Source organism: Pan troglodytes, chromosome 2 (assembly GCF_028858775.2).
Source record: "Pan troglodytes isolate AG18354 chromosome 2, NHGRI_mPanTro3-v2.0_pri, whole genome shotgun sequence".
Classification (NCBI taxonomy): domain Eukaryota; kingdom Metazoa; phylum Chordata; class Mammalia; order Primates; family Hominidae; genus Pan; species Pan troglodytes.
In genome coordinates this window covers 148,751,396-149,039,753 of record NC_086015.1, presented here as the reverse complement: position 1 = coordinate 149,039,753, position 288,358 = coordinate 148,751,396, and the positions used below count along the sequence as shown (strand labels likewise).

Genomic DNA, 288,358 nt, shown 5'->3' with positions numbered 1-288,358 from the left:
TTGGTTTTTTGTCCTTGCGATAGTTTGCTGAGAATGATGGTTTCCAGCTTCATCCATGTCCCTACAAAGAACATGAACTCATCATTTTTATGGCTGCATAGTATTCCATGGTGTATATGTGCCACGTTTTCTTAATCCAGTCTATCACTGTTGGACATTTGGTTTGCTTCCAAGTCTTTGCTGTTGTGAATAGTGCCGCAATAAACATACGTGTGCATGTGTCTTTATAGCAGCATGATTTATAATCCTTTGGGTATATACCCAGTAATGGGATGGCTGGGTCAAGTGGTATTTCTAGTTCTAGACCCCTGAGGAATTGCCTCACTGACTTCCACAATGGTTGAACTAGTTTACAGTCCCACCAACAGCGTAAACACTTCTAAAAAGAAGACATTAATGCAGCCAAAAGACACATGAAAAAATGCTCATCATCACTGGCCACCAGAGAAATGCAAATCAAAACCACAATGAGATACCATCTCACACCAGTTAGAATGGTGAACATTAAAAAGTCAGGAAACAACAGGTGCTGGAGAGGATATGGAGAAATAGGAACACTTTTACACTGTTGGTGAAACTCAGGCATAATTTCTATGTTGCAGTCTGGAGACAGAACTCCAGCTTTGGGAAACTACAGCCTTTGTTCTTAAGGCTTTCAACTGACCCTTTGAGGCTGACCCTCATGATGAAGGTGATACAGTTTGGCTCTGTGTCCCTGCCCAAATCTCATCTCAAATTTTAGTCCCCACCTGTCGAGGGAGGGACCTGTAATCCCCACGTGTTGAGGGAGGGAGGTGATTGAATCATGGAGGCAATTTCCCCCATGATGTTCTCATGATAGTGAGAGAGTTCTCATGAGATCTGATGGCTTTGTAAGTGTTTGGAAGTTCTTCCTTCATTCTTGTTCTCTGTCCTGCCACCCTATCAACAAGGTTCCTGCTTTACCCTCTGACATGATTGTAAGTTTCCTGAGGCCTCCCCAGCCATGCAGAACTGTGAGTCAGTTAAACTTTTTTCCTTTATAAATTACCCAGTCTTGGATATTTCTTTATAACTGTGAAAATGGACTGGTACAGAAGAGTAATCTTCTTTACTTAAAGCCCACGGATTGTAAATGTTAATCACATCTAAAACGCATCTTTATAGAAACATTGAGACTCGTGTTTGACCAAACAACTAACCATATTCACCATATACTAAGCAAATTAACACAGAAAAATTAAAGATCACATGTACTAAGAAATCTTTGTCTAACTCAAGGTTTACAGAGATTTTTCTCCTATATATTTTATTTAAAATTGCATAGTTTTGGTTTTTATGTTTAGGCTTATGATTTATTTTGAGTTAATTTTTACATGTGGCGTGAGGAAAAGGTGGGGCTTCATTTTGTAGGGGATTGTGGGAAAACAATATGCATGTCCAAATGTTCCTGACACATTTGTTGAAAAGACTGTAATTTTTCCATTAAATTACCTTGCACCATTATCACATATCAATTGACAATTTATGTGTGGTTTTATTTCTGACTGTCAATTCTGTTCCACTGATATTTATTACACCCATTCTTATGCTAATTCCACATCTTGATTACTGTAACTTGGAAATAAAGTATAACTCTAATTATTTTTTCTTATTTTTAAAATTGTTTTGGCTCTTCTAGGTCTATCAGTTTTGAGAAAACATAGAGGAATACTCTCTGCTCTACCTTTTTGCTCTTCCCACTCCTCATCTATTATCACCTATTTTTTCTTCTGGTCTCATATGTATTTGAGTACTGAAGGTGTTTCTCACAGTATTATAAGATAGAAATTGATACTCAAGCTGCAACTTCGGAAGGAGGGGTGCTTGATGTTTGATCCAGTAAATTAGATATAATCTTGATAAATAAAATAGAAACCAGAAGTCTAGTTTAGTTTTTAAGATGTAAATTCATAATAATATAAATAATGTCCATAATGAGATTCAGATGCAACAATCCACATACCTACACAAATTCTTAACTGAAAAGGTGTCATTGTTAAATTTTGTGTTATCAAACTATGGCCTCAGGAAAGTTTAATTTCTTTCCATAAGTCACTTTTATCCTACCAAGAACAGTTTACTGTTTACTTGCAGAAATGTATTTGTATTTATAGAAAGAATTTAATACCCCTGTTATGTATAAACCAACTTAACTGTTACTTCTAAATTCTATTTTACTAATAAAAATTGAGAAGAGCTTTCTTTTTACAAACAAAGTTGAACATATATGTTGCTATGGTTTGGATATTTGGTTTCCACAAACCTCATTTTGAAAACTGATCCCCATTGTTGGAGGTGGGGCCTAATGGAAGGTATTTGTATCATGGGGGTGGAACCCTCTTGAAAAACATAACACCCTTCCTGAATGGGGTGGGGAGTGAGTGAGTTCTTGCCCTATCAGTTCCTGAAGGAGCTGGTTTTTAAACAGCCTGGCACCTTTCTACCCCTCTCTCTTGCTTTCTCTCCTTCCATGTCATCTCTGCACACACAGGCTCCCCTTCACCTCTTCTATGAATGAAAGCAGCTCTACGATTTCACTAGATGCCCAGTCTTCCAGCCAGATTGTGAGCCAAATAAATATTTTTTCTTTTTATTTTATTTATTTCTTTATTTATTTTGAGACAGAGTTTCGCTCTTGTTGCCCAGGCTGGAGTGCACTGGCACGATCTCTGCTCACTGCAACCTTTTCCTCCTGGGTTCAAGTGATTCTCCTGCCTCAGCCTCCTGAGTACCTGGGATTACAGGTGCCCACCACCATGCCCGGCTGATTTTTTATATTTTTAGTTGAGGCAGGGTTTCATCATGTTGGTCAGGCTGGTCTTGAACTCCTGACCTCAAGTGATCCGCCTGCCTTGGCCTCCCAAAGTGCTGGGATTACAGGCATAAGCCACCGTGCCTGGCCATATGTTTTTGTTTATAAATTACCCAGTCTCAGGTATTCCTTTACAGCAACAAACAGATTAAGACATATGTATATACATACATATATATTTATAAATATTCCCCAATATAACTACTTTTACTCTGATTTATGCTTTCCTTCAGAGTAATTCAATTCGTCATCAAGTGGGAGGGACCATGAGAAACAGAGAAGATCTTTTTGTTTATAGTCTAAGTGATAGCAATTATTTTTGCTAAAAAAAGATCTTTTGTTCTTGAGTTTCCTTAATAATCTGTCTACTTTTATCATATATTTTATTCCTTTTTATTGCTGGCAAATAAAGCTTTCAAAAGGAACCTTGGGAGGCAAAAAGGACTAATAAATGAAAATAACAAATATTCCATTATCAAGGGGAACTAATGTGAGTGCCATGATTCATGCCATCCAGAGTTATTAAGGCAGGAATCATATTGGTCTCAACTTTATTTCAAATTTGTTATCAGTAAGACATGTAAACATTTCATTTAATTGCTGTAAGTAACAGTGTTTTTTATTTAGGTAACTACAGCTTATTTTCAAAACTCTTTGCATAAAAGGTCCACAAGGTTTTTTTTATTTTTTTTGAGATGGAGTCTCGCTCTCTTGCCCAGGCTGGAGTGCAGTGGCCCAATTTCAGCTCACTGCAAGCTCTGCCTCCCGGGTTCACAGCATTCTCCTGCCTCAGCCTCCTGAGTTGCTGGGACTACAGGCATCTGCCACCACGCCCAGCTAATTTTTTGTACTTTTAGTAGAGATGGTGTTTCACCGTGTTAGCCAGGATGGTCTCCATCTCCTGACCTCGTGATCTGCTTGCCTTGGCCTCCCAAAGTGCTGGGATTACAGGCGTGAGCCACTGCGCCCAGCTGGTCCACACAATTTTTAGTCCCTCTTTAAGCAGTTTCACTTCTATTCCCAAAGTAAGTCTTTCACAACATGATAAGACCTTACCATATTTCCTCCTCATATTTCCTTTTATTCCAAAGATGCTACCAGTGGGGTAAGCTAGGCTTTTTGATGCCTACATTAGTATAGGTACTCCAGAAAGAACCAATGAGATGGAGGGATAGATGGATAGATGATAGATAGATAGATAGATAGATAGATAGATAGATAGATAGATGAGAAAGGATTTATTAGGGAAATTGACTCGTGATTATTTGACTGAGAAGTCCCATAACAGGCTTTCTGCAAGTTGGAGACCGTGGGATGCTAAGCATGGCTCAGTCCAAGTGTGAAAACCTCAGAACCAGGAAAGCTGATGGTGTAATTATTAGTAAAAGGAGAAAGGACTGAAAAACAGGGAGGCTACTGCTCTAGGTTCTGGAGTCCAAAGCCCAGAAAGCCTGGAGTTCTGATGTCCAAGGGCAAGAGAACAGAGTACTAGCTCCCCAGCTTTATGAGAGAGAGAGAGAGAGAGATTAAGAGAGAGGAGATTCACCATTTCTCTGCCTTTTTGTTCCACCCTGGCCCCCAGCTGATTGGATGGTACCTGCCCACATTGAAGACAGATTTTCCCCATCACAGACACACATAGAAGTAATACTTTACCACTTCTCCAGGTATGCCTTAATCCAGTCGAGCTGACACCTAAAATTAACTATCACAGCACTTATTATTCAGATTTCACCTTTTTATTTTACCATAATTCTCTCACATTGAGGATAACTGTCTTACACTAGAATAAGATAATTTTCAGTAATCAAGAGTTCTGATCTAGAGGAGAAACAAGTTATTATGAAAAATGGCCAATGATTATCATTTTATTCCTACAATTCAAAATGTATGATGTTCAAAGTAGCCAGTGGCTGATGGGGCCATACACTGGCCTTGTGACCTTGTGTTATAGATCACATAATACTCATAGAAGCAGAGAAACAGACTAAAATTGAGAGGGCAGTGTGTACTTTATATACATTTATAAAATACTTATATATTTTTTGAAGTTAAACATAGGCCATAACTCATTAAATAAAAAAAATTATTTGATTACAGTCTTTTGAGTTGATTATATTAACACATAGTTCTGTTATGAAAGTACAATTATTATTTCATTAAATTTATTGAATCACTTTATTTTATCTATACTTAAATTATTAATTTACTCCTCATTAGCCACAGAATTCCTTTTAGCAATAAGAGTATTCTGCCACAACATGAAATATGCAAAAGAGCTTGCTTTCTGCCAATTCACACACTAGAAATAATAGGGCTTATGGAAAAGTCATTTTGGGCAGTCTACTAAAACCTATATAACATTCTCTACAGACCCGTAAAGGAACAGTAATTTGGGCCTTTGGTAATAATTTGGATGGCATAGGCAGTAGATGCCTTAAGGGATATAAAAATGGCGAACCTTGTCTCTACTAAAAATACAAAATTAGCTGGGCATGGTGGTGTGCTCCGGTAATCCCAGCTATTCAGGAGGCTGAGGCAGGAGAATTGCTTGAACCCGGGAGACAGAGGTTACAGTGAGCTGAGATCATGCCACTGCACTCCAGCCTGGGTGACAAGAGGCAAACTTTGTCTCAAACAACAACAACAAATTTGCAAACAGAATGAAAATGCTGGCTTATGGGCACTAGGAAAATTCAGATGCAAGTGGAGCTGTGAGCAAAGGAAGCCCTGAAAGATTGGGGAAAGGACCTTTGGGTGGGACCTCTTAAATTAGAGATGAAAGTCCTCCTTGCCTGTGCAGTCATCAAGCTGAGGGATATCTCATTTCCTGATAAAGGTTGTAATTCTATTCCTTCTCTTCTGGCTCCTCTTGCTTAAAAAAAAAAAAAAAATCTCACATGAACCACCACAACAATCAATGTATACTGATACTGTTCTACTATTCACCAATTGCTATGAGCCAATTGGTGTCAACAGAAACACATGCCATAGCCCAAAAAACAAACAAACAAAAAAATTGGCTAAATTTATTTGGAATTATAATCATGTCTCTCCCCGCTGTGCAGAAGGATTCTTAGCCTGGCTCTTCTATGACTACATTTAAATAGTCTTTAATTAGAGACAAGGTATTCTCCCATAAAGGGATGGTCAAACTGTTGGCAAGTGGATATTTTCCTTTTTTGTGGCTTGATTGACTTTTACTGATGGTATGATGCTTATGAAACCTAAGAATTGTTAAATATTATTTGCTGTGAGGAATAAAATGTAGAAGAGAGTATTCTCAATTGAGAGAATAATTATTTCAGTTCTTAAGAAAGGAGTGTGCTGGCAACAGGTCAATACTCTCCTGGGATGAAGCTTTCAGAGGAAGGGGCAGACTGCCATCTTTACTGTTTCACAGCCTTCAATGGTGATACCTCCAGAGATGGGAAAATCTGAGGCAACTAGAGTCTGGAATGGAACCCCAGAAAACTGCAGCAGCCCTGTGGATAGTGGGCAGACTGTTAAAAGCAAAATAAACAAACAGAAAACAGCAACAAAAATCCCACAAAAACTCCATCTAAAGGTCAGCAACCTCAAAGATTGAAGGTAGATAAGTCCACAAAGATGAAAAAAGAATCAATGCAAAAAAGCTGAAAACTCAAAAAGCCAGAGTGCCCCTTTTTCTCCAAATGACTGGAACACCTCTCCAGCAAGGGCTCAGAACTGGACTGAGGCTGAGGTGGCTGAAATGACAGAAGTAGGCTTCAGAATGTGTATCAAAACAAATCTTGCTGAGCTAAAGAAGCATGTGGTAGACCAATGCAAAAAAGCTAAAGATCATGATAAAACAATGCAAGAGCTGACAGCCAAAATAGTCAGTGTAGAAAAAAACATAACCGACCTGATAGAGCTGAAAAAACACAATATAAGAACTTCAAAGTGGAATTACAAGTATTAATAGCAGGCTAGACCAAACAGAGGAAGGAATCTCAGAACTTGAAGACTATCTTTCTGAAATAAGACAAGTGGACAAGAATAGAGAGAAAATAATAAAAACGAATGAATAAAACCTCCAAGAAATATAAGACTATTTAAAGAGACCAACTCTATGACTGATTGGGGTACCTGAAGGAGATGAGGAGAATGGAATGAATTTGGAAAACATACTTCAGGATATCATCCAGGAGAACTTCTCCAACCTAGCAAGACAGGCCAACATTAAAATTCAGGAAATACAGAGAACTGCAGTAAGATACTTCACAAGAGATCAACCCAAGACAAGCAATCATCAGATTCTCCAAGGTCAAAATCAAGGAAAAAATGTAAAAAGCAGCCAGAGAGAAAGTCCAGGTCACCTGCAAATGGAAACTCATCAGACTAACAGTGGACCACTCAGCAGAAACCCTATAAGCCAGAAGAGATTGGAGTACAATATTCAACATTTTTAAAGGAATAATTTCCAACCCAGAATTTCATATCTGGCCAAACTAAGCTTCATTAGCAAAGGAGAAATAAAGTTCTTTCCAGACAAGCAAATGCTGAGGGAATTCATCACCATCTGGCCTGCCTTGCGAGAACTCCTGAAGGAAGCACTAAATATGAAATGAAAAACTGTTACCAGCCACTACAAAACATACTGAAGTACACAGACCAGTGAAGCTATGAAGCAACAACACAAACAAGTCTGCAAAATAACCATTTAGCATCATGATGACAGGATCAAATTCATACATTACAGTACTAACCTTAAGTATAAATGGGCTAAATGTTCTGATTAAAGGACACAGAATGGAAAGCTGGATAAACAGCCAAAACCCATTGCTATGCTGTCTTCCAGAGAGCCATCTCATGTGCAAAGACACACATTGGCTCAAAATAAGGATATTGAGACAATTTACCAAGCAAGGGGAAAATAGAAAAGAGCAAGGGTTGCAATTTCAGTTTCTGACAAAACAAACTTTAAACCAACAAAGATAAAAACAAAAAACAAAGAGGGGCATTACATAATAGTAAAGGCTTCAATTCAACAAGAAGACCTAACTATTCTAAGTATATATGAACCCAACACAGGAGCACCCAAATTCATAAAGCAAATTCTTAGGGACCTTCAAAGAGACTTAGACTCCCTCCCACACAATAGTACTGGGAGACTTTAACACCTCTCTGACAGTATTAGACAGATCATTGAGACAGAAAATTAACAGATATGCAGGACCTGAAGTCAGCTCTAGATCAAGAGAACCTTATGGATTTCTACAGATCTCTTCACCCAGAAAAACAACAGAATATACATTCTTCTCATTGCCATACAACACTTACTCTAAAATTGATCACATAAATGAAAATAAAACAGTCCTCCACAAATGCAAAAGAACTGAAATCATAGCAAACAGTCTCTCAGACCACAGCACAATCAAATTAGAACTCAAGATTAAGAAATCAACTGAAAAACACACAACTACATAGAAATTGAACAACCTGCTCCTGAATGAATCTTGGATAAATAATGAAATTAAGGCAGAAATCAAGAAGTTATTTGAAATTTATGAGAACAAAGAGACAATGTACCAGAATCTCTGGGATGCAGCTAAAGCGGTATTAACAGAGCAAAATTTATAGCACTAAATGCCCACATTAAAATGTTAGAAAGATTTCAGATTAACAACCTAACATCTCAACTAAAAAAAAAATAGAGAACCAAGAGCAAGCAAACCTTAAAGTTAGCAGAAGACAAGAAATAACCAAGATCAGACCCAAACTGAAGGAGACAGAGACACAAAAAAACCCTTCAAAAAATCAATGAATCCAGGAGATGGCTTTTCAAAAAATTAATAAAATAGACCACTAGCTAGATTAATAAAGGAAAAAAGAGAGAAGAATCAAATAAACACAATCAGAAATTATAAGGTGCATATCAGCACTGACCACACAGAAATGCAAACAACCACCAGAGAATACTATGAACACCTCTATGCACATAAACTAGAAAATATAGAAGAAATAGAAAATTTCCTGGACACATACACCCTCTCAAGACTGAAACAGGAAGAAATTGAATCCATGAATATGTCAATAACATGTTCTGAAATTAAGGCAGTAATACATAACCTACCAACCGAAAAAAAGCACAGGACCAGATAGATTCACAGCTGAATTCTACCAGAGGTACAAAGAAGAGCTGATACCAATTCATGCTGAAACTACCCCAAACAATTAAAAAGGAGGGACTCCTTTCTAACTCATTTTATGAGGTTAGCATCATTCTGATAGCAAAACCTGGAAGAGATACAACAAAGAAAAAAAAATGTTAGGCCAATAACCCTGATGAACATCGATGCAAAAATCCTGAATAAAATACTGGAAAACCGAATCTAGCAGCACATCAAAAAGGTGATCCACCACAATCAAGTTGTTTTCTTCCCCAGGATGCAAGGTTGGTTCAACATAATCTAGGAATACTGCAAACCAGGGAGGCTAAAGATCTCTACAATGAGAATTACAAAACACTGCTCAAATAAATTATAGGTGATATAAATAAAATGGAAAAACATTCTATGCTCATGGATAGGAAGAATAAATGTCATTAAAAATGGCCATACTGAAAGAATGATGATTAAAATATCATTAAAATGGCAATACTGTCCAAAGCAATTTACAGATTCAATGCTATTTCTATCAAAATACCCATGACATTCTTCACAGAACTAGATAAACCTATTGTAAATGTTATATGGTGTATTAGTCTGTTTTCATGCTGCTGATAAAGACATACCCAAGACTGGGCAATTTACAAGAGAAAGAGGTTTAATGGAGTTACAGTTCCAAGCATCTGGGGAAGCCTCACAATCATGGCAGAAGGCAAGAAGGAGTAAATCACATCTTACATGGATGGCAGCAAGCAAATAGAGCTTGTGCAGGACAACTCCCATTTTTGAAGCCATGAGATCTCATGAGACCCATTAACTATCACAAGAACAGCATGGAAAAGACCCACTCCCATAATTCAGTTGTCTCCCACCGGGTCCCTCCCACAACACATGAGAATTATGGGAGCTACAATATGAGATTTGGGTGGTGACACAGAGCCAAATTATATCATACAGAACCAAAAAGGAGCTTTTGGCCGGAACCGCCATCTTCCAGTAATTCGCCAAAATGACAAACACAAAGGGAAAGAGGAGAGCCACCCGATATATGTTCTCTAGGCCTTTTAGAAAACATGGAGCTGTTCCTTTGGCAACATATATGCGAATCTATAAGAAAGGTGATATTGTAGACATCAAGGGAATGGGTACTGTTCAAAAAGGAATGCCCCACAAGTGTTACCATGGCAAAACTGGAAGAGTCTACAATATTACCCAGCATGCTGTTGGCATTGTTGTAAACAAGTTAAGGGCAAGATTCTTGCCAAGAGAATTACTGTGCGTATTGAGCACATTAAGCACTCTAAGAGCTGAGATCGCTTCCTAAAATGCGTGAAGGAAAATGATCAGAAAAAGAAGCCAAAGAGAAAGGTACCTGGGTTCAACTAAAGTTCCAGCCTGCTCCACCCAGAGAAGCACACTTTGTGAGAACCAATGGGAAGGAGCCTGAACTGCTGGAACTTATTCTCTATGAATTCATGGCATAATAGGTGTTAAAAAACCTAGTTTATTGAGAGTTTTTAGCATGAAGGTTGTTGAATTTTGTCAAAGGCCTTTTCTGAATCTATTGAGATAATCATGTGGTTTTTGTCTTTGGTTCTGTTTATATGCTGGATTACATTTATTTATTTGCATATATTGAACCAGCCTTGCATCCCAGGGATGAAGCCCACTTGATCATGGTGGATAAGCTTTTTGATGTGCTGCTGGATTTGGTTTGCCAGTATTTTATTGAGGATTTTTGCATCAATGTTCATCAAGGATATTGGTCTAAAATTCTCTTTTTTGGTTGTGTCTCTGCCCAGCTTTGGTATCAGGATGATGCTGGCCTCATAAAATGAGTTAGGGAGGATTCCCTCTTTTTCTATTGATTGGAATAGTTTCAGAAGGAATGGTACCAGTTCCTCCTTGTACCTCTGGTAGAATTCGGCTGTGAATCCATCTGGTCCTGGACTCTTTTTGGTTGGTAAGCTATTGATTATTGCCACAACTTCAGCTCCTGTTATTGGTCTATTCAGAGATTCATCTTCTTCCTGGTTTAGTCTTGGGAGAGTGTATGTGTTGAGGAATTTATCCATTTCTTCTAGATTTTCTAGTTTATTTGTGTAGAGGTGTTTGTAGTATTCTCTGATGGCAGTTTGTATTTCTGTGGGATCGGTGGTGATATCTCCTTTATCATTTTTTATTGCATCTATTTGATTCTTCTCTTTTTTTCTTTATTAGTCTTGCTAGTGGTCTATCAATTTTGTTGATCCTTTCAAAAAACCACCTCCTGGATTCATTAATTTTTTGAAGGGTTTTTTGTGTCTCTATTTCCTTCAGTTCTGCTCTGATTTTAGTTATTTGATATCATACTGAATGGGCAAAAACTGGAAGCATTCCCTTTGAAAACTGGCACAAGACAGGGATGCCCTCTCTCACCACTCCTATTCAACATAGTGTTGGAAGTTCTGGCCAGGGAAATTAGGCAGGAGAAGGAAATAAAGGGTATTCAATTAGGAAAGGAGGAAGTCAAATTGTCCCTGTTTTCAGACGACATGATTATATATCTAGAAAACCCCATTGTCTCAGCCCAAAATCTCCTTAAGCTGATAAGCAACTTCAGCAAAGTCTCAGGATACAAAATCAATGTACAAAAATCACAAGCATTCTTATACACCAATAACAGACAAACAGAGATCCAAATCATGAGTGAACTCCCATTCACAATTACTTCAAAGAGAATAAAATACCTAGGAATCCAACTTACAAGGGATGTGAAGGACCTCTTCAAGGAGAACTACAAACCACTGCTCAATGAAATAAAAGAGGATACAAACAAATGGAAGAACATTCCATGCTCATGGGTAGGAAGAATCAATATCGTGAAAATGGCCATACTGCCCAAGGTAATTTACAGACTCAATGCCATCCCCATCAAGCTACCAATGACTTTCTTCACAGAATTGGAAAAAAACTACTTTAAAGTTCATATGGAACCAAAAAAGAGCCCACATCGCCAAGTCAATCCTAAGCCAAAAGAACAAAGCTGGAGGTATCACACTACCTGACTTCAAACTATACTACAAGGCTGCAGTAACCAAAACAGCATGGTACTGGTACCAAAACAGAGATATAGATCAATGGAACAGAACAGAGCCCTCAGAAATAACGCCGAATATCTACAACTATCTGATCTTTGACAAACCTGAGAAAAACAAGCAATGGGGAAAGGATTCCCTATTTAATAAATGGTGCTGGGAAAACTGGCTAGCCATATGTAGAAAGCTGAAACTGGATCCCTTCCTTACACCTTATACAAAAATCAATTCAAGATGGATTAAAGACTTAAATGTTAGACCTAAAACCATAAAAACCTTAGAAGAAAACCTAGGCATTACCATTCAGGACATAGGCATGGGCAAGGACTTCATGTCTAAAACACCAAAAGCAATGGCAACCAAAGCCAAAATTGACAAATGGGATCTCATTAAACTAAAGAGCTTCTGCACAGCAAAAGAAACTACCATCAGAGTGAGCAGGCAACCTACAACATGGGAGAAAATTTTCTCAACCTACTCATCTGACAAAGGGCTAATATCCAGAATCTACAATGAACTCAAACAAATTTACAAGAAAAAAACAACTCCATCAAAAAGTGGGTGAAGGACATGAACAGACACTTCTCAAAAGAAGACATTTATGCAGCCAAAAAACACATGAAAAAATCCTCACCATCACTGGCCATCAGAGAAATGCAAATCAAAACCACAATGACATACCATCCCACACCAGTTAGAATGGCAATCATTAAAAAGTCAGGAAACAACAGGTGCTGGAGAGGATGTGGAGAAATAGGAACACTTTTACACTGTTGGTGGGACTGTAAACTAGTTCAACCATTGTGGAAATCAGTGTGGCGATTCCTCAGGGATCTAGAACTAGAAATACCATTTGACTCAGCCATCCCATTACTGGGTATATACCCAAAGGACCATAAATCATGCTGCTATAAAGACACATGCACATGTATGTTTATTGCGGTACTATTCACAATAGCAAAGACTTGGAACCAACACAAATGTCCAACAATGATAGACTGGATTAAGAAAATGTGGCACATATACACCATGGAATACTATGCAGCCATAAAAAATGATGAGTTCATGTCCTTTGTAGGGAAATGGATGAAATTGGAAATCATCATTCTCAGTAAACTATTGCAAGAACAAAAAACCAAACACCGCATATTCTCACTCATAGGTGGGAATTGAACAATGAGAACACATGGACACAGGAAGGGGAACATCACACTCTGGGGTCTGTTGTGGGGTGGGGAGAGGGGGGAGGGATAGCATTGGGAGATATACCTAATGCTAGATGACGAGTTGGTGGGTGCAGCGCACCAGCATGTCACATGTATACGTATGTAACTAACCTGCACATTGTACACATGTACCCTAAAACTTAAAGTATAATAATAATAAATAAAAAAAACTAGAAAAAAATAGGTGTTAAAAAAATAAATAAAGGACCTCTGGGCTATAAAAAAAAAAAAAAGAAAAAAAAAGAACCAAAAAAGAGCCCAAGTAGCCAAGGCAATGTTAATTAAAAAGAACAAAGTTGGAGGCATCATGCTATCTGTCTTCAAACTATACTATAGGGCTACAGTAACCAAAACATCATGGTACTGGTACAAAAACAGACACATAGACCAATGGAACAGAATAGGGTACCCAGAAATAAGGCCACACACTTTTGACCACCTGATCTTTGACAAAGCTGAGAAAAACAAGCAATGGGGAAATGAATCCCTATTAAATAAATAAAGCTGGTGTAACTGGCTAGCCATATGCAGAAGATTGAAACTGGACTCCTTCCTCACATCGTATACAAAAATCAACTCAAGATGGATTAAAGGCTCCAAGGTAAAACCGAAAACTATCAAAACTTTGATTGACAACGTAGGGAATACTATTCAGGACATGGACACATGCAAAGATTTCATTAAGAAAACACCAAAAGCAATTGCAACAAAACAAAAACTTACAAATAGAATCAAATTAAACTTAAGAGTTCTGCACATTAAAATAAACTATTAACAGACAACCTACAGAATGAGAGAAAATATTTGAAAACTATGCCTCTGACAAATATATCATATCCAGTGTTTATGAGGAAGTTGAACAAATTTGCAAGAAAAAAACACCATTAACAAGTGGGCAAAGGATATGAACAGACATTTTCTAAAGAAGACATGCATGTGGCCAATAAAGCATATGAAGAAAACCTCAACATTACTGATCATTAGAAAAATGCAAATCAAAACTACAATGGGATACCATCTCACACCAGTCAGAATGGCTATTATTAGAAAGTAAAAAAATAACACATGTGGGCAAGGTGACAGAGAAAAGGAAATGCTTATACACTGTTGGTGGGAGTGTATTTTCCATTGTGGAAATCAATGTGGTGATTCATCAAAGACCTAAAAACAGAACTACCATTCAACCCAGCAATCCGATTACTGGGTATATACCCAAAGTAATATAAATCATTCTACCAAAAAGACATATGTACATGTAGGTTCATTATTCACAATAGCAAAGACACAGAATCAACCTAAATGCCCATTAATGGTAGACTTAAATGTACTACAAATACAGAATGGAATACTATGCAGTCAAAAAAAAAAAGAAAAACCAAGATCATATTCTTTGCAGGAACATGGATGGAGCTGGAGGCATAAAAATTTCATAATCTGCTTGCTTATTTCTATACTCAAACATATGTGCACACACACACACACACACGTGATACAAAACTTTCTATGATTTTCATTGCATTCAATTTATGGACCCATTTGAGAATGATTAACATCTTCAAGATATTGAGTCTTCTAATCCATAAAAATAGTGTGTTTCTCTACTTAAGGTATTCTTTAATTCCTGTGAATAACATTTTATATTTTTCAGTTTATCATTTTGTAAAATTTAATGTTTAATTTAATGCATTTAATGTTTTTTATAATATTCATAAATAATACTTTTCTCAAATTTTATTTTTAAGTTTATGTTGATGTTATATAGAAATATAACTGATTTTGCTCAGTTACTTTACACCTATTAACATTGCTAAATTTACTTTTTGCTTCAAATAGTTTGTTGTTTTTTGATAACTTTGATAGCTTTATGGAGGTAATCATAATTATATAGCCTGCAAATAGTCATAGTTTTGTCTTTTTTTTCTTGTTACTTTTACCTCTTTGGTTTGGCTAATAACTTCCAGTACAGTATGAAACAGAAATAGCTATCTTCCTTTTCTAAATCTAATTCCAGAGAGAAAATTTCTTTTTAAGGAAAGTTTTTAAAAATATATATTTATCAAATTATTTTCTTTATCTGTTGAAACAAGCACATAATATTTCTTCTTTATTCTGGCTTTAAGTAAAGGGTATGTGAACTGAGACCAAAAATCACTAGTGTGTATATGGGAAAAGACAGACATCATAAGATAAACTGTAGAACTCACGGGAGAGAGCTTGAGTTTAAGGAGGTTGATGTAATTTGACCTAGGCAGTGATATCTAGAAACATAGTCCAGGTCAAAGGAGGAACCAAAAAGGAAAAAGGTGAAATTGAATAGTACCGTTAGTTAAGCGTTATAAAAATGTATAATAGAAATCCCAGTTAGATGTCCTGTAAATGCCTAAGAGAAAACATTTAATGCAAATATATGAATCCTGACATGAAGATCTTTGATTAAGTCTATTGACTCATAGTCAGACTCAATTAAAAAAAACACAACTTTTACTTGGGTACTTAAACTTACTAGTCAGCTTCGATTGGGATTCATGTAAGTTGGAATGAAGAAATTAACTGCTAAGGCAGAAGCTGTACTCTTTAACGTAAGTTGATTATCCATAACTTGATTACCTCTGTATATTTTGCACACACTGACTCCTTAAAATATGCTAGAAGAGATGATATATTCTAAATGTCTGGGTAAATGGCTATTTTAATTACCTTCTAGAGAAGAGAAATTATTAAAAACAAAAAAAGCAAGGCTATATTCCACATGCTTATAAATAATGAATATATTAAAATCAATTCTGCTTTCTTTCCAATTATTACAACAAATAGATTAATGTGCTTGTAAGTAATTAGTAAATATACAATATTATACCAATGTAAGGAGTAATTATTATTACTGCTAAAATAACTATCCGTGTTTGTCCTCAAGATGATAACAGTAAACAAAACCATTGAAGTATTAGTTGTTTGAGCAGAGAAGATAAGTGATATGGAGTGAAGGGTTTATTATAGGAATTTGACATAATACAGTGTGGGATTGATTAGGCACTTTACTATAATTGCTTCCAAGTTTGTTGTCGGGCCTGTATGTTGCTGGGCTTGTGTAGGCAGCTGTGCAGGTAGCAGGACAGTCAATACTAAAGAAAATATGGCCTTGAAATTGTGGAGAACATAGGTAAATAATTGTATTGATTTACTTGGAACTGAGGAGTTTCCTGAGATGAGGGACTTTCAGTACCAAAACGGTACAGTCTCAACTGAACCAGAAAGGTTGGTCACCCTTTCAGAAAATCTCAGATAATGTACTTGACCTACAACAGAGCCTTACACTACACTGACCTTTGAAGTATAAACATGGAGGCTGCTTCACTTTCCCTTTCTAAATGTCATGTAGTTTCTTTCATGGTCAGTTCTACCACAAAGGGAATGGAATTCTCAGAAATGTAGTTTCTGTTTAGCTTAGTTAAAACAGCAATACAATCTTTATAGGTAGCCATTGGGAATCCTTTTGATTTAATTTTATGTTTCAGAATAAAGTGTAACCTCCTTTACATAGCAGTTTTGTTAAATTCACAAAAATCCAGCTCTTCAGAACTATGAAAATGTCTAATTGATTTAAAGAGAGACACACTGTTTTAGCAAAATACTGATAGTAGTTACCCTTCTAGAGCCACAGTTACATTCTTTCCTCCTGTGCGCTCTAATCCCTGGCAAACACTAATCTCTCTATAATCTTTGTATTTTTTCATTTCAAGAATGTAATATAAATGGATTAATTTTGTATGTAAAATTTTGAGATTGTTTTTATTTTCATTTAGTTCCCTGAGATCCATCCAGGTAGTTCTGTGTATCAATAATTCTTTCCTCATTAGGGCTGAGTATTTTTCTATGATATGTTTGTACAACAGATTGTTTAACTATTCATTACAAAACAAATGTTTTTTTTTTTAGTTTTGGCCTATTATGAATAAAGATGCTATCAACATTTGTTTTAACATGAGTTTTTATATCTCTGAAATAAATGACCAAAAGTTCAATTGCTAAGAACATATTTAGTTTGTAAGAAGCTATAACATTATTTTCTAGAATGGTGCCATTTTACATTCCCACCAGCAATATGTGAGTGATCCCATTAGTTCACATCTTAATCCAAATACAGTGCTATCACTATTGCTTTTAACTTTGTATTTTGATATGTGTGTAGTAATTGCACACTGTGGTTTTAATATTCATATTTCTAATGGCTAAAGATGTTGAACATTTTTTCAAAGGTGCTCATTTTTTGTCTGTACATTCTCTTTGGCAAAGAGTCTATTCAAGTCTTCTATTCTTTAGGGTAGTTTATTTTCTTACTTTTAAATTTGGAAGGCTCTTTATATGTCCTGTTTGTAAGGCTTTTGTTAAATAGTGATCCACAAGTATTTTCTACTAGTCTGTAGCTTGTTTTTCATTCAACTAATAGTGATTTTATAGAGCAAAACTATTTTAATTTTGATTAAGTTAGACTTATCAGTTGTTTCTTTTGTGGATCTTTCTTTATTGTTATGTCTAAACACTTTTGTCTAAGCTTAGTTCGTGAAGATTTTCTCCTACCTTTTCTTTAAAAGTTTCATGATTTTATAGTTTTCCATTTAGATCTCTGTTTCATTTGAATACATTTTTGCATCTGATGTGAGATTCAAGTCAGGGATGATTTCCTTTGCATATAGATATCAATATTCCCTGTTGAAAAGGCTGCCCTTTTCAATTAAATTTACTTTATATCTTAGTTTTAAAGGAAGCATTTTTGTCCAAACCAGATGGAGTAAATGCATTTGACCCTAATTCTCCCAATATCTACAACACAAAAAAAACCCTGCATAAAATTTATAAGGCAACAAACAAAGAATCTGAAAGAAGGAAGAAGCCAAGTGGATTAGGGACACAAAATTGAAGAATATCACTCTGGTGAGTACCCCTGAAGTTGTCTTCCTTTCTATATTTCCAAGTCTAGGTGCTAGAGAAGCCTAAAAATCCAGAAAAGCTAATGTGTGTGGATAAATAAAACCCCATGAAAAGCATTCTCTCTAGACAACGTACCAGAGGAAGGTGCCCCAGAAGGACAGAAGCATGTTCACCATCCCTTTTCTATTTCATACAATCACCATGAAAAAATGCTCTTCCCTCCCCTTCTACTGTAGGAATGAAGGCAGTGGGCAGAGCCTTGTCTACCATCCCTGCTCTGTAACAATAAGGTGGTGTCTTTGCTCCTATTTTCAGGCTACTTACTTATCAAATGACCTTGGTATTTTACATATATTCTTGAAATTTTAGGAGTTTCTTTCTTGTGTAAATTGGAAATATTTAAATAAAATAAAATTTGTAAACTTTAGTGAATATTTCTGATAAGCCTTCAAGTAATTGACAATTATATGATCTATTTCTCTCTTCTACTGCTCTTCTCCTCACTCACACGGCTCCAGCCACACTGGGTCACTTGATGCGCTTTAAAAAATTCCTGGCATGCCTCAGGGCTTTTGCGCTTGCTGCTCCCTACACTACTGTTCCTTTAGATAACCACATGGCTTGTTCCATTATTTCCTTAAGGTCTTGCTTCACATGTTAATGACTGAACTTGAAATTCATGAGAGAAGGCTTTTTTCTGTTTTGTTCACAGTTATACCCCCAACACCCAGAAGAAGACTTGGGACATAATAGGTTCTCAAATAAATATTCGCTCAGCAAATAAGTGTTTGTGTTTGTGAGTAAATAAATAGCAAATGTTAATATCAGCAGTAACCGTAAAGATTTTTTAAATCAGGATTTTAAGGTGGCAATATGAAAAAAGGATTAAGAACTGAAAACAGAATTGATACTAAACTTCTCTGTTTTATTCACCCTCTATGGTGACTATACACATACACACATATATAAGTTTTTAAAGTTTTTTTCTTAATTCAATTAATCGTTTAACTTTTAGATGTAAAGTTTTGGCTTTAGTAAATATCTGAGTTGATGTTTTGTTAATATGGTTTTTAAAAATATTTTTGTCTTTTTAAATGTTAAAGTAATATGTGTTAACAATAAGAAATTTTGGAGAAGTCCAGTAATAAGGGAATTGTTAATAAATTTGAAATAGGTGGATATTGGAATATTGTACAATTCTTAAAATAATACTTAATAAACCAATAAAATATAATACGGTAACTGAAAAAAGATATAAAGCTGCATATATATGATTTATGTTCAGTGATGTGCATCTATTATATAGACATTTGTGCATTTATATATATATATGCATAAAGTATATGAATAATACATGAATGTTAAATTTTCAGCCAAAATCTGGTATTAGGAAATCTTTTCAGCCAAAATCTTTGAGTTTTGGAAAGTCCAAGGCTCATTTAAATTTCATTTCTGAAATTCTTGAACTTTGCATAATCAGTAATCACATGACTACATTGGTTATTATTATATATAAGCATCATGACAATGTCAGCAGTTTATACAAAGTATGTCACTGAGATTTATTATTAATATTTGCATTTATGAATATCTACTTTCAAATATAGTTCAGCATTCTTGTACCTTGTATTAAACCTTTATGTGCATTATATGGTAAAATTCTATTACTCAGGGTAAGTATGTATGCATAGTTTTTATTGTAATCATCAAATATAGCACTAATTAATAATTCTGAAAATGCTCTGTATGTTGGCATAAACTGAGAACACTCAAATGTTTAAATTTACAGGAAATAGATTGACAATAGGAGAGCATCAGCTGGATAACATTAAAAAGAAGATAGCTCTTATTTGAACAACTAATGATTATAAAACTAAATAATAATTTAATACAGAATGAAATATTTACATTAATACATTAAAATAATATTTAATACATTAAAATATCAAAGCCAATCTTTGTAGTTTTTTTCTACAATTAAATTTATACATTAAAGCAAATAAGAACTCTATGTGATGCTTATATATTTAATTCCATTTATCCCAAATTTTTCTAGTAAAGAACTTCTTTTGTAATATCTTGCTTATTGTGAAGATAAAATAATAGTGGAATGACATCTCTGCAAACTCAAAATTTCATAAGAAAAAATATAAAAATAATATCAATGGCAAATCATTTTGATACAGATTTTTAAAACGATTATACAGGGAACAAAGAAACTAATGTAGTGTTAGTGAATAAATGAGTTACTTCCAAATATCTTGCTTCTTCATTGATTTCATTGAAAGTGAACATCTATTTTCTGTTGTCAATGTGCAATACACTAACTGCAGTAGCAATCCAGATGCTGACATCTGGATGTGAAGCTCCAGGAGTGAAGCTCCTCCACCATAATCGTGAACATTTAAAAATTTACCACTAAATCTTTTGATAACCCAGTGGTAATTATGATTTTGCTACATTGGTAATGTTTTAGATTTATTCTTTATCTCAGAAGGTCATTTAAGGATGTCGATATTCTTTATTAAACAGAATATTATGATAACTTCTGGCTTTTGGCACTTGGAGAAAATGCATGTTCAAAGCATCTCTAAATATAAGTATCCATAGCACAATAGGGGGAAATTCAGGAAGGCACTAAAGCAACCATTAGCTCTCTTATCTCTAGATTTTGATATGTATTTTAGTTCTCTTTCTGGCTTTCTGAGTTTGTTCGGGACATTCGACTATGTCAGAGAGCCAATATCAATAAAAATGATTAGCGTTTTGGGACACGAAAATATTAGGATGCAATTTGTGGTATTGAGATTTGGTAGTGCAGTGAACCATATCACCAATATCAATCATAATTCTGTTGAGTAAAAATTTGGTATATCACAAAGAATTTAAAACATGTCCATTACTATTGACCTCATCATTATAGTTAGTAAAGCGGTTATTCAAACAACAGGTATGTATGGATCACAAATCATGTGGCAAGTACTGTGGTAGATATGGAAGAGGAAGGGAACTGTATTAACTTTAATAAGTATTGCAATTTCCATTTCTTGAGAGCTCACTACATGCTAGACCCTGTATAAATGCATTGTGTACTTTTTAGTACTCACAATAACAATTTGACATTTTAAAGATAAGGAAAATGAAACTAAGTGAATAACCTGTCCAAGGCCATGTAATAGTAAGTACCAATTCTGACTAATGTCTGTGTAACTCCACCACCTGTACCCAACGCTGTGTGCAATATAAATCATTGCTCCTCAATAAACATAGAAGGGGGAGACAAATCTAACCCACATCAAATAATTTGAGGGCAACAGAAGGGATTTAAATGGTGTAGTAAGACAATTTATGCACCTAGAATCGAAAGAGATAGATAGATGACTGAGGGCTGGGGGGCTTCAAAGATGAGCAGGGCTTTATTTGGAGCAAGAGAAGAGGAAATACATGCTGGGTAAATCAATATTGTGAAGAAAGATACACAAAAAGGCTGATTTTTCTAGAAAAGTGGGGAAATGTTATTTGGCAGAAGGAGCAGTGAGTACACCATTTATATTATTTCTTTAAATATATTTTTAAATTTTAAACCTTGATAACTGGGATGTCCTGTTATTCAATGACTTATATTAAATATATGGATTCTGATATGGGCAGATTAAGGTGTTTCATAATAAATAGAGCATATGGTTAAGATTAATGATTAATATGTAATTTTAAAGTTAATAAAGTGGGAAATGGAAGGAGAAAAATACCTTCTAAATATTTTGGCATACATGTTTCCTTTTTTTTTTTTTCTCCATTGCAATGAGGTAGGTCACTGAGGAGCTATTCTTACTTACAGATAAGGATGCTATAATGGAAACAGTAATTCGCCCAAGGCTACACAGCTACTTATCAGAAGATAAGGGATTTAAAGCCAGTGATTTTTGGAAGCCAACACAAGCCAGATTTTTGTAGAGCTTTATAGCTGCTTCTCACGTATTTTTTAGCCTTCAGCCCTTCCATAAGAAAACTTACTATATTCAACTGTTATTTATTGTTTACTACTTTGGTATTGTGTCAAAGTTTGATTTTTTTTTTTTTTTTTTTTTTTTTTTTGAGATGGAGTCTTGCTCTGTCACCCAGGCTGGAGCGCAGTGGCACGATCTCGACACACTGCAAGCTCCACCTCCCGGGTTCACGCCATTCTCCTGCCTCAGCCTCCCGAGTATCTGGAACTACAGGCGCCTACCACCACGCCTGGCTAATTTCTTTTTGTATTTTTAGTAGAGACGGGTTTCACCATGTTAGCCAGGATGGCTACGATCTCCTGACCTCGTGATTCGCCCGCCTTGGCCTCCTGAAGTGCTGGGATTACAGGCGTGAGCCACCGCGCCCGGCCCAAAGTTTGATTTTGAAACTAAAATAACTTATGTAAGCACATTGTTTGTGATTTGATCAGTTACTACATGAGAAATAGTTAGTCTGGCATTAAAATCTGTTCTTACCTGGAGTGGTGGCTCATGCCTGTAATCCCAGCACTTTGGGAGGCCGAGGCAGGCAAATTGCCTGAGCTCAGGAGTTCAAGACCAGCCTGGGCAACATAGTGAAACCCCGTCTCTACAAAGATACAAAAAATTAGCCAGGCGTGGTGGCATGCACCTGTAGTCCCAGCTACTCTGGAGGTTGAGGCAGGAGAATCGTTTGAACCTGGGAGGCTGAGGCTGCAGTGAGTCAAGATCACACCACTGCACTCCAGCCTGGGCAAGACTCTGTCAAAAAAAAAAAAAAAAAGAAAGAAAAAAAACAAGAAAAATAAAATATATTCTTTGATTGTTAGAATGAAAATTTTTCAGAGAAAGTCGCTGATGTGCTATATCACTGTATTACTGTATACTAGGTATTTTATTCCCTGCTGTCTTTTAATCAAAAGAAGTACAATTAAAAAAATTTTTAGAGTCAGTCAGCTCAATATTGGATTTCAACTGCACATCTGATGGGATTCAATCTTACAGTTTTTGTCTCAGTCAACTTGGGATATTATTACATTATTTTTCTGAAATGAACTTCTAGATGCCAGATACTGGAAAGATTGCAGAGAGGTGGATTTTTAAATCCACTTTTAAGTAGCTGCGAGAAGCCATATATATCAGAGACTCCAGGACTCTCTTTCCAAATCACATAATAAAGATTGGAACTAAAGTCCGTAGTGCTTAAGTAGATACACAAAAAAGTATGTTTGCATGTGCTGGGAGGGGAAAAAAAAGTACTAAATAAAAATCATGGACCAGAAACATACAGGTGGAGGGGAACATCCTGTGTTCACACCATGAACTCTTGGAGTGTAGAATTTGTGGAGAAGAGAAAGCGAGAAGATACTAACTTCTAGCTTGGTGCTGCTAATTCCCCAATCTATTCCTGGGGTTAAATCATGTGAAGATAGGAGACTAGTTTTTCCACTTACAAAGTATATCATTGACAGTTAGTACATTATTGGGATTTTGTATTAATGAACTGGAAAGGTTTCTACAGGACCACTGTAAGTTCTAGAGAGCTGCAAAAATGTGTTTTATTATTGCCATTATTGCTAAATGAAATAGTTCATGGAATTCACCAGCATATGAGTTTTGGTGTCTCTCACTGTAAAGTTTTCCTTAATTGTCTAGCTTCCACAATATCAGAGATATTCTATCTCCTCCAAGACACCACAGGAGAACCAAAGAAAGTATTTCTCTGTCACTATCTTTAACTTAGGATTTCTCATCAGAAGGCTGAATATGCAATGAAGTCAAAATTCTATAAGGCCATGCAGAGGTTAAAATGTTGTACAAATATGAGTAATGCATGAGAAACAAATACATTAAAATGAAAACAGTGTTTGTATTAAGGTGAATAATATTTTTTACTTTTTAATTAAATTATATATATATGACTTGCATACTAAAATTTTTAGAATAATATAAATTATATAAATCAGATAAGAAAAAACACTTAGGTCTTTAAAATTTATCAATGTTGCTTTGTGAGAAAGTTTTGGAGTAGAAACTATTATAGCTAGTTAATCAATTATGGTAATTACAGTTTTCCCTTTTTAAAATATTTTTAAACCACAACAACACTGCAGCATTTGGAAACAGTAAACAAGCCAGAGTAGCCTTAAAGGAAGGCTGCGTCAATAAATGACTTCGTTAGCTTCTCACGGATACATTTTAGTGCATTGCAGTAGGAAATAATATTGCTGCAAATTAGTAACTGTAATTAGATATTTTTCCAGCTTTAATTTTCATTATGAAAATATGGTTACCTCTGTATCTAAATTTTCTTTAATTTCCCTAATTTAAGGGCAGAGCCCCAGAGAGGTCAGTTGTGTTCATTGAAAATATCTATAACTTCATGAAAGAATAGTTCACATTTATAGTCTGCAAAGCAACTGAACTGAAAAATCTAATGTTATGTTTCTGTTGATTTACTGTCACTTTAATGGTATGTTACCACAATCCTCATACTTTTACAGTCTAGGGTAGTTTTAGGTTAATGCACATTTAATGAAAAGTAGAGTGGATAGTACTGGGTGTATGCAGATTTAAATGCTATCACCTGAGTAAATTGTCTCTTAATATTACATACAGAGATTCCTAAAGTACAACCCTGTACTGTTACAATTAAGAAAGCAAAATGTTAAATTTATACTAGGTTTGAGATGAGATAGGAAATCAGGTTTGTTTGATGTTCCAGGTCTTGTTTAAAGAGTCTTGCCCTTGTTCATAGGTAGGTAGGGCTGAGGATGCAGGGTTGGACAAATATTGTTTCTTCTTTTGGAGGAAAAACATTTTCCTCTGCTATTGGGAGAGAAAAGAACATTTTATAGAGGAGAATTAGATGAGTGTCACAATGTCATACAACAATGTTCAACTATACAAAGAGAAATGTGGGTGCATTTTTAAGGAAGTATTTATTAACTGTTGATATTCTCCTTTCAAAAGCTTTTTTTAATTGCTTAAATCTATGAGACTCAGTGTTTGGGGAAGGTCATTAAAAATAAAGACTTACTTTGTAGGCTATCATTTATGTAATAAAAATTCATTAATAGAGCATCTTAACTGCCTTGGTAGGTAGGTAGAAGAATATGAAATGCTGGCATCTCTGGTGGCCCATAACAGAGACCAGGGTTCCAAAATAGTTTCTGTCACTTTTCTTTAGAGAAGACCTTACTTTCCTTATTTACACAACATAGGGTTGTCTGAGATTGTGTAAAAGGTCACTTAGAAGTCTTTCCTTTGATTATTTAGAATAAGGCCTTGAGTTCAAGGATGACCTTAAAAATTCCTATATTTGCAAGGCTCACGTTATTTTGCTTAACCCTGTTTAGTTTCTTTGATGAAATAAAGGTTTTTAATTTTTTTCCAATTTCTCTAAGCATTTTTATTTCTCTAAACATTTTTATCTGAGACACAGATCCAGTGACAGAAGAAAAGGTAGATCTAGGAAGAGATCAGTTTACATGAATGTTTTTAATTTATAAGAATAAAAAAGTCATTTTAGTTCAAAGGCTACAGGGGCAAGAAAATGGGAAAATAGAAGCAGAATGACACTATGATTACATCTTCCCTCACATAGAAATAATCAGACTAGTACAGAAATTTCATTGACAAATTATACCTTATCAGCACAAGATGCAGGAAAACTCACTCTCAGATTCTAATTCTTGCCTTCTTTCTATAAGCCTTGCTTAAAGGTTGATTGTAATTAGGGAAAGCTGGAACCTTGGCTCTGGATCTGGGAAAGTTAGTAATATTATCTGATGCCACAGTGTCTCTGTGCCCAAATAAGGCTACCTATGTTTTTTTGGAAAAATATCTGTTTGCAGCAACATCCGGATAGGGTAGAGGTGGAGGTTTGAGGGTAAATCCTGTCGCAAAAATAGATCTGTAATTTTTCATGCCTGAAACAAGAAGAAGGAGGGAAAGAAGGAGAGGAAAAATAAGAAAAGGAGGAAGAAGGACGTGAAAAATAAAAGCTTCTGTTAGTGTTTCTGCTGGTAGAATTGGCAGATTAAATTTGCTTTTGGATTTCGGAGCTTTCTTATTTTCGAAAACACCAGGAGTTTACTTGGTTGGTTGTAGCAAAGTGTAATAGTATGTATTCAAGAAAAGCAACATTTTTGACAGTTACAAGTTAAAGACTGCACAATTATGTGAAATTCCTTGAATGAAGGGCTGATAATGAATTTGCTTTTGGCTTCTACTTGGGGTCAGAAACTGCAGTCTGCAATCTGAAATTTGAGAGACAGAGGGCAGCAGATAAGGGATGCTGATTGGGAGAGATGTGGAAATGTTAACCAGGCACCAGGCCAAAGATAACATCGCCATGCAGATAATGCGGTAGAGAAGGGAATGCTAGTTGGGGTAATATTCTAAAAAAAAAAAAAAAAAAAAAAATTCAAGTTTAAGTTTCCCTCACTGCACTTTAATCTTCTTGTACTATATGAAAGCCTTAATCACATCTGTTAAACACTGTAGCCTGTGTTAGGTGTGCATTGAGGGATGAAAGGGAAGGGCATGATTTAGCTCTCCGGGACACAGTCAACTTGGGAGAAGTGCAGCACCCTGAAGTGATACATGAAGAGAAGGGGTGACATACAGAGAAGAGTGAAGTGAGAGGGACAGTAATGATATTTAACATTTGTCAAACATTTATTATATGCATTAATAATTGTTGTAGGCATTATCGTACTTTCCACTTAGACTCCTGAGGGGTCTTTAGTAATATCTGGGGAGGGGCCTACACTTACTGTAGAAATACAGTGTGTGGCTTGGAGTGTTACTAAAGCTGGATTAAAGGGGGTGTGAGACAAAAGCCTGGAGGAGCCTTAGCGGGGCTTTTCCCCATTCACACTAAAGGAGAGCACTCACATACACAGTCTTTACAACTTCATTTCCAGAATAGGGCTTCAGGGAATGAAGAGGCAGTCAATGACATGAAATACAATCCTATTACCTGTTTTAAGAGCTAAAGTTATCCTGTCACAAAATTCAGAATCTAAAGGTCAGAATTCCACTCGCAACTTCATCATTTATGAGCTATAAGTTCTTGGGCAAATCTCATGACTTTCCTGAGTTCCATTTTTTAAAAAATATCTACTGCTAGGTTTGTTAACCAGATCAAATGAGATCATATATGAAAATGTTAAGAGTACTATAAAATGTTAGTCATTTTTATATTCTTACTTTTCTAATTATACCATAAAAGATTAGTGGAATAACAAGTTTGGGGGAATGGATGAGTAAGACATAAATTAATGAAAATGCTAAATTGAGAGCAGTTTTTATCCAGACTAATCTGCAGGCTCCCCACCCGAATCGTTTAAGCACTGGGACAAGATGTTTAGGGATTCTTACAAAACCACATACCTTAGTTTGTTCCTTAAAAAAACAAGTCCGATGTTGATTGTTCACAGGCAGCAGTTTTCAATATCACAAAGCTACAAAATGAAGAAACAGCCAGATAAAACTCTGATTAACTATAGAAAATCTACCTAGAAGCATTGCTTAAAACCTAAAAACAAAAAGCAAAACTTGAGACCACCCTATAAATTATCTATTGCTAATTTCTTAACACAAAAGATTATAGAGTAGAATATAAGAAATAATAAAAATGAAGATGAAAATGGGATCTAGAAGTAAAAATATTTAAATGACACCCTTTCCCTCCTGATTATAAAAAACCTACAAAATCTAGGGAATTCTATACCAGGGTATAATATACTCCAGATAAGTATATTTTATATATATATAGGTATGGGTATATAAGGTATGCTATACCTACAATATCTAAGGTATACCAAAATAGTCTTAAAAGATTATGAGTGAGTTAATGATTTAAAAAATCAAAAATAATACTGGAATTTATTTTTTAAATGGGGATTCTTGGCCCCAAATCAGAAAGACTCAAATCAGAAAGACTCTTCTCCTTGCCAGATGTAAATTAATTGGTTATTTAATACTCAGAACTCCAAGAGATAGCCAACAATTGAATGACAATTCCATGGTCATTCTATTTTTATGTGAAATATAGATATTTACTTCTAAATCAAGTTTTAGATAAAAATTAGGAGATCCAAAAATGTTAGTGGCTTGCCTGAAGTCAATCAAATAAACAAGGAAAATTTAAGGCTCTAATCTATATCTTCTGACTTGTCTCTCCTCCAAAGCTTTGCCCATTATATTTCCTAGATTCTCCCATATTCATATGTTTCATGTATGGTGGGCACTCCGTATCTGCAGGCTGTGCATATGCAGGTTCAACCAACCATGGATCAAAAATATTTGAGGAAAAAAACGATAAAACAAGTAAAATACAAATACAAATAATGCAGTATCACAACTATTTATATAATATTTATATTGTATTGGATATTATAAGTAATCTAGAGGTGATTCAAAGTATGCAGGGAGAGTATATACCTCCCTGCATAGGTTAAATACAAATAAATAGGGTCCTTCATATCTGTGGGTTCCACATCCACGGATTTAACCAACCAAGGATAAAAAAAAATATTTTTCAAAAAGGATGGTTGCATCTGTACAGAATATGTACAGAACTTATTGTCTTGTCATTATTCCCTAAAAAAACTGCAATAACTATTTACATAACATTTACATTGCATTAGGTATTTTAAATAAGCTAGAGATGATTTAAAGTACACAAGAGGGTGTGCGTAGGTTACATGCAAATACTACAGCATTTTACGTAAAGGACTTGAGCATCTATGGATTTTGGTATTGGCAGGGGTCCTGGAACCAATCTGTCACACATACCGGGAGATAACTGTATGGTTCTATAATAGGGTTTATAGTCCACCTTATATTATTATATTTCTATGTTTTTCCTTCTCCATTGATACATTTTTGTCATGTGGAGAATATGTTCTTTCTAGATTAATGTTTCTTAGAGAAAAATGATACTTTTTTGGTATTTGCGAGGAAATGATTTATTGAATACAATTCCCTTACAGGTTGGCACCCCAGAAAAGAAGTTAGTCTTCTAGAAAACTCCATGGAAATTAGTTACTGTTAGAATGTCCCTGTTTATGCCAGAGCTCACCCACCCACAAATGCTGAGCTGGCAGGGCAGGAGTCAAGTTTCCACCACATCACACCACTGTTATTTATTACAGCCCCTGATCATATGATGGGGGTGCCCAAATTTCCCTAATTATAAAATTCAAAAGTTTCATAACTCAGAATCAGCGTCCCTCTTTTGGAGTCTAGCACTGTCTGTCAGATTGTTGTGAGCTGCCCCAGAGTGTGCAGGGCCATGAAGGACTCACAAACCTACCTCCAGTTTTGTCTGTCTAAGGTGGTTCCAGTGGAACTTCCCCACAGGCCTGGCAGGTGGACCGCCTCACACTTGCCTTTGTATTATGGTGGGGTCTTCAGGAGCTGTCTCCATGTATATGTAACATGAGAATCAAGCCAACTGATGTGTCTATGTATCTCAATAAACTTCCCTTGTAATGGTTTTATAAATATAGTAGTATATGTATATCATAAATTATCACTTTAAGTCAATATAATAGAACATATATTGGCTTAATTATATTAAAACAATATAAATATAGTAGGTTGAACCATATAAAATTCTAATATCAAACCAATTTTATATACAAAAATTATAATTTTTATATTACATTTACTAGGTATGATTTCATCCAAGGCAATGTAAGATTCCATTACTCACAGCCTCTTCTTTCTTTTGTTTTACAGAAACATTTCAACATATACTATTACATCTAAGAAAAATAAATATATATGCTTAATTCAGATTTAGCAAATGTTAACATTTTGCTATATCATTAAAAAAAATGTGTCAAAGAAACAGTATTACAGATAACATAGAAGACCCCTTTATGTCCTTCCTTAACTCCATTTGTTTTCCTCTACTATTACCAACCTGGAGAAATAAATTTTGAGGGAGTTTCTGAAACCAACAACATTTTCTTCTTTTGTTATTATACTTCCATGAACAATATATACTATAATTTCATTTGTCAATAATTCTTACTTTCTTGTGTGTTATAGTGACATTGTGCTTATGCAGAAAAATGTCCTTGTAATCCAGAAGTATATTGTATTTAGATATGAAATGATATAAAATTTACAAATTACTTTCAAATGGTTCAGAAACATGTGCACATGTGTGCACACATGTAAAGAAACAGGAATAGCAAATGTGAAAAAATGTTAACAATTAATTATTTTAGGTGAAGAGTGTATGGGTATTCTTCATCTTACTATTCTCTCATTTTTTTTCCGTAAATTTGGAAAAAAATAGAAATTTTGGAATTTTAAAGCACCATATAACTAGCATTATCTTACACGTATCAGTGAACAAGTTGCTATATTTTTTCATAATTCAATACTGCATTTGAGATTTACCCAACTGGTGATCTCTATGTCTAATTCATTTTAATTCACACATATAACACTATTACATAATACTATTCCTCCTCTTAAAGTGTGTTTAGGTTATTTTTCCTCTTTGAATAAAGATATAGTAAGCACCCTCATGTATTGCTTCTTGGTGCAATGAATTCTCTATATGCAAGAGAACTTCTACATATAAGACTGTGTATCTTTAGCTTCTTTTTTTTGAAGACCATTGAGAAATTACATGTTTTTTATATTGATGAAAGATCTTAAGAGCTGCATAGCGTGGAGGCCACACTTGACATCACAGGCTTTTGGTCCCACTTGGGGCATATCTAAGAGATGGATGCACTCCCACTGGGGATGGAAAGTGATTGGGCTGCAAGCAATTAGGCTGCATATGTACAGTGCTTATTTAGCCAACCTGCAAGCTTCACGGGTGTCTTCTCCTTCCTTTCTCTGTCTGAAGTCCTGATTCTATGCTCTCTGTTCAAGAGAGGGGACAAATTCTTTGCTCATGAGTATACAATTAGCTTGTTCTCCTGTGGAACATTTAAAAAGATATTTTCAAGGTAAAATTTGTGAAATATTTACTAAATCTAATGTAACAGAGTACCCTTAATCTTGTTCAACTTATGTGGCTTTTATTGTTGACAAATGCACCTAACAGAATTTAAGGTTTAACTTACTCCTTTGCCAAACAATAAAATTTCACAAAATGCAGCCTTAAGAATGTTAAAAATAGCTTTTTTAAAATGTAAAATTATGTATCCACTTTGGAGAACAAGTTTGATAGTTCCTCAAAGTAAATTTACTCAAAGTAAAATTACTGACCCAGTAATTTTACTCCTAGGTATGCACCCAAGGTAAATAACACATGTGCACACAAAAACTTGTACAAAAATGTTCATAGCAGCATTATTCATAACAGCCAAAAAGTGAAACAACCCAAATGTGCATCAGCTGATCAATGGATAACAATAGTGTGATATATTCATGCAATAAAATATTGCATGCCATAAAAGGAAATGTTGTACTACACCCCATGGATAAACCTTGAAAGCATTATGATAAATAATAGAAACTAGTCACAAAGAGTATGTGTGGTATAATTCCATGTATACAAAAATTCTAGAAGAGGCAAATCTATGGAGATAGTACATTAGTGATTGCCTAGGACTGGTGTGAGGGGATGAGGAGTGACTGCTAATGGAATGCAGTTTATTTTGGGAATGATAAACATTTTCTAAAATTAGATTATTGCAGTGATTAAACAACTCTGTGACGATAATAAAAACCACTGAATTATGTACTTTAAGTGGATGAGTTTTATGAAATATGAATTGTATCTCAATAAAGCTGTTAAAATCCTCTTTTTATGAAGTTAGGCTTAACAAAGTATTCTAAGACTGAATGTAAATATGAAACTATAAACGCATTTGCTTATTTTTGTTCTTATAAAAAACAACCTTAATGTATTAAAATATGAGAAGCAATATTAATGGCAGGGATGAGTAATTAAAACAAATGTAGATCTATCAGAAATGTAGCATTTTACTGTTTGTTAACATTGTCCTTTTCTGGTTATTTGTCAAGCACTATAGTTTAAAGGAGAATGAAAATTTTTAAAAAGTGATTTTCTTACTGTTAACGCACGCTTATTTCAATTTTAAATGAAAAGAAAAGGAAGATAAAAATTAAAATATATAGATAGATTTTGAAAGAAAAACCAGTTGTATTTTTCTATTTCAGAAAAGGTATCTTATTTGCCAGTTTTATATTGACATTTTGAATTAATTAAAAGTCTCATAATACAGGAACATTCATATAAAAACCACTCACTTAGGTGCTTGGGATGCTTTAACTTTTATGCAGCAAACTGGAAACGTTAAACAAAAATCACCATGAGGCTTCCTTACCAGTAGAGGAAACATAATATGAATAGCGAACGTATAAATAATTGAATTACATAGTATGTTAGAAAATAACAAGACCATTGGATAAAGAAAAACTGAGAGCAAAGTAAGGGGATAAAGATTCAAGAGGCAAAAAGTTGGAATTGTCTCTACCAAAACAGGGGAGGCTATAGGAAGAACAGGTGTTGTTATGTAAATGAGGGAATAAATTACAGGAGAGTGATTTTGACATGTTAGTTTTGACATGTATATTAGACATACAAGAGGAGATGCTGAATTGGCAGTTGCGCAGACAAATGTGGGATTCAGGGAAGTAATTTAGGCTGGATATATTGACAGTGATTTGTAAACACACAGGAGCTGGCATTTGTAGACATGCTATTAGACAAAATGATCAAGGGAGTGTAGATAGAGGAGAAACTTTGCAGTAGTAAGAAGTCATATAGAAGAAAAGGAGACCGAGAAAACAAGTGACTGTTTAGCAAAAACAAACAAACAAACAAAAAAACAAGACTCTATAGCATCCTGTGAAGACAGAGTATAACCCAAACTTGGCCCTTTGTTATAACTTTGATATTACCTTACATCAGCAGCTAAACTTGCAGATACAACAACAGGAAGCAAAATATTTCTTCTCTTGTTCAGTTTTAAATTACTCACACTTTAGCTCTTTCTGTGTCACCTGTCTTGCCTAAGGTGTGGTTTTCATTATAATTAACTTCAGTGGAGAGGTGGGGATATCTGGGGTTATTAAATAGGCAGTTAGTAACAGTTGGGAAATTGCTGTATTGGGGAGAAAACATTGGGGGGAAGAAGATGAAAACACATTAAAAGTTACAAGTAGGGGACTAGGAGTCATATTAACATAATTATTAAAATGCATTTTGTAACCCAAGATGATAACATGGATTTATTTATGACTACTAAATTTTCACATTCTAGGGAAATACTTGATGTAAAATAATATTTTGTTAGAGCATTCAAAATACCCCTAGTGCATTCTTGTCACCTGCTGTGCTCAAATATTTGCTAAGGATAGACTAAGAATGTAAGAATAAGAAAAAACTTCAGGGACTTAAAATTAGTAAAAATATATTGCATAATCTCACCATATGAGGCAGAGTATGTAAGCAATAAAGGCAATAATTTTCAGAACTTTGTATGAAGAAATAGTAATTGAACACATAAAAATTAGCCAACCTTAAACAGGTAGGCAGAGGGTTCTACTCATTTTAATCACTTGAAAATCCAGGCTGAAGAAAGTGCCAACAGTTTATGACACCATCATCTTAATTCGAGGCTTCAGAGTTCTCCAAGGCTGGAGTCCAGCATAGAGAACAGTGATTAAATATTAACTCTTCTAGCTCAGGATGACATATGTCTCTTCCGCTTATATTTTGTTGTTCTAAACAATTCACATATCTATGCCTATTTCTCTGAATATAAACAAGTATATTTCCTCTGGGCCTGAAGACATGTTAGGAGACAACACGTTAGGAGGTGCCTGTGATGTCTGTTAGACCCAATCATTCCTTATTATCTTAGGCTAGTCAGAATAAGTCTGTATCTGCCTCTTTTACCTCTTTACTATATTATAAGCTCTGTATATAATACTTTTTCATTGACTTGAATTAAATTGGAGGTAGTAAGGAGAGAGAAATTGTTCACAGTCCTTCACATGGTAGAGTGTCAATAATACTTAAGAGAGGCTTGGATTGAATTGGTAAGGGAGTATTTTGAATTATTAAGTTATGTGCTATTAATCCTGCTTTTTTTCCTGTTATATTTTTTCCCTCTCATTAGATGGGCCTTTCTGCCATTTAGAGCATGCTGTATTCCTCATTAATTGGAGGTGAGTGATCAATACAAAATACAATTTAAGTTGTTAAATGTAGCTTTGAACTCCCATAGGCAAGTCAGAAAGATTTGGATTAGTATGACCAGAGCAGATTTTTTTCCTACCATCAGACTACATTAAGACTCCTTTGACTGGATGAAGAATAGCAGAGAGAGCCCACAGAGATAGATGTGGCTAGAAAGAGAGAACATAGAAGACAGTCTCTCTTCAAAGATTTTCTACATGTCATAGATGATAAATGTCTCAGGGAAGGAGACACACGTGCAGTAATTTGGAGTGTAGTGGGGGTGTGGGAGGGCCTTATACAGAATTGGGAAATATCAACAGCTTGAAATTGAACAAAGAAACTGGGGACGCATAAATAGTGTGCTTATAGGGTCCAAGATGAATTTGGAAAGGGTAAACTTGGAAGGAGGGAAGTAGGCTCTGATAAGAAAATTCCTACATTGTTGCTTGAAGCAAAAGTGAGCAGGAGAAATGGAGTAGAAATGGGGGAAGGTGAGGAACATGGGATTAAAAGTTATGTGGGAGAAGATTAACAAAAAAACTCACGTGCTACTGCCTTGAAGTCACAACAATAACATGTTAAACAATGGAACTAGTATAAGCTAACACTAAAATACTGTAGTATTCCTTTAACACTTTTAAGAAGCAAAACTTTCTGAGACAAAGAAATATAATTTCCCTTAGAATGCCATTTTAGAAACTCTTAAATTGTTTATTCATTTTATCAACTCTGGAAATGTTAAAAGCCTTTTGGGAATATGTTGATGTTGAAAGAAGTTAATACATTCCACATGCTTCTGTGATTTTCTATTAACTTTAAGTTGTTCTACTCATAAAATGTAACACAATGAATCCTTTTGATTTTGTTCACTTTAACTCTTGAGTCTGTCATTTGCCTGGATGAGATGCAGCGTGGTGTAACAGTAAATATGAACACCAAACACCAGATGGCCAGATACAATTTACTAGCTGTGTGTGCATCAGTTTTTGCAGCTGTAAAATGTGCTCACAATACATACTTTTCAGGCTTGTTGTGAAGATTAAATGACTTATGTGTGCTAAATGCTCAGCGATGTGCTTAGAACAGAAAAGGCTTTTGACAGGAGATTCTTTTTTTAATGTAGATGTTGTGTTTTGATAAAACCCCTCTTTCTTTACAAAAATAATAGAAGTTGGAGTTAGGGAGATCTCCATAGCATGGGCTTCAATTTCCCACCAGTGCCGGGTGTGTCTTTAGAATTAAAGATAAACATTTGTCAACCCACACTTAAAGAATTTCATTGTTAGCATGCTCATTGACACAGAATTTTTTTCTTGGCCTCTTTGCCAGACTTGCAGCAGGGGTGCCCTGTCTACTTGGCCTGCTGTGTTCAGCCCTTAGCAAGAGGGAGCATGTGAGTGAGTGAGAATGGGATCCAGCCAGCACCTCTGAGCATGACACAGGAGCAAGCTCCATGGGGGTCTGAGGCCAGAATGTGGCAGTGCCCAGCCAACAGTGCCTAAAACTCTAAAGACTCAGAGTGGGAATTTATGTCCTAATCAGCTATTTTAGTTCCACTGTCCACTGCCCAGTGGATGGCAGTGTGTTAGCAGCTCAGTCAGCCCCTGGTCCTGTTATATGGGGTGGCTGCTCTCCGCCAGCAAAGGCAAAAGGCCAGTGTGACAGCCTTTCTGGGCACCCACACTCAGTGGGTCCAGAGCTCTTGCCTAGCATCCAAAAAGAATGAGGATATGCTGACAATCCAACAGCGGGCAAGGCAGGAAGTTTTTAGAGTTACGAAACAGCTTTCCATGGAGAGACGATGTGGGGTTGGTCCCCCTAATTGAAGGTGAGAAAGTCCTCCAGTGTGGCTGAGTCCAGGACTTTTATGGGCTTAGAATATGGGAGTGGCAGGCCATAGGTAGTATTGGAAAGGGCAACAATCAATTGGTTAAAAGGCATTATTCAAAAACATCAATCAGGAAAAGGCAGGCAAACCGGAAGAGAAGTTCTCATGCTGGGTGGCAGGTTTCATCTGGGACTAGCAGTCCAGTCTTTCAACCTTGAGGCTGTTGTTTGGCTTGAAGGTAAGGTTTCACTGGGGACCCGCCCCTACCTGCCTAGGCATTTGGCTGACACCTGGCGTTATCATCATGACCTTAAATGGGTGCTAAGCTCAGCACAGGAGAGCTTTAATTATTGAAACATCGTTCCATCTAATCCTGCTTTCTCCCTCTGATAATCTAACTCATTGGTACTGATTTTTCCTTGGCATCCAGAGAAAAGCCTCTATCTCTTCTACATGGAAATTCTTCAGATAAATTAAAATGGTTAATATGTTTCCCGTCTACTTATTTCTCAGGGCCAAAATAATACTTTCATATATTTGGACTATACTGTAAAATCCTTGTCATTCAATAAATATTCAGTTGTTAATAACACAATAAAAATAGGTTTAAAAATGGTGACCCCTCTTTTTTCTCTCTCTCGATAATTTATCTTCTGAAATAACATCACTATCAGTGACTCTGAAATTTGGTAAAAAGAAAAATATTTCCAGATCTATGGATAATGAAATAGGAATTAAAACACATCAATATTAACCAAATAATTTGCACTTTGGGTCAAGAAGAAAATTGATATGTTACTTGTTGCAGAACTACAATGGAAAACAAAATCTTGCATCCCAGAAAACATCTCTTCACAAAGGTAGCAGAAAAAGAAAGCAAGTTTATTACTGAATAAACATTAAACTAGAATGTGATGTGTATCACAGTCAGTCTGCTAAGGGATTACAAAAACAAAAAGGAGGTGTTACTTTTTTTAATATATTTTCTATTGATGTATTCGCATGCATTGTTATAAATCATCTGTATTTTTCAATAGAAAAAAATTTTAAGGTAATAACTTAGTGTTTAGAAAAATAAAAGGATAATTTTATTTTTAAATGTATTTAAAATTTAAATATTGATTTGCCTTTAGGACAGCCAAAGCTATCCTAACAAAAAGAACAAAGCCAGAAACATTACACTACTTGACTTCAAACTATACCAAATGGCCACAGTAACCTAAAAGCATGGTATAAATACAAAATATACATGTAGTTTCATCCACACATACATTTTCAAATTTGTATAAATTCACAAACATGTATATTCTAAGATAAATAATTTAATTAAGATTAAAATTTTTCACTAATTATTTTATGTAAGTCACTCCTTTTGCCATATACATATATATATATATATATCTTTTAAATTTTAGCCTTTATCTTAGATACAAGGGATACTTGTGTAGTATTGTTACACAAGTATGTTGGAACTAGGTAGTTAGCATAATACCCAATAGGTAGTTTTCCAACCAATGCCCTCCTCCTTCCCTCCCTCATCTAATAGTACACAGTGCCTATTGTTCCCATGTTTATGTCCATGTGTGCCCAATGTTTAGCTTCCACTTATATGTGAGAACACGCAAGATTTGGTTTTCTGTTCCTGTATAATTTCACTTAGGATTATGGCCTCCAGCTGCATCCATGTTTCTGCAAAGAACATGATTTCATTTTTTATGGCTGTATCATATTCCATGGTATATATGTACTACATTTTTCAATCCAGTCTACCATTGATGAACACCTAGGTTGATATCATGTCTTTGCCATTACAAATAGTAGAGCAATGAACATACAAGATCATTTGTCTTTGTGGCATAATGATCTATATTCCTTTGTGTATATACACAGTAACGGGATTGCTGGGTCAAATGGTAGCTCTGTTTTAAGATCTTTGAGAGATCTCCCAACTGCTTTCCACAGCAGCTGAACTAATTTGCATTCTCACCAACAGTGTATTAGAATTCCCTTTTCTTTGCATACTCACCAGCATCTTTTTTTTTAATAGTAGCCATTTTGACTGGTGTGAGACTATATTGCATTGTAGTTTTGATTTGTATTTTTCTGAGGATTAGTGATGATGAGCATTTTTTCACTATTTGTTGCAAAAGTCAGTATCTTTATACACCAATAATGTCTAGGATGAGAGTCAAATAAAGAATGCAATTTCCTTTACCATAGCCACAAAGAAAATACAATACCTAGGAATACAGCTAACCAAAGAGGTGAAAGATCTCTATAAGGAGAACTACAAAACACTGCTGAAAGAAATGAGACAACACAAATAAATGGAAAAACATCTCATGTTTGTGGATTGGAAGAATCAATACCATTAAATGGCCATACTGCCTGATATGGTTTGGCTGTGTCCACACCCAGATCTCATCTTGAATTGTAACTCCCATAATTCCCATGTGTCATGGGAGAAACCCAGTGGAAGATAATTTAATAACGGAGGTGGGTCTTTCCCTTGCTGTTCTCATGATAGTGAATAAGTCTCATAAGATCTGATGGTTTTAAAAATAGGATTATCCCTGCACAACCTCTCTCATTGCCTGCCACCATCCAGGTAAGACTTGACTTGTTCCTCCTTGCCTTCTGCCATGATAGTGAGACCTCCCCTGCCATGTAGAACTGTAAGCGCATTAAGCCTATTTCTTTTGTAAATTGCCCAGTCTCAGGTATGTCTTTATCAGTAGTGTGAAAACGGACTAATATAGTAAATTGGTACCAATAGTGTTGGGTGCTGCTAAAAACATACCCAAAAATGTGGAAGTAACTTTGGAACTGGGTAAGAGGCAGAGGTTAGAACAGTTTGGAGAGCTCAGAAGAAGACATAAAAATGTGGGAAAGTTTGGAACTCCCTAGAGACTTGTTGAATGGCTTTGACCAAAATGCTGATAATGATATGGGCAATGAAATCCAGGCTGAGATGGTCTCAGATAGAGTTGGGGAACTAGTTGAAACTGGAGCAAAAGTGACTCTTGTTATGTTTTAGCAAAGAGACTGGTGGCATTTTGCCCCTGCCCTAGAGATTTGTGGAACTTTGAACTTGAGAAAGATGTCTTAGGGTATCTGGTGGAAGAAATTCTAAGCAACAAAGCATACAAGAGGTGACTTAGGTGCTGTTAAAGGCATTCAGTTTTATAAGGAGAGCAGAGCATAAAAGTTTGAAAAATTTACAGGTGACAATGCAATAGAAAAGAAGATCCCATTTTCTGAGGAGAAATTCAAGCCAGCTGCAGAAATTTGCATAAGTAATGGGGAGATAAATGTTAATTCCCAAGACAATAAGGAAAATGTCTCCAGGGCATGTCAGAGGTCTTCACAGCAGCCCCTCCCATCACAGGCACAGAGATTTAGGAATTAAAAATGGTTTTGTTGGTCTGGCCCAGGTTCCCCATGCTTTGTGCAGTCTAGGGACTTTGTGTCCTGCTTTCCAGCTGCTCTAGCTATGACTAGAAGAGGCCAAGGTACATCTTCGGCTGCAGCTTCAGAGGATGCAAGCCCCAAGCCTTGGAAGCTTTCATGTGGTGTTGAGCCTGAGGGTGCACTGAAGTCAAGAATTGAGGTTAGAGAACCTCTGCCTAGATTTCAGAGGATGTATAGAAATGCCAGGATGTCAAGGCAGAAGTTTGCTGCAGGGGTGTGGCTCTCATGGAGAACCTCTGCTAGGGCAGTGTAAAAAGAAAATGTGGGGTCAGAGACCCCATACAGAGTCCCTACTGGAGCATCACCTAGTGGAGCTGAGAGAAGAGGGCCACCGTCCTCCAGACCCAAGAATGGTAGATCTACTGACAGCTTGTACAATGTGCCTGAAAAAGCCACAGACACTCAACATCAGCCCCTGAAAGAAGCCAGGAGGGAGGCTATACAGAGGTGGTGCTGCCAAAGACCATGGTAACCCACCTCTTGCATCAGCATGACCTGGATGTGAGACATGGAGTCAAATGAGATTATTTGAAGCTTTAAGATTTGACTGCCCCACTGGATTTCAGACTTGCATGGGCCCTGTAGCCTCTTTGTTTTGGACAATTTCTCCCAATTGGAATGGCTGTATTTACCCAGTGTGAGTACCTCCATTGTATCTAGGAAGTTACTAACTTTCTTTTGATTTTACAGGCTCATAGGTGGAAGGGAGTTGCCTTGTCTCAGATGAGACTTCGGAGTGTAGACTTTTGAGTTAATGCTGAAATTAGTTAAGAATGTGGGGGACTGTTGCAAAGGAATGACTGATTTTGAAATGTAAAAAGATGTGAGATTTGAGAGGGGCCAGGAGCAGAATGATATGGTTTTGTTGTGTCCTCACCCAAATCTCATCTTGAATTAAAACTCCCCTAACGCCCGTGTGTCATGGGAGGAACCCAGTTGGAGGTAATTTAATCATGGGGGCAGCTCTTTCCCATGCTGTTCTTGTGAAAATGAGTAAGTCTTATGAGATCTGATGGGTTTTTAATTTTTTTTTTATTTTTCGAGATGGAGTCTTGCTCTGTCACCAACCTCTGCCTCACTGCAACCTCCACTTCCTGAGTTTGAGTGATTCTCCTGCCTCAGCCTCTTAAGTAGCTGAGATTACAGGTGCACACCACCATGCCTGGCTAATTTTTTTTTTTTTTTTGTATTTTTTATAGAGACGGGGTTTCACCATGTTGGCCAGGCTGGTTTTGAACTCCTGACCTCATGTTATGCCCGGCTCGGCCTCCCAAAGTGCTGGGGTTACAGGCCTGAGCCACCACACCTGGCCCAATCTGATGGTTTTAAAAATGGGAGTTTCCCTGCACAAGCTCTCTCTTTGCCTGCTGACATCCATGTAAGAGGTAACTTGTTCCTCCTTGCCTTCCACCATGATTGCAAGGCCTCCCCAGCCATGTGATACTCTAAGTCCATTAAACCTCTTTCTTTTCTAAATTGCCTAGATTTGGGTATGTCTTTATCAGCCACATGAAAGTAGACTAATACACTGCCCAAAGAAATGTACTGATCTCACGCTATTCCTATCAAACTACAAACTACCAACATCATTCTTCACAGAATTAGAAAAAAAAAAGATTCTGAAATTTATATGGAACCAAAAAAGAGCCCAAATAGCCAAAGCATTTCTAAGCAAAAAGAACAAAGCTGGAGGCATCACACTACTTGAGTTCAAACTATACTAAAAGGCTACAGTAACCTAACCAGCATGGTACAGGTATAAGAAGAGAGACATAGACCAATGGAACAGAATAGAAAACTCAGAAAAGAAGTTGCACACCTACAACTATCTGACCTCTGACCCGGCTGACAAAAACATGCGATGGAGAAAGGGCTCCCTGTTTAATAAATGGTGCTGGGATAATTGGCTAACCATATGCAGAAGAATAAAACTAGACCCTTACCTTTCACTATGTACAAAAATTAACTTAAGAAGGATTAAAGATTTAAATGTAATACTTCGATCTGTAAAAATCCCACAAGAAAATCTAGGAAATACCCTTCTGGATATCAGCCCTGACAAATAATTTATTTAGGGTCCGGAAGTACCCTTCTGGACATCAAGTCCCCAAAAGCAATTATAACACAAACAAAAGTTATGTGGATCCTAATTAAAGTAAAGAGCTTCTGTGCAGCAAAAGAAACCAAGAGTGTAAACAGACAACCTACTGAATGGGAAAAAGTATTCATAAACTATGCATTTGACAAAGGTCTAACATCAAGAATCTATAAAGAAATTAATCAAATCAACAAGCAAAAAATAGCCCCATTAAAACGTAGGCAGAAGGCAGGAACAGACACTTATCAAAAGAAACAATGTCACATTTTTCTATAGCCAAATGAATGCTTATCACAAACATGTTTTCAGCATAAACAATAATTATATTTCAAGTAAGGGGACTTAACAGCACCGTTTATTTTTGCACATAGTTCATCATAAATTCGCCTGGTAATTGGGGTGACCATCTGTGTTAGTTAATGGGTTTTGTATAAAAGAAAAATAAACTCACATCTTTATTATAGGAGATAGTTTTGCAAGTAAAAGCAAGGTACTAACTAAAGTTATACTCCCATCCTCCCATAGATACTGGGAGAAGGAAGTAGTACTATCTTCTGAAGTTTCATTTCAAAAAGATGGCTTCCAGGTCCTTGAGGAAAACATTCCTTGGTCACAAAGCTAGCAAGAGGCTTGTATAGCTTCTACAAATACTACATGCATTTCAAAGAGACTAAAATAATTTACAAATATTTTCTAAAGTTAATTTTCTAAGAAAAAGATGTCTCTTCTCTTATTTTGAACAAGGAGAATTAAACCTTTTTTTAAAAAAATATTTATTTGTCCTTATACCCTGTAATCTATGTTTGTTATTAAACTGTGGGTTGTATATTTCTCATGGAACACTATGGATTAGAGAAGATTATTCCTGAAAAACGGTGAGCTCAAGTATTCCATGTCCTATGAAGGGACACATGAAGAGAAACTTGGAGAACATAATAAAAGGAAATCAGGGTTGTTGCAAAGAGACTTTGATATCTAATTTTACTCATTAACAAAAGGGAGTGAAAGGATCTTTGCTACAACCTCTAGAGAGTTTGAGGACTCATTCTGAGAAAAGAAAAGTGGAGAAAAATAATATGCGCTCCAGAGCATAGAGAAGCTCTCTTAAATCTAATATTTTACAAAACCTGTGTCTGCAGTTTGCACTAGGAATCCTCAAGTCTCCATCAAACCTGCAGATTCCCAAGACTACCATGCCCAATACTTAGCAGGAGTCTGCCCAAGACAGGAGCCCCAGCTTCGCAGCAGGACAGTGTTGGGCATCCCTTGTTTCTCTCAGCAGGAGCCCCCGCATGAGCAGTTCATGTAGCAGTTCACACAGCTGTCAGGGAGCTATCTTCTCCCCATGAGAAAGCTCATGTTCAAGGAGAGGGAACCCACATGGGGCATGTATGGGAGCTGCCCTGTTTTAAAAGCTTCTGTTTAGAAGCTCCATGACCCCCAGGAGAAAGTATCTCTTGTAACAACCATATAGTGGTAATGTCCAGTATCCCACAAGGGATAAGAGTCACTGAATCCAGCAAAGCTAAAAATATGGTATCTTCATCGGGCATTTATAAATCATATGTGGTGTAATAGCATATTTCCTAGATATTTAACATGTAATGAAGTCACAGAGTTAAATGAAAATGAAATGGCAGCAGAGAAACCCTTGGTCCATAATGATCTTGAGAAAGTCCTTCAACCTGTTTTAATCTCAACTTTTTATTTACAAAATGATGGCCATGTCCTTATCTCAAAGTGTAAATTATGTAGATGTAACGAGACAGTGTGGAAGAGATTATGGGGAGTATGTTAATCAGTAAATAACATTTGAAGCTGTCTATAATGGCCTGATAAGGTGTAATTGTTCAGCTCTTCTCAGTAGAAACTTTTGTTTTACAGGAGCTATTGAGAGAGGAAACCTGGAAGAATGCAAAACACCTCAAATCTGGAAAACACTTTTTCAAGCTAATCTCCTGTAGCAGAGTTGTAGCAAACTCATGGTTTGCTAGGATCTAAGGTGGATTGCAAGTTTCACATGAGTGGTATGCAGGGTGTGAAGTCAGGGGAGGTGAGTTTCAACCTAAGCCCTATTGGCTAGTTGAATAAAAGCATGTAATCTACATTAAACACACCTGAGTCACGATAAAGAGGTATTATATTTTAATGTGATTCATGCTTGTATAGGTTGCATGTGTTTGTATTAGTAAGTGGTTTGTGTTTATCTTGTTTATTCACATTGCACCTGTTCAGGCTTTAAAATGTTATCATGCTTTTTCTCTCTGATCTACGACCAAACTCCCTGCTCAGAATTCTTCTCATTCTTTAACATTTATCTTTTAATTCACCTTCTATGAAAGACCATGTCCAGGTATCCTAGCCAGTGTTTTCTCTCACCTCTAAACCTGATAACAACATATTCCACTTATGCAATCGCTAACATACCTATCAGATTTACATTTCTTAGAGAACAGGAAGGCATTTGAAGTACTCCTAATGTTCTTTCAAAAAATTCAGTACTCTCTACACAGTGGCTGAAATTTGATAATTGGTTGACAAAAGATGGTTAAAAGAGATTTATAAAAGAGGAAAGTAATCTGCAAATCCGCTTAGTGAAGAATTTTCTCTACTCCAAATGAATGTCAGGTTAGATTAATTTGGTTCCTCGATTTGGAGACTTCTTCAATTCCTTAAAATGTTCCCAAATCCTGTTCTCTTTTTTTTTTGTTGAATTGTATTATCTGTCTTAAAGTCTCATTTCATTACTTTGCTCTCCTTTTCCACAGCCTTTCCATGCAGTAATTGTTAATAAACTTCACCTGTAAATTCATCCCTGCAGCATTCTGGAGTCAGGGCAGATGGTGTATCAGAAACCTCAGCCTCCTTAGCTGTAAAATCACAGTGCTCTCTTTGGTATAGTTAGACCCTAAAATTAACATGCCAAGGCTGAACCTTGGTGTCATTTGAACCTTCATTGCTAGTAGTTTGCCTAATTCTTGTCTCAACCTCCCCTGAAGGAAGAGGGCATTTCTGAGTCCTGTGATTCTATCAAGACCTGACATTCACCTCATTCCTGTTAGCACCATCTATGTTGGACCACTCTGGCTCTTTCTAGTTACTTGACTCTACATCTGAATTCGTCATCCAGTACTGCCTTGCAACACTACTAACTTTTTCTAATAGGTTTAATTACTCACATTTAAAATAGTTATACTTTTTCTTGCTTCAAATTTCCAACATATTCTTCATTTCCTCTGCCTTCAATATGAGCTGATGACAGTTTCTTATATTTCAGTGGGAAAAAAAGAGTTTCTTCATTTCCCAGATGAAATCTACAAAACTATAGTGATTTAGATGCATCATCTCCTTCTTCCCATCTGTAACGGTAAAGGAAGGGCCCTCGTCATGGCCTGTTAGGCTTTGCATGGTCTGACCCCTGTCTGCCTCTGCAATTTCCTCTTATAAGTACCTACCTAAATACTCACTATACTCCAGCTTCTATCTGGAATACTCTTTTTTCTAATTTTTTAAAATTTATTTTTATTTTTTATTTTTGAAATGGAGTCTCACTCTGTCACCCATGGTGGAGTGCAGTGGCGCAATCTCGGCTCAGTGCAGCTTCCGCCTCCTGGGTTCAAGTGATTCTCCTCAGCCTCCCAAGTAGCTGGAATTACAGGCACCCACTACCATGCCCGGCTAGTATTTTGGAATTTTTAGTAGAGACGGGGTTTCGCCATGTTGGCGAGGCTGGTCTCGAACTCCTGAACTCAGGTAATCCACCTGCTTCAGCCTCCCAAAGTACTGGGATTACAAGCAAGAGCCACCATTCCTGGCCTATCTGGAATACTCTTGTCTGTCTTTTCATGACTACCTTTCTCCCATTCATTGGGACCCATTTTAAATGTCACTACCTCAGAGATTGTTTTCCTGGTCACCCAATCTAAAGTAGATACTCCACTGTTATTCTTTTATACCTCAGTCTGTTATTTTTTCCTGCAAAGTACCTATACTTCATCAGTTGCCTCCACTAGATTGGAATTCTTCAAGGCAGGGACATGTGTCTCACTCTTCTAGTGCTTACTGTTCTAGCATATAACTCAATATTGGATAAAGGGCTGAATGCTATTTCTCAAACTGTGATATATGGACCTGCCATCACCACCTCACCCTCTGCCTCCTACACACCCTAATTCAAATGGGCTTGGAGATGTTGAATCTCCATTAAATATTTTCTACATCATGTGTTGTTGAATCTCAATTAAATATTTGCCACATCATGTGTTGAATTCTGAGTTGCTGTATATGGAGATGACTTTTAAAAAATGTAGGGCCATGTGAAATTTACATAGGAGTATTCATCAGACTGTCCAATGACACACATGGTCTGCTACCCAGGTACCTCATGAGCTCACAGTTCCTAGGTTTTCTTGATTTCTGGACCAGAGCTCTTGGAAGCCTGCAGAATGGGGATTTTTATCGGCATGTGAACACTTGGTACAGAACCCTGATCATATGTTCAGATGTTGCTTCTTATTTTAGACCACTTAACACCAGAATTGCACTGTTTGTCTGAGAAAACTTTATTGGACTCAGTCCCCAAGGCAAGATGTAGTTCTCTGATGCTGTCTGGGTTTGCCCCAACCTCAGCTCTGTGGCTCAGCTCCACAGTTCTTCCATTTAAATTACTCGAGTTTACAAGAAGACAAAGTAATAATAATAGATAAAAATACCACTTTTAATTATGTTTTCCAAATCATAGATATCAATAATATTAAATTATCACAAAGTGATATAAAACAACCTATTGCATTTATTATAATTTACCAGCTATTAAAAGTAATATTTACTTTATATTTCTTTCTGTTAACTTTACTAGCAAAGAGTGACAAGAGAAAAGCCAGTCTTATATAAAGCTGCAAATATGAATTGTCTTTTATCATGGAAAATCTAAGCTGGCCTTGAAGATTTAATAATTTTACTTCATTTTGTGGGATACTTAAGAACTTTAATTCCATAAAGAAAATGATCCATTTAGAAACAAAAAATCTATAACCTTTCTTCTTTTTTTAAAGTTTCTTACTGATTATTTTATTGTCAATCTGTGTGGCCCTTGATTTTTAATTAGTTACATGGAATATAAATGTCAATTTTTTTATAAATGTAATTTCTGTGGTATATTGTATTTCCAGAGAACCATCACTTACTCTGGTTTATTATGACATGACTTCAAGAGTTTAAACATATTACTCACTTTTAAAATAATCACTATTGGCTACATACACACAGGTACAAGCACACACTTTATACAGCCTCTAGTAGGATGGAAGATATTGAAGCAAATATATGCAAAAATAAACACTTCTCAGATCATTATTTTTTCTTTACTAAATATAACCATTTCCCAGATTAATGTAGACATATGCAAGAAATTTTATGAATTTAATGCGGGTACTAGATGAAATTAGCCTATTATCTCACTCAGATAGATTAGAAATGTCTAGTGATATTATTTTATGTTAACATGTTTTTAAATTATCATCAGTGTGGGGGATAGTTCCAAATAACAACTGCCATTACACTGAGAAAAAAAAGCCTCGTTTGAAGCCATGACACATGCTTGTAAGAAAATGAATGTTCCTATTCACACCAATTTTCATTCTTCTCATAAAAAAAGATGTTTCTCTTACAGATTCTAACTAAAAAGTTTTAAAATTTCCTTTCTTATTAGGTAGGCCTGAGAGCTTTAGCTCTGTACATATTCCCAGCCAAGATCATTGGCCTTTGAAATGGATTTCTTCGTTAAATTAATATTCATTTGGGAAGTGTTTCTGAAAACAATGATGTTTGTGGACTATGCATGCCCACAGTAACCTTTACCTTTGTGAATCCAAGCTTCAGTGTAGTGGTAGCTCATATGAACGTTACTGCAAGTTTATTTTTTATTTTTTGAAATCCGACTGTAAAACTGAACTCATTACAATTTATAATAGCTTAATATGTTACTGTTTTATACATTGTGTCTTAACACAATTTTTCCCTATATACCTCAGTAAAACAATGTCCACAGCAAATAAAAAGAGTTATTTGTGCCTAGCCGTCATTTGTCCCTTACAATCAGAAAAGTAATTTACTGGTAAGAAGGGATTTATGACAGGTATCAAGATGTTATTCACCTTCACTTTGGAATGTCCTTTACACATGAAGCTTTTTTTGTCACCTACACCTGGAACTGATACAAAGAAAGATTTTATCCAAAGAGTAACTTTCCTAGTTCCACAGATTTTGTGGAAATCCCATCATTAATCTTCAGTGTTGATCAGTTAAGACATAGAGCAAATGCCCTTGACATCTGCTTCAAAGTCTCTGTTTTTAATTGATTGACAGTGACAAATCCTGAGAAGAAAGCTGTAAGGCTACATAGGAGAATTTGTTAAATACAAAATATGTTTTCTGGAAAGTTCTGGAAGTGTTTGGAGATATAATTTTATTTGGCATAATTTTCAATAAATTTAGTACTGACTCTGTAAATTCCACATGTAAAACTAAATAAATAACAGTATTTCATGTGAGTGACAATTATGACACATTCACTTTGAATTCTTTACAGTGCAAAAGTTGTTTGGTTCATTAGAATTAAGCTCTGTGGGAAAACAAAGAACAAAAAATAATACTCAAATAACGAATCTGTTGCAAATAGTTACGTAAATAAAATGAAGAAAAAATAACTACTGAAATTCATGATAACTAATAATACTAAGTGAAAAATATATTTGAAATGCAATTTGAAATTAATTTTGAAAAATATAACACATGAGAGAAATTTTAAATACTAGTCTAAAATGAATTGCAAACATAAAATATTAAGGCTTAGTTTTGTTTTAGGTAAAAATTATAGAGCTCTAGCTTTGTAGTTTGTGTCAGATGAATTTCACTTTCTCTGTTACTATACATTCTCACTCCTCTCTACTTTCCTCTAATCTCCAAGGCACATTCCTCTGAGGAACATTTCTTAGTACAGAGGTGAATTTAAAAGTTGCACAATCCACATGTCTTTCCTCTAACCTGTCCATCATCTTGGTAGTAGAGTCTTACCAAGGTCAAGGCACAAAGATAACAGAAAGGATCTTGTATCAGTGAATTTTCTCTTTTACTTCAACTACTGAAATTTAATTTCTCCTGATGTCATTCAAGGGATGATTACATTTACTTCCTTACATTTTGCTGTGAAATGAAAAATCTTTGTTTCAGTTAGAGGATTGTGAATTATCAGTAGCAGGTGGGGATATGAGCCTGTCTCTGAAATGATATAACAAAGTGAGTCAAATATTCTTCCAAAAGAAGATAATCCCTGGTTCAAATTAATCTGAAGAATGACGCTTAAACTGTCTGTGATATTTTAAAAAATAGTACAAAACAGTAGTAATGACAAAACGAGAAATGTGCGTATTTGGTCTCCCTGCCAATTTAGCACACAGCACATTCATCTTTATGCTTGTGAACACATTCTGTGGGTAATTTACCAAATGGGAACCATTTCCTCTCATAATTATCTTTATTTCTACTCATATCATTATATTATTTTCAAGTAATGTCATTTATTGCTGTGATTTGATTAGACTCCTTCAAAACTAATACTTAATATAACTGCCTCTGCTAGTAAAGTACATTTTTATTTTATTTGGATAAATATGGATAAATATTAAAATCCCCTTTTTTTGGGGAGAACTATATATAATATTTTGGACAGTTAGGTAACAGAGATAAATAATCACTTCAAGGATCAACATAATAAACCTTAATACCAAACTTGGACTTAAGATACTATAGTATTGTAAAGGCTATTGATCCATGAATGAAGTAAGTACGGTTACATCCACTTTTATTAGTATGATGACAAGAACGACTACTAATAAAAAGTGCCCCTTTACAGTGTCTGAAAACTGTCAGATATATTGATAAGTGATTCACGTGCTGTTGTTATCTTTACTGTTTTAGAGATAATATTGCTTTCAAGATGACTGTGGTGAATTTTGCTCTGCGGATTGTGCTTCCGATTTGAAGACAATGTTTAATCTTTCTGTTCTTTGGCACCTTAAAATGACGTTTGGTGGTCAGGAGCCTGGGCTCTGTCCTCAGTTCTGTCATAATTAGTAGTATGACCTTGATATAACCAATTATATTCTCTGTGAAGGAATTTTCTCATTTTTCAAATAGGAGAAGCGTGTGTTCAAACTGCCTCCCGAGTTTCTTATGAGGATTGACAGGATTAATTTATATAAATTAATTTATTAAAATGAGGCTATATTATATTTACATATATAATATGTATCTACACACACAAAGGATAAAATATTACTACTCTAAATATTAAATACTTCAGAAGTTAAATGCTATATATGGAGTAGTTTGATCTTATTGGTTACTGGATCTCAGAAGCTTTCTGGTAATATAAATTTCTTTTTTACTAAAAATGTTTCTGAGAGTGTTTACAGCTTATAACTATGAAGATTCCTTGAAGAAGCAGCTGCTTTTCTCCATGGGCATATAGGAATTATGCATTAACTGGAATTCTTGTTTCTTTTTGTTTAAAAAAATCATTTAAGAGCATTAAATTTATTTGACAGTAATAACGGATTGTTGTTCCTGCTCATTGAGTATTGAGTTAATTAGATAGCTCAAGTGTTTCAAATCAGTAGAATTTTTATAATATGACACATTTGAAATAGTCTAACATTTTAATCATATATACTATATAATTGAGAATATTAGTTGTCATAAAACCATGCGATAGAATATTTAGTGTCTGAGCAACTGGTCAAACTATAAAGTTAGTGAAAATCAAATGCAGATTATACATCACCACGTAAAATGGATTCAACATCATCTGCATTATATGTATATGTATATATAATGATTACACGGAATTATTAAGTAGAGATACATATATATCTAGATACTTATATAAATATATATACATGTATAGATACTTACATAAATATTTATACACATATATATTTAGATACTTATATATTTAAGTATATACACATATGTGTCTAAATACTTATACATAATATATAGACATATTTATGTTACAATTTACATAAAAATAACAGTGGAGTTTCTCTTAGTGGCAGTGGCAGGGTTATGGATGATTTTTAAATCTATTTTGTGTTGTGTTTGGGAAGTTTTTTTGTTTTTTGAATCAAAATTATACATGCTCACTGTTTAAGAATCGAAGTGTCTGTAAGGTTTGTTTTTAAAAATAACAGTCTTCCTTGTAATTTCCCTCTCTTCAGTTATCCCCTTTCAACTTCTTTAGCAGGTTTTGTGGCTTTTACCTTCTTTCCTCTAAAACTAATGAATTTTTTGTTGTACTACCTGTTGACTTTTCCGTTTTGATGTTATTTTTGGACTTTCTTTTCTACATCCCTCTCCAGCAGACACAGAAACCAATTTGCCTGATACTGTTATGTAGTACTTTTGGTTACATAAATATTCAGTGTGCAAATTTCATGACAATATAAATGTTTTTATCATCTGAGTTATATAAAACACTATGATTTTTATGTCCTCCACTATTTTTGGTTTTCCTGGAATTATTGATGTTTCTGTTTTCTGTTTTCTTACTTTTCTAAGTATTTCTCATCAATGTAAATTTTTCATCATTTATCTAATTCTACTCTGTAGGCATACAGACATGTAACGCACTATGTAAATTACATCATCTTTGGAGGTATCCTTCAGTGCCTTCTGATGTCCTCCACCTTGGGCTGGTTGCCTTTGTACTACCCTACTGGCCCCTTTCAACATTACCCTGTGGATAGCTTTGTCTTTTCTATGATTTTGGATCTCCTGTTTATTATGTCTCTACGTTTTCTTGGTTTATTCTCCTTCTTAGGTGGAACACAATCTTCAGAGGCATCCTGAGATAAGATGGGTGCTGAAAACGCACTTATTCTCCACTCACACTCAATAGATAGTTGGAGCGGACATAGAATTCTTCATTGGACATTACTATCCTTCATGATGTTGAGACATTCGTCCATTGTTTGTAGCTTTTGTGTTGCCCTTAAGAAATACGATGCATTCGGATTCCTGATCTTTTGTTTATATCCTTTATTTTTTTTCCTCTAACCCTTTAAAAGCTGCTAGGATAATCCTATTCAGAGTGTTTGGAAATTGCAAACATTCAGTTGTCTCATGTCATCCAGTATGGAGTATTTAATGAATATGTTTACCATGAAAACTCATGTCTCAGTTTATTTACCTCCCTCCAATGTTTATGATCTCTTTCTTTCTGTAACTCCTATTATTCAAATATTAGACTGAATGGCTTGTCGTCTAATTTTCTTGTCTTCTGTGTTATATGGCTATTTTACTTTTACATTATTTTCAGGGAAGCCTTCTTAACATTATTTCCGAAAGTTCTATTAATTTAAAAAATCTCTAGAATCAGTTTTTAATTTTCAAGAGTGTTTCTTTTTTCCTGAATGTTCTCTTTCATAGCACAGTAAGGCTATTGATTTGGTTTTTGATTTTGCCCATTGCTGACTTTGTTTGTAGGACATCCTTTTATTTTCTTTTCCTCCTATTCCTCTTTCTCTGTCTCATCCTCCTTTTCTTCCTTCTCTCCTTCTTTTGATTCTCCTTCTCCTCCTGCCCTTCTTCCCTTTCCACTCCTTCTCCTACTTTTTCTCTTTCTTCTCCTCCTCAGGTTTTGACTAGTCATTTACCATTTGTTCATTTGCTCTCTAGCTTATAAAAATTTGTGTGTTATCATCTCCTCTTTTTTTTGTGGATTTATTTCTTCAAAAATTCTTTTACTTTTTTGTATTGAGTATTGGGGAGAAAGTCAAATATTTGCTTATTTGTTATGTTTGTCTAGAACAAATACTGCTATATATTTTATGATGAAAACATGTCGACTTTGGAATAATAACTACAAAAATCTATACTATGTTATTTAAAAAATATCCCTGACAGATTTCTTTGTTTTACCCATTTTAGTTTTATTTACAAGTATACTAAATATTTTCTGAGTCTCATAATAAAACAAGAGATGTTTCCAAAAAACCAACACATTTAATCTCTTAGAAGTGAAAGTTTATTTTTAAATAATATCAACAATATCCAAATTTTGTCCCCAAATTTATGAAGACTATAAATCCTTGACTTCTTCATTTAAAGACACTTACTAGACATGTTCTCTGTTCCAGGTCCTGTACTAGGTTCTGAGAAATAGAAAGATGAGTCAGGACAGTCTCCTGTTAAGAAACTGCAGGACTGAACAGAGAATTCTGGAGATAATTGTTATGTTGAAAAAGTTACAATCCAAAGGAAGTTGATTAATATATCCAGGGTCACATATTTACTGAGCTGGGGTTGTGATTTGGGGCCCATTTGATTTATCTATTACAAATATGTTGTGGCTTCGTCTATTGTATATATGTGTGTGGTCTTGTGGTGGTGCCGGTAGGTTTGGTAATACAGCGGTGTTCATGTTGGCTGTTCTAAGGCTGTGCTTTGATTCATGATCCCACATAGCCTAGGAACTAATGGTGCACATGAAGAAGTCAGTCTGCCTAGATTTGATTCCTGTGTAATTATAAGCTCTGTGGTGCCTCGATTTGTTTCTGTGTAAATGGGGATGATGATAGCAGTTAGTTGATAGGGGTATAGTGAATATTATAAGCATTAATATATTTAAGGGGTTTGGGAAAAATACTTGGCAATGGAAAACACTGCTCAAGTTTTAGCTATTATTATGGCCTGAGTTGTGCCAGCTTGCCTCCCTCAAATTCATATGTTGAAACCCTAACACTCAATGTGACTACATTTAGAAATGGGGCCTTTAGGGAGGTAATTAAGGTGAAATGGGGTCCTGAGGATGGGGCCCTAATCCAATAGGGCTTTTGTCATTAAAAGAGGAGGAAGAAGCCGGATGCAGTGCCTTACACGTGTAATCCCAGCACTTTGGGAGGCCGAGGCAGGCAGATCACCTGAGATCAGGAGTTTGAGACCAGCCTGGCAAATATGGTGAAACCCCATCTCTACTAAAAATACAAAAATTAGCTGGGCATGGTGATGGATGCCTGTAATCCCAACTACTCGGGAGGCTGAGGCAGCAGAAACACATGAACCCTGGAGGCAGAGGTTGCAGTGAGCCGAGATCAAGCCACTGTACTCCAGCCTGGGTGACACAGTGAGACTCTGTCTCAAAAAATAAGAAAAATAAAGAGGAGGAAGAGACACCAGAGAGCTTGTTTGCTCTCTTCGTTCTCAGAAAGAAGAAGTTGTATGAGGACACAGTGAGCAGGTGGCTATGTACAAGCCAGGAAGGGAGGCCTCTTTAGAAACCAACCCTGACCACTCCTTGACCTTGAGATTCTAGTCTCCAGAACAATAAGAAAATAAATTCCTGTTGTTTAAGCTATGCAGTCAGTGGTATTTTGTTATGGCAGCCCAAGCAGACTAATACAGCTGTCATTATTTGCCTACTGACTTGCATTGGATGTTCTTACTTGATGCTCGTCATCTATTCCATCTGTGATAGTGGTCCTTTTGTGACTCCGGTGTCATCCTATCCTCATCAATGATAAAGATTTACTTAAAGCATTTAGCTAGATTTTTAGAATCCAAAGAGTTATTAGACATTGTCTGAGTTCTTAAATTTAATATTTATTAAATTGGTCAACTGACAATTTTAGGGATTGTTTTCCTAGGTCCAAAAAATATTCAGGGAGGAAATAGGTCTTGAAGTATAACTCTAAGGAATTATTGAAATAAAGGAGTAAAAATATTCAATATGGTCAGGTGCGGTAGTTCACGCCTATATTCCTAGCACTTTGGGAGGCCAAAGCAGGCGGATTGCTATAGCCTAAGAGTTTGAGACTAGCATGGGCCACATAGCTAGACCTCATCTCTACAAAAAAGTACAAAACTTAGCCGGATGTGGTGTCACACAACTGTAGTCTCAGATACTTGGGAGGTTGAGGTGGGAGGATCACCTGAGCCCAGGAAGTCGAGACTGTAGTGAGCTGTGATTCTGTCACTACACTCCAGCCTGGAAAATGGAGTAACACTCTGTCTTGGAAAAATAATAAATAATAAAGAAGAAATTGAGTGAGAAAGTCTTAAAAGTTGGCAAAGTAGTGTCACTTTCTACCTGTGTCCTTGGACAAGCCACTTAACCTTGCTCAGTTTCAGTTTTTTTATCTGTGAAAGGCAAGGATATTAATAGTGCTTGATGAGTTGTCCATTTAAAAAGTTCAAAATAATTGTCAAATAATATTTATGAATATTATTTGAACATGTTTATCATGTATTTGAGGTAAAACCAATAAAGCAAAAATAGAGGGAGATCAGAAAAATGTTGGGGAGGAAGAGTGGGGTTAAATTTCGGAGAACCCTATGGGTCAGAAGTTTCAGGGTTCATTCTATTGGCACTGAGGAAATCTTGAGTTTGTAAGCATGGACATGGTATGGTTTTAGGAAAATTCATCTGCAGTCTTACAGCAGAATATTTTTAGGCAGTGAGAAAGTAGATACATATAAATTAGCAATGTTTTACAATATTCTAAGAGAAAGAGGAGATAGATTAGTTTTATGGTAATTATACTAGGAATATAAGAAAGAAATACTATAAAGATAGTAGCTTCAGGTTTGACCGCTAAATAGATGTGAGAAAGTGGTCAGAATCAAGTATGATTATGAGATTTTTGAGCCTACCCTAGTATCAAAGAAAATAATGAATAATTTGTATTGCAGAGACAAATATGTTATTTTCAGTTGAAGTAATTGTGTGTGTGTGTGTGTGTGTGTGTGTGTGTGTGTGTAATATACAAGTGGAGATACTTCAGCTATAGCTGACCATGAAGCTCAATGAAAACACCTAAGAGTGAATTGTACAGCTGCTTGACAACAGAAAAAAAGACTTTTAGAACATTACTGGTTAAGATGACAAGAATATAATTTTTTGGTTGCTTAATCACTTAAGCAATGAAAATTTGAGTCTAGTCAGATGTGGTCAGTAAAGCTTAAAATTAATCAGGTATGGTGGTGCTCATCTGTACAGCCCCAGCTACTCTAGAGGCTGAGGTGGGAGGAGCGAGCCTTGAGCACAGGATGTAGAGGCTGCAGTGAGTTGTAATTGCATCACTGCAGTCCAGCCTGGGCAACAGAGTGAGACCCTGTCTTCCAAAGGTGTCTACCTTTTTAAAAGGTAGTCACCTAAGACACTTCCAATTATAAAGACTTTATTGTTATGACAGCTTCAAACACAGGTGGATTAAAACAAATCTGTGTGTTAAATCAAATACTCTTACATAAAACACAGAAAATTTAATCTTTTCTAAAATTTATATTAGTAGACTTCATTGTTCTTCATATTTCTCAATTTAATTTGTCGATGGCTGGATTCAACAGAAATTTTGTCACTTGGGTAGTAAGTGGAAGGGACTATTACTTCAACTTCATCAAAGTGCAGTAGAGTAAATATCTGTCACACCAGCAAAGATAGATTTTCCAAAAGAAAATATTGAATACTTTGAGAACTAATTATAGCTAACATTTATTAAGTGATTACAAACTAAGATGCTGGATTTTTAAAAAATTGAGTAATTTACCCACCATGACAACAACAGATGATATTAACATCTTTATGGATGAGAAAAGCTAGTTTTATTGTTTTAAATCAATAATTCTTAATCCCAGTATTTTGGGAGGCCGAGGAGGGCAGATCACGAGGTCAGGAGTTCAAGACCTCGTTGAACTCCAGTTCAGCCAGTTCAGCCTGGCCAACATAGTGAAACCCCATCCCTACTAAAAATACAAAAAATTAGCAGGGCATGGTGGCGGGTGCCTGTAATCCCAGCTCCTCCAGAGGCTGAGGCAGGAGAATCACTTGAACCTGGGACGGGGAGGTTTGAGTGAGCCTAGATCACACCATTGCACTCCAGCCCAACCGACAGTTCAAGACTTCATCTCAAAATAAATAAATAAATGCAAACAAAATAATAATGATAATTCTTGAACTTTGGTATATAACAAAATCACTTAGAAGAAGGTCTGGCCTTCTTTGCATTTTTACCAAGTCCCACAGGTGCTTCTGAATGCCACCCAAGTTTTAGAAGCACTGGCTAATAGTGCTTCTGGCTAATATGCTAAGAACTTACACTTTTTACTAACATGCTCTACAGTTTCCAACTATATCTGCTCTTTCAAATCACTAGGATATTTATATAGTTTCTAAAACAAATATCTAAATCACTCCTTCCTCCTTTGAACAAAATGTACTAATGGTCTCTCATCATTTAGGTTTTTAGTTAACTCTATTATAAAGAAGTTTGCTATCGATGTTAGATAAAAATGTAACAAATATATGTTGTATTTTGATGAATTGTCACTGTAAGTTTTCTTATAGAAAAAGGATAAAAGTATTGTAGAAGTCATTCCTATATTGGAAGTGGTGTTTAAGTCAGTGAATTGCCAGATGCCTGCAAACTGTCGTGTCTATAGACCTGTGAGACTATGCACGGCCTCTCCAAAGCTTGAAATACAATACAATGAACCTTGAATAATGTCCTGCCCTTAAACACTGGACATTCAAATAATTTGCACTATTAAGAGTATAAAATAAAGATAAACATTAGCATTAGTAGTTGAACATAAAAACAATCTACTATACTGCTTTTCTGAATCGGTTTTTCAAACGAGATTTTAGGTTTCTATAGAAGCAGGAGTTTCAGCCCTCAAACTTGAGCCAACTAATTTTCTGATGAGACACTAACAACAACTACAAATGTAGTTAAAATTTTCTCTTTCTGGCCAGAAGGAATTTTTCCTGTATTTGGAGAAGAAAATGATGTTCAGCTTGTGGACGATTCTGAAAAGGCTCTGAGTAATGCTTAGGGACACATGACTGTAGCACCCCCTGCTGATGACTTCTGGGATTAAAGTTCATGTGATACTGGTTTCAGCTCCATGATTCCTCAAGTCATTTCACTTTGCTGGTGAGACAGAAAAGTAATGTTATCTCAACTTGTCTTATTCAACAATTAAATTCTATTAGTTTTACATTGAAATTCTAAATCCTAAGATTTATTGGGTTATTGATAATTTTTATCACCTGTTGGTAATCTATTCATTTCATTCATCCATTCAGCAAACACTGAGTGCCCACTCTCTGGCTGTTGATGTTTTAGTTGTATGAGATATAGCTGTTAACAACACGAACTTACTTCCTTCGTGGGGTTTACATACTGGGGTAGAGTGGGGGAAGAGAGGGTTAAAGATAGAGAAAGAGGGAGGAAGGGAGAGAAACAGGGAGGAAGGGAGAGGGAGAGAGGGAGAAACAGAGGAAGAGGGAGAAAGAGGGAGAGGGAAGGAGCGAGGAAGAGAGAGAAGTTGATATACAGCATGTCAGATGATGATAAGCATTATGGAGATATTAAAAAGAAACAAGGTAAGAAGAAAAGCAAATGCAGGTGAGGATTGAGAAATTCTTTTTTTTTTTTTTTTACAAGATGGTCTTCATTTTATGAGATTTTTCTTCCCACACATTGAAAGAATTCACTAAAAACAAGCAGTTCTCCCTCAGCAATTAGAGTAATAATAAGTCCCAATCAGAAGTCAAGCACAGAGGGGAGGCAGTGTTAGTCATGGGAGGCAGATCTGTTAACGGAGGGACAAGGCATATTTTTAGAGAAAATTTTATATTCAAAATCTAACAATCTTTGCCTAGCATCAGAACTAAATTTGAAGAAGTACATGAAACCAAGTTCCTCTGTTCTATTTATTGTTTCAAAATCTGAATTGTTTGTCACTTACAGAGCAAGGAGAACAGAGCACTGTAAGAATGATCTCAAGGTCTTTGTGATCATTGTTACAAGGTCACAGCTGTTTGCACGTTGTATTTCAAAATCTGAAAGTATGTTATCACAATCCCATTCTTAACATGAACACATCTACCCAATGGGTGGGGAAGGACTTTAGCTGTTTCTCTGTTCCAGTCCCCTGCCCTAGGACCACCCAGCTGGCAAGGGCCACACCCTGACCATCTCTTGTGGTCAGCGCACAGGGTGACCACATTTATGGAGCTCAAATGAGCCAAGTCTCAAAGCAATGGAATGAACAATTTGTTTCCACTTATGTTAAACCAGGGAAGAAAAAAAATCATTGAATACATTAAATAACATAGGTCAATAGAAAGAAATGTATTTCAAAAAGGATAGTCTGTTGCGAACAGCAAGATGACAGCCATAGCTTAGGACGTTGACTGCCTTCAGTTCCCATGTCTGCTCTCCCTATCAGTGCTACACCCAGGGTCAAACCCAACTCTAGATCAATCAAGGGTCTGCCTTTTCAACATCTACACCCATGCTGCTATGTATGCTCAAGAAAAATCACACACTTTTATGGGGTTAGAAAGTGACAAACGTATGATCCTCAAAATAGCCTGGAAAATTCTCATTGTGTTTCTAGTCAATTCCATCTCCTATTTTTAACTTTGGCTTCTCTTCTCAACTGCTGACCTTATCACAACCCTTCCCTCAGGAGAAGAGCTAACTTTTTATTGCAGGCAGAAAAGAGAAAATACCTGATTGTTATTCCCTAAGCATCCTATCACCTATAAAGGTATCTGCATCTACTTAATCCTTCCTAATTCCTTCCTACTTTAGTGGGAAAGGTCTTCTCCTTGCTGTTCAAGGATGATCCTTTCTCAAGTATTCCCGTATTCTCAGTGACATGGCACCATCCTTCATCTATTCATCTCTTCATTCCTTTTGCCTACTGGCTTCTAAGGCTCTATGAAAATAATAAGTCAGTGGGCTTTGGAGAAAACCTGTAGAGAGTTCCTCTCAAACTCAATTTCCTCATTTGTCAAATGGGGATCAGAGCTCCTCTCTTACAGTGTCTTTGTAAGGATTAAGTGATGCAATATAAAAATCACTTGGAGCACAGCAAATATTCCAGAAACCCGACAGTTTGTGTTACTCCTGTTGCAGTGTACTACCAATTTATTTGTAATAGTCCTTTACAAAGCACGTTTACATGCCTTTCCAATTCTATCCTTACAAAAGCTTATAATATAAGCAGGACAGATCTAGACATTGATTCAAAGTAATAAATTTTCTTTCTCAAGGTCACGGAGCTAGGTGGTGGTGGATTTAGGACTCAAAATAAGATTTTCTGAATCCTGCCTGCTTCATTGCTTGTGCACCTACATTTACTGCCTCTTTTAGTTTCTGAATCCTTATGGGAAGTATGCTATCAGTTGTGGATTTGGACTCATTTGAACTCAGGAGCTAATGAACTGCTTTTGTTATAAAATAAAATTGTATTTCTCTGTGCAGATATCATTTGTGTTTTTCTTTGTATCGTGGATTACTTACAAGTTTGATGTTCTTTATGTATGCAAAGTGGGATAGGCATTAAGTGCATTACCTGAAGCAAAGACTACAGCTGTGTGAGGTTGATGAAACTACAATAGATTTCACAAAGTGCTTTTTGTGAACAAAATTCTAAACACTTATGACAAAGTCTATATAACATATGGTCTAGCATCCATTTAAATTTGCAAATGTAAAACATGCGCAAAGAGGAAATATGTGAGTTTTATTTTCTTTCTCAGTCTTTTTTAATAGACTCCAGGTTTAAAGGAATTTGGGGAATTAAGTTAGTTCAGTTTGCTATTTTCAAGATTATATATGGGTCACCTGAATTTCAAGATACTTCATAGCTTGTGTTAACAACTTACGTCAGTATGAAATAACTTTATGGACATGGTTTTTTTATTTCGTTTGGGGGAGACAGAACTGTATATTTCTTGACCTTCTAAAAAACTGAGATAACAAATGAATACTCAGGAATATGTGTCATGGTACTGGCATAAATTAATGTTAGAGAGCAGAATTCAAAGAAGCTGTCAGTACCTAAGCACTTATTCGTCTAGATGCTGGGAAGGTTAGGATTGCTACGGTTGAAGAAAACTGCCTTACATAAGACCATGCCTGATCGTAAGGGCAGCCCACATCCAGTGGCCAATAAATGGAATTGTATAAAGGCTTGGCCTTCTTGCCTCAATTCACAACTGCTCTGAAGGATGTCAAAGAGAAATACTTAATAGCACTAGACGCTTATTAAAAGTGGCAAGGCTGATTTATTCAGCCTTCTGCAGTAGGAAAGAGACACTCCATTATAAACTATGCTCACTTCCAACTAAGATAAAATTAACTAGGAGAAAACAGAGAGAACAAAAAAGGGCTATAAGGAAGTAAAATAAAGTAACTAAAGGGGACTGGGGGCTATGGGGAAGTGAAAAAATATGTGATGGGGGATAAGTGGAAAATTATTGAAAATAATTTGGCAATGTACATTGGGACAATGTGCACTTTGTTACATTTTCTTGAGCAAAGACTCAGCCTAGGGGCTGGTGCCACCTCTAGAAATACCACCTATGGGAGGTAGGAGTCAGGCTAAAGTTTGGCCAAGTCTCTCAGCACTGAGTTCAGGCAGGTCCTTTGTGCCACCTGGAAGTTCACAGTCCACAAGGTGCACACCTTTGAGACTGCAATGACATCCAACTTCTCCCTCTGCTCAATCAATCCTCCATCCATTCTCCAATCTTCACAGGTACAGATCCCAAGAGCTCTAATGAACATCCTGTATGCTAGACTCCAGCTGAGGCTGTTTCTCAGGTCCTCCAGCTTCTTATGTTTCTCGTAATTATAACCCATGGGCATTTCATACATTTGAAATGGAAGATTCTTTTTTCTCTCTACAGACATCTTGCTATTTAAGTAAAAGATTGCTATAGCCTTGGAACACGTGTCAGCTATAGGATTGTGGCACTTCCTTTCTGCTAAAAAGATGTGGTTCCTTTTGGCTGACACATTTTAAGTCATTTGTGGGTAAATTTCTACACATTCTATGCTTGACTTTTTGTATGTGTGTTTTTTTATTACTAAAATGATATATTATATTCCTAAATAACAGTAATGGATCAATTGTTCAAAGGCCATCCACTAAATCATAAATATAGAGACATAGTAACATAAATGCTACAACTCAAACAACATTATAAATATAATCTACTACCTTTTAAGTACAGAATAAATTACATGGGTATAGCAAGTAAATCTGACATGGTGTTTTTACACAAGCAGTCATAAAAGTTGCCAACAGGAAGGAGAACTGTATATAATAGAATTGGATTTTACTGGACCAATAAAGTGATTCATCTACCTCTATTCTTTGGAATGTTGTTTGTATTGAAAATTTGTTGAATAGCATCAAGAAACCAATGAAGCTATCACATATTTTTAAAACAAAGCACAGTGATCTCGCTAGTCAACCAAATTAGATGTATTTTTTTTAGAATAAGTGAAAAATATTGCTTTCTTTCATGCAATTGATCAATTTAGTTGCTAAAAATAAAGACTCAAAGTTCTAGTTCTTGAAAAAGAAATATTTAAAAACAAATGCAAGGTTATATAGCCTCAGAAAGAAAGCAGTAGAAGCAATTTTCAGAACTTGTTTTATTAAATAGTATTGATGAGCATCAAATAATACCAACTCATACAATGTCCAAAAGTAATAACTCTCTCAGATAGATAATCTTATGGTGGGACAAATCCTTGAAATGCAGAGACTGAATGAGCTCGTGGCACTTATGTGAGACACGTGAGAGAGAGGTGGTCTATGAGATTTTGTTTTATTATGAGAATCCCATGGTACAGAAGAAGTGGTGTTTTAATTTAGGTGATGATTACTTGGTGAGCCATAATGAAACCTGGATAAAGTGTGCTCACATTGGCACTAAAGTACAATTTATGTAGAGGTAGCAGGAAGGCCATTGCTACTTGAAGGCAGCTCTACATACAGCTTTACCACAAAGTGAACATGTTACACAAATGAAATATGAGTAATTCATGATGCTGAAGGGTGAATGAGCAGCTCTGAACTAAGACTGCTTTAAAGTTTATAACACTCTTAGTGTTGCGGGAAGTCAGGGACCCCAAACGGAGGGACCGGCTGGAGCCATGGCAGAGGAACATAAATCGTGAAGATTTCATGGACATTTATCAGTTCCCAAATAATACTTTTATAATTTCTTATGCCTGTCTTTACTTTAATCTCTTAATGCTGTTATCTTAGTAAGCTGAGGATATATGTCACCTCAGGACCACTATGATAATTGTGTTAACTGTACAAGTTGATTGTAAAACACGTGTGTTTGAACAATATGAAATCAGTGCACCTTGAAAAAGAAGAGAATAACAGCAATTTTTAGGGAACAAGGGAAGACAATCGTAAGGTCTGACTGCCTGCTGGGTTGGGCAAAAAGAGCCATATTTTTCTTCTTGCAGAAAGCCTATAAACGGATATGGAAGTAAGAGAGATATCACTACATTCTTTCCTTAGCAATTAATATTAATACCCTGGGAAAGGAATGCATTCTTGGGGGGAGGTCTATAAATGGCCGCTCTGAGATTGTCTGTCTTATGTGGTTGAGATAAGGACTGAGATGTGCCCTGGTCTCCTGCAGTACCCTCAGGCTTACTAGGGTAGGGAAAAAACTCCACCCTGGTAAATGTGTGGTCAGACTGGTTCTCTGCTCTCAAACCCTGTTTTCTGTTGTTTAAGATGTTTATCAAGACAATACATGCACTGCTGAACATAGACCCTTATCAGTAGTTCTGCTTTTGCCTTTGCCTTGTTCACTCAGAATCTTGTGATCTTTGGTCTGCTTTTTGCCCTTTGAAGCATGTGATCTTTGTACCTACTCTCTGTTATTTCACCCCCTCCCCTTTTGAAACCCTTAATAAAAAACTTGCTGGTTTGAGGCTCAGGTGGGCATCACGGTCCTACCAATATGTGATGTCACCCCCGGGGGCCCAGCCATAAAATTCCTCTCTTTGTACTCTTTCTTTTTATTTCTCAGCCAGAAAATAGAAAGAATCTATGTTGAAATATTGGGGGCGGGTACTTAGAAGTGAACATGTGTTTGTTTCCATTTCAAAGATGGTGAAATCAGTAGAGGAAATAATTATCTTGAAATTATATGATAGTTGAATCAGGAATAGATGTATGCATTTTGGGTCTCAGAATGTATCACATCCTATAGGAAGCCTATACTTGGGTTAAGAATACCAAAGAAATTAAAGTGTAGATTGATTTAACATTTTCTCATCCTATTTAGACTTTCTCAAGTGGGCAAAAGCACTTATCTATGGTGAGATGTTATCTACTCAGAAATATTAAAAACTTGCTTTTTTATAATGCAAATAAGGCAGTACAAGGAATAGTCGTTAAATATTGTGTAATTTAGATTTTAAAGAAATAAAATTAAAATGTTTATAAACTAATTTAGATATTTAATCTAAAGGTATTAATATCCCAATACTTGAATTTATTCTGTCAATACTCAATCAGAGGTAGGTTTTCAGCAATAAGAAAGTTGTAAATTTGTGTTTTTATAATTATATGTGGGTATGTCTCTGTATATACATAGATTAAGTATGTACTTTGTAAATATTTAATCTTTCTGTGTGAAGATTTGCTTACGTATTTAATAAAAATATTTCTTTGCATGATAAAAATTCAGAGGAATATTCCCATCATGTGTCTTCATTGCCACAGAAGTATTTCCTCTTGAAGAGAGCCACTCTTAGAAGACAGGAGTTGTAGGGTGGAGCACTGGATGCAAAGAAAGCCCTCTTTAATGGAAGAAAATACCTTTGTAAGTGTATATACCCCAGCTGGAGAAACAATCTTTAGGGAAAAAAGCAGGTTGTTAACTGAGTGCTCTGCTTTTGTGAGGGTGGCTTTATGGTGAAGCTGCAATTCCTCTACCATTGCTTGTCTGAGATCCTAATTAAAAACAAAACAGGTTTGGATTCAAGTAAAGCCCCTTTTAAAATGTTTTAGTACGTTCATTGTGCTGAAGTAAAGAAAAAATCCTTGATTTTTAGCATCTTAATTTTAAGTTTTGGTTCATCTAAAACTCAACATCTATTTTCTCCATTGGGTTTCATTAACATGTTATTTTAATTGGTAAGTTCACCTAGAGGCTACATCTCCCAGATGACAGAAAATAAATCAGGGCAGGCAGTTTTCCTCTTGAAGCTTTTGGCTGACCTAACATTTTACAAGACACAATTGGACCCTCTTTTTGGGTCAAATCAGCCCTTCCTGTTATATGTTCACTTTCTACTTTTCCCAGAGCTATATATGCTAATGTAAAGTCTCTTTGTCTATTTTTATTGAAACTGAGACAAATCCATGCCTTCAGTTTATAGATAAGAGTGTATATAGCAGAGTAAATAGAATACCTGCATATGTCAGTTAATAATTTTTGTTCTTTAGTGTCATACTTTGATTCTCAAAAACAATTGTATGATTTATTTATGGGAAGTTCAACTCTGAACAATTTGAACAAATCAAGAAGTTAATCAGTTACTCAGGTAACAGATTATGGAGTACTTGAGGAGTATTTTGTTGTTTGTAAAATCTTCAATGTCAAGCTATTTTAAGGATTTTTATAGACAAATGCTGTGTAATAAAAAGAACAAAGTAGATCAAGGTAACATAAGCTTCTGTAATTTGTTTTAAAAATTACATTTTTGAGTAAAGCAAATGGAGGGAATGGACGTTTTATTAGACACTTATGAATAGGTTGGTTTATTATGTTGAGAAAATTGATTTATCTGATTCCAAACCTTTGTTCTGGAAACTTGTTAACTGGCTACGAGTGATATAGGTTTTTAGTGCATTAAACAGTTTCATACAAATCTTTAAAAATGGGCCTGATATGTTTTTTTATTTTCCCCCTACATTTGGATAAGGTACAGAAATCTAGACCATTGTAACCCCTAGAGATTCTTCATAAGTTCTGCCAGTCTCTAAGTCCATTCAATTATAAGAACAAAAGTCACCATTAATTTTTATATTTAAAAGGGTTGACTTTTTTGAGCCCTTCCAAGCCCCATATATTTACTAGCTAATCTCACCATTACTCTATGTATACATCTCTTATTTATATTTGGTCTGAATTAATTTAGGCATTCATTTGTTCTGGAATAATTATTCCTTCATTCTTTTGTTATAAAGAAATAAAATAAGGCATAAGTACCGAACCTAAATTGTACTGTGCCTGTGGAAAACAAAAGTCACTAGAATGTCTCAAAAGGTAAAGAGATCTACCACAGGGGAAGGAGATAAGTGGGCATTGCAAATTGATGTATTTTGTGAAGTTCTTTATGTTCGTGTCTTGCATGTATAAATTCAAAGATGTGACACTGATCATAATACACCTCTGTTTATACATGTGGAGATCATCTAATCATTCTTGGGGTTTAGAGTTTACTTTTACTGTGACATATACAATATAAAGGATTCACTGCTTCTATGTTAAAGCATGTGGCTGTTAGGTAAAACTACCAGCAGTCAGGAAGGCCCCCCTATGAATACCAACATCACTGCTTAATAGCAGTGACTACATTACTTCAACTACTTGGGCATCGGTTTTGCTCATCAATAAAATGGAGAGGTTAATAAGCTAAATTTATACTCAAAGTTTCATTGATTTGATTATGATAACCATTGTAATTTATTTTTTGTTTTGCCTCTATGAAGTTAGTTTTTGTTTTTTAAAGTTCTATAACATTTTCTTGAGTAGTCTTATATATTGGCTATCTTTTATGAATCAGTAAGGAAATAATACATCCAAATCTGCTACTTTAGTTGTTTTCTGTTTTAAAATGTGTTATTTTTATACTAGATAGCTGAATGTTGAAAAAATTGTTATCAAGAATGATTATAAGAATGTCCTCTAGAGGGATCCATTTTATTGGTTTATAGCCATGAGCTTAGAATTGCCCTAAATTTTTATTTAATACTTATTAGAATGTAGAAGATTTACTTCCATGACTGTTTAATGAGAGGAAAAAAAATTGAAACAACACATTTAGTTAAAAATTCAGTTTTGCAATGGAAGTGGAAGGTTCATTTTATTAAGATAAACATCTTTTAATATGGACTAAAACTGATGATTTAATAGATTTTCATGGAAAAGAGGAAACTTATTTTTCATATATAAAAACTCTTAGAAACTTTATTTAATTTGAAATTAAAATGCCAGTTAAATTTAGTTTTAGTTCGATAAAATGTTTCCCAGTAAAATTAAGTCAGTAGCTATACTTGATAACCTTAAGAACAGATTTAACACAGTGAAAAATTACAAAATACGGCCTCATTTATATATTCTTTGCACATCCCTGGTTATAATGTATTTTATTACTTTAAAAAGCAATAAAGTTACAACATGTCTAAATAAAACCAAGGATTATGATTTTTAAAGTATTTATGTGTAGGGATATAACTATGTTAAATAATTTATATGATTCATTTGTTTACAACTTTCTTTCAATTTCTGATCACAAGCCATTTATAATATTAATGCTATTAAGAAAAATAATGCTAAAATTTCATATTTGTTTTGCTCTTTTATAATCTGAATGGGTTCTTCCAGTGAATTATATTGAAATAGTAAAATGAAATAACTTTTTTATTTCAATTATGTCATGTTTATCTTCCATCAGGTTTTTGGTGTATGTGCAAGTATGCAAAACACAAGGAATGGTCTGGAGCTTAGAAAACACATGTCCTGGTGTAATAATCCTCTTTGGTCAAATGGCCTTGAGAAAATTTCTCTTCAAAACTTAGTATCCTGAAACTTACAAATAGAAGAAGAAAAAACAAAAGAAAAGAAAGTTGTTCTCCAGAGAAAAGAACCAAGGAGAGAGATTTTATATATATATATATTTTTTTCTTTATAAAGTTATGTATATAAATGTATACATTTACATATTTTTTCTTTATATATCTCATATATAGATATATCTAGATATCTAGATATAGATATCTATAGAATATTTAGATATATATTTTTATTGATATAAGCTATATCTATAATTATTATAGATATAAAATTTATAGATGTATGTAATATAAATATATATCTATATATATTTCTATAGATATACATTATCTGTATATAGAAGGATACAGAATCCTTATTATGAAGCATTGGTTCATATGATTATGGAGAGTAAGAAGCAAAATTTGCAGGCTGCAAGGTGGAGGCCCAGGAGAGTCAGTGTGTAGTTCTAGTCCAAACCCAAAGGCCTGAGATCAGCAGTGCCAATGTCTGAGGGCAGGAGAAGATTGATGTCCCAGCTTAAGCAGAGAGAAAATTTGCCCTTCCTTCACCTTTTTTGTTGGACTCAGGCCCCTAGCAGATTGGATGATGCCTGCCCGCACTGGTGAGGGAGATATTCTTTAGTCAGTTTACGGAATCAAATACTAATCTTTTCTGGAAACACCATCTTAAATACAGCCAGAAATAGTGTTTAACCAGCTATCTGGGCATTCCTTAGCCAAGTCAAGTTGACATAAGCAATTAACCATCACAGTGTCCTTCCTATGTCATTTATATTTTTTGAATGTCAATTAAGACCATGTATTCAGAGAAACTTCGTAAACTAAAAAGAATTTCATAAAGAAGAGGCATCATTAAAAGGCATACACATCTGTTACAAAATGTTCTGGGCTCAAAAGTGAGCATTTCAAGAGGTCCTTGACATCATTAGATGTTGAAAAAACTGCTGTATAGAATGGAGGCTCCTTGTGAGATATTTATAATTATGCTTTATATCTTTCTACTCATGTTTCCATTTGTTAGAAATTTGTTAACTTTCATGAAATTCCTCTTCTTCCTGAGTGAGGTGTCCTGCAGTATCTATTCAATCTACAACAAAGAAGTTAGAGGATCTTGGTTTGCACTGGGGCCACATTTGCAGCCCTTATTACCAACTTTGAAAATAAAATGTATGCAAATTTAACTTAAAAACTAGGAAAACAGCTACAGAATAAATTTGAAAATAGAAGAAAAATTAATAACTATCAAAGGTGAAATAAGAACGAAAAAGAAGGAAATAAAATCAACACATGTTTTTGTAAAGGTTCATGGAATATATATTTTGGCAAATATGTGAAGAAAATATGAGAAAAGAAAATAAAAATCCCAAATATTAGGAATGAAAAAGAAGACACAGCCATGAATATGGAAGTCAGTAAAATTATAAAGGCATATTTTATGAACTACTATAAAATGAAAATCTATAAGAAATCTGTAAGATAAACTACAGATTTATCTGTAATAGGTCAGGTAAATTTATTCTTTAAACTTTCTAGTAAAATATAAAAGACCCAGACTGAACTCCATAAGAGTAAGACATTTGAATATAATACTAGAAAAAAATAAGGAATATATGCTTCCTGATGCTTTCTCAGTGTTTTTTTCTCCTGCAAGTCATATTATATTCATTTTTTTTTTTTGGTACTGATTCCTACTAATAGGATGGCATCTTCCATCCTTTCTTTTAAGTAATCACAATATCTTTTAGCTGTAATTTTTGTTTCCTGTTCCTTCTTGCACCAATTCACTTACTGATGTTATTGAGAAAAATTTTGGAAACTTTTCTATGAGTTATAAACCTAAAATGTCATAAGCGCAAATATAGCTATCATCTCTAATTTATGCATAATTTAAAAAATAAATTCTATGCTATCTAAAAAATACAGAATTCTCAGGCTATCATATTAAGTTTTTATTTCTTATTTTCAGCTTACTTGACACAAAAACTCTATATAATTTTCTAAAACGAAACAGTAAATTCCATTTTAAAAGTATAAACTTTCAATTTGTAATGAGATAGTAGCAGCTTATGAATCTAATGTGCCTATTATATATTTCATCATCAAATAAATAATTGACATTTTAGTCTCTGATAAATAGAATATAAACAATTATGCCTCAATCTACTCTAAAAAATACCCTCCTTCATTTTAGTTTCTTTAATACGTATTTTTTTTGCTATTAAATTTATATAACATTGAAATTTTACATATTGACTCATTCTTTCTAATGATTCTTTCATTGGAAAATAACTCTCGAATTCTACACAAAATGTTTCAGTTCAATGAGCATTCATTATTCTCTTCTTGTTCTAAACACATATCTAACAGTATAAACAAAATGGAATCTCAGCAAGCTTTTAAAAATAGGAAATTAAAAATTTTTAATGTTTTTGAAAATATTATGATAGTGGTTATTTTCAAAAACACAAGTTTTCAAAAACTTTGTGAATGCTTTCATGCTATACTAATTGTCCTGCATTTCTATCTCAGTAATTGGTATTTTATTTTACCTTACTTCAGTTCAACTTACATTCTTCTTGTCCCTGACATGCCTTACCCCTCCTTCCTGGTTAACCGTCCCTAACCATGTTCTCCTCAATACAACTCTGTTCTTTGAATTCTCATTCACAAAGCAGCTTTAGTTTAGGTCCCTGTTTATTTTGTCTCTCTCAGTCTCTATTTTTCTCTCTCCCTTTGTCTGTCTCTCTCCCCCTGTCTCCCTCTTCACGCCCCCACTCTCCCATTCTGTTTTAGTTTTCTTCGTCTGCAACTGCTCATTTGTGTTTACCTGACGTTTTGAGAGGCAAGTTTTGGACACATCTGTGATACATTGGTTGTTGAATTCTTGCCTTAATAACTGTATCCAGACTTTCTTTTATTTACTAACTCTCATTAGATTTGAAAGTAACTGCAGTCAGAATTACAAGCTGCCTCTTTGTCAGGTACCAAGCCTTTTGTCAGCTTTTTGTCTGGCCCATGTTCTTCCCTTATTTCTGATGTGTCTCCAGGTTGTCGATTGTTTGGCTTCACCCTATGACTATCTCCAAGGGACTTTTTAAAAATTTCAGTAGTTAGGGGAGTACACATGGTTTTCATTACATGGATTAGTTCTTTAGTGGTGAATTCTGAGATTTCAGAGCACCTGTTACCCAAGCAGTGTTCACTGTACCCAATATGTAGTCTTTTGTCCCTCACCACTCTCCCAACCTGCTCTGTGCCGGGTCCCCACAGTCTATTATATTGTTGTGTATGTTTTTGTTTCCTTATAGCTTAGCTCCCACTTATAAGTGAGAACATACAGCATTCGATTTTCCATTCCTAAATTATTTCACTTGGAATAATGGCCTCCAGCTACATACAGGTTGCTGCAAAATACATTATTTCATTCCGGTTTTTGGCTGAGTAGTATTTCATGTTGTATATAGACCAACTTTTCTTTATCCACTTGTTGGTCGATGGGCACTTACATTGGTTCCATATCCTTGCAATTGGGAATTGTGTTGTTACAAACATGTGTGTGCATGTGTCTTTTTCATATAATGACTGCTTTTCCTTTGAGTAGATACCCAGTAGTGGGGTTGCTGGATTGAATGGCAGAGCTACTTCCAGTTCTTTAAGGAATCTCCATACTCCAACCTCCTTTCCATAGAGGTTGTACTAATTTACATTCCCACCAACCATGTAAAAGTGTTCCATTTTCACCACAATGACTTTTAAATTTCTCCAAAGATTTTTGAGGAAAAAAATTTGCTTTCATAATTTTAGACTTTAGCTCATCTTTAATATTAGTCTCCTTAATTCCTGCTTTCTTACCTGTTTTCTGACCCTTTATTTGCCTCATTTAGTATTTTTAGTACTAAAGAATACACAAACTGTTGGTCTAACAACTCTGTGTTCCAGTTCAGGCTCTGTCCCACTGATTTTAAGAATTATTCACTTAGCTTTCTGAGCCACATTTGTCATCAGTAAATGGGGATAATTACATCTGTGTCATACACTTTTTGGGGAAACTTACTTGGAAGGCATATGTGAATCACTTTGCATACCTGGTTCACAAAAAGTATTCAACAATTATTATATCTTTTTCTCCCTTATATGCAGTCTTCTCAATTTTCGTCTTTAGCAGTACATTTCTGACTACTGCAGTCAGTCTTTGACTCCGTATTACACAATTGGGAATATGTTGTTTGATGTATATTGGGTATAGGAGAAATGAATTATGGCATCAAACATTCCTTGACCTTTCTATCTGTAGTAACCAGTGAACTCTGACAGATGCTAATGGAATTTGCCTGCCTTGGAAAATTTAATAAAGGCTCAAGGTTATTTCATGTTGATGTGATCAGTCATGCCAAAAGAAATGCTATTTTGGTAAACTCTCCTAATGGCCAAAGGAAGTTTGCATACTATTAGATTAAATATATCTTGCATAGCCATATTTCAAGGACATATTTAAGATGGGGAAATTTTTTCTCTTTTGGAAAACTCTTTCAATTTATTATTGTCTATTGATAATAGTGTAGTGACACAGGAAATGCAAAAATATATAAGGGAAAAATTAAATAGAAATAAAAGAGTTCTTGTATTTGAAATACAGCTTGGAAATTGGACACATTTTGACTTCTATATGAATAAACTAATTTTTGTCATAAAATATTCATGCATTATAGTCATCCTCTTACAGCACATAACAAACATAACTTAATGCATATGAGAGCTCCCTCTCGCCTGGCTATCAAGTATAATCAGAATATTCTCAGAGAACAAAAATCCCTAGGTCCAATAATACCTGTTAATGCTGAAACTTTCCACTGATTAGCATAGGTCCCTATCCTTTATAAGCCTGGTCTTCTGATGCTCTCCTACACCTTGTTATCTAGAGTTAGGATGCTCATTTTAGACAAGCTGCACCTTAACCTCACTAACTGTCACAGAGCCCCTTAGCTCCAAGGCCTTTTATTGCAGTAGCAGGAAAGAGCACCTAGCTTACAGCAAGTCATTACATCACCTGCATCTCCAGATTGAAGATGCCTGGCACCTTGGGAAACACACTGCTGCAAGGAAACCAGGCAACTGCCTTGATGAGGAATCAGGTGGGCGGTCACAGAGCCCTTGGCAAGTTGGCTGTGTACGTGCTTAGAAAAAGGTGCTGCTGATGTTTTTCTTGTCTTGACTACAACTTATTTCTTCTTAGTTCTTTTGGAAAATGGTTTATTAAGTCACCAATGTTTAGAAGGCACATGGCCCATGAAATAATTCAAACTTTATTTTATAAGTTATTTATTTATTCCTAAAAGAAAATAAGGCACAAATTATCATCCTATGGAAATGGTTTTTTTTTTTTTTGGTCAAAAGGAGGGCAAAAACTGCATGAAAAGGGTTGTTGTTGCAAACTATAAACAATCCACCAGGCTGAAGTTTCCTGAAAGTGATGTAGCAGACTCAGTTTTATAATGAATATACTTTACCATTCAGACATGTATTTTGTCTAGTTTTTGTTCCACAAGACGTAATTTTCAAACTTTATAAACTTAGGTTAACTGCATTTATAGAAATGAATACAATATGGAACCTGCATATATTGCCATTATTTTAAAGTTATATTGAGTTACAATGAGTACATATTTAAGTACAAATAGAAAGTGATCAAATGGCATAGTATTTATTGCTATAATCTCAAAAGGTTTAACTTTTTTCTTCAATATATGCAGAGTTAAATACAATGAAACTCCTATAAAATAAAGTTTCCCTATGCCACGGGTTCACTTATATTAGGAATCAATTGTGTGATGCACTGAAAATAGCAAGGGCTTTCAGAGTTAAACACATTGTAGTGTGGAACTCAAGTATAAATATGCAGGTTATGTACTCCTGTGGAAGCTACTTGGCCTCTTTGAACCTTAATTTTCCTATCTCTCAAAAGTAAGAAACAGAATGAAATCTATGATCCAATATTACTTATGCAAATTAAAAACACATGCATACAAAATAGTACTATATATTAACAAAAGCAATACCTATCTAAGGTGATGGATGAAACACATTAAAAGAAATGCTATGTAGAGAGAAAAAGGAATATGGATCAAAGATGAAGTGAGGCAGTAAAATGAAATTGGATGCTTTTCTCATACCAGTTATGAGAGTGCACTTTAAAAGCAAGTATATCATTATCTCACCTCACTGTACCAGTGTTAAAAAGTTAACATTCCCACAGTTGTTGGGATAATTAGAAATCATGTGTGAAATCCACTGAGCATATTTGCCATACAGTGTAAATTAAACAAATATCATATTTCTTACTGCTGAATATTGTTAAAGTTATTGTATTTTACAATAGAACTTTGAGTTTTGTGATGTACTAAAGGCTTTTTTTTTGGAAAAGTCTTCTATACAATTTATTTGAAATTAAAATCACATAAATTACTGATTCATTGAAAAGCATCAGGCCACCTCAAATTATATAAATGTTGGCAAAATATGACTAAAATATTTATTCTTATTTATCTATTGTTAAAGTTGATGTATACCTTCAAATTGGTAATTGGTATCAATTTTAATGAACATTTTTGGAAATATTCAGCTAGTGCAATTTTGTGTATAACTGAAACCAGTCTAAGTGAAAATAAAGTCTTTTTCCCCCAACTTTAAAATTGCTAGAAAAAAATGGGCAAAATAATATGTAAATAGAGAAAAGCTTCAATACTGCAGACTCATGGTCTGTACCATTATGTATAAAAGTGCACTTATTTTTCCAACTTGCAATTGTGTTGTGCAGTGGGAGAATAAAACTTTCTATTGAGTTGAAATCTTTTGTTCTCCACCATCCTCTTCCTTCCTGGCTGATAGATATCTGAACTGATAGTGCAAATTTACAGTAAGTATAAAATATTCAGTTCTTCCTGAACTGAATGAAATAATTGGACAGAAATCCAATTTCTTAATAGAACTTCTGATTATAAGCCAAAATTCAGGAAACAGCTGCTATCCTGTAAGAATGAGAAAATAAGAAGATAAACAACCCCTACTGGTAGATTTTTTAAAAGATACTATAATTTTAAAAGAATAGAAATCAGATTAATTATTTCCCTTGAAAAAAGTAACTGAAGAAACATACAGAAAAATTACTTTCAAATGGACAGAAAAACTATTTTAGAAAATTTGTAAATTATTTTACCAAATTAGAGAATGTGCATTTATGAATCTAGGATGAGCTAAGATTGGTAATATGTGAAAACAAATAAGAACAAAGAGAGAAAAATGGTAGTGGTTAAGTTAATAACTAATAGAGGCAGTACGTGCCAACTGGATATTTCAGAAACTTGGCTAAGTTATATGCAGATAGACCAGAAAAATGTACCAGACTTCAGAGAAAAGTGATGAGGAAAATATGAGACACAGAAAACACAATAATTCCCACCAATGTTGTTAAAGGAATTACAGAGAGATAGAACAGAAGAGATAAATTTGAATTAAAGAACCATAGATGAAACCCCATCTCTACTAAAAATACAAAAAATTAGCCAGGCGTGGTGGCGGGTCCCTGTAGTCCCAGCTGCTCGGGAGGCTGAGGCAGGAGAACGGTGTGAAACCGGCGGGCGGAGCTTGCAGTGAGCCGAGATAGCGCCACTGCACCCCAGGCTGGGCGACAGAGCAGGACTCCGTCTCAAAAAAAAAAAAAAAAAAAAGAACCCTAGAATGTTTCTCTTAAAAAACAACAAATATCTTATTTTGAAAATTCAGAATGTGTATTTTGTCTAAAGGTACCTTTATAAAAAAAACTCTATTAGACAGAAATTTTACATTTTTGTGAAATTGGAAGCAGTTAGAGTGAAAAAAATGGGTAGCCACAGAGCTCAAATATGAGGTTTTCCTAAGACCTGTTTGCAAAACTATACAGATATTAAAAAACACTATCTTCAGAGATCTAACTTTAATATTTTGTGACCCGCAGAATGTGACCAAAAAGTTATCATTAATGTAAAAATAAAAACACACACTCTCTTTTTCTATATGTCATTTCTTGAGAAGTTATACCTATGAACAAAAATGTATATGCTCACTGTAGAAATAGTTTATAAAGTAAGAAATACTAGGCAAATGGCAAAACAAGAGTTAGCGTATTAATTTAATTAGATCTTAGGTAGATCTCAAAAATGTTTAAGAAGAATTTGAAATGACCTGAGAAAGTGTATGTGTGGGTATATGCTGTGTATTGTTTACTTTTGTCTAGTTTTGAAATCATATGACCAAATCATACGGTATATATTCTTCCATAACTGACTTCTTTGGCTTAATATTCTGAAGTTGATGGGATAAAAAGGTGACAATGAATGCTATATATAATAATATCTATGTTATGTAAAATCAGATCAAAATAGATAAGATCAATTTCTTTGGTTGAATTAAACGTGTTTTTTATTTTTGTATTAATATTTTAAATATTTCCCTCATTTGTATGTAATGTGATGATTAATGCTTAAAATTATTTTATTTTCCAAATTTTAAGTGGATTTAAGACATATTCAGTAAATTCAATCTGAGAAATTGGTCAATCAACAATATTGATTTCCCAAGTTTAGAATATCCAGATATAAGGGCAGATGATTCTGTATTCGCTTCATATTTAGAATGGCACTTTTCCCAATATCAACTGCATATGATTTATACATAGCTTTTCCTCTTCCCATATGACAGCAAGTTCCATTGCAAAATAATTTTAAAATTCAATTTCAATAAAATAATCATTGAACAAAAATGAGAAGAGTGGTGTTGAAAAAATTCGTTGTCTTTTTCAGATTATTTTATTCAAAGCTTTTAAAAATACTGTATCTTGAATTTAAGATTTAAACTACAGTTGAAATTATTTTTTAAGCCAGTTTAAAATAAAATTAAATATAAATGTTCATTAGTTTACTCAAAAGAATCTTTTATTTTGAACCAAATTTGCATTTATACTTCTATGTTGTTTAAGAAATCTTTTGCAACCTCAGTGCCATGAAGGTTTTCTCCTATTATTTTTTCAATATGTTTTCTTTGGTCACATTTTAGGGTTTTAATCCATTTTGTTTCTTTCATATGGTTTGATAATTTACATTCATTTTGTTTCACTTATGACACCTTAACTTTTCCAATACTATTTATTGAAAACCTTTTCTTTGTTTCTGTTACTGAAATTCCAGTTTTGTGTATATATATATATATATATATATATATCTTTGGACTACTTATTCTGTCCCATTGATTTTTCTTGTTTTTGTAATAATAGTAATTAGTGATATTAATATAATTGTGTTATATAGTAGAGAAAGTTAAGGACTTTTTCTTCTTCCAAGACCATCCTACCTATCCTTAGACATTTTTGTGTCCAATTAAATTTTAGAATTTGTCAAACTCTACTGTTAAAAATATGGGATATTTTTGAGATACTGTAAAATCTTTAGATTGTTTTAAGGAAAATTTACATGTTTATAAGTGTGTCTTCCGATCCATGAATATTTTCTTATAGCTTTATTTATGTAGTTTCTTAATGTCTTTATATGAAGTTTTATAATTATTTTATGGAAGTCTTATATATATATATATATACATTTTAGCTTTATTGCTGATTACTTAATTTAACTTGAGCCTATTATAAATGTTATCTTTAAAATTATTTTCTAAATCTTCTTGCTCCTGGTGTTTTGGCTCCATGAAATAATATTTCAGAGTTCAAAGTGTCAACTTGCTATCTAACTATTTTAAAATTTTATTGAATCACACATACAAACAAAAAATGCAGTGCAACTCATAAATGTAATGAATGTTTACCAACAGAACAAATCTACAAAATCAATACTCAGACTAAGAATCAGCAGCCAGATATTTCCCTAATTCTACAAAAGGAAATGAGCTGATTTCTAACATCATAAATTAGTTTTTTGACTGTTTTTAAACTTTATTTAAGTAAAATCATGAACGAGGTACTCATGATGTCTGACTTATTTTGATTAACATCATGTCTTCCACATTTGCATTTATACTGTGTTCATTTGCATTGCTCTATAGGATTATATTTGAAATGTATGACAGTTTATCCATTCTACCAAAGATGAACATTTGTACAATTCCCAATTTTTGGCTTTATTTTTTGAATATGTCTTTTGGTGAATATATGTAAGCATTGTTTCTGTTTTATTGCTTTTGTTTTGTGTATGTACACAATGATGAGTTAAATGTTGTGTTCAGCTTTGGTTGTTACTGTCACACAGTTTTTCAAAGAGATTGCACAAATTTACCTTTCTAATAGCAGCAAAGGAGCATTCCTGCCACTTCACATGATCACCAATATTTGGTATTTTTCCTTCATTCTAGTAATTCTTATTGGAATGTAGTAGTTTTAATTTGTACTTCCCTGTAAGCATATTTCCTTATGTTTCTTGGTCATTGAATATTCACCTTTGTATACCTGTTCAGGCTTGGCATTTTGTTTTGCTGCAATATTGCTGAAGTTATTGTCCAAGAGTTTTCTGTTGTTATCCTCATTGCTTTTCTGTTTTTCTTAAACAAATGAAATTCAGGAAAATTAAGCAACTATGCCTTTACTAGCACCAATATGCCTCAAACTCATCTTATCTTCATCCTTGAATAACATTTTCCTTTGGGAGAATTTTCGATACTGACACTTACTAGTGTTACTATTGAGTCATCATCACCTCTCACTCTGTTGGCCTTTTAGAATATAAACCATTTTTCTTTTGCTCTGATGTATCTTCTCACAGTTTTATCCCCCGCTAGTTTGTATGAAATTTGTTGAACACATTGTTTTTCCAGAGTTTTGAACTTGGTTGTGTTAAATGCCTAGTTACCTAGAAATCGGGATCAATTTAGACTAAATTCACAGTCTGATATTGTTTTGTAGCTTCTCCCTAATAGCATAAATTTGGACTTATTATCATTATTGTTATTTTATGTGTATGTGGTAAGAACACTTAATGTAAGAGCTTACCAGTTTTCTGTACACAATATAGAACTGTCAGCTAAAGGCACTATGCTACACAGTAGATCTCCAGGACGAATTTATCTTACACTACTGAAACTTTGTACCATTTGACAGTCACCTCATCATTTTCCCTCCTGCTAGCTCCTGAAAACCGCTATTCTACTCTGCTTCCATGAGTTTGAATATTTTAGATTCTACACATAAGTGGTATCATGCAGTATTTATTTGTTTTTCTCTGTCTTATTTCACTTAGCATAATGACATTTATTTTGAGCTTATCTGTATGAGAATGTAGCCCTTTGGGTTCCAGGCTGTATTTGAGGGCAGGAGGGTAGGTAAGGCCTCTTATATTTCAATCTTGAGCAGACCTGGGCAATTGCTTTATTGTGTCTTGTTTTTCGCGAATCTATAAAAATCACATATCAGTTCCCACGATTTAGCAAATGTCCCTAGGGCAAAAGCCCTCTAGTACTATGCTTAAGTTTTTGGATTTCTACTTTCATGAAGATTTTACTTGATATTTCTCTACCATTTGTTTTCTTCATGAGGCTTTCATGAAGTTTTTATCTTCAAATATATTTTATGCAATACATTTAAGAAATAATTTTTAGTGAGAAGTTTTTTATAGATACTTGGCTCTCAATATTACTGATTATATGTGAATACATATGTGTGTATGTATATGTATATATATAATTTATATATTATATAAATATAACATATTAAACGATCATCTGGGTCCTATCGATATCATAATTATAATACTATTATAAATGGTAACTTTAACAATGCAGCGAAACTCAGGTTGGGCTGCTCACTGCTTGAAAGCCAGACTGGATAGAAAAAGACTGGTGAGACGAAAAGCATGTTAAGCACTGACAACGCAAGAGGATGGCAGACTAACGTCACAAAGACCATCTCAAGTTTCTCAGCCTGGCAGAAGGTATTTTAAAGCACAAGAAGCTTGGGAATCTATGTGTAGGAGTTAGATACACACAGTTCAGCATGTCTTGTTCCAATGATTATCTTGAGTAATGGGCAGTCCAGTGTCTGGCTGGTGTCATCTAAACTGCATAGGATTGAAGATTAACTGCTTAGCATTTTTTCCAAGGGGTCTTTTCACAACTTTGGTTTTATCTTGAGGTAAGTTCCTGGAATTTCTAAGCAAGCACACAGTTAGGCACTGTAAAAGACAGAATGGCTATTTGGTTCCAAAATGAAGTGACTGCTTTGGTTACAAATTCCCCACTATTAATTTTTTATTCCGTTTCTATGGAGAAAGGGATGTCAACTCTAGTCTGGCTGCTTCCTGCTGAATGAGGTATTGATTGAAGACTTTGGAATGAAAAAGCTTGGCATAATGGAGCATCTAACTTTTAGTCCCCCTTTTGAGGAGTGGAGGGATTAAGGGCAATTGTTTTTAAGTGGTTTTTGAAATTTGTTTATGTTTTCTGAATACAGATCATGACTAGTTTGAACCAGTGGTAGATTTCAAGGATAATTAGTATAGTTAACCCTTATTTTATTATTCCTGTTAGTAGAGATTCGATTCCAGAAGGTACCCAGGAAAACAGGCTAGAAAATCACTCCTCTGCTTCCTGAAGCAGAGGGCATAATGATATAAGATTTGCTGAAGCTTTGTGGCTTGTTGTCTAATCTGGTCAATGCTGGTTTCTACTTGTGAGGAAGTGTTGATATAAGAGCAAAACTAGGAATTAATTGCTACACAAATGCCTCCCTGCTCAGCTAAAATAGAATCCAAAGTTATTATATTATCTAGAATTACTCTTGCTAAGGTGATTTTTGCTATTCTGGAAGCAAGCTGGTAGTCTCATTAGCTATTACAATAAGGGCTTTGGAAAGGTTTCTTAATACATGTTGTTGAACCACTACCATGGAAGTAAAGAGAATCTAAAGAAATATTCATCCTTGTCTGTGGTTCCCCCAGATAAATCATGAACAACTCCAGTGAAAAGCTTTAATGAGCTAGTCCAGAGCTTTGTATCATTTGCAGGATGTAAGGTTAATGGAATTATGAGGGAACCTAACAAGCGTTGACCTACTTGGATGTCATTCCATAAACAGTGAAATGCCTAAGACTAGCCCTTTTTGCCTGCAAACAAATACGTACTCCTCAGGGGGACATTCCATTTTATGGGAAAATCTTCTACTAATTAGTAAAGCAATTTTTCTTAGCCGTGTTAGATTAGCATTACCTTCTTTTCATATGCTGTCTGATTACATACAGGCAAAATTGTATTCACAGAAGCTGTCAGGTAGTTATAAGTAGGAAAGTGTGACACCATAATAGGCTGTAGGGGGATGTCTAAACATGGGACCGGCCAGTTCTCATAGGGCCAGCCAATTCTCATAAGCCAAATTTATAATCCTCACTCAATATACAACTTGAAAAGCCTGATTTGAATCCCTCAGTTGACAAGGAGGGACCTAGTTAAAGCCATACACTGTAAGTACAAAAGGGTCTCCGTGATCTTGTGTGGATTGTGGCTTTGGGTGCCAGACCCAACATTCTGTGTTACTGATTGATGCAGCTGTATCTTGGGCAATTCATGATAAAACATTATTTTGCCATGCAGTTATGGGTGGGATATTGAATAATAGTAGAAAAAGTGTAAATGGTGCTACTTATCTGCTCTTATAAATAAATGTTTTAGGTCTTCTAAAGGTTCATAATTCCAGGTGCCGCCTGAAGCTGGGTCCTCTGCAGTGCTTGTTTCTTTTTCTGGCAGGGGCTCTTTTTACAAGGGAAATACATTCCAGGCAAATGTATCCTGCCTGGAAAGAGCAAAGTGATGTGTAATTGTTAATACTTGTCCTAAATGTTGTATATATTGTTTAATTTTTTACTCATTTCTTAAATCTAAGGGTGGGATTCCTGGCGGGGAAGTTTGGAAAGATAGCCCATATACAACTTCAAAAGGACTTAACCTAAGCCCATTTCAGGGTGCTACTCTGATCTGAGGTATCCCACTTCAAATGTGTTTCTTGGCAGAGTTTTGCCAAGGTCTTTTTTTGCATGTGATTCATCTTTTCTGTTTTCCCTGCTGATTGTGGTCTTCATAATGAGTGTTAGCTTCCAATCAATCTGTAATGTTTCACTTACTTTTTATATAATCTCAGAAACAAAAGAAGATTCATTATCACTCTGTATAGAGCAGGGGGGCCCAAAATGAGGGATTATTTTCTTTAACAGAGCTTTGGCCACTTCAGTGGCTTTTTTTTTGGATCTGGTTGGATAAGCTTCAACCCATCTGGAAAAGTTATCTACAAATACTAGCAGGAATTTATAATTTCCAGCTTTTCTAGGCATCTGAGTGAAGTCAACTTTCCAGTCTTCAAATGGTCACATTCTCTTTCTTGGGAGAATGTCAACTGGTCTTTGGGTTATTTTTGTTACAGAGCTAACAGCTTTGAGTAATATTTTGAATGGTTTTCTATAGGTGGGACCCTTTAAGATAGGCCCTTTATCAAATGTTTAAGGACTGGACACACTAAAGCCTCAGGGGGTAATATCCTCCTATGATCATTATTTTCCATAGGACATCAGAATCAGTATTAGTGAAACGCCATTCTCCTGTTTGTTTTTTGTCTTGCTTAGTATAATGGGGTTTAAACTCAGATGAGTAAAAATAAGATATTAGAACCCCTAGAAGGCATAACAGCATCCTCAGTTGGAAGTGCTACTACCTGTAACAGAGTGAGGATTTCTTTCCAGTATTTGCTGTTTTTATTATTGGAGGTAAATAGCTCTCTGTCTCTCTCTCACCAAATAGCTCTGTGTGCACAAACTATCATAAAGGCATATTTGGAGTCTGTATAGATGTTAGTTTTCTTGCCTTCTTAGAGTTCTAATGCCTGTGTGAGGAGGATCAGCACAGCCTTCTGGGCTGAGGTGAGGTAGGAAGGACATGGGCTTCTATTACTTCATTTAAGGTCACTACAGCATACCAAGCTCAATGCTGTCCATTTCCCATAAAGCTGCTGCCATCCTTAAATATTTTCCAGTCCAGTTGTAATAAGAGGTGGTCTATCAGGCCAAGTCTGCTTGAATAAACTGAGTCAAGGATCTCTACATAATTATGTTTGATCCCTGTATCATTCTCAGATATTGAGAGTAGGGTGACCAGTTTAAGTATTACAGTGGTTTGCAACTTGACATTAGGATTATCTAATAATATGCCTTGGTAGTTGTCCATGTGCCCCCCTGTAAGCCAATAGTCTCCTTTTTTTTTTAACAAAGTCAGTACTTGATGTCACATGAAAATAGTTATGGATTGCCCCACAGTGAGTTTTTCAGCTTTTAGAATGTCGCAGGTAGCTGCCACTGCTTGGAGGCATGGGGAGTCATCCTTTTGTAGTGTGTTCTAGTTGCTTGTTGAAATAGGCTGTGGCCTGGGGGATACGTCTGAGCATCTGAACAAGCATTCCCAGCCCTATGCCCTGTTCTCCATGTACATACAATTTTAAAGGTTTCTAAGAGTTCAGGAGGCCCAAAACTAGATCCATCATCAAATTTCTTTGATCGTGTCAAAAGCCTGTTCACATTTAGTTGTCCAAAGGAGGAGTTCAATATTGGACCACTTCAAAGCCTCATAGAGCAATTTTCCATTAGTTGAAATTCGGAATTCAAATTCAACAATAGCCTGTCATCCCTAGGAAACCCTGTAACAGTCTCCTGTTTCCTGGTCTCTTCAAGAACACAATAGTATTTTTCACATCAGCCATTAGGCTTTGAGTTCCTTGTTTTAATTGGAACCCAAGGTAAGTCACTTGTTCTTTGCAAATTTGAGCCTTTTGTAGGGACACTTCATATCCACAGTGTGCTAAATAATTTCATACTTAGATGGTGTTTGTCAGATACTTATAACTTGTACTAGCTATTAACAGTTCATGAAGCATTGTAATAAAATTTTATTAATCAATTGCAAATGTCTTAAATCTTTGGATAGGATTTCATTGAAAATGGTCGAAGAATTTTTAAATCCTTGTGACAAAAACAGTTCAACAATATTGAAGGGTGATTTTTGTCTCTGGATCCTGCCATTCAAAGGCAAATAATAGTTGAGCCTTCTATTCTATTAGAATACAAATGAAAGTGTCTTTTACATCCTGAACTGAAACCAATTATAATCACCCAGTTTAGCCATCAAAAGAATGTATGGATTTGGCACTGTCGGGTGAATACCCTGAACGATGTTATTAGCTGCCCTCAAGTCTTGAATGAAGTGGCATTCCTTTGAATGTGGTTTCTTAATTGGTAGGATGGGCATGCTGTAAGAGGACCTACAAGGCCAAATTAATCCATAGTCCAAAAACCTGTGCAGTACAGGATGTATTTCTTCTAATCCTTCCTTTTTTAAGGAATATTCCTTCCTTCCTTCCTTCCTTTCCCTTCCTTCCTTCCTTTCCCTTCCTTCCTTCTTTCCTTCCTTCCTTTCTTCCTTTCCCTTCCTTCCTTCCTTCCTTCCTTCCTTCCTTCCTTCCTTCCTTCCTTCCTTCCTTCCTTCCTTCCTTCCTTCCTTTCTTCCTTTCCTTCCTTCCTTCCTTTCCTTCTTTCTTTCCTTTATGGTTTTACCATGTTGGCCAAGCTGGTCTCAAACTCCTGACCTCAAGCTATCCACCCACCTCGGCCTCCCAAAGTGTTGGGATTGCAGGCTTGAGCCACTATGCCTGGCTGGGATATTGTTTATTATGAGGCATTTCTGCCCCTTTCTTTACTTCTATAACCAGTGGTTGTACATTCAGAGCTTACCTGGGCTTTTCATCCACCCAGACCATTTTACTCACACTTTCAATAGATCTCTGGAAGAAGTAATTATTTTAATTGTGATGGATGGACAAGCAAAAACCAACCTCTGCAGTGACAGTGCCTATTCTGTTGGCACTTAAACATGAATCTACTTCTTATGGGTAAAGGTCACTTGAGCATTTAGTGTGCAGAGCAGATCCCATCTTAACAATGGAATCAAACTTTCTGGCATATAAAGAAAATTATGCTGCAGTTTTTCATCTTCCAATTGACATTCCAATAGCTGGACAAAAGGTTTTTGTGTTGGACTTTCTATAACTCCTGTAGTGGGCATTGTTTTCTTTTTAATTTTTTACTCTGGTGTTTAAAAACAAGTAAGTCACACCAGTATCTATTAGAAAGTCAACTAATTTGTTCACTGTCAATTGTAACTGGGACTCCTGTGGAGAAATTACAATTAGCTATGTAGAGTCGAGGGGGACTCCTAGGCCTCTTCATTTATTGTCTGTATCACAGTCTTATTCTGTTTTCTGTTTGTGTGTATTCTCTTTTTTTAATATTCTTTTTCTTGGATTCTGTTTTTTCTTTTTAATTTTGTGCACTCAGATCTCCAGTGACCTTCTTCCTTGCTATAAGCACATTGATTTTTAGAGAGAGATCCCTTTTTGTTATTTCCCTGTGCCTGGTTTCTTCTTCTTGAAAGTAAACTGTTTTCCATTGTTTCTATACATATGGTGGCTTGTTTCAATTTTCTGGCCTCCCTGTCATTATATACTCTGAAGGCTATATCCATACATTGGGAGAGATTCATGCCAACTGCCCCATTTAGTTTTTGTAAATTTTTAAGATATCAGGAGGAAATTGCTGAATAAAAGTCATATTTACCATTCTTATGTTCTCAAGGGCTTCTGTATCAGCATATATATATTCGTAGTAAGCCTGATAAATGAACTCCAGAAATTCAGAGCGGTCCTCATTTGCATTTTGGAGAATTTCTTGGACCTTATCTAGGCTTTTCTGTTTGGGCACCCCCTTTTTTTTTAGCCCCAGTAAGACACATTTATTTATGGTCTAATCAGGCCATCCCTCCATTACTGGGGTCCTAATTAAGGTCCACAAGTGGAACAGCCCTGGAGGATTGAGGGTTCTATTTGGTTCTTCTTGATGGAGGCACCATGTCTCCTTATTGGCTTTATCCAGTACTAGCCTTCTTTCATCTGTAGTCAGGAGAATATTTAGGAGGGCTTGTATATCTATGTATGTAGGTTGATGAGTTGCAAAAATAGAAGTAAAAAGATTGTCCATTTTCTGTGGGCCATGTATATAAGGGGGATTGGTGCTTTTTCAATTTAATAGATTAGATGTTGAAAACAGGTGGGAAGTTTAGTAGTATCTGTCTGGTTGTCCCTAATGATTTAATCCACTGACAGGATATTGTCTTAAAAGAAATTGCCCTTCCTTAGGCATGGTAGTCCTCTGGCCAAATTGTGTACCCTACTGAGTCTTAGATGGGGAGACCATTCATATACCGTAATTATGTTGAGGTATAGCTGACATTCCAACACCCTCTGAGTCCTGGGCTATGTTTGGTGGCTCTTGGGGAGACATTGCTCCCAGTGCCACAGGGAGAAGGGAATTTAAAACATTTATGAAACGTGTATTATCATTATCCTTTTTTCTTGGGTTTTACTAGCTAGGAAGGGATTTTTATTTTGGCTTCTCTACATCATTAACTTAGGCCCCGTCATGAACCAAGTCTTTGTCATGTAATATAAAGGCTCAAACATATGGTATTTTATCCCATTTTCCAGACCCTTGGAAAAACAATATAAGTTGTAATAGTATATAGTATAGTAATGTAAAGACTCATTCACTGCCATCAGTCTTCAGATTGTAACACATACATAAGCCAGACAGTGTTGCAATAAAAATTTATTTTCTTTTTTTTTCATGGGTTCATAGCTATAAGCTTTCCAATAAACCAAAATACAACCCAAAGTCCTCTTAGATAGAATAGAAACTGAGCCATCCATCTTCGGGAGAGGAAACAAAGTAACACAAACACACACAAATTCAAAACAAACAACGCACTCCAGAACCAATTCCTACAGAGGTGGAAAGACTGGAGAGTTGTCTTAAGGAATCTTATCTCAAACAAGTTGGTACTGCAGACAACCTGTACTGAGTCCACAGCTTGCACTGTGCATCTGGAAAAGCTGCAGGCACTCAATGCTAGCCTATGAAAGCAGCCACAGGGGCTGTACCCTGCAGAGACACAGGGGCAGAGCTCTCCAAAGCTTTGGGAGCCCACCCCTTGTATCATCATGCCCTGGATGTGAGACATGGAGTCAGAGTAAGTTATTTTGGAGCTTTAAGATTTAATGACCACAATGCTGATTTTTAAACTTGCATGGGGTCTGTAGCCCCTTTGTTTTGTCCAATTTCTCCCATTTGGAATGGGGACATTTACCCAATTCCTGTACACCCATTGTATCTTAGAAGTCACTAACTTGTTTTTGATTTTACAGGATCACAGGTGGAAGGGACTTAACTTGTCTCAGATGAGACTGGACTGTGGACTTCTGAGTTAATGCTGAAATGAGTTAAAACTTGGGGACTGTTGAGATGGAATAATTGTAGTTAACAATGTAAGAAGCACATGAGATTTGGGAGGGGCCAGAGGTAGAATGATATGGTTTGGATTTGTGTCCCCATCCAAATCTCATGTCAAATTAGATGAAGGCCTGGTGGGAGGTGATTGTATCATGGGGCTTTCTACTTCACTCTCTCTCCTATACTGCCATGATAAGAAAGGCTTGCTTTCCCTTCTCCTTCCACCATGATTACAAGTTTCCTGAGGCCTCCCTGTCATGCTTCCTGTTATGCCTGCAGAATTGTCAGTCAACTAAACCTCTTTTCTTCATAAATTACCCAGTCTCAGGTAGTTCCTCATAGCAGTGTGAAAATGGACTAATACAGCATGGGTTAGAACTGTTGGGATTTGGTGTTGATATTTAAGGATTTAGAGCACAGCCCTGCATTTGGCCCTGATTGTGTTATCTCAGTGCTTCTTAGGAGAACGTGTAGTAGTAGTGGCTGGGATTCCCTGGGAACTGGCTTCTAGGAGGCCAGTGATTTCATTTGTTGGGCTATAGATAGATAGGACTTTTAGTTGCATGCAGCCTGTGTAGATTCCTTGTGTAGATATGCCCTCCCCCCATTTACCATGGGGGGCATCAAATTAATGATCAAAAGTACAACTTTTCAGTCAGTAACCTATAAACTTATACCTAGTTTGGAAGCAGCCCATGAACTTGACCCTGCCAGTTTCCCTTTCTCTGGAAACTAGGGTCATAAGAAAGATATTCCTATGCTCTTCCAAAATTGTGGATGTTTCTGGAAACATGGGAAAACTTAAGATTCTAAGCCAGATGATAAGTATAGGAATTAATAGGAGACTGTCCCCACCCTCATCACTTTATATCAGTGCTGTTTTAAAAGGAGTCATGGCTGCTTAATCAAAAAGATAAATTTCTAATCGTGAATTTTATGGGTTTTTATATGTATGGTGGATCAAATTTGCTAATGTGTATTAAAATCTCTCTTCTTTCAATTTTTTATTTCATTTGCTTTATAGGTTATTGAGAAACATGTGTTTTGGTTTTCCTGGAATGATGTCATATTAGACCATACTTACAATGCTGTAAAGAAATACCTGAGGCTGGGTACTTTAAAAAAAAAGAGGTTTAATTGGCTCATTATTTCTCAGGCTGTAGGGGATGTGCGGTACAAGCATCTCATTCTGGTGAGGTGAAGCTTACAATCGTGGCAGAAGGCAAAGGAGGAGTCAGCATGTCATATGGTGAGTGTGGAAGCCATGGGGTAGGGGAGAGGCATGCCACACACTTTAAAGCAACCAGACCTCCCATAAACTAACTGAGCAGCAGTAACTCACTTATCATCAGGGAGATGCTATAAAATCCCTCATCAGGGATCAGCCCCCATGATCCAATCACTTCCCACTAGGCTCAACCTCCAACCTTGGGAAACACATTTCACCATAAGATTTGGAGGAGACAAACATCTACACTATTTTAGATGGGAATTTTTAATTTTTTTCTTCTACTTTTGTCAGTTTTTGCTTTATAAATGGTGACAGAATATTAGAAAAATACATATATTATTGTTACATATTTAATAATTGCATTTATATTATATTACCTTCAAGCCTAAATAACGTCTTTAACAAAATGCCTACCTTATCTCACTGTGATATGGCTTTTGTCATTATTATTGTTGTACTTGGTGTGAATTTTTCTGTCACTTGGCTTCAATAATTCTCTCCCTTGTGTTTTATACATATATGTTATAAAAGACATATGACCCAATTTTGCATTTTAGCCAATCTTTACACCATAAATGGCAAATGTTATCTATTTATATTTGTTGCTTCACTAATATATTCAAGTTCATTTCAGACATTTGATTTTGTAGTATCTATTTGTTCTCTCTTTTCAGTTCTGTTATTTATTCAAACATATCTATTTGTTTCTGCCTTTCTTATACTTCATTATCTGATGTAGGTAAGCCTTGTTATTATTTGTTTGCCTTGAGGAAATATTTTATTCTAATCTTTATTTACTTAAATAGTGTAACCCTTCAAGCATCCCAGAACAAGATCAAGCCATTTTCTCCTTTCCTTACAACTAAAGCCCCTAGATCAGTGATCTCCAAACTTTTTACATACTACATTCTTTTCTATTAAAAAATCTTAGATGTGCCACAAACTATGCAATATTTAATTCTAAATTATAATCATATGCTGCTATATTCATGTATTGAAACCTACACAATTAAAAAATTAAAAAGTGATATTTAAAATGAATGAAAATAGGTAGTTTAATGTTTTGTTTTAACTTCCTAATTGTCTTATGCAGCAGTTTTTTGGGGTGTATATACACGTCTTGCTGGGAAATGGATACATTAGGTCCACAAATATCAAAAAGAGAAGCTATAGAAATATTATTTCATATTGTCATTCTCCTCCTTTCTAGTTCTTTCTTCATATTTGCCCCCTGGAGATTTTCTTCCTTCTTGTTTCAAACTCTGTGATATATTTATAAATCTATATATACAGATATATGGATATATAGACATATCTATATATACAGATATATGGATATATAGACATATCTATATATACAGATATATGGATATATAGACATATCTATATATACAGATATATGGATATATAGACATGTCTATATATACAGATATATGGATATATAGACATATCTATATATACAGATATATGGATATATAGACATATCTATATATACAGATATATGGATATATAGACATATCTATATACTATTATATATATAAAAATAATATACATAGTATTTCCAAATATTTTTCTCCTAAAGTTTCCTGGAAACCAAAACACCTACTAAAGTCTCCTTATTTGTTTACTTCCTAAATTCTACTGCATATAAAACTGAATCTATTCAATAAATAGCCAAAGTATACCCTAAAAATACAAAACAATGGCAAGAATCCTTACCTACTTTATTATTGATCTTCTTGTGTTAATAATTCATGTTTATCTGATTACATACCATTTGTTTAATTGGTAAGCTTTTTGGCAGGAGAGATAGAAATGTCAACACGATATTCCTATAGAAATTACTTTCATCATTGTTATTACTATTGAATGTACAGTGTCTTAATATAATTGAGAAAAGTAAAATAATTCTTGAGAGGAATACCTAACATAAATTCCCTGGAAACAGTTTTTTAAATGAATGCAGGATTCCAAAAATCTAATCATGCATACTGGTAACATTTTGTCAAATGATATGAATAATTAGAAATACTTGATCAACTGCAGTAATCCTCTGGTTTCCCAGACATCAGGGAAAAAGAAGCATTAAAAAAAAAAAACCAGGGAAAGACTATCAGAAAGATGATATCAGGGACTCAGAAAATTTGTTCCCTAACGGAGCATATATGAAGGTGGTCAAAATTAGCAAAGACAATTACTCAATCTTTGGATATTGTCCAATGAACTTATAACACATTGAAAATTTATTCATCAAAATCAATTTTTTTGGATCTTAGATAAACAGTGGTAGGCCATGAATAGAAGATTGAACTTCATCTGTATCCCCTTAGATCTGTGTATAAGATTTTCTGTTACAACTGACTCAGCAGCTGAATGATTGTTACCATCTACCACAGCTTCCTAGGGTTGAACATGTATTCAGAGATGTTTCTGCAGCCTGAAATATCTCATTTTCCAAAACATACATGTCATGGCAGGCCTAATTTGAGTGGATGGTGGCAACCAGGTGATGGTTTCTCTTTTCCCATCCCTAGCTCCTGCTACATATGGAGCATCGTGGTGATGTAGCTGGTAAAGTGTACAGCCCATCTTCCAGGCAGAATTCTGAATTTCAGAAAAGTTGCTTCAGTGGGTTCAGCCAAGTGACAGTCCCCAGTTATCCAAAATAGGTAGAAGACCTGTTTGAGGTTAATTTGGCAGCCAATGAATATTAGATAATCCTATCCTCCTTGACACTGGGCTACAGAAAGTTTATACTAGGCAGTAGCAGTGAGATGATGGCACAAATTCCCACTCTCATGCGGTTTCCATCCTCGTGAGGGATCCTTATGAGGATCCTCACACTCCTCGCCTCTCATGGCAGTTCCTACTCCATAGGAAGGTTCCTGGTAGGAAGCCAGTGAAGAGCAATTTTTCATCTTTTGTCATTAGTTCTGCTCCATTGTGCAGAGGTTTTGCCCAGGGTAAGGTAACCCTGGAGGAATTTATGTTCTAGGGAGTTGTTAAAAACAATAAAGGCTAACAGCTATGTTTGATACTAATAAAAGGAGACCAGTCAGAACCTAAAGAAGAGATCAAGAAAGGAGACACTCAAAATTAGCACAGTTAACACCACAATCATCTCTGATGGTCAGAAAGACTGTGTGCATGCCCAAGGCTGCGACATTTGATGAGCAATGTCAGAGGCTGCACACTGTGAGGAGAGTAGATTCACTGAGTAGTCCAGCCAGGTTACTAAGCAAGTTAATAAGCAAACAGTAATAATAGCAAGATCAGAGGTGGGAGATATTAGTACACAAATTGTTACAATATATTTATTAAAATGTCCAGTTTTTCACAAAATATGATGGGAAATGAAAAGAAACAGGAAAGTGTGAACCATAAATGATAAATAGGTAATAAAACTGACTTTGGAGGGTCCAGATGCTGGTCTTAGCAGACAGGGACTTCAAAGCACCTATTAGAAATATGATCTTTTATCCAAAGGAAATAAAATTTAGAGAAGTAATGACAGATCTGATGAGAGAAGCTCCTCAAATATAGAATATCAATAAAGATATACTTATTATAAAAAAGAACCAAATGGAAATTCTGAAGTGCAAATGTACAATAACTGAAATGAAACATTTACTCAACAGGTTTTACAGTAGGTTTGAGCTGGCAGAAGAATCAGTTAACTTGAAGGTAAGTCAATAGAGATTATAAAATCTGAGTAACAAAGAGGTAAAAGAATGAGGATAAATGAACAGAGCCTCAGAGACGTGGGAGGCCATTGAGTGCATCAACTTATCCCCAAGAGTACTAGAAGTAGAGGGGAAAGACAAAGAAGCAGAAAAAAACTTCAAAGAAATAATGGCAGAAAACTTCCAAAATTTGATGAAAGATAATAATCTACACATCCAAAAAGCACAATGAACTCCAAGTGAGATAGCTATACATTGACCTACAACCAGCCATATCATAAAATGTTGAGAGTCACAGACAAAGAGAAAATCTTAGATGTATCCCTTTTGAAACTCAATTAACTATAAATGTAAAGACCTATTTCTGGACTCTGAACTATATTCTGTGATCTAAATATTTATCTTTATGCCAGTACAACACTATTTGATTAGTGTACCTTTTTAGTAAGTAAATTGGGAAGTAAATGATTGGTTAAGTTGGTAGAGTGATTTGGTAACTATTGTCATTTAAAAATATTAAGAGTTATAATCCATAAACACAGAATGCCTTTTCATTTATTTAGGTTTTTCTTAATTTATTTCAATAGCATATTATAATTTTCAGTGTAAAAAATAGTGTTAATAAACATAAAATAGAAGATAAATGGGTGTGTCTCACCTTAATCACAGGAATATTCCTTGCCTAAATTCCCCATGTTCATAGTACTCATTGCCCTAAAATATTCCATAGTGAGCATGGGCACTGTGATCCAGTGAATGATAAATTAATATAGATTTAAGACTGGCCATGGCTTTTGGTCTCACCAAATGGAAATCTATAGTTTTGCCTCAACTCATTACAATTTTTAATACAGCCCAATATAAGTCACAAATCCATTATACAAGACCTATTTAGTGAGGGGATGATTATCCCCACTACTTCTCCATTTAACAACCTGTTACATAATTTGAAAGAACAATTAATTTGACTTGGTCTTGAGCTTGGAATGAATGATACCTCGTAGTGGATTATTGCACCTAGATACCTCTTAGGGCTACCATACCTAATATTAATTAAATTACTGACTCCAATAAATATCCAATAAGTATTTTGCTGTTATAGATTTGTCTAATATGTTCTGTTCAGTGCCTATTTCAACAGTCTCTCAGCCACGGTTTACCTTAACCTTTGCAAAACCAAATACTTTCATCTGGATAATCATAGAATACCTTAACAGCTTTGCCATCCTCAGAACTCTTTGTAGACCAGATCTAAATTGTTTCCCACTTTATCTGGGAACATGGTATGACATTGTATTGATGACATCCTCCTCCAAGTTCATGTATTTGACACACTGATTCAGGACTTATAAAGGAACTCATGAAAAAAGGACGGGTCATTGCCATACACACAGTGCAAAGTCCTCCACTTCATTTAAAATCTTGAATATTATTTGATAGCCCAAGGGCTGTTTCACTTATGACAATGCTAGAAAACAGCTATTAACTCTCTCAGCATTCACGGTGTTAAAACAAGTCCCAAACCTCTTAGGCCTTTTGGCTTCTGGAACCAACATATTACTAATTAATACATTTTACTTAAAATAATTTATGCTACTATTTGCAAATTGACCCACCTTGAATGAGACCTTTTTCAACAAAAGACTCTAGAATCTTTCCAGATAGCCATAGAACAAAGGCTCTTATTAGTGTTCTGAGGGACTCCTTTGCTATATAGGTGTTAGCAACTTTCTCTCATGCTTTCTTGAGTCCCTAGACCATCCGCGATTCCTGTAGGTTGCTTACAGGATGGGTTCCTAAAAAGAAAATCACTTCTTTGGCCTTGTATTATTACCGTTAGAGCAGCAATTATTGTTCAATATTGGAACATCTTGTAAACAGAATCTTTCATGCACCTCGAGCCCTTGTCCTTTTGTGTGTGACTGCCCCTTATGCTTTGGGTTATGAAAGCAACACCCCTACATGTTTAGCAGGGATATAAAGACCTTTTTGCCGCAGGATAAAGCCAAACTTGGGCCCTTTGGTATGTCTCACTTCCAGAAAGGTATAGTTTCTCTTGACCTCAGTCCTTTGCTTGATACCTGTCTTAGTCCTTTTGTGTTGCTATAAAGGAATACCTGAGGCTGAATACTTTAAAGAAAAGAGGTTTATTTGGTTCATAGTTCTGGGCTTCACAGGAAGCACGGCACCCGCATCTGCCTCTGGTGAGGTCTTCAGGCTGCTTCCACTCATGGCAAAAGGCAAAGTGGAGCTGGCATGTACAGAAATCAGAGAGAGAAATGTGAGAGTGGAAGCAAGAGAGAGAGAAGGGATGTGCCATGTTATTTTCACCAGTCAGCTCTCATGGTAACTAATAGAGTGAGAACTCACTCACTTATTACTGTGAGGACAACACCAAGCCATTTATAAGGAAATCACCTCCATGACCCAATCACATCCCATTAGGCCCAACCTCCAACTTTGTGCATCAAATTTCAATGTGAGGTTTGGAAAGGTAAAACATCCAAACTACAGTAATGCTATAGTGCTGGAGGACGTAAACTGCTTCCTAGACCACTTGACAACCTGAGGAACTCCTGGAGCTCCACTGAGTGAGTAGCAATGAAAGCCGATATCCTTTTGATACATTATTGCTACCATTACATGTGATGGAGCTCAGTGGAATGTGGCTGCCTTTCATCCCTTAACCAGAATGTGTCTAATAAAGAATCCAGCTGTGACGTGTCATGTTGACTGGATTCTCTGCCCTCGACTGGACATTTTTTAGATGCTTAACCCATTGGCAATCGTCTTCCTCTCTGACCTGGCCAATAGTAGCAGTAATTCTTTCTCCAAGATTGCTCTTTGGGGTAATCTGGGAATATCTTGCCTTATAGATAAAAAATATATAAATCAATTTCATACATATCTTTGTACCTACTGAAGCCATAATACAAGGTCTTAACAAGACACTCCTTCTTCCCTTCAGAATTTCAGATATCATTGATAGTTATGGTGTGTTTCATTACAAATATTATAAAACACTTAAACACAATGCAATTCTAAATAAATGCAAAAGGTTGTAAAGACAGTAATTATATTTTAACTCTTTCCCCTTTTTTATCTTTGCCATTGTTTGCATTGAATGTTGTTTGTTTATAGCACTATTGCTGGGTTCCATATTGTAATAGAATTTCCTTATGACAATAACGTATATTCAGAACTCTTTATGATTCATAATTTTATCAGAAGTGAGATATCTTTGTGAAAAAACAGGACTCAGGAAAAATGGAATTTGAATTATGGCTTGCCCACTGAATAATAGTTTGATCTTATAAAAGTCAATATGGTGAGCCACATTTCTCATCTATAAAATGGGCACAACAGCATCTATATTATTCCATTGCTATAAGGAGTAAATGAAGGAATAAATGTAAATGCATATCACACTGACTAGTACAAAGTGACTACTCCATAAAGGGTAGGTATTATTTCTTTTCTATGAGAACTATTTTTAAAATATGATATTAGACCATTCTTGCATTGCTATAAAGAAATACTTGAGACTGAGTAATTTATAAAGAAAAGAGGTTTAATTGGCTCATGGATTTGCAGGCTGTACAGGAAGTGTAGGAGCTTCTTCTGGGGAAGCCTCAGGAAACTTACAGTCACTGGGGAATGCGAAAAGGGAGCCAGCACTTCACATGGCCAGAGCAGGAGGCAGAGTGAGGTGGGTGGGGAAGTGCCACACATTTTTAAACAAGCAAATCTCAGGAGAACTTATTATCGTAAAGACAGCACCAAGGAAGTTGGTGTTAGGCCATGAGAAACCACCCCCATGATCCAATCACCTGCCACCAGGCCCCGCTTCTAAAATTGAGAATTACAATTGTAGATGAGATTTGGCTGAGGACAGATCCAAACCATATCAGGTACATAAAAATGTTTTGTGGTGAAACAGCATTAAAAATCAAAGTAGACAGAAATAGAAGAGCAAGGTAAATAACATTTGAAATGCTCTAATGTAATATATAAGAGAGGTACAGTTTTCTGAAGAGTTTACTACATGCTAGAAATTGTGTTTTAAATATTTTACTCTAACATTCACAATTACTCTGAAGAAACTATTATTATGCTCTTTCAACATAAAGGAATCATTGCCTATATCATAAGAAACTTAAGGTGTTACCTGGCCAAATTCTCCACAGTTAATAAAGTAAGGTTCTGAAATAAAAGGTCTGTCTGCTTGCAACACTGACATGATTTTCACTAAATTTGTTTTCACTAATCAAATGAAGAGGATTCTATTGGAAGTCTCTGACAGCCAAGCAATTCACAGATGCCTAATTCCTTCCTCATAATTGTGAAAATTATAGTGTGTGTGTGTGTTTCCTAGAAGTAATATTATTAATGATAGTCTTCCTACCCAAAAATAAAACCTTTTCCAAACAGCTGGGATAAACTATTACTTTCAATTCCCATACATTTTTTTTCAATTAAAAACAATGTAGGAGGCAGCAATAAGTCCATTTATGAAGTTTGGTTTTCAAATTTAACAAATATTCAATCTATTGACTCTAAAAATAAATTATCATGCCTGAAAAACTATGGAAATGGTTTTGGGTGAAAAGCCTGAAGCCAATTTGAGCATCAAGTAAATATTGATTATGCAGTACTAGAAATGGGTTTAGAAAACGGATTTTTAAAATGATTTTAGAGACATGTCTGCCAGCATACTCTTTTCATTTATTATTTTTCTCTTTTGGTGCTAAGATAAATTTGTTGCATATGTTAATTCTCAGTGTTTCTCCAAAGTGCCATTCAGGTTACTTTAAACCTATCAATGGCCTAAAAGTCCATGAACATGGCAGGGCACTGTGGCTCACGTCTGTAATCCTAGCACTTTCCGAGGCTGAGGCGGGTGGATCACCTGAGGTTGGGAGTTCGAAACCAACATGACCAACATTGAGAAACCCCATCTCTACTAATAATACAAAAATCAGCTGGGCATGGTGGCGCATGCCTGTAATCCCGGCTGCTTGAGAGGCTGAGGCACGAGAATTGAGAGGCTGAGGCAGGAGGTGGAGGTTGCAGTGAGCTGAGATCACGCCATTGCACTCCAGCCTGGGCAACAAGAGCAAAGCTCCATCTCAACAACTACAACAACAAAAGCCCACGAACATATTTTCTGTCCTAGAAAATGTTTTATGAAGAACTTACAGAAGTATTTTATGAATCAAAACCAATACCTAGAGAATTGATATATATTTTATTACGATTGTCTAATTTTAGAAGTTGGGGGTTTTATTTTTTTCTGAAATTAAAATCAGAAAAATAAATGTGTTCAGAAATTGCTATGATATTCAATAATGTCTTGCACCATTGAGTTAGCGTTCATATTCTTTCAGAAATTTAGCAATATTTTTTACTTTGTGAGTCAGTAATAATTGCCAAATATTTGTCCCACTCATTTTAAAAGTAAATGACATTACAGGGTAATTTTTATACCTCACTTTGGAACTCTAACAGGCATGACTTTGAGTTCTAGCTATGCCAGTAATATGATCCTGCAAAATGTGTTTAAGCTTTATAAGGTTCAGATTTACCATTTGCATCATAAAGATGCTAAAACCACTTATATCCATGTAATCTAATAATGAATGATTAAATGAGCTAAACCCTGCAATGTGCTTAACACTGAGCACAGCAAATTCTTAATAAATGTTAGTTTTGATTGCATGTATTATTATTACAAAATATAATCATAAAAACAAAATTATTACTAAAATGATTTGACTCTGCGTAAGGTTAAAATCCTGAAAATTTCCTACCTCCCCACATTTTCCCTAACTCCCACTCCCTCATCTTGATTTTTGTGGAGATGTGTCTAATGGTGACCTTGGGAAACCATTCTAAGTTGCCTGGACAATGACCCATTTGGGAACCAAGGCTATTTCTCCCAGAAGAAGATGTGGCACCCAAGTTCCACAAATTATGGGGACCAAGATCCTCATGAGACATCTGGTTTTCTGAGGCAATTCCTATAAGCAAATAGCAGGAAACTAAATCCATGCTCACCAATAAACCTGCTCTTTTCCAATAGAAAATTATTCTTTTTAATGCTTGCATATTTGCTACTCTATTTTTTTTTTTGTAAGGTAATGCCCCTTTCCTCAAAAATAAACCACACTCTTGGTCTCTATGGCCCTTGAGAGAATATAAGCGATTAGGGCACTGTACCTTTCCTTGCTAACCCTTGGCCCACAAAATGCCTCAAAAAGCCCCATTCTTAACCAGTACTGGGTGTTGCTGCATTTGCTCCAAGCATTGCTAGACACCATGAAGGATACTACTTTCTATGACTCTTCCTTTGAATTTGTTATTTTGTTTTTAGCATCTGAGGCATTTTGAAATATAATGTCTCAATATCAAGAATGATTTTATACTTTTGAAATCATAGTATTTATGTTAACATAATCATAAGATTCTAAAATATAAAAGATGCTCTTTCCTTTAAAATTTATGACTCAGACTACTTTTTCTAGCCTTTTGCACATTCCTATTAGTGAAAACAACTTTGCAAAAATTATAACTGAGAAAATTATGACAGTAAAAAAGATCAGACCTAACAGACCCCATCTTGCTTCTAACCTATAAGCTCTACTTGTTTATTCCTGGCATAGGCCAAACTAACCTTGGGAAGGAATTTAGTTTACAGTTTAACCTTTAAACAAAATTGGTAATAGCCCTTTCCCAGAAAACAAAACAAAACAAAACAAAACAAACCTTCTTGCCTGGAGACCAGTCTGTCTTTGTAGTACTAACAAATTAGCTACAAGATTAGAAATTACAGTTTAGGTGCCATGTAGCCTCGGGCTGCAAGAGTGTGAGCCTCCCAATTGTTCTTGGGAATAACATCACTGTTATAAAATTTAGGTGTAGTGCTTGAGACATTTTGCAAACCCTGTGTTCCAACACACCAGTTAACACTGCCCAGACCGATAATCTGGCTGAACCAGTTTTGCAATCTTACCCATGAACAGAAGACAGCAAGAAGAACACACTTCCACCCCCTGTGATTCCATCTCCAACCTGACCAAACAATCCCCACTTCCCTTGACCCTACCTGCCAAATTAACCTTAAAAACTCCAATCCCTGAGATTTTAGAGAGACTGATTTGAGTAATAATATAACTCCAATCTCCCACACAGCTGGCTTTTGCATGAATTACTCTTTCTCTGTTGCAATTCCCTTGCCTTGATAAATTGGCTTTGTCTAGGGAGGGGCAAGGTGAACCCATTGGGCCATTACATTACTTACTAACCAGGTTGTTCTTTTGGATTCTAGAGATGCACAAAATTGCACTTAAGTTGTTTTTGTGTTTATACCAAATATGTTATAACAGAGAAATCTATATGTAGCTGTAGTTGCCAGCTTCTACTGGATAAGGCTGCATTAACAAATCCTCCGAATCTCATTAGCCTACAAGACAATAATTTATTTCTCATGTTAGCAACTGGTTGCTGTGAATATGTTGTGATTCTATTCCTCACATCTTAGTATAGAATCCATGCTTGCTTTCATGGCAAGAAATAACAGCAAAGGAACGGGTGGAAATGCACAGTGGTTATTAAGGTTATTAAGATTCTCTAAAGTTGTGGTGTGTGTCACATTCTCTACAATGCTATGGACTGAAGCAGTGGGGGCGAGGACTTGTAATTTCAGAGGGGGCCCTAAATGTCATGTGGCAACTGGTGGGGTTATATAATCCTCTTACTGGGAGGGAGAGTAAATATTCTGAAACAATAATAAAATTGCCTATAGTCACTCTATTATTTACACATTTACTATTAAACCACTAAACAATAATACTTAAAAGATAGCATGTCATTTATTATAAATAGAAAAAATAAAACATATTTAGCATATAAGTGTAGGAGAGGCAAATCTTGACCTCTACTCTCTCAGGGTCTCCAGTTCGGTTAAATTGACGTAAGACAGATTAACAGGAGAAAAGCATGCCAGTATTTTACATAAATATGGGAATCTCCACAGTAAAATGAAGATCCAAAGAAGTGAAAAAACCTTATGCGTTGAGTTGAACAAAGAGAATCAATTGTGGTAAAGTAAGTAAATTACATGAAGAGACCAAAGAAAGATTAGTTATTTTAATGTTCTGATTGTGCAGAATTCTTTCAGCCTTGACTTCCTATCTTTGGAGATAAGAATGTTTCTTTCATCCTGGTATAGGGATGGCATCTTTCAGTGGGGAGATTCATCTACTACTTTCGGGAAAAAAGGGAGAGGTCAGAGTACTCCTCCTGAACCTGTTATTTTTCAAATGCCTTTAGCTCAAAATAATTTTTATGCCGAAGAGGCATATTCTGGAATGGCATATTCTACCATTCTTTACAGGGAAGGAAAAGGCTTTTTTAAATTAGTAATCAGTGGTGACATTTAACTGTAGGAAGGGAGAAAAGGTTCATTTTCTCTTTTAAAAATTTACCTATAAATTGCCATAATCATGTTGTAGGTTGAATGAACAGGATAATTAACATTATTTGTAAATTGCCAGTGAGCTTTCAGTAGGTGGATCTCATTTAAAAAGAGTTGAACCTGGATGACAATGTTGAGAAATCAAAATACCTTGAAACCAAAATAACCCCAAATAGTTCTACTTGAAAACTGATTTTAATGTGGCCCTGAGATGAACAAAATATCTGTTTCCTAGATATCTCTACACTTGTGCAGAGATATTTTCCATATAAAAATACATTAATTAGTACTAGAGAGACTATTTTAACATATGGTATAATAACCTTAATTTGTAAGCTTCTATTAAACTGTTATGTCACAGTTGTAGAGAACTAAGTAGTTTATAATGTGCTTTAACTTACAGCTCAGTTTTATAATCACTTTTTAAATTAAATATCTTATCTCATTTACTCCATAATTTCCATGCATCTCAGTGAAAATAAATATTATATGTAGGTGTTTTGCTATTGACACAGAAATATTTGAGACTGTAAACCAAAAACAAAATTTTAAGCCACCCATCTGTCTGAATGCACCCCTCCTCTCAGCTAAGGGGATACCAAAGTAAACCTGAAAACCTAGTTCAGGCCATGATAGGAGGATTGGACGTGCTTCATTATACTTTCCTCCCTTTGGAATTCAGGCACAAATTTCCAGCATTAATATTAAAACAGGGATCTTAAGAATGACAAAATGGACTTTTTGTAGCAATAAGATATCACATTCCAACCTGACTCTAGTATAGCATCACGTGACAGATAGCAGGCCCTGTATGAAATCAAAGTATCTTACCCCAAAATATATCTTTCTGATATATTTTGAAATGATCCTGCAAAGCTGTCTCTTGCAAAAAAAAAAAAAAAAAAAAACCCTGCATTCTGTAGAAATTCTCTTTCTCTTTTCAAGTCTTTTCCTGATCCAGGAGAGATTTAATTAAGAGTCCGGCACCCTTTGAAGTCTGATAAGGGATATTTACCATCTGTTCTTTCTGAAGCCTGCTACCTGGTGGCTTCATCTACATAACAAGAATGTTAACTTCCCCAAGCTCCTTTATCTTAACCTCAAGCATTTCTTTCTGCTGACTTTAGTCAAAACTTAACTCTTTCAAGGGACTGCCAATCAGGAAATCTTGGAATCCACCTATGATCTGTAAGCCCCCTGCCTCAAGATGTCCCACCTTTCTGGGCTGAACCAATGTAATCCTTACATTTATTGATTGATGTCTTTGCCTGTTATTTCTTTCTCCCTAAGATGTATAAAATCAAGTTGTAACTCAACCACCTGTGGCACACATTCTCAGGACCTCCTGGGGTTATCATGGATCATGGTCCTTACATTTGGATCAGAATAAATCTCTTTAAGTATTTTTACAAAGTTTGGCTTTCTTTTTTTTTGTCAACAAATCTTAATGTACATATTTCCCTTCAAATCATGTCTTTGATATAAAGGAGGATGGAGGACAACTCACGGGTCTTATCCTTACTTTCTGCGTATTTGCCCTCTTCTTCCATAAATACATTTTATAAAGATAAATAGATATATTTGCAAACTTTCCATATAATCAAAACTTTAATATAATTTAAAATCACACTTTCTTCTAAGGCAATAAAAATCAACTTCCCAAAAAATTTATTTTGATTTATGTGTAAACCATGTTGTTTTTTTAGCATTTAACAACCAAATAAGGTGTAATTTGCCAGTAAGAAAGAAAATATGCTAAAATTCCTAGGCAATTATTTTTGGACAGTTTAATTTATATCAACATCATTTAAAAACCTTTTAATAAAATCATGCAACTGAAATAATATATTTGCATAGGATAGGCTTTCTAATCAAAATCAAATTATATTGAGCTAACCCAGCAAGCACAGAATAAGTACTGAAATGCATTCTGTTCAGGATTAAGGGCTATTATTTGCAAGTGGACTTTTTCTGCCTCAGATATTAGCATAGAATTTTCCATATTCTGGATAATCTTTGAATAAACATTATTGTTTTTTATTTTCAAAGATGTTGTTTCAAAATTGTGTCTAGTTCAAGCACTTTGGGAGGCCAAGGCGCGTGGATCACTTGAGGTCAGGAGTTAGAGATCAGCCTGGCCAACGTGGTGAAACCCTATTTCTACTAAACATACAAAAATTAGCTGGGCATGGCGGCGGATGCCTGTAATCCCAGCTACTTGGGAGGCTAAGGCAGAAGAATCGCTTGAATCCAGGAGGTAGAGTTTGCAATGAGCCAAGATTGGACCACTGCAATCCAGCCTGGGTGACAGAGCAGGATCCTGTCTAAAAAAAATTAAATGAAATTAAAATTAAAATAAGAAAATTAAAAATGTAAATAAATATTTATTAGATCAGAACAAATAAATCAGTGATTTTGACTATACAATAATTTTCTAAAAATATTGGCTTAATTTATGGTTTCTGGAAGGGTACAGGTAAATATGTAACCATATGCATATTTAAAACTACTAAATTTATATCAATCACAGAACACCTTTCTATGTTTATCTAACATGGTGCTCTTGAAATTTTGAATTATATAATGATCATTTTTGCTATAGCAGCATTGTTTTTCATTCACTAAATCTATTTTGTATTGTTACTTTAATTGTATCTTAAATTTAATGAAATGATTTAGCTTAAATTGTAAACAACTGTTGTCCTGGACTTTACAAAATGAGTATACATTTATTTCTGGAAGTTGTGGAATTCTTGTTAGGAATATATGGAAAACCTTTCATCAAAACATTACTGTCACTGCTGATTATAACAATGAGCATTATAAGGTATACCGAACCACATGACTGAAAAGCTTATGGCCAAATAAAGACAGAATGTAATATTGATCAAAGAGCTGTGAACTAGATGGCAGGACATGTGAAATGAAACCCAGTCATGCTATCAGAAAATTGAACTGAGTTCTTTAGGTTTTAGATGGTTCCTGTTTAAAAATGAGAACGTTGAACTATTTAATCAGTGACATCTTCCAAAATGATAAATCTGGAATTTACTTAATTTTTGTAAATTATCTCATGTGATGAAGAAAATTCACCTTGACAATCATTTTTAGATTTTGAAAGGTAAAATGTATGAATCTTATAATTACATTAGCAATTGACAAGTTGGTATGTATCCTAAAATAAGAAAAAAGTCCCACAAAATTCTACTTTTAACTGTGCTGCCTAAGCCTCTAATTATTCTCCAATATTCTTATTTCTATAACACTTTAATATCATAACCTCCATGTCGACCTACTCCTTTATAATTCAGAATAATGCAATTTTAATGTATGTATTATATAAAAATTGTTTGTATCTATGATGTAGATGCAAAATACTTATTACATTGATATTCTCCCCTTTCTAAGGATCTCACAGAGCTATATCCATTCATGAAACAGAGAAAAACAAGATACATTCAAACAAATAATCATGTTTTCCACAGTGTCAAACAGAAAATCAAATATAAAAAAGTATAAAAACAAAATTCCAGTTAGAAAAACATTTATTGTTATATAATCAAATATGTTCAATGGAAGAATCCAGTACTATTGTTTAACAGATTTCATCTTCTTGAATATGTTTTCAATTATTTGTAGCATTCAAACAAGCTTCTATTCAGTCATCAACTTTTCATTCTTTCTGTTTAATACTGCTTGCTTCTTTCCTGTTCTCATCAAATACAGTATTCAAACACATGGAAAGGTGATTAACAAAAACTGAGTGAAAGTTGGCTAAGTATAGAATTATCACCAAGTTAGATATCATTAGAATGGAAAATTAGTAACTACTTCTAAAAAGCAGCATTGCAGATTTACATGCAAATGTGAATGGTTTTATTCATCTAATTCTATAACTCTTTCAACATTTTCATGATAATCCAATGCAGAGATTTTAATTATACAACATAGTTTAACAAGTTATTTTCTTGGTGCTGTTTTGCAAAGATAAGGCAAGAACTTTGTTTTAAGGCAGAACTCTGAAGTTGTGTTCACATTACAAATAAATTTTCTTATATATATATATATTCTAGTTTCTTTAAATGTGCACATCTTTGATAGTTTTAAATTGTTGTAAATCATATCATACATACAAAAATATAAATATTATATGTGTATGTTTCAAAATAATAAAAAATTTTCACGCTCACCACCCAGCTTATAGAAGTGCAGTATATATATCTTTAAAGACTTCTATTTACCTCTCTCCAATTTTGTCTGCATTTCTGACTCCCGCAGTTTCTGAATTTTGTGTTTATCATTCTCTTGCTTTTCTTTATAGTGTTATTGTGTATCAATGCATCCCTAACACTACACTGCTAATTTGCATACTTCATAAACTTTACAGAAGTAGAATTGTATTCTGTGTATTATTCTGTGTTATGTTTCTTTTATTTAATATTGTGTTTTCTATTGTTACTGATGGATGAGGTGTTTATCTAAGTTGTATTGCTGTATGCTATCCCATTATGAATGCTACCACATTTTATGTATCTATTCTCCTGTCAAAAAGAATTGGATTACTTCAAAGGCTGGCCCTTCCAAATGGTGCTGCCATGAATCCTCTTGCGCTTTTCTTCACGGCAAACAGCTAAGAATGGAATTGCTGGGCCACATGATATTCACATCTGTAGATTTGCTAAATAATGCGAGGTTGTTTCTCATTATGGTTACATAAATAACTTCATCCACTAACAATTGATGTGTTTCAGTTATTCCACACACACGCTAAGAATTTTTCCATGACATTTTAATTCTTGGTATCTGAGTGTAGAATTTTTACCTCATAATTTTATTTTCTCCCACTTACTAATCACTTTTCATATTTGTGTTTTCTCTTCCATGAACTATTTCTCTTGTTTAAGAAATTCTTAGATTTGTTTACTTTCTCTCAGTATCTGTTTCTTTTTCTCCAATGCATGTTTTGGAGGCATTTTACTTTCTAGTTCACCCAACTGCAGTTATCACCTTGAGAACTACTTTTCCTGGGAGTCACTAACCAAGCTTGGTCTAGGATACTAGGCCTTGCCTTCTGCGTGCCCTTTTGTGTGGTGGATTTGAGTCAAAGCCTTGAGCCACTGTGTATTACTGGTGGTTCCAGCTTCAGCTCCTACTTAGTTCTCCATAGTAATGTATTTTCATTCGCTTTAAAGGATTAAAAATAATGATAATCAGCATTTTTAATTGGATTATACCTGGAGGTTGTTTCAAGCTACCACTTTTCTAGAAGAAGAAATTATTTGATTTATCTTATTCAGAAATAATTCACTTGGTGCAATATCCATAGATGAAGAAGGTTGTGATATCTGTGTATCCAAGTTTTACTTGTATTTATTTATGTTCTCACAATATCATGTTACCTGTAACTAAGTTAAAATGTCTATGTTTGTCACATCCTAATAATTCCTTACATGGTGGTATGCTTGCTCTGTACTTTGTAATACTACAGTCCCTTCTCTACCACAGTTGTTAAAATTGGTAGTATCTGACTCAAGAATAGCTAGCACCTTAGCTAATCTTCCCATTAGAATGTGGCCCAGTGTAAAATCGCCACACAAAGAAACACAGGCCTTATGAAGACAAGTTAGAGATTCTATCTTATATTTGATCTGGGCAATATAGCATCTGTCAATTGTTAGGTATGTATTTGGTAAAAGTGAACTGAATGAAGCCAAATCTAAAAGAAAGAAAAGTTACATAGAGAAGACAGTGAGTTTGTTAATTACATCAGGAAACAGATTTGCAGAGCAGACACTGGTAAATTACAAGAGAGAATAAATATTTCTTAACTTCTACTCTTGAAGGTTTGTTAAAGATAACAAGTTTCCTGGAGCTTCCTTGTAAAGGTGAAAGGGCACCCATGTCCAACGCTTGAAAGAACAATTGTATTAGAATGTGGAGGAGTGCTGTATGCAGGAAAGGACCAGACCTTTTTATTTCCAGCTTATTATTGATCAATAATTTAGTAAATCATAATTAAAATGAAATACTTGAAAAATGAGATAGAAAACAAATAAGCAATATGCAAGGTCATATTTTTAAAATTAAATTCATCAGACAAAAGTCCACTCTTTCAGGTTCCTATAAAAGTCTAAATGGTTACCTCCATATTCCTGAACTCATTTAATTTATTAGTCACATTGGCAGAACTTGCACTGGCTGTGGACCACACTGTAAAAAGTACTGGTTTAGAGAAACTCACCTGTTCTTTCCCTGTGCTTCTACTTCTGCGCAAGTAGGGAGGAGTGGGGGCATTTTTATCTTCTTGCCCCAAGTTTTAGCATCTCCCCCATGGGGCTGTCACTCTGTCTACCCTTCTATCAAGCTTCATCAGTTGGATCCAAGAAAAGAGGAAAGCCTACTCAAGACACAGTCCAGCATAATCATTAGCTTACACTTTCTATTGCCTTGGGTGGTGTTTTTAATTTTAGAAGCTATGAGTGCCATACCTACGTATGCTTGCCTGTTTACTTTCTTTCTGTTTTACCATCTTGTCACTGCAATGTTGCAATTAAATTAGTTCAGACTCAAATGTAAATAATCTGTCATTTTTCTTCATGGTGGAGGAAGAACTTACATTGTGGAACAAAATTCTACATGTGGAGATTGAATCTTTTTGTCTGTGTAGCCAGTGTGAACAGATATAATTGGGAACAACTATCGCAATCAAGAAAGTAAGCATATTTTGGGTTCAGGATCTCACACTCAACAAGCACCTAGTCTTAGTTGTGACTAAAATTTACTTCTAGAAAAAAGGAGAACTTCTGAAAGCTTTGACTGCAATGGGCAGTTTTGATTCTCCCTAAGTTCATATGTCAAGATGAAGAAAGAGAGCTCTTGTTCGATCCAGGGAAAGGGCACTTCAAAAGAAGTTTTCTCAGAATTTAAAAAATTAACTTCTTCAGTTTCTGTTTTCATGCCTGGTGCTATGGTCTCTTTGGCTTCTTTAGGGCAAGTCAAGTCTTGCTGTTTCAGAAAAGCAGTTTGTGGGAAGAAATAGTGTAGTTTCAGGGGATTAATAAAGCTAAACCAAGCCCCAAGGATTTAAATAGCAAGAGGAAGATAAAAAATGGATAAAGCACATTGTGACAGTTATTCCCTCAGTGCGTTTTATTAGGGCACTGAGGGAATACGATCAGAGAGAGTCAAGAATGGAAGCACAGGGGCAGGAAAGCCTTTGATTTTCTGCAACACTGTGGAAAATAGCAGGCAAAATTAGGGCCTTGGTAAGCGATTTCTTCTGGTTGAACTTAAGTTAATAACCAATGGAAAAGAAGATTGGCAACAAGATGATTGACATTTCAGTAAGACTAAAATGAATACGTATATAATTTTATTTTTATTTTTACTTTGTCTACTCTAAACCTTCTTTAGTCCAGCTGTTTTAAAATCCTTTCTATGTCCCATTAGTGGAAATAACCAAAATTTATTTTCTTAAAAAATGTTATTGCTCTGGCTGGGCATGTGGCTCAAGCCTATAATCCTAGCACTTTGGGAGGCTGAGGCAGTAGGATTGCTTGAGCTCAGGAGTTTGAGACCAGCTGGGCAACATAGACAGACTGTGTCTCTACAAACAATATTTCTTAAAAATAGCTAGGCACGGAGGCATGTGCCTGTAGTCTTACCTCAGGAGGCTGAGGCAGGAGAAACTCTTGAGCCCAGGAGTTAGAGGCTGCAATGAAATATGATCATGCCACTACTCTACAGCCTGGGGGACAGAGTGAGATCCTGTCTCAAAATAAATATGTAAGTAAATAAAAATGAAACAAATATATTTTTTGCTGCATTGGTTACGTTTGGTTTTATTTTTTATAGTGATTGAGGCTGGTATTAAATTTACATATTCTATTATCCATTTTGATGCATGGAATTGATGGTCACTGTTATGGGCAGAATTGTGCTCCCTCAGAATCCATATCGAAGTTGTAACCCCAAGTACCCCAGAATGTAGCTACATATAGAGATAGGACATTTCAAAAGGTAATTAAGGTAAAATGAGGTCATATGGTGCACCCCAACCCAATGTGACTGGTGCCCTTATGTCCAGAGGAGATTAAGACACAGACACAGACAAAGGAAATACCATGTGAAAACACAGGGATAAGATAACCATTTGTAAACCAGAAAGAGAGGCCTCAGGAAGAAAACAGACAAACAAACAACAACAACAAACTATTGACACATTGATCTCAGATTTTAGCCTCTGGAAATGCAAGAAATAAGTTTCTGTCACTAAGCTACCCAGGCTGTGGTATTTTGTCATGGCAGCCCTAGCAAACTAATGCTAACATTTAGAGACATATGAGGAGAGACTTAACTTTGGAGAGGTGGAAGAAGTACCTTTTACTTCAGTAAAGAATATGTCAAGTTTCACTGCTGAGTAAAGAACCACACTTCTACCCAGACATCAGAATATTGCTCATTTTGGCTTAAACTGAACAAAATATAAAATTTTAGGGGAAAAACATGCTGTAGTGTAATTTATTTTGTCATTAAATTCTATAAAGGAATGTGACTTTATTTGTGGGTTTTAATGTCACTTTGGGAGTTTAATAATGAGAAATGGTTTTAAGTTTTGAGCATTTATTATCTTATTAGTACGCCTACCGTAAAATCTCCATGAATTATGCTGGACAATATAGGAGTTATTTACTTGATTGTTTATAGTTGGGTATTTGGTGGGCTAAATATGTGAGAGGCATGAATATAAAAGGGATGATGTGCTGTACTTTAAAAGGTCAGCATCCATGCATGATGCCCACTTTTCCCATTTCTGGCTTCTATATTTTGAATAGTAGGACCTGCCTCCATGGACTAGCCTGTGTGTGTGTGTGTGTCTGTGTGTGTGTGTGTATGTGTAACAAATTGTCCTCAAATATTAGCAGCTTAAAAAGTACATATTTAGCATTTCACAATTTCTGTGGGGCAGGAATAAATGTTGGCATAGCTTAGGGCCTCTCACAAGTCCTTAATCAAGGCATCAGCTGTTGGTACAGTCTACTCAGGATTTGCTTGAGGCAGGGTTTGTTTCCAAACTCATTCAGTGGTTGTTGGCAAGATTCAGTTACTTATGGGCAATTGAACTGAGAGCCTCAGTACATCACTGGCTGTTGGCCGAAGTCCACCCTTAGTTTCTTGCCGTGTGGATCTCTCCATAGCCGCTTACCACATGGCAGCTGGGTTTATCAAAGTGAACAAGAGAGACAGAGTGAGTTTCAGTAAAAAGGAAGATACAGTTTCTCGTAACTTAATCGAGGAAATGACATGACCACTTTTGCTGTATTCGATTTGTACCGTATTTGTTGGAAGCTACTCACTAGATCCAGCCCATCCCCAGGACAATGGATTACACAGGGGATCATGTTAGAAGGCTGCCTAACTTTGTGCTTTGTTGCTTCTATTTCTGTAACTCTATGTGGATACTAGGTAGATAAAATTTATCCTTCAGCTTGTTTTTCAGATTGAAATACTGTAAATTCAGAGGGATTTACTTCAATTTCCAGGTCTTAGTAGTGTTTTCAAATACAATTTTTTACAAGTAAGACCTGGATTGTGTGAGTGATTTTTTTTTTTTTTTTTGTCTATTAGTCATGTGGTACTTTGTTTCTCATTGGGTTATTTTTCCCTATATACAATGGTTCCACATAAGGTTTTCAAGGAGATTGTGGTCTCCAGAACACACATCAGAGGGTTTAGTAACATGAGGGCTACAAAATCTTATATGCAGCAACAAGGAGATAACAGTGACGTTAATGAGAGCAGATTTGGTGGATGATTAGAAACAGAACATTGAAACACGTTGAATACTGAAGATGACAGAGGTAGGGATATAGCATGTATTAACTCATGTTATTCATTTATTCATACATATTCCTTCATAAATATTCCTTACTATAAGATATCATGTAGAGACACAAGGGATACTGTGGTGAACAACTAACTCAAATTTCTAAACCTCATTTTAGTGAGAAGAGCAATTTTAAATAATGAATTTTGGAGGTATTTTTTATTGCAATTGTGATAAACACTATCAAGGAAATAGAGATCTATCCATGAGAATGCATGAAAGAACAACCCCTAGTCAGAGTTTATGAGAGGAGTCTACCTGGAGGAAATGACAACTGAGCTGATCTCTTAGTAAAGATCAGGAATTAATTATGAGTAGAGGAAGGAGAAAAGGATCCAAGCAAATAGAAAACTGTGTGCCAAGGTTTTTAATTTGGAAGCATCATGGTTTCTTGGAAGAATTAAAAAAAAAGCAAAACAGGACACCAGTGGGCTATGGTGTAAGTTGGATGTCTTAGTCTACTTGTGGTACTATAACAAAATACATCACAGGAATTTATTTCCCACAGCTCTGGAGACTGAGAAGTCCATGATTAAGGTGCAAGAAGGTTCAGTGTATAAGGAGGGCCTGGTCTCTTTTTCCAAGAAGGCTCCTTGTTTCTATGTACCCCAGACATGAGAAACGTTATGCACTCACATGATGAAAGAGATGGAAGAGGGAGGCAATTGTGTTAAGCTGCTTTTACAAGGGAATTAATGTCTCACATTATCTAATCACCTCTCATGGGTGCCATCTTTTGATATCATCACCTTGGCAGGTAAATTCCACGTAAGAATTTTGGAGGGACACATACATTTAAACCACAGCATTCAAGATATTAAGTAGGGGCTGCATAAGCCATGTTAAGAATTTAGGACTTTAAGACAATGAGACACAGAGAAAGAACATGACAACAAGGTCAGGATTACTTTAAAAAGTCTGACTTTGTGGGGAGCTTAGGCAAATGTACCAAAGAAAGAATATCTGTGTATAGCAGGGAAAATTGTTATACCACAAATTATGTGATGTAAAAATACTTTGTTCTTTAGTTTAATTAATTTTTATAATTTTCACATAATTATCTACAATTTTACTCTTGAAACCCATCCCACTTAATTTCAGGGTAAAATATTCTTGCACTTAAAAGTATCTGTCTCAACTTATCAGTCTCTAAACTCTACTGAGTTTGTTTTTCAAGGTTTTTCTTCACCCTTCTTTTTGCAAAGAGTGTCTGGTTGTAGTGTAAGGTTTCTGCCATTTCACTTGAATGAGGAATAGATTGTTGACTGTGTTTGTGGATTTATGTGTTCTATGTGTCCTTGGTAGTTTTGACTGTAAGAAAATAGTGAGATTTGAAAGCTGAGGCTTTTGCACTGGACCATGGATGATCAATGCAGCTTGCCAGGTTCTTCATGGCATCATGCTAAAAACTGAGCATCTTGGCAGGGTGCTCTTGGCTGTGAAGTCTTTAAAAACTGAGCTCTTTTTTTATCATGGTCACAGACCTTGATTCGTCTTCTGATCCTCTCAGCACTTCTATGTGCAGTGCTTTCCCAGTTGTGATACACTGGACATTTAGAATATACTGCAATACTTATGCAACTTGGATAGATAGGTCCATTCAAAACATGCTGCATTACTGTTTTTCAACATGTTAAATGGCTGACTGGGGGCCTTGAAGACTCTGCTATGCTATACTTTAAAAAATATGCCATTATCTACAGTATTTTAGATTTCTCCAAATCACTTGTATAATTCTACCACATGTTCTCTTCAAGTAGTATCATTTATATGAACTCATGACTTCCTTAAGTGTCATTTAAGGAATTTAAAACATTATTTTCTCTTTCTAATAATCTTTGACTTTCATCCTTTTGTCTAGATATAAACTAAAAATATTACTGTTGGAAGATTTAAAATTCTGTATGTTGTAGTACATTGAATTTCAACTTTATCTGGAGACTTAGTTCTAGTTTCCCATTTTATCTATACCCTGTGTAGCTATTAAAACCCAAAGCTCTGGGTTATCAGGTGTATTAGTTTATTCTTGCATTGCTATAAAGAAATACCTGAGCCTCCATAATTTATAAAGAAAATAGGTTCAATTGGCTCATGGTTCTACAGGCATGGAGGAATCAGCTTCTGGGGGTGCTCAGGGAACTTGTAATCACGGTGGAAGGCAAAGGGGAGTGAGGTTTCTCACAAGGCTGGAGCAGGAGGAAGAGAGAGAGAGGGGGGAGGTGCTATACACTTTTAAAACACCCAGACCTCCTGATAACTCATTCACTTACTATCAGGAGAATAGCACGAAGGGGATGGTGCTAAATCATTCATGAAAACTCCTTCCCTATGATCCAATCACCTCCCACTAGGCCCCACCTCCAACAATGGGGATTATAATTCGAAATGAGATTTGGTGAGTATTATAATTCGAAATGAGATTTGGTGGGGACACAGTTACAAACCATATCACCAGGCATAGCACAAACCCTGAGGGTTTATCATTGGCTTACTACCTAGAGTCATGACTGATCATGCTTATTTTTTATGATGTGTGAATTTTAAATTTTCTGTTTTTAAGTTCAGTTAATGCACTTAAACTATATTAGCTATTTGATAATAGCCATTCTAACAGGAGTAAGGTATTATCTCATCTTGGTTTTGATTTGCTCTTCACTAATGGTTAGTGACATTGATATGGTTTGGCTCTTGTGGGAGGGACCCAGTGGGAGGTAATTGAATCATGGGGGCAAGTCTTTCCTGTGCTCACTCTTTTGTGATAGTGAATAAGTCTCACAAGATCTGACAGGTTTAAAAAGAGGAGTTCCCCTCTACAAGCTCTCTCTCTTTGCCTGCTGCCATCCATGTGAGACATGACTTGCTCCTCCTTGCCTTCCACCATGATTGTGAGGCTTCCCCAGCCACGTGGAACTGTAAGTCCAATTAAACCTCTTTCTTTAGTAAATTGCCCAGTCTCAAGTATGTCTTTATCAAAAGCATGAAAATGACTAATATGGATGTAGAGCATCTTTTCATGTACCATTTTGAAATTTGCATGTCTTCTTTTGAGAAATATGTATTCAGGTCACTTGCCCACTTTTAAATTCTAGTTATTTGTGTTTTTGCTATTGAGTTGTATGAGTTTCTTATATATTTTAGATATTAACCTCTTATCAGATAAATGATTTGCAAACATTCTCTTTTATTCTATAGGTTGCCTTTTCACTCTGCTTATTGTTTTTACTGCTGTGCAGAAGCTTTTTAGTTTGATGAAATCCAACTTGTCTATTTTTGTTTCTGTTGCCTGTGCTTTTGGTTTTGCAACTGAAAAAATTATTGCCAAGACCAATGCCAAGAAGGTTTCTCCTTATTTCATTTTATTTTTTGGTAATTTTACAGTTTCAGGTCCTAGTCTTTAATCTGTTATTCATTTTGGGTTCATTTTTGTATATGGTGTGAGATAAGGGTCCATTTTTATTCTTCTGAATGTGAATACCCAGTTTACCTTAAACCATTTATTGAAGCAAAAAAGGACAAAAGGATAAAGAAAATGTTGCATATATACAATGAAATGTTATTCTGTTTCAAAAAAGGAAGGAAATTCTGCCATTTGTAACAACATAAATGTACCTTGAAGATATTATGCTATGTGAAATAAACCAGACACAGACAAACAGAGCATACTCTTACTTACATGTGGAATCTAAAATAGTCAAACTTATAGAAACAAAGAGTACAATGGTTAGATGATGGTTGCCAGGGGGCAGAGGAGAGTGAGAAGTTGGTCAAGGGAACAAAGTGTCAGTTATGTAAGATGAATGACTTCTGGAGATCTAACGTAGAGCATGGTGAGTATAGTAATAACAATACTGTACTATGTATTTGAAATTTGCTAAGAGGACATGTCTTAATATTCTCACCATACACACATACACACACACATGCACACACAAAGAAAATAGTAATAATGTGAGGTTATGATTATGTCAATTAGCATGATGGTGGTGATCATTTCACCATGCATACATGTATTAAAACACTAAGTCATATCTCTTAAATATGTACAATTTCCATTTATCATTTCTATCTTGAGAAACCTGAAAAAAATTAAAAATAAAATATCTCAGATATTATTTGAAAATGTTTTATTGTGAGAGGGTCTCTAGAATATTTATACAACAGGATTACTCTCAAATTTGGCCACACCTATTATCTTTTTTGCTATAGTTGTAATTCCCTATTAGTTTTTCTACTATTGCTTCCTTGGCATTACTAAACCATTTCACTCTTTCTGTTGTTTTGCTATATCTTTTTGGAGCCCTTTTCTCTTTTCTTTGAGATCTTCCTTTAGAGATAATATATTTTCTTTCAGTACTATAACATAATTGAGTAGTGGCATATTTTTTAATTTCTTTGTGGTTTATATTTTTGTTATGTTTCTTCTTATAATTTACATACTTGCCTCTCTTTCTTTCTCCCATCTGAATGTAGTACTAATATTGGTTTCCTGTAGGTTCATACTCATAACATAATAATCCAACAAATGATTGAATGTGTGAGGGGAGAGGCATGTGAAGCAGAGCTTGGTCAGCAGGGACTTGGGTTCTAGTCTGTGGCACAGCCCATTCTCACCCACACTCTGCTTTTGCATGTTTCTCCCCCAGGCTGGTAGGAATTAAGGTTCAACTAGCAGGGAAGCTTCATATACATGTATCAGGTAGACTATTAAGCCATCCTAAATCAATTGCAGAGCTTCTTTGTTGCCCACATTTTCCCTTTTATCCTGCAAAAAGAAAGTCTTATTCTTTCACACTTGACATGTCTGGAAGTTTCCTGGTTCTAACTCATTCCTCTTGCACTCAGCAGCATGAGGCAGCATGCTTGTTTGAGTCTTCTGGACATGCAAACTACCTGGGGACAAGGGCTTTACTTAGTGTCTGCAGCATCCATTACAGACAACCTTATTTTACCTCACCTTATCTTTACTGTTATTAATAAACGCTATCTTTGGATTGTAGCATTCTTTGGGAACTCTATCAAGTTAAACTAAACGTTAGTTTTTCTTATTTTAATTCTTGTTGACTTTTTTTTGTTTGAAAGAAGAAATTGCATTGCATTGTTAAAAAAAATTCATGATACATTAAAACAGTAAGGCAGGTTTTATTTATACTATTTCTTAAAACCGTAAGGCAGGGGACTATCATAATAGGTATAGGGACTACTGGAGTGGGACTTACAGTAAAGGGGTGAGATTAGGCTCAACTCTGAATACAACAAGGAATGGTAGGAATTTATAGGAATTGGTGGGAATATATATATAAATGTAAATTTATATATAATTTACATATAAATATGTATATATAAATATATAAATACATATTTATATATAAATACATATTTATATATAAATATATATAGTTATACATATTTATATATAAATATTTATATATAAATATATACATATTTATATATAAATATAAATATGTATAAATAAATATAAATATGTATAAATAAATATAAATATTTATATATAAATATAAATATTTATATATATATAACTATTTATATATAAATATAAATATTTATATATATATAACTATATATATAAATATAAATATTTATATATAAATATAAATATTTATATAAATATAAATATAAATATAAATATTTATATATAAATCTTTATAAATATAAATAGTTATATATATCAATATAAATATTTGTATATAAATATAAATAGTTATCCATAAATATAAATATTAATATTAATATAAATATTTATATATAAATATTAATATATAAATATTAATATTTATATATATTAATATTTATATATAGATATTAATATTTATATATAAATATTAATATTTACATACTTATATATTTATATATATTTATATATAAATATAAATATTCACATATTCACATATTTATATATATTTATATATAAATATTCACATATTTATATATATTTATATATAAATATTCACATATTTATATATATTTATATATAAATATTCACATATTTATATATATTTATATATAAATATTCACATATTTATATATATTTATATATAAATATTCACATATTTATATATATTTATATATAAATATTCACATATTTATATATATTTATATATAAATATTCACATATTTATATATATTTATATATAAATATTCACATATTTATATATATTTATATATAAATATTCACATATTTATATATATTTATATATAAATATTCACATATTTATATATATTTATATATAAATATTCACATATTTATATATATTTATATATAAATATTCACATATTTATATATATTTATATATAAATATTCACATATTTATATATATTTATATATAAATATTCACATATTTATATATATTTATATATAAATATTCACATATAAATATTTACATATTTATATATATATTTATATATAAATATTTACATATTTATATATAAATATATACAAATATATATATTTATATATGAATATATACATATAAATATATAATATATATAATAAATATATATAAATATATATAATATATAATATATATAATATATTATATATAATATATTATGTGTATTATATATAATATATAAACATATTTAGATATAAAACTATATATATTTATATATATTTACATATAAAACTATATATATTTATATATCAATATATTTATTTATATATATATATTTATGTAATATAATATATAAATATATATCAGTATAATATAAAGGTATATTTAAATATAAATATATAAATATATATATGTTTATATTTATACATAAATGTATATAAATATATAAATATTTATATTTATATATAAATGTATATAAATATATAAATATTTATATTTATATATAAATGTATATAAATATATAAATATTTATATTTATATATAAATGTATATAAATATATAAATATTTATATTTATATATAAATGTATATAAATATATAAATATTTATATTTATATATAAATGTATATAAATATATAAATATTTATATTTATATATAAATGTATATAAATATATAAATATTTATATTTATATATAAATATATAAAATACATATAAATATTTATATTTATATATAAATATATGAAATATATAAATATTTATATTTATATATAAATATATTTATATATAAATACATACATATTTATATTTATATATAAATACATACATATTTATATTTATATATAAATACGTACATATTTATATTTATATATAAATACGTACATATTTATATTTATATATAAATACATACATATTTATATTTATATATAAATACATACATATTTATATTTATATATAAATATATACAAATTTATATTTATATATAAATATATACAAATTTATATTTATATATAAATATATACATATTTATATTTATATATAAATATATACATATACAAATATAAAATATTAAAAATATATATTTATATATAAAACTTAGCAGAATTCTTGCAAAACTAACTTAGCAGGTTTCTTCCAAAATTAGGTGATGCAAAGACATGCCAAAAATCTAAGGCCTAGTTGGCAAGAGGATTCAGAGGTACTTGACTACTGTTTGGTCAGAAAAATATTCTGCGTCTGTAGCAAAAATGGAAAAAAATACTTCTGAGATATTTAAACACAAATAGGACAGTGCAATTTGAGCACTAACCTAAACGTGTGTGTAAACAAAGTCCAAATCGACTTTCACTAATTCCTCCTTTTGTCTCCTTCCTCTCTTCATTTATTCATTTATTTTCTTATAACAGACTCTAAAACTCCTCAAATATCCTTTATTGTATATAAGTGAAAACAAATAGGAAAAAGGGAGGAAAATAAGATCCTTTATGAGGTAAGTAATATAAAAGAAAGGTTTCATATTAATATGAATTTTCAATATTAAAGATAGATCTGTCTCCTCCATTTCATTACCATGAAAATGGTACATTGTGAGAAAAGTAATAACTCATAATTGGTAGATTATTAAGGTGTACCTTAAAGACAGAATTATGTTTCTATTAAGACAGCTCTGTTTCTCTTGCCATACTTGTTACAATAATGTTTCTTTTTCTTTTCTTTGCTTTGCTTTTTGTTCTGTCTTGAAACACTGGGAAATGACCATAATAGCTGTTTTCTTTAGGCAGTGAGCAGTGAGTGAATGTTGAACTCCCTGTGGACTAAACATTTTGATGCAAATTTCCTCAGAAAAAGAAACAGTGCTGTTGATTGCTGCAGAGCCACTGTACCTCAGAGTATGGGGTGCTTCAGTGCTCTCTTATCCTGAGGGTGTGTATTAACTACACTATTGAACAGCAAGTGCTTATCATCCCTACCATTCAGACCACATAAATCTCCGGAAAGAGACAATGTCCCTCCAGGGAACTTAGCTAGCCCACAAAAATGTCACATACACAAAAATCAAACTATATTTAGCCTATAGAACTGGAAAAGCAAAGGTAATTGTAGCTATTAGAAAAATATTTATATTACTACCATATATCAAAGCAATTGATTTTTAGGGAAGCTTTGTTTTTCAGGCAAAAAGTAATATTTTCTTTAAATAAAAGTATTTCAACCATACAAATGGGAACATTCTACTATTCTGTATTTATTTCACTTACTATTATTGTTTTATTGCATTACCAAATTATACTTGGATATCTACTAGGTATACAGAAAAAATAGGTAGGCTTAAAAATCTATGAGATTGGATTCTACTCTCTAGGATTTTGGCTCTTCCCAACTTTTATAATATTTCCTAATGGTGAATCCTGAGGAATCAGGGTAAAGGATTAAGGCTTGCAGCTTTCAGTTCACATTGTGGAGCAATGGAAACAAGGAGGGTTTTAGAGTCATACAGAATTATTTGTATTATTATAAAATTAATATATTACAGTGCATTCATTATAACTGGCATTTTATGAAGAAAGAATAATGTGTGCATACAGTAAAATAATCTAACAGCCCAAATTTATGAAATTAAAACTAACTTTCCCTTGTACACAGACCCCTACTCTTATTCACAAAGGCAAAGATTATTATATTTCCATATGGGTAATATTTTTTAAGTAGTCTACGTATATCCAAGTAGAATATACACAAGAATATATACATACACAACAGTTGATATATGTATAGAGTTGATCCTTCAACAACATGGTTTTGAACTGGGCAAGTCCACTTATATACAGATTTTCTTCACTTTTTGCCATTTCCTGAGGCAGTCAGACCAATCCTCTACTTTCTTCTTCTTAGCCTGGTCAATGTGAAAATCAAGAATGAAGATGTTTATGAAGATCAACTTCCACTTAATGAATAGTAAATGTATTTTTCTCTTCCTCATGATTATCTTAATAGCATTTTCATTTTCTCTAGCTTAATATATAGTAAAAATATTTTATGTAATACATACAACATATGAAATATTCGTAACTGACTATGTTACCAGTAAAGCTTGCAATCTATAGTCAGTTATAAGTAGTTACCTTTTGGGAAAGTTAAGTTATAGGTAGATTTTCTACTGCATGAGGAATTGTTTCAGTCAACTGTATATATACATATATACATATGTGTCAGTATATAAAAATATATGTAGGTAGTGAAGTTCAGGACATGGTACCTCAAAATATGACATCCTCATGTTTGAGAAAACAGTAGAAGCAGTAAGGTCATCCTCGACTTGACCATGCCTTTATCCCCTGAAGCAGGTCATAAAACCTAGGAAAGATTTTCTGACCTTTTCCTGAAGCAGTTTATAAGACTTTAATGTAAGAGGTTCCCTCTACCCCCCAAAGAAAAGAACATATTTATTTCTGAAGACACTGGGTCATAGAGAAGAATCTGAACTAACAGATCTATATTTCCTCCATTTTATTACCATTAAATTATAGTTTTTTATCAAGCCATACTTCCCCATGACTATCCACTTTTCATCACAACTATCACAAAAACACACAGATTTACCCACTACTTCGGGTCTTTATATACTTATGAGGCTCCTCCTTCACCTTTCGCCATGATTGTGAGGCCTCCCCAGCCATGTGGAACTGTGAGTCCATTAAACCTCCTTTCCTTTATGAATTATTCAGTCTTGGGTATGTCTTTATTAGCAGTGTGAGAACAGACTAATATGGCCCCTCACAGAGATTTATGAGCATGTCTTGCAAACTCTGTCTATTAAACAACAAGCCTTCTAGGAACCTTCATGCCATTGCCCCACAGAAAGTTAATGTAGATAACAAGGTAGAAAAGGATGTACCTTAAAGTATGGATGTAGGTTTTATCTAATAGAGTGGGTTATAAATCAATAGGCAAAAATCCCAAAAGTATTTGAAGAAATTGCAACAGCTTGGACTTATCAAAGAGACTTGGAAATATCAGAGACAGTACAAAATAAAAAGTTGCTTTGGACTCCCAAAAGACTGTGAACAGGAAGTCAACAGAGAAAACTGCAAACACAGATTGTTTCTTAAGGAAATAGAAGGTGGCTCAGAGAAAAAAATCAACAATCCAGTGGGTGGAGAAAAGAGCTATAGAGAACAATTCAGAGGAAATAAACTCAAGTCTTAATCAAGTAACTGGCAATATGTGCCTGTCTTTATTTCATATTTTTAATATACTGATAATTGTTGTGTTCTTCAGATTTCCTTCTCTTTGAATATAGTGCTTATAACAGTTATCCTATCCCTGAGGCCTATCCTGGCACTGTATACGTGTGGTGGGGTAAATAATTTATCTCTTTGAATTCTCTGTTATTCAGGTCAAGATAAATGGTATCTGAAAAGCTGTATCTGGGTAAAAGTTCCACAAAAGCTTGATCCCCATCTGTACTTGATTAAATGACAGATTGTAGACTTCAGTCTGATGTTGTAATGGGATAGACCTCATGGGAAAGGAGAATATATTCTACACATGGGAGGGACCTAAATTTTTGTGGTCAGGAGATAAACTGTGACATACTCTTTTCTGAAAATGGCTGCCAAAACATCTCCCATCCAACATGATCTGAATACAGGGTAAATGTGATACTTATTCATTTAAAATCTTGGTGCCATGTTCCTTTTCCTTGGATTTGGATGGGCTGTTATACTGTGATGAAAGTGGCACTTGGTGACTTCAGAGGCCAAACCATGAAACGTGATTTGTTTCTGCCTGGTTCTTTTGGGACACTTTAGGAACATGACCACCATGTCCCAGGAAAGCACAGCAGCTCAAGGAGAGGCCCAGGTGGAGAAGAACTGAGGTTAGTGGCCCCGTCTGAACCTTCCCTGCCACGCAGCATAAGTATCATCAGCTATAAGTATTTCAACTTGAAAGTGGATCCTCCAGCCCCTTTTTGAGTCACCCCCCAGTGGACCCTGTATGGGAGCACAGAAGAGTGGTCCCTGTCAAACCTTCCCAAATTTCAGAGTTGTGATAAAAAGAAATGATTTTGCTATTTCAAATTACTATGTTTTGGGAACATTTTGTCATGTGGCTGGGCTATCAGGATTTTCTGAGATCTGAAAATTATTTGAAGATTTTCATGCGCGTCCGTGTGAAGAGACCACCAAACAGGCTTTCTGTGAGCAATAAAGCTGTTTATTTCACCTGGGTGCAGGCGGGCTGAGTCCGAAAAAAGAGTCAGTGAAAGGAGATAGGGGTGAGGCCATTTTATAGGATTTGGGTAGGTAAAGGAAAAAGGGGGGTTGTTCTCTGGTGGGCAGGAGTGGGGGTCACAAGGTGCTCAGTAGGGGAGCTTTTTGAGCCAGGATGAGCCAGGAAAAGGAATTTCACAGACAATGTCATCAGTTAAGGCAGGAACAGGCCATTTTCACTTCTTTTGTGGTGGAATGTCATCAGTTAAGGCAGGAACTGGCCATCTGGATGTGTACGTGCAGGTCACAGGGGATATGATGGCTTAGCTTGGGCTCAGAGGCCTGACATTCCTGTCTTCTTATATTAATAAGAAAAATAAAATGAAATAGTGGTAAAGTGTTGGGACGGCGAAAATTTTGGGGGGTGGTATGGAGAGATAATAGGCGATGTTTCTCAGGGCTGCTTCGAGCGGTATTAGGGGCAGCGTGGGAACCTAAAGTGGGAGAGATTAAGCTGAAGGAAGATTTCGTGGTAAGGGTGATATTGTGGGGTTGTTAGAAGAAACAATTGTCATTTAGAATTATTGGTGATGGCCTGGATACAGTTTTGTATGAATGGAAAAACTAAATGGAATAAGAGAAGGAGAAAAACAGGTATTAAAGGACTAAGAATTGGGAGGACCTAGGACATCTAATTAGAGAGTGCCTAAGGAGGTTCAGCATAGCCTTGCCAGCAAAGATTATTTATTTACTATAAGAGTTAAGAGTGGCAGTTTGGAGATAGCACCAGGAGATATCATCTGTGATGGCTTGGAGAAACAGTGTAAACTGGCAGTGTAAACAAGAGCAGGGCATATATGAATAGTTGAGAACAGTGAATAGGAGTATGACTAGAGAGAAGATAGTAGGGATGACAAGTTTTTCGGGGCACAGTCCGAGTTGGTCTGGTGTCTGGAATGAGACTGGGGCCTAATAAAAAGGAGCGTCTATACAGGAGCTCAAATGGGCTGTACCCTGTAGCATCCTGAGGACAGGTCTGAGTTCTGAGAAGGGAAAGTGGTAAAAGTATTGTCCAGTCCTTTTCAAGTTGGTGGCTGAGCTTGGTGAGGTGTGTTTTTAAAAGACCTTTAGTCTGTTCTACTTTTCCTGAAGATGGAGGACCGTAAGGGATATAAAGGTTTCACTGAATACTAAGAGCCTGAAAAACTGCTTGGCTGATTTGACTAATAAAGGCTGGTCTGTTATCAGACTGTATAGTGGTGGGAAGGCTAAACTGAGGAATTATGTCTGACAGAAGGGAAGAAATGACTGCGGTGGCCTACTCAGACCCTGTAGGAAAGGACTCTACTTATCCAGTGAAAGTGTCTACCTAGACTAAGAGGTATTTTAGTTATCTGACTCAGGGCATGTTGAGTAAAGCTAATTTGCCAGTCCTGGGAGGGGGCAAATCCTCCAGCTTGATGTGTAGGGAAGGAAGGGGGCCTGAATAATCCTTGAGGAGTAGTAGAATAGCAGATGGAACACTGAGAAGTTATTTCCTTGAGGATAGATTTCTACGATGGAAAGAAAATGAGAGGTTCTAAGAGGCGGCCTAGTGGCTTGTACTATAGCATAGCCTGCCTTTGCTGGTGTGTGATGATTAGGCCTGGTGGAACTGCCATCAATAAATCAAGCGTGAGCAGTGTGAGGAACAGGAAAGAAGGAAATATGGGGAAATTGGGTGAATGTCAGGTGGATCAGAGAGATACAGTCATGGGGGTCAGGTGTGGTATCAGGAATAATGTGGGAAGCCGGATTGAAGTCCGGGCCAGGAACAGTGGTAATTGTGGGACTTAACAAAGAGTGAGTACAGCTGAAGGAGACAGGGAGCAGAAAGTATATGTGTCAGGTGTGAGGAAGAAAATAGATTTTGGAAGTTATGAGAAATGTAGAGACTGAGTTGAGCATAGTTTGTGATTTTTAAGGCCTCTAAAAGTATTAAAGCAGTGGCAGCCGCTGCATGCAGACATGAAGGCTAGGCTAAAACAGTAAGATCAAGTTGTTTGGACAGAAAGGCTACAGGGTGTGGTCCTGGCTCTTGTGTAAGAATTCTGACCACACTAACCATGCCTAGGAAGGAAAGGAGTTGTTGTTTTGTAAGGGATTGAGGTTTGGGAGATTAATCGGACACGATCAGCAGGGAGAGCACATGTGTTTTTATGAGAATTATGCCAAGATAGGTAACAGATGAGGATGAAATTTTGGGCTTGACTGAAGTAATGGGGGCTGCCTGTGAAGCCTTGTGACAGTACAGCCCGGGTAATTTGCTGAGCCTAATGTGTGTCAGGGTCAGTCTAAGTGAAAAGGAAGAGAGGCTGGGATGAAGGGTGCAAAGGAATAGTAAAGAAAGCATGTTTGAGATCCAGAACAGAATAATGGGTTGTAGAGGGAGGTACTGAGGATAGGAGAGTATATGGGTTTGGCACCATGGGGTGGATAGGCAAAAGAATTTGGTTGATAAGGTGCAGATTCTGAACTAACCTGTAAGCCTTGGCTGGTTTTAGGACAGGTGAAAGGGGGAATTGTAAGGGGAGTTTATAGGCTTTAAAAGGCCATGCTGTAGCAGGCGAGTGATAACAGGCTTTAATCTTTTTAAAGCATGCTGTGGGATGGGATATTGGCATTGAGGGGGGTAAGGGTGATTAGGTTTTAATGAGATTGTAAGGGGTGCATGATCGGTTGCCAAGGAGGGAATAGAGGTATCTTGTACTTGTGGGTTAAGGTGGGGGGATACGAGAGGAGGATGCGAAGGAGGCTTTGAACTAGGGAAAAGGCAGCAATGAGGTGTGGCTGTAGCCCAGGAACAGTCAGGGAAGCAGATAATTTAGTTAAAATGTCTTGGCCTAATAAGGGAACTGGGCAGGTGGGGATAACTAAAAAGGAGTGCTTAAAAAGCATTGTCTAAGTTGGCACCAGAGTTGGGGAGTTTTAAGAGGTTTAGAAGCCTGACCATCAATACCCACAACAGTTATGGAAGCAAGGGAAACAGGCCTTTGAAAAGAAGGTACAGTGGGGTGGGTAACCTCTGTATTGATTAAGAAGGGGACGGACTTACTTTCCACTGTGAGAGTTACCTAGAGTATCTGTAATGGCCCTGTAGGCTTCCAAGGCAATCGGGCAGTGTCGGTCTTCAGCTGCTAAGCCAAGAAGATCTGGGTAGCAGTCAGGCAGAGAGCCTTGGGCCAGAGTTCCAGGGGCTCTGGGAGTGGCTGCCAGGTGAGTTGAACAGTCTGATTTTCAGTGAGGTCCCACACAGATGGGATAAGTCTTAGGAGGAATCCTGGGCTGTGGGCATTCCTTGGCCTAGTGGCCAGATTTCTAACACTTGTAGCAAGCTCCTGGAGGAGGAAGTTCTGGAGGAACTCCTGGAAGCTGCGGTTCAGGCACTTGGAGTTCTTGTGTGCTGGAGATGTGGCTGGGGTTTGTCTCACAGTGGAAGCAAGGAATTGCAACTCAGAAATACGTCGCTACTTGGCTGCCTCTACTCTATTATTGTACACCTTGAAGGTGAGGTTAATTAAGTGCTGTTGTGGGGTTTGAGGGCCGGAATTTAATTTTTGGAGTTTTGTTTAATGTCAGGAGTGGATTGGGTAATAAAATGTATATTGAGAATAAGATGGCCTTTTGACCTTTTAGGGTCTAGGGCTGTAAAGCGTTTCAGGGTTGCTGCCGAATGAGCCATGAACTGGGCTGGGTTTTTCATATTTGTTGAAAGAGCCTAAACGCTAACTGATTTGCGAGAGGTTGGATAAAGAAAAAGGAGCATTAACCTTGACTATGCCTTTAGCTTCAGCCACCTTTTTAAGAGGAAATTGCTGGGCAGGTGGGGGAGGGCTATTCACAGAACGAAACCATAAGCCAGACCGGGTGTGAGGAGGGGAGGTGATAAAAAGATTATAGGGTTGAGGTGCAGAGGCTGAGGAAGAATTGGGACTTAGCTTGGCCTGGCGAGGAGCAGCCTGGGGAGGAGGGGGGAGGTCAGATGGGTCTGTAGAAAAGGAAGATTAGAAAGACTCAGCAATGCTTTGGGTTGGGACTGAGGGTACAGGCGGGAGGGAAAGAAGGAAGATTTGGGACGAGTTGCATTGGGCACAGAGACTAGGGAGGGACTGATGTGTAAAAGAATGCCTGGACGTCAGGCACCTCAGACCATTTGCCTATTTTATGACAAGAATTATTTAGATCTTGCAGGATGGAGAAATTGAAAGGGCCGTTTTCTGGCTATTTGGAACCACTGTCGAGTTTGTATTGGGGTCAAGTGGCATTTCAGAATAAAATAAGGCATTTCGGTTTTAGGTCAGGTGTGAGTTAAAGAGGTTTTAAGTTCTTGAGAGCACAGGCTGAGGGAGAAGGAGGAATGGAGGGAGGAGGCAAGTTTAAAGAAAAGGGAGAGTAGAGACATGGAGGGAAGTGGTTCAGGGGTTCTTACCCTCCAGAAAAGCAGGAAAGGGGTTGGGGCGCAGAGATACGAGGTTGGGGCATGGAAATAAGGGATTGGGGCGCAGAGATATGAGGTTGGGGTACTTGTCCCTCCACCAGAAAAGCAGGACTTGCCGCTGAGGGTGAAGGAGAAGGGGTTGAGGTGTTCTTGCCCTTCCCCTAGAAAAGCAGAGAAGGGGTAGAGACATGGAGAGAAGGGGTTGGGGTACTTGCCCCTGCCCCAGAAAAGCGGGACTTGCCACTAAGGGTGAAGGATCAAGGCAGGCGTCCTTGCATGGTCTGACACCTCTGAAACATGGGTTAATAATCAGACAGGTGTCCCTGCAGTGATTAAACACCAAAGGAAGGCTGCCTTCCCAGTCTGTGACCAGCGCCAGAGTTTTGGGTCCATGGATAAAACGTGTCTCCTTTGTCTCTACCAGAAAATGAAAGGAATTGAAATTAAGAGAAGGGAGAGATTGAAGTGTGGCGCCAAGATTGAAAAGAGAAAGAGGTTGAGGGATAGTGAGAGAGGTTGGAGAAGAGAGTAAAAAGAGGCCGCTTACTGGATTTGAAATTGGTGAGATGTTTCTTGAGCTGGTCAGTCTGAGGACCTGAGGTTGTAAGTGCACCTTTCTCACGGAGCAAAGAGCAGGAGGACAGGGGATTGATCTCCCAAGGGAGGTCCCCCGATCCGAGTCACGGCACCAAATTTCATGTGCGTCTGTGTGAACAGACCACCGAACAGGCTTTGTGAGAGCAATAAAGCTGTTTATTTCACCTGGGTGCAGGCGGGCTGAGTCCGAAAAGAAAGTCAGCGAAGGGAGATAGGGGTGGGGCCGTTTTATAGGATTTGGGTAGGTAAAGGAAAAAGGGGGGGTGTTCTCTGGTGGGCAGGAGTGGGGGTCACAAGGTGCTCAGTAGGGGAGCTTTTTGAGCCAGGATGAGCCAGGAGAAGGAATTTCACAAGACAATGTCATCAGTTAAGGCAGGAACAGGCCATCTGGATGTGTACGTGCCAGTCACAGGGGATATGATGGCTTAGCTTGGGCTCAGAGGCCTGACAAAGATTCATTAACAATGGGAAAAAATAGAGAAAATAGGCTCTAGGTAAAATTATTATGTATGTGAGGTGTTTATTTTGTTCTACCTTTTGGTAAAACAAATCCTCTTCTTAGGGTTTGTCCGTGATGATTTCTAAGTTAAATTATCTTCACTTCTTCAGAGACCATGGATATAATGTTTGTTTACTTTAGATGTGGTGCTTCCAATGCAGTCTTGAATGATAGTAAAAACCTGAACCTTATTTTACAAATTTTAAATATCCTAATATTGCCAGTGTATGTTGTGGGGAAAAGAGAGATCAGACTGTTACTGTGTCTATGTAGAAAGAAGTAGACATAAGAGACTCCATTTTGTTCTGTACTAAGAAAAATTCTTCTGCCTTGAGATGCTGTTTATCTGTTACCCTACCCCCAACCCTGTGCTCTCAGAAACACGTGCTGTGTGGACTCAAGGTTTAATGGATTTAGGGCTATGCAGGATGTGCTTTGTTAAACAAATGCTTGAAGGCAGCATGCTTGTTAAAAGTCATCACCACTCCCTAATCTCAAGTACCCAGGGACACAAAACACTGTGGAAGGCCACAGGGACCTCTGCCTAGCAAAGCCAGGTATTGTCCAAGGTTTCTTCCCATGTGATAGTCTGAAATATGGCCTTTGGGAAGGGAAAGACCTGACCGTCCCCCAGCCCGACACCTGTAAAGGGTCTGTGCTGAGGAGGATTAGTAAAAGAGGAAGGCCTCTTTGCAGTTGAGGTAAGAGGAAGGCATCTGTCTCCTGCTTGTCCCTGGGCAATGGAATGTCTCAGTGTAAAACCCGATTGTATATTCCATCTACTGAGATAGGAGAAAACTGCCTTAGGGCTGGAGGTGAGACATGCTGGCGGCAATACTGCTCTTTAATGCATTGAGATGTTTATGTATGTGCACATCAAAGCACAGCACTTTTTTCTTAACCTTGTTTATGATACAGAGACATTTGTTCTCATGTTTTCCTGCTGACCCTCTCCCCATGATTACCCTGTTGTCCTGCCACATCCCCCTCTCAGAGATGGTAGAGATAATGACCAATAAATACAGAGGGAACTCAAGAGACTGGTGCTGGCACAGATACTCTGTATGCTGAGCGCAGGTTCCCTGGCCCCACTTTTCTTTCTCTATACTTTGTCTCTGTGTCTCTTTCTTTTCTCAGTCTCTCATCCCACCTGATGAGAAACACCCACAGGTGTGGAGGGGCAGGCCAGCCCTTCAGTATGTCTCTTGAGAAAAAAAAACCCTTCCTGCAAAGAGTGTTTCAACTATGAACTCTTTGGTATAAAACAGCTTAGCCATAATGAACTGGACAATTACCTAGCTGGTATCTGGAATAAAGATAATATTATCCATCAGTTATCACCTACTGCCTGACAGGTACTGCATGCCAAATGTGTTGAAGAGCATTTCAATAAAATGACATGAAATGAAAGCATAAGCTAGTCCACGACTTAGAGTATTCCTGAATCTAGGAGCTATGTTCTGTTGCCCCAAGGTTTATTTTCTCTGAAAAAAGTAAGAATGCCAATTTTCGGTGGCATTTGGTATTGTGAGAATAACAAAACATAATAAACACTGGAACATATTTTCAAAATTACATTAATTCTGTAAGGAGACCACCTGATGTTATTGTGTGGCCCTATTTTCATTGAATATATTCAATTTCATTGAGTTGATTCAATTTCATTTCATTAGTGCCAGCTGCTAAACCTTTTCTAGTGTTAGTTTCTTTCCAAATGTAAAGAAAATTCTTGGCAAATCCACTGTTTCTTATTGAATTATGAAAGGTAGAAAATGAATCTTTATTGAAAATAATATGTAAGAATCTGTTTACAAAATTGGGTGTAATTTCAAATTGTAACTGGAAAATCAGATTTACTGTGTTGGGGAAATAGCATTACATGGCAAAGCCCTCACGTGGGGACACAGGAATATAAAACATCTTCAGGATATATATTTCTTTCATACCCACATGATTTACATGCAGGAAAGAACATACTAATAACGTTAATTAATGTTTCCTTGGAAAGGCTATTTCACTAATAAAGTCATTTAGTGGGACATTAGCTCCATTATGAAAAATATGCTTTTTGCTTAAAATGAAGTATTTCATATGTCTTTCTATATGTTTAAGAATTAGGAAATGCCCACCTATAGCTTTAGTCATAAAGAATTTGAGGTTTGGTTTTCTAATAATTTTCTAAAAGCTTTAATTTATTTTACATTGTCTTTACTTTTCCCCTTCACCTTTATTTTCATAATAGCTTGTTGACTTAGGTTGTTTATATTATCTTAATGTTTCCAAATGTTTTGTGACTTAATTTTTTAATCTGTGATTTTTAAAACATACCTGGCAAAATACCTCACATAAGATACTTTTAAGCAAAAAAAAGTCATGAAGATTTTAATTTGTTTGACATAAATGAAATATGTTGCTAGTTTTTAAAAATTTTTGTATAAACTCATTATACAACTGTAAAACATCACATTTAGATTAACATGGTAAAAAGATAAATGTTTCTGATTTTCATTTTATTTTTCATATTGACATCTTTCAACTACATCTGACCTCTTGGCTAAGATATTAATATAATAGCTAGATATATAGAACATTAAAAATGGATATAAAGGTAAAGGTGGGAAGAAGGAGTATATGAGAATTATAATTGATTCTCTCTATATGAATCATGATACAATCTTTCATATTTTAATAGGACCATAGAGATTGCAAATTTAAGACTAACCCCAAAACATAGCTTTGTTCTGTATGGATCTGGACCACAGACTTTCTGCAGGACATTTTGTGATTTTGTTTTAAAATTAAAAACAAAAAGAGTGAATTAAGCATGTTTAAAAGTTTTTTAAAAAACGGTGAATTACTAGGTTTAATTTGTATAATAAATACTTTAAAATTTAAGTTTTTGGGGTTGTTTTGGATTCTTTAAACAATTGTGATGGTTAGTAGATATTTCTAATACAAAAGAAAAACTATTGAGAATTATTGAGTAACCCTCTAGTTAGTTTTGCATATAACAACAATTTGGTCATATAGCACAGCAATGTCAAAGACAAAATATACTGTAAAATTTTGTTTGGCCATTTTCTTACAGGTAGTGTTGAAGCCACATACCTAAAATCTCCTGATGACAATCAATACTATAATTTTATCAGTATTCAAATTATCCATGAGTTGCTTGCAGAAACCTTTCAATAAAAAATCTTTTATTGAACTTCTAAGAGGCATGTTCATGCATTTGTATGCCCAAGTATTGAACAGGATTTTTTCTTACAGAACTGAAGAGAGTAATATGTTAGACTTTACAAAATTGCCATGCTGGGCACTTAAAACAGATTATCTTTAATCCTCACAACAATCTGGTAAAGTAAATACTACCATCAAAATCATTTAACAATGCAGAAACTAAAGATTGTAAATGTTAGAACATGTTCAAAGTCAGACTTTGTCACAGCCAGGATTCCAACTCATTTCAACTCTGATTCCAAAGTCTATGCCCCTTCTTCGACATCCTCTTTCTTTAATACAATGATGATAATGATAATGATGATGATGATAACAGTTACAATTTTTTAAGTGCTTAGCATTAACTACCATGCTGAGTGTTTAGTGTACTTTTTCTTATTTTCTTACATTATCTCTTTAAATCTCTTTGTGATAATGAAAGATTTAAGAGATTTTTTTATTTAAATCCTCCATTATTACAGAGGAAATTATTACAAATTACTTAACTGTTCTAACTTTCAGTAAGAAGAGTGAAGTAATTTGTACCAAATTATGTAGCTCATAAGTGGACCTGCTAGGAGGTAAACTATGACTGTCTGAAATCACAGCTAGGCCTTTAACCTTCATTCAGAGTTGATTTCAATCTGAGGCTTTGAAAAGAATAAAAAGAAAGCTGAATGCATTTATATAAGATAGGATCATCCTTCCAAATAGCTCTCACTACTTCAAAAAGATTCACTAGTCACTGACAAAATTATGTGGTGGCTACAGTCAAAGTAGGAACATCAATATTTTTCTCTCTTTCATTTATTTGTCTATTAAGATAATTTGATCTCATTTTGAAGTAAAACATTCAAGGGTTCTCTTTAGTTTTCTAAGAAGAAAGTGACAAAAAAGGAGTGTGTGTGTGTGTGTGTGTGTGTGTGACAGAGAGACAGAGAGAGAGAGTAGTGTTTGCGGCTTAAGAGATAATTCTAGAGGTAGTCATTGTCTTCAGTGTACAAACTATCAGAGCAATTTCAACCATACATTTTATACGTGTCTTTAATATTTGACAACTAGAGAGGGACAATAAAGTAGAAGCAGCAGCTTTAGGGTAATACAAATTGTGGTCCTGCTGCTATGTTTCAGTTGAAGAAAGTGCAAATATAATATTGCAGGTACTGGAGAATTCACACTCTGCATGTTTATGGTGAAGTTGTCTGTAATGAATGTGAAAGTATCATAGGAATAAAACTGAACACTACAAAAGTACAGAATGCTGCAATTAAAATATTTGAAACATTTATAAGGTGGATCCATTAATTATGTGTTTTTATAAGGCAATTATCCTAACAGAAAGCAAATAGGTTGTAGTGTTAAGACAGATATAAATCTGAATTCAGATGCTATAATTTTTTAAAATATGTGTGGTCTTCTGCATTTACTTAACTTTGATGTTCCAGTTTTTATTATCTTTTGAATAGAAATAATGATATCTACTGCACAGTACTGGTAGAAAGATTCTATCTCTACATAGTGCCTGACACATGGAAGATGATTAATGAACAGTGCCTACTTTTAAAAATAACATAATCTCTGTCTTTAAGATGATGAGCATTTTCTCACTGTGTCTTCACATGGCAGAAAGGGGAAGGGAGCTCTCTGGGGTCTCTTTCACAAGGACACTAATCCCATTCATGGGGGTTCTACCCTCATGACTTAATTACTTCCCAAAGGCCCCACATCCAAATATCATCACTTTGGGTATCAGGTTTCAACACATGAATTTGGGGGAGGGGGAATACCAACATTCAATCTACAGCAGAAGGAATGCTAGAATTGATTTAAAGATAGTCTTCTGTATTCTGTGAATCCCACCACCATCTCTCATGGGAAGGCTCTACTCTTCTCCCTCCCATCTTCTTCAACAAGACCACTTGAGAGCTCGATATTTACCAGTCTAGACCAGCAAGTGACTCACACTTGAAAATGTCGCTAAGCAGAAGTCTGTCTGTACCTCTCTGTGATGGCCAAGCAGAAGCAAGATGCACTCCACGGGAGCAGATTCATTCCCACCATTCTGCCTGATCAGGCTGTGTGACTTTCCTTTGGGCCACATGAGCATCCCAGAATGTAACCAGGCTGACACCATTTAGGAAAACCCCTGCCCCAGTGGGAAGCCTGCTAAATCAAAGTAACCCAGAAGGAAGAGTCTCTGGGGTATAAACCATTTAGGATATTTCTAGGGGAGTAGGAGAGTAGGATGTGATGGTTGGTTGAGGTTTCGCTGTCTGAATCATGGACCTGTCAGTAAAAAGGGCTATTATAAAGTTTCAATCAAACCAAACCAAACAAGGTGGCACAAAACAAAACCCACAGGCATGCTTTCAAAAAGAGTAGTCAGCACTAAACATCAATGAAGCCCAGGAAATATCAGTTTTAAAGGATCCGTAAGCTCAGAGAGATCCCCCACCAGATAATGACAGCACTAGTCAAGTAAAACCTTTCTTGCCTCTGTTTCTTTCAGTACTTCTTCCCTAGGCATGACACACCATGCCTAGCAAGAGGTAGTGAAGAAACAGTGCAAAGTAGGGAAGTAGGGAGGAAGACAAAACACCCCATTCCTTATTTTTGCTTTGTAGTCTTTCAGAGACGCTCACTAAGAGAGGAGAGCAGGTTTAAATTTAGGTTTCAAACATTAATTATATTGTGTTTGTATTAGTTGTCTATGACAGTATAAGAAATCACCACAAACATAGTGGCTTAAAACAATATAAATTAAGTAGACCACAGTTTTCCATGTTAGAAGTTCAGCATTGCTTAACTGGGTTATCTCCTTAGAGTCTCATAAGGCCAAAATCAAGGTGCTGACCAGAGCTACATTGCATTTGGAACTTGCAGTCCTCTTCCAAGCTTATGCCTGTTTTTGGCAGAGTACAGTTCCTTGTTGTTGTAGAATTTAATCCCCATTTCCTTGCTGGCTGTGTGCCAGGGACCTCGCTCATCTCCTTAAGAGCAACCAACTTCTTCTCATATGGCTCACTCCATGTTTAAAGCTAGCGAGAGAGCAATGAGTCCTTCTCTGACTTTCTCTTCTGCCTCAACCTGGGACAGTCTTTGATTTAAGGGCTCATGTGATTAGTTCAGGAGTAACCTGATTGTCTCCCTATCTTAAAGTCAACTCTGCCACATCACATAACACAAATACAGAAGTGATATCATTTTCAAGTGTCTCCAAGATTTATGTGGGAATCTAAATCTAAAATGGGGGTCCATTTTAGAAATTATGCTTAATACAAGATTGAGACTTCAATTATAAAGTGATATCTTTTTTTCACTCAAAGTGACTAGACAGCTTTTCATTATCTGAGAGGAACTAATAAAACAATAGGCTCTGCAGAAGATTTGATTAAATGAGGAAAAAAGAATTACCTCCACAAATTGTGGCTGAGTGAATAGTGGTGGTAGTTGGTAAGAGGATGTTCCTTTTATGTTGCTTGTACCCTATGGAGGTTTTGATTTAAACAAAATGAACAGCCTTAAATAAATTATGGTTTGTGATAGAAGGATATAACTCACCTACAGAGCCCTCCCCGACTCTCCCCAACAAAGAGCCAGGGAAATGAATGTGATCTTATTATCTTTTTAGCCTGGTATATCCTGCTGTCATTCCACCTAGGTCACAGGGCAAGAATCTGCAGCAATTTATATGTCAGTGTCCTGATGCCCAGAGAGGTATGGACAACGGGGGAGAGTGCATATGGAAGGGCAAACAAAGAATTTATTCTCTCATGTTTCAGCCAGAGTTCTAAAATCAAGGTGTCAGCAGGATTCGTTCCTTCAGGAGACTCTGAGAAAGGATTTGTTCCATGTTTCTCTCTTAGTTTCTGGCAAACCTTGGTGTCTCTTAGCTTATACACGTATCACCCCAATCTCTACCTCCATTTTCACATGATTTTCCTCTGTGTCACTGTGAGTCAAGTCTTCCACTTCTTTCTCTTACAAGTCCAGTCACTGGACTTAGGAATTACCCTAAATACAGGAGGCTTTCCTTCTGAGATCCTTAACTTAATCACATCTGAAAGACCCCATTTTCAATAACATCACTCACAGGTACAGGAGGTTAGGAATGCATTATTGAACTCACTACTCAATAATTTTGCAGGAGAATTTCTATATATGGTGAATTCAACAGACTCATATGATCACTAATTATCTAAACCTTGTCTGAAAAGTATATAGTGAGGGTGTGGTTTGAGAGTTGGCTTGATAAGAAACAAAAATGGTCAAATTGTAGCAGGAAGTATGTTTGAAAAAGACAGCTAAGGGGGAAAGTAAGATCTGTCAGAGGGTCCCACATTTTGCAGCCTGTGGGCCTGCTTTCAGATTACCTCTACTCGTGTTTCAACAATACCTGAGGTATTTATCCAGGTAGAGCGGAAGGTGTTGTCAATCACACACTCCTCCGAGTTAGGGTGAAAGAAAGTCTAGAGCAGTTCTGTTGTCTGAAGCAACCTTCCTGAGAGAGTTGAGTGATGTCTTCTGGGCTGCCAGGGAAGTAGCAGTGCAGGAGGCAACATCTGCCATGGTCAGGGTCAGGGTTCTCATCATGTTTCATGAGCACCGACTACTATGTATACTACAAAATATCTTGAAAAGAAAACAAATTCAGATTCAGTCAAACCTCCTGGCACATCCCTAGTAAGCCTGGTGTATAGCTTTAGGATGCTGGCTTACTTGTGCACCCCATTCCCATAGTGATATCAAGGCACACCCCCAGGACTCCCAATGTGCAGGATCCCACCATCTGCCAGCTTTCCAGGGATGATATTGCTCATCTTGTATTTGGGTCACCCTTGTACTGTCCACAGAGAAGTTGTAGTCCTTGGGTACACACAGCACCCCTTCACCTGTTTTCTTATTCAATGGCATTCATGGGTGTGGCACTGGCTTTTGCCAACTGTCTTACTGTTGACACAGTTGCACAGGCTCCGTTTCCCCCATGCAATATTATTCATGAACCCCCTACACAGGATCAGCACTAGTTTAGTGCTTGTTTTTGTCATTGCCACTGGAGCACTTGTTTTTCAAGTAATCAAAGGAATATGCTGCATCAAAGTACCAGCCCAACAAGGTTTAGTTACTTGTGGTAATCTTAGTTGTGGGCATTTTGCCATAGAGTCAATTAAATTAAAATGGGGCACCTGCAGCTCCCTACCATGTGGTGGGTGCCAGATCCTCACCTGATAATCCAGGGCTCGGGTTCTGGTGATATACCCTCTGGCCTTAGAGATGCTGGTGTCCTTTGCTGCTGGCAGAATGAGAGGGTCGTTGTGGTCTGTGACAGATTGAGGTTGGGGATAGCAGATCCAACACTTTGTCAGTTTATCTGCAGTGGCCACAGCTTGGGAGAGCCTAATTAAGGCATTATGATTTTGGGTCTTTATTGCCATGTTCTTGTGGGAAAAAAGCAGACTGACAGGTTAGTTCCTCACCCCATATCCCTCCTGGGGTCTCAGGAGTTTCCTACATATCAGATAGAAAATAGGCTGACTTGCTGTAATGACCCAGTCCTGTCTGTCCCAGACCCAAGGCTACTATACTACATTTGTGGGCACGCATTGCCCTTGTTGGCCCTTGTAGCTTGACTTTGATCTTTCCATTCCCATCCTTCAGTCCAGGGAGGCAGATCATGTCTTGTACAAACTTGACATATTTCATAATGTTGCTATTAGACTGGAAGGATCAGATGTCCTCATTGCCACCAGAAGGATCCTAACACTATAGTGTTCCTTAGTCCTGTCCCCCGACCCTGTGAGATCCTATAGAAAGGGGTCACCCTGAAGGAGCATTGCCTCCAAATTAAATTGGGGGGTCCTGTCTGAGGTGCTAGGGTAAGTTCAACTGCAAACAACCCCCAGCACATGTACTTTAAAGGGAAAGAGGAAAAAAAATAATGGCTTAGAACACAGATTAGAGTTTTCCTAGGTACAGCCTGATCAGGCAGCTGCCTGGTCCACCTCCACCCCTACGAAACTCGGTGTTTCTCAAGGTGAGCTGCAGTGTCATGTTTTCCTTCCATTGGAGTGCAGTGTTTAGTGTCCACACTGCCCTAGTCCAATTCCTCCACCCTCCCTATTCGTTTTAACCAGCTTTATTTTTTAGGTATATCACTGATCATTTTATAACATATTATAAATTCATTATACATTTGTATGTTATCTTTCTAATTTTTAAGGAAATTAGATAACTTTTACCACTTAATGGCACTTAAATAATAAGGTAATCATCAAGAATGAGGTAATCTAAATCTGAAAGTGCAAATAGGGTCTGTATGAATTTGTTATAAATTCTATGTGATTATATAAAACATAAAATTATGATTTATAACTTCAAAAATGCTTTCATAGTACTTGCTGTCTTGGCAGTTAACTTTCACTAAATTAAAGACAAATCTTTTCACAAGAGATGTTAATGCCATGTCATGGAATAACCTAGAAGATTAAAATAAAAAGAGGTGAAGTCGCCTTGGGGGTGAGAGAGGATATAATGACTTCAGGATAATTACAAGAATTTAAGTGTAAGTTATTTTATTTTATTTTATTTTATTTTATTTTATTTTATTTTATTTTATTTTATTTTATTTTATTTTATTGAGACAGGATCTTGCTCTGTAGCATAGGCTAGAGTACAATGGTGCAATCATAGCTCACTGCAGCCTCAAACTCCTGGGTTCAAGTGATCTTCCTGCCTCATCCTCCCAAGTAGCTGGGACTACAGGCACCCCAGGCTGATTGTTTTCAATTTTAATTTTGTATAGTCAAGATCTCCCTATATTGCCCAGATTGGTCTCGAACTCCTGGCCCCGTGATCTTCCTGGCTTGGCCTCCCAAGTGATGTTATTATAGACCTGAACAACCATACCTGGCTGCGTAAGAATTTTTTAAAAGAAGCAGTTTTGACTAATGTATGCCTTATGATTATTAATAACATTTAAAGGGCAGAACATCTGAGAAAAATTAGACTAATTATTTTTAAGCAAATTATAGAAAGACTGTGATATTTTCATACATAAGAATAATTTTCTTTATAATTCATGCAGAATTTTGGAGACATTTTCTACTTTTTGGACATTGAATGATGCTTTAAGAAATCAGAATACAGCCTAATTCTTTCACTTAAGTTAATTGTTTGCTTTTTCTTATAAATGTCCAAATAATTCTCTCTTTATACTTCAGTTTTAATGTCTTTTCTGATTATAATTCAGAAATCATTTTGTTTGGTGAGGTTGTGTTTCCCTGTACCTAGAACAATCACTGGCAAATAGCTGGCAATTGATAAATATTTATTGAATGACTAAATAAATAATTGATGAATAAATTTAAACACCATAAATTTTAGTGATAATCCTATTCTATCTGACGTGGAAAAGTTATGCCCTTTAGAATTTCATGATTAAAGCTTTCTTCTTTTTTTTTTTTTTTGTTTGTTTTGTTTTTTGAGACCAAGTGCAGTGGTGCAAACTTGGCTCACTGCAACCTCCACCCCCTGGGTTCAAATGATTCTGGTACCTCAGCCTCTGGAGTAGCTGGGATTATAGGCATGTGCTACCATGCTAATTTTTGCATTTATAGTAGAGACGGGTTTCATCATTTTGGCCAGGCTGGTCTCAAATTCCTGACCTCAAGTGATCCACCCGCCTTGGCCTCCCAAAGGGCTGGGACTACATAAACTTTCTTCATTTGAGGACAATTTTCTAGTGTATCTTTAATAGTGATCTGTTAGCTATTATTTTTGTGATAGTGTTGTTTATTTTTTATCAATTTCTTTACCTTTTCAACCATCTTTTAAATTATTGCTTATTCAATTGTTTTGCGATCTCACCTTATCCATTATTATTTTTATTAAATTATTCTAAAATATAAAACACTTGAAGTAATTTTCTAAAAATGTCTGGACTGTATTTTCTTTTGGAATTATCATCATCACTTTGGTTATGTTTTATTTTGTTTCTTCTCTTGGGGTATATATTTGCATAGTTGTCCTGTTAACTCTTCATTTTTCTCATCATTAACGCGGCACACCAGATTGAATTATTTTTCCTGATTATTTGCCTCCTCCCTGTGATGAAGTCACATGCTCTTTGCCACTTTACTGTCTTGTGCCCTCCTTGTAAGTAGAGTATACTTCCCCATCATGTTAATTTTGGGATTGAGCATATGACTTGCTTGGGGTTTAGCATGTGACATTGCCAATGGCATATGAGCAGGTGTGACATTTGCCGCCTATTAGCAGATATTTTAAATGACTTCTGTGGTTTACCTCCTCACTCCTCCCACATTAGGTGGTGCTGTTGTTTTAGCCTGGGTTCCATAATAACAAGAAATAAGAAACAGAAGTGAGCCCAGTGGAGTTCAGCCTAAAAGCCTCCTGCAACATGAGTTAGAAAAAATATATATTTACTGTAAGCAACTGAGTTTGGAGATTGTTTCTATAGCAAAAACTAGTACAGGAGGACTGATATAGCCAAATTTCTAATGTATTCTGATATTGGACATGCATCTTAGTCCACTCGTGCTGCTATAACACAATACCACAGACTGGATAACTTACAAAGAAAAGAAATTTATTTTATCGAAATTCTGAAGGCTGGGAAATTCAAGATCAAGGTGCTGGCAGGTTCGGTTTTCTGATGAGGATCCAGTCTGTCTTTCAAGGTGGTGTCTTGAACACTGCATGCCCTTGCATGGCAGAACAGAAGAGAGAGAATGCATTCTAGCAAGCCCTTTTCATAGTAGCATTAATAATGAGGGCGTAGCCTGTATGACCTAAACACTTCCCCAAGAAACAAATTGCTTAACACTGTTACAATTTGGCAGACACAGTGAAACCATAGCAATAAAAGAAGTATTTCTTCCCACAAGTCATTTCATAGCTACAACGTGGAAACTAAGAGTTTCCTTCTATTTTATTTTCTGTAGGCTGAGGACTAGTGTGGAGAAGGTTTAGCCTTTAGGAGGTCGTGGTTGCTGCTGTTACTTCTGTTAAATGTTCCAGGACTTACTCCATTTGGCTCCAGGACCGTACCTGCCCTTCTAAGGTAATATTCTGGAGCATTAGACCATTGCTCCAATTCTGCCTGGAAGTAGAAGCCTTGCTGAGTTGAAAGCCAGACTAGTTTATGCGTTTATCACATCCACCTTTTTCTTTTGGGAATTAGCAGGGACTGGAAAAACTTGATGAATAATGCATGGGTTTTGATGTTACTTGGTTCCATGGGGAAGATAAAGTAGAGGAGACTTCAAGTGGGGCTTACATGGTCACTTTTCCCTGAGATTTCTGCTCCTTCAGAGGCTCTTATGTATAGGTTTTTCTGTTTGTTTTTCTTTAAACAGTAAAATGACTTATTGTTGGGGAGTGATAGTTCTGATACTATGATTATTCTGCTTTCTTTTTTGGCTTTCTGCACAATTAAGATATTCAAGACATTGAGCATTGGTGTTTGGTTCCAACTTGATTGATAATTAATTAATCTATTTATTTATTTATTTATTTATTTATTTTCGTAGAGATGGAATTTTGCCATGTTGCCCAGGCTGGTCTCAAACTCTTGGGCTCAAGCAATCTACCCACCTCGGCCTCCCAAAGTGCTAGGATTACAGGTGTGAGCCACTGTGCCCGGCCTTCACTGAGTGTTTAATTGACAGCTAGAGGGTAGGGATTTCATGTTTGCATTCCTGCCCTCCCCACTGCTCCTCTTCTCAGTAGGCTCCACTCCCACCCACTACATTTTTCCTTTGTACTGCCTACTGTGTCCTTCATGTAGTTCTCTCTAAATATAGTGATCATTAGTAACATTCAAAATTTTTACTACTCATATGCTTCCATCTATTTCTCTGTGGAGTAGGGATAGAAGGAAAACTAGAGCCTACTTCATTCTCAAGTCTTCTCTTAGCTATCACTTTTCCTTGTTTGGATCCAGTTATATTTTTGACTACTTATTTTAGTATTTTTAAATACATTTTATCAGAAATTGAGAGAGGCGTATTCAGTGATCCAGTTTTATTCTATTTATGATTTTATTTTGATTTGAAATTAATATAATAGAGGAATACATATATGTAATAAATAAAATTTGAACTTATCTCTATCTGTTTGGTAACCGAGATAGTTATCAAACTTCTAAACTTCTTTAAATAATTATGTACCAGAAATATTTTCTTTTTCTATTTGGAAACACTTTATTTTTAACTAAAAAATAAAAATGAGAGTTACCATTATAATGCAGAATATCAATATCAAATATGTAATTTAACTATTTCATCTAGATACATTTTTCTTCCTTTCTTTTTTCTTCTTATTCTGTATTTTCCCTTATTTCTCCATTTCTCTCTATCTGCTTTTTTCTACCTATGTTTCCTCTCTCCTGTTTTTACCATTTACCAGTACTTGAGAAGCTATTATATCCCTCAGAATTACAAACACAAAAGTGAAAAAATATGTATAAAAGAAACTATAACTTATTGGTCATGAGAGCAAACTAATTTTACAATGGTAAGGACACTACAGAAGAATACATGTAACTTTTGTCAATTAATTCATTTATTTGTGGGTGTATTTGTTTATTCAAAAAGTTTATTGACAACCCAGAATATTCCATGTACCTTCCTGTACTCTGAAGATTATTAGTTCTATATGTGGACATAATTTTTAAATAGAATATTATTAGCAGTCCTTTTTGGTATATGAACAATTACAATATTAATAAGGCATTAATCAAGTAACAAGGCAAATAGATATTCTACTAAATTCAGACTATTAAAGAAAACTGTATGTATTTTGCAAATGATTTGAGGTGACATATTTAGAAAGTGTAGTTATTTTACTTTATTGTGTTTTTGTGTTCTAATCTTTGAATTCCTTTGCTGAGAATTGAAACTGTGCTGTATGATGTCAAAACTAATGGCAATTAATAATTGCTATTGTTAAGCTACATATAAGTAGAAATTTAGGTTGAAAAGCTCTCTAGGAAAATGGCCTCATAATTTAGACCTTACATAACTGACCTTACATAACTGAAATAACTGAAATATGAGTAGTATACGCTTTTCAAAAGCATACTTATTTCATGTTCTCTGAATGTGAAGCTTCAGTTTAATTTGCCAAGGTAGAATTATGATTTGAATTTTTAAGTGTTATGACTGAGATTTCTTCTTTTTACAAATTAAAATCGACAGCACCTAAATGTGTTTATAAACAAAACACAGTTAATGAGTGCATTATTATGGAAAATTAGCATTTAGAATTCTCCATAAAAATGTAAAATGTAATTATAATCATTATTTGGTAAAGTTAGATTTTAGATGCAAAATGAATAGCCAAAATGTTAATTTAACCATGAATAATTGGAATATAAATTCGAAATAAATCTACTTTGCTTCATTTACATTGCACTTTACATACATTTATCTGGTCTTTGGTCTTCACTTGAACAAAAATTTTTAATTAATTTGATTCTTATTAAAAACCTGCTCGGCCGGGCGCGGTGGCTCACGCCTGTAATCCCAGCACTTTGGGAGGCCGAGGCGGGCGGATCACGAGGTCAGGAGATCGAGACCATCCTGGCTAACACGGTGAAACCCCGTCTCTACTAAAAATACAAAAAAATTAGCCGGGCGTGGTAGCGGGCGCCTGTAGTCCCAGCTACTCGGGAGGCTGAGGCAGGAGAATGGCGTGAACCCGGGAGGCGGAGCTTGCAGTGAGCCGAGATCGCGCCACTGCACTCCAGCCTGGGCGACAGAGCGAGACTCCGTCTCAAAAAAAAAAAAAAAAACACCTGCTCAATTTCTTTTCCAGTTTAAAAGGATGCAAATGAAATGAAATTATTTAGGAAAGAATTGGAATTAGGACTAGGACTAAGTATAATTTCCATTTTAGTTTTTTAGTTGAAATTTTGGCTTAACAGTGAACAATCTAAGCCACTGAATTTCAAATTAAAAAATCAAGATGCTTTATGGAAACTGAAAAGTCAAAAATAACAAACTAATAATTTTGTTTAGATTTTTATTTTGTTCCTTCTCTCTAAACTTGTATTAAGCAACATAATTACTACCCTTCAACACGTTCATCAGTGTCATAAAGGCAGACACCTTCAATAAGGTTAGCAATCCAGTCGGGAACATTTATTTCAAAGACATTGAGGAAAAGAACGGTTAAATCATTTGCTTAAGTTACGGGGTGTGTAGCAGAGTTTTGTATGAAAACTAGGTTTTTCTGACATCCAGCCATCATCAACTGTTTATCAATTATTGTGATGTATCACTTTATAGTAGAGTATTTAAAATGTTAAGTTTTCCTTTCAAAATATGACTTGGTCAGTTTTATAATTTGATGCTCAATAGAATTTAGCCATGTTCTGAATGGCTAGGTGAATTGGAGAATTGAGTGAAAGACCTTAGAGGTGACAAATTCTGATAACCTCAAAAGTGCTCTGCTTCAAACAGCCTGATTATGTGCATTCTAATTCCCTATAATGCACATCCAATGAGTGGCAACATCCCCACAGTACTTTAGAGATAAATGCATGTTGTTTTCAAAACAATTCTGTGAGAATTATAACTTTTTGAGCTTACATAGGAGAGCATGCCATTATCTGTTTTGCAATCCCCATTTAGAAATGGAAATGTAATAAAGGGAAGGAAAAATATGTATTGCAAATAATCCAAATTATTTAGCCCAGTCTATTTCTTTCTACAGTGGAAATCAGGTTTATAAACAAACTCTCTTTGAGGTTGATAACAGCATAATGTTTATATCAAATGAGTGAAAAAAAATCAGTTCTGCACCACTGCCTATGAAGAGTCTAGTCACTAACTTCAATGCATTCATTGTTCATTCTGTGCCTTCAGTACAGACAAACCAAATAAATGAAGATGTATCCTTTGGGTATAGCTTTGTTTCATCTTTTATCTTATCATATCTCTAGAGGTGGTGATTATATTTTATCCAAAGCAAACAAGAATCTCACATCTACAAGATGTCCACAGTTTCCCTATATGAAGTGACACTACAAGTTGTTCTGCTTATTATTCCTGCATCCCTGGTGCACCACTTGTCTGTTTTAATGATGTGTGGTTGCTTCAGCGATTGTTAATCTAATGATGGAATCTGTCCGCAGAGGTTACAGGTAACATTTTCTGAGCCTCTTGCCTCCAGACTGAATTACAAGATGATTGATATTGTAATTTATTTTATTCTTTACTAAAATGTGTGTACATTTGCAATAATAGGAAGTTATAGCTATGATCTTAATAAGAACACTTTCCAGGTAAGCATGCTGCAACTTCTGCAGAGATGGCCATTTTTTCTACAATGACTTTTACTGACGTAGAGCATTCTCAAAAGACAGGCAAGCCAGGAAAATAAAATAGTCAGCAACTTATGCATTCAGATTTCACTCCCAACTGAATTTCAATGTAAATATATTAAATATTCATTATGTAAATATATTTAAATTTGCAACACATATTCATATTTAAAGGTAAATTGAGATAATTTACATGTTAGATTCTGAATGTCAGTCATTAAGATACACTGATTTCCTGACCCAAGGTTACCAATCAGAATGATGTATGCATATGCTTCTTAATTAACCATTTACTGAGTACAGGAAAGGTGAAAATGCTGACCCAGGTGCATATGGTAATTTGCAGGATGATTCGCTCCTTAAACTAGCTGACAGTCGGAGTTTGTGAGGGTAGGAGGAGATAAAGGTAAATAGAAGATAAATATAGAACTAAAGCATAGAAAAACGAAAATTGGAAGGGAGAATGTAAATGTGCACTTAGTATTGCATCGAGTTTCTAGGAAAATCCATACCATGATGACTGTTAACATCTGGTTTCAGAGGAGTGGCCAAGTAGTTAGTTCATCTAGGTAAATAGGTAAACAGCAAACAAAATATATGTGTACCGCCCTCTAATAACAATAGATCATGAGATTCTGTCACATAAGTGTTAAGGGTCCGTCAGGAGTGCTCCCTGGTATAATCTTTGTTCAGACTTTCAACAATCATTCTACATATTTTTAAGATAGTCTCCTTTCTTGTCTCTCTGTCTTTAGGTATGACATTCCACTATCTATTTCACACTATCCATCTTTTTCTAAGTAATCTTGCTATACAAAAAAGTCATCACATTACATCCCCCTTTAGGAGTCCAATAATTTCTCAATGGCTTCAGTTTATAATCCAAACTCCTTTAAATGTTTTTTTTTTCCTTAATTCTGTTCTTGTGCACTTTTTGGTTCTCAGTTTCTGCCATGCCTTGAATCAGACTCTATAATTCTGCCATTCCAAATTAAATGACACTGGCCATATTTTTCTGGCTTAAAATATATATATATATATTCCTGAAATATTCCTTTCCTGTTTTTTTATGGGAGTGCATGCTTGTTTTCTTTCTGAGGCTCAGGTCAAGGGTGATTTCCTTGGAAACTCTTTATCTCCATTCTCCCAAAGCACAAACACACTGCCAGATTCTTCTCCCCTAGGTTTCCTAGAGGAATGGGGCATCGAAAGGAGATAAAGTTGTAAGACATTCAAAAGTGTGTGAATGTTGAAGTTTATCTGAGGCCTGTGATTCCAGATAGCAGCAGTGGTAGAGTAACTCCTCCACCCTTCTGTGTTTTCAAAGATAAGACATATCTTACTCCTTTCTCTTGACTCTTTAATTTTTAAAAAAATCTCAGACTTTATCTGTTTTGAGACATTCCTCATTGAACATTCTCTTTTGCAGTAGTATGAAAACTATCACCTCCTTAGTTGTCCTGGACATTTTGTCTTTCACAGTGGGCAACTTGGGGCTCTGTCAGTGAGTTCTTCAGAGCATTTACATTTTATTGTAACTGTTGGGTTTTTTGTCTGTCATCTCCATTAGACTGTGAGTTCCTTGAGGGTCAAGGAAATGTCTTGCTTATGTATTCCCGTCTGTACTTAGTACAGTGCCTGGCACATACTAGGTGATAAATAAATCTTTGACGATTATTAAGTCAGAGTTCGCTATATGTTTTCACTTTTTTCTTTTACTAGAGGAAGAAAAAAACAACCTGCTTCTTCTCCCTGTCAGTGTCATTTTAGCCCCTGAACCAGGCTCAGCCTACCCATCTGCACCTTCTCCTGAAATGAGTGCGGAAAAGCTTACTTCACCTATATACTAAAAATGGCAAATGAAGCTATTCACTAAAATCTCTGTCATTTCCAGCTAATTGTTATACAGGAAATAACCCTCAGACGTATCATTCGTTAATGTCAGATTCACGTATGTTGGCATATGCATAAAAAGGACTCATGATAGGAGAGTAAGGCATCAAAAAAGGACAAATGTGCAATAGGTATGAGAAAGAGTGAAAGAGCTTTCCAGAAATCTAATTTCTGGAAAATTATACAAAAGCAATGGGAGAGCAAACTTTAGGAAACAGACGTGGTTTATGCAAATATAACCCTAAAAGTAGGAGCGAATTTGGAGTTAGAACACAAGGGTAATGCATTGCTTTCTCTATCCATGAAGAAAGGGAAGAGGACTGGAAAATGAAGACTAATTGGCTGACACAGTGGAACATTTAATAAAGCTTGTTGAGTATCCTTTTCACTGTGACAATTTGAGACTCAGTTCAACTTGAAACTCTGGGATTTCAAGATTTGTAATAATTTGTAACCTATGAAGGTATGCTAAAGATTAAATTGTGTGATAGTAGGCGTCTGTCCAGGAAGTTCACCTACCAGTGAGTGAAGCTAGCTTACCAAATAGTATTTCAGCTGAGATGTCTCATGTCGTCACTGTATGGGCCTGCTTCCTAACTAACTAAGAATACCATGAACTTGTTTGTCTATACCTGTGTGTTTCTATCACTGAAATATTATCCCAGAAATAGTGCCAAGTATTACTTACCTAGTACTGACATATTTCATGAGCGTACAAGCAGATTTCAAGATAAAAAGGCAATGCAGGTTTTTATTTTTAGATGTAAAATTCTCATACTCTACACAGATGTCAAGTGTATAGTTCTATGAGTTTTGACAAATGTATAACTGTGTAACCCCAAATCCCATGTATCATCTGAGAAGCAGATGTCAGTGGGATTAAATGTGCAAGAAATTTATTGAGGGAAACACCTGTGAACTATAAAGAGGAAGAGGGAAGAAGTAGGCAGGAATAGCCTGACACTGATTAAAGGAGAGAGCAAGAAAGAATTGAGTGGCTGTTTCAGACCATAGCAGAAGTTTCAGAATGTTTCTAATGGAGAGTCTCTGAGCAAAGATTGCTCATTGGATTATTCTCATATTGAACAGAGATGGGAGCTGGGGCTGTCAGTTAACTCTGCTCTCTACAGTTGGTCAGGACAAATATCTCTGAATGGTTTCTGAGAGGTGTATCTCTATTCCCAAGACGTGGAATATTTATATCACCCCAGATACCCAATCCACCATAGGCAGCCATTGTCCTGATGTCCATCACTATAGGTTAACTTTGCTGGTTCTAGAATTTCACATAAATGGAATCATAGAGTAGGCTCTCATTTTTTTTTTTTTTTGCTGGCTTAGTTTGTTCATCATAATGCTTTTGAGATTAACTTCTGTTGTTGCACAGGTAACTAATTTATTCATTTTTATTTCCAAGTAGTATTAAATTATATATTTTAAAAAGAATATGCTTGCTATTGTATTTTGTGCCCAGAGCAACTACTTGTTCTTACCTAAAGTTTGCTCTTAAAATTAGCTCATTTCTTCATGTTGTCTTCCCCTAAATTTATTAAGTGACTCTTCTGTTTATTTTTTTTTTAAAGCAGAGTTTCAAATTTGCTTATACCTACACTCAGCCAAGCAAAATACAGGCAGTTTATTTGTTAATAATTTAGGCGACTTTCTTCATGAGATTTCACTCTGCTGGCTAAAGGAGTACATTTTAAGATCTGCAATTATGAACTTTCTGCTGATGTAGATAGTCTTTTTGGTAAAGTGCTCATTCTTTCAGACCTATATTGCACCATCCCTACTTCTTTCACAAAGATATAACCAAGATATATGAAGGTAGAGAATTTGTGAATTTGGGGAAAAGAGACAAACCCCTGACCTTGTGTTGTTTTGGGCAGCACATTCATTAGGATCCACTGAGAAATGTATGCTTTACTTGATATATATATATATATATCGATATATATATATCGACATATATATATCGATATATATATATATTTCTTCAAGCCAGCTATTGACTATGATAGCTGATATTAATGTACTTGCTTGCTAGAGCTGCCATAACATAGTACCACAGAGTGAGTGGCTTAAATAACAAACATTTATTTTCTCACAGTTCTGGAGGCTTAAAGTCTGAGATCAAGGTATTATCAGGGTTGATTTCTTCTGAGGTCTCTCTCCTGGGCTTATAGATACCCCTACACCAACCAATTCTCTAATAACAGATGGGTATCCTACAATAGTCTGACAATAGTTACCTGAAATTAACATTCCATTCGACAAGTTAAGTGCTCAATCTCAAAAGACTGCCCCTTACCAGATGCCAGGCATAAGTCCTGGACTACTGGAACTTTTGGCTGACCAGCTATAAATTCAGGAGGTTTCCACAACCCCTTTGTAAGGTTTAACAGGTTGCTAGAACAGATCACAGAACACAGGACAGCACTTCACTTACTATTACCATTATATTATAAGGGTACAACTCAGGAATGGCCAAATGGAAGAGATACATAGGGCAAGCTGGGGGAGGGATGCCCAGAGTCTCCATGCACCTTTTCACACTTTATTGGTGCCTGGAGGTATTCACTAACCAAATATTCTCTGAACTCTGTCAATTAGGGTTTTTATGGAGGTTCTATCATGTATGCATGATTGATTATATCATTTGCCATTGGTGATAAACTCAATATCCATCCAGCACCCCTTCTCTCCCTACAGGTTGAGAGTAGACCTGAAAATTTCAATCCTATAATCATGCCTTTCTTTCTGGTGGCCAGCCTCCATCCTGAAGCTATCTAGGGGCCTCCAGACACCAGTCATCTCATTAGTATACAAAGACATTCATCACTTTGGAGATTCTGAGGGTCTTAGAAGCTGGGGCCTAATACCAAATATTATAACCAAAGATGCGCCTATCATGCTTATTACTCAGGAAATTCCAAAGGTTTTAGAAGCTCTGTACCAGAAACTGGAGACAAAGACTAAATCTATATTTCTTATTACATCACATTATCACAATCCTTTACCCAACTCTTGCCTGAAGTGATTCACCTCACGTTTTGCCTTGGTGTTTTCCATGCAATCCTCACTTTTGGTAGTCTCACCTTCCTGAAAAGCGTGGAAAATTTTGGGTGCCTTTCTAACACATGAGCACTAACAAAGGCTTGGGAGTAAAAACTGTGGCCGTCTATTTACCTATAAAGTTTCAATCTTATTATTTGAATAAGGCTACCTTATTTTGAAATGAGATAATCTTGCTTAGGTATGTACTCCCACAGTCCCAAATGTGAGACCCTTTTAATTCCGTTTCCCCACTGGGACCAAATGCATTCTACCCTCATCATTCTCTTTAACTTGCCTTAGACACATCTCTTCTTGATCCTGTGATCTGTCAAAAGTTGGTCTAGGCACTATAGAATTAAGGTATCTCTGCTTCTCATAATTCTGTTGTCGTCCCCAAATTCCCTAGGTAAAAAGGGGTATGTTGGAATTTCTGCTTCTTTTAGATTATGTTGTATTTATATCTTAGAGCAGGTAGCTTTATGACCTAACCATCATAGGCCCAGGGGATGCACTGTCTGTGGGATAAATTAGTAGAGATAGCGAGGCAGGGGGTCTGAAATTACTTCTGTTTATGGTTTTGTTTTTGCGACTATATCCCTGGGCACTACTATGTAGACTACTCATAACTGAAGTAAAAGAGAATAGAGTAAAAGAAAGAATAAATTATAATAAATTATAACATGAAGTGAAATGCTTATGACTCAAAGTTTAAGAGTAAAGTAACAGGCCAGGCCCGGTGGCTCATGCCTGTAATTCCAGCACTTTGGGAGGCCAAGGTGGGGGGGATCACCTGAGGTCAGGAGTTTGAGACCACCCTGGCCAACACAGTGAAACCCCATCTCTACTATAAATACAAAAATCAGCCGGGCATGGCAGTGCGCACCTGTAGTCCCAGCTACACAGGAGGCTGAGGCAGGAGAATTGCTTGAACCTGGGAGGTAGAGGCTGCAGTGAGCTGAGATCGAGCCACTGCACTCCAGCCTGGGCAACAGAGTGAGACTCTGTCTCAAAAATAAATGAAAATAAATAAATAAATAAATAATAAAGTAACAAATATAATACATATAAAAATAAATTTAAGATTAAAAACAGTTTAGAGTGGCAAATTTAATAATTTAAAAATAAATAAAATAAAATTATTTTAAATTCGTCAAAAATTAGAAGTAATGACAAAAAATTGAATGCATAAAATTGAGAAATTACATTCAAAGCCAGCATATATACTATAATATAATACATAATATACATTATATAAATATGTATATAACATATATTTATTATATTCTAGCATATATTATATTTTTCTTTTTCCTGTGATCAGGCAGAGGGCTTTAGAGGTCCATGACACCAAGCATACATGTTGAGCTCTTCTTAAGTTGGCCAATAGGGAGCACCAGTAAGTATTTGGGAACAAGATGAACGAGGATTTGAGTAAGGCACTGATTTAAGTGCTTTACAAATATTGTCGGCTTGAATTTTCATTTTCTATGAAATAGGTACTATTGTCTTTACCACAATTATTCTATGCCTTCACATCTTGAGAGGCACAGTTTGCATTTCTTACTACAGTCCTCCACCCACTGGGTGGAGAGAGTGATAACTCTCTCTTTGCCCTGTAGTTGAGTCACACGGGTGACATCAACTCCCAGGTTATATTATTTCTGGCTGCATTGCCATTCCTTTTTATTTCCTTAACTCAAACCAGACCTCTGTAAATAGTCCCTTCACACAGCTCTCTTCAGTCACGGTTTTCAGTTTGTCAGATCTTTTTTGAGTGTCCCTGCCATCTACTTCCTGTCAGGACTTTGACTGATAACAGAACATAAATAAATATTTAATATGAAGAAAAATAAGAAGTGAAAAGAAGAAGACTAAAGAACAAAAGTAGAGCTTGCAGTTAGAAATGAGAAAAGGACACTCACAATAGCAACAAAATATCAAATGATAATGGGCTAGTATTCTATGCAACTAAACACAGACACACATATATCCACATACATATGATCATTTGGAAACAAAAGAAGAAACGAGGGAAAGTGAGGCTAGGGCAGAATAAGAAAACTGAAAGGAAATTAGGCCAAGGATACGCTTTCTGGAAGCTTCTTCTGGGTCGAGACGGTTATTAGAATAGAATTTTTCTTAAATTCACGTGGCCTGTGGGCTGCCTTCTCCTTTGGAATTTGGTCACAGAAAACTTGATGGCAGAGAATCATATTTTCCTTGTGCCCCAGGTATTGCTTCTCTCTTCTACTTGAGTCTATTTTTTTTTTTTTTTTTTTTTTTGAGATAGAGTCTCACTCTGTTGCCGAGGCTGGAGTACAGTGGCACTGTGTTGGCTCACCACAACCTCCGTCTCCTGTGTTCAAGCAATTCTCCTGCCTCAGCCTCCCGAGTAGCTGGGATTACAGGTGCCCACCACCATGCTGGGCTAATTTTTGTATTTTTAGTAGAGACAGGGTTTCACCATGTTGGCCAGGCTGGTCTCAAACTCCTGACCTCAGGAAATCCACCCATCTTGGTCTCCCAAAGTGCTGGGATTACAGGCGTGAGCCACTGGGCCCAGCCTTGCTTGGGTCTATTTTTAATTTGTCTTTCCTAGAGAATATAACGATATTTATTTATTTGCAACTTAAAAAGATGTATTGCTATTCAGGCTTCAAATGAGCCCAGAATTCAGGGCTGCTGTGTGGTTCAGAAGTTGTTATGGTGTAACAGGATGCTGGACAAATCCAGGCAGCCTGACATGGAGGCCACCCTCTCTTCCTTGGACCCCTGCTCCAAAAGCAGCTGCTGGTGGGGTCAACTCTTTCCCAACTTCCTCATTCACCTGACAGGACTCCAAGACTGGGGCACGCAGCCTCGTGATCCCCACAGCTCACAGCTCAGAAGCTGCCGATACCTCTCCTAGCACTGGAGGAAGAGCCTTCTCCTTGGGATCAGACTTTATGGCTTTGGCCCTGTGGAAGGAGAAATGGTGCCACAGGAGTTGTCTTAAGAGCACAAGACATGCACGATCTGAGATCAGAGGTTGCGAAGTGGCCACCCATGAGCCAGACTGTCCACTGATGTTTCCGTTTGGGACACATGACACCACACAGTGTTTAAAAAAAATTAGTTGCCAATATTTTAAAATGATAAGATTTCATATAAAAATCTGGATTTTTGGCTACTCTGGGAATAAACATTGAAACTGGCAATACTGGGCCAACAGTATTCTTATGTGACACTGACTGGTCATGGCTAGGTAGCAGTTGAGTTCACAGACTGGCTATACACTCTCCAGTCTGTGCCACCCTTAATTATATTTCCAACTGGAGACCAGGCCTCAGCAGCCTTGTATCAATGCACATGTGCTGTGACTTTCTTTATCGTATAAGAAATATTTACATTGTAGTATTATCTTTAATCAAAAAGGAAAAATCAAAGTCAAGCCTGGAATCAACATGTTTCTCACAGTCCTTGTCACTCATTTAAGTCTCTTGCTAAGCCCTGCGAGTACCTGAGTTTGTAAACAACAGAGCACTCCTAATATCTCTGCCAAGGGATTCCTGCCCCACACACCCTACCTCTCCAGGATATACTGCACACTAGTATTAATTGGGCAAATCTACAAAGGAAATCAAAATTAGCCACAGAAATTAAGGGAGGAATAGACTAAGAGCAACTCCTTTCTCCTCTTCGTTATAACAGGGGGCTGGAGTAGAACAAAGTCGTTAATACTCTCACTTTGCCTTTAACTTAGTGACAAAAAAAAAAAAAGAGTGAGAAGAGAGAGAGAGAAAGTCATAAAGATTCTTCAGGTCCTAAAACACACTGGTTCCCATTCCTCAACTGCTTTGGAAATGAATGAGGCTCTTTACAGAGAATGTCTAATGGGGATGGATAATGTGGTCAGCCCAGCAGATGCCCTGGGCTATCAAGAACTGTCCATCTCATCCTCCCTTAGGCCAGGGCGGCTTGCCCCAGCCTAAAATGTTAGGTGGCACAAAATGATTTTCAGTAAGGGTAGCGGACTCATTGTAGAAAGGGGATTAAAGTGGGGCAGAGAGTGGGAATTTGGCCTTGGCAAACCCAAGACAGAGGAAAAGGGATCTTCCTCACACCCCTCCATTCTGCTGTGATGGATGCCGTGCTATATGCCCTTTACAGAGGCAGCGATCTTGATGCAGCTCAGACGCTTCCCGCCGCTGCTCAGGACGCTCTCTATGCCGTAGTTCCCTGTGGTGAGCCAGCTGGGCAGCTCCAGGTAAGGCACAGTGAATTTGCTCTTGGGCAGTGAGTAGGTTCCTTCTTCGAAGGGATAGTGGCAAGGAAGGAAGCCCATAGGTATGTAGGGGCTCTGGGCAGGGTCCCCCAAAATTGTTCAAAGGTACAGCTGCCATGGGGTCTTGATCCAGAGGCCAGCCACTTCCTTCTCCAAAACTAAATCCATCTCCAGACGAGAACTCAGGGAGACAGTGGTGCTGCCCAGGAGACTGAGGGTCACGTTCTCAGGAAAGATGATGGGGTCAGGCTCCAGAGTTACGCCTCTGATCACCGCAGGGTCCTTCCCTTCATCACAGTTATTCCAGGAAAAGCTACTGAGCTTTTTCAGGTGGGCTTGCACAGGGGCGCGAGAAGCAAGCCCAGGGCAATCTGGGGCGAAGCCTGCGTGACGGATTGCGTTGTGAAGATTGGGTCCGGGTGGAGTTAACTGCAAGGTCTGTGGTGGCAGCGGCACCTTTAAGTGGCTTCCTGCATTGGTTGTGAATATAACGACCTTTAAAAGCAACAGTAGATTGGAACGGGGATTGAGATGCTCATGTATGTTGAGAGAAATCTTATTCTAGCAAAAAAAAAAAAAAAAAATGCATCCAATAAGTACAATCGGTGCTTACAATTCAGTGAGCTAGTATTTAAAACGAAATTTCTTATTTACAAAACACTTATGTTTTATCAAACTATGTGTAAGACACTTTTCTAAGTGGTTTACAAATACTACCTGCTTGAATTTTCATTCTCTATGAAGTAGGTACTATTATCCTTGCTATTTTACAAATGAAGAAAACAAGACATGGAAAAGTTAGGCATTTGACCAAAAGTCTCAAGACTAGTAAATGATACAGAAGGCATTCAAACCTACACAGTCTGGCTCCAGATATTGTACCCAATTGCAATTGCTGAATCAATAAATATAAAGCTCTCAGCAGTGTCTTCAGAGAGACAATTAAGTTTCTCAAAATAGAGGAGATATATATTGATAGTGTCACCATGAAGATACTTTGGTCAGAAGTCACAGAAGCAAGCAAAAACTAGCTAATAAAAAAGAGGAGATGTTATATAAACATTAAAAAGTTATTTTAAGAAAACTGAGAGTCAAAATGAAGCTGTCAGGATGTGAAAGAATAAAATATCAAAAAATAAAAACAAACCATACATCCTGGGAAAATTCTCCAGTTCTCCTCTAATTTCTTTCTTTTTGCTTCATTCTCTCTCAAAAATGTTCCTCAACTTCTTACTCCATGAGGCATGTCATGTAGAGTATATTCTTTAGCTTTCAAGTTTATATCTTTTCCATTCAGGATCTCAGCTATTTGGCTTTGGTCTGGTGTCCACTTCTGGTCCAACTGACAGAAGCAAGTTGGTGAGGGACACAGAGCAAAGTTATGACGGCTAGGGGCAGTTATCAGAGAAAGGAGGTCACTTGGTTTCTGTGGGATACCAGCAAATGTGTTTAGCATAGATAGTACCTTAAAAACAGTGACGCATTGCTCAAGTGGGCATTCAATGTGGGGGAAGCCTGGAATAGTGTCGGGCTTCCAGCTTTGAGAATGGTCTTTGGGAGCAGATCTCAGAACCATGAGAAAGAATTTGATAAAGAGCAAGGAAGGCAGCTAGAACACTCTTAGGAAAATACTTAAGGCATAACAAAAAAATGTAGCTTCAGGTAAAACAGGTACTTTTTATGAAGTGCACTCATTATGGATTTGTTTCTAATTTGCTTTACTTTGTATTTACTTATTTGTTTATTTAATAATTATTTTTGAACATTTAATATGTAAGAAATATAATGCTGTTTTCCAGAGTCATAGACGACTAAAGCAGGTACTTCCTTTTGTTGAAGGTGATAATAAAATATTACTTTAGTTTACCTCACACAACTATAATATCTCTCTATATATCTGTGTATAAAAAAACCTATAGGAAAAAGATATATCTGCTCATTTCACCATTCTTATTTAACATTATTCCAGAAATGTTGGGTAAAGGAATAAGACCAAAAAATAACTTAGTCACAAGTTTGAGAAAAAAAATCAAAATATCTTTACCAACAGATTATATACTTACCTAGCAAGAAAACCCAAGAGAATCACTAGAACACTTTAGAATGTTTGAGTTCAGCATGTTAAAACAAATATATGAAGTTAATCTTTCTACTATTTGAGAAGCAATCTCTTAAAAATAAAATGGAAAGTAAAAAAAAAAATAAAAAACAACCTAATAATAAAACAAAAAGAATTTAATGAATAATAAATATAATACCAAGAAAAAATTTTAAGCAAAAGTGTACTAAGCAGTGCAAAACTGTTCAAAATTCTTAGCCAGAGTAAAAGAGAGGATTTTAATAGGAGAGGCGTAAAGCATTTCTCTACTGGAATACGTAATAAATATTTCTAAATATAAGCAAAAAAGGTATTTTTTTAAAAGAACTGTACTCGCCGTAATTGTGAAGTTTGTTTGGAAAAAGGCATGAGCTTAAAAAAGAGTAATCAAAAAAAGCTTCTAATCATAGATTTTAAAATATACTATAATGCCATTATAATTACTGTGATGTTTATACATTATTACATAGATCAATCACAGAACAGAAAGTCCAAAATCTTTTCCCAGAATATATAACATTTTAGTTAATCATAAAAGTAGCATCTTACAAAAGTTGAGAAAGAATGAATTATTCAATAAATGTCCTGGGGTACTCTGGATCACCACTTGGGAAAAATATTTGATTAAATCTGTTGCTCTAATGATAAAATACATGAACAACAATTCCAGATGAAATAAATTCATGAATACTAAAAAAATTCAACCCAAAAACTATTAACAAAAAATACAGGTAAATATTTATATAATCACATAGACTTGATCTTTATAAACATGAAATGAGAGACAAAAATCACAATACAAATACAGACATTTTTGGATTACATAAAAATATAAAGCTTTTTTTGATAAAAAAGTAATCTGTTAAAATATATATAATCATTAAATTAATGAATATTTGCTTAGACTTGGAATTTAAGAACCAGAAAACATTTCACCTTTAAATGTTAAACATATTCTATGTTAATTAGTTTTTTAAAGAGAAAAAATAAATTATCTTGAAAATGCTCATATCTATTATATCACATATCATCATATTTTAATAAAATTTTTCTCAGATTAAATGGCAACTATTCATGAAAGTTTCAAGTAATCTATTTCAAATGACCTCCATTTTTTATCTGAATCAACGACAATAAAAGTTTCCAAGTTTTCTCTTATAAGGGAGAGATTTTTTTTTTTGTAAGGTCACTATTTGTTTTTTTTCCTCACAGAAAATACCATAATGGTGCTTTTGTGACTAAACTGCTAGGGTTATTGAGCTCATCACACTGGCATCAATGACAATGTCGCTGATGATGATATCTTCAGGATTCAGACTGTTAATCCATCATTGTACATAGGTGAATACAACAAATTACTTTTTCGCTGTTATGAAAATACAATAAATCCCATGAGAGTAGGTTCCTATAATGAAACAGATCATGCATAGAAGACTTTGAAATTTGGTGCTAAGGCAATAACAGCTTCTGTCAGATCCCGGTGACTTCATTTGACAGGAGTAATGTTTCTACTTTGTCTTCATTTTGGACAGCTTTGCTTCAGTGACATGACAATGAGTTCTAACAGCTAGCTAGCAGTTCAAACAGCTCTCACAACGGAATCCTGACGTGAAGCCAACAAACAGACTTTTGCAAATAGGAAAATTAATGGTTTTCATAAATTTGTCCCTCATGGCATTATACAACTATAATTTTTTCAAAAGATAGGTATGTATTGATAATTGAAATCATAATAGAAGCGACAAAGAATATTCAAAATAAGTTTAAGTTAGAGGGACTCTGGCTACAGTGGATATTTCTATTTGGAAATGCTTGTCAAATTCCAAGTTTTATGCTGCAATGGTTTTATTCAGCAATGAGCTTGGATTTTAAGTCAAGAAAGCATGTATAATTTCCCCAAGGACTGAGGCAGAGTAGTCAGAGTTATATGTTGAAAAAAATGTTATTGGAGAAAACAAAGATGTTATTTTGGCTTAATTCTACAGAGATATAATTATATTTAAATTACTTAACAAATCTTTGATTCTTCAGAAAAACACAAGGTGAGATGTTTTTATTACAGGCTGAGCTAGGTTCAGGAGACGTGAGCTGTAAGTCTTTTGCCAGTTGCTAGCTGTTTGACCTTGACAAATTAAATTCACTTATTTGGGTTAGGATTTCTCATCTGTAAAATAAAGAAAATGGATTTAATTTATCATAAGTGCTGTCTATGAGAGGTGACTCTGAAGTATCAATGCGTATTAAAAGGATAAGTTTTCTCAACGCCACCAAAGTAAAAGAGAGTGAAGACATCTAAACACAGGCCATAACATACGACACACACATAAGGCAAAAAGGCAAGCGGGGTTATTTATGGTCAAACAGTGATTAGGAAAAGTCTTTTAGAATGGGCCACTAATGAAGGCAGTAACTACGTACAATAAGCTTATTTGCAGTGGTTTCTTCTGCAATATGAATAAAATTTAGTTTTCTTGCTCTTGCTTCAAGATAAATATCAGTAGTTTTGTACATTCAAAACACTCACAAATTCAACTCAAGCCTAAGAAAAAGCCTGAGGTAATCTTTAAAACTCAGTAAAGGAGAATTATATCTCACAAAACAGAGGAAATTTTTTTAAATTCACGTTCTACCCCTCAAATTCTATACACATGACAGCTAATAAAATAACCCTATGACCCCAAACCCGAGTAATTTTGACTTCTTCATTTTTCCACTTTCTTTAGTTGGAACCTTCTTCTCTTTTGAATTTTCATTTCCTAACTTAAGTTCTCATCTTTTCTATTGAAGCTTAGACTGAGGTAAGAAATAGTGCAAGCCAAAGTGAAAACAATTACATTTTTAGAGCACCTATTATATCTAGTCACTTTACCTTACATGATTGCATTTAAGCCTCCAAATCAGCCTATGATGTAGGCAGTGTTACCATTCAAACATTAACAATGAGGAAGTAGTTTCTGAAAGAGGGCTGACAACCTTTGAAACACTTTATAGCTTGAAAAAGTTTACTTTTGGAAGTGGAACACATCAACTTCTAATTCTTGATATATGGATTAGAAAGGTTTTGGTTTGACATATTTATTTCACATGGCAAACTAATATAAAAATAAGACCAGACTTTTAAAATACTATTAATAACATCTCTTCAGAAATACTTTCAAATTAAAAAATCTAAATTTAAGATTTTTTTGTTATATATAGATATCAGTATATGTTTATATTAGTGCATATGTGCATATGTATGCATGTGTATGTGAACAGATACATCTTTAGTGAAGAAATAAAAGGAAAAGATTATACACAGACACACACACACACCCAACAGCATATGTTAATGTTTACATAAGGAAAGATTAGCCTGCAAAGAAAGAGAAGGAACAATCAGAAGTTGGAGAAAAACACGAGAGTGTCATTTCATGTGGACTTCTAAAGAGTCTTCCCTTGGAGATAATTTGTGAATTTTGAACTTTCTGAGCACTTGCACGTATCAAAATATCTCTATTTTCACCTCAAAACTTGAATTGTAAATTGGGCTGATTTTAGGAATCTAAGTTGAATATTATTTTCTCTTAGAACATTGAAGGCTTTCGCTATGGTCTTCTGGTGTCCTGAGGAGCCATTGAGAATTTCAAAGGCCACTCTTATTTATATTCCATTTTACACAACTGGCTTTTGGTGAACGAAAACTTTTAGGATTTACTCATTATCATTGGAGTTCAGTAATTGTGCTATTTTAATATTTTAGATGAGGGAGGGGTCTTTAATCTTAATCCTCCTCAGCATGTATTTGACACTGTCAATGTCTATACTTATTTCTTTCAATTCTGACAGATTTTTTAAAATTTCTCCCACTCTGACTTTTATTCTTTGTCTTGCTGGAATTCCTAATATTGGATGGGGACCTCCTAGATAATCTTCAAATTTGTAATCTATTGTCGCCTTTTCACATCACTTATCTTTTTGCTCAACTGTCTTTGAAATTTCCCAAATGTTATCTTCCAAATGTAAAGACTTTCTAATGATTATATACATAGTGTGTTTAATATATACACAAATAAATATATGATAAATATTTTAATTTTTACGTATCTACTATTAGTTTCTGGTAGCCCATTCTTTTTAAAATATCATTCTCTTTTGGTTTTATGGATGTGTTTTCATCTTCTGTTACTCTCTGTTCAGGATGTTCTCCGTTTATTCCATAAGATTCACTCTATCCTTCTTCCCCTCCTTTGTGATCCTAGCTGAGCCCTGTGGTCTGACTCATATGGATTGCATCACTAGAGCTCCCTTGTCCTCTGGCACCTGGTTGAGGTTTAATACAGGGGGTCATGGGCAGGAGATCAGAGGACGGACAGAGACATACAGGAGAGTATTTATTCTCCTCACTTCCTCCAGTCAGGCTGTGGATTGGCAGTAAATTGTTTTCTCTCTCAAAGGATACAGCTTGTGTCTGGAGGCCCTCTTTTATATTTACAACTCTCATAGTTCTTGATAAATATGTTTTCCCAACCTCTTCAGACCTAGGGGTGATCAAAATTCCATGCCTTTTCTAGGCCAGGGATGCTTTAGCATCTCGTTAGTTGCTCTTAATGTTCAAAACTGGTAGATAAGTGCCATCATTGGAGTTTCCTTAGTGTCACATTTTGTGTGTACCGTATTTTTTTGCCAGCATCTTGACTGATCTAATGTATTGATCTAATGTATTACAAATACATTAATGTATTTTTTTTTTGGATTTTTGCCAAAGCTTTTCAAAATTTTTTAATCCCACATTGTCTTTGTTTTCTCTGGGCTTCTTTTTCTGTTTTTCTTTTCTTTTATCAAATCCTTTGTGTATTTTTGTTCATAACTAAAATAGAGACACTAAAATTTTGGTAGAAACTTTTTGTAAATGGAAGGCTTCACTTTAGAGTGATTGAGACACAATTTGATTATTTTATTTACAGACCCCTCAATAGGAGTACTTGTGTTTCCTTTTCTCTGGGGATAGTCAGTTTCACCAGAAAAGCATCTTCTAATGTCTTGCCTAGAAAGTGTATGTCTGACTCCCACTATTCATGGGATGGGCCACTGTGTCTGGTCGAATTTCCAGTAGGACCCTCTTCTGCTTTCTTTACAGTGCTTGGTTTCCCTGGTCTGGGGTCCCTGTGCTTCAGTTTCTCTGTAAATGAAACCTTTAGTTTCCTGCTTAGTAGAGGAGTGATTACATGGCGGTGCTGAATCTGAGAAAGGATCAAGGGTTTCACTGCTCCTTATACAGATTTTCAACACTATTCCTGATTTCAACCCCCGCTTCAATGTCATTTTCCACAGTATTTCATGCCATCAGTTCCTTAGCCCTTTCAGAATATTACAGCGTATATATTGGCCTGCTTTTCATGTCATCTTCAGGAATTCGATCATCAATTTTTAAAGATATGTATGCTTTTTATAGTCTAAAATTACACTGATATCTTTCAGGTCTTCTTGTCCGTTGTCTTAGTGTGTGTTTATATTAAAAATCTTTCTACCATTGTTATGATATATTATTAGAAGGAGTTTAAGTTCTCGGCAGCAATCTGAACACAGCAAATCTCCGTAAAAATTTTAAACTTGTTAGAGTGTGGTGGGCAGAAATTAATGTCTCTAATAGACAAATCCCCTCTAAGGATTTTATGACTTCCATAAGGATGGAGAATTAAGGAAAACAATTCTACACACTTCCTACAGAGTTGTTTTATGGCTATTGTACATCCCTGGCTTCTAAGAAGTATACTTATAGATAAAACATCAGCTTTTGTTTTGCATATACTGAGTTTTTGAAAGACAGTAACAATTCATGAAACCAAGCAGTTTCTAAGGAATGGGTCAAAAAACTTTTCTTCAGAGGCCAAATCACAAAATAGGATCTACATACAAATACTCATCATTTCAACGATCTATTGCTGCTTAACAAAATAAGGGGCTAAAAATGCATGAGTCATTTCATTTCATTTCATTTCATTTGGCTAAAATGCATGAGTGTAAAATTCAGATGGCGCTCCTTTGGGCAATGCTTATGCTTTATGTGGCTTCAGCTGGGGTCATTTACTCTGTTGCATATACTCTGTCAAGTATATCTTTGTTCACAAGATCAAAATAATATGGTTGGTGTTTTTCTACTGTACATTTAACAGTTCACTTTTATTAACTGCAATGTGAAACAATATCAAGAATACAAAAAACCTAGAAGTGAATTAAACACACACACACACATCAACACAACGATTTGTTTTGGTACATTTTTTTTTCTAGGTGCTTTGTTTGCTTCGGTTTATCCTAATTCTTAGTTATATGCTTCAAACTCCTTGAATACATATTGGCAACAGTCAATCATCTTCTAACTTAGGGAGATAATTATTTTCTAAAATTATTTATTTCTGTAATGGTAACATATAAATGAGAATTCCAAAATAAAACAAAAAATATTCTGGCTGAGGGCCAAGTTCTTTTTAATATTTATTTATTTATTTGTGAGACAGAGTCTCACTCTGTTGCCCAGGCTGGAGTGGGGTGGTGCGATCTCAGCTCACTGCAACTTCTCCCTCCCGGGTTCGAGCGATTCTCCTGCCTCAGACTCCTGAGTAGCTGGGACTACAGGTGTGCACCACCATGCCTGGCTAATTTCCTTCTTAGTATTTAAATAAAAGTTATAACATGAATAACAATTTTTTATGAAATAATTTTTATATCATATCTTTACTAATTAAAATCTGTAGCCTCTGTAAAATTTCAGTTTAACTTTAATATGACACCTGGCATTTTAGAGTTTTTCACGTAAGATAATTTGTTGGGCAATTTAGTCTTGAAATACCCTAATGGCCTTAAATTATTTTTTGTATGACTTTAAACTTTTATGCCAAATATGCTATATCAAAACATAACTGCATTGTTTACTTTTTAATGCACATTATTAAAGAAGTCCATTTTCATTAAAATGTAAGATTTGATAACCTAAGACATTTTTCAATTAACTAAAATATTGGAGCTGAATGTGGGATTCTTCAGTAATACATATATTACTACTATATAGTCAACCTATAGATTATATTCAAATATGAATGTTTGTGAACAGTCATACATTTTATGCAGAATGAAATATGTACAGTAAGTGAAGCTATTTGAGATTAAATTGCATTAGCAGTTATAGTCAGAAAATGCACTGTGGGTAATATAAAAGATTCATATGTTAGAGAATTGACCTACATAAGTACCTATGATAAATAATTATAGCTAACATTTATAAAGAATGTAAAATGTGCTAGACACTGTACATATATTTATTTGCATAATTCTAAAAATAATCCTTTGTTATCATCCCCATTTTGAAGGTGGAGAAACGGAGGACCAGAAAGGTTAAGTACTTTGCTCAAGGTCACAGGACTAATAAGTAGCTATCGCAGGATAAAGCATGTGGTTTTCAAGAAAAATAAATTTTCTCATTTCTGTGTAAATGTAGAACATTTTGGTTATGTTCGCAAATATTTTATAGACTTATAAGACTGGATAGTATTTTGGCAGGTCTTCTAATTTATCCTGCCTGTTCCAAGAAAAATTATTCAAGTATCAGCTTAAAAACATATATATGTAATTTTGCAAGTTATATATATATATATATATCATTTTAAAATTATGCAAGTTTCATGCTTTTTGAATATTTGAACACCACATATTTCTGAGTTTTTGAAAGACAGTAACAATTCATGAAACCAAGCAGTTTCTAAGGAATGGGTCAAAAAACTTTTCTTCAGAGGCCAAATCACAAAATAGGATCTACATACAAATACTCATCATTTCAACGATCTGTTGCTGCTTAACAAAATAAGGGGCTAAAAATGCATGAGTCATTTCATTTCATTTCATTTGGCTAAAATGCATGAGTGTAAAATTCAGATGGCGCTCCTTTGGGCAATGCTTATGCTTTACGTGGCTTCAGCTGGGGTCATTTACTCTGTTGCATTCAGCTGGTAGCTGGGCTGTGCTGGAAGCTTCAAGAGGATTCATGCAGGTGACTAATGAGAAATCTCCCCATGGCTTTTCTCCCTCCATGAAGCGTAGTTCTTTTTTTGTGTGATTGTCAGGGTTTTTCATGGAGATGAGCTTTCAAGGAGAAAAAACCTAACAAAAAAAAAGCTACAGAAATATATATGATTCTCACAAATATTTGTTCATGCATATTTAGAGAGTTTACATAAATTTCTACATTGTATATATATTTATATATACATTATACAGGTTAACAATATACATATTTGAACACATAATTGTACATGTTTATATATTTTAAATTTTTATACATATCTCTATATATTTATTCTCACATGAATATTGTACTAATATATTAAAAGCCTTGGAACTGACTTCTAAGAAGGTCTTTTATCATCGTATTTAGTGATGTTAAATAAATTACTAGTATGAATATTATATGACCTTAAAGCTTTGTCTTCATATGCTGTTTGCTTAAATTTTAAATGTTTATAAATCATTATAGGTTCATATAATTTACTAACATCTCAATGAACAATATAAACTTAGAGGAGTATCCTTTTCTAAATATTTCAAATGGCTCTCTTGGTAATTTAAAAAATATTTGGGCAGCTTTTTTTCTGATATGATTAGATTTTTATCTTGTCTTCTGGTCAAATTAGAACTTCCTGGGAGAGAAGGGAAAGCGCCAGCTCCTATTTTCTCACTGTTCACATGTGTTTTGTTATTAGCATAAATCTTAGTCTTTAGCTTATTCGCAAAGAGCATTTTTAAATTTATTTTGAGACAGAATCTCGCTCTGTCGCCCAGGCTGGAGTGCAGGGTGGCACCATCTTGGCTCACTGCAACATCCACCTCCTGAGTTCAAGCAATTCCCCTGCCTCAGCCTCCTGAGTAGCTGGGATTATAGGCATGCACCACCGCGTCTGGTGAATTTTTTTATTTTTAGTTGAGACGGGGTTTCTAGTAGAGCTTATTGACTGTTTCACCCTACAGAGTAGTCAGGAAGTGACTTCCAAGGGAATATAGATTTCTCCTAGCTTCTCTCTCTCTCTCTCTCTCTTTCTCTCTCTCTCTGTCTCGATGCTTCCTTTTTGATCCCAGCCACCATGCTGGGAGGCCATGTGTAGTTATTCTTGCTGACAGCCTCAGCTGAGAGACAAAATCAATTGTCAAGCATGTGAGTGAGGAATCTTTCAGATGCATCTAGTCTTCAGCTGCATTCCCCAGCTGATGCTGTGCAGAGCGGAGACAAGCTGTCCTCATCAAGCCCTGCCGAAATTGCACATGCATGAGCTAGAAAAGTTATTGTTACTGTTTTACAGCACAATATTGTTTTGTTTCACAGCAAAAAAATATTGTATTGTTTTACAGCAAGTTTGAGGAGGTCTGTAATTTAGTACTTGTTAACTAGAACAAGAAGGCAGTATATTTTGCTTATGTTTCCATGGATTACCTTGCACACACCGTTATGATTACAGTCGACCCAGCTTATAATTAAGAGATTCACAATTAATTGAGGTTTGAGAAAAAGAGCAAAAATACTTTCTTCTGTCAATATTATAAAACATGAGCTATTGTTTAGCATAATGAAAACCCCTATATACAAAACCAATAAGTTGACCCAAATATCATTCTCTCTGAGAGTTCCCCATGACATTTATTCTTGGATAAATGTAGTGTTATGTTGAAATGAAGGTGCTAACATATTGAACTCTTATCAGATATGAATAAATGAAATATTTCATATCCTAAATTGTTTTTCACCATTGAAGTATGTGAACTGAAAAAAGAAGAAATTTTTTATTTTTTTAAAGAGGGACTTAAATGTGTGATTTTCTGAAGGAAAAAGATATTTTGGAAACATAGAGTGGAGCTGATGAAATTCTGATTACTTGTAGTGAAGAGCAAAGGTATCAAAGATGTGTAACAAAGCTTTGAAGGGAACCGTGAGTGGCTCCAGGACAAACTTTATATCTTGGACATTTTTGTTGAAACAGGTTTGCTTACCTCTGTCCAAAGAATTTTGATTGTAACGTATTTTTTTTTTTCCTATTCTGTCAGACTTAGGGGCTCATTATTGCTTAATAAAAGTTACTGCTGCTATTATACATATGATTGTTAGGAGTACAGGAAAGTGTTAACTGGAGGCTGATGCTTTTGTTATTTTTACTAATCCGGGCATGTTTGTGGCCTTAGGGCTGGGACAAGCTTGTGACCATTGAAAAGAACAGGAAGAGATGAATATCAGAGATCCACAAGACAGTCTGACTCAATATGGAGAATGAAAAATGAATCCAATAAATGTGTATGTGGGCTGGAGGTCCCTGATGCAGTGAGTCAAGATATGGATTATTTTAGAAATGGTATAAATTTGAGAAGTGTAAAAAATAACAGACTCTGTTATATTTAGCTTGAAGCTGCAATGAACTGTCTCATATATGTTGAGCTAATGTTCAGTTCCCTGCTGACACCTTTCATACTAGTAGGCCTGTTTTGTTTTGTTTTGTTTTTCGGTAGAGAAATAATCAGTTCTTTGGCACTGTGATTATTAAACCAAAACATTCAATACTCTCTCTATCCAAGCAAAGATTCATTTTATTGTAAATGTCACTATCTTTCAGCATTGCAAATTTCTTCACTAAAATTTTGCTTATACTAAAATATAATCCCTGGTAAATAAGGTGGATACTTTATAAAAATATCTTTTCCTTCCACATTCCTTTAGATAGTTTAATATGTTTTACTATATATTAACATCATCTTATTATGTTAGCTAAGCAATTTTAATGCGGTAATTTAACATATAATGAAATCACAATATAAGATGCTCTTAATAGAGCACATTTGTATTAGGTTGGTCATGGTTTGTGATTGTGCAGTTATAAATGATTTATCTAGTATACATTTTAAATAATTTTCTATCTCCAGTTTGTAAAAATTAAATAATTCATTGTATTACAATAAGAAAACTTATTAATGAAGATTTAGTTGATGCAAATTTAGGCAAATTTGAATTTTCCCAATTCACTTAATTCAAGAGGTTTTATTATTAGAAAAAAAGCTTCTCTTCTCACCCAAGTTTAATGATTTGACAATAGTTATTTTTTTTTAATGCTCTTAGATTTTTTTTTAGTAATGGTGGCAAAGTCTCAAAAATTTATTTTTTTTAAAATACACTTTACTTTTCAGAACAGTTTCTGGTTCATAGCAAAAGTAAACAGGAAGTACAGACATTTCACATATACCCTTTGATACCACAAATGCACAACTATCTCACTATCAACATCTGCCACGAGAGCAATATTTTTTTTTCCTAGAAGAACCCACATTGACACATTATTATCACCCAAAGTCCATAGTTTTCATTAGGTCTCACTCTTGGTATTGTACATGCTGTGGGTTTTAGCAAGTATATGACGACATGTATCCACCGTTATAATACCATACAGAATAGTTTCACTGCTCTAAAAATCCTCTGGGCTCTGCCTATTTATCACTCCCTCTCTTCTAAACATTGGCAACCACTGCCTATAATTTTGCCTTTTACAGAATGTCATATAGTTGGAATCACATAGTACATAGTGCTTTCATTTTGGCTTATTTCATTTAGTATTATGCATTTGAGTTTTCTCCACGTCTTTTCATGCTTGATAGCTCATTTCTTTTTAGTGTTAAATAATGTCTCATTGTCTGGATGTATCAAAGACTATATCCACTCACCTACTGGATGACATATTGGTTGCTTCTCAAGTTTGGCCAATCATGAATGAAGCTGCTATGTTCAGGTTTCTGTGTAGACATAAATGTCAATTTTGTGTGAACAAAAATACCCAGGAATGCAATTACTGCCAACAAATGGTAAGAGTATGTTTAGTTTTGTAAAAAACTGTCAAACTGTCTTCCAAAGTGTTTGTACTATTTTGAGTTTTCACCAGCAATAAATGAGATTTCCTATTTCTCCATATGCTTGCTAGCATTTGGTGTTGTCAGTATTTTGGATTTTGGCCATTCCAATAGATGTATAATGGTGTGTCATTGTTATTTTAATTTGCAATGCCCTAATAACATATGATGTTGAATACCTTTTCATATGCTTATTTGCTATCTGTATATCTTCTTTAATTTGCTATCTGTATATCTTCTTTAATGTATCTGATCTGGTCTTCTGCCCATTTTAAAATGGGGTTGTTCATTTTCTTATTGTTGAGCTTTAAGAGTTCTTTGTATATTTTGGATAACTGTCCTCTACAAAATATGTCTTTTGCCAATGTTTTCTCTCAGTCTGTGACTTGACTTCTCATTCTTTTGACAGTGTCTTTGGTAGAGCAGAAGTTTGTCACTTTAATGAAGTCCAGCTTATCAATAGCTTTTGTTAATTTCCTTTTACAGGAAAATCTCCCCATATTGTCCTGTTAACTGCATAGCTATTTACAAATTTGGTCTAGACATAATTTTATTTATTTGTTTGCTCCTTTCAAAAATGTTACTGCTATACTTCTGTAGTTTATATTCAGCAATAATACTCTCTAATTTCCCTAAAATCAAATATATAAGGTGCATCCATGATACAAGCTCTGTTTGTTGATCAGTGAATAAGGAATGAGGACTGGCAGAGGGATTTAATTCAGCTTGTGATATGAAAGTGATGTGATTTTAGTGTATTTTCTACATTTAGGAAAAATAGTGTTGTTAGGATTCAATAGAGAAGCAGAACCAGTAGGGGATATACATTATATGTTGTTTTCCAAAGAATTGGTTTATGTGATTGTGGGCCTGGCTAAGCAAGTCTGAAATCTGTAGAGGAGGATGTCAGGAAGGGCAGGATAGAGCTATCAGGCATGGGCTGAAGCTGATTTTTGCAGGTGGAATTTCTTCTTCAGAGAAGCCTCAGTTCTGATCTGAAGACATTCCAATTGGTTGAATCAGGTCCACATCTTATAATTTCTTTTACTTAATGTCGTTTACTTAAAGTTAACTGGTTATGGGCTTTAATCACATGTACAAAATTCTTCACAACAAAACTTCAATTAGTGTTTAATTGAATAAATGACTACTGTAGATTAGCCAGGCTGACACATAGAATTGACCATCACAATCTAACCTTTATCAACTTGGCACCCATAAATGTCTGTTTAAACCTTATTTAATCTCCAAATAAAGACAACAATGAAGTCATACTTCTACTTAATATAGGACAACTATTTTGCATTCCACCAAAAACTTGCTAATTCTTTCCTCCAAAGAGAAGGAAAAGTCCTTGGGTGATGTTCACTCATCTTCTTTGATACCCTAAAGTTAAGTACTAAGATATAAAGATATCTATCATCAGCAGATCTTATGTTAGATAATAAGAGGATGAGAGGGAAAAATAAAAATGTTTGATTTATATGTATACAAATATATTCATGACAAAATAAGAAAAACATAATAAATATTACTGTCCTCACTTCTGCAACTGGTCACATGATCATAGTTGGTACCACTAGTAATAAAACTACCTTCTTTCTATTCCCATTCCATATCCTCTTTATCTTCAGCAAGCAGCTTAGCTGGTTGTGGTTCTTTGCTTGGTGGGTTGACCCAAACTTCCATTCCTGAACGAGTTGAGATTTTAATAGTCTGGTCTGAATTGGGTTGCTGTACTTTTCAATTAACTGTAATCATAGGACGTGGTAGAACTAGGAGATGCCCTAAGAGATCTATTGTACTCCAGACATACTCTTCCTTACATCCATTATGAAGTAGCAGTTGTATTTCCCTTTGGCAAACAGGATCAATCACTCAAACCAATACAGTAACCCCCTTCTTTGCTTGTAGATTCAAACTCATAAGTAGCCCAAATAGGGCTGGTGGTAGTTTGAATTTCCAATAAAATCATTGTTTTGTCTCCTAGTAGAAGCATTTATCCGTTTGAAATTAAAACCTCTAGGCGAAAAGAATCTAAGATTGCCAAGACAAGAAGCAAAAAAAATTTTGCTAGTGGATTATTGGTGGGTAATAAGGAGCCACTCCCATTTCCACCTTTTGATTCCTGGATGATAAATGCTGGTTATTGGGAAAATGCCTCGATTTATTTAATGTTAATTGAGAGCATGTACTATATGCTGGGAGACATTGTCCCAGTCCTATAAGGTGTGGCTACCTAACTCATACCGTAACTGAATCTTCAAAAGGCCATTCTACTAATCAATCAAGGCAGCTGCTTCAGAATGGTGCATCCTGAACATGGTAAGACCAGTGAATTCCATGTGCATGGGCCTGTTGCTATACTTTATTTACTATGAAATGAGTTCTTTGCTGAAAAGGAATGTTACATGGAATACCAGGGTAGCAACCTAGACATTCAATAAGTTTGTAGATGATAGTTTTTGCAGAAGTATACAGTTAAGACAAATCCTTATAGAATAAGTATTTATTTCAGGAAGAAAAAAAATTCTGCCCATTCCATAATGGAAGCTTTCAATACAATCAGTCTGCCACCAGAAAGCTGGCTGATCATCTCAGGGAAATGTGCCATATTGGAGACAGTGTCGGTCTCTGCTCCTGGAAAATTAGCAACTTCACAGCGGCAATAGTCAAATCAGCCTTGGTGAATGGTAGCCCATGTTTCTGAGCCCATGCGTAACCTCTATTCTTCTCACCATGTCCACTTTGTTCATGAGCCCAGTGAGCAAAGACAAGAGTGGCGATGAAAGAGGCTGGCTGACATCCACAGGAAAGGTCAGCCTAGTCACTTTATTAGTAAAATCCTTCCGTACTGAGGTCACTCTTTGGTGAGACTTCACATGGGAGACAAATATCCTCATATTATTTCCCCTCAGAAAATTGTAGCCACACACCTCATCCCCACACCTTCTTGTCACCAGTTGTCTGATCATTTTCTGTCCAAGTCTTTGACCCACCTAACCAAACTACTGGGCACAGCCCATATATCTGAACAGACTTATATGTCTCTCCATGTCTCCTTTCAGGAAACATAAACAACCAAGTGGACTGTTTGAAGTTCTGCCCTATCCCTTAGGGCTGTTTCTCAAATGGGTGCAGTGCTGCAGCTTTCCACTTTCATCTGGTCCCTGCCAGTTATGCAAAATGACTTCTAAACTAGGCCTGAGTTTTCTCTTTCTCAGTCAACTGATATTAGAGTACTGTTCATGAGAACATCATTTTGCCTATCACAAATAGAAAGTTAATAATGAAGATTAAAAAATATGTATATTATATATATCATATATATTTATATATATGAGAATTTAAAAGTGCATGATGGAAAGAGACAAGATAAAGATATTTGGCATTCATTGCCTACAAAGAAAACAGATAGTAAAAAATATGGATGGCGAATACAGCTGTGTGTGTATACATGTACTAAAGGAAAAGTTTAGACAGTAGTGGCTTACATGTTTGTATAGATAGCAACAAGTAGAAGTATGTATTAATAAGGGAAATAGTATAGAATAATTAATTTGTGATGCCTGAAGTGGCCTGAGAGATTGCCTCATCCAAATTCCTTTTTTAAAGATTCCTTTTTGTTGCTTTTCTAATATTCCTTTCTAGGTTTCCCTTCTCAAACTGAAATTGCCAGCAAAGACAATTAACCGATTTTAATTTACTTAGATATAATATTTTTTCTCTGTTTTCCTGACATGCCCTGTGCTTCTAACTGCCATTAAGAGTTTATACTTATATATAGCACAACGATAGAGAAATAACCATGCATATTTATTTTCTAATATGAGCATTCACAATTTGTGCCATATGAGAAACATGGCTAGAAAAAGTACTGCAAACTAAAACTAGCCATTACATTTACCCTTGGACAAAATGTATTCAGACTGTGTAGGTTCACTTGTGTGAAGTTTCTTCTGACTTTGCCTGAGACAGCGAGACAAATCCATCCTTTTCCTCCTCCTCCTCACCCTGCTCAATGTGAAGATGATAAGGAAGACCTTTATGATGGTTCACTTGCACTTAACGAAGAGTAAATCTGTTTTCTCTTCTTTATAATTTTCTTAATAACATTTTATTTTCTCTATTTACTTTATTAATAATACGGTATATATAGCACATATGACATACATGATCTATCAATTGTCTGTTTATGTTATTGGTAAAGCTTCCAGTCAACAGCAGTCTATTAGTAGTTAAGATTTTAGGGAGTGAGTAGTTAAATTGGGGTTTCAAATGCAGAAGGGGATCAGAGCTCCTAACCCTCACATTGTTCAAGGATCAACTGTATTTTTTTAACTTAAGAGGTTCATTCATTTTGTCCTCAGGAAGCCCATAATGGTACGGTTTGCACTGTAGCATACACATTAACAATCAAGGTACCTGGACTTTTACCCATAGGAACACTTTAGAAGTTGGCATTCCTGATATCAACAGAAAATATCTTCCTTATAGTAACAGACACCAGTGATAAAGTCCTACAGAAGGGAGAAATATTATTCAGTCTTTAGTAACCTTGCTAGACTGTAGTTATTCACAATTCCTCATGTTTTATAAGGAAATACAAGTTAAGCCTTCTGGAAAAGAAAAGAAAAACAGCATTCATGAAGTAATACTAGCTTTTTGATTTCATATCTATATTAAAATTCCAAGTTACTTTAGTTTTTTGCTATACAGAAAATATAATTTCTCAAAAATAATATTTGTAGCCTTTATAGAAATTTCCTCTAATTCTTCATGACAGAGGGCAGAGGAATTGCTCTTTTGATTTTTTTTAATTTTGCAATTAATAAATGACTAAAATCTTTAATTCTAGATTTCTCTTCAAAAGTTTTTTTACTTTGGTATATACTCCTTCAGACATTTTGAAAATTATGTAAATTTATAAAAATGATAACCAATAGACATCTGTATCCATATATACATCTGTGTGTTTATATTGAAATATTTATGTCTATTCCTCCTTCTAACAAAGACAGCTTCAGTTATAGTCCGTGGTCAAGGATATTGCCAGAGGCAGTTTCATGACTAGGGAGGTTATGTTCCTATCAAGTGACATCTCGTTGCAGGTACTATTGAACTGAGTGAGAGACTAGGCTCTGGGAATTATGGTGTAACCAAGTGTGTTATCTGGTAGCAGGGTGGGATTGGAGAGAAAACCACAAAGAAGAGAACAAAGGATAACTGAGTCATAGTAATGGTGGAAAAATTTTAAGAAGATCAGTAAACTAATGTTCTGGAATAAGCTGACTCTATGTTTACCTCAGGTTCTGAACAAACTTTGAAGTTTAAGTTTTAGCAAGATGAGGTTGTATTTGTTTAAGTGAGCATATGTTCTTTGAAGGCCTAACATCCATTTCCCATTCTGGTGACCAACCTTTATTTTTCTTAGGATATCACCTCTCCCTCACTCTTTGTCTACATTGTTTGTGTGGGTCTTGACCTTACTATCACCTCTGTGATAGGATCTTCACTCAGGCTTATGTCAATCACTCTATTATCTCAAGCCAAAACAATTCATTCAAGGGTTTCCAAGGGGCCCAATTGAAACCAAGAAGGATTAAGGCCAAAGAGGAAAAATTACCTTTAATATACATTGAAATCAGAAGCATGATGATATGATTGTGTAGACCTTGACAGACATCTTACTGTCTTAATTCAAGAACCTGCTTGAGAATGAAGCCAGCCCTCTAAGAAAATAGAGCAGAGAGATAGAGATAAACATGAGAGAGAGGGAGAGAATATAAATCAATCCCTGATGATATTTTTTAAGGCTCTTGACTCTAGTCATACTTAAAGCCAAAATATTTTATGAATTTTTCAGTTTTGTCAGCCAATTCTTATTATTTTTTCTTTTTCTTTTTTTTTTTTTTCAGACGGAGTCTCGCTCTGTGGCCCAGGCGGGAGTGCAGTGGTGCAATCTCGGCTCACTGCAAGCTCCGCCTCCGGGGTTCACGCCATTCTCCTGCCTCAGCCTCCCAAGTAGCTGGGACTACAGGCACCCACCATCACGCCCAGCTAATTTTTTTGTATTTTTAGTAGAGACGGGGTTTCACCGTGTTAGCCAGGATGGTCTCGATCTCCTGACCTCGTGATCCTCCCGCCTCAGCCTCCCAAAGTGCTGGGATTACAAGCGTGAGCCACCGCACCCGGCCTATTTTTTATTACTTAAGCCATTTTTTTTTTTTCAATCTTTTTTCCCTCTTACAACAAAAAAGGACAGGGTCAGGCTGGGCACAGTGGCTGACGCCTATAATCCCAGCACTCTGGGAGGCTGAGGCAGGTGCATCACCTGAAGTCAGGAGTTTGAGACCAGCCTGACCAACGTGGTGACCTGTCTCTATTAAAAATACAAAAATTAGCCTGGCATGGTGGTGGGCACCTGTAGTCCCAGCTACTCAGGAGGCTGAGGCAAGAGAATCACTTGAACCCAGGAGGCGAAGGTTGCAGTGAGCCAAAATTGTGCCATTGCACTCCAGTATGGGTGACAAGAGTCAAACTCTGCCTCAAAAAAAAAAAAAATATATATATATATGGTGGGGGGGAGGAGGATGGTAGGGTTATGATTTTTTTTCCTGAGGTGTCTGAGTGTTAAACTTTCTTTTTTACAATTTTTTTTAGTAAGACCCACACAGGGTCTTACCCTGTTACTCAGGCTGTAGTGCAGTGGTGTGATCATAGCTCACTGCAGCCTTAAACTTCTGGGATCAAGTGATCCTTCCACTTCAGCCTCCAGAGTAGTTGGGACTACAGGTGCACACCACTGTTCCTGGTCAGGCTTTTCTTTGTTAAACCCAAACAAATAGAAACACATTTCATGCTTGTGGATTGAAAGAATCAATATTGTTAAAATGGTCATATTGCCCAGAGCAATCTACAGATTAAATGTTTTTCCTATCAAGTTACCAATGTCATTTTTCACATAACTAGAAAAAGGTATTCCAAAAATCATGTGGAACCAAAAAAGCCTGAATAGACAAAGCAGTCTTAAGCGAAAGAACAAAGCTAGAGGCATCACATCAACAAATCTCAAACTGTCCTATAAGGCTATAGTAAGCAAAATAGCATGGTACTGGTTTACAAACAGACATAAAGACCAATGGAACAGATTACATGACCCAGAAATAAAGACACACACCTACAGCCACCTGATTTTTGACAAAGTCAACAAAAATAAGCAATGAGGAAATGACTACCTATTCACTAAATGGTGCTGGAATAGCAGGCTAGCCATATACCAAAAAATAAAACTGGACCCCTAGATTTCACCATATGCAAATATTAACTAACTCAAAATGGATTAAAGATGTAAGTATAAGACCTCAAACTATAAAAATCCTAGATAAAGCCTGTGAAACACCATTCTGGACATTGGCCTTGGGAAAGAATTTATAACCAAGTCATAAAAGCAATTGCAACAAAACCAATAATTGATAAATGGGACTAATTAAAGAGTTTCTACACAGCAAAACATAACTATCAACTGAGTAAACAGACAACTTACATAATGGAAGAAAATATTCGCAAGCTATGCATTTCACAAAGGTCTAATATCAAGAATCTATAAGGAACTTAAACAACTGAACAAGCAAAAAACAAATAACCTCATTAAAAATGAGCAAAAGACATGAACAGACATTTCTCAAAAGAAGACATATATGTAGCCAACAAATATAAAAATGGTTCTCATCATCACTAATCATCAGAGAAATGTAAATCAAATCCGCAATAAGACACCATTTCACATAAATCAGAATGACTATTATCAAGAAGTAAAAATAAACAATAGATCCTGGCAAAGCTGCAGAGAGGAAAGGGAACACTTACACAGTAGGTAGAAATGTAAATTAGTTCAACCACTATAGGAAGCAGTTTGGAGATTTCTCAAATAGCTTAAAACAGAACTACTATTTAACCTAGAAATTCCATTACTGGGTATATATCCAGAGGAAAATAAATCAGTTTACTCAAAAGAGACATGTATGTTCACTGCAGCACTATTCACAATAACAAAAATATGAAATCAACCTAGTTGCCTATGAACAGTGGATTGGATCAAGAAAATAGGGTACATGTGTATCATGGAATACACAAGCATAAAAAAGAACAAAAGTATGTTCTTTACGGCAGCATGGATGAAGCTAGAGGCCATTATCCTAAGCGAATTAATGCAGGAACAGAAAGCCATACTGCAGGTTGTCACTTATAAATGGGAGCTAAACAATGGGTAATCATGGACATAAATGCCGCAACGAGAGACAGTGGAGACCACTAGAGGGGAGAGGATGGAAGGGGAGCAAGGTTTGAAAAACTGACTTTTGAGTATTTTCCTTAGTACCTGGTTGATGTGATCAGTTGTACCCTCGATCTCAGCACCATGCAATATACCTAGGTGACAAGCTAGCACATTAACCCCCTGATTCTAAAATACAAGTTGAAATTATATAAAAACAACCTTTAGATTGATCATATATCATTTAAACCATGTTGACTTTTAGAGTGAAAGGGGGAACCATTAATAATTACATAGGACCAAAAGGTATACATTTCAACTGTTACTGGAAGATTCAGAATGGTCATGCTAACCTTATTGCAAATATTGGACTGATTGGCCAGACTCCACTCCTTGCAATGAACTTAAATAAGAGGAGAGCAAACCTCTCTTAGAACTGTAGATGTAAGGATTTATAGGACATCGAATATGTATGTAATATGTTTTTCAAAAAATAATTAGAATAAGAAGGAGGAAATAAGAGTGTTCTTCCTGTAATATTATTACAATTGTTTATTTTTTCCTCTTTTGATCTATTGGCTTTTTTCTATTCTTATTTCATTGGTTTTTCTCTTCATGCTTGACTACATTGGAAAATATAGATAAATAATAAATATTGTGCTTTATGTAGCACTTTTCTGAAACTAAGCATATTCAGAAATATCTATATGCCTAAGTATCTTAGAAAATCAAGGCTTTGAGATTTATTAAAACTTAATAGAACATTATGTAAAATATTTTTTTAATTGCAGAGTAGTATTTTATTAAAGAACATAATTGCAAATATTTCCCACTCCATTTCCTCAAATTATGCAAGAAAACACATATTCTTGCTTTCTAAGTCCTCTTAATTTTAAAAAGTAGAAAACTCTTAATTTTAAAAGGTATTCTTTTAATGCCAGTTCTTGATTATAATTATAAATAAAAGCAACACAGTTCTACTAGGGATTATTAAAACATATCATATTGAGAATGAGAGCCCTATTTATTTTTCTCTACTACAAAGCCTGAAACTTTTTTACTGAATAAAGAAAGTTTAGCTATATTTTCAGCCATAAATAGTGCTTCTGGGGACTTGACAGTTACAGAGTTTCTGCTTATGGCTAATAATTTATTCCACATGTAGATGCAAATTATCATAAACTTTACATCCATTTGTTAAAACTCTCATTCTGTCATTTTTCCCCTTTATCGTAAATTTCAATCTTATAAGACCAGATTTCTTTCTTTACATTTATAACATGACTTTTCTCAGTGCTGGTGAAAGAACCTTAACAAAATAAAAATTAGAAAGGACTTCCTTCTTTCTATACAGTTGTATTTGAGCAAATAATCTTCTGCTTCTTAATTGTTCTTAAGATATTTCCAACAAAGAAGTCTTAGAGAATCTCTGGATTTGGGGATTATTTTATTTCCTATGAAATCTATGTTTAACCTCTCATAATACATAATACGATTGAAAATTGTACTTTAGTGGACATCACTGTTTTCTGAAAGATATAAATACTTTCATTTTGACTTTTCTTAGGTAAAGATAAGTTCTTAAGCACTTCCTCTTCTATGTGTAGAGAAGTAAAATAAAATATGAGCCTCTATTAGATTTCTTTTATTTCAATAACAATTTTGAAAATCTTTGAATATTTAAATTAATACAAGTTTCACAAAGAGGCAGATTTTTCTCCATACAATTAAATGTTGAAGATTGGAAGAGTTAATGTACTTTTGCTACTATTGTTATTTTAAATTTATTGATATGATACTTAGGTAATCTATGCATCCCATTTCAAAATAACAGCAACTGGATATGAAGGTACAGAATGTGTACGTGAAGGTTTTATTCTCCTCACTATTCCCTTTCCAAAGTCTCACTCTTCTGAGACAATTTTTTTTTTAGTTCTTCGAAAGATTACATTATACATTTATATTTTTATATTTAAAGAACATAATCACAAGTATTTCCCACTCCATTTCCTCAAATTATGCAAGAAAACACGTGTTGGGCAAAAACACATATGGATGAGGAGTAGGCCGGTGGATGAAGATCCCCAGGATTTCCAAATAGAGAAAAGTTAATTTGAGGGTTAGATTTCACTGTTGCCGTCATAGCTTAAATTTAGTTTGTCTCAGGGACTATGGAGGTCTAAGAAGACTCTAATCCTGCTTAGGCTCTCTCTTGCATAGCAACATGCAAATAGTTCAGTAAAGAGCAATGCAGAAAATTGTGCATCCTTGGCAGTGAAAACAGCATGTGCAAATGCACAGAGGCAAGAAAAAATATAAAGCATGCATGGATTGAATTAGTTCATTTTATAGGAACAAAGAAAATGTTCTGAATTTTCTCCTCTGACATCGCCAAGGTCCCAGAAATTCAAAGTTTAATATGGCCCTCAGCTTATGAAAATTGCTCATTTTAATCAGAAAGTTTGTGTGTGTGTACAGAGTTAGGAGAGAATAGAATAGAGCTGTTCTGTACTTCTCTTATCTGAAACATTTTGTTATCTGGTCAACTGCTTCTGATTAGCTTGATTTGTCTATACAGAGGAAGCTTCTGCTTTAAAAAAAGAGTTCTTACATTTGTCTCTCTTTTTTTCTGTCTCTTAAGTAATATGAGACTAGTTCTCTACTAGGAAGGTTTACATCTTCTTGAAACTAAATATACAACACAAGAAATTTGTTTACCTATTCTTTCTATATAGAATACTAGAGAATTGATAGAGGCAAACAGGCTGTATCCCCCTCCCAAATCTGGACTTTATTTGCAAGTGTAGTCAACCCTCCTTGTCTGTGGATTCTTCATCAATTATTTCAACTGATTATAGATTTCAAAAATTCCAAATAAAAATTGTATCTGTACTGAACATGTAGACTTTTAATTCTTGTCATTATTTTTCAAACAATACAGTATAATCACCATTTACATGTTATTTACATTGTATTAGGTATTAAAAGTAGTCTAGAAATGATTTAAAGCCTATGGGAGGATGAGCATAAATTGTACACAAATACTGCATCATTTTATATCACCAACTTGAGCATCCATGAATTTTGGTATCTGTGGAAGATCTTGAAATCAGTCTTCTATAGATCCTGAAGGACAGCTAATATCAAGTCAGTAGCCATGAAGAGACAGAAAATTGAATGATGATAGTGGTTATCATGTATCTCAAGTTCTTCCTTTTATTTTCTGGTTATTGTTGAGTTTGGTTGTAATTGTGTGGTTAAGTCTGGCCAATGAACCTTGAGTAAAGTGATCAACATTAATTAATAGGGTTTTCCAAAGAAACAATACCAATACTAGATAGATAACACAATAGATAATACAGTCTCACACACACACACACACACACATGCACACACACGGAGAGAGGGATCAAGATTTTAAGGACTTGGCTTACAGGATTGTGGGCCCTGGCATGTCCAAAATTTGTCGGGAAGGCCGAAAGATTACAAGTTCATGTAAGAGTAATGTTGCAAGTTTGAGTTCAAAATTAGTTAGGTTTTGTATTTTTTTTATTATGCAGTGTTGAGGAGAATTCCTTCTTCCTCAGGAAAGCTCACTCAGTCTTAAGGTCTTCAACTGATTAGATAAAGCCCATCCAAATATGGAGGGTAATCTCCTTGACTTAATTTACTGATTTAAGTGTTAATAGTATCTTAAAAAATAATTTCACATCAATTTTGCTTTTATGCTCAAAAGGTTAGGAGTGTTGCCTCTGTAGCTGATGCACATTGTTGCTTATCTTCTGGCTTATCTCCTTGGTATGGAGCAGCAGCCAGGCCTGCCACTGCACACCTGTAGGTTTTCCTTCATCTTCTCCAACCCCATGGCCAGCTACTTCCATTTTGAACCACCTGCTTTGTGGATTCGGCTCTGGCATCTGACATGAAGACAACAGTCTTACAGAGATGACATCAAAACTGAGGCTGAGCATGCCTCAACAAGCTGTAGCTGGCATGAGCAGGAGGAATTGTCAATGGAGGTATTTGCAACCCCAAAGCCTTGTTGTGGAATCCAGATATAGAGAGAAGCAACATTGGCAAGATGGCAGAATAAAAAGTTTTCCAGCATCACTCAGTCAAAAAAAGTACAACTAGAAATTATTAAAAGGCAAGAATGCCACCCTGAATTCACCAGAACTTGGATGAGAAGCAGACAAACTCCTTATGCCCAGAGAACTGAGAGAAGCCACAACTGGAAAGAGGAATGGTCATTTTCAACTGCATCATATCCTCCCCATAGCTGGCATAATGCCACTCATAGAGAACTTCCCTCCACCCACAGTATTGAAGGTGAAAGAGAGGAATTGCAGGTGGATGTTTGATCATTTCACCAGTGTGAAAATATTCAGGCAAAGCCCACTCTTATCTCATCTCATGAAAACCATTGAGAGTGCCAGGAGGGCTGAACCACTTAGTACTCTAAGTTGAGGACAAAAGTGGGGGTGCTGATTGAAGTGACAGGTGCATGGGTCTTAGTAGAGATGTCACACTGAGGAGATTGGCTAGCACCATAACACTGCAGGTAGGTATGATTTACAGGAAGGCCCAAATCCCTGCCCTAATTTTCCACAAAGTCTAAGTGCTCACATGGCGCTTTCCTCTGACCTGCAGACAACTGAAAGGTTGGCAATTAAGATCTTGTGCTTGCTGAAATCTTTCCCAGACCTGGAAATAACAGCAGGACAGTAATTTAGTTCCAGTGCAGCATTGACTCTAAGTCTTCCCCAGACTGAGAAGCAATGGCAAGCCAGCAATTAACCTCTGATATTAAGTAGTAAAGGTTTAGAACCACCAACAAATATCTTCAAAAGCTGGAATAAATGGCCCTTTCTGCAAATGTGCAGGCATACATGTAAAGACAGGAAGATTGCAAAATTTCAGGGAAATATGACACCACTAAAAGAAACCAACAAAGATCCAGTATTGGACCAAGGAGAACTGAATATATATGAAATGCTTGAATAAAAATTCAGAATAAATAATTCTCTTAAGGAAATTCAATGAATCACACAAATGCAGATAGAAAACTAAATAAAATTTGGAAGACAATCCAGGAACGAAATATGAAATTTGACAAAGAAAGAGAAACCATTTTAAAAACATAAATCTCAGAAATAAAAAAATGCATAATCAAACTGAAAAACTCATTAGAAAACTTCAAAAGCAGAGTTGATCAAGCAGAGAAAAGACAATGACCTCTAAGGCAGAACACATAAAATTACTCCATCAGATAAGCAAAAATGGAAAAGGAATCAGAAAGCATAAAGAAGTCTTACGAGATTTATGGGAGAACATCAAGTGAACTGACATCCACATAATAGGAGTTCTTCAAGTAGATTAGTAGGAAAAAGACTTAGAAATTGTAATTAAAAATATGATGGCTGAAAATTTATCAATCCTGGAGAAAGAAACAGCATCCAGGTACAGAAAGCTCAGTAGTCACCAATCAAATTCAGCCCAAGGAGGAAATCCACAAGATACATCATAATCAAACTATTCAAAATCAAAGACAAAAAAATAGTAAGAGCAGCAATAGAAAAGACACACATCACATTCAATGAAGCTCCAATACGGCTTTCAGAATATTTCTTAACAGAAACACTGGAGAGCAGAATAATATATTCCAGGGACTGAAGGGAAAACAACGACAAGAGCAACTTACAGCCAAGAATAACATACCCAGAAAACTAGCCTTCTAACACAAAAGAGAGACTTTCCCAGACAAACAAAAGCTGAGGGAATTCATCAACACCAGATTTCTTACAACAAATGTTAAAGAGAGTTCTTAAATTTGAAAGAAAGGGATGCTAAAATATAACGAGAAAATATCTGAAGCTAAAAAACTCACTTGAAAAAGTAACAATACAGACACATTTAGAATAATCTAATGATGTAATTGTGGTGTGTAAACCACTTATATTTTAAGAATGAAGATTAAAGGGCAAAACTATTAAAGACAGTAATAACTACGACAATTTTTAAAGAAATGAGCAATATGAAAATATATAAATTGAAACATGCCAAAATCAAAATGATGGGTGGGGAATGGTGTTAAATTGTAGAGTTTATTTTTGTCACTTTTATTTGAGATCAAAGTTAAGTTGTTGTTAGCTTAAAATAAACTGTTATGGCTACAATATTTTATTTGTAAGCCTCATGATAATCACAGAGCAAAAAGCTATAATAGGTACCTTAAAAGTTAACAGCACAGAATCAAAACATACTAGAGACAAAATCACTTAACCAGAAAGGAAGATAGTGAAAGAGGAAAAAAAGAAGAAAAAATATACAAGACAATCAGAAAACAAGTAAAACAGGTGGCAGTAATAAAGCCTACCTATAGGTCACTAATAACCTTGAATGGAAATGAATTAAACTATTCAATTAAAAGTCATAGATTGAATGGATTAGAAAAACAAGACCCAACTGTATGTAGTTTACAAGAACTTCAATTCACCTATGAAGACATGAGAGAAAAAAATGAAGGGTTGGAAACAGATACTCCATGAAAATGGAAACCGAGAGAGCCTCTTAGCCATGCTTCTATCAGGTAAATAAACTTTAATTTAAGAACAATGACAGAATACAAAGAAGACCATTATATAATGATAAAGGGATCAATACAGCAAGAAAATATAACAATTGTAAATATATATGCACACAACAGAAGAGTACCTAAATATGTAAACCAATATTAATAGGCCTAAAGGGAAAGATTGACTATAATACGATAGAGGATTTCAACACCCCACTTTCAGCAATGGACAGACCATCTAGACAGAAAAACAACAAAAAAAAAACACTGAATTTTAAACTCTAGACCAAATGTACTTAACAGATATTTATATAACTTTCCATCCAACAGCTGTAGAATACGGTTTTTTTTTTCCTCAGTAGTACATGGAAGCTTCCCCAGGATAGACCATATGTTAGCTCACAAAACAAGTCTTAAAGTTTAAAAAATTGGAATCACATCAAGTATCTTTTCTGACCACAATGGAATAAAACTAGAAATCAATAACAAAAGAAATATTATAAACTGTATAAGTTTATGTAAATTAAATAACATGCTTCTGGACAAAAAAATGGGTCAATGAAAGAAAGTAAGATTTAAGAATTCACTGTGTGAAAAGAAAATGGAAACATAACAAAACCTATGGGATATAGCAAATGAGCTCAAAGAAGAATGTTTATAGCAATAACTTCCTACATAAAAAAGTAGAAGGATCTCAAAGAACTTAACATTACACCTCAGGGGAACTAGAAAAATAAGAAAAAAAACAAAACCCAAAATTAGCAGAAGGAAAGACATGACAAAAATCAGAGCAGAAATATACAAAATAGGGATTAAAAAACCATATACAAAATATCAGTTTTTTGAAATTTAAAAAAAATCAACAAACTGTTATCTATAATAAGAAACAAGGAGAGAAGACTTAAATAAATAAAACCAGAGATGAAAATGGAGACATTACAACTTATATAATAGAAAAACATAAAATCATTAGAAAAACTATTATGAACAACTATATGCCAACAAATTGAAACATCTAGAAGAAATGGATAAATGTCTGGACACATACAACTTAACAAGATTGAACTATGTAGACATAGAAAACTGAAACAGACTAGTAAGGAGTCATAAGTCAATGGGTACAAAGTTACAGTTAGACAGGAAGAATAAATTATAGTGTTTTATTACACAGTAGGTTGACTATAGCAAATAACAATGTAGTGTATATTTCCAGATAGCTAGAAGAGAAGATTTTGAACATTATCACTACAAGAAAATGATAAATGTATAAAGCGACAGATACAGTAATTACCCAGATTTGATAATTATGCAATATATACCTGCATTGAAACATCACACTGTACCACACAAATTTGTACAACTTTATGTATCAATTACAAATAAAAATTAATGAATAACAAAATACGTTCACAACAGGATGTAGACTGGTGTTTGACCAAGCAGTTGTGCACTGTAACCCAGGGAGATTGATACATAATATTAGCCATCACAGTTAACATTGAGCCTGAGCTGCTAAGCTGTAATGTCCTGTACATTCCTCTTTTTTCCACATCAACCCTGGGGATCACATGATTAGCTTCAAGATGGAGAAGGGATATCTAATCCTCATTGTTTTCTGTTTGTTTGTTTCCTTTTACATAGACTTTATTTCTAAAACACTTAGGTTCACAGCAAAATTCAGCAGAAAATCCAGAGAGTTCTCGTTAACTCCGGCCCCACACATGCACACAGGCACAGCCTTGCCCACTATGAACATCTTTCATCAGAGTCATCCATTTGTTATGGTTGATGAACCTACATTGACACATCATTTTTACAAAAAGCCCATAGTTTACATTAGGGGGTCACTGTTGCTGTTGGAGGTTCTGTGGATTTTGACCAGCATCTGATAACTTGTATCCATGATTATAGTGTCATAAAGAATAGTACCCTGCCCTAAAAATCTCCTGTGCTCTGTTTATTCATCCCCTAATTCCTGGCAACTTTGATCTTTTTATTGTCTCTATGCTTCTTCCTTTTCCAGAATGCCATATAGTTGAAATTAGATAATATGTAGTGCTTTCAGATAAGCTTCTTTCACTTAGTAATATAAATAATACACATTTAAGTTTTGTCCATTTTTTTAAATCACTTTATAGCTCATTTCTTTTTAGTACTGAATAATATCCCATTGCATGGATGTGCCATAGTTTATTTACCCATTGACCTAGTGAAGGACATCTCGGTTGCTTCTAAATTTGGTGATTATAAATAATGCTTTTGCAAACATTTGTGTGCATGTTTTGGTTAAAAAAATGGACTTAAAAAAGTCAGAATCAACCTTTTCTTGTCATAGGCACTGAGTTTTGAGTTTTGGAGGTAGGTTTGTTGTAGCTACTAGAATTAATTATATCTACTAGAGCTGGGCATTAATTACATTGAAAATTCTTGCTCAGCACCTGATTTTACAAAGGAATTTCAATCCTACAAACCTACCTTCAAAAAAAGGAATTTGCCTTTAATCAACAATGCAAAATACATTTCACCCTTTACTAATAATTTTATGCCTCAATTATTTATTGTTCATTGTCTTTTAAAGCCTAACTCAATGTCAGAAGACATAATTTTTTATTGTTTGTTTGTTTGTTTGTTTTTGTTCTGAGATGGAGTTTCACTCTTGTCGGCCAGGCTGGAGTGCAATGGCGTGATCTCGGCTCACTGCAACCTCTGCCTCCTGGGTTCAAATGATTCTCCTGCCTCAGCCTCCCGAGTAGCTGGGATTACAGGTGCCCGCCACCATGCCCAGCTAATTTTTTTGTATTTTTAGTAGAGACAGGGTTTCACCATGTTGGCCAAGCTGGCCTTCAACTCCTGACCTCAGGTGATCTGCCCAGCTCGGCCTCCCAAAGTGCTGGGATTACAGGTGTGAGCCATCACGCCTGGCCGCAGAATACATAAGTTTATCTAGATCATGAAGTCTTAACCTATTATCTATAAATAAGGCTTAAGGTAGATATGAATCCCCTAAAATACTATGCAAAGTTTCATGGTCGTGTACATATACGTCTCTTTTTTTGGAGACTGTTCACTTATTTCATCAAAGTTCTCAAAGGTTTCTATAACCCAAAGAAATTTCAAAATCCGCTCTTAGGAATTCTGACTAGATTTTAATCCTTGAATCATAAAGCAGTGTATCAAATGTATATAGCTGGATCTTACGGTGCTTACTCTCTAGAAAAATACTTCCATTTTTGAGTTCTATTTGCTTCCTATTTACATCTCTATTTATTCCCAACTCAATGGGGACTGTTTTAATTGAATTGTCTCTTAGTGGTACATATGCTTTCATTGGTGGATACCATAAAAAAATCTTGTAAACTATTCTTACATGTGCCATATTAATATCCTTAAGATCATAGCATCTCTCTGCATCCTGTAAATGAAGACTTGCATGAGATTTAAATGTCTGTAAAGCTTACTTTGGTTAAGATATTTTTATGTACTTTTACAATTTCACCTCAAAAAGTAGAAAGTCATATTTTTATACAGCAATTGCATGGCTCCCCTTTTATCTTGGCCATGCCACTCTATTTTCGTTTAAAAAATTACAAGTCATGGTTTTCAAATTATTTATACCAAGAAGATATATATAGATATATAGATATATAGATATAGTGTGTCTATATGTATATGCGTGTATATATGTATACAGTCAAATAAATAACATACAAACATACAAAAATGTAAGCCATTCTTTAATGTAATCCATTTAAAATCTTTAGGCATATACAAATGACAGATGTTTCTTATGAAGTTGCTATAGACTAAATGCCAGTAAATGGGAGTTAGACTAAATAGTTTTCATGGTGTTTTCTAATAAGAAAATTCCATGAGTTTATAAATTATCAACTAAATAAATGCATTAGTAGAAAGCTTCAGGTAAAATAAAAGCTAACTCTATGAACTTATTGCTCACCAACAAGATGAAAAGATGGCATCTATCCATCAATTGAATTTGGTTACATTGACCTAAATTAGCTCTAATAAAATAAGAAGATAATATAGATATAGATATGTAGATATATATCTTTTGCATGTGAAAATGTTCAATAAGGCATTTGAACAAAGCTTAAACAAAAATACTTCAGGAAATTATGCCAAATCCCAAGCATAAAAGATAAAGGTTGTGTGACCTTCTGTAATATGTGTGATGTAGCTTGTATCATTTATTTTGAGAAGTGCTTCATATTCAAAATTTTTAAATCAGTGTTGTGAGTCATGGTGTTTGGCATAACGATGTAAGTATGAAACCCTTGGACTCTGCCCTCAAGTAATTCAATATTGTAGAGAAGGCATATATAAAGAAACAAACACAATGCTTGGTGAGAGGGCATCAATAAATGTCTTAAACATATTACAGTAGCAGCACAGAGGAGAAAAGCAAGGTCACCAAGTGTATAACTCTTTCTAGTGATGGGAAAATCAGGTAAGGATTCATGGAAACAGAATATCTGATGAAAGTTTTAAATGATGGGTAAATGTCTCCTATCTGTCATTATTTATAATTTAAGGCACTACAACTTTTATGCTTTCTTACCCAACCTTCCAAATACATACATATAGATATTTTATCAGATGGGTAAAATTATAAAGGTTTTGAGAAATGCACAATTATAGCTGAAAACTTTAAGATAGTATTGTCTTCAAAATATCAACTAAGCTAGAGGTACATACTCAAGTTTCAGTAGTACCTGTAATACCCTCTCCGATAACTTGCTTCTCTGTTTCTGATAAAATGCCTTTTAAAACAATGTCCTTTAGGGTTCAATGGACCATGAAATAGTTTCTGCAGAAGTACCCCTGGTGCCAGCACTGAGGCAAACATTCATTTTGGCTGTCAGCTATAAGAACTTGGAAGAAATGAAGCACATTTATTATGTACTGATATATTCTGACTAGATAATCCTTTTTAGCTGGAAGCACTATAAAAGCAGTGCAGATTACTGTTGGTGAAATGGTAAAAAATAAAATTCAGTCGAGCTGCAACAGTTTTGCTTCCAATTTCACAGCTGAATAATTTCCTTTATAAACCTCTATTAGAAAGTTTTGCTGGCAATGAGTATATTATAAATAAATAATTTATAATATAGTAAAGTTAGATAAATCAATGAACCCTCAAAATGCCAATTTTCTATGTTTTCAAAATGTGATGATTCTAAGTGTTATATGTTCCATGGTTCAGTTAAGTAACTTAATTAATAAGGATTCACACTATTATTAGCATGAAGGTATAATTATTGTTAAATTTTTAAAAACCTTTTTAAAGGAAATGTTAAATAAACATCATTTGTGTTTATAACTGTGGAAAATAAATCCTAAATATTGGCTTTTCAGTATTCTGAAATATTAAAATAATAAACGATTTCCTGTTTACCCACAATCTTTAAATAAGTGGTAAATGTTATTAGAAGGTAAATAAAAGAGGACTAGATTAGCTTTTTAAGAGTAAAGTGTGGATTAACTTTTCAGGTGTTGAGTGCACATATTTTAAACACAGTAAAGTAACAGGTTGACCTGATTTTCATCTTTCGAAAGAAAGAGAGACACATTTAGTTGTACTTTGTATTATAGGAGGTGTTTTAGACATTTGCTAAACTGTTATGTTTTTAAATGGAAACTTCTTTGTCATTGCAGAACTATTCACAATAGCAAAGACATGGAATCAACCTAAATGCCCATCAATGATAGACTGGATAAAGAAAATCTGGTATATATACACCATGGAATACTATGCAGCCATAAAAAAGAATGAGATCATGTCCTTTGCAGTGACATGGATGGAGCTGGAGGCCATTATCCTTAGAAAACTAACACAGGAACAGAAAACCAAATGTCACGTGTTCTCACATATAAGTGAGAGCTAAATGGTGAGAACACATGGAAACATAGAGGGGAACAACACACGCTGGTGCCTTTTAGAGGGTGGAGGGTGGGAGGATGGAAGGACCAGAAAAAAATAACTAATGGGTACTAGGCTTAATACCTGGGTGATGCAATAGTCTGTACAACAAAACTGCATGACACAAGTTTACCTAGGTAACAAACTTGCACTTGTACCCTTGAACTTAAAATAAAAGTTTAAAAAGTAAATATTTGATTAAAGGCAATATTTGTCATCTCTCTTCCTGATTTGAAGCACCTTAGAATCACACGCTGTGCTACATTTATTCCAGTCACGTGTGAAATAGCAATGGAGCTTAGAATGGCACCCAGGTATTCTGATCTGAAATGAGTAATGTAGATGTGTTTCCACCTAGTGCTTCTGCTATTTTTTTTTTTTTTTTAAGATGGAGTCTTGTTCTGTCGCCCCGGCTGGAGTGCAGTGGCGCGATCTCAGCTCACTGCAAGCTCCACCTCCCGGGTTCACGCCATTCTCCTGCCTCAGCCTCCCGAGTAACTGGGACTACAGGCGCCCACCACCATGCCCCAGCTAATTTTTTGTATTTTTAGTAGAGACAGGGTTTCACCATGTTAGCCAGTATGGTCTCAATCTCCTGACCTCGTGATCCTCTCGCCTCGGCCTCCCAAAGTGCTGGGATTACAGGCGTGAGCGCTTCTGCCATTTTTATAGCAACTCTCTCAGACTGTCTCAAGTTACAACAGTGTAGACTCACTCCTCATCCTGACATATGCTCTAAGGTGGATTCAGAGAACAATGGCAGCGTTACGAAACTTGTCCAAATGTTTTGTCAGTTAAAGTCAATAGGAAACTAATCTGTATAATAAAAGTTTTTTTGTCTGATTGTTTCTTTATTTGTTATCACCTCGTTGGAAAATGACTGGATGATTTTAAACCAAATTTTGGAGAGTAAGTTTGGGATAGCCTAGTTTGGAGTGGACCCTATGTGACACATTGAACATTTCTGTGAAGACCTCAGACAGCGCATCAGAAAGATAACCTTTCCTCAAAGAAGCCTATGTTGACAGTCACATGCACAGCTGTAGGCTGTGAGTAGTAGCAAAGTTCTACTTCTTTCACAATGGTTAATGATTACTGTAGTCAATGCCAGTGAGGCCCATTAATCCAAAGGAACTCACTTGCCATCACTTTCATAAACGTGTCTTTCAATTAGTCTTATGGATATTAATCTCTATGAACTAAAGAATGGATTCTGATGAAAGAAAGTAAATATGCTTAAACACTTCTTAATTCATATGTGTGTGTATATATATATATTTGATTATTATGGGTTTACAATGTAAACTCCAGCATATGAAATTATATTCCATATTTCATCAAATTTGAGATAATACAACTATTTTTTACTTATCACCAAGAAAAAATGTTTTGTAATTAAACAATTATGTAATACTTTCTTATTTAAAAATGTTAATGGTATACATTTAGAAAGATATATTTACAATTCATGTAGACATAGATTTTTTTTCAAGTCACATGCCATCATTTTGCATATTGTATTAATTTCTTACTGTTGCCATAATGAATTACCACAAACTTAATTGTTTAAAGCTATATGGATTTATCTTACAGTTCTGGGAGTCAGCAGGGCTGTGTTTTTCTGGAAGCTTTAGGGGTGAATTAATTTCCTTGGCTTTTTCAGCTTCTAAAGGCTGCTGTATGCCTTGACTCATAGACTATTCCTTTATCTTAAAGCTCTCAGCAGAGTATCTTCAAATTTATCTCTCCCTCCTTCTCTGCCTCTCTCCCTCTCTTTCTCCCTGTCCCTCTCCCTTCTCCCCATCACTTCCCTCCCCAGTCTTTGATGTGCTTGGATCATCACATCAACTCCTCTGACTCTGATCCTCCAGCCTCCCTCTTATAGGGAAGGACTTTTGTGATCACATTGGGCCTTGGGCCCACACCGCTAATCCAGGATAATCCTCCCATCTCAGAATCCTTAACCTAATCACATCTGAAAAATCCCTTTTAACATTCAGGGTAACATATGCACAGGTTTTTTGGACTAGGATGTGGACATCTTTGAGTGCTATTATTTTACTTGTCACACATATATAAAAGGAAAAATAGAAGTGAAATATGTTAATTATTTTTTAGCTAAATTTTCATATGCAGAGTTTACTTTTAAAATGCTGACTTATAGGAAATATAAAAATTAAGTAGAGTACAGTAATATATTACAAAGTAAACACCTGAGGCATGACACACATAAAAATGAAATATTGCTTAGAAAAATCAAAAAGTTCCTCTTATGCCATCTCTGACATATCTAAATCTATTCTTCCTCCTTCCATCCCCAAAGTAGCCACTTTTCTGACTTATAAGACTGTTTTGTAGTTTTGTCTGTTATGAATTTTATAGAAATTGAATAATATAGCATGGCTGCACATGCATGTGCATATAGCATGGGTGTGTGTATAGCTTCTTTGGCTTAAAATTATATTTTTGAAATTAATATATTTTATGTGTGAGCTGTAGTTTAATTCATTTTCATCACAATACAGTATTCCATTGATAGAATATAGTGTATTTTATTTATCTGTTCTGTAGTGGAAGAACATTTTGGTTATTTTCTGTTTGAGAATATTATAAGTAATGCTTTTTTGAATAGTTAATTACATGTTTCTTGGGGCACAGGTATACATGTTTATGGGATACATACCTAGGAGTGAAAAAGCATGGTCATTGTCCATAAGTATATTCCATTTCAAGTGACACTGTCATGCTAATTTCTTTTTTTGTTTTTGTTTTTGTTTTTGAGATGGAGTCTTGCTCTGTCTCCCAGGCTGGAGTGCAGTGGCATGATCTTGGCTCACTGCCAGCTCCGCCTCCAGGTTCACGCCATTCTCCTGCCTCAGCCTCCGGAGTAGCTGGAACTACAGGCGCACACTGCCATGCCCGGCAAATTTTTTTGTATTTTTAGTAGAGACGGGGTTTCACCATGTTAGCCAGGATGGTCTCGATCTCCTGACCTCATGATCGGCCCGCCTCGGCCTCCCAAAGTGCTGGGATTACAGGCGTGAGCCACCGCGCCAGGCCTCTGTCATGCTAATTTCTAAAGTGATTAAAATATTTTTACTGACATAAGTAGTTTTTCAAAGTTTTGATTATTTTCTTTGCATTTTGCTAAAAGTTTTATTAGTCTTTTTCACTTTAGGCATTGTGGTGCATGTGTCATAGTGTTCCCAATTAAACTAGTATTATATTTAAATTTGCATTTATTTTATTACTAATGGGATGAGCATTTTAAGCATATTTTCAGAATTTTTACTGGCTTTTTGAATCTTTTTTGTGAAGAGTCTTCTCAAGTATTTTGCCCATTTTTCTATTCAATTCTGTGTGTCTTTTAGTTTTATTTGTAGAAGTTGTTTTATGTATTCTGGATCTTAGTCCTCTATTAATTACAGGGATTGCAAATGTTTTGTCCCCTACTGTGACTTGCCTCTGTGTACTCTTAATTATGTTTTTGGATTAATAAACATTTTAAATCGTTTAATGTTTATCAATATTTTTATGATTTTTTTTTGTTTGTTTCAATTGGAATGTCTTTCTCTATGCCAAATTCATAAATATAAAGTCTTAGAATTTTTTTTAAATGTTATTTTCTACTTTTACTTAGATCTATATTCTGCCTAGAATTGATTTACTATGTGAGTGGGATCAAGTTATTCATAAGGATATCTAATAGGCCCAGCACCATTTATTTGACTCCATGAAAATGATATATTCCTCCATTTATTTAGATATTTAATTCTTTTCTTTTAAAATGTTCTCTTCATTGAGGTCTTATAATATGTTCAGTAAGGTGTAAGGTAGTTTTTCCCACAGAATTTTCCTGTATTCCATTAAGAGCACTGCTAATACACCATTTCTTAAAAGACTATGCTACTTTTCTCTATCCAAGCCACGGACAATCATTATGCAAGACTGGATGGAAGTACAACGCCATGTTAAATCCAAACTGCTACCTGGTCTATGGAGATTAAAAGACATACCTGTTTTTAGATATTAACATGTGAGAAAATTTATGTTCCAAAATTGGTAAAATTTATAATACAGAATGTAAATATTCTTTATTATCCTCCCCACTAACAATAGTCAGCATTAACTATTTACTGGTTAGTCTTTCAAATTTCATCCTCTGTATATTCTCTAATATTTGATATAATTTTTAATAATTACACAAAAAGTATTGTACAATACATGTGTTCTTTTACAATTTACTTTACTTGGATAATTTTTGGAGCTTATGCATGTGATTATGTGTATATAGATAGATTCAATTCACTTTTAAAATATAAGTATAATGTTTTAGTACATGTATGTATTTATAATCAGTTTTTATGATAGGTATTATATATTTTTTATTTATAAATTATCTTCAGAACAGTTTCAGTTCTCCCACTTTGTAAAATTATAAATATTAGAATACATGGAGCAGCTATTTGAAATTTCTGAATGGTAGGTAGCAGCTTGTGGGTGGGGGAAGAACACCAGAATTTGAAGTACCATGGGGCCGAGGGTGAGTTTACCATTTCCCTCGTAGTATCCTTCTGCCCAAATCTCAGAAATGAACTGTGGTACAGAGCACTCCAGCAGAAGTCACTCCAATTCTGGCTTGAGGAAGGAGACTCTACAAGCCCTGAGAGATTGTAGAAATCTTCTTTTTATTTCCTTTGTCCCCTTACACCCAAGTCCTAGGCAATCCCATGGAAGCACCCAATAATAGCTCTGAGGGAGAGGAACTTTTCTCTCTGTTCAATAGAGCAACTGTTCCAGAAGGGAAGGGCCATTCCCTATCACTTTTTACTCTCTGTGTTCTATCACTGAAGGATTGTTTTTTTCCTAAAATGACCACAGTAATATTTCAGGTCCCACTTGTTTTTCCAGAAAGCCACTCCCCTTCAGGAGGTAGAATCTATTTTTTCTACCCTTGAACCTGGGCAGGACAGGGTTGCATGACTGCTTCTACAAACAGAATGTAGTGTAAGTAATACTGCCTTACTACAGAGGCTATAACATAAAAGAGGATGTGACTTTGGTCTATTTCTGTCTTTCTAATAGATTTCCCTGGAACCCATTCCTTATACCATGGAAGAAGCTCATTCTAGTCCACAGAGAGAGACATGAAGAGGCTCACATAGAAAGGAATGGAGATCTCCAGCCAAGGGTCAATATAAATTTCCAGATGAGTGAATGAATGAGCCTTCAGATGATTCCAGTATCCACCCTTTGGGTCTTTCAGATGAGGCCTGAGACATTATGATGCAAAGACAGTCTTCTCCTCTATGTTCTGTCCAAATCCCTTACCCAGAGAGTCGGTGAGTATCACATTACTAAGTTGTGGGTAATGATTTTTTTTTTTTTTTTTTTTTGCTGTGATAGTATAGTATGTGCAACGCACAATTCCTTTCTCTGAATTAATTTAGCTTTTTGGACATTAAAGTTTAAGTGGGATTATTATCAATGCATTCTTTTATTCCTAACTTTTCTAGTAATGATGTTCTAAACTTTCAAAGAAACTTAAGTAAGCAAATCCCACTGGGCATGGTGGTGCAAGCCTGTATTATTCCCTGCTATTTGAGAGGCCGAGGTGGAAGGACAGCTTGAGCCTGGAGTTGGAGGCCAGCCTGGGCAACATAGTGAGACCTTGTCTTTAAAATATTTTTTTAACAAAAAAAAATTCTCAAAGGAGGCTTATAGTAAATGTTATAATTATCTAGATTCCATAAGAGATAAATTATTGTGAGCTATGTTACTTGTGGAAAAAATAAGCATTCTAATCGGATGGAGAAAAGCATTGAACACGTTTTGTTCATAAGTTTTTGCCTCAGGAAAGATCTTGAGAAATTTTGGAGAAAATAATTATCTTGGTTTCTTCCATCTGTTTCTTTTGGCTTTTCCAAAAATTTCTAAAACAATTAGGCATTCTTTTTATAATTAGAACACAAACCATTATTTTAAAATGCTTATTTTAGCAAGAGGCAAACTTTCCAAACTAAGAAACATCCAAACATTCAAACAAAAAAAACGGTACTCTAAATGAAATTATTTGGAGAAGGAGACAGGAACTTTAAAATAATGAATTGTATAATCCAGGACAAACTGTTCTTGAATCTGTGTTGTATATATATTTTAATATTAACTAAGTTTTAAGGATAGCCTGAATAATTCTGGTTTAAAATGGCATAGAAAACATATATTTTTTTCTGGTCTCTTACCCTGAAACCAGCTGAATACACTCACTGGAAAAACAAAACAAAGCAAAGCAAAACCAACAAGAATAAAACAAAACTACAGCTTCAATGAAGCTAGAAATTTGGCACAATCTTGTCTACTGTAGCACTGGAAGGGGTGCTGACTGCCCAGAAGAGCTCCTAGAACATTACTTTAGCCCCATTTGGTACCTTACCACAGAAACAGAGGTCGTGGGGCTAAAAGAAGAAACTTTCGATCATATCAGCTTTGCCAAAAGCAGCCCGTAAATATATCAGACTGTTGTTTGGTGGCAGTCAACTAAGGCATTGTTACAGAATAAAATAAAATGGCTACTAAGTTATTTCCCCAAAAACCAAAGAGACCCCCTGTTAGCCAGGAACAATATAATCAGTCTTCTCTGTTGAAAACTTCCATTTCAAAGTGGAATCTTGGGCATATGCTGAAACCTTCACCTTGCTCAAAACACATAGACATTATAGAATAAAAACATACAACTCAATACTTAAATTGAGTTAAGAAAGGAAAAAAACACTGTGGACCAGAATAGAAGAGAACCATACCCAGAGGCAGGCTATGTGCAAGGGTGTTGGGACCAGACTCTGGGATTATTATGACAGTCTTGGACCGCATGGCTCACAAATTGTGAAAATGGAGGGAAGTGTCTGTGGGATATACAGGAGGTAGCATAGGCCACCATTACATATACAAGCAGCAAACAGGGAAACAAGGAAAACAAGCAAGTTATAGAAAAAAGCCACATGAAAAATACTATAACCTCCAAACTGATGAAAATTATTATCAAACATTTATTCCTGAAATAAAAAAAGTGAACTAAAATAGTCTCAAAGAAGCACATGCTAATGGAGAAATATAAGCAATATACCAAAATATCCAAGTCACATCAAAAGACATGGAGAATGGTTACTCTTACATATATTAAAACATACAAAACAATACCACAGGTGTTATGTGTGTGTGTGTTCAGTTGTGTGCATGCGTGTTGTGTGATAAAATGTTAATAAAAGAACAGATGCATGGGCTAAATATATTAGGATAATTATAAAGCTGTATTCTGTAGAAGGAAGAAATAAAGGAAGTTGGAATGATAAGATGAAATCAGGAACTTCATATGAATACATGTATGTGTATATTCATACACACATTTAAATTTTAGGCAATGTAAAATGTGTTAGCATCTGTTAGTTATGGATGATAAGTCTATATCCCTTATATTGTTATACTATTATTTTGTTATTTTTTTTCAAAAGGAAAACTACCATGACAAATATTATTCATCCCAAAATGGCAGGCTTAATTCAATATTAGAATGTTGATTCTAATATTAAATGTATTAATTAATTAACATTAATTATTAAACATATTAATCAGTACTAGAAACAACAATATTATTTTCATATTTAGCAAACAAGGTATTTGGTGAAATTAAACTTCATTCTGATAAAAATTCCTAATGAAATATAAAGATATGTGGACGTAGGTAACATCATTAACCAGTATCTTGGGTACTAGTGAAATTTGAAATTTTCCCTTTATTTACAAGAATAAGACAAGAAAGATCTCTATTGCCAATTTATTTCCTGTCAGTGATAGGACTGAAATTGAAAAGTAAAATAAATATGTGGCTAAAAAGCAAAGAAGGATTTACAAAATTCTTAACATTTTCAGATGGCATGATTTTATACCTGAAACCCAAAAAGAATTAAGAGAAAATCTAGCATAAACAGCTAGAGAATTCAGTAATCGCTCATTATATGATTAATACAAAAGAAAATGCCTTTGTAATTCATTTGAAGGTCAGAAAATCAAAGAAATGTCTCTCATAAAAATTGCCACTCTTTAATAATGCTGAATCTCTGCCTTCCCTTCACGGATCCAAAATCAAAATGATGAGAACAAAGTATATGCCTTCGTGTTCACTGAAGTGCCTCCTGTTGACAACACTGTACTGCGTTTATAGCATATAATTATAAACATTTAAAGAATGATTGAAAAACAGTGATTATTGAATGATGATCCTCTCATTTTTTCATACTTATGTAATTGTATTACTTAAATACGTTATATAAATGACTTCTTTATATAGCTTCCTCTCAAAACCTTTCTTCTATATTTCTGTGCTTCTTATAGACAGAGGATTATGTAATCCATTTGCTCAGGCTGCTAGAAATTTTTGGGTTTTTATTATCATTCTCATCAGGGGCTTCTATCTATACATAGTTAATATGTTTATATTTATCCATATCTAGCTATATCTATATCTATATATCATCTATATCTCTATTTTTTCCTCTTTCTTTCTCTTTTCCTTTCCTACACTCCAGCTAATTTTTCACTTAAGCAGTATTGATGACTATTGGATTTTTGAGACCATATATTTACTATATATTGTCCCTCTGTTCTATTTATCCCTCTGGGTGGTCACCTCTCTCTGACATGATAGCGGGGGCAGGGCAAACTTTATGCACTCACAGGAGACACCAGGAGAGTGAATTGCTACATTTTCCCAGATGTGGTTTCTTTTAGGTAGAGATGTCAACTAGTTAGTAGAACATGTGAGGGACCTAGGTGTTGCTATGTGGTTATTGGAATATAGGATTTATTGATCACATTGACAGACCATGGTGGGATAAGCAATAAGGGTGCTATATCCCGTATGGATATAGCACCCTTATTGGGTGCTATATATTTTTGGATTTATATTTACACAAAAGTTAAGGCCTGTGTCTCCCCTCTTTTTATTTTAACGAGGTTTATACAACTTAGTCTTTCTGGACTCATTCTATTCTCTGTGCTGTCCAATAATGTAGCCTACTTCTACACCCAGACCGGGCATGCACATTTATCTCCATGTAACCAAATCATGAAGCTTTTGTAACCGAATCATGAAGCTTTGCCTTCTAGTTAGGTTTTACCTTCTAGTCTATCCTGTTTAGCATCTACACAGTTTGTCCTTGGTGATAATCTTAGTGCTAGCTTATTTTCTTTTAGGCATGTACTATCCATACAATGCTTAGTGACTAAAATTATCCGAACAAACAGACATTTACTAATGATTATAATAGGCATCAGCTGGATTTAACATCCCATATTTAAAAATTGTTTTTGTTCTTTGTTTCTATGTTTTGATGAAAGCTTTTTCCTCTTATTTATGTAATCTTAGATTTACTTTTATAATTTATTTTATTCCTAGCATTTTATCTCCTTCATATGTTTTCAAATAATGTAAAAACAAATAAATAAAATGACTGAATTATCATCCTTCCTAAACCAGCTTTCTTTACAAATTTTTCATTTGCTATTAAATATACCAATTTTTTTTCAGTTACCTAGATTCAAAAAGCCATACTCACATTTAGTTCTTTACCTGGCAAGCTGTCAAATAATGTAGATTCTATTTCTGCAATGTTTTCTTTTTCCATTTTCTTTCATGTGACCCAAGTTCAAGATCTTAAGGTTTTGACTGGAGACATTTTAAGCCAACCAACATAGCATAGCTAGATTTTTCTTCCTAATGTATGGGTTTATTCATACCATTTAGGTTCTCAAAACTCTAATAACTGCTTATTGCTGACAAATTAATGACAAGGACTTTTGATAAAGAAAGTTTTCTAGTTGATTCTTAATTACTTCTTGAAGCATATCACTCCCTCTTGAAGCATATCACTCCCTACCTTTGATAGATAATCCAGAATGCTTTATTCACTGTATTTCAGATTACCCTGTATATTTTTAGCTCCACCATTTTGCTCGTGCTACTTTTATTCCTAGAATGCTGTATGCCATATGTTCTTTTGAAAAAGCACATTTGTCCTTCAAAGCCCTTCTCAAATGCCTCCTCTGTAATGTAGCTTCTGCTTCATGGACTGTGCCTCAACTAGATATTGATGAAAAGAAAAGCTTTAGCTTTTCCCTTTGTGCTCCTGTTATGGCTTGAGTCTATATATTACTAGTAATTGATAACAAAGTAGTACGATTATGCTCTGCAACCATTCTCAAGGATGGCCCTTTTAGTGAAGAGTGTTGATCTTTGGCTCAGATTTCTTTGGATACCGTTTATTGTTTCTGTCCTCTCCTTTCCTCTGCTATTCCCTCCTTGGTTTGCTTTCTCTTCCAACAGCCAGAATTTGCAGCTCTTTACCACAAGAGTGCCCTGGAGCTACTGGAGCCTGCTTTTCCTAAGATACCAGAGAGCTGTAAGTGTCTCTAAGTTATATCCTACGGCGGAAGCCTTTAGTCAATGATCAAACTGATGCTAGAGTACCAAAGTCCAGCTCCCCGGCTCAGAGCAACTCAGGAGACATTAAACTGCAATTTTCCCACAGGATCAGGCTGAAGTTGCCTTTTGCAGGACTTTGCCTGTACCTTGCTTGGTTTCACTTCTCTGTCCTGCTTCCTCCATCCCCTTACCAGTTTTCCCTGGGAACTCTTCCTTAATCACAGCCAAAGAGATGCTCATATCACGGTCTGCTTTTCGGGAATGTGCCCTAAGTCCGCCCCACGAAAGCTACCCAAGTTGTTTCTCCATTTATTATAACTAGATATAACTAGGGGGATAAGTTGAATTGTTTAAGTTTGCAAATATCAAGTGCAAAATACTACTTCCCTAGTATTCTGAAGAAGTTCTAATGTACAGTTGCTTTTGACCTAGCTTTAAAACCCCCTATAGGAGTTTAAAAGAGGCTTTTGAAGGAGAAAAGGTTAAACTTTGTCATTTATATTTGTGATAACTGTAGGTAGACATGCTTACCCATGTAAGTATATTGTTAAAATGACTGTGATGGAATTGGCTGTAGTTTGTGCCCCTGGCTTGAAGAATTTAAATTCCCTTGGGCTATTAGAGTCTGGAATTTGATTAGTGTGGGCTGCAGTCTAGTCCCTTATCAGCTATTTCTGTAACACATCAATTCTGTGTCATTCAGCAATGCCTTTGCTGGGAAATAATTCTGGCAATCTGGTCTATTTTAAATTTATCAAATAATTGTATGCAGCCCAGTCTTGGTGGATTTTCCACTAAAATGCCCCATATTTTCTTCTTGACAAGCTTCATCTCACTTTCTGTTAAGTTGTGATAAGCAGCTAGTGTCTGGCTAAGAGGCCATGAATTGTATTTTCAGTACTGAGGGCTCTATCAAAATACCTACAATAAAGGATGGGGTTTGCAGAGAACCTTTAAACTATCATTCTCAGGGAATCATACGGGTACTGCTAAGTCAGTCTCCGTTATTTTTATTACCTTGTTCTCGAAATGAAGTATTTTTGTTTTATTTCTCTTCACAATTCTTATTGTCTTTAACAAAATGCCCAGTTACAAGATATTTGTACAACAGAGGAGAGTAATAATTTCAGGCATATCATTTTGTCAGTTATCTATGTTACACTACACATTCACAGCACTGTATTTGTTTGCCCCACATTTGTCATTTCATAGTCTGCTTTCCAGATTGAAAATTATTCTGACTTTTTTGTTTTTCTTGCTTTTTTTATTCTAAAATGACTTGAGTTCTTTTTTACTGTTACAAACTATCTTTACTTAAAGTCAAAGTCAAAGATTTCACTCCTATAAAAGTACAAAATGAACTGAAGCAACATACTGATTTGTAAATTATTAATTTATTATAATTTATAATAATTACATTTTCATGTGCAAAAATATTCAGCTGCCAGTTAATACCATTTTTTCTTGAATACTTTGATACATTTGAAGGATACATTTTATATTCTTTAGTAAGGTATAACAGTTAAGCAAGTATCATAATAATTTTAGTATAGCCTTAGGAGGATGTAACCCAGAGAGAAACTTCTGCTTCTGATATGATAGCCTTGGGAGAAAGTGGAAAGATCAGTTAAACATTGGTGTCTTAGCCTGTTCAACGTGCTATAACAAAATACTATAACAAAATACCATAAACTGTGTAGTTTATAAATGACAGAAATTTATTTCTCACAGTTTTGGAGTCTCAGAAATCCAAGATCAAGGCAATGGCAGAGTTGGTGTCTGGTGAGGGCATGCTTTCTCATAGATCGTGCCCTCTCGCTGTGTCCTCACATGGTGGAAGGGGCAAGGGAACTCTCAGAGATATCTTTTATGGGAACATGAATTCCATTCATCAGGGTTCTACTTTCATAACTTTATCACCTTCTGTAAGACTTCACCTCTTAATAATGTCACCTCGGAGTTTAGGATTTTAACATGAATTTTGGAGGGACACAAACATTCAGACTGTGGCAACTGTTTGTTCTATAAAGAATTGAAATTGGGGTGGATGTGGGGGCAATACTTTAACACTCGAGCTCTGCTTATGGAGATATGTCAGTATGTAGTTATATATAAACATTTTCTTTAAAATGCCGCCCTGAAACCCGATAATACTACTCTAGTCCTACCAATGGGAGAATGATGAGAATGATGAAGGCCCAGACAGTTCAGCCATAAGCTAAAATATCTCTAGAGAAGAATCTAAGAGCTCAGACCCCTAAGAGCCTTCATATGGAAGTCAATGGTGCCATTGCTATGTTTCTATACTTTATATACCGCCTTGTGCTTCTCATTCTGAGATCCTGTAACTTCATTAGCTCTGCCCACATCGTAACTGAATTAAACTTGGCCTTGTTTACTATTTTGCATAAGAGATGCAATCCCACTCAGCAGTGTTTGACTTTAGCAATCTTAGTCTTGACTGGAAGTATGTAACACGGAATCACAGAGTTCCCTGAAAAGTCTCCGCCATATCAGTACCATCAACCATGATACTCTCTTGCCTTTCACAGCCCACACACTCCCTCCTAGTTACCCACCTGCTGCATGGAGCACTCTGGATGGTATATCTTTGTTCGTTGCTCTACTGCACTTTCTTATGGGACCCACTGGAGTCCCCATTCTCTAGTGCCCATGCATTTCTGCCTGACTAAACCTGTCTGAAATGCTGACAAAAGCAGTTTTTTCCATTCTAGTTAATAAAATTAACTAGTTTATAGTACGATACATGCTGGAAAACAGCCATGAACAGAGTTGTATGACAGCACAAAAGAAATAGCAATTCTTAAACAGAAGTGGGGAAGATCAAACAGTCTTCTAAAAGGAGATTATTATGAAATGATACAAAAATTATGAGGTGGATTTAGGGATCTAACTGATGAACAGAGGATAGGAGAGAATATTCTATAATTTTTTTAAAAAAGCTTTCTAGGCCGGGTGCAGTGGTTCATGCCTGTAATCCCAGCAGTTTGGGAGGCCAAGGCGGGTGGATCACTTGAGGTTGGGAGTTCAAGACCAGCCTGACCAACATGGAGAAACCCCATCTCTACTAAAAATACAAAATTAGCCTGGCATGGTGGCGCATACCTGTAATCCCAGCTACTTGAGAGGCTGAGGCAGAAGAATCGCTTGAACCCAGGTGGCAGAGGTTGTGGTGAGCCGAGATCGTTTCATTGCACTCCAGCCTGGGCAACAAGAGTGAAACTCCATCTCAAAATAAAAACAAATAAATAAATAAATAAATAGATAGATAAAATAAAAGCTTTCTCAATGTAGACGGCTCCTGAAAAATAAGACATTGTGACTCATAATTATAGGTTGGTTCTCATTAGAAATAGATCCTGAGTTGGAGATTTGCTGTGGATGGTTTATTGGGAAGAGCTGCCAGGAGCAATATCACTGAAGAGAGAGGGAAGCACGACTGGGCAGAGGGAAAAGTTGAAGTGGGATGACATTGCAGCAGAAGCCCCAGGAGATTGCTCAAAGCCTAGGGCTGGATGCCCTTCAGAGTTGTCCCTGATCAAGGCAAGTGGGGTCAGCCTCTGTATCACCACACTGACCTGCCATGTAATGTGGGCTGCCTCTGTGGAGACACCATTATATGAGCAGGGCAGCTCCCTTCCAGAGAGCAATGACCAAAGACAGCACAGAGAACAAGACCCAAACTCCTGAAAGGAATCTGGGTGGCCCACCCCAGTATGAATTACACTCGTGGTAGAGCTCAGACACTCATTAGTTGTCAACTTTGACAGCGAATACCAGCTGGATTCCTTTTGCTCTGACTAGTGAAAATGTAGACTGTAATGTAACCGTATATACTAGTAGAACTGATGGTTAGTTTTGCTAAGCGTTAGAAAATTAATCATGTTCAAAAGAGCTTATGTTAATTTTCTGAACCTATAACTGAAAATAATGCCTAAACACTTTATTGGAAATTAACAAGAAGAGACATCATGCTCTCTTTTCCATGGCTAACAATTTTGAAAGTTTATGACAATTGGCTGGAGGGTTTTACACACTGATTAAGCATATTTAGGTTTATTCTTCTAGGGGTAGAAAAATGGTCTAGATGACTTATCTGTGATTAAGCCACCGAAATTGTATCTTGTCACATAATTAAATCTTATGTTAATTGAGTCAGTCACTTTTGAGAAATGCCAAATGCTAAGTGTTGTTTTTCTAATATGAATACTATATTTAACACAGTAAGGTCACAAGTCTAAAATTATAAATAGGCCTATAATGGATTTATTAATAGTGTGACAGTATCAAAAGTTAATATTTCTAAACATCATGTATCCCCACTTAATTTTTTGTATCACTAAGCAGTAGATTACTTTATGTTACAGATTTCATGCTATAGTAATTGCAGTAATTAAACTTATTGAAGCTTGACTCAGTATAAAGTGTAAAGATGTATGAATAAACATAGGTCTTGTTATCTTGTCACATGAAAGATGCATACCCTTTATTTTAGAAGAGTGGGGTAGTTTATTGGAAATGTTTTTATTTTTAAATGTGTATTTTGAGAAATAGGAAGAGTAAAAGGTATTTAACTAGTTGAGATAGAGTGAAAAAGTGTATTAGTTGTTCAATAAAATTTGCACTGCATGTATCCACATAAATTAAGGAGAGTATTATATATAATTAATTTTATTAAATAGAAAAGCATTTGGCAAAATTCAAGATTTATATACAATAAAATTTGAGAAAACCAAGGATAGTATAGAAGTTCTTCAGCCTTATAAAGAGTGCCTAAAAAAAAAAACCTGTCAAACATTACACTAAACAATTATACATTGCACAGTTCCTCCAAGATGAGAAAGAAACAAACAAAAAGGATGACTATTCTCTCCTCTTGTAGTTAACATTGTACTGTGAGTCCTATCAGGGCAATAATGCAAGAAAATAAATCCAAAGTATGGATTCTGGAAAGCAAACCACTCAAATTAATACGTGAACTTAGTAAGCTGGCAGGGCACATGGCCAGTATATAAAAATCAAATTAAAATTTATGTTCTAAGAGTATATCATTAGAAAAATTAATTTTAAGTATATCATTTGCAATATATTAATAAATAAAAATATTAAAATAAGCTTAATGAAACATGTAAAACTTCTATAGTGAAAACTACACAATGCTTTAGAGAGTTATTAAAGAAAACCTAACTATATGGGGTGACAATACCAGTTTTATAAACTTAAAAACTCAGTATTGTTAAGATGTCCTTTCTACTCGTATTAGTTTTCTAGGGCTGCATTAACAACATACCACCAAACTGGAAGGTTCAAACAATAAAAATGATTGTCTCACATTTCTGGAGGCTAGAAATCTGAGACCAGAGTGTTCCATTTTTATATTCACATTTCATTCTCTTCCTATGCGAATTTGTGTCCAAATTTGTCCTATTTGTAGAGACACCAATCATCTCAGATTAGAAGCCCCCTCTATGCCAATGGCCTCATCATAAATAATTACATCTGCAATGACTCTATTTCCAAATAAGGTCATGTCTTCAGTACTGGAGGTTAGAACATCAACGTGAATTTTGAGGGAAAAGCAATTCAACAAATAACAATCCTCAAATTTAGAAGTGATTTAAATACAATACTAATAGAAATTCCATAAGGATTTCTTTTCTTTTAGAATCAACATACTGATTGTAAAATTTATATGAACTTCATAAGAACCAAGAATAGTAAAATTCTTTAAAATAATATAAATATTAGAAGGTAGATACAATATGACTTTAAGACTTAACATAAATCTACAATTCTCAAAACATGTGGTATTGGCTTAATTTTAGAAGAATGAATTAATGGAACAAAATAGATGGTCCAGAAATAATTTATGTGTATAAAGACAATTTATTTTTTAAATAAAGTTGATAAAGTAATTCAATGGGAAAGTTTTTTCCAGAATAGGGTGTTTAAACAACTAGAATAATATATCTAAAACATATTTCTCAATCCCTATCTCATTACATACCTAAAATTAATTTTTGGATTATACGCCAAAGCATAAAAGTTAAATTAGAAACATTCGAGAAGAAAACAGAAGACAACAGCTCTGCAGCCATTGGGTAGGAAACATATTTTAGAAATTATAAAACACTAAGCATAAAAGTAAAACACATGCACACTTTACAGTAAAATTTCTTTAATCAAATAAATAAAAATTTCTGCTTTTCAAAAGACATGGGTGATGTAAGGGTGTTGGGTGACAATAGCAAGGAATACTTCATCACAACAAGCAGCCCAGCCTGAAAAAACCTCTAATCAGGCTTCTCAAGAGGGACAGAACTAATAGGATATATGTATACATGAAAGGGAGTTTATTAAGAGGAACTGACTTAAAATCACAACGTAAAGTCCCATAATAGGTTGTCTGCAAGTTGAGGAGCAAGGAAACCAGTAGTGGATCAGTCCGAGTCCCAAAACCTCAACAGTAGGGAAGCCGACAGGCAGCCTTCAGTTTGTGGCTGAAGGCCTGAGAGCCCCTGACAAACCACTGGTGTAAGTCCAATAGTCCAAAGACAAATTACCTGGAGTCTGATGTTCAAGGGCGGGAAGCAACCAGCACGAGAGAAAGATGAAGGCTGGAAGACTCAGCAAGTTTGCTCATTCCATCTTGTTCTGCCTGCTTTTTTCAGCCGTGCTGGTAGCTAAGGGGATGGTACTCACCCAGAGTAAGGATGGGTTTACCTCTTTCAGTCCATGGACTCAAATGTTAATCTCCTTTAGCAACACCCTCACAGACAAAACCAGGAACAATACTTTGCATCTTTCAATCCAATCAAGTTGACACTTAATATTAACCATCACAGTCCCTGAGGGCCCAAGAATCCCCTCCTCTACCAAGAGGTACCAGGTTTTCCCTGGACTGGGGAAAATCCTTCTACTCCCTAAAACACCACCAGTAGGTTTGTAGTAACACTAGTAGCATCAGATAAACCAAGCAGACCAAAATTAATGACCACACATTCTCTGAAAATTAAACATATGAAAGTACAACACATAAAAGAAGGCAACACAGTGTAAAGTGTAAACACTTTAAAAAGAATGAGTACCTGTTAAAATAAAATAAAAAAATAAGTCCCTGGCCCCTCTAACATAATAGGCAACATGTTCAGCATGCAAACAAAAATTATACATCATGTCAAGACTCAGAAAATAGCACTTGAATGAAAAACGATAATCAACTGATACCAACTTAAAGGTGTTTGAATTATCTGACAAGGGCTTTGCAGTAACCATCATAAAAATGCTCTAAAATCAATGGTAAATTCACTCAAAGCAAATGAAAACATATATGTTCTCAACAGCATAATAGAAATTAAATAAAACAATCAGATGGAGCTGATATAGCCAAAAAAAAAAAACAATAGAAATAATGAAAAATCACTAGATTTCTTTAGTCTAGTGGAGATGACAGAGCATAGATTCTGTGAATTTATGGACAGCTCAATAGAATTACTCTAAACAATATAGAAAAAATAGACTGAATAAGAAATAAACAGAGCTTTGGGGAGCTGTGGAACAATAACAAAAGTTTTAACATTCATATCATCAGACCCCAGAAGGAGAGGAGAAAGAGAGTGGGACAGAACCAGTATTTAAAGAAACAATGACTGAAAACTTTTGAAATTTAGTGAAAGACATTAGCCTATAGGTTCAAAAAGCTAAAGGCATACCATGAGACCACACCACATTAATACACATCTTAACTAAACTTTTGGAAATAAAGACAAAAAACCTGACATTAGCCAGAAAATAATAAATAGTTCATTGACTGTAGGGAAACAAAAATTTGAATGACAGATTTCTCCTTTGAAACCAAGGAGACTAGGAGGATATGATATATTTTTTCAAGTGCTGAAAAAGAAAAAAAAAACTGTTAACTTGAGAATTCTATATCCAATGACAGTAACTTTCAGGAATATAGAGGAAACAGAGACATTCTCTCATAAAGAAAAATGAGAAGAATTTGTAATGAGAAAGTCTACTCCCAAAGACTGGCTAAAGAAAAGTCTTTAAATAAAAAGAAAACGATAAAGGAAAGAATCATGGCGCATCAGGAAGGAAGAAAGAATAATGGAAAGAGTAGACATATAAGCAGCACAGTGGCTATACTTTTCTATATGAGCTTTACAAATTATATATGATGATTTTAAAAAACTATAATATTTCTGTGATAGACTGTGTTTGATGAACACAATATAATAGAACTAAAAATGAATAATAGAAAAACAATAGGAAAATGTCTACATGGCAATTAAATAGCACACTTTTAAATATTACATGTGTCAAAGAGAATGTCTCAGAGGAAAAAAATATATATATATACTCTAACTTAGTGAAAATAAGACGCAACATATCAAAATATATAAAATGCAGCAAAAGCAATGCTTTGAGGAAAATTCATAGCATTAAGTGCTAACATTAGAAATGAGGAAAGGTCTCAAATCAGCTAATCTCTAAATGTCTACCTCAATAAGTTCAAAAAGAAGAGCAAAACAAAGGAAATAATAATAATGATGAGCAGAAATCAAGAAAATTGAAAGTAGAATAATAATAGAGAAATTCATTGAAAAAGAAAGAAAACTGGCCGAGTGTGGTGGCTCATGCCTGTAATCCTAGCACTTTGGGAGGCTGAGGCGGTTGGATTGCTTGAGCTCAGGAGTTCGAGAGCAGCCTGGGCAACTCTGTGAAACCCCATCTCTACTAAAATACAAACAAAAATTACCTGGGCGTAGTGGTGTGTGCCTGTAGTCCCAGCTACCTGAGAGGCTGAGGCAAGAGAATTGCATGAACCCGGGAGGAAGAGGTTGCAGTAAGGCAAGATCGTGCTACTGTACCCCAGCCTGGCGACAGCGAGACTCTGCCTTCAAACAAAAAAAAAAAAAAAAAAAAAAAAAAGAAAAAAAAGAAAAGGAAAGAAAGAAAACCAATTGCCAAATAAAATGAAATAAAATTATGCTCCTATGTTTTCTAGTAAGAATTGTATAGTATTAGCTCTTACGTTTAGGTCACTAATACATTTTCAGTTACTTTTTGTAGATGATCTGAGGTAAGGGTCAAATTTTATTCTCTCGCATGTTCCAAAAGTTTTCTCAGCACCGTTTATTAAACAGTCTATTTTTCCCCATAGTATGGTAATGGCATCCTTGTCAAAAATCAATTAGTCATAGATATGTGGGTTATTTCTGGACTCTCATTTTACATCGCATTGATCCATATAACTATTTTTTGATAGTTCTATATTGTTTTGATTACTGTAGCTTTGTAATAAATTTAAAATCAGGAAGTATGAGTTCTCCAACTTTGTTCTTTTTTGAACAATTCAGGGTTTGTTATAATTATGTATGAATTTTAAGATCAGGTTATCCATTGTTGCACAAAATTTTGATAGAAATTACATTGAATCTACAGATGAGTTTGAGAAGTATTGGCCTCTTAACTATACTAAATCTTCCAACTCATAAACACAGAATGTATTCTTATTTATTAGGCCTTTATCTCCTTTCAACATTTTATTGTTTCCATATACAAGTCTTTCACCTCCTTGGTTAGATGTATTCCTAAGTATTTCACTCATTTATATGCTATTGTTCATGAAATTATTTTCTTAATTCTATTTTTATATTCTTCATTGCTTGTATTAGAAATACAATACTTTTGTATGTTTCAAACTATTCTGTGAGTCCACTATTGCTCTGATATATAAAAAAAGACAAAAATAAAACAGACCAATTTCTCTTATGAACTTTGATGCAAAGATCTTCAAATAAAATAGGATACCAAATCTAACAACTATAAATAAAATTATAAAGTATCGCCAAGGTATGCAAGGCTGACTAAGCATTCAAATATCAATCAATGTAATTCACCATAAAACAGGAAAAAGGAAAAAAATCAACTGATCTTATAACTTTATACAGGCAAGGTATAACAAAAACCAACATTCATTCTTGTTAAAAAAAAAAGATCAGTAAGTTAGGAATAGATAGTAATTACTTATGGTTGATAAGAAATATTCTTTTTAAAAAACCTGCATATCACATAACCATTAATGGTGAAAGATAATGCATTATTTCTAAGCTCAATAAAAAAGGCAAGGATGTCTGCTCTCAAAACTCTTACCCAACTTGCAGTAAAAATCTTAGTTACTGCAATGAGGCATCAAGAAAAAGACAAAAAAAATACCAATTTGAAAGAAAGAATTTTCCCCTTTTGTATAGAGCATGATTGTCCATCTGTTAAATACTAACAATGTACCAAAACATCCAACTATAAAATAAATGAGTCCAGCAAGGTCATGGGACACAATATCAACACAAAAATCTGTTACACTTCTATATAGTAAAAATGAACACACAGAATACAAAATCGAAAACATGGTACCACTTACGATCACTTAAAAGATAATGAGGAATCTTTGCAGTGATAGAAATTTTTGTATCTTGAATGTATCAGTGTGAATATCCTGGTCATGATATTATACTAGAATTTTACAAAATTTTATTTTTGAAGAAACTGGGTAAAGAGTTCATAATCCTTCTCTATATTATTTCTTATAACCACATGTGACTCTGTAATTATCTCAATAAAAGTTTCAAATAAAAAGGACACTAATAAGAAAGTACATAAGAGGCCCACAGACTGTGGGAAATATATCCTTTGCCAAAATATATTATGATATATATGATATATATACTCCTTTGACAATGCTAGTATTATAACTGTGATTTTATATGTATACATATACTTGTCCATTACAAGGAACTCCAATTATTCAATTTTCTGAACCTAAAGGAACTTATTAAAAAAAAAGTCAAAGTCAATCATTGAACAGATATTTCACTGAAGGAGTTATACAGATGGCCAACAAACACATGAAAAGATACTCAACATCATCAATATAATGAGTTTTATGAAAAATATATTCTAGCTAGTCACAAAAAGAATACAAACCATATGTCAGTATTTATATGAAATTAGGTGGTAGATAAAAGTAAGCTATGATAATGGAAGTAATATCATGGGTTTCCTAGGGGTTTGCAGGAAGCTAGAGGAGGAAAAGGCATTAGAAAATTTTCTAGGGAGTTAAAAATATTCTAAATCTTTATTGGAGTGGTGGTTATGCTTGTATACAGTATGTAAAATTTCCAAAGTTCATCAAATGATACAGTTAACATTTAATTGATCATTTGATAAAATACAAATATAAAATATGTATATATAAAGTTGATTAACACAAAAATATTAAAATAAAGCTTTTTACAAAGATATAAAATAATTTAAAAAACAATACACATCTGTATTATCTCTCTGGTCATTATGCTAAGTAACAATATTTCAGGACAAAGCTCCTTTATTAAAATTATAATCACCATTATGAGTCTCAAGAAAATCTCCCAGTTTACACTTTCTTTTGTCTTGTCCAGCCTTTTATTTTCACTGGTGGCAATGGATATTAAAGTCTGATCATCATTAAGGATCTTGTTTCCTACTGGGAACATGGCTCCTTTGCCAATGCTAGTATTATAAATTCTTCAACATGTGCTTACATGCCCCTGAAGCTTGTACAAAAACTGATTTTTCTAGTCTCATGAGAGGTTGTATACAGCTCATTGGTGAACTGAGTCCTTTTTCTTCACTTTTCAGAATAAGTAATTACTTCAGCATGATAATAACTACATTCTCTTTTATGATATTACTTGGAATAACTTAAAGCTTAAAAATTGTTAGTGAATAACTGTGACTGACTGCCTTATTTGCTCAGTTGAAATTTGTTGTTGATTTTATGTAAACATTAAGTCATGTACATTATAAGTGACTTTAGGAAATGCTGTATTCACTGAACAAAGATTGTTTTCATCTAATGTGTATTTAAGAAATATAAGTTAAAAAAATTCAATAAAAATTTGCAATATTTATTTAACAGTAAGGCTTCAGGTGATCCTGCAGCCACCCCTACCTTTACTATAAAATAATAATTTTATGAAGTAAAATAAGTTTTATTTGAAGATCGGTCTGCTCATGTTCCTTGAAATTCATAATCTGTTAATTCAAGAAGTGCTTAGTGAGAATCTGCTCTAAGAAGGAATGTAACTGCTAGTCAGCATGGAGGAAGTAGGGAATCATCTAGGGCCTATCCATATCAAATACACGAGAAAGAATTATTAAAATTTTAAATTATACTTATGAATTCTGGACCATTGTTATTCGATTGCTTGAGTTTAAACACACAAGAAAAATGTATTACATAAAGCACACCAAGGTGAAGCAAAGGATAGGGTGGGAAATCAGAATGTCAAATCTTCATTGTGTCTTTACAGCTGACATTTACTTTGTGAAGTGTGTTCTCCTTTAGCGGTTTAAGCAAATAAATTGTGATACATTTGTAATTGTCAGGGCTAATTGGCTTACTTTTTATTTTTGTTTCAGAGTATAATACAAATCTTGGCATATAAATGCAGTTTTTTCATATTTTTATTAATAGAAATCAATACGAGTCGCTCCATAGTTGCTATTCTTTTGACAAGATTTTTTCTTTATACACTTACCTTAAAATGAGCATTTTTATGAATTATTTTGCCCAACCACTTGCATGAGAGTATTAGAGTCTCTCTACATAAAAAGATAAATAAATAAAATATACTCTGAGATAACTTTCTTTTTTATAAGTTTAGGCTAGATCGGAATACACCAGAATACTTCTTATCACTTCACCATGAGGTCGTTACAGATTTTATTAGATGTCTTCTACATGTACAATTTGACCGCCACTATTTTTCCTTTTTCTCCCCTGCACCCCTGTTTTGAAACATACACACACACACACACACACACACACACCACACACACGCACACACACATTCAACATCAACAGTATCTTCAATACTGACCAGGATAATGTATTCATACATTATTTAATACTGACCAGGATAATGTTTTTAGGTACTCATAAACAGGCTTTGATAAAACATAATCTGTCTTTTGAATCATTCTTATCTGATTATTTGGTCAGTTTTTTGAAGACACTTTCCAAATTCTATTAGTAAATGGGCAAAGTTTTACCCCCAATTCTAGAAAAACAATGCCTATTGGCACACTTAGAAAAAAAAGAACTCTTACTCTATTCAAAATCTGTCTGAAGGGTGAAAGGGGAAAAAATAGTTTAAATGCATAGTGAATCCCCATTTGTAAATCTGACCTGCCTATTCTATTAAATGACTAAATGGGATGCATTCCCCTTCACATTCAATTTGCCAATCACTCTTGTCCCAGCATTTCAATGAAGATAAATTGCAACTCTTGGTAATTAGTTAATTGGTAATTTGCTCATCTATCTTTGTAGTGTGTTTTTTCCTCTATGTTGTTTACTACATTATTCTTTCCTCATTTCATTTCTGAATATGGGAACCAAATTTGGAATAAACATCAGTCCTGAAACTCCCTAGTAATATAAATGCCAAGTGGTTTTTATTGCTTAAAAAACTTAATTTAATTTGGAATTGAGTGGGGGAAAGGCAAGACAACATGAAATAAGACCCAGCCAAAGAAAAGGCAAAACTGCAATACTGAAATAGAATAAGATTAAAAGTGAAAGCCATAGGGGCAGAACATATTTCATACTTATAAGAAGTATTCTGATCATGGATAAGTTAGTTTGTTGCTCTAAACTTCAGCTACATTGTATCAGCCAGTATCCTTAAATTCAAGCAAGAAAAAACACTTTGTCTAGTTAAAAAGAAAAGAAAAACACTCATTAAAGAGTATTACATGGTCAATTGACATTCAGGGGGACTAGAGAATCAGATCTGAAGGCTTTCCAGCAAGGACGAGTGCCCATATCACATCACATAGTTGTCCAACAGAGACTATATTGATGACTCTTAGGAACACACAACAGAGCTCATACCAGTGATGCTGTGCATTTGATGTTAAAATCTCCACCACAGACACATCTCAAAACTTGACACATTCATTACCTCTCAACCACATAATGGTTCTTTCAGGACTCCTACATTTTCATGCAACTTTTCTACATCAAAATCTTAAGCAGTTACATTTCATTGGTAGCACCTAGATTTTGTGCCTATGCCTTGTGTTCAAGAAAGCTGAGAAGGAGTTTCTAGCTTCCTTTGGATACATCAGACTTAATTATATAAATATCTTAAATTTAGAATGAAAGAGGGTTCAAAAATGCTGCTTACTATAAAATATGATAAATATTTATACATTAATATCCCCTCAGTGTCTTTTTTTATTCTATTTTTTCTATTCTATTTTTAAACAGAAAAAGTGATTCCCTGCAATTTAATGCAGCTCTCCTTAGAAAAGAACAAGAATATACTCACTTCCAGAAATGCTGAAAACGCTAAGTTCCAGTGCATCTAGCACCAGGTATAAGATATCTGTGTGATGCCCATTCCTACACTACCTCTTGAAAATCCCATCTTGATACCCTGTAATCTATCATAAAATTTAAAGCAAATTTTCAAAACTAACCTTATGTTAAGTGTATAGTAAATGGGAGGAGAAAAATAAAAAAATCAATTAAAATACAAAATTTGTAAATATATAGAAGAAAAGCAAGAATTAATATATATTTAAGCAAATAAAGTCCTAATTTTTGGAGACGGTTTTGAAGGCCTTCTATATGACTTTCTTTCTCCACTATGTATTTCATGTTTCCTCTCCCTTTAGCCAGAACTTCAGCTTATTCAGAACTTTTACCTTACACTGGAACTCAAACATTAATTCGACATCAAGCTCGAGTTATCTTGCCTGTCGAAGTTCGCTTAATGTTTACATGGAAGCACTAAAAGACATCTTAAAAACACACTACATTCCCAACATGCATCTCCATTGGAAAGCAATAGTAACATCTCTGTATGATCAGGATCAATCAGTGCATCAACATTACATGTCATTTTTTGGCCCATTCTTCTATGTTATGAGGGGCGCATTAATGGCAATTTTGACTTCCAAGTCAATGGAATTAATATTTTTTTCATTAGCAGGAGATATTTCTTCCTTGGTTTCTGGGGCAGAGACCCTATTATGAATTTACTATATTGCTTCCTCTTTCAAGGACCACAGGAAGACTTTTTCCATTCTTTTTTTTTTTTTTTTTTTTTTTTTTTTCTGGCAGTTGGCTAGGGCCGTGTGACAGAGGTTTGGTTAATATAAGTTAGTAAGAAATAACATTAGCTGTTTCCAGATGTGGTCCTTAAAAGAATCTTATTTGAAGCTGCAGATATCACTACTTCTTCAGTGGAGTTAGAGACCATGTATTCTAGTTGTTGTAGTTACCAGATGGGAAATACAGCCTGATCTGCATCAGACTGTGATGTGTGGGGGTGTGTGTGTGTGTGAAATAAATCATTGTGTTATGCCAAAGAGATTTAAGAATTTATTTTTTACCACAGTATAAACTACGATAACATTACTTTTTATGGTGTTAAGACTTCTAACCCAGGCGAATTCAAAAACATAAAGATAAAATATAGTTTCAAATGTGTCAGAAAAGTGACATTCGGATTTCCAAGCCTTTGCTCCTGGATTCACATATTCTGACTGTAAAGGAAAAGTATTACATTGTTCATTAGTTCCAAGTCAATTTCACAATACAGATAATGCCTCTAAGCTGGTCATGTAAGTTATACTTTAATAGATAAGCCCACAATTTTATGCACCTAGCACTTTTGGATAACAGAAGCTCATGTTAATAAGTGAATTCCATGAATAAGGACCATTGAGTTATACCATAATTTACTGTAAAATAATTTTTTGGGGGAAATATAAGGTATTCTGTGATGGTGAATGAGATACTCAGTAAGTCCTTAGATGCTCTTGTTGGCAAAAGCAAAGCAGGCAGAGAATGTAAATCCAAGTCCAAATCAGTATGAAATCAGAAAAACAGATATCTAGAAGTCAAATGTAATTAGTCATGCCAAATGGTTGGCTGGTACCCTGAAATATGTTCTCATATCAAGTTAACAGAGTATGTCATTAAGGCTGGCAAGTTGGTCAGTGGTCAACAGTAATAGCCAGACAAGCCTCAGTTAGAGCATATCCTAATTTTTGAGCCCATGTATAAACTCATTTCTGCTATCATGGCCATTGTGTCTACGAACCCATTGGCTAAGCACTGCTCTGCTGAGGAAGAAGACTTACATTCACACTGGACCATTTCGGTTACTTGACTGTTGAGAGCTGCCCCTATATTAGGAAAAATATTGTTGAACATTCACATGGGAGAAAGCATTATCATTTGCTGGGTCCTTTCTGAGAGATGCATCTACATAAATTTCTATACAATTCTGTCAGCACTCTAGCAAACCAGTTCCTTTCAAAACAATAAACATATTGCCAAACTATGAGTTATTGCCCATGAGTCAGTATAAACAATTGCATGTTCTTTGGGAGTTTATAGCTACTGTGAATATTTTCCTTCTCAAGTATCATTCAGGAGTACCACTGAAGGGCAAATAGTGTTCTCCTGGCTATATACATTGGTTTACAATGTCTCCAGAATATGACACAAAGCTAACTCTAAGTCAGACAAAATTTTTCAGTTAATATCCTGTGAGGCCATTGGAGTTAGTTGAGAAAGGAATGTAGAAAAAAAATATGCATGCTGGGGATTTGAGACAAATTACTTGTGCCTTTGGGCCTTGCTGGAAATTTCTATTTGATGATGAAATGCTGAACATGATTAACTTTGTGAATTGGTAGATATGGTGGCATAAGTTTCATGATAAAGGGCTGAACTTGCTGATTATGTTTTTTTTTTTTTTTTTTTTTTTTTGACATGGTGGCTTGCTCTGTCACCCAGGCTGGAGTGCAGTGGTGCAATCCTGGCTCACTACAACCTCTGCCTCCCGGGTTCAAGCAATTCTCCTGCCTTAGTCTCCCAAGTAGCTGGGACTACAGGCGCGTGCCACCATACCCATGTAATTTTTATATTTTTAGTAGAGATGGGGTTTCACCATGTTGGCAAGGGTGGTCTCGATGTCTTGACCTCATGATCCACCCACCTTGGCCTCCCAAAGTGCTGGGATTACAGGTGTGAGCCACTGCGCCTGGCTGCTGATTATCTGTTATTCCAAGGTCAAATGTTTGATCTCTACCATGGCACAGCAATGAGACACAGTTTGTTCCTCAAAAGGTAACTTGTTTTTGTTGAAAAGGCCTTGGATTTGTTCCAAAATCCTGAGGGCCTCCACTCTCATTCTCATCTCTGTAAGTTCTGCAGGCCTCATACAATACCTTCGTCCTTTATAGATATTTGTAGTAAAATTAGATACATTGGTTTATAAACGTCAAAGAGCACAATCTCTTGCATCTGGTTTTGCTCTGACCTCTACTTAATGCTGGAAGTCAATCAAAGCTTCTATAAATGTGCAAACCCATTGCATCCACATATAGTATATTTTGCCTTCAAAATACAGAAGATTAGCAAACACTATTCCTCTCTCCTGTGGAATGAAGAGGTGAAAGGTGGACTCAGAACCAGAGAATTGATATAGCTTTGAGGTTAAAAACAATGACAAGGTACTGCTCTCCTAGTAAGATGGGTTTAGAGGAAGGAGACACTATTTCTGTCATTTTCTGGTCATTAAGATAAAGACAATATAATCTAGCTTAATTCTGATAGTTTAATCTCTGATAGTTTTTTAATGCAAGAAAATTAAAGTTAATGCTGGAGTACAGAAAATGAAAATATCCTGAAATAAAGTATTATAGAAATATTTTTAAATGATTTTATGACATTACAATAAATATATCAGAAAAAAGATGATTTGATATAGAAAGAATTGAATGATTCAACTTTAATCTAACATTATAAAATGCTCATTTTATGACTACTTGTGGATGTTAAACTCTTCAAGATCCAACCATCTTATTTGTGAAACAGTTTTAATGCTAACAAATATTAAAAATATTAAACATTTCACTTATTTTATTTATTTATTTATTTATTTATTTATTTATTTATTTATTTTGAGACGGAGTCTCTCTCTGTTTTCCAGGCTGGAGTGCAGTGGCATGATCTCGGCTCACTGCAACCTCTGCCTCCCCGGTTCAGGTGATTCTCCTGCCTCAGCCTCCTGAGTAGCTGAGAGTACAGGCGCATGCAACCATGCCTGCCTAATTTTTTGTATTTTTAGTAAAGACGGGGTTTCACTATGTTAGCCAGGATGGTTTTGATCTCCTGACCTTGTGATCCACCTACCTTGACCTCTCAAAGTGTTGAGATTACAAGCGTGAGCCACCGCACCTGGCCTAGTTATTTTTAAAGTATGATATAATCTAGTAGATTAATGTTGAGGGACTTTACAAAAGGGTTACCATTTTTGATGTTTCTGCATCAATCTATATATTTTTGATATGATTAACTTTTCTTCTCTTACTTGACTCTTTCTAATATTCCTTATAGCCAAATACTTAATTGTTTCAGAAATTTCAGAATCCTATGTAACTATCTATAATGCAAGGACAATAAATTGCAATACAAATCAGAAGATGAATCTGATTGAATAAGTTATTTTTAATGTTTTTTTCAGAAGCTAGCTCTTAATTTAACAGAGACAAATGCAGTGAAGATGAACAACAAGTATTTTGTAATTAATGAATGTTAAAGTCATCTCTCTCCCAATAGATACAAAGGATAAAGAAGAGATAAACAATTCCAAAGAAAACAGATATCCTGGTCGATATCCCTTGAAATCAGCACGCATTTCTAACTGTCCCAACTCTCCTCCTTTGAGACACCAAAAGTTGCCTTCAATTTAAATCTCACACATACCTTCATCTGAAACTGGTACTATTGCATACCAAGTCATTATAATTTATTGCTTACACTGGCAAACAATGCCTTTTCTCCCCCTTTTTTTTTGTATTGAACCATATTTGAAGTACAATGAATTTAAAGTGCATAATTTGATCAATTTGGACACATGTACACAATTATGAAACCATAACCACAATAAGAATGATGAACATTTTCATCACCTTCCAAAGTTTTCCCATATCTCTTTATAACCATCTCTCCCTCCTCTCCATCCCTAGGCAAGCATGGCTCTACCTTATGTCACTATTAGTTTTGAGATTCATCAATTTCTTCATTATAAACATTTTATTATATGAATATACTAAAATTTGTTTACCTACTCACTTGTTGATAGACATGTTTCTATTATTTTGACTGTTACAATTAGAGCTGCCATGAATATTTGTGTAGAAGTGTTTGTGTGGAGATATGTCTTCTTTTCTCTTTGCTAAGTGCATAGGAGTAGAATGCAGTATATGAGAGCTTAATTTTCCTTCACATCCTCCTTTTCAGCATTTGATAAGCAGCTTTAGCCATCATAATGTGTGTAGTGCATAGACTATCATGTTGAGCACCTTTTCATGAGCTCATTTGTCATTCACATTTATTTTATTTATTTATTATTCACATTTATATCACAGATCTGCTTTTGTGATATGTCTCTTCAAATATTTTTCTATTTTTAAATTGAGTTGTGTGAGATTTTTTGGCTTCCTGACAGGAGTCTTTTTTTCTGAAATAAAAGGAACAAATATTTTCTACCAGTCTATACTTGAGTAGAATCTTAAGTGATCTACCTGCTTTATTCTTTTTTTTTTTTTTCATTAACTCTCAAAATATCCATTTCAGGTCAATGTCCAGCTTAAGAGTCTCAAAAGTTTTCACTTTGTCCTTAGAATACAATTCAACTTCCTCACCATTCTCCACAAGGCTTTATGTAACCTGACTTCTGTCATGTTTCCGGTCACATCTCCTCCCACTTGTTCACTCTGTGCTTCCACCCACCATGTGTTCTTTCTGTGCCTGACACACCAGACTGGCTCCTGCTGTAGGGGCTTTATTCTCTCTGCCTAAAACGCTCAACTCAGACTTTCCCTCTCCCCTTCATATCATGCAGGCATCTGCTCGAATATGAGGTCTTCCCCGATTGCTCCAAATCCATCCCACCACACTTCAGTCACACTATTTTTTTATATTCAAAACACTTAACAAGAAGCTGAAATCATTTTATCCAGCTTTTAAACATTCTTTTTCTGGCTACCCCAACTGGAACCTAAACCTCATAAAACAGAGACCATTTCTACTATGTTCACCACATATCTTTATTACCTCTAACTACACCTGGTATAGGAAGAGCTCAATCAACAATTGCTAAGTGAATGAAAATTAATAACAGCTGCATAACAGTCAATGGTATGCTGGAACAAGCTTATTATGGCTCAGGGAGCCAATCCTGTGCATCTCTCCCTGAATCTTCATTCAGAAGCTTCACTTTGTTGGCATGAAGTAGGTTATGATGAAAATATTTACACCACAGAAATCAGCAAATGCCACAAACCAAGGTTTTTTGTTGTTTGTTTGCTTGTTTGTTTTATTAAGGCCTAGTTGTTAAATATTTACTGGCACACTCAAGATTATAGTTATTTTACTGAATGTTTGTTGACTTATCTTTGCTGAGTTCCCTTTGGACTATCAGAAGATGCTGGTTTGGTGACAGGAGCTTGGAGTTTGTTACCAGGAATCGTGGAAGGAGAGTGTGGCATAATTGGTGAGGGTTCCTGGTAGCTCAACTTTTTGGTAGCCTTACTTGCAGTACTCCACAGTGTCTAGCTACTTGGAGGAAGAACCTATCTTTCCAGGTCTCTTGGCCACATTCACTGCTTTATCTTGGAGGTAAATGTCATTGTTACCTTCTATCTAACGATGACATGGTATAGGCTCCATGGCTCAGATTCTGGAATGTACAGTCCCAGTGATGGCTGCCCTAGGGTCCTTTTATTTATTTATTTTTTTTGAGACGGCATTTTGCTCTTGTCACCGAAGCTGGAGTGCAATGGTGCAATCTTGGCTCACTGCAACCGCCGTCTCCCGGGTCAAGCTGTTCTCCTGCCTCAGCCTTCCAAGTTAGCTGGGATTACAGGCACGCGCCACCACGCCCGGCTAATTTTGGTATTTTTAAGTAGAGACCAGGTTTCACCATGTTGGCCAGGCTGGTCTCAAACTCTGGACCTTAGGTGATCCAACCGCCTCAGCCTCCCAAAGTGCTGGGATTACAGGCATGAGCCACCGTGCCCAGCCTCTTCCTTTTGTTATTCATCCACTTTTGGCTGAGAAAAAGGTTTGCTTCTGCCTAAAAAAAACAATTCTCTCCTTTGCATATTTTCAACTTTGGTTTACTATTAAAATGTTATCATTTTCTTATCAATTCTATTCTTTTGGAATTCTATAGTTTATGAATTCCTCACAATTCTTATTCTATGCATAGCACTGTTAATTTTATGTACTCAAATTGAAACGTATTATTAACTCAAGGAATTGAGGTGGGATAAAATATGCATACTTCTGTGTAGTGGGCTATATAATACAATGGTGTAATGTGACAACTTAAAAGTGGGATATAAATGGGTTTTGCAATGATGTGGCATACTTTATATTATTTAATACTACTATATTACTTAATAAGAAACTAATAGTGTCTCAGTAGAAGGAGCATATTTGAGCTGGCTAGCTAGACTTTTAAGCTTTCCAATTTCCAGGTCTCTTCTACAATTAAAAATTAGTCTATATAACAAACTAGAGTGAAGCCAATACTTTAAAGTTTATTTATTATTTTATTTCCTTGCAGTTACTTATAAAAAATGTTTTGAAAATAAACTTAATCTCTTGGTTCTTTGCCTGTCAATGACAAGGAGAAACAAGGAAAAAATGATAAATCCTTGCTTAGTGAACCAGAGTAAAATGAAACCATTCAGTCATTTAGCTGATATTACCAAGTGTAAACTACGATGCCTTCATAAATATCTATCTAATTCATTTTAGTATACATGATGGATTTGCCTAATCATTCACTTTGAAAGTATGGTTGACAAATAAATTATATGAAGAATCCATTCAACTGAGTGAGAAACAACTTTTCTAAAAAAAAACTGAATGTATGTGGATCAAGATTAAATGCACAAATTGGCAATGTGGATAAGATTAGAAGCAGAGGGTTGAGATATTTTGTGCTTGAAAATACAGAAAATGTCAGTGGGTGGGGCCAAGATGGCCGACTAGAAACAGCGGCCTTCGGAGGCTCCCATCCAAAAAAACCATAATAAGACTGTGAATCCTTCACTGGCAACCAAGGTATCCAGGTTCTCTCATCAAAACTGACTAGGAGTCTAGTGTGATCCACAGAGAGAAGGAAGAACAGTGTGGTGCGGCGGCCCACCTGAGAGTCACACTGGGCAGAGAAGCCCCCTTTCCCCAGCCAAGGGAGGCAGTGAGTGAGCATGCTACCCAGCCAGGGAAAGCGTGCTTTTTCCACGGAACTATGCAACCCATAGATTGGAAGATCCCACTGTGAACCCACACCACCAGGACCTAGTGTCCCAACCCTAGAACCCCGGAACATGCAGATTTGCAACAGCCTCTCAGCTGGAATCTGCTTAAGGCTACTGAACTGCGGCGAGCGGCAACCAGCACCGCAGCTGCAGATGCCTGCTGTCTAAGCCATTTATTTGAGCTCCCTGGGGGAGGGCAGCAGCCAGCACTGGAACTCGGAACTGCCTAATATGCTAAGCTCCCTGGGTGGGGAAAGGGCGGCATCTATCTCTATTGCTCCAGGCTGAGCTTTTCCCCTGCTGGAGCCAGGGAGGCTGGATGGCTTGGGCCCAAGACTTGTTCCCCACAGCCCAACACACCATCTGTGGCAGTCTGTGGCCAGAGTGCTTCTTCAGGCCTGACCCTGACCCATCCTTCCTCATTGGTAGGTGCTTCCCTGCAAGAACTCCAATAACTCCAGCCAGAGGCTCAGAGACAGAACCTCGATGTCTCTGGGCCTGAGCTACTAGGGAAAGGGGTGGCCGTAGTCTCTCTTGACCAGCAGACATAGCCTTTTCCTCCGGTAGTTCTGAGAAATCCAGGCAGCCCAGAAAAGTGGGTTTCCCCACAGTGAGGCACAGCCCCTCCACCAAGTAACAAAGTCTTGTTAAATGGGTCTTGTTCCCCGTGCTACCCAACTGGGTGAGATCCTCCAACAGGGGTTGTCAGACACCCTATACAGGAGTGATCCTACTGGCATCAGCTTGGTGCACCTCGAGGTCAGAGGTCCCAGAAGAAGAAGCAGGCACCCATCTTTGCTATTCTCTGGACTCCCATGAATGACATCTCTAGGCATAGGAGCGAATCAGATGAATAGGGCCTGAAGGGAAGCCCCAGCAAACTGCAGCAGCCCTACTGAAGAGGGACCTGACCATTGAAAGAAAAACAAACAAGCAGAAAGCAACAACAGCATCAACAACAACAACAAAGTCCCCACAAAAACCTCATCCAAGGGTCAGCAGACTCAAATACCAAAGCTAGACAAACTCAGGAAGATAAGAAAATGAAAAAATCCTGAAAACCCAAAAGGCCAGAGTACCTCTTCTCTTCCAAATGATCACAATATCTGTCCATCAAGGGCAGAGGACTGGATGGATGATCAGATGGACAAATTCACAGAAGTAGGCTTCAGAAGATGCATAATAAAAAACTATGCTGAGCTAAAGGAGCACGTTCTAACCCAATGCAAAGAAGCTAAGAATCTTGATAAAAGGTTATAGGAATTGCTAACTAGAATAACCAGTTTAGAGAGGAACATAAATGACCTGATGGAACTGAAAAACACAGGATGAGAAGTTTGTGAAGCATACACAAGTATTAACAACCAAGTCACCCAATCGGAAGCAAGGATATCAGAATTTGAAGACCACTTTGTTGAAATAATCCATGCAGACTAGAATAGAGAAAAAAGAATAAAAAGAAATGGACAAACTTCCAAGAAATATGGGACTTCATAAAAAGACACAACCTACAATAGATTGGAGTACCAGAGGGATACGGGGAGAGTGGAAGCAAGCTGGAAAACACGCTTCAGGATATTATCCAGGAGAACTTCCCCAATCAGCAAGACAGGCCAACACACAAATTCAGGAAATACAGAGAACACCATTAAGATACTCCACAAGAAGATCAACCCCAAGACACATAATCATCAGATTCTCCAAGGTCGAAATGAAGGAAAAACTGTTAAGGGCAGCCAGAGAGAAAGGCCAGGTCACCTACAAAGGGAAGCCCATTGGACTAACAGTGGACCTCTCAGAAGAAACTCTACAAGCCAGAAGAGATTGAGAACCCATATTCAACATTTTTAAAGAAAAGAATTTTCAACCCAGAAACTCATATCCAGCCAAACTAAGCTTCATAAGCGAAGAAGAAATAAAATCTTTTTCAAACAAGCAAATGCCGAGGGATTTTGTTACCACCAGACTTGCCTTTCAAGAGCTCCTGAAAGAAGCACTAAATATGGAAAGGAAAAACCAGTCCCAATAACTGCAAAAACACACCAAAATAGAAAGACCAATGACACTATGAAGAAACTGCATCAACTAGTGTGCAAAATAACCAAATAGTAGCATGATGGCAGGATCAAATTCACATGTAGCAATACTAACCTTAAATGCAAATGGGTTTAATGCCCCAATTGAAAGACACAGACTGGCAAATTAGATAAAGAGTCAAGACCCATCTCAGGCCCAAAACTCCTTAAACTGGTAAGCAACTTTCTGCAAAGTCTCAGGCTACAGAATTAATGTGCAAAAATCACAAGCATTTCTTTACACCAACAACAGACAAGCAGAGAGCCAAGTCATGAGTGAACTCCCATTCACAATCACTACAAAGATAATAAAATACCTAGGAATACAGATAACAAGGAATGTGAAGGACCTCTTCAAGGAGAACTACAAACCACTGCTCAACAAAATGAGAGGACACAAACAAATGGAAAAGCACTCCATCCTCATGGATAGGAAAAAACAATATTGTGCAAATGGGCATACTGCCCAAAGTAATTTATAGATTCAATGTTATTTCCATCAAACTACCTTTGACATTCTTCACAGAATTAGAAAAAAATTATTTTAAATTTCATATGGAATTTAAGAAGACCCCATATAACCAAGACAATCCTAAGCAAAAAGAATGGAGCTAGAGACATCAGGCTACCTGACTTCAAACTATAATACAAGGCTACAGTAACCAAAACAGCATGGTACTGGTACCAAAACAGACATATAGACGAATGGAGCACAACAGAGACTTCAGAAATAACACCACACATCTACGACCATCTAATCTTCAACAAACCGACCAAAACAAGCAATGGGGAAAGGATCTCCTATTCAGTAAATGGTGCTGGGAAAACTGGCTAGCCATAAGCAAAAGCTGAAACTGGACCCCTTCCTTACACCTTATACAAAAATTAACTCAAGATGGATTAAAGACTTAAATGTAAAACCCCCAATTATAAAAACTCTGGAAGAAAACCTGGGCAATACCATTGAGAACATAGGCATAGGCAAAGACTTCATGACAAAAACACTAAAAGCAATAGCAACAAGAGCCAAAATTGACAAATGAGATCTAATTAAACTAAAGAGCTTCTGCACAGCAAAAGAAACTATCATTAACCTACACGATGGGAGAAAATTTTTGCAATCTACCCATCTGACGAAGATCTAATATCCAGAATTAACAAGAAACTTAAACAAATTTACAAAGCAAACAAACAGCCCCATCAAAAACTGGGTAAGGGATATGAAGATACAGTTCTCAAAAGAAGACATTTACGTAGCCAACAAACATGAAAAAAGCTCAACATCACTGATCATCAGAGAAATGCAAATCAAAACCACAATGAGATACCATCGCCAGTCAGAATGGCTATTATTAAAGAATGTCAGGAAACAATAGATGTTAGTGAGACTGTAGAGAAATGGGAATACATTTACAGTTTGTGGGAATGTAAATTAGTTCAACCATTGTGGAAGACAGTATGGAATTCCTCAAGGGTCTAGAACCAGAGATACAATTTGACCCAGCAATCCCATTACTGGTTATATACGCAAAGGAATATAAATCATTTTACTATGAAGACACATGCACATGTATGTTTATTTCAGCACTATTTACAAGAGCAAAGACATGGAGTCAACACAAATGCCCATCAATAACAGAATGGATAAAGAAAATGTGGTATATATACACCATGGAATACTAAGCTGCCATAAAAGGAATGAGATCATGTCCTTTGCAGGGACATGGATGAAGCTGGAAGTCATCATTCCCAGCAAACTAACACGGGAACAGAAAATCAAACACCACATGTTCTCACTCATAAGTGGGAGTTAAGTGATGAGAACACATGGACACAGAGAGGGGAATGACACACAACAGGGCCTGTTGGGGGGTGGGAGATGAAGGTAGGGAACTTACAGGATCGGTCAATAGGTGCAGCAAACCACCATGGCACACCTATGTAAGAAACCTGCGCATTCTGCACATGTATCTGGTTTTTTTAGAAAAAATAATAAAAATACAGAAAACTCTATATTATTTTTCACTGATTAAAATTATATATGCGTGCAATCAATTATGAGGTAATAAGAAAAAGAAGAGCAGCTCTGGTAAATATTTATGTCTGTAATTAAATACTATATCAAATTATAAATTCTTTGTAATAATTTGTGTAATTTATTATAAATACATTTATATATATAATCTCCACTTTGTATTCATTAATGAGTTTTATTAAAAACTAATTGATGCTCACTAAAGAGTTGAGGAAAATAGGGACAAAAATAATAAAAAGCATCATATTCCTGCAATTTTTAAAAAAGCAACAAACTACTATTTTAACATGTCCTCCTTTGGGCTTCTTTTTAAGGCACACACAGTGGTTGTATCAGTCTAGGTTTTCTAGAGTGACAGAACTAATAGGATAGATGTATATATAAGGGGGTGTTTATTAAGGAGTATTGACTCACATGATCACAAGGTGAAGTCCCACAGCAGGCTGTCTGCAAGCTGAGGAGCAAGGAAGCCAGTGTCAGTCCCAAAGCTGAAGAACTTGGAGTCTGATATTCAAAGGCAGGAAGCATTCAGCATGGGAGAAAGATGTAGGCCAGAAGACTAAAGCAATCTAGTGTTTCCATGTTCTTCTGCCTGCTTTTATTCTGGCCATGCTGGCAGCTGATTAGATTGTGCCCACCCAGATTGAGAATGGGTCTGCCTTTCCCAGTCCACTGACTCAAATGTTAATCTCCTTTAGCAACACCCTTACAGACACACCCAGCAATAATGCTTTGCATCCTTCAATCCAATCGAGTTGACTTTCAATGTTAACCATCATAATGGTTTTCCTTTGTCTTTCTTCCCTGTCCGCAATGTAATTCATACATACTAACATAATTGGCAACATAAAATTTCATGGTAAATTCTGACCAGTGGGACAGTTTTTCCAAGTAGTTACATGTGCCCCACTACATGCTTATTTCTCAAATAAAATATACTAAATTATAATAAGATGGTTTACATTTTTATCGCTAAATTGGAGCCTCAATCTCTCTTAATATTTTTATGAGTGCATTGTGTATCAAATTTCATCATGCATAATTTTATTAGATGATGGCTCTTCTCAGAACTGTGCATAGTTACAGATCGGTAAAGTAGTTCAAAACAATGTTGTTGCTTCTACATCATCTTCTAAAATTGAGCTACTCAGAGGAGGCACTTTTGTTTTGTTTTCTCTTTTGTTTTCATTTTTGATTTTTCTCCATTCCTGACATTATGAGGAAAAAAAAGAGTTACATAAATATTGCAGTGTTTAAATAACTTGACAGAGATAATCCAGAAAGTAGCAAAAATTTACATTCAAATGTGAATCGGCTAAACCTGAATTCCATTCATTTTATATTACAAGTTTAATTAAATAAATAATTTAGTGAAAACAACACAAAAATTTATCAGCAATTGTTTCATAGATTTTTAAAGATTTGCATCAGCTAAGGTATTCAAGGGTCTTCCTTTTTGTGAGACATTTAATTTTCTTATGTTCTTCAAAATCTGCTAATTCTGTTCCCTAAAAGAAGGTGGTGCTTGATTATAGATTCTAGACATCTGATTGAACTTACAATAATAAATAAAACTCAGCGTAGCATATGTTTTAATAATTTTTATACAAAATGTAATGATTTTATTCAATATATAATGCTAAATCATAAAACATTAAATCATAATCTCAACTTTGACTTTTTCACATTAGCATGCCCTTAAAGATATGTCAGATAGAGGAGAGGTGAGGGATGGTGAATTAAATTCTACAGTAATTATCACCCTGCAGAAGAGTCAATTTGAATAACTATTCACATGTGGAAATATATTCATAAGAGCAGAAAAAAAACCACAGGAGCTATCACAGTGCCTGGTTGTAGCACAATAATAAGAAGATATGGATTTAAGAGGGTAGAAAGAACAGTTTTACATTATTCGTATCACCCCTACCCCTACCCAGGCAGGACATCATGGAGAAAGTTATTATCCATTTAGGAGAAAGAGAGGAAAGTGAGAACAGGACTTTGCCTAGGACCCCAACACTGGGCCAGCCACAGTAAAACCCAGTGCCAGGCAGATCCTCATGATCCTGCATTCCAGGCCAGTATTCATGGACTGAGACTATGGACCTTCCCTGGCACCAGGTTAGCCCACAAAGCCCTAGGTTTCAGGCTTATATGGTGAACTTGATCTCCAGCCTGCACCATCACTAGACCAATATCAATGACCCTGGGCTCCAGAAAGCCCTCAATATCAGGAAGTCATCAGCAGTCTTCGGCAGTCCTAGGACTCTGGCTAATCTCAGCATTTCACCTGCCATAGCACCTTCAGGTTTCTGATGCTGGCTGGAGCTGCACTGGGCTTCTGGTGCACCCTGGTGCCACACTGACTGCTGGACTTTCCCAGAGAAAGCCAGTCTGTGAAGGCTAATAAAAAATTAATAGAGAGATTGAAATAAAAATTATAAAAATCAAAAATCAAATAGGAATGCTATAGCTAAAAAAATACAGTAAAAAATATAACTGCAACAAGGAGCATCAATGGCAGAATTGATCAGACAGAAGAAAGAATCTGTGAACCCGAAGAAAATTTATCTTAAAATGTAGTCAGAGGAGAATAAAGAACAAAAGAATGTCAAAAGTGAAAAAAGCTTATAGGACTCATGGGACAGCATCAAAGGAGCAAATATTTTTCTTACAAGAGTTAAAGAAGGAAAAGAGGTAAAGAAGAAGAAACTTGTTTGAAAATAGTAGCAGAAAATTTTCCAAACCTGAAGATCTAAATATAGAGGTAGATGAAGGTCAGTGGTATCCAATCTAATTCACTTCAAGGGGGATTAGCTCTACACATATTACAGGTTGCATATTCTTTGTTCAAAATAATTGGGGCCAGAAATGTTTTGCATTTCTCATTTTTCAGAAATATTTGTAGATAACATACTGGTTGAGCATTGATAACCTAAAAATCCAAAATCTAAAATGCTCTGATGAGCATTTTCTTTGAGCAACATCTCAGCACACAACAAGTTTTAAATTTTTAAAAATTTTGCATTTTAGATTTTTGAATTAAGGGTATTTAACCCATATAATCAGATTTTAAAAGATCAAAAACAAAGGGGAATCTTGAAAGCAGCAAGAGAAAATAAACAAATAATATATAAGAGAGTTTCAATATGGCTAGTAGCAGACCTTTCAGCAGAAACCTTATACTCCAGGAGAGAGTGGGAAGATATATTCAAAGGGCTGGAGGCAAACACACACACACACACACACACACACACACACACGCACGCACACATACCTGTCAACCAAGAATACTGTTCCTAGAAAAATAGTCCTTCAGAGCTAAAGAAGAGATAAAAACTTTCCTAGACAAAGACAAGCTAAAAAATTATCACCACCAGATGTATCATATAAGAAGTGTTAAAGGGAGTTCTTCAGGCTGAAAGAAAATGACACTAATGAGTAACACAACAACGTCTGTATAAAATTTACTGGTAAAACTAAGTGCACAATCAAATTTACAATATGCTAACAAAGTGATAAAGGTGTGTAAATTATGATATATTGGTATAAAGTTTAAAAGACAAAGCTACTAAAATACTAATAGCTAAAATTATTTGTTGAGGAATATGCAATACAAAAGAAATTATGACACTAAAAATTTTGAATGTGAGAAGGGAAGTAGAGTAAATTTGTAGAGTATATTTTTGTTCTTGCTTTGTTTTAGTTTCTTTTTTTCAATCAAAGTTAAGTTGTCATCAGCTTAAAATAACCTATTATAACTATAAGATTTATTTAATACATTTCATAATCAACACAAAGCAAAAATCTACAGTAGCAACTCAAAAAATAAAAGCAAGGAATCAAAACATCGCAAAAGAGAATATCACTTAGCTTTAAAGGAAGACAGCAAGACAGGAAAAAAGGAACAGAGGATATTAAAACAACAACTAAAAAACAATTTACAAAACGATAGTAGTAAGTGCTTACCCATCAATAATTACCTGGAATGTAAATGGATTAAAATTACCCAATGAAAAGACACAGATATACAAAAAAAAAAAAAAGACCCAGATATATACTGTCTACAAGATACTGATTTCACTTGTAAGGAAACAGATAAATTGAAAATGAAAGGATGAAAAAAGATATCACACATAAATGGAAAACAAAATAATCCAGGAATAGCCATACTTATATTAAATAAAATAGACTTTAAGTTAAAAACTGTAAAAAAAGAAAAAAGTCATTATAGAATGAAAAAGTAATCAATTCAGCAAGCTGATGTAACAATTGTAAATATATATGCATCCAACATTGGAGTACTTAAATATATAAAGTAAATATTAATACATTGGAAGGGAAGAATAGAATATGAGACAATATCAATATGAAACTTTAACATCCCCACTTTTAGCAATGGACAGTTCCTTGAAACAGAAAACAAAACAAAACAAAACAAAAAAAGTTAGGCTTAAAGTACATTTTATACTAAATGTTCCTAACAGAGATATACAGAATATTCTATCCATAGCTGTAGAATACACATTTTTCTCATTGACACATGGAACATTCTCCAGGACAGGGCATATGTTAGCCCACAGAAAAACTCTTAACAAATTTAAGAAGATTAAAATTGTATCAAGTATATTTTCTGATAATAATGAGATAAAATTAGATGTCAATAACAGGATACATTCAGAAAATTTGCAAATACATGGAAATTAAACATGCTCCTGAAAAACCAGTATGTCAATGAAAAAATTAAAAGGAAAATTAAACAAATTTCTTAAGACAAATGAAAATGGAAAAACAAAATATGACAACATATGTGAAAGAGCAAAATCATTTCTTTTTTTACCTCCACTATTTTTTTTTTCTTTCCAACTTTTATTTTAGGTACAGCAGGGTACATGTGCAGATTTATTATATGGATAAAGTGCATGTTGCAGGGGTTTTGTATACGGATTATTTTATCACCCAAGTAATGAGCCCAGTACCCGATAGGTAGTTTTTCAATTCTTACACCCTTCTTACCCTCCATCCCCAAGTAGGATCTGGGGTCTATTATTCCTGTCTTTGTGTACATGTATACTCAGTGTTTAGCTCCCACTTATAAGTGAGAACATGTGATATTTGGTTTCCTATTCCTACATTAATTCACTTAGGATAATGGCCTCTCCAGCTCTGACCACGTTGCTGCAAATGACATAATTTTGTTCTTTTTTATGGCTGCATAGTATTCCATGATGTATTTGTACCACATTTTATTTATCCAGTCAACCACTGATGGGCAGCTATGTTGATTCCATGCTTTTGTTATTATAAATAGTGCTATAATGAAAATGTGCATGCATGTGTCTTCATGGTAGAATAATTTCTATTTCTTTCATTATACACTTAGTAATTGGATTGTTGGATCAAATGGTAGTTCTAGTTCTATTTTAAGTTCTTTGAGAAAGCTCCAAACTACTTTCCTCAGGGACTGAACTAATTTACATTCACACCAGCAGCATATAAGCATTTCCTTTTCTCTGTAACCTTGCCAACATCTGTTATTTTTTTGAGTTTTTAATAATAGCCACTCTGTTGTGAGATGGTATCTTACTGTGGTTTTGATTTGCACCTAACAATTAGTGATTTTGATCTTTTTTTATATGCTTCTTTGCTATGTGTATGTATTCTTTAAAATAGTGTCTGCTCATGGGTTTTGTTCATTTCTTAATAGGATAGTTTATTTATGGCTTGTTAATTTTTTTAAGTTCCTAATGGGGTATAGATACTATACCTTTGTCAGATGCATAGTTTGCAAATGTTTTCTTCCATTTCATAGGTTGTCTGTTTACACAGTTGATAGTTTCTTTTGTTGTGAAGAAGCTCTTTAGGTCCCACTCAGTGATTTTTGTTGTGGTTGCAATTGCTTTTTGGAGACTTTATTATGAAATTTTTGCAAAGCCCTACATTCTGGATGGTATTTCCTATGTTTTCTACTAGAGTTTTTACAGTTTTAGCTTTTACATTAAAGTTTATAATTCATCTTGAGTTCATTTTTCTCTATAGTGAAAAGAAAGAACCCAGTTTTAATCTTCTGCATAAAACTAGCCAGTTATACCAGCACCATTTATTGACTAGGAAGTCATTTTCTCACAGCTTGTTTTTATTGGCTTTCTTGAGGGTCAGATTGTTGTAGGTACACAGCTTTCTTTCTGGGTTCTCTAACTTGTTCCATTGGGGTATCCCTTTTTACACCAATACCATGCTATTTTGGTAATTGTAGCCTTGCAATATAGTTTGAAGTTGGGTAGTGTCATGCCTTCAACTTTGTTCTTTTTGCTTAGATTGCTTTGGCTATTTGAGCTATTTTTGTTAAACATGAATTTGAGAATATTTTTCAAATTCTGAGAGACATGTCATTGCTAGGCTGATAGGAATAGCATTAAACCATGAAGAAGTTCAAAACCTGAATAGACCAATAACAATCAATGAGATCAAAGCTGTAATAAAAAGTCTCCCAGCAAAGGAAAGCCCAGGACCTGATGGCTTTATTGCTGAATTATACCAAATACTTAAAGAAGAGCTAATACCACTCTTACTCAAAATATTTGAGGAAGAGAGAATACTTTCAAACTCATTTATAAGGGTAGTATTATATTGATACCAAAACCAGACAAAGACATATTTAAAAAAGAAAACTACAAGCCAATATTCCTGATGAACATTGATGCCAAATTCTCAACAAAATAATAGCAAACCAAATTCAACAACACAATAAAAATATCATTCAAGGCCGGGTTCAGTAGCTCACTTCCGAAATTCCAGCACTTAGGGAGGTTGAGGCAGAAGGATTACTTGAACTGAGGAGTTTGAGACCAGCCTGGGAAAAGTAGGGAGACACCATTTCTCTAAAATTGAAAAAAAAATAGCTAGGGATGTTGGTGCCTGCTTGTAGTCACAGCTACTCAGGAAGCTGAGGTGGGAGTATTGCTTGGGCCTGAGAGCTGTGATCTTGCCATTGCAGCACTACAGCCTCGATAACAAAGCAAGACCCTGTCTCAAAAAGAAGAAAAACATAAGATAATTCCTTATGACTAAGTAGTATTTATCTCAAGGATGTAAGGATGGTTCAACATAAGTAAATCAATAAACATGATACATTATATCAACAGAATGAAGGACAAGAATCATATGATCATTTCTATTGATGCTGAAAAGCACTTGATAAAATTCAATATCCTTTCACAATAAGAACGTTTAAAAAACTGGGTATATAAGGAGCTTATAGCAACACAATAAAAGCATTTATGGCAGACTCAGAGCTAATAGCATACTGAATGGGAAAAACCTGAAAGCCTTTCCTATAAGATTTGTAACAAGACAAGGATTACCACTTTTACCATTGTTACTCAATGTAGTACTGGGAGTTCTAGCTAGAGCAATAAGACAAGAGAAAGACATACATGGCATCCAAGTTGGAAAGGAAGAACTCAAATTATCCTTGCTTGCAGGTGATATGATCTATATTTGGAAAGGCCTAAAGACTCCACTGAAAAAACTACTGAACTGATAAATTCAGTAAAGTTGCTGATACAAAGCCAACACACAAAAAATCAGTAGCATTTCTCTATGCAAACCAGAAACAAAAAAGAAACCAAGAAAGTAATCCAATTTACTATAGCTACAAATAAAATAAAATATCTAGAAATAAACTTAAAAAAGTGAAAAATCTCTACAAAGTATAAATCATTGATGCAAGAAATTGAAGAGGACCCCCAAAAAGAACACTATTCTGTGTTGATGAATTTAAAACATCGATATTGTTAAAATGTCCGTAGTATCCAAAGCAATCTACAGACTCAATGCAACCCCTATCAAAATACCAATCAATGACTTTCTTCACAAAAATAGAAAAAAAAATCCTAAAATTTATATGGAACCACAAAAGACCCAGAATATCGAAAGACATATTAAGCAAAAAGAACAAAACAAAGGAATAACATTACCTGACTTCAAATTATACAACAGAGCTATAGGAACCAAAATAGAGTGTTACTAGCATAAAAATAGATACAGAGACCAATGGAACAGAATAGAAATCTCAGAAATTAATCCATGCACCTACAGTGAACATATTTTCAACAAAAGTGCCAAGAACATGCATTGCAGAAAGGTGTATGATGAATTATCAATATATATTAGGGATTTTATGAGTTTATATTACTATTTTGGGGGCTTGGAACATTGAAAACAGAAATAATTTACCTTAGTCTGGTTCTGATGAATTTCCATATAACTTGACGCTAATGTCTTAGTAGATTCTTTGCAAAAGTGAAAGCTCTTTATTAGAACATATTGCTAAGAACAGACTGGATTATTGCAGTGAAATTGCTACATCCAGCATTGCCTTGTCTGGAATCTTATGTTTCCTGCTCGAAGGAAAGAAAGAATTCACTGGCAAAAAGAATAATTTCTGGGTCTTTGATTATTTGACTGTAATGTTTCTTCTATCACACTCTGGATTGGCAGTCCTGAAACATTCATTACATTGTTCTTACGAAGTTATCTCAAAAAATTATTTGTCATCAAGCTGTGGCTTGATTATAGGACCTTCATTTATCAGCTATTATCAGTAAAATGGTGCATTTTATTAGATGAAATATTTTGCTTTGCTTGGCATGATAATTTGCATATATTTTTAATTGCTTTGGTAGATGTTGCTGAAAACAAACATCTTTACTCAAAACATTATTAAGAAGACATTATATCACAATGTTTTCTGGGTGTCCATTGCTCTTATTGTCTTTTTAGTTTAATCTTCCTATTTTTATTTTTTAAAAATATTATTTCTGTGTATTTTCTGAGAACTGAAGGATCTCTTTCTATTGTATCTCTTTTGTCTAAACAACTCATGAGCTTTTACAATTCTAGTTTTCGTTGCTCTAGTCTAGACTCTAGCATTTTCTTGATTTCCTTCAGCTCATTCATTAAATATTACAGTATAGTGTTCCACAATTTTTGGCCATTTTTTTCTGATGTGTCTTTATTTTCTTTAACTATGTTTCTTAGATACTTACTATCCCATTTTCTTTGTAATATATTAAAATAGAAATAAACAGCAATCCTTTAGGAGATGGGGTAGTCCAGCTCCATGGTTCTAATTCTTCCTCTTCTCAACTAAGATATCCAGGACATCTCTGTTCATAAACTCCAAAAAACACAGGAGCTATATTTCTCCTGTGCCACCAGAATTCCTGTCTCAATCATTTCATGTACTATGTTCAGCAGTTACTCCTCAGTGAGTGGTTCTTTTGTGAAGTATTTCTGAAAGCAGAAGGCCTGTACCTTCAAGCTTTCATATTTCATTCTTTCAATTATTTGCCTGTAAAACAAAAGCCTTTGAAATCGTCTTTTACTCTTGATTGTTAACCAGAGATATGCCAATTGATTTCACTATCCAATTAGTTTATTTTCTTTTAGGGTAAGTACTTGCAAGAAATTGCACAGCTGCTGTTTTATGAACTCTTTTATTTTTCATTTTCTCCTATTTGTCTATTGAGGTTTTTAACAATACAATTTGATCGATATTTGTTGGAACTATCATCCAGGAGTTGTACCTTTTGTTAGCCTTGTGGCTCTCTCATTTTGAGAAGCATTAAAGAGATTAAAAGTATTTATTCTTACGGCCACAGCTGTCTTTTCTCTGTTTGACCAACAATTTACAAAATTGTATACGTGGATTCTTGACTAAAATTATATTCAGGTTCAAGTGAACATTGCTTATATAGTCCTGATGTAGGTTGATTTGTGTATTTACTATCTATTTAAATCTATTATTTTAAGCAAAACCGAATCAACACAGATTAACATAATGGATAAAACCATCTGAACATGATAAAGACATTCTAAACTCAGGGAGCTTACAAACTCATGAGGGTGATTGAACACCAACACGTAAAACAAACAGTTTTTTTAGATAGTAGTAGATAACATAAAGTACAAAACACAGTGTGTGTGCGTGTGTGTGTGTCTTTGTAATATTTGAGATGGAATCATCAGATAATTTTCCTCAGAAAAGATATTTAAGCTAAAATCTAAAACATAAGAGATAACTAGTTATAAAAATTTTTGAGTAGTAGGATTATTTCAGGAATAGCAAAAACCCTAATATAGGAAAAAGCTTTTTGGGAAAGTAAGAAAGATAAAAAATAACAGTATGGCTGGAGCACAGATGGGGGCAGGGAGACAGGTGCAGTGTGAGATGAGGTTGGAGGAGTAGACAAAGGTCAGTCTTACATGGCTCTGTGGGGCTAGTAAGACAATTGAATGTTTTTCCAAGTACAGTATGTGTTGGTAGATTTCCTGATAGGGAAATCAAATTTACACGATTCAATGTAAACTTTATTATTGAATTAATATACATTTAGGAATGTATTTTTACATACATGTATTATGTATTACAATAAAAAGATATATATATATAAAACACATAGACAGATATATAAAGATATATACAGCTATTTATAAATCTATATAAAAGATATCTTTTATATACACATATGTATATGTGTATATACATATATATACACATATATATAGATAGATAGCTATATATATACATATATACATATGTATATACATACATATGTATATATGTATGTATATACATACATATATACATATATACATATATATATATATAGATAGCTATATATATATATATAGAGAGAGAGAGAGAGAGAGAGAAAATGTGCTGAGGAGTTGAGGAACCCCTAAAAGATGGGGTTGTCCTTACATTAAAAACCTTCATCCAAAGCAACAGGAAAGGCTTTTATGAAATGCTAGATAAGGTTTCACAATGCTTTAAATTCAAATAAAACAAAGAGTTGGACAGTGTTCAAAAACAATAAAACTGGTGATTAGTTGTGAAAGAGTAATCAGCTTGTATTCTAAGTGATAACCCACTTCACATCCCCACACCTCAACTGCACCTGTACTCCTCACTCTCCTCATGCCTTTCCTTTTGTCAAATTGAACTATAGGAAACAGAGGTACTTGTCACAGAGAAAGAGAGTGGAATCTTCTTCAGTCAGATAGAATGACATGGTAGAACCTAAGTGAGACTTTTAACCAGAAGAACACGCACTCCCCAGTCCCAAAGACAGCTTACTGACTTATACTCTACTCTTGGCATGCCTTGTAACTTCCTCAATATCATCAGGGATACCTTAAATATTATTTACACATTATTCTAATAATCAAAGTCATCAGAGACATCTTAAATATTATTTACTTATTATTCTAGTAAAGCCTCATAACTTCTATTTAATAAGGATAAATAATCAGACAATCCCAAGTTGAGAGAAATCTAATTCTACATAACAATTCTCCTGTACTCTTCCTAAATGCCAGTGTCATTATTTTTAGGAAACACAATGAAGTATCTGAAGGTGAAGTTTCACTGTATGTGCAGATCAGTTTCCTAAGATTCAGTGAAAAAAATGAAAGAGAGATAAAACAATGTGGCAAAATGGTGACAATTGGGGAATCTAGATAAGGAGTGTATGTGATTTATTGTACTGTCCCTTAAACGTTTTGAGTAGATTTAATATGTTTCTATATAAAGATGTTGAAAAATAAAATAATATTTACACTCTGTGTATTCTTAATCTGATAATTTTAAAAAATTTAGAAAATGCATTATCTATTATAATTGAATAATATGTGTAAAATATAATACTATTTAACTTCCTGGAGTTGATATAAAAATTATCACAAACAGCCAGGTGTGGTGGCTCACACCAGTAATCCCAGCACTTTGGGAGGCTGAGGCAGGTGATTCATCTGAGGTCAGGAGTTCAAGACCAGCCTGGTCAATATGGCGAAACTCAGTCTCTACTAAAAGTACCAAAATTAGCTGGGCGTGGTGGTGGGCACCTGTAATCCCAGCTATTCAGGAGGCTGAGGCAGAAGAATAGCTTGAACCCTGGAGGTGGAGGTTGCAGTGAGCCAAGATTGCGCCACTGCGCTCCAACCTGGGCTACAAGAGCGAGGCTCCATCTCAAAAAAAGAAAAAAAGAAACAAAGAAAAAAATATCACATGGTGAATTAAAAGAAATTTATTCTTTTACAGTTGTGGAGATATTGAAGTCCACTACCAAGATGTCGAGATCACATGCCTTCCTAAGATCTAGAAAAGAATCCTTCTTTTTCTTTTTCTGCTTTTGAAGCTCCAGGCATTTCTTGGCTTATAGCTGAATGACTCCAACTTCTACCTGCATCTTCACATGGACTTCTCCTTGTGTGTCTCTGTATATCAAATCTCACTTTTTTTTTTTTTTTTTTTTTTTTTTTAGTTTATAGGGACACGTTTCATGGACATAAAGCTCATCTTAAATTCAGGATAATCTAATTTCAAGATCCTTAACTTAATTACATCTGCAAAGAACTTATTTTCTCTAAGATCACATTCACAGGTGCTAGGAGATCAGATTTATACATATCTTTTTAGGGGACACCATTTAGCTTACTACAGATATCTAGATACCTTTGGAAAAATATGTTTATAATAAAATTATAACATATGCATACAGTTCGACTGTTATTTTTCAGTCAACTATTTCAATGAAATTGTTCATATACAAAGAGACACATAAAGGTATTGTAATGCCATTCTATTTATACTAGAGTAATTTGGAAACTATTTGTCTACATGGAAGTGATCAAATAATAGTGTGTCCATAAAATATAAAATTATGCAGTTACTAATAAACATGAAGATTACTATGCTTTGGCATGAACTAATGCCCAAGAGAATTTTAAAAGGAAACAAAATAGCATAAAATATGTATCATATGATCTCATTTAACTTTTTAAACCTATAAAATAAGATCAAGGGTGTAATATGTAAATAAATAAGTAATCTATACACAAACATTATTGAAGAATATATATTTAAAAGAAAACTCTGTTGACCTTCGAGGAAAAGAGTAGAACTAGAGAGATGAGCTGGTAGTGAGAAAGTTTTTCTGTAATATTTTGCTCTGTTGTAACTTGTAAAAGTAAATATTTCAAGATAAATGTTATGAAATATAATCTTCTCTGAGCAAATGAAACATGAGACAATGAACCCATTATTATAATTGACTGAAGAGTAGCATGCAGAGAAGTGTGGTGGTAGCTGGAGGTGCCTTGGCTCCCAGGAAAGAGTTTGATTTGTTTGCTTTTTAAGGACACATTTGAAAGACTATGAGAATGATCTATATGGAATAATAAAGTGATGGCAAAGGAGATGGAACTAATTAGTTTGAAGGGGAAAGTGGAGCGCTTGAACAGGAGCAGGGACAGTTCCTTCATTGAAAGCAAAGTGTAGAAGGAGAAAGTGAGTGAAGGTTCAGGTAAGCTGTAATATATGTGGTGGAAAGATAATGGAGTTTGCATCAAATAGCTACAATTTTTCAGTTTTTAAAATACAGGATGTTGGAAGTCATTGGCTGAAACTAGAGTTGTGAAGGTACATGGAAGTTTGAGCAAAAAGGATATTATAAAGTAGTCATCTAGGAAATTAGAATGTAAACCTGTAGTGATAAATCATAGTGATACCAATCACATTTGTTGTGCACCCCTCCCCCTCCCCCTCCTTCTCCTTCTCCTCCTCTTCCTCCTTCTCCTCCTCCTCCTCCTTCTTCTTCCCATATTTAACTACTAAGCCACTGGCATAGATAATTAAATAGTCAGGTTATATATGAAGATAAGAGTTTGCTAGAGAATAGAAATGAAGAATTTAGGAGCAAGAAAGGCAAAAAGAAATTAGTTTTACAAAGGGATATTAATGAGTCAGACTAGAATCCAGACTTTAACAATGTGGATCTAGGAGAAAGCTGACAAGATACTGACATAATCATTGAATAAATGGTCTAGTATTGGCAATCAGAATAAATTGGTATTGTCCTTGAATAAATGGGATAGGAGGACAAGATGACCTTTGATATTAAGGTTTTAAGGTTTACCTTTTCTGGTGATGACAAGTTCAAGATTTAACTATGACAACATATTACAGATAAGAAAAGGAAAAAGGTCATTGTACATAAGAAGGCTAAGACATGCTTAGATTGGGGATTCATGGTTAATTGATGATAAGGTTACATTTTCTAAAAATATGGACAAGAGTTATGATAATTTAATTTGTTAGTAATTAAAAATACCTGATACAGGCCGGGTGCAGTGGCTCATGCCTGTAATCCCAGCAATTTAGGAGGCCAAGGCGGGTGGATCACTTAAGGTCAGGAGTTCAAGACCAGCCTAGTCAACATGGTGAAAACTCATCTCAACTAAAAATACAAAAATTACCTGGGCATGGTGGTGCATGCCTGTAGTCCCAGCTACTTGGGAGGCTGAGGCAGAAGAATCACTTGAACCTGGGAGGTGGAGGTTGCAGTGAGCTGAGATCGCTCCACTGCACTCTAGCCTGGGTGACAGAATGAGACTCTGTCTAAAAAATAAAACCTGATACATAACTACAAGAGTAAATTTATAATAGAAAGTGCAGGGAAAGTTCATTGGAGCACTGTGATACACATTCATCAAATCAGTCACTAAGCTTTTTAAGAACTATTTATTGAGTACCCATAATACTATATATCAAGAAGAGTATTAGCCTTTAAGAATTAATCTTGCTATCTCTGAAGTTTCTGTTCTCCTAAAACTTATTACCTAATGGTGATTGTAACTATTGCCTCTAACTTTACAGTGGGCTTGCAAATGTAGAAAAAACTGATGTCCAGGATATACAGAATAAACTGCTTTTTCTAAATCTCTACTTCTTGTGATTATGTTAAGTGAAGTTCAAAGTAAATACTATACAAACATAATTTCAAAATATGAAAATACTATACAAATAATTTCAAAATATGAAAATACTATACAAATAATTTCAAAATATGAAAATACTATACAAACATAATTTCAAAGTTCAAAATAAATACTATACAAACATAATTTCAAATGTTTGTTTAAAAGCATAAATTAATTAAGGAAAATAGAAAATACAGATAGCATAAATAGATATTTAAAATTTATAATCCTTTTTAATTAAAATCATAGGTGAGTTGGCTAGACTAAGGTGAATGCATATTATTAAATATTAGATTTTAATAGGCATTGGTAATTTGCCTATTACCAGAAAGTATTATCACAAATTAAGACTTTAATGATTTAAAAGTATTATCACAAATTAAGACTTTAAATGATTTAAAAGCTGAAGAGAATATAATTAAAATGTGATATTATCATTCCTGTGAAAATTTAGCCGTACTTTTCCTTAAAATAATTTTCCCTTTAAAATTCTAATTTTTAGTTGAGTATTCAAATTTGTAAGACACAGAAACACATAAAGAAATATTTTTGTATATAGTCTTTCATGTGGGCTACATATTGAGAATTAATTATATGTAATGCCTTTGCAAAGTAAGGAGAGTTTAGTTCTAGTGTAGAAATGAAAACTATAATCTGCTCCTTTAGAATGAAATGACAACCATATCTAAGCAAATGTAGTTTGCAATAATTAATGTAGTGTCAAAGGATATTGGAAAGATGGAAACTCATTCATGAAATGATTCTAGATGAATGATGGGAAGAAATGATTACTATTTTATTATTCAATATTGCTGTCTTTAAGAATTTTGCATTACCAATAGTTGTTAGTCAAACTCAATGTGTTGCACAAATTCTCTCTTTATCATATTTTAAAAACAATATTATTTATACCCAGCAAACCTATCTTTCAAAAATGAAGAGGGAGATGAAAACTTTTTCAGATAAACAAAAGGTGAGGGAGTTCATTCATCACCATTAGACTTACCTTACAAGAAATGCTAAAGGAAGTTTTTCAAGTTGAAACAAAAGGACAATAAACAGCAACACAAAAGCATAAGACACTATAAAACTTGTTGGTAAAGGTAATTATATAGACAAAAACAGAATCCTGTATTACTATAATAATGGATAAATTGCTTTTAAATATAAGTTAAAAGATTAAAATGTCAGAACTAACTATAAATAAATAATTTTAATGAATACACAATATAAAAATGTAAATTGTGACATCAATAGCATATAATGTTAAGAGAGGAGAGGTAAAATTGTACAGTTTTGCTATGCAAGTTAAGTGAGTTTAAAAGAGACTGTTAAAACTATAGATATTTTATGTAAGCTACATGGCAATCACAAAGAAAACACCCATGGAAGTTACACAAAATAAAAAGAGCAAATGAGTCCTGAGATTTGAAATACTAGGCAGCCATAAAAAAGAACAAGATCATGTCTTTTGCAGGAACATGGATGGAGCTAGAGGCTATTATCCTCAGCAAACTAACACAGGAACAGAAAACAAAATACTGCATGTTCTCACTTCTAAGTGGGAGCTAAATGATGAGCACTTATGGACACAAAGAAGGAAACAACAGACACCAGGGTCTTCTTGAGGGTAGAGGATGAGAGGAGGGAGAGGAGCAGAAAAGATAACTATTGGGTACTGGGCTTAATTTCTGACTGATAAAGTAATCTGGAAGAACAAATTCCTGAGACATGAATTTACCTATGTAACAAACCTTCACATGTATTCCCGAATCAAAAATAAAAGCTAAGAGAGAGAGAGAGAGAAGAACGAAGTCGATCAGTACCAAAACAACAACAACAACAACAACAACAACAACAACAAGAACAATGAAATATAAAGGAAGATTTAAAGCGAGAAAAATAGGGACAAAAGAACTATAAGACAAACAGAAAACAGTTAACAAAGTGGCAATAGTACATATTTCCCTATCAATAATTATTTTAAGATTAAATGAATTAGACTTACAAATCAAAAGATAAAAAGTGGATGAGTGGATTAAAAATCGAAACACTTTCAGGTATGATGCTAGCTGTAGAGTTTTTGTAGTTAAGTTTTATCAAGTTGAGGAAGTTTCCTTTTATTCACAGTTTACTAAAAGTTGGATTTTGTAAATTGATCTTTCTGCATCTATATGATCATGTGATTTTTCTTGCTTAGCCTGTTGATGTGATAGACTACATTAACTGATATTTGCATGATGAATCAGACTTGCCTATCTGGAATAAATCCTACTTGGTCAAGGTGTAGAATTCTTTTTACATATTGCTGGATTCAATTTAATGATATTTGGTTGAGGAATTTTGCATCTCTGTTCATGAGTAATATTGGCCTGAAGTTTTCTTTCCTTGAAATTTCTCTTTCTAGTTTTGATATAATAGTAATGCTAGCCTCAGAGACTGAGATAGGGAGTATGCCCTTTACTTATGTGTTCTGAAAGGGGTTCTAGAGAATTGGTATAATTGCTTTCTTAAATTCACTGGTAAACCCATCTAGGGCTTGTGCTTTCTGTTTGAGAAGGTAATTAATACTTAATTAAATTTCTTAAATTGATACAGGCCTATTCAGATTTTCTTTTATGAGTTTTGGTAGATTCTATTTTTCAAGGAATTGATTCATTCATTCATCTAGGATATCAAATTTGTGAATGGAGACATGTTCGTAGTATTTCTTTATTATCCTTTTAAGGTCCATTAATATGTAGTGATGGTCTTTCTTTTATTTTTTTATCAGGAATTTGTGTTCTCTCTTTCTCTCTGTCTAATTAGCCTGGCTGGAGACTTATCAACCTTACTGATGTTTTCAAACAATCAGATTTTTGTTTCCTTGATTATCTCTACTGATTTCTTGTTTTCAATTTTATTGATTTCTGATTAATTTTTAGTATTTCTTTTCATCTGCTTACTTTGAATTAATTAGCTCTTATTTTTCTAGTCTCCTAGGCTGGAAGCTTAGTCTTGCTATAAATTTCCCTCTAAGCACTGCTTTTGTTGCATCCCTCACATTTTGGTAAATTGTGTTTTCAGTGTAATTTCATTCAAAATATTTTTAAATTCTCTTGAGATTTCTTTTTTCACCCATGTGCCATTAAGAAGCCTGTTAGATAATCTCCAAGTATTTTAAATTTTTACCAGCTATATTTCTGTTATTAATTTCTAGTTTAATTCCACTGTGGTCAGAAAGCAGACATTGTATGATTTCCCTTCTTTTAAACTTTTTAAGGTGTGTTTTATGTCCCAGAATGTGCTCTGTGTCAGTGAAAATTACATGTAAGCATGAGAATAACATGTATTCTGCTGTTATTGGATAAAGTAGGACACATACACCTAGTATATCCATTTAATTGATAATGTTGTTGGGTTCTACTAATATTTACTGATTTTCTACCTTTTGGGTCTGCCTCTTTCTGAAAGGAAACTGTTGCAATCTCTAACTATAACAGTGAGTTTATATATTTCTCCTTAAAGTTCTATTAATCTTTACTTACATATTTTAATTTTCTGTTGTTAACTGTGTACACATTAAGAATTGAACCTTTTAATTTTGTTTAATGCTTCTGTCTAAAATTAATATAGCTACTTCTGCTTCCCTTTGATTAATATTAGTATAGTATATTTTTCCCCATCCATTTCCTTTTAATCTATATTTGTCTTTATGTTGAAAATCAGTTTATTTTAGACAACATGTAGTTAGGTCTTGTCTTTTGATCCACTCTGAAAATGTATATTTTAATTGATTTATGTAGAACATTAAAATTCAAAATGAATACTTAGTTAGATTAATATCTATTATATTTTTAATGCTTTCTATTTGTCTTTGTTCTTTGTTCCTCTTTTTGTCTTCCATTCTTTTTCTGTCTTTTGTTGTTTTAAATGAACATTTTATATGATTCCATATTCTCTCTTTTTTTCTTTGATTTTCTGTGCTTTGAAAATAATATGCCTGAGTGTAGATCTTCTGGCACTTATCCTACTTGGTGTTCTCTTCAGCTTCTGAAATCTGTGGTTTGGTGCCTATCAATTTAAAGGAAATGTTTGATCATTATTGTTCCAATATTTCATCTGTTTCTTTCTTTCTCTCTTCTCCTTAGGTATTCTCATTATATGTGTTTACACATTTTATAATTGTCACATAGTTCTTGAATATTCTTTTCTGAATTCTTTTCAGTCTTTTCCTCTTTTAGTTTTAGGAGGTTCTATTGAGATATCCTCAAGCTCAGAGATTATTTTATCAGTTGTATTCAGTCAACTAATGAGTTTTCATAGGCCTTCCTAATTTCTCCTATGGTTTTTGGATTTCTAGAATTTCTATTTGCTTCTTTATGAGAATTTTCACCTCTACTTGCATTGCCTATCTGTTCTTACTTACGTATTGTGGACTTTATCCATTAGTATTTTTGGCATATAAACCATACTTGCTTTAAATTATTTGTCTAATAATTCCAACATCTTTGCCACATCTTAGTCGGTTCTGATGCCTGCTTTGTATATTCATACAGTGTTTTTTGTCATTTAGTATGTCTTCTAATTTTTTTTAATAGTCAAACATAATGTACTCAGCATTAGTTCCCATGGAGGTTGCTACTCATGAGTTTCTCCTATTGTAAATGATGAATCTCTATTCGTTTGACAGTCTCTTCAATTTTGTGGGTAGCAATTTGCCTATGACCTCACTTCTCTTGTGGACCTAAGAAGTTGTTACTTTCTCTATATTTTTTAAACTTTGTACTTGTTAGGATGGAGTGGCTGCTACATTCAGGATTCCTGTATGCTGCACCCCACAGTTAGTTTTTAAGAAAAATGTAAGTTTAAGGGGAAATTTTTCTAATTTCTAATTAATTTTCTAATATTTCTAACTAATATTTCTGTAATTAAAGATCACAATTTTAAATTAATTTTAATAAAACTTTGATTTTGGTTATTGTATTACAATGTGATATAAATACTATTTTTGGTTTCCAGGTATTAGAGATAATTTTGACATAAATTAATATTTGCTAATCATGTTAATAAATAATTATTTTAGATTTAGTTATATTATTTAGTCTGAATTACTAGATTTATATTTTTGTGAGCTGTAAAATTTTTTCTATTTCTAATTAAAAGTAAAAGTTTAAACCAAATTTAATAATTAAATTATTCTGTTTTGTCGAAGACAAAATTAAAACCGCATACTAAAAACATTATTTCCACATTGGACAAGCAAACATTCTGAAATTAAAAATTATCTAGTCATATCTAAAATATTCTTAAATGATATACCAGTTAATAAACTTTGAAGTTTTGTACTTTCAAAATAACAGTATTACATTTTCAGTAGAGTTTTCCCCGACTTCTTGAAATATGTACAGATCTAAGATGTGAATACCCAGAAGGATAAGTAGAAATCAGTATCATGAACCATGGAATTGTGAACTCATAAACTTGAAGCTTTATAATAGTAGGAGGCAAAGATCCCTTCATGGGCTTATGAGTGTGGATTCTGAAGTCAGGCTGCCCAAATTATTACTAAAAGATGTCAAAGTAAATTTTTTTAGGTCTTATAACCATGATAAATTTATCTGTTTTTTTATTTCTTAGTTGTTTCAATAGTAAATTAGTGAATTAAAATAGCTTTTTCAAAGAGTTACATGTAGTATTAAGAATATGTGTAAAGTGCTTAAAACAGTACCTGTCCACACATTTTTCTACAAAATATAATTATTTATGTTCACATAATCTGTCTGGCACCGGCAGAATTTAATCTTGATACACTGTTAATTCAAAAATATTAAATAGTGAATATCTGATAGTAATATGTTATTATAACATGCTACTAAACAACAGAAAGAGGAATTATTTTCATTCATTAATTTCCAAATAATATTCAATGTTTAATTCTCATTTTGTTTCTTCCTATATTCACTTTTTAATAAAAGCAATAATTATGCTCTTACTATTTTTAAAAATTAGTTTTTAGATTGAGCCTCCTCCAATTTGTTGAAGGCAGTCTGTTCAAATATTCTTCAAAAATTTATATCATTGACTTTGAAATGGAATTTTCTTTTACCAAAAAGTGAGACTAAAAATAAAAACAATTTTATATAAATAACTAGCATATGTTTAATTAGGACTTTTCTTAAAATAGCAGAATGTAGTAGGAAAAAGATGAAAGAGTTAGTGCTGTTTCAAAGTTTGCATTCACAGCTTCCTTCATCTTGATAAGAAAGATATACTTTTGTATTATTAAAGCGCTTAAAGCTCCTTTGCCTGTGTTTGTTTTGTTTTTTCTCTATATATAATGGAGAAAAATGCATAAGTTTAGGCATAACATGAAATAATAGTTTAATTTGACAGGACTAATTAATCTAGATAAAACGGAGATCACATTTAGAATAAATATTTTTCCTTTTCCAAATACATTATGTGACAAAATTGTAGATTTTGCAGTTCCAGGAGGACATCAAAATACTATGACTGGATTCAAGGTAAGATTAAATAATTGCTAAAAATACCTCTAGTTTGCAAAGTAAGCATTGTGAAGATATAGATAATTAAATCTGTGGTCTAGGGTATAAAATAACTACCTCTGGAGAATAAGATTAATAAGCTACGTCCTCACCACACAGTTTTCATACATCATACTGAAAAAACATCAGCATATGCTTGATGTGCCTTAGGAGATCATTTGTAGTAATAAAATGAAAAAGAAATTATCCAAATTATTCTTACATAAAATACATATAAAATATTATACATAGTACATATGCATTATATACATGGTATGTGTGTGAGCATTAACCCTTCAGAAAGTAGGTTTTGAAAAGAGGCATTGTATTACATTGAAAATAAATCTAACTGCTATTTAGCACAGAAAATTTCCATGAAAAAATTTCAGGTAAGTGTGGTGCGTTGAAAATATTTGACCACTTTGAATATAGGTTGTGCTAAGTAAGTAAGTGTACAGAAAAGACAGCCATGAGTCAAATTTCTGTTTTTTAAAAACCTTTATTATGGATACATAACAGTTGTATATACTTATGGAATACATGTGATATTTTGATACAAGCCTGCAATGTGTAATGACCAAATCAGGGTAATTGGGATATTCATCATCTCAAGCATTTATCATTTCTTTGTGTTAGGAACATTCTGATTTCACCTTTTAAAATTATTTTGAAATAATGTATAATTGTAAACTGTAGTCGGCCTATTTTTCTCCTGAATAATAAATTTTAGTTCTTCTATCTAACTGTAATTTTGTTTCCATTAACCACCCCATTTTTATTTCCCACCCCCACTGCTCTTCCCAGGCTGTGGTAACCATCATTCTACTCCTTATCTCCATGACTTCATTTTTTTTCTCTTTAGCTCCCACATGTAAGCGAGCGGATATAATATTTGTCTTTCTGTGCCTGGCTTATGTCACTTAACATAATGTCTGCCAGTTCTATCCATGTGATTGCAAATGACAGGATTTCATTCTTTTTATGGCTGAATAATATTCCATTGTGTATATGTACCATATTTTCATTATCCATCCATTTGTTGATGGACACATAAGTTCATTTATATCTTGATGAACTTAAACATTGCGAGTAGTACTGCAATAAATATGAGCATACAGATATAAATTTGCCATGCTGATTTCCTTTCTTTGGATATATATACCCATCTGTGGAATTGCTGGGTCTATTGTATTTCTATTTTTATTTTTTTTGAGAAGCCTCCCTACTATTATCCATTGGGGCTGTATGAATTTACATTCCCATAAACAGTGTATGAGGGTTCCCCTTCCTTCACATTCCTGCCATCACTTGTTATTGCCTTTTTAAAATGAAAGCCATTTTACCTGAGGTGAAATAATATCTCATTTTAGTTTTGATTGACATTTCTCTATAATTAGTGATATTGAGCATTTTTTCACTTATCTGTTGGCCATTTGTATGTCTTCTTTTGATAAAAGTATCTATTCAGGTCTTTTGCCCATTAAAAAAATAAGATTTATTTTTGTTTCCTATTGAGTTGCTTGAGCTCCTTATCTATTGTGGTTATGAATCCCGTGTCATATAGGTAGTTAGCAAAAATCATCTCGTATTCTGTGGACCATCTCTTCACTTTGTTGATTGTTTTCTTTGCTGTGCAGTGACTTTTTAACTTGATGTGATCCCCTTTGTCCATGTTTTCTTTGGTTACATGTGCTGGTGGAGTACTACTCAAGAACTCTTTGCCCAGTCCAATGTCCTGTAGGGTTTCCCCAAAGTTTTATTTTAGTAGTTTCATAATTTGACATCTCATACTTAAATATTTAAAACATTTTTATTTTACTTTAGTATATGGTGAGAGATAGGGGACTAGTTTCATTCTTCTGCAAATGAATATCCAGTTCTCCCAGAACCATTTATTGAAGAAATTGCTCTTTCCCCAGTGCATGTTCTCGATACCTTTGTAAACGTGAGCCCACTGTAGATGTATGAAATTATTTCTGGGTTTACTATTCTGTTCCATTGGTCTATATGTCTGTTATTATGCCCAGGTCATGATGTTTGAGTTACTATACCTTTGTATTGTATTTTTAAGTCATGCAATGAGATGTCTCCAGCTTTGTTCTTTTTGTTCAAGATTTATTTGGTCTTTTGCGATTTCATGTAAATTTCAGAAAGATTGTTTCTATTTCTATGAAGAATCTCACAGACATTTTGATAGAGATTGTATTTAATTTGTAGATTGATTTTGGTAATATGGGCATTTTAATAATATTGATTCTTCCAATCCATCAACATGGAATATCTTTCTGTTTTTTTGTGTGGTCTTCATCAATTTCTTGCATCAATGTTTTATGGTTTTCAATGTAGAGCTTTTTCACTTCTTTGGCAAAATTTATTTCTAGCTTTTGAATTTCATTTTTAGCTATTATAAATAGGATTACTTTCTTGGTTTCTTTTCTAATTTGCTATTGGCATATAGAAAAGCTAGTTATTTTTGTATGTTGATTTTTGTATTCTGCAACTTTACTGAAATTTTTTATCAGTTTTAATGGCTTCCTGATGAAGTTTTTAGGTTTTCTAAATATAAGATTAGATTTTCTGCAAACAAGGATAGTTTGACTTTTTCCTTTCCAATTCAGATGGCTTTTATTTTTACTCTTTTCTAATTGCTCTGGCTAGGATGTTAAATACTGTGTTGAATAAAAGGAGTGAAAGTGGGCATTCTTGTGTTGTTGGACATGTCAGAGGGAAGGCTGTCAGTTTTTCCTCATTTAAAGTAATATGGGCAGGGGGTTTCTCATATAGGCTTTTATTGTGTTGAGGTATTGCTTCTATTCCCAGTTTGTTCAGAGTTTTTATCATGAAGGGATGTTAACTTTTTTGTGTGCTATTGCAAAGTTCATATGGTTTTTGTTCTACATTCTGTTGATGTGATTAACGCATTTATTAATTTTCATATGTTAAATCACACTTGTATCGCCAAGATTAATTGCACCCGATTATGATGATCTTTTAATGTGTTACATTCAGTTGGCTAGTATTTTCTTGAAGAGTTTGCATCTATGTTCTTCAGCGATATTAGCTTGTAGCTATCTTTTTATGTTGTGTCCTTGTCTCATTTTTCTGTTAGGATAATAGTAGCCTCATATAGTGAGTTTGGAAGTGTTCCCTTTACCTTGAATTTTTTAAAACTAGTTTGACTAGGATTTGTATTGCATCTTCTTTAAATGTTGACAGAATTTTTAGCAGTGAAGCTGCTAGGCCCTGGGATTTTCTTTGATGGAAAATTTTTATTACTGCCTTTATCTTGTTATTTGTTATTGGTGTATTCAAGTTTAAGATTTCCTCATGGTTCAATCTTGGTAAGTTGCATGTGTCCAGGAATTTATCGATTTCATCTAGGTTTTCCAAGGTATTGACATATATTTGCTCATAATAGTTGCTCATAACAGTCTCCAGTGATTTTTGAATTTCTGTGGTATCAATTGTAATGTCTCCTTTTACATTTCTAATTTTATTAATTTGTGTCTTCTTGCTACTTTTTAAATAGTTTGTTGAGGGTTTATCTTTTCAAAAAAAAACAAATTTTTAATTTGTTGATCTTTTGTTTTTTTTTTTTCAATTTCAGTTTCATTTATTTCTGGTCTGATATTTATCATACCATTCTTTCTACTAATTTGGGGTTTGGTTTCTTCTTCCTCTTCTAGTTCTTTAAGATACACTTTTAGGTTGTTTATTCAGATTTTTCTATTTTTTAAATGTAGACATTTACTGCTGTAAACCTTCTTCTTACTAATGGTTTTGTAGTATTCCATAGATTTTGGTATGTTGTGTTTTTTTTTATTTGTTTGAAAAAATTTTAAAATTTTCTTAATTTCATCATTGACTCAATAATCATTTGGGAGCATATTGTTTAATTTTGGTGTGTTTTTATCGGTCCAACATTCCTCTTATTTATTTTTGTTTTATTCCATTGTGGCTAGAAAACATAATTGATATAATTCTAAATTCTTTTGAATTTTTGTGACTTGTTTTGTTCCCTAACATATGGTCTATCTTTGAGAATCTTCCATGTTTTGAGGAGAAAAATGTGCATTATGTTGTTTTCAGATGAAATGTTCTGTAAATATCTATTAGGTCCATTTAGTGTATACTTCAGATTAAGTCCAGTGTTTCTTTGTCAAATGAGATGATCTCTCCAATACTTGAAGTGGGTTGTTAAAGTCCACATCTGTTATTGTATTGGCGTCTGTCTCTCTCTTTAATAATAATCCTTGCTCTATATATCTGGGTGTTCCAGTGTTTGATGCATATACATTTACAATTGTTATATTTTCTTGCTTAATTAATCTTTTTATTATTATATAACAACAATTTCATAAATTTTTACAATTTTTGTCTTGAAGTCTATTTTATGAGAAGTAAATATAGATACTCCTGATATATTTTGGCTTTCATTTGCATAAAATAGCTTCTTCTATCCCTTTATTTTCAGATTATATGTGTCTTTATAGGTGAAGTAAATTTCTTATAGGCAGAATATAGTTGGGTCTTGTGTTGTTTATTTTTTTCTGTGTAGCTACTCTATGTCTTTTGTTTTAGAATTAGTCTATTTACATTCAGTGTTATTACTGACAGGTAACTACTTACTACTGTCATTTTGCTGTTTGTTTTCTGGCTGTTTTGTTGTTCCTCTCTTTCTTCCTGTCTGTCTTCCTTTGTGTGAAAATGATTTTCTCTGGTAGATATTTTAATTCCTTGCTTTTTATTTTTTTTGTGTGTGTGGATCTCTTATGGGTTTTTTTTGTGATCGTAATGCTTGCAAATAGCGTATTATAACCAATTATTTTATACTGATGACAATTTAATTCTTATCGCAAAGAAGAAAAATAAGCAAAGAGGCAACTAAAAAACTCACCACTGTAACTTCTTCTTCCTTACTTTTAGGCTTTCTGCTGTCTCTGTTTATATTGTTTTGTACTGTCTTGTCTCTTAAAATGTTGTAGTTGTTATTTTTGATGGGTTTATCTTGCAGGGTTCCTACTAGAAATATGAGTGAATTGTAAACTGTAATTGCAGTGTTAAAGTATTCTGTATTTTTCTGGGTCTTACTTATATCATTGAGTTTTATACCTTCAGATGATTTTTCATTGTTTACTAATATCTTTTTCTTTCAGATTTAGTCAGCAAGTGGTGAATCCAGCCAGGACTGGGTTTGTCCCTTTAGAGCAGTGGATTCCCTTGTAGCCAAGGTTTGGTATAGAAATGCCATCCAGCAGCTAAGACCTGGAATCAGGGGCTTCAGGAATCTGCCTGGTGCTTTATTTTACTCTGGCTAAACTGGAAGCCACATTGCCAGATAAAGTCCTCTGTATTCTTCCGTCTCCTTCCCGGAAGTAGAAGAAGTCTCTCCTTCAGTGGCACTGCCTGGAGTTGGGGTAGGGGTGATGCAGGCACTCCTGTGGCTGCCACAGGAGTGCCACTCTGGGTTGCAACGCAAATCCATTGCCTATGAGACCAGCACAGCACCTGAGCTTGCCCAAGGACTACAGTCATTATGGCCTAACTTCCTCTCAAATTTATCTGGGAACCCAGGCCACTTCAGTCAGTCAGTCAGTGGTAAAGCGGGCCAGGACTCAGTTTTCTTCTGCTAGGGTGGAAGAGTCCCTTCTGGCCCAGGGTTTGTCTAAGTTCTCCCGTCGTGGGCACCTGTGCCAGAATTCTGCCCTGTTTTGTATTTTACTGTGACAGGAAGCACTGAGTTCCAATGCAAATCCCGTACTCCCACTTTGCTTTCCATCCCCAAAGCACATAAATTCTCTCCATGTTGTACTGCTTAGGGTTGTGGGAAGGGTGGTGCAGGCAATGCAGGACTGTCCTTCTGCCCTCTTCAATGCCTTTTTCTTTGTTATTGTGTTAAAACCAAGTACACAACACATATCTGATTTTATTTTTCGTTCTTATGAAGGTGCTTTTTCATGTAGGCAGCTGTTCAGTTTGGTGTTTCTGCAGGGGGGCAATCAAGAAAAGGTTCTATTCAGCCATTTAGCTCTGCCTCCTGCCCTTTAGACTTTGAGTCAAATTTCTTACTAATCAGTTGTGTAAAATGTGGTAAATACCATATGAAACACGAGAAATGGAGAGCTATAGTTCTACCCTGATGTTTCTGGTAAAAATGGAACAAAATTATGAAGCTGATCCACATTTGGATTATGCTGTCTTAGAGAAAATGCTTGTTCCCTCTGGGGGAGAATTGCTTAGTGTGTAGTAGAAGCTATGCTGAAAATACGATAAATATTATTTGATGTAATTATTTGGTTCTCTTCAATGTTTTCACTACTTAGGCCATATTATCAACTTATGCTGGGAAACGAATTATATGAAAATGTAGTTTAAAATGGAATTCAAGTAACATTTTAACTCAAAGTTAGATATTCTAAACTAAAATTGTAATGAGTAACACTATAACTCAGTTTGTATTCACATAAAACAAAAAATAAATTTTATCAATAATAAATATTTCTGATTTTCCAATGAAGAAGTTGATGAAGTAATACAGAAATGAAATATTAGTATGATTTTTATTGTAAAAGCATATCCAAAATATTTGCTTCAAACCATTTTTCTTGATATGCATCTACATCTATCTACATACCTATCAAACCAAATTCACTGATTTCTATTAAAAATTATTTGGTGTTTATTTGTTCATACTGAATAAGATTCATATAATATCTGTTTTTCTTAAAAATACTTCCAGAATAGTCAACTTGAGGGAGAAAATTGTGTTCAAACCCAATTATAAATATTTGAAAATATAATAACCTATCTTAAGACTTGTGACAATCTGTTGTTGAGACTAGTGAGCATTGCCTGCTATAATAATGCTCTATTGTACACTTAATTTGACTTACTATACATCTGAAAATATACATTTATGTTATGTTGAGTTATTTAAACCTCTTAGTTGAGACATCCTTACACTTTTCCCTGCCTCTATGAATTCAACATCTTCCCAGTAGGACGTGCTCTAATGTAATCTCTCATCTTCCACCTGCTCTTCAGGATTTCTATGAGCTCTAGATTCTGGTTCTCTGTATTTGTGTCAATCTGATCTATCAATAAAATAAAATCAAATTAAATATAATCTAGATTTTGTAATATATTCTATAAGGAAAGTTAAACCAGAGAATTTTGTAATTTACACACATCAGAACTGAAAAAAAAATGTAGCACTTCTATTATTTTCTACTGCTTGTAGGGATGAAATTAGAGGAGAAATTGTATTTGATAATTGAAGGTAACAATGAGTTTTGCAGGTTAAACAATGTTTTTTGATTTAAAAGTTTCCAGACATATGATAAAGCAATTTACATTTAAAGCATTGTTAAAGATGTTTATCCCACATCCTCTTCCTACTTAGAATGGCTTCTGGTCCACATGTCTTCATATTGCCTAAACGCTGTTAAGAAGTTGCACTAGAATTTGTTGATGTCCATGACAAGTGAACCTTTTCTTCTGTTTGCTGGTCATGGTTTACGTATTTTCTCAGCCCTCCTCCCTTGCCCCAGTGCTTGCCATTGCAAGAGGATGTGCCCCAACATCATTTAGTGCTTTCTGACCTATAAGTTCAGAGAAGTTTTAGCTTGAAAGATTCGTCTCATAATTTTTGCTTCCAGCTTGCCTTCACCATAGCCACTCATGGTTGTTCTGAAGATTTTCAGCTTTTAAATACTACAAAAGTTTCCAGAAAGATAGAGGAAGAAGAAACACTTACAATTCATCCTATAAGGTCAACATTGCCTTGAAAACAGGGCCAAATCAAGATAACACAAGAAAAGAAAACTATAGATACAAATCCCTCATGAATATAGATGTAAAAATCATGAAGAAAATATTAGCTTACTAAATCCAGAAATATGTAATGGGAATTACGCACTATAATCAAGTAGGATTTATCCTAGGAATTTAAGTTTAGATTAACCTTTGAATTCTATTTAATACACCAGTTAATACAATAAAGGTCAAAAATCACTATAGTCTAAATACAGAGAAAAAGTGCTTTATAGCATTTAGCATGCATTTATGAGAAAAACTCTAAACAAACTTGGACTAGAAAACTTTCTGACTTGATATAAAGGACTCTATGAGAAACTTACATCTAACTTAATAATGAAAGACTGAATGTCTTCCCTTAATATCAAGAAGAAGCCAAGACTATCTACTCTTGTCACTCCTGTTCAACTTTGCAACACAAGTTCCAGCCAGTGCAATCAGCACTGATAATCAACAGAATAAAGTATAGTCAGATTGGAAATGAAATATTAAAAGATAAAAGAAGAATTATCTAATAAATCTAGTTTGTATGTTTTTGCTAATTGTTTCAGGTTATGTGATAAAATATATTTAGTGCATAAAATATGGAAGAGCAAACAGTAATTATGAAGAAAAAATATTTCATATTTACAAGGCAGAGAGTGAATCAAAGTTAACATTTTGGCAGGCTTATATGGAATTTTTTTGCATATTTTATATTGTACCATATGTGCAAGTCTTTCATGTATAATAATAAAAGTATATAGAAATAATCTAAATGTCAATTTAATTCAAATATTTTCTATTGTTGGACACTTTATCTTTCAATGCTAATTCTATATGTTACACAATAATTAATCTATTTTAAATACACTTCTCTTATTTTAGATTAATTCCTTAAGGATATTTCTGGAATAGGAATTACTAGAAATAAAGCACATCTGGCACTTATTACATTAAAACACTTACTATTGACTGTCTATTATTTAATTTTTTAATCTGCATATCTACTAACAGTATTTGATAGTACAGATATCATTACACAACATCCAGTATTATGTATGAGTTAATTTTTAGTAATTAAACATACAAAATTGATATTATGGTATTAATTTGATGACTAATAAGGTCTAAGTTTTAAAGTATATGTATCAGGTATCTGTATATTTAATCTTTTTTATTATGAAATAACACAAATAGAGGAGTATGTAAAAACCATTGTAACATTTAAGAAATTATAAATTGAACACATATGTAACCATTACATGAGTCAGGTCAGGAAAGATTAATTACCAGCCATTAAAGAAATTGTCCACAAAAACTCCATCTCTACCACCTAAGAAAAACAAATAAATTGATTGCTGTGGTAATAAACTTTTCTAAACTTTTCTTCATTCTTTTACTATTGCATGTTGTGATATTAATCACAAAACTTAGTTTTTATTATGTTTTGGAGGAAACTCAATGAACTGAGACTGTATAGTATATAATCTTTTATACTTGAGCTTCTCTAATAATCATTATGTTTGTGGAATTCATCCATGTGTAATGGTATAGTTTACTTTTATTTGTGTGTATTCCCCTATATGTATACATTATTTTATCTGTTTTTACTGTTTATGGGTCTCATAACAGTTCTCAGCTCTTGATTGTTACAAATAATGGAGCTATGATCATTATTTTAAATGCCTCTCAGTGCATAAGCACACACATTTTTGTTGATTATATATCTAGGTGTGAAATTGTTTAGCTGTGTACGCTCATCTTCAGTAGACAATGCCAAACATTTTTACAGAGTGAATATATTGATTCCCCCTACCACCAGCAATATGAAGGAGCTTCCCTTGTTCTACATTCTTGCTATGCCTCATCTTGTAATTCTTTTTGTAGCCATTTTTTGGGTATTAATGATATTACATTTTACTCTATATTTCATGGCCTTGTACTTATTGCCCAGTGGCTATTCTTTTTGTCCCCTTTTATGAAATACCAATATGTCATTTTCCCATTTTTTTGTTGATTTGTAAGTACTTCTTATATATAATCAATATAAAATCTTTGTTTTATGTGATATGAATATCTTTTTCCACTCTGAGATCTTATTTTCTATTTCTGTATTATGTCTTTTGATGTTAAAACAAAGTCAAATGCACAAGACTTTGACCTTAGGATCTCCTTTCTATTGACTTCACTTAAATTTTTTTTTCATAAAATTACTTTCACTTAAATTGTAAAAGTTTTGTTGTTTTGCCATTCTTATTAAATTAAGAATGTCTTTAAGTATTACACCAGGAGGGATTTAGAGATTAAATGCACTGGCGTAACTTTGGATTGCCTGATTTTGTACAAATATGTTTTATCTTCTGCTAGTCCATTTTTAGCGGCAGTATATAATTACCTAAGATTTGATTTCACAACTAATTAGTCAAAATCTTTGCAATGACCCTTGTTTGTGGGGGTTATTTGTGGTTAGATCAGGGAAAGAAAGGTTAGTGGGATTTTATTTGTGAAAATTTTTCTCAGGCTATCAGGACACATTGACACAAGTTAGACTACCTTGTTTGTGCTGCAGTCCCATGAAAGAATAAACCACTCAGTTACATTAACACTCCTGCTATATAATCAATGCAATCTATAATGAGCACAGACAGCAGTGTAAATATCACACTGAAACACATGTCAAGGAAACCAATTGTTTAAAAAAAAACTATTTTCTCTAATGTGTTACTATAGGAACTGAAATTGGATGTCAACCTGATGCCTGTAAATAGATTATTTTTGAATTTGAAGGTCTATGACAGAAGAAGCCATTAGTTCTCAATCCTGAACAAATCATGCTGGATCATGAATAGTGGTCTGTTGATAAATTGGTCTGGTTTTTGTATTTTAGTGTCTAAAAACTAATGAAACAACATTATCAAGTTTGTAATTAAACATCTCTTTATTTGAGCACATGGTAAAGAAGTCACCTTGGTTTTCAGTCAAGAACATGGATCTGAATTAATTCAATTATTCATTCATCATCAAATATTCATTAAATGCCAAGTCAATGCTGCAGTCACTATGCTGTACATGAGGGTTCCTTCCAAAGGCATCTAGGATTGCCTTTAAGAATCTCTTAGTTTGCTATAAACATGTCTTTTATGCCAGGAAATTGTATTCTCAATAATCTGCCAGCAATTTTGTATGTGCATGTGTATATATGCTTCCTGATGAGGTCTTGTCTGTGTGTGTCTCAAGACAACAAAGATTAAATTAGTAATTGATGTTAAGTCTCTGGTGAACTTACATAACAGAACTCAGTATAGGACTTCATTGATTTTGAAAAGAAATTTTATAGTATTTTCATTGTTCAAGTAAAACCACCAACTATTTTACAATCAGAAGATGTAGCATAACTATTAAATATTGTAAAGCTATTAGACAAATTAAGTATTTAAAAACAAATCACAACATCTATTTCTAGGCAGGCATACTTATTCTTGTATATTTTCATAACATTATATAATATCTATACTAGATGACTTCTTGATAATGTGCACTACATGATTTTTGTGAATTTGTGTATCTAGTAATATTACTAGCAATAGTACTAGCATTTAATCAATAGCTGAAAGTGAAAAGCCTTAAATTTAAATATTTATTCACATTATTGGATTTTTTTCCTTTCAAATACTGAAATTTTGATTTCCTCTAAAAACATTAACACAATCTAATATAAAATGCTAACAAATAACTTTAAACCAAGAAGTGACTAGATTAATTTGAAGGAAAATTTATGATGTCTATTAGTATTAAGAGAGCTTGAGTTATAATGTTGGCTCTATAATTGTGCACCTTACCTCTGACTGAAATAAACAGGTATTACTTATGTTAGGTGAGACTATAAGTTTCTGCAATGTTTGGGATCATCACAAAGTGAAACAAAACACCATGGAAGAGGTCCATGGAAATGAGAGGCCGTGTAGTTTAATATCTTTATGGTAACCCCTTGATTATAAATAAATGTACAGAGAATTGTAAGGCTGGAAAGACAGAATATTATTAATCTTGTACTGAGATTTCTAAATATGTGAGAGTAAAACAATTATTAAGAATTATTAAGAATTTATTCTTTCTATATTATCATGTTAGCATATGAGTGGCTGTCCAACTTTCAGGTATGTGTAGATAACCTAGGCTGTTTATTAAAACTGCTGTTTTGTCCCATGTATAAAGATTCTGATTCCATGAGTCTGCAGGAAAGCTTAAGAATCTACAGTATTGATAAGCAAACCAGGTAATTGTTACAAACAAGCAAGTTTTAAAGATACTGCTTTACCCAGAGGAAATTAGAAGCTGTAAAACTCTAGTTTCAAAAAAGGCAGTAGGGAGAGGCTAATAAATCCATTTATGAAGGAGTTAGGTAGATTCTGCACTTCTAAATCTGTTGCCAACTATTTGGCAAATTTGGAAATATTGACCTACAAGCTAAATCTTTAACCTCAATATCAACGTATTCTAAAAACTAACTGTTTACAATCAACATCAAATCATTAAAAATACTTTCCTTGAATACAACTAATGAATTTATGATCTAACTTAGAAAATTATTTTTCTTAAAAATCTTTACACCCAGTTACCCTATTACTGTGCCTTACAACCCTTCTAACATGGGCAAAACCATCAATATATCTTGATTGAATTATTAAAATATCCTCTTGTATTTTTTTGTCTTGTGCTTGCACTTGTTACAGTAAGTACCATGAGCAGGGCAGGAGAGGGGTACCCCCACTAAGAATGTCAGGTGACCATCAGGTGATAGGCAGTTGTTAAGCTGTTTCTCTAAAATAATAATTGGTCACAGCTGGTACCAGGGGAAGGCAATCTCCCAACAGATAAAAAAACCTAAAACTGGTGATCAGCAACTCCCCACTAAGAGCTCAGGAGTTGGGCAAGTGGACTCAAGCCTGCACCTTAAGAGGAGTAATGGCAGAGTTTAACTAGTATATGACCTTCTAAAAACATTAGGCTGTTAAGGAAACAATGCCTCAAGTGAGCACATGTACAGCGCCAGTAAACACATTGTACATGCTACCCTCCCAAGTCCTAGCAGGCCACTGCAAATGCAGACAGCCCACCCCAAGGGAAGAATCAGAGGAGAAGGGTTGCAAAATCCTGGAAGTATGCCAATGTATAAAACCCCAAGTCAAAGGTAAAACAGGACAGTTGGTAAGTTGCCCGCTTGGCCCACATGTCTCAGATAAGTTCCACTGCTAACATACTTTGGTGCTGTGTGACTCAGGTATGATCCCCAGTAGTAAGACACCCCTATGCCTTGCCTTGTTCTGCTGGGGGCATTCAACCCCCATATGCTATTTTCTTCTGCCCTTTTGCTCTCTTGCAAACCAAACCCCAGAACAATTGTTCTTGACCATGAGTGACTCTGCTCCCCCAGGTTGGTCTCTCTGTTCACCCTGATGGGTAGCCTTTGGGGGTGGGAAGGACCTTGGAATCCACACCAAGTATAACTGAAGCACTAATGGCCCTCCCGGACAGGAGATTCACAAGAGTGGTAGGGCTAAAGCCTGAAATCATGCAATGTCTGGGGTTTCTTCTGTTTTTTTTCAACTAAAATCAGCCCTTTCCCAAGAACCTGCATGGCCTATTCTCTTGTTTGTTCTGAGTGCATTCTGAAATGGCCTTGTGCACCTGCTGGACCATCTACCTCAGGGGCAAGTCTGCCTCTTTGCTTTCACTTTACATGCCACATGACTTCTTAAACCCACAATCCCTATTATTCATATGCCTACGGCTCTTGCTGGGCTTGTGTGGCAGCAAAGACACAGGCTTTCTTGCAGCTATCCCCTAAGATTTATACTTGTTTTTACCCTACCAGCTTGGCTGACCTCCAATCCTTCCCCTGTCTGCTGGCACACTTCTGGGAAAGGCACTAATTGGAACTCTGGCTGTGCCAGCTCCTTAAGACTTACCATACACTTTTTGTTCCTGCTATACCTCAGGGCTGAGTTTTCCAGTGGCTTTTCAAGCAGTTTATCTGCCTGCATACGGCCTACTTCTGTACTTCTGTCTGTGGCCCTTTAAGGATCCCACCTACTTGCTTTTTTTTGAATTAACACCCTTTTGGGAGGAGGGGAAATTCTCCCTTTGCCATTTGCGAGTTCTTACTCCAAGCCCCAAGTCCTCCAGAAGTTACTACTTTATGTCAAGAGGGCAAATAAACGTTGCTCTCTCAAATCCAAGGGCTGTTGTTGTGAGCATATGAAGGCTTTCCAGAATTATTCCTCTCACTTCCTCCCACTTCCTCCTGTAGCCTCCATTTCTATAATCACTTCCACACCCTTCTCAATATGCATCAAGATCTTCAAGGTTTATTCAAAGGGAGGGAGGTCCACCCCACTTGTAGCAGTTAGCTAAAATACAGGCTTCTCAACTATTCAAAGAACAGGGAAAATGAGAATGTAAGAAAAGAGATAATCATTTTGTTGCTAGAATGCTCCAAGCGAGAGTCACTATAAGGTTATGGAGACAAAGATATAAGCCAGCCCAAAGCCACAGACACGAGACTCGTAGGAGAGAGATGAAGGTTGGTCTTAGGCTACAGAGAGGAAGGCAAGGTTAATGGTACATGGTAAGTCCGGCTCATTCCATCAACCCAAGGGTGAACAGTTGGCCCACTATTCATTCTGGTATGTCCTTTGTTCTCAAGTAGGTAATTGTGATGAGATGAGAAAAAAGTTAAGGGTAAATGGTAAGACTGGTTTATTCCAGAACTCTAAGTATGAATGAGGGGTGCTGTATTCAGGATAGTAGAAGAATAAGAGGGGACTTCTTCTTTTCCCTTTTTCCTCTTCTGTTCTCTCTTTGTAGATGGGAAATCACATGTCCATACCACAGGACGTGCACCTCAGATGCGTACCCCAAAACTGGGATGTTTGATTCCTCCAAATCTTAAAACAAAACACTCGTTTTTCTTTGTAATACCGTTTGGCCTAAAAGTGAACTGGGAGAAAATTACATAAGTTGGCCTTAGAACCTAGTGCCGTTATACAGGAAATCATCAAACTAGACTCCTTAGTCTTTTATAGCTGAGATCAGGACAAGAAGGCTAGGACTAAGAAAATAAAATGCAGAGACAAAAGGCGGGCTCAACTATTTGCTTTACAAGCTTTCCAGCTTCCTCCAGGGGGTCCTAAGGACAAAGCCAAGGACAAGTAAAATTATAAGTTTCCCTCTTGGGTTCAAGAGCTGTCTATCCTGTGCTAGTCTCCTTCTCTGAGCAACTCTCCTTCAACTACTATTCAGTAATTGGGGAAAATGGCACCTCCTTCAAGACGGGTGCCTACTTAATATTTACCCACCTCTGATTTCATCTTCCCCTCTAGCCTTATTTCTCCTGTGAAAGCTATCCAAATCTTTAATGAATAACTTTAACCTGGATAGCCCTACAACAGGGGTTTAGAAATAGCATGTAACCAAAGAGAATGTGCTTTTGGCAAAAGAGTATAAGACTGCATGGGAATGTGAATTATTTTTGCCTAGTTTAGAAGGTTAAAGTATTTTTTTAATACTTTAAGTTTTAGCGTACATGTGCACAATGTGCAGGTTTGTTACATATATATACATGTGCCATGTTGGTGTGCTGCACCCATTAACTTGTCATTTACATTAGGTATATCTCCTAATGCTATCCCTCCCCACTCCCCCAACCCCACCACAGGCCCCAGGCCATGGTGTGTGATGTTCCCCTCCCTGTGTCCAAGTGTTCTCATTGTTCAATTTCCACCTATGAGTGAGAACATGCGGTGTTTGGTTTTTCGTCCTTGTGATAGTTTGCTGAGAATGATGGTTTCCAGCTTCATCCATGTCCCTACAAAGGACATGAACTCATCCTTTTTTATGGCTGCATAGTATTCCATGGTGTATATGTGCCACATTTTCTTAATCCAGTCTATCATTGTTGGACATTTGGGTTGGTTCCAAGTCTTTGCTATTGTGAATAGTGCCGCAATAAACATACCTGTGCATGTGTCTTTATAGCAGCATGATTTATAATCCTTTGGGTATATACCCAGTAATGGGATGGCTGGGTCAAATGGTATTTCTAGTTCTAGATCCCTGAGGAATCGCCACACTGACTTCCACAATGGTTGAACTAGTTTACAGTCCCACCAACAGTGTAAAAGTGTTCCTATTTCTCCACATCCTCTCCAGCACCTGTTGTTTCCCAACTTTTTAATGATTGCCATTCTAACTGGTGTGAGATGGTATCTCATTGTGGTTTTGATTTGCATTTCTCTGATGGCCAGTGATGATGAGCATTTTTTCATGTGTCTGTTGGCTGCATAAATGTCTTCTTTTGAGTAGTGTCTGTTCATATCCTTCACCCACTTGTTGATGGGGTTGTTTTTTTCTTGTAAATTTGTTTGAGTTCTTTGTAGATTCTGGATATTAGCCCTTTGTCAGATGAGTAGATTGCGAAAATTTTCTCCCATTCTGTAGGTTGCCTGTTCACTCTGATAGTAGTTTCTTTTGCTGTGCAGAAGCTCTTTAGTTTAATTAGATCCCTTTTGTCAATTTTGGCTTTTGTTGCCATTGCTTTTGGTGTTTTAGTCATGAAGTCCTTGCCCATGCCTATGTCCTGAATGGTATTGCCTAGGTTTTCTTCTAGGGTTTTTATGGTTTTAGGTCTTAACATTTAAGTCTTTAATCTATCTTGAATTAATTTTTGTAAAGTATTGTTTTAAGTTAGGATAAAGATAAATGTTTAAACAATTTGTGGAAGGTTTGTGAAAAATTGATTCTATAAAAGAAATTCTGTGTCTCCTATAATTCTGATATGTCTTAGTATGTGTTATCAATAATAATTACAATTGCCATGTTAAATTATTGCGTGCCATAGAGGTAACAAATTTCATTTTCAATTGTGTTTTTGACTCTGGCTGATCTAAGATGTTTTGTCTTCCATGGACAATTGTCTTATTTTGATCCTCTTTAAAGGTTGTTTTATAATTAGTTATAGGACTCTAACAAGTGCCCTTAAATGCAGGTTTTTCTGATAATTTTGGATACTGTTTACTGTGGCAGAATAGAGGGAAAAACTTTCAAGACTCTCATGGAGAGCTGAAATGTTCATGAATATTAAGCAGAACAGGCATTAACTGCATGGACTGAACTAGTAAAAGACTAAAATTGTCCTTTCATGCCTTTTTTATTAAAACATTGCTAATACTTTGTTTTCCAAAGCCAAGAAAATTGTTCTTTTGAACTATTTACAGCTTTTAATGATTTAGAAAAATACTCCTATAAATAAAATGTGGAGCGTATTTCTCTCTACCGGATATCTCAAAAATTTGGAAACTATTTATGAATATTCCTAACTTCTGGCAATAAAGTTACTTGCAGAAGTGCAATAAGAATCTGTTTATTTTTTATTTTTTATTTTTCAACAGTACACAATTGAAGAAACTGGTTATTTTACCAAGACTTTAACTTGAATGGCATGCTCTCCTTTAAAAGATCAACTTCAACTTACAGATCTAATAAAAGCCCCTTGGGAAAACTAGCCTCATACCTTGTCTGCATAGTCCCTTTACAGGGTTTGTTCTTGTGGCAAGTAAAGATGTCACTTTCTGACAGGCCCAGGAGCCCCAAGCTATACTGGGACATTGAGAGGAGAGAAATTTACCCAACTCATACAGGTATTTGATGGCAAACTCATGGCTAGGCTTAAGGTGTTAAAAAAGGTCTTATTTGAGATTTCTTTTGAAATGAAGTTTCATCAAAACCAATTAAAAATAAATGTATATGACAAATAATTATTCTTTCTTTGGTGTATGGAAATAATCAGGCTAAATATAATAACTCTAAAACTTATTTTGCAAGCAAATTAGTCCTATCATGTTTTTTTAATAAAAATGAGGACTGGCAAGAGAAAAATTATGTCTGAAGAACTATGGTACACCTGCTATTAGACTGTATACTTATTATTTGTTTTTGAAGTTTTATCTGCAATTTAGATTAATGTTGCTTATTCCTGTGAACCAATTAGTGATCTTTGGCTGCAGCTCAGAAGAAACAAGAGGGATGAGTAATGTAACAATCTGGATCAGTATTCTAAATCTGAGCACATATTGGAATCAGCTAGCAACCCCATGCACCCAAGTCTTAGCAGGTGTGACTATAGCCACCATCTACCTGGGCATGTCAGCAGTCTTGGGATTTTTTTTTTTTTTTTTGAGCTGTCCTCACCACCTTATTTCATTTTGACATATCTACATGTCTTAAAAACCAAGGAGCCTTCTATATTTGTAGCCAATCAGTTCCCCAATACCTCCCCACTAACTGGACTATAACTTGTACCATAGGCTATGTATCCCTGGATATTTTCATAGTCCCTGGCAATCTCTCTCTTCCGGTACCAATCCACAGGCATTCCATCTTGCTCAGGGTGAACAGTGCTATCCTATTAATTTTCCTTCTCATGGGACTTGGTATTATAGTTGGTATGGTAACCAGGATTGTTGGAATCACAAAACCCTCCTTAGCCTGTAGCCAGCTCTCAAAGGAAATAGCCAAAAACATTGATGCCATGGCTAAAATCTTAACAATTGTGCAAGAACAAATGGACTCCTTATCTGGTGTTGTCCTCCAAAATCATTGAGGACCAGATATGTTAATGGAAGCACAGAGAGGCATTTGTTTTTCCCTAGATAAAAAAAGTTGCCTTTGGGTAAATCAATCAGGAAAAGTGGAAGACAATGTCAGACCGCTCCCAAATCAAGCCACTTCTAGTGTATGGAAGTAAACCTCCCAGAGGTAGTTAAATTGGGAAGGAAGCTGGAAATTGTTCTGCTGGGTTCTTCCCTTTTTAGGACAAGTTGTTAGTCTCATACGTTTGCTCCTTTTTGGTCCATGTCTTCTAAATCAAATAACCCAATTTGTTTCCTATCACCTTCAGGCCATCAAGCTCTAGAGGATCCTCAGTGAGAGATATGACCTCTCAATATTCAAGAGTCACTCATCTACAGGGGACCCTAGACTGCCCAGCAGTGAGACATGGCAGGTGAAGTCCTGCCCCTGTCTCCCTTGGACCTGACTGGTTACAGCTTTCATCAACCCGTGGAGCCAACCCTGCCCTGACAGCTAGCAAGAGGCCAAGACCAACAGTACAACTACAATCAGGTCTCTGTCAGCAGGAGGCAGCCATTTTCCCCAAAGAAGTGGGGTCTATGACCCTTGAGGGGGAAAATGTTATAGTATGCCTGCTTATAGTCAGGCATAAGCAGGGCAGGAGAGGGCATCCCCCACAACCACCAGAAATGTCAGGTGACAATCAGCTGATGGTCAAGCAGTTGTTAAGCTGTCCCTCTAAAACAATAATTGATTGCAGCTAATGCCAGAAAAAGGCAGTCTCCCAATAGACAGGAAAACCTGAAACTGGTGATCATTTTCCTGATAAGATCTCAGGAATTGGATGAGTGGCCTCGAGATTACACACTAAGAGAAAAAATGGTAGAGTTTAACCGGTATATGATCTTCCCCTAGGAATGTGACTGTTAAGAGAAGAACACCTCAAGTGAGCATGTGCAAAATTTTGGTAAGCAAAAGGCACTGTGTGTTGGCAAGTTACTGAGAATGCAGAGAGCCCACCCCAAGGGCGGAATAATGGGAGAAGTGACACAAGACCCTGGAAGCATGCCAGTGTATAAAACCCCACATTAAAAGGTCAAACTGCAAACTTGATTTCTGAAGTAACTTGCTTGACCCTCTTCCGAGTGTACTTTACTTTTTTCATTCCTGCTCTGAAGCTTTTTAATAAACTTTCACTCCTGCTCTAAAATTTGCCTTGGCCTCTCCTTCTGCCTTATGCCACTCAGTCAAATTCTTTTTTCTGAAGAGGCAATAATTGACATTGCTGCAGAACTGTATGGATTCACCACCAGTAAGACACTTAACTTCATCTTGCATAATATTTCACTTATTTATTTATTTCACTTATTTATTTAATTTATTGTCAACCTCTCTCTCCCCCCATTAGAATGTAAGCTTGAGTAGACCAAAAAAATTGTCTGTGAGTACACAGTTTTGTTCCTAGCACTTTAAAAAATGCCTGGTACATAGTAGAAGCTCTATAAAATTTTTTAAATAAATATTTCTGAATGAATTTTTTGGGTAACTGACAAACAATTTAGAAATAATTTTCATGGTAGTAAAGAGTTTCTCATACAGATGCTGAATGTTGGCATAACAGTTGCAATTTATGATTTTAAAAATATAATTGAAGAATTAACACTGTGCTGGAGTAGCCTCATCCTTATTCTTGCATCTGTTGTCTATACTTCCCCATGACCAATCTCCTCAGTTTCCCTCTTGTTAACTTTTGGATAGCATCAGAAAATCCTCCCTCTACTATGGTTTGGGTATAGACATCCTCCAGGCAAAAGGCTATTTCTGCCAGAAGTTATCACTTTAGCTGTGGAGTATAAGAAGCATGATAGGAATACCAGCTTTTTGCCAAGTTTCCCAATGTCGTAGAGGAACAAGCTCACTGTTACCATGTTATCCACAGGGTAAATAAAATGTGTGAGGGCCAAATAGAAAAGGGAAATGGAAGCAAATCTTTACTGAAGAAGTTGGCCAAGAATTTGTTTTCATTAGGTACCATTATTTCTGATATTTACCAAAACTACTTGGTATAAATAAATACGCTCATTCTAAGCACACTCTGTGTAAATTATTATATGGATAATTTAAGTAACAATTTTTTGAAAAGAGAAAGAAAACATCTGCTTCTCCTGTCAATCAGAGTCCACTTTAGATTGATATAACTTTCCAAATAATTACTGCTTTGGGGTAACTAGAGCAGCATAAAATTGTCTTAGTTCTTTACTATCACTGTTTATCTTGCTCTTATTTTTAAAATAGACTCAGCAATTTTGTGCTTGATTTTCCTTGGTAGGACCTATTATTAATTATATTTTTATTATTTCACTAGAAGTCACCTCCACTTTAATCATTAAGCCTGTGATTAACAAAATTTAATCACCAGAGTGTAATGTTTGGAGTTAAAGAACTTAGATCTGTGAAGAAAATTAAGTAACACATGTCACTTCATTGTATTCATGTTACTAAGTGACTATACAATAAGTTTTGGAAGTATAATAAATTGTATACCATCTGAAGGTATGCTTTTATTGATGTTTTGCTTTAGAAATTGTATGAATCTTTGGGTATTTCTTATATTGATTTGTTAACATTATTGTGCTCAAGTAATTAAAGTCAGAGTTCAACAAGTGTTTTATCCAAATTGCATAAATTGATTCCAGGAGATAATTGGAATTCTATGGCTCTAATTGATACAGCATTTACTTGAGTTTCTTATTCTGTGCAGAGATGTAATTGAATCATGTAGCTCTCCATGGATTTAATTTTAATTTTAATTTTTACCAAAGTATTGTTTATATGCAGTTTTAAAAGGCAGAATACTTTTGGGCTACAAAGAAACAAACAACAGCAACAAAAACACAATATCCTGCGCTAAAGTACACAGTCATATTTCGAACTGCAGAGGAAACCACTTTCAATTCTTTAACTGTTTTGATATGAACATAGCTTTTACCAAATAAGTTTACAATGCTATTTCTTTATTTTACCCTACATACATGACCTACTGTATTCTACTATTGAAGGGTTAAATTCCCTTAAATTTCTTGCTGAAAAAAGATGGTTGGAGATAAGTTTTTGAAATCTTGAAAATCTGAAAACAACTCTCAAAATATTCTGTCTTCACAGTTGATTGGTAGAGTGGCTGGATTTAGACTTTTCAGTCACAAATACATTTTTCTTAGATTTTTTTTTTAAAGGCATTACTCATTAGACTTCCAGCTACTTTTGCTGCTATGAAGAAGTCTGATGTCATTTTCATTCTGGTCCTTCATATGCAAAAGTGAATTAGTTTTCTCTTGATTTGGAATATTTTGGGATTTTTTTAAATCCCTCTTGTTTTGCTGTCTCACACATAGTGTGTTCTTTGTGCTTGTGTGTGTTTCCTCACTTATTGTTCTGAATATTTGACACATTTTTATATAAAAACTTATTTTCTTTAATTCTGGAATTCTATTTTTATGTAATTATACTCTCTAATTTTCTCTTTTTTCCCTGTCTGTAACTTATGTTGGTTGACCTAGCTGTATTATGTAATTTCTTATTATTTTTCTGTTACTCTCTAATAGTCTTTTTCTAATTTTCTTTATGTGATATTTACTCCAATTCTAAAAAATATTTTGATTCAATGATTTTTTTTACATTTCCAAATACTATTTATTATCTTAATTTTTAAAAAAGAATAAGCTGTTATTGTATTAGGACAAGATGTATTTTTATTTTTCTGAATCTACTAACCATCGATTTTTATTGCTATTGATTTATTATCTCTTTGTCTTTTTAAATTTTTACTTTTTTCCTTTAATATTAGAAGTTGTCAAGTATATCTTGATCTTTTGTTTACTGAGGTATCTCCAGTTTCTAAAACAGTGTTTGGGTCAACAAATACCTGGTGAATTAATAAATGGATGAATATTTGGCAATCTTGCTTATTTCAGAAGGAGATACTGAAAATCTAAAATAATTCCTATGAGCATGAGACAACCCTGCCAATGTCTCAGTTTTGCTGTGGAGTGGTCAAAATAGAGAGACCTGGGCCACTTCGTTTGATGACCCTCAAACATAAGTATCTGTGCACTTTCGTTAGGGGAGCCTGTTCTCAAAAGGGATCTCTAAATCTCTGATTTGATGGGAGTGGAGGTAGGTAATACTGTCTTCTAAAATCTATAGCCTTAGTGAGGACAATATGCTAGAGGGTCTTATTTTTCATTATTCAGACTTTTACTTCCAGTGTTTTCAGGATGGTGACTCAATCCTGATGTACTGTACAGAATGCATCTCCCTAAATACAGTGTCTCTGGTTCAGTCTCTTCAGGGGGTAAAACCCCATTGCCTGCTGGGCTGCAGTGAGGTGGTTTTCACTACGGGTTGGGTGAGAGAGGAGATCTAGTGATTACACTGCTTATTACTTCCACTTTCAACTAATCCTTACACAGATTTCAGTACCACTTCTCAACCTATCCTCAGAGTAGGTTGCAAGACTTAGCATAAAAAATTTGAGGATGCTCAGTCATATGTGAATTTCAGATAGACTGATTTTGTTTCAGCATAAGTATATCTCATGCAATATTTAGGATATAGTGTTCTAAAAAATGTTCTTTCATTTTCAGATGTAATTGTGTGTCTTTTTTTTTTTTTTTTCTTGAGATAGAGTCTCACTCTGTTGCCCGGGCTGGAGTGCAATGGTTCGATCTCAGCTCACTGTGACTTCCACCTCCCAGGTTCAAGCCATTCTCCTGTCTCAGCCTACCGAATAGCTGGGATTATAGGCATGAGCCACCGTGCCCAGCCGTGTCTTCTCTTTTACCTGGCAACCCTACTAGAGGTACTAGTTGCCTTCAGTTTCAATCTTTTCTTGATTACTTTTGTGATGCATTGAATTAAATTTGATTAGCCATCCTTAACACAGCATCTAGATTCAGCTTTTTCCACTATGCAAATCAGGTAGTATAGTCATGCATACTCTTTCCATCTTCTAAAGCATTGTTGATGTATTTCACCTGCTTTCTTTTGCTCTCTATTCTCTATGTGTTAGAGACTATGTACCTTCTTATTTATTTACTGTCTTTTTGTTGGAATTTTTGGAAGGAGTGACAACAAAAAATGTGTTTCATATGACAACATGAACTGACAGTCATTGTAATTATTTTTTAAATGTGAGATTTTGTTTCTAAGATGTTCCTTCACATACAATTTGGCATTCTCTGGAATAGTTGTCTAATAGTAAATGAATAAAGAGAACTAACATTTTACAGTGTGAAGGTTTTTCTTTAATGCATATTGTAAAATAATTCCAGCCTATGGAAAACTTGCTTTTATATCCAATTAAACTATTTAAAGGAAATAATTAAATACTTACAATTTATGAAGTTGTTTAAGTAAGTTTGATATGGATCACAAAATTACATGGTGTATATGTGAGGACAATAGAAATAGTCATCATGTGCCTTCTTCTTTTCATACAAATAAGGATGCAATCAGCAGTTTCAAACTTAAAGTCATAATGGATTTCACATGCCAAAAAGATCTTAACAACAGAATTAGCTTCTCACATATTTGCACCTAACAAACTCAAATATACCTAAGCATTTTTAGTAAATGAAATGCAAAGATAGTTTTATTTGCCTCAAGGAGACATTACAGTACATGCTCCAAAAGATAAATGACAGGACTTGAAACACAGCGTAAGATTGTGCATTTGTCAAATCAAAATTGAAGGCAACAGACAGTAAATTGGATTTTCTGTTACAATAACAGTTCACCTTCTATTAATGTAACAAATATTATAATATATACATTATAACATCATTTTTTATTTGTTTTGGTTGCTGGAATTTTAAAAATAAGTTGGGTCTCTATGTTGCTGTACCACAATTCACTGTTAAGCATGCTAAGTTTGTTTCCTAAGGCTATGTTTTTCCCCACAGAAAATATTAGCCATCAACTGTCATCTCAAATGCAGAATAAATAGCACTATCGGCACTCAATTCAGGTTCAAAGGAGATTGAATTATGTGATGTTGAGCCTGCTAGAGGTACTAATCATCTCTGAGAGACCAACTGTTCTCAACTTCAAAGATGGACACAACTTAAGTATTTCATTATATCATTTTTTTTCTGCAGACAATAAAGAATAAATGTAAAAATAAGGAAAAGAATAATACTGCCATTCAAATCAAATTATAGAATGTATCTCATAAGCCAGATGATATTAAAAATTCATAGTTAAGTTAAAATGCATTTTCCTTAGGAATTTTATAAAATTTATATAATTTTTTTTGTTTTTTGATAAAAAGATGCTAACTGCTCTCTGATCAGTGATGGCAAATATTTAATGATTCTCAGCCCTTCTAGGAAGAAAAAAATGCAGTTATCCAGGGATTGTGTTCTTAAGCTACTGTGAGGTATTTGATATGAAAAATTATAAAAATTGAAATAGTGCCAGTGCTAAAAGCTAGAAGCACAATCTTTATGGGGTTATTTGTGTTTTTGTTTTTATTTATTTTCAAGTTTATAATCATGCAAAAGCAGCATTCAGAAGGAACTGTACATTGAGCACAATCATTCTGTTTTTCACTTTCAGTACAGTATTCAATAAATTACATGAGATGTTTAACCCTTTATTATATAATAGACTTTGTGTTAGATGATGTTGCCCAACTGTAGGCTAATGTAAGTGTTATGAGCATGTTTAAGGTAGGCTGGGTTAACAATAATGTTCAGTAGGTTACGTGTGTTAAATTGACTTTTATATTTTTACCTTATGATGAGTTTATCAGAACATAACCCCATAGTAAGTTGAGGAGCATCTGTACTTTTAACACTGTGTGGATTTTTAAAAAGCATAATATATTTGTTGAGCTTCTACTATACTTTCAAGTCTAAACCACCTGCTAGTAATTTAGTATTATTTCACATAACTCTCACATTCCTGAACACATGGTAGATATTTTTACTGCCATTTTACAGACCAGAACAAACAAAATTTGAGAGGTTAATTAGCATATCAATGTTTAGCCATTAATAAGTGCCACAGAAGGAGTTTGAGGCCATGACAGACTGGCTTGAAATACATGCTTGTCCACTATAATACATCAAGTCACATGTAGAATATGGTTCAATCAATCATCCATTCATTTCGTTTTAAAATGGACAAACATTTATAAGTATTTAAATGTTCACCTGCTACAAAATTAATAAGGATGTTTTTGTATTTATCTGAAAGCCTTTTAGATAGTGTTTGTAATGTTTGGAATATTGAGATGTTTTAAATAATCCTGAAAAGAATAAATTTATCCATTAACTGAAGAGCTAATCTTAACATGGAAGAAACAGATAAATATTAGATACGTAGATAGATAGATAGATAGATAGATAGATAGATAGATAGACAGATACAAACAGAGAGAGAAATTGAAGATATTTGGAGTTACCATAATGATTCAGGAGACAAATATTATCACGAAATAAATCTGCCTCTATGGTGCCTCTTCCAGAGATGTTAAGTAAAGTTTTAAAGTACTTTACAGGATTAATTACTTTTAACATTACTTTTGAATATGACATCATTTTGTGACTAACTATGAGGAGACACAGATTTAATTAGGGTAATATTGAGTACTTATTAGATGCCAAGCATAATCTTAGATGTTAGGAATAGAAAGATAAAACAAAAACAAAACAAATAAGCTGTTCCTTAATGAAGATTCAGTGTAGTAGGGGAGGAATACAATAAACAAATATAATTTGAAGGAAAGAAGGGAGATAATTGTATGTAACAGTAGAATCATTGAGTAGGCAGAATGACCCATTAAAAATTGATGAAGTTTATCTTAAACAATGGCAAGGCAGTTCATCTTTTTTAATTCAAGAGAGGCAGAATACATATGTGTATGTGCATATCAGTAGTAGGAGGATGCAGAAGGTAACATATTATTTGATCTCTTTGAATTTCTAAGCAAGGTCATTAGCTGAGTAATGGGTGCAAGTAGTACTAGAAGTTCACAGCAAGAAATAATATGAAAACCATGGTTTGGAAAAGGGGAAAGTAAATTTGCTAGTGGCATAAAATGAAATTTCTATTAAAATATCAGGAATATTTTTTTCTGAGCTGACTAATTCCTATCTAAGTTTAAATTCATATTTCTAACTCTAAAACTGCCATTCCAATATGTACCAATAGTTACATGTGGCCATTGAGCATTTAAAATGTAACTATTTTGTGTTATACGCTTTTGTCTCTGTGTGTGTGTGTGTGTTTGTGTGTGTGCACATTTGCACACTTTGTGTTTTATGGACAGAGAGGATTCAGTTATCAGGCACATTGTATGCATATTGCATTATATTCAAGTTATACATGGGAGATTATTTTGAATCAGGGTAAAATTTTAGAGAAAACGTGTGAGGAGATCAGTGATTTAGAAATTTGAAACACACACATCGACACACAGACACAAGAAAGGGTGAAAAGCTGGCATTGATAAATTTATCGCGTGCTTTACAGTGTGTTGGGTACTTTAAGTAGCGTGTTCCATTTATAGTCACAGCTCTTGAAATAAGCATTGTTATTCCCCTTTTTTAAAAAAAGAATGTAAATACTGAAGTTAATTAAGAAGCATACTGCCAAGAAAGTAGCAAGTCCAACAGTCAAAACCAGCTCTGTCTTCTTTCAAAGACTGAACTATTTCACAAAGCAAAATTATTTTCCATAAAAACAAGAGGTAAAGGTTTTTAGAAGTGAAAGCTTTCCAGAAACAAGCCTCTCTAAAATCCCAGGGTACCTCATGAATCAAGTACATAGGTCTCACTTGGGGGCCCCAAAGTTTTTCCTGTATTACCTAGTCCCATGTTTTCCTATGACCTCTATTATAGAGGTAACATAACACAAAAACCTTAGGAATAATATCAGCAAGTTGTAGGAATAAAAGGTTACCCACTTGTATCCCTCCAACAACAGTATTTTGGCAGCAAACCATAGACAAATGTGGCTTTGTGAGAGCTTTGGTATCGAGATAAGAGGCTGCAAAACACTGATGAAGCCCAAGACCAAATAAAATTGTTTTGAGAAGTAAGGCCAGTGCCTAGGTGCCAGGCTTACTGGCTGTGGTCCCAACTACAGACCCAGAAACAGCCATGTCCCCCTGTGGACTTGGTTACAGTCCCATTTGGCCTTGGTCCTGCCACCAACACCATCTATCCGGGGATCAAGAAGGAGCCACACCTACCCATGCCTCAGGCCTACTGACCTCAGTATGAGCTGTGGACCCTGATGCAGGCTGTAACCTGGCTCAGGCTCTGATAGCTGCAGTCCAGGAACAGTCTTGGCCACCCAGGGACTGGTGAAACACATGCCTACCTTTTCCCAGGAAGACAGTCAAACTGACTTTGGTCTAGCTACAGATCCTAAAATGAGCCTGTTACTGAGGTCCAGCCCCTCTCAGACATGGTCAAGGGGCAGTCCTGCCTGCCCAGCAACTTAGTGGGAGACATGCCTGTTTGTGCTATCAAAGGTAGGCTACCAGCCTCAATATGACTGTGGATCCTGAAGTGGCCATATGACTTAGTTTTAGCCTCAAGCATCTGTAGCACAGGAGTAGTCTCACGTGCCCAGTAATCCACCCATTGACCCAGTGGGAGATTTCCAGGGACCTATTGGAAGCTACACTTGCCCACAGACTTGGTAATAGACCCCATCATCTGTGAACCTAATTGCAGATCATGAGGTGAACCCTTGCCCAGTGCCAGAGCCACTGACCGAGATTAACGAGACACTCCTGTCTGTCTAAAGACCAAGCAGAATCCACAGTCACCAAAGCACCTGGTAACAACATATGAATCATGGACCCCATTGCAGACCTAGGAGCAGCTATATGACTTGGTTTCAATGCTGATTGACTGCAACCCCTAGGGACTCAACAGGAGGTCATTGCCGGCTGAAACCAGACTGTAAAGACTGGAAGAGGTGATTGTTCCTTTTAATGCATAGACATCAGTACAAGGCTACACAGATGATAAAGAACTGGTCAAACAAGGCATCACCAAAGGAAATTAATAAGGCATCAATGAACAATCCCAAAGAAATGGAGATCTATAAGTTGCTTGAGAAATAATTAAAAATAATCATCCAAAGGAAGCTGAAGAAGATGTAAGAGAACACATATAGACAACTAAATAAAACCTCAAAAATAATATATGGGCTAAATAATAAGCTTAATAAAGATTTAGAAACCGTAAAAATGATTAATCAGATATCCTGAAGCTGAAGAATATAATAACAAAACTGAAAAATTCAGTAAACAGCTTTGACAGAAGACGCAATCATGGAGAGGAAGAACTGGCAAACTTGAAAACAGGCCACTGGGAATTACCAAGTTAGAAGAAAAAAATATTAAAGAGTAAAGAAATCATATAGGACCAATGGTATACCATCATACAAACAAGTATATATGTTATTAGAGTTCCACAGAAGAAGAGAGAAAGAGAAAAAAAAAAAAAAGACTAAAACTTTCCAAATTTGGGGAGGCATATAACATCCAGACTCACAAAGCTCAAGGGGTCTCTGGCAAGATCAATACAAACATTACCAGGGGATAAATTGTTAACAAATTGCTAAAAGTGAAAGACAAACTTTAAAGCAGCAAGAGAAAAGAGTGTGGTCGCACACAAGTTAACTACTGTCCAATAAGTCTACTGGTGGTCTTCTCAGCAGAAATCTTGCCAGCCAGGAGGGAGTGGAATTACATATTCAATGTGCTTAAAGGAAAAAAAAAAATGGTTGACTAAGATTACTATACCCAGTAAATCTGTCTTTTGTAAATTAGGAAGAGATAAAAAAAATTCCCAGTCAAACAAAATCTGAGGAAGCTAATTACAGCTAGGTCAGCTTTACCAAAAAACGCTAAAGGGAGTTCTTCAAGTTAAAATAAAAGAGTAGTAAGTATCAACATGAACATGTAAGAAAATATAAAGCTTGCTGTTAAAGATAAATATAGAGTTAAATTCAGATTACTCAACTATTATAGTGGTAGAAAGTGAATTACTTTTAATTCTAGTATAAAAGTTAAAAGACAAATTTATTAAAAATAACTATAGCTACAACAATTTGTTAATGGATACATAATTTTAAAAGATATAAAGGGTAACAATACTAGCATATATGTGGTGGCAGAGAAGTGCAAGTGAAGTTTTTGTATGTGATTAAACTTAAGTTGTTATCAGCTTAAAATAGACTATTACTATAAGATTTTTTTAATGTAAGCTTCATAGTAACCATGAAGAAAAAAACTTCCAGTATATACACAGAAGATAAATAGAAAATAACTTAAATATGCCAACAAAAATGCAAGCAAATACCAGAGAAAGCAAGAGCAAAAGAACGGAACAAAGAACTACAAAATAGTTAGAAAAAATTAAAACGTAAATTGAATAAATTTTTAATCAAAAGGTACAGAGTTTCTGAATAGGTAAAAATCATAATAAACATGATAGAATAATATACTCCACACAAGAGGCTTCTTTTAGCATTAAAGACACACATCAGGCTGAAAGTGAAGAAAATAAAAAATATATTTTATGCAAATAGAAACAAATAGAGAGCAGGGATAGTTATGCTAAGACAAAATAAACTTAACTCAAAAACTGTAAAAACAGACAAAAGAAAGTCATTTTGCAATAATTAGGGTTCAATTCATCAAAAGGATTTAACACTTGTAAATCTGCAAGAACCTAATATTGGAGAACTTAAATATATAAAGTAAATATTAGTAGAGTACAAGGGAGAGATATATAAGAATAAAATAACAGCAAATGACAGCAATACCCCACTTTTAGCTATGGACAGATCATGGAGATAGAAAACCAAGATGGAAACATTGGAGAAGAACTACATTTTAGATGAATAGACCTTATAGACATATATACAATATTACATATGACAGCAACAGAATACACATTCTTCTCTAGCTCACATAGAACATTCTCAAGGATAGATCACATGTTAGGCCACAAAACAAATCTGCATAAATTTTAAAAGATTGAAGTCTTTTAAAAAGAAACATCAAGTTTCTTTTTTGATCATACTGTTATAAAAGTAGAAATAAATACCACGACGAAAACTGGAAAATTCACAAATATATGAAATTTACACAGCATTATCCTGAACATGAATATACAAGAAAATATAAAACTTACTGTTAAGGTACATATGGAGTCAAAGAAATCCAATATGCCAAAGAAAAATTAGAAAACAAATTAAATATATCTTGAAACAAACAGAAATAGAAAGAAAGCATAGTAAAACTTATGGGATGGAGCAAAAGCAGTTCCAAGAGGGAAGATTTTAGCAATAAATGCCTATATTGAGAAATAAAAAAGACCTCAAATAAACAACCTAACTCTATACCTTAAGGAATTGAAAAAAAAAAAATCAGTACAAAGTAGGAGAAAGAAAGTAATGACTATAGAAGAATATAGAAGAAAATAATAATATTATAGCAGAATAAATGAAATACAGGCCTACAAATACAATTTTTAAAAATCAATAAAACTAAGAGTTGTTTTTTTGAAAAGATACAAAAAAATAAATTTTTATGTGGACATACTCAAATAAAATCATAAGTGAAAGAGGAGACATTATCATTGATGTAAAAGAAATACAAATCATAAAAACTACTATGTATAACTATATGCCAAAAATTCAATATACTAGAAGAAATAAATTCTTAGAAACATACAGCTTACCAAGATGAAATCACAAAGAAACAGAAAACCTGCAGAGCGAATAAACAGTAAAGCAATTGAAGCAGTAATCAAAAGCCTCATAACAAAGACAAGTCAAGCACCAACCAGCTTAGCAGGTGAATTTTACCAAGCATTTAAAGAAGAATGAATGTTAGTTCTTCTCAAATTCTTCAAAAAAAGGAATAAAAGGAAATACTTCCAAACTCATTAGATGAGACTAGAACTACCCTGATACAAACATCAGAAAATGGTACTACAAAAAAAGAAAATTGCAGGCCAATATCCATGATGAACATAAATGCATAAATTCGCAACTAAATATTAGCAAATGAAATTCAATCCCATGGTAAAAGGACTATACATCGTGATCAAGTAGAATTTGATGCGATTTCCATGCCTTTCCATGCAAGAATGACTCAGCATATGCAAATAGACACATGTGACCCACCACATTAACAGAGTAAAGGATAAAAATAATATGATTTATATTAAGAGATGCAATACAAGCATTTGACAAAATGTATCATCCCTTTTTTATAAAAAACTCTCAACAAATTAGTTATAGAAGGAATTAACTTTAACTTAATAAAGGCTATATATGACAAGCCCACGGGTAACGTCATACTTACTGGTGAAAAGATGATCTATTTTCCTCCAAAACCAAAAATATTACATGGGTGCCCACACTTAACACTTTTGTTCGACATACTACTAGAGGTCACAGCCAAATTCAATTAGACAAGAAAAAGAAAGGAAAGATATCCAAATTATAAAGGAAGAAGTAATTTTTTTCTGTGTTTAGGGATGACATAATTGAATATATTTTAAACCCTAAAGCTCCTACAAAATAACTATTAGAACAAATAGGCCGGGCACGGTGGCTCACGCCTGTAATCCCAGCACTTTGGGAGGCCGAGGCGGGTGGATCACAAGGTCAGGAGATCGAGACCACCCTGGCTAACATGGTGAAACCTCATCTCTACTAAAAATACAAAAAAAAAAAAAAAAAAAAAAAAGCCAGGCTGGGTGTGGTGGCATGTGCCTATAGTCCCAGCTACTTGAGAGGCTGAGGCAGGAGAATGGCATGAACCCAGGAGGCAGAGCTTGCAGTGAGTCAAGATCGGGCCACTGCACTCTAGCCTGGGCAACAGAGCAAGACTCTGTCAAAAAAAAAAAAAAAAAAAAAAGAACAAATAAATTCAGTAAAGTTGCAAGACACGAAATCAACAAGCAAGATTCAGTAGTATTTCTATATACTAATAACAAAGTATCAGAAAAGGAAATTAGAAAAACAAATTTATTTTCAAAAGCATCTAAAGAATAAAATATTTGGGAATAAATTTAACCAAGGAAGTTAAAGATCTGTATGCTAAAAACTATAAGACTTACTGAAAGAAACTGAAGAAGACACAAAAACAAAAAGATATGTTCTTTACATGAACTGGAATAATTAATACTATTAAAATGTCCATGCTGCCTAAAGTGATCCACAGATTCAGTGCAATCCCTATCAAAATTTCAATATTTTTTAACAAAAAGAAAAAAAAATCTTAAAATCCATATGGAACTACAAAAGACCCTAAGTAAGCAAAGCAATCTTTAGCCAGAAGACTTCATACTTCCTGATGTCAAACTACATTACAAAACTCTAGTAATCAAAACAGCATGATACCAGCACAAAAAACAGCATATAGAACAATGGGCCAGAATTGCTAGCCCAGAAATAAGTCTATGCACATATGGTCAACTAATCTTTGACAAAGGTGCCAAGAATGCACAATGAAGAAATGATAGTCTCTTCAATAAATGGTAGAGGGAAAACTTGATATCCACATGCAAAAGAATAAAATTGGACTTTTATCTTTCACTGTACACACACATTAAATGAATTATAAATTTAAATGGAAGGCTTAAAGCCATAAAACTACTAGAAAAAAGTAGGGGAAAACTCCTTGAGATTGGTCTTTAAAATGATGTATTAGATATGACACCAAAAGCACAGGCAGCAAATGCAAAAATAAAATGGGGTTATTTCAAACTAATAAGCTTCTGCACAGTAAATGAAACAACCCACATAGTGAAAATACAACCTATGGAATGGGAGAAAATATTTGAAAACCATGTGTCTAATAAAGGCTAAAACTCAATTCAGAATTCAACTCAGAAGCAAAAATCCCCCAAAATAACACAATTTTCAAAAAGGCAAAGGATCTTAATAGACATTTTTCAGAAGAAGATGTACAAATGGCCAAAAGGTATATGAAAAAGTGTTCAGTATTACTAATAATCAGGTAAATGCACATTAAAACCACAATCAGATATCACTTCTGATATATTAGGATGATTAGTATTAGAAAAGCAAGAGATAAGAAATGTTAGTGAGGATAGGCCGGGCTCAGTGGCTCACGCCTGTAATCCCAGCACTTTGGGAGGACGAGGCGGGCGGATCACAAGGTCAGGAGTTCAAGATGAGCCGGGCCAACCCATGTGGTGAAACCGCATCTCTACTAAAAATACAAAAGTTAGCCAGGTGTGGTGGCGAACGCCTGTAGTCCCAGCTACTCAGGAGCTGAGGCAGGAGAATTGCTTGAACCTGGGAGGCAGAGGTTGCAGTGAGCCAAGATTGCTGCCACTGCACTCCAGCCCAGGTGACAGAGCGAGACTCCATCTCAAAAAAAAAAAAAAAAAAAAAAAAAAAAGACAACAGTAGCTGTGAAGGTTTATTATATAGGTAAAATTCATGTCACAGAGGTTTGCTATACAGATGAGAAATTTTATATACTTTTGGTGAGAATGTAAATTTGTGTAGATATTATAAAAACTAGTATGAAGTTACCTTAAAAAATTAGTAAACTTCATATGATCCAGCAATCTCACTTCTGAGTATACATTCAAAGGTATTGATATAAGTATCTCAAAGAGATATTGGCACTCTCATCTTCGTAGCACGATTATTCGCAATTGTCAGGATATGAAAGCAATCTAAGTGTCTGTCATTGGAACAATGGATAAGGAAAATGTGAGATATATATATAATTAAATGTTTGTTATTCAGCCTTAAAAAAGGAAATTCTATCATTTGTGACATGAATATACCTAGAAGACATGTTCTACATAAAATAAACCAGACATAGAAAGATAAATATTGTATGGTCTCATATGTGGAGTCTAAAAAAGTCAAACTCATAGAAACAGTAAGTAAAATATCAGTTTCTAGGGATGGGAAGTGGTTGTAGGAGGGATGACAAAGTTGGGCAGGGGAGATAATGATCAAAGGGTACAAAGCTTCAGTTACAATACAAATAAGTTCTGGGGATCTAATATACAGTATAGTGACTATAGTTCATAATACTATATTGCATATTTCAAATTTGCATCGAGAGTAGATATCAAGTGTTCTCACCACACACAAAAAGATAACTATGTGAGGTGATGGATGCGTTAATTAGTTCCATTGCTATAATAATTTAAGTGTTTACATATATAAGGTCATCACATCTTACACCTTTAATATATACAATTTCTATTCATCAATTATACCTCAATGAAGATAGAAAAGAAAACACACGATTTCTGAGTTGTCTTCAGATACATTTGCAAAACAAATAGCATTCAGGGCATAGGAGCAAGTTCTTGTTAGAGCAATTGTAATCCCTTGGGCATGGGCTTTTTTGGGTGACTGAGTCATGAACTTGGCCAAGCCCTCACACAGAGTTCAAAACAACTGTTCTTTGAAGTGGTGGATTTTCAAGAACATTTCTTCCTTCATTTATAGGCTTTCAGAGATAAAAATCTGTTGGATGACGTGCAGCTTACCCTTTCAAAGTTCCTTAAGGACCCTGGGGAATGCAGCCATCTGGAATTTGCTGTCATGCTGTGATTTCTGCAGGTTTGTTTAACTTTTAATCTCTCTAGTCACATCTTTTATTATTCACTCTGTGCATAATTTTTGCATTATATAGTCCTTTTTTAAACAGTGAGCTAAAATTGCTCAATTTAATCACAAATGTGGCTCTGAAAGACTTAATGTCTTAAAAGTTATTTCCCTCTTTTCTCATGTTGAAAAAAAAATGTGGCTGTACCAGATTTGCTGCTCACAAATCAATCCCATCCTTCTAAAGAATGCAGCATAAAGCAGAATTTAATGAGAGCTAGGTACTTTTAGAATTAATTACTAGCATTTAAGATAGCTTTGATTTCTCTATTTATTTGCTATCTGTATTTTTGTGGGTGTTAAAGCCCATTTATTTTAGCTGTTTCTCATATTTCTAAACCACAGAATATTAAGACCAGAAAAAGTTTGCAGTTTACATAATTATGGACAGGATATCTACTCTAAACATGAGTTTCCTAAAGATTAATTCACTACCAGGTAACCTGTTTGCCTAAAACTCAATCCTTTTACAAAATTTTGGCACATTTTGTTTCTCTTTTCTTTATAGTAGCTTTTGTCAGGCCTCTGAGCCCAAGCTAAGCCATCATATCCCCTGTGACCTGCACGTACACATCCAGATGGCCGGTTCCTGCCTTAACTGATGATATTCCACCACAAAAGAAGTGAAAATGGCCTGTTCCTGCCTTAACTGATGACATTGTCTTGTGAAATTCCTTCTCCTGGCTCATCCTGGCTCAAAAGCTCCCCTACTGAGCACCTTGTGACCCCCACTCTGCCCGCCAGAGAACAACCCCCCTTTGACTGTAATTTTCCTTTACCTACCCAAATCCTATAAAACGGCCCCACCCCTATCTCCCTTCGCTGACTCTCTTTTCAGACTCAGCCTGCCTGCACGCAGGTGAAATAAACAGCCATGGTGCTCACACAAAGTCTGTTTGGTGGTCTCTTCCCACAGACGCGCATGAAATTTGGTGCCATGACTCGGATCGGGGGAACTCCCTTGGAAGATCAATCCCCTGTCCTCCTGCTCTTTGCTCCATGAGAAAGATCCGCCTACGACCTCAGGTCCTCAGGCCGACCAGCCCAAGAAACATCTCACCAATTTCAAATCCAGTAAGCAGCCTCTTTTTATTCTCTTCTCCAACCTCCCTCACTATCCCTCAATCTCTTTCTCCTTTCAATCTTGGAGCCACACTTCAATCTCTCCCTTCTCTTAATTTCAATTCCTTTCATTTTCTGGTAGAGACAAAGGAGACACATTTTATCTGTGGACCCAAAACTCCAGCGCCGGTCACAGACTAGGGAAGGCAGCCTTCCCTTGGTGTTTAATCATTGCAGGGGTGCCTCTCTGATTATTCATCAACATTTCAGAGGTGTCAGACCATGCAGGGACGCCTTCCTTGGTCCTTCACCCTTAGCGGCAAGTCCCACTTTTCTGGGGAAGGGGCAAGTACCCCAACCCCTTCTCTCCATGTCTCTACCCCTTCTTCACCTTTCTGGGGGGCAAGAAACCCCCAACCCCTTCTCCTTCACCCTTAGTGGCAAGTCCTGCTTTTCTAGGGGAGGGGCAAGTACCCCAACCACTTATATCTCTGCACCCCAATCCCTTATTTCTGCACCCCAACCCCTTACATCTCTGTGCCCCGATCCCTTATTTCTGCACCCCAACCTCTTATATCTCTGTGCCCCAATCCCTTATTTCCATGCCCCAACTTCATATCTCTGTGCCCCAACCCCTTTCCTGCTTTTCTGGAGGGTAAGAACCCCCGAACCCCTTCCCTCCATTTCTCTACTCTCTCTTTTCTCTGGACTTGCCTCCTTCACTATGGGCAACCTTCCACCCTCCATTCCTCCCTCTTCTCCCTTAGCCTGTGTTCTTAAGAACTTAAAACCTCTTCAATTCTCACCTGACCTAAAATCTAAGCATCTTATTTTCTTCTGCAGTGTCACTTGACCCCAATACAAACTCGACAGTAGTTCCAAATAGCCAGAAAATGGCACTTTCAATTTTTCCATCCTACAAGATCTAAATAATTCTTGTTGCAAAATGGACAAACGGTCTGAGGTGCCTGATGTCCAGGCATTCTTTTACACATCGGTCCCTCCCTAGTCTCTGTGCCCGGTGCAACTCATCCCAAATCTTCCTTCTTTCCCTCCCGCCTGTCCCCTCAGTCACAACCCCAAGCGTCCCTGAGTCTTTCTAATCTTCCTTTTCTACAGACCCATCTGACCTCTCCCCTCCTCCCCAGGCTGATCCTCGCCAGGCTGAGCTAGGTCCCAATTCTTCCTCAGCCTCCACTCCTCCACCCTATAATCCTTTTATCACCTCCCCTCCTCACACCCGGTCCGGCTTACAGTTTCGTTCCCTGACTAGCCCTCCCCCACGTGCCCAGCAATTTACTCTTAAAAAGGTGGCTGGAGCTAAAGGCATAGTCAAGGTTAATGCTCCTTTTTCTTTATCCTAAATCAGATAGCATTTAGGCTCTTTTTCATCAATATAAAAATCCAGCCCAGTTCATGACTCGTTTGGCAGCAACCCTGAGACACTTTACAGCCCTAGACCCTAAAAGGTCAAAAGCCCATCTTATTCTCAAAACACATTTTATTAACCAATCTGCTCCTGACATTAAATAAAACTCCAAAAATTAAATTCCAGCCCTCAAACCCCACAACAGGATTTAATTAACCTCGCCTTCAAGGTGTACAATAATAGAAAAAAGTTGCAATTTCTTGCCTCCACTGTGAGACAAACCCCAGCCACACCTCCAGCACACAAGAACTTCCAAATGCCTGAACCGCGGTGGCCAGGCGTTCCTCCAGAACCTCCTCCCCCAGGAGCTTGCTACAAGTGCCAGAAATCTGACCACCAGGCCAAGGAATGCCTGCAGCCCAGGATTCCTCCTAAGCCGTGTCCCATCTGTGAGAGACCCCACTGGAAATCAGACTGTTCAACTCACCTGGTAGCCACTCCCAGAGCCCCTGGAACTGTGTCCCAGGGCTCTCTGACTGACTCCTTCTCGGCTTAGCAGCTGAAGACTGACGCTGCCCGATCACCTCGGAAGCCCCGTAGACCATCACGGATGCCGAGCTTCAGGTAACTCTCACAGTGGAAGGTAAGTCCGTCCCCTTAGTCAACACAGAGGCTACCCACTCCACATTACCTTCTTTTCAAGGGCCTGTTTCCCTTACCTCCATAATTGTTGTAGGTATTGACGGCCAGGCTTCTAAACCCCTGAAAACTCCCCCACTCTGGTGCCAACTTGGACAACACTCTTTTATGCACTCTTTTTTAGTTATCCCCACCTGCCCAGTTCCCTTATTAGGCTGAGATATTTTAACCAAATTATCTGCTTCCCTGACTGTTCCTGGACTACAGCCGCATCTCATTGCCGCCCTTCTCCCCAACCCAAAGCCTCCTCTCATCTTCCTCTCGTATCCCCCCACCTTAACCCACAAGTATGGGACATCTTTACTCCTTCCCTGGCAACCGATCACATGCCCATTACCATCCCATTAAGACCTAATCACGCTTACCCCACTCAATGCCAATATCCCATCCCACAGCACACTTTAAAAGGATTAAAGCCTGTTATCACTCACCTGCTACAGCATGGGCTTCTAAAACCTATAAACTCTCCTTACAATTCCCCCATTTTACCTGTCCAAAAACTGGACAAGTCTTACAGATTAGTTCAGGATCTGTGCCTTATCAACCAAATTGTTTTGCCTATCCCCCCTGTGGTGCCCAACTCATACACTCTTTTGTCCTCAATACCTTCCTCCACAACTCACTATTCCGTTCTTGATCTTAAAGATGCTTTTTTCACTATTCCCCTACACCCCTCATCCCAGCCTCTCTTTGCTTTCACTTGGACTGACCCTGACACCCATTAGGCTCAGCAAATTACCTGGGCTGTACTGCTGCAAGCCTTCACAGACAGCCCCCATTACTTCAGTCAAGCCCAAATTTCATCCTCATCTGTTACCTATCTCAGCATAATTCTCATAAAAACACACATGCTTTCCCTGCTGATCGTGTCCGATTAATCTCCCAAACCTCAATCCCTTATAAAACAACAACTCCTTTCCTTCCTAGGCATGGTTAGTGCGGTCAGAATTCTTACACAAGAGCCAGGACCACACCCTGTAGCCTTTCTGTCCAAACAACTTGACCTTACTGTTTTAGCCTAGCCATCATGTCTCCGTGCAGCGGCTGCTGCGGCCCTAATACTTTTAGAGGCCCTCAAAATCACAAACTATGCTCAACTTACTCTCTACAGTTCTCATAACTTCCAAAATCTATTTTCTTCCTCATACCTGATGCATATACATTCTGCTCCCTGGCTCCTTCAGCTGTACTCACTTTTTGTTAAGTCCCACAATTACTATTGTTCCTGGCCCGGACTTCAATCTGGCCTCCCACATTATTCTGGATACCACACCTGACCCTCATGACTGTATCTCTCTGATCCACCTGACATTCACCCAATTTCCCCATATTTCCTTCTTTCCTGTTCCTCACCCTGATCATGCTTGATTTATTAATGGCGGTTCCACCAGGCCTAATTGCCACACACCAGCAAAGGCAGGTTATGCTATAGTACAAGCCACTAGCCCGCCTCTTAAAACCTCTCATTTACTTTCCATTGTGGAAATCTATCCTCAAGGAAATAACTTCTCAGTGTTCCATCTGCTATTCTACTACTACTCAAAGATTATTGAGGCCCCCCTCCCTTCCCTACACATCAAGCTCGAGGATTTGCCCCACCCAGGACTGGCAAATTAGCTTTACTCAACATGCCCCGAGTCAGATAACTAAAATACCTCTTAGTCTAGGTAGACAATTTCACTGGATAAGTAGAGTCCTTTCCTAAAGGGTCTGAGAAGGCCACCGCAGTCATTTCTTCCCTTCTGTCAGACATAATTCCTCAGTTTAGCCTTCTCACCTCTATACAGTCTGATAACAGACCAGCCTTTATTAGTCAAATCAGCCAAGCAGTTTTTCAGGCTCTTAGTATTCAGTGAAACCTTTATGTCCCTTACAGTCCTCAGTCTTCAGGAAAAGTAGAACAGACTAGTGGTCTTTTAAAAACACACCTCACCAAGTTCAGCCACCAACTTAAAAAGGACTGGACAATACTTTTACCACTTTCCCTTCTCAGAAGTCAGACCTGTCCTCAGAATGCTACAGGGTACAGCCCATTTGAGCTCCTGTATAGACGCTCCTTTTTATTAGGCCTCAGTCTCATTCCAGACACCAGACTAACTTAGACTGTGCCTCAAAAAACTTGTCATCCCTACTATCTTCTTTCTAGCCATACTCCTATTCACTGTTCTGAACTACTCATACATACCCCGCTCTTGTTTACACTGCTGGTTTACACTGTTTCTCCAAGCCATCACAGCTGATATCTCCTGGTGCTATCCCCAAACTGCCACTCTTAACTCTTGAAGTAAATAAATAATCTTTGCTGACAGGACTATGCTGAATTTCCTTAGGCACTCTAATTAGATGTCCTAAGTCCTCCCAATTCTTAGACCTTTAATATCTGTTTTTCTCCTTCTCTTATTCTATTTAGTTTTTCAATTCATACAAAACTGTATCCAGGCCATCACCAATAATTCTAAATGACAAATGTTTCTTCTAACAGTCCCACAACATCACCTCTTACCACAAAATCTTCCTTCAGCTTAATCTCTCCCACTCTAGGTTCCCACGACGCCCCTAATCCCGCTGGAAGCAGCCCTGAGAAGCATCGCCCATTATCTCTCCATACCAACCCCCAAAATTTTCGCCACCCCAACACTTTATCACTATTTTGTTTATTTTTCTTATTAATATAAGAAGACAGGAATGTCAGCCTCTGAGCCCAAGCTAAGCCATCATATCCCCTGTGACCTGCACGTACACATCCAGATGGCCGGTTCCTGCCTTAACTGATGACATTCCACCACAAAAGAAGTGAAAATGGCCTGTTCCTGCCTTAACTGATGACATTGTCTTGTGAAATTCCTTCTCCTGGCTCATCCTGGCTCAAAAGCTCCCCTACTGAGCACCTTGTGACCCCAACTGTGCCCGCCAGAGAACAACCCCCCTTTGACTGTAATTTTCCTTTCCCTACCCAAATCCTATAAAACAGCCCCACTCCTATCTCCCTTCGCTGACTCTCTTTTCGGACTCAGCCCACCTGCACCCAGGTGAAATAAACAGCCATGTTGCTCACACAAAGCCTGTTTGGTGGTCTCTTCACACGGACGCCCATGAAAGCTTTCTTTTCAATAATTTTAATTCTAAGGTCACTTTCTAGTCTCTGCAAAAAAAGATTCTATCAGTTTCTTAATGTTGCCACCACCATTCGGGGGCCTGCACTTAGTATTTCTGCTTTACCCCTCACACATGTAGATTTGCCTAACCCCATGTAAGTACTTGCATATTAAGTCATGGTCTTTTCTGTTTCCACTTCTTTATTTGTCAAAGTCATGTATTCAATTATCTCACTATTTCATTCCTTGTATACTAGTTCTCCCATATTTCTACTCATATCATCACAATTTTATTCATAAGGATGGATACTATGATGTAACACAAGCCATGAGCAGAATCCTACTTCAAGCTGAACAGAATGCTCAAGGTTACCACTATGCTGTATCTGACTCAAAGCATTTCTCCTGTCATTCCTCAACTGCAAGATGTTGCCAGCTTTGACTTCTTTTAACATCCCACTCCTTCCCAGTTACTTTGATTGATATTTTTATCACCCACAGACAACTGAAAAAAAAAAAAAAAAAACAACTTCTAAGCAAACATACTCTAAAACAACCAAAACAAGCCAGACTGTGAAGACTGGAATAAATCATCCTTCATTTGAAGCCATATATGGATATCCAACAGAAACAATAGCAATCAGGGAAACATGACCTTTCCAAATGAAAAAAGCAAGAGCCAGTGACTGAATGCATAAGCTTTCAAATAAAAATTTAAAAATAGCAATTCTAATAAAACTCAGCAAACTCCAAGGAAACAC

At 35.3% G+C, this 288,358-nt stretch overlaps 1 protein-coding gene and 1 pseudogene across 14 annotated transcripts; one reads left to right on the top strand and one right to left on the bottom strand.

Annotated features, from left to right (window-relative positions):
• The first annotated feature begins 139,460 nt into the window (after positions 1-139,460).
• On the top strand, positions 139,461-287,579 carry LOC134809608 (embryonic stem cell-related gene protein-like). 14 transcript variants are annotated; one of them, XR_010155819.1, is made up of 10 exons: positions 139,461-139,593; positions 187,604-187,836; positions 192,954-193,210; positions 264,997-265,101; positions 265,584-265,635; positions 269,353-269,526; positions 281,214-281,327; positions 282,289-282,446; positions 284,363-284,427; positions 287,182-287,577. XR_010155819.1 is itself a non-coding variant. In XM_063807242.1 (9 exons), the coding sequence occupies exons 6-9, from the start codon at positions 281,285-281,287 to the stop codon at positions 287,210-287,212; spliced, it is 300 nt and encodes a 99-aa protein (XP_063663312.1). In that variant the 5' UTR covers positions 139,461-139,593; positions 187,604-187,836; positions 192,954-193,210; positions 264,997-265,635; positions 269,353-269,526; positions 281,214-281,284; the 3' UTR covers positions 287,213-287,576. The 14 variants fall into 14 exon arrangements, 5 of the variants coding, with proteins under 5 accessions (XP_063663312.1, XP_063663310.1, XP_063663311.1 ...); XR_010155818.1 differs by having other exon boundaries at positions 287,179-287,577; XR_010155817.1 differs by having other exon boundaries at positions 284,363-284,446.
• On the bottom strand, positions 152,942-153,495 carry LOC100610838 (ganglioside GM2 activator-like; annotated as a pseudogene).
• Positions 287,580-288,358: the final 779 nt, after the last annotated feature.

Coding starts and splice junctions, on each gene's coding strand:
- LOC134809608 (XM_063807238.1), top strand. CDS start 193,152: ATGATGCAAAGACAGTCTTCTCCTCTATGTTCTGTCCAAATCCCTTAC. Junction 265,102..265,583: donor CCAGCAGTGAGACATGGCAG/GTGAAGTCCTGC, acceptor ATCTTCCCCTAG/GAATGTGACTGTTAAGAGAA. Junction 269,527..281,213: donor ACCTGGCAACCCTACTAGAG/GTACTAGTTGCC, acceptor CTTCATTTATAG/GCTTTCAGAGATAAAAATCT.